Source organism: Eupeodes corollae, chromosome 1, assembly GCF_945859685.1.
Source record: "Eupeodes corollae chromosome 1, idEupCoro1.1, whole genome shotgun sequence".
Taxonomy (NCBI): domain Eukaryota; kingdom Metazoa; phylum Arthropoda; class Insecta; order Diptera; family Syrphidae; genus Eupeodes; species Eupeodes corollae.
This window is the reverse complement of record NC_079147.1, coordinates 245,398,560-245,614,381: the sequence shown is the minus strand read 5'-3', so window position 1 is coordinate 245,614,381 and position 215,822 is coordinate 245,398,560. Positions and strand designations below refer to the sequence as shown.

General features: G+C 34.7%; 6 protein-coding genes and 3 non-coding genes across 10 annotated transcripts; 4 read left to right on the top strand and 5 right to left on the bottom strand.

Annotated features, from left to right (window-relative positions):
- Window positions 1-1,165: 1,165 nt before the first annotated feature.
- On the top strand, window positions 1,166-15,928 carry LOC129939993 (neurocalcin homolog). Its single transcript, XM_056048209.1, has 2 exons — window positions 1,166-1,853; window positions 14,620-15,928. Exon 2 carries the CDS (start codon window positions 14,861-14,863, stop codon window positions 15,431-15,433), a length of 573 nt encoding a protein of 190 aa, XP_055904184.1. The 5' UTR covers window positions 1,166-1,853; window positions 14,620-14,860; the 3' UTR covers window positions 15,434-15,928.
- A 4,124-nt stretch (window positions 15,929-20,052) lies between these two features.
- Window positions 20,053-53,069, top strand: LOC129939991 (uncharacterized). Of its 2 annotated transcripts, XM_056048206.1 has the most exons (9): window positions 20,053-21,160; window positions 21,901-22,121; window positions 25,585-26,186; window positions 32,527-32,757; window positions 33,159-33,320; window positions 33,458-33,616; window positions 33,688-33,921; window positions 33,996-34,307; window positions 52,218-53,069. In XM_056048206.1, exons 2-9 carry the CDS (start codon window positions 21,935-21,937, stop codon window positions 52,857-52,859), a joined length of 2,529 nt encoding a protein of 842 aa, XP_055904181.1. In that variant the 5' UTR covers window positions 20,053-21,160; window positions 21,901-21,934; the 3' UTR covers window positions 52,860-53,069. The 2 variants fall into 2 exon arrangements, with proteins under 2 accessions (XP_055904181.1, XP_055904182.1); XM_056048207.1 differs by lacking the exons at window positions 20,053-21,160; window positions 21,901-22,121 and adding an exon at window positions 25,137-25,258.
- Trnai-aau (transfer RNA isoleucine (anticodon AAU)) lies at window positions 34,585-34,658 on the bottom strand. Its single transcript has one exon. It is a non-coding gene; the product is annotated as a tRNA-Ile (tRNA).
- Window positions 50,051-51,766, bottom strand: LOC129939992 (uncharacterized). Its single transcript, XM_056048208.1, has one exon. The coding sequence runs from the start codon at window positions 51,705-51,707 to the stop codon at window positions 50,100-50,102; it is 1,608 nt and encodes a 535-aa protein (XP_055904183.1). The 5' UTR covers window positions 51,708-51,766; the 3' UTR covers window positions 50,051-50,099.
- Window positions 53,070-77,187: 24,118 nt separating the features above from the next.
- Window positions 77,188-196,274, top strand: LOC129943457 (SH3 domain-binding protein 5 homolog). Its single transcript, XM_056052923.1, has 5 exons — window positions 77,188-77,885; window positions 193,157-193,219; window positions 193,371-193,548; window positions 193,627-193,829; window positions 193,913-196,274. Exons 1-5 carry the CDS (start codon window positions 77,844-77,846, stop codon window positions 194,834-194,836), a joined length of 1,410 nt encoding a protein of 469 aa, XP_055908898.1. The 5' UTR covers window positions 77,188-77,843; the 3' UTR covers window positions 194,837-196,274.
- On the bottom strand, window positions 113,621-113,702 carry Trnal-aag (transfer RNA leucine (anticodon AAG)). The gene has a single exon. It is a non-coding gene; the product is annotated as a tRNA-Leu (tRNA).
- Trnam-cau (transfer RNA methionine (anticodon CAU)) lies at window positions 173,547-173,619 on the top strand. The gene has a single exon. It is a non-coding gene; the product is annotated as a tRNA-Met (tRNA).
- On the bottom strand, window positions 186,604-201,464 carry LOC129943458 (SAM50-like protein CG7639). Its single transcript, XM_056052924.1, has 8 exons — window positions 201,265-201,464; window positions 188,675-188,764; window positions 188,472-188,593; window positions 188,090-188,410; window positions 187,910-188,021; window positions 187,406-187,837; window positions 187,224-187,350; window positions 186,604-187,167 (listed from the first exon to the last, which is right to left on the bottom strand). Exons 2-8 carry the CDS (start codon window positions 188,735-188,737, stop codon window positions 187,016-187,018), a joined length of 1,329 nt encoding a protein of 442 aa, XP_055908899.1. The 5' UTR covers window positions 188,738-188,764; window positions 201,265-201,464; the 3' UTR covers window positions 186,604-187,015.
- A 10,720-nt stretch (window positions 201,465-212,184) lies between these two features.
- LOC129941287 (probable ATP-dependent RNA helicase DDX27) lies at window positions 212,185-215,214 on the bottom strand. Its single transcript, XM_056049878.1, has 6 exons — window positions 214,972-215,214; window positions 214,675-214,887; window positions 214,015-214,623; window positions 213,078-213,810; window positions 212,489-213,014; window positions 212,185-212,413 (listed from the first exon to the last, which is right to left on the bottom strand). Exons 1-6 carry the CDS (start codon window positions 215,059-215,061, stop codon window positions 212,263-212,265), a joined length of 2,322 nt encoding a protein of 773 aa, XP_055905853.1. The 5' UTR covers window positions 215,062-215,214; the 3' UTR covers window positions 212,185-212,262.
- Window positions 215,215-215,822: the final 608 nt, after the last annotated feature.

Here is a 215,822-nt window from a genome sequence, read left to right as displayed (position 1 = left end):
ATCTCAGAATTTATGAAGTATGTAGGTATCTGACAGAACAGCTGATTCAACACATGGTTGAATTTCAAGAAACTTGAAAATTAATTTCAGCTTTTTGTATTTGTTGGTAAACAAAAAGATACAAAATATTAGTTGAAGTTGTATTTGGGGATGTTCTGTACATAAAAGACGACTATATGTAGATATTGTCACTTCATAAAAGTCCTCGTTAATGTTAGGATAGTTTTCTGTTAAACGTTAATCGTTTAAAACCGGAGATTTCGCAAATAAATTATTAATCGTATAGAATTCCAATTTGAATAAGAGGAAATTTAACATAGATTACAGATTAAGGTTATCTCTTATTCCATTAAATTGTTACGCACCTATCAATTCATCATCGTTCGACGAATCAGTTGAATGATCCATTAAATGTTTAATCTTACAACAATTTTGACTTCGAAACTAAAATGTTTCTCTGCTTTTTGTGAACAGCTGAAAGTTGTTTTTATTTTTTGACAGCTATCTCAATACAGCTATCCAACTCGTTCAACAAGGTATCTAAAAATGCACCTATTCAATATACCCTATTCAACACGAGATTGAACGCAGCCAATTTTGTAGACAAACTTAGATGGCTACCCAAGCCTTTTATTTTCATATAGAGAGAAAGGTCAAATATCCACATATATTAATAGAAATCAATTTTTCATTTATCTCATTTTTCCAATTTCACTGTATAATATTAGACTTTTAATTCAAAAGGTTGCCCCTTTCGTTAATTAAGCGTATTTTTAAATGACAGTAATTTGAATTACAATTAAATTAATTTTTTGTGTCAACGATATTTCAAACAGAAAACTCCAAACAAAACAAATTTTTATTTATTGCACTTATTACATAATTTAGTGAATATGCTGCAGAAAATAACAAGTGTCAACTTTGACATTAATACCTTAGACAAAAATGTCAATCAAAATCACTCTAAATCTCGTCATTTATTGCACATCAAAGAAGAAATTCATAATTCAGTTGAAATTTCAAACCAAAACTACAAACCATGAAACCTGTAACCCAATGAGAGCACGGAATTAATACGTAATTCCATCTCACTACTCAACACTCGCCCTTTCTTACTCATCCACGCGATGACATGCGTTGAACTAACATTTTCCAATTCCCTTTGCTCTGCATCATTCGTTCATTTATAAACCAAAATGGCAGTCTAGTATTTTTGTGACAAGGATTTTTATCTCTAAAAAAAAACAGAAAAACTTCACCAATCTACTTATTGTTTTTATTTATTTGTTAATAAGTAAACAAACCTATCGTGCATTATCATACAATCCCCTTTATCTAAACAAATAAACGTTTAATTCAATCCAAAAGTCCACAGCGACACCAAAATCCAAAAGCAAAAGAAAAAAAAAATGATAAAAAGTGGTGGTGCGAAAAAATAAGAAAAAAGAAAAACCAAATCCAATCGAATGACACATGACAGAAATACACAAAATTGCATTTTCTTTTCTTCTCTTAAACTTAACTTAACTTAAATAAATGTGTGAAGGAGAACCACAAAAAAGTGATCCAGCCAGAGAGAGGAGTATAGACAGGAAAAATGTTGAATAAATAAAAGAATCAAAAAAAGAAAAAGAAACGAAAAAAACACCAAATTGGAATACAAAAAAAAAAAGAAAAATATTTTAACTGCATTTTGTGAAAAAATCAAAAACAAAAAAAAAACAAAAAGAATTATATAAACAATTTTATTGTGTGTCTAATAATTGTGTGCTGTTGTTTGTTCCTCACATTATCCTGAAAATGTAAAATTTGCATTTTTCTTAATCATCATCTTTCTCATTGCACAAAATAAGGTACAGTACAAACAACAAGAAAAATCATTATGAACTAATTCTTTTCTTTATTACACTTCTTTTTTTTGTTGTATTTTATTTTACTCCACTTCCACTTCACCATCGTCGACATCGACATTCGACATCGCCATCGCCTTCGCCATCCTCCTCCACTTTTGTGGTGGTTCTCGTTTGCTTTTTTTACATCTTCGCCAGGCACACACCACGACCCGAGAGTCGAGTGCGAGTCGAGTCGAGACCCGACCACATCATAAATCGTGTTTCGTGGAATACACGAGAGCCAGAGCACGAGAAAACACTACACGGCACAGTGGGGCTGGATTTTCTTATGGGGGTTTTATGTGTGTTTTCTCGTTCTCGGTTTTCAATTCTCGGTTCTTATTCTCGTACTCGTGTTTTCGTGGTTTTGTTGTTCGATTTTTCGTTAATTTTTTAAGAATAGTGGGAAGAGTTCTTATTGTTATTATTATTGACCTGGAAATAATCCAATTGGATTTGAAGATTCACTTTAAAGATAAGAGCTAATTGTAGTTTAAAGGTAAGAGATGTTGAAAGGCTACAATTACAATAGATTTTGAAAAAGACTCACATTTTGTAGACTTTTTGCTTCTTTTCTTTAAAAAAAACGGAGTTTAAGGGATTGTAAATAACTACATAATGTTGTTTTGTTGTGTTTGGAAAGCAGGAGCCATTCTAATGCATTTTTAAGGAGGACCATTTAACATATTTTTGTTCTCATTCAAAACTCATCAAATTATCATTACGTTTTTGGAAATACGCAGGTTTGACATTTCAAATGGTTTATAGGGAAGAGAATGTGATATTATTTTGAATTTTTACCTTGAACTTATCGTGATTTGTTGTTTTTCTTTTAGATGTTGTTGATTTGACAAAGGTTAATGCCTACCAGCCTACCTACCTACCTTTTGTTTAACTTGGAATAATATCGATTGTAGGAAAATAAGAAAAGAACATTAAGTTAGTAGGTTTAAAAAGTAAATAGGTATTAAAAAAATTGTAAAAATATCAAAGCTCTAGCTCTTTTAAATTTAATGGCTAAACCACAACCAAGCGTTAGGTCAGTCGGGATTTTGGTAGCTTTCTTACCGAATTTACGATATTTTACGATTTCATGTGTCATAGAGCTTCTTCTTCGTTTCCGGCTGGTAGTAGCAGCACTTTAACTCCTTATAGGGCGGCAACCAGTTCCTTCCACCTCTCTCTATTCCTAGCACGATACTTCAGCTGGGACCAAGTTTTGAGACCGAGCTTCCTTCATGACAGATGATCTCCATGTTTCTCTTGGCCTTCCAGGCCGCCTTCTATTTTTTGGATTCCATTGATAGCACTGCTTTGCTATGTTTTCGTCCGGCTTCCTCAGCGCGACCTAAAAATTAGCAAAGTGTAATGTAGCTTCAATTTTTTTATCATTTTTTTTTTATAAATTTAGTAATAGAAGAGAAAACACTACTGCTGCACATAGACTCTGAAATAAAATAAAACTGATCCTGAAGTGTATCAGTTCCAATGCAGGAGATTTGATGGAAATATGCTTTCCATCAACGCATCCTATTACTTGCGGAAAGCCAAATTTTTTAGAGAAATGTCGTCTATTTCCTCGTGTTTAATTTAAAGTTAATCTCTTTTGTGCCAAGTTTGACTTTCAGCTTATTTAAAACTATTTTTATGCACTTGGATACCGACGATTGGGATAACTTAAGTGTCGCATCTTTTCTGACTCCAAATTGGTAGCCTCCTTCGACAAAGAAGCTCAAAGTTGTAGGTAGCATTAAGATGGGCGGTATCTCGATCGAAAGCTCATCTAAGACATATTTAGATGCCCATTTATTGGGGCGAAAGTTCCTCACAAGTCTACAAAACAAAATCAATTTAGTCACCACGATTTGTTTTTGCAATAGAAAATTTTTACATAAGTCTTATAGGTAGGTATAAATACTTTAAATCGTCAAACTCAAACGAATTTGATGCGTTAATAATCCTTCTTCTAAAAACATGCTCTCGTTCTTAGAATTAAGAAACAAAACCATTGACATTGTTTACTTTGTCCAAAATAAGAAAAACTACACCGATTGAAAGTTTATAAACTTTGATTGTTTTCATTTCAATTAAAAGTGTGACCATGTGTGATGAATATAGATAACATTTTTAACGGTATAAACACAATATGGAAATTTAAACCAAAATGGTTACGTTAGTTGAAGAAATTTTTGATTTCATGTCTTGAATGTTTTAATTTATCACTTTATTAACTTCACTAAATTTTTCAATTCAGAAACTGTTAATCTGCGACAAACTCTAAATAAAAAATAAGATTTTTCGAAAAATTAAAACTTAGTGTGATCACACCCAGTAGTATCCTTTGCATGATGGTTAGTGCGATGGGCTGTCATACGAGAGGTCTTGGGTTTGAACCCTTCCTAAGCCACCTAAAGTTTTTTCACGGGTATTGGCCATTGGCCATTGCGAGGAATTAAAGAAATTCTCCAAAAGCAATTCTTGTCAAGAAAAGTGCTTTCTCAAATTTTCCGTTCGGATTCGGCTTAAAACTGTAGGCCCCCGACAACAGTACTCGGACACAGGAATGGTTGAGAGTTGTCAGTCACTATGACCTAGTTCTCGAACGGACTGTTGCGCCACCCAATTTATTTATTTATAGTGTGGTCACACTAAATCATATCAAAATGTCAAATCATTTAGAACAGCTGATCTTCAAAATAAGGTTAATTTCGGTTCATTTTCTGCAATTAATATTTTTCATTCGAATCTCAAAATAAACAAAATTCATTCGAACGAATAGATCTAGTCACTTGAATCAAAATAAGCATGATAATTCATTTATTGCTTCTGGAAAAATTGGGATTCTGTAACTGAACGCTATAAGTTCGATTCCCAAACTATTCTGACTAGGAAATCCAATAGAAGGCAATAAGTTGAATTGTCTAGTGACACAACAAAATTAAAAACAAAAAAATATGTTGAAAATTGCTAAATAATTCAAAAGCAAATATGTTATCGTCGGGCATTACACAACGGTATAACAAGTTGCGAATACATAGGATCAGACTTCAGAATAAAACTGACCCATTTGAAATGCCCGAAAAGTGATTTCAAGAGGGAGTTGTATCGACTTAGTTGCGTTTTCGTTGTAGGAATGCGTCAACATATGACACAGGGCGTATCCGAGCAGCACTTAATTTTGTTAGAACTGGGTCCCACCAAACGATCTTCTCAGCAGCAATGTGTCGGATTTTAGTGTCCCCCGAAATACGTAATAATCAATACAGTTTCAGAATTAACTATTTCTTATTTCATGTCTCTGGCATTTTTTTTTCACCTGAATTTAATATGGAGAAGTTATTGCCTTTTGAGCTTACAGAACAGCATTTTCCATTGATTTTCATTCCATATTGTTCCATTCAAAAAAATTATTGACAGTTAAAGTAACAGAAATCCAATGATCCGATAAATAGACTTTTGTTCCAAATTGAAATACAGTACGTTCTCGATTATGGCAACTAATTAAAACAAGGGTGGTTGCAATGACAGAGGTTGTTGCAATAAGCGAGTAAATATTAGAAATAAATGTAAATATTAGAAAACAAACTCTTATTTAACGCAACATGAAACAAAACTAAAATAAATTAATTCATTACAAGATATAAAATAAAGATATACATAAATACATAATATATTTACATAATTATTTTTTTTGGAAAAAGTTGGACACTTCTCTCTGGAAAGAGCCATTTCTCGAATTTTTTTGAAGATTCAAAATGTATTCAATCAGCAGGAATCTCAATCTCGGACCAACTTTCATTTGATATTTCACCTGTTTCATTGCCTTTTTTGAGTTCCTCATTGTTGTAATTTTTTTCGCGTACCCAATCATACGTTTTTTTTTCATTCGAAATGAATTGATATGAGTTGATATGGATTCTATGACCGCTTATTTGATAATCCTCATTTTGAAAATCATTATGAGAGGCCATCAACACATTGCAATATTTTTTGATTGAACCTGCCTGCAATCCATTCCATGCGTTGGATAGAAGCAAAATTGCATTTTGAAGGTGCTTTAATTTGTAATTCAAGGTCTGATTCCTCGCATCCAACTAAGAACGCCAATAGACTTTTTTCGTAGTGCAATTTTGTTAAATTTATAACGTTCTGGCCCATTGGATGAAGAATAGCAGAACAATTTGCCGGAAAACACATAACAACGATTATGCCAACATCTCTTATTAACTCACCATCTTTTGGGTAACAAAAAGTGTTATACAAAAGTAAGAGCGCTTTTGTTGGCCGGTTTAATTTTATTACCGCGGTCACAAATGTCGAATGGAACCATTGTTCAAAGAATGCTAACATCATCCAAGCATTTTTATTTGCCTTGTAGTATTCAAAATGTTTAAATGATCTTGGGTTTACAGATCTATTTATGACGAAAAGCTTAACTTTATTTAAACTTGGTGCAAGCGAGAAACGTGATTCTTCCCCTGCTGGTCTTTCGGGCAGGAGCTCTCGATTCCTTAAAAGCTACATAAGTCGGTAGAATAACCCAGACTCATCGGCGTTACAAATTTGGTTGTGTGTCAAATCGAGCTCTGACTTTTTTATTAAATTTTATTAAGAATAGATCTACAAGATGGGGTTTGTTTGAAAGTTATCTCCATAAATTTTTAAACAGGCGTATTTCGTGTCTTTTCTTAAAATTTGTCATCTAAATGTTCGCGTTAAAAGATCCTGACCTTTTTTTAATTTGTTCATGCAATGAGCACGCCTTTGACTCACTGAAAAAAATTTATTAAAACTAATAAAAACATTTTGCATTGAAACATACATAAATGTACGTTCATACAACTTTATCGTACCCATCACTGAAAAGTAGCGGTAAAATAACTGCCAACACAAAATGTAACGCAACAGACAAAACAAAAATAGCAAAGAACCTGTGTAAATAAGGACAACGCTTATCGCGTATTTTTTTCTGAAGAGTTGCTATTACCGCGTCAATAATGATTAAAATTCAGCTTTTGCGAAAATCGAGGAGTTGAGTTAATCGAGAACGTACTGTATTTCTCGAAGAATTTTATCAAAGCGATAGTAACAGAACAAGGGTACTGATTCTTAAAATATATATGTCTATTTTAAAAAAAATTTGAATACAACAAAAATTGTATTTTCCAAGGTTAAAGTAAAAACAATACAATTCTTAACAACTTGCAGGTTCAGACAACATAAGGAACTATATTTTTTAAAAGTAAATTTTGACTACGGCAGCTAGTTTGTTTTTCAGAACTTTACTTCACTTACCTCTAACTTCAGTTCATCGTACAGAATCCACCTAAAAGATTATTGCCTACAAAACACTCCTTTGGCAAGTAACAAGTTTATCACGATTTTTAAGAAATATTACTTATTTTTTTTTTCAATTTCATAAGAAATCCTTTTACTCCAAACATTAAATGGAAGTATTGTGGAATAAATAAATCAAAAAGTAATAAAGTTCAACTTTCAGTTAAATGGGAAAACATAGCTGAACTTAAAAGTTAGCGACATTTTTCTTCAATACAATCCAGTCAACATTAACTTAAAGTTGTTTAATTGGAAGGCAAATTTTGGCAGCGGATTCTTGGAAAATTGCCTTACTTTCAATTCCCTTATGTCATCTCAAACCTGTCCAAAAAAATGTATGAAGATTTTGTAGAGTAAAATAATAATAATTGTTTCTTTTTCTAGATATAGTTTGATAGGTATCTAACTTATGTTATTAAAACTTTCATTAGTTATGGCTCTTCATTTAAAGCTTTGATAAACCTTGCTTCATTTTTCTGAGAAATACGTTTAGAAATTAATTTTTAATCCGATCTTCGATTTTAACTCCCTGATCAAATTTTTAAAACTAACTGATACGTCTTAGGAATAAAAATTACATTTGCTTTTTTCGTTTAAAAACCCTAACATAGTATAAAATGTTATTTAAGGTTAAGGTAGGTGAAATCTAACAACTTAGGTATGAATATTTTATTGAAGAAAAAAACTAGTTCATATATTAAGTCATTCTTCAAAAGCCTCATACACTTATGTAATTTTTAATAGATTGATTTTGGAGTTGGATATGAATTAAAACTACCAAAACATTTCAGTGTCGTCCCATGCCAGTTTTATCTTAATCTAAAATGTACATGTTTTAGGAATTTAATTGGTTAAGGATTTGAAGTATCTCAATCTAGACCGACTCCAACACTTGTTGTCATACTTTAAAAACTACGACTTAAGCTTAAATTAGATACAGTCACTTTCTTTTTTTGAAAACATATGATAATTCCTATGATCTACATAAAATAGAAAAATGAATAGGCACGTATCCACATCTTTTTGCTATTTAATGGAAAGATTCTGATCTGAATTTATTATTTCTGTTCTTACTTGTACCGAAGTTTTAAACAAATCTAGTTCTACCGAAAAGTAAATAAATGCGTAAGAAACCTCAATTTATGTCTTTTGAATGAAATAATAATAAATATACTTTTTACATTTTAGTCTTCGGACTTTAGCAATGCTACTACAGTTCTCGTGTAATTGATAGATTGTATTTCCGATATCGCAACTAAGTCGTAAGAAATAAGCCTGAGTTAGTTCCGCTTAAGTTAATGAGAGATTTACAAACTTTTCTATTCTTCAGCTATGAAAATAAAAATAAAAATTAATCAATAGGAAGAAAAAACGTTCACACAAACAATTACGCATAGAAACTATAATTTAGGTATGTACTTATGTATGTATGTGTTATTCCATTTGAATAGGTTTTTTCTTTTTTTATTTTACCTCTAAGAAAACACGAATTTTTGTGTTGAAATCAGTTGAATACAAAAAGCATTTACTTAGTCAGGTACTAAGGACATGGTACAATAGAAAAATGTGTGTTTATTATTATAAAAAGAAGTGTAGGCCGTAAAAACTGTTTTTTTTTTTTGTTTATTTAGAGCAACGATGAGTCCATGAAATGAAATATATTAGGGGTTGCAAAAAAAAGTTTAAAATAGAAATCTATTCTGAAATAAACTGCTCCCACTATTGATGGAAAACCATTTCTTATTTTTTAAATTGAAACTCAATCTTTTCATTTTCAGTAGCATAAGAATAAGTGCTAATACCATTATGACAGGTGTAACCAGGGTGCAATTTTTGGAAAACCATAAAATCATTAAATCATTGTTGAACACATTCGAACTTACCGCATGCCCTTTCGCAGCCAATATGTACCACTATTCGTAATTAAAACATTGAGCGCTCAAATTAACTCCTCAATTTGTATTGAGATATTTTTACTATAAAAAATAAACATATTCAACACCAATAGATTGTAAAAGAAAGTGAAAATTATCTAGATATTTCAAGTTGTTATCTCTTGACAAGTAAACATAACGCTATTACTAAAAACGAAGTAGTGCACAATAACTCCTAAAGTAAACGCGCTTTATGTAACAGCAAAACCAATGCAGTTACTCACAAAGATTTGGTGATTTAACATCTTTAAACTTATTTTTTTGAGACCACTTGAATGGTCCACAATCGATTTAAAGTATCAATGATGGAGTTCGTAAAGATATTCATATCACGAAATCCATCGTTATCGGAAAGTTTTACGAATCCCAAACACTTACTTACTTACTTAAGGTGGCGTTAGATGTCTCCAGTTTCGCGCTCCAAGTTGGGTGAGGACTTATTCTGCGTTTGATCTCAGCGCTGGTGTTGTTTTCTGCGTTTACAGCGGATCCTAGGTAGACGAAGTCCTTGACTACCTCAAAGTTACGTCTGTCGATGGTGACGTTTTGACTAAGACGTCGGTGTTGTATGTCGTTTCTTGACGACAGCATGTAGTTTGTTTTGCTCTCATTAAACGTTAAACCCATTTTTGCCGCCTCTGCCTCAATACTAACAAAAGCCCCATTGACATCACGCTGAGTTCTTCCGATTATGTCAATGTCATCAGCATATGCTAGTAATTAGACCTTCTCTAAAACCTTTTTTGACATCGAAAGGTTCTGTTAAGATGTTTCCAAACTTTATGGAGCAGCGTGAATTCTCCATTTTCATCCTGCACAAACGGACGAGTTTGGCAGGGATGCCAAAACTAGACATGACTCTATACAGCTCGTCCCTGTAGATGCTGTCATATGCGGCCTTGAAATCGATGAAAAGATGGTGGGTATCGATTTGATGTTCTTGGGTTTTTTCCAGATCCTGGAAAGGATTCGCAATGTGAATATTTTATCGATTGTGGACTTTCCTGGTAGTCTATAACCACACTGATTAGAACATATCAGGTTTTTAAAGATGGTCTTCAGACGTTCACATATTACGGCAGCGAAGATTTCCTTTTTTCAGAATCCCAAACAACTAATGACAAATACGTTCGTAGATTAAAATCAGATAACTTGTGCATAGGAACGGATTTCGTGATACGGTTTTTCGGAACTTGTAAAAGTAGTCGATTATGAGAGTTCGTGATAGGCCTGATTGCTAATGGAAATTTTAAAATACTGCTGCAATTTGGCAGACATCTTTTTCCGTTGTTAATGACATACATTCCTACAATAAAATAACAATTCATTGCCTTCTCTCAACCCTTTGTCTCCGAAAGTGTCAATTACACTATGCACAAATGGATTTGCTTTTCGTCATGAAACCTATAGTATCAATGTTGTTGTTCCACAACGAAACAATTAGAAAACAAACGGTGAGAAAATTATCGTTTTTTTTAAATATCAGATTGAAGCCTCTTATATATTTTCTAGAAGAAACGAAAATATGACGTATCTACTTTAAAGCAATACTGTCGTTGAACTGTTTTTTGTTCTTTTTGTACTTATGTTTAACCAAATATTTGATTCTTCCAAATAAAAACAAACAAATCGGACATCAGTATTTGGTGATAATTATTTTCGGAATTTGTTGGAGTTCTCGATTACAAATGACTTCGTTGTAGGGCTGATTTGATCCAAGAAACAAGCTTCGTGTTGTGAAGAGTAGTAAAAATAAAAACTACACAGATAGATTTTAAATAATATATATATTTAATAAAATAATGATAAAATGTAGATTTTTGATTATTATGTTGTTTTATCTTGGAAAAAATAATAGAAACAAAATTAGAATGGTACTCTTTTTTGTAGCGAGAAAAAAATCTTATCTCTTTGAGTATGTTGTAGTGGCACTTTTATTATTAATAACTGCTTCCACTATTCGCTCTATCAAATTCACCAATTCGGCACATGTCGCTAAATGTATGGAGTTCCAATCCCCTTTGAATTTTCAATCACAAATCGTATTGCTTTTACAATCTCCGATCATTAGCTTTAGGATTCCCCTTTCCCATAAGTGTTCAATTGGGTTTAGGCCGGGGGAGTGTAAAGGCCATTCCATAACGTTGTTTTTATTTTGTTGTAAGTATTGTTAGGCCAATTTTGAAAGGTGCTTCGGGTCATTATCCTGCATGAACTTTCATTTGACTGGAACCTCCTCTTCAGTTAATGTTCCCATAACTGAATTTAAGATGTGGACATAATATTCGACCTACACCAGATGCTGAAAAATACCCTCAAATTATTATATTCCAACCACCGTGTTTCACTGTTTTGTGTGTATTTTGAGTTAAACTTTTTGCCTTTTGGCCTTCTCACATACATTTTTCTATCGGAAGTAAACAAATTAATCTTCGTTTCATCCGACCACACAACGTTATTCTAATAAGAACGGTGTAAGTGTTTGTTTGCAAAGGGAAGTCTTTGTATAATGGTTTTCTTGGTTAAAAAATAACACTTTACGTGGACTTCTACCATGAAGACTTGCTTCTATAAGTTGTGTTCTTATTGCTCTAGCTATCACTTGTACGTTTTTGAGTTGTCTTAAAAAAATACATGGTTTCTTTTAACATATTCTTACCAATAGTTTATCAAGTTTATATTTTTGTATCTTGTTTCTTCTTTTGGGGTGAATGTAAAGTTTCAACTACTTTTTTCTTCGAACAGTTCAAGGTTTTTGCAATTTCAACCATCACTTTTACAGCTTGTCCTTGATTTTTTCAACATTTCGCGTTCAAAATGCGAGAATGTAATTCACGACCCATACTTAGACGACTTTTAAAAAAAATAGTTAGTATTGAAAATAAAATATCTGACAAACTAATAAACAAACTCAAAAACCCTATTTGCATAAACTAAAAACTGACCCTTATGTTAGAATAACAGGTAAAATAGCTTGTTTCTATTATTTTTCCAGGCGAAATCATCATTGGCCTCAAACTTTTTACCTTTAAGTGAAAACAAAAAGTTCCACAAAACAATTTTGAAATTTGAGAACATTATTAGGTACGATTAAAATATAGAAAACTAACGACAAAAGACTTAATTGCTAGAAAAATATTGTGTATCGAAAATAATGAAGACAACTGTTTCCATTATTTTTTCCATTACTGTACAACAAAAAAAAATAGTATTTGGAATTTAAAAATAAAGAAATTATGAATTTCGTTATAAGTGTGGCTCTCGAACTTAATCTAAGATCGTATTTGTATTTTAAACTATAATTTCAAAATTAGATTGGTGCTTTATTTTGTGGATAAATTTGCTTTCATACTTCGGAACCGAATTAATTTAGGGAAATCTTTTTTTAATTTTTTACTAAACCAACTTATTATAAGCCCATTGCAAGTAAAAGAACGATATCAATGTTAACAACATAATTTATGGCTTTATATTTTGCATATCATATCAATTCATACTGCTGAGAACATTAAAAACATGTATTTTGTTTAAAATAAAGAAATAACCATAAAAACGCACTGACAAAAAGTAAAAAACTTATTTTCTCATTTCATCTAATCAAATCATATAAACTCTCTTAATCGATTTTAAAACAATTTCAAAAAAAAAACATAAAATATCAAAACAAGTAATATTATATTTTTAGTAGATATACAAATTAGTTTTTTTCCTCTTAACTTTAAATAAATAAATACGAATCTGCGTTTATTTCTTTCCATTAACTAGATTTATTTTCTCTGGTTTTATTCTTATTATTAAAATTATTGAATTATTTTTTTAATTAATCCTTTAAATGCTTGAGTAATATTATATTATATAATACTGTAGTTTTTCTTATTATTAATTGAAAGTTATATTTAGGAATTTTGAATTGCAAACTTAATTCATTATGGTTATGGACTTTAAGCATTAGAATAATCTACAAATCTTTTTTCAAACATTATATTTATGCTTCAAACTTATTAATTACTACTAAACTATTCCAAACTGTTATGTTCTGGCATTTTTTCTATGGAGCAGAAAATTATAAAAATGTTTATATCTACCACGATTGTGTTTTCTAAACCTCCTTGTAAAAGATTGTCATGATAATACTGTTTCGCCTTTAACCTGGCTGTAATGTAAATCAAAAAACCATTGGGGTGTTAATCACGAGTACTTTAATTGGTGTACCATAAGCTATTGCTCCTTAAAGTTTGTTTAACATATTTCTATCCATATTTTATTTTGACACCACTTTGACGTTAGGCGAAAAGGACTTAAGTCAGAAAATGGTCACACATACTTAATGGATTTATGAAGTTAATATCAAGATAAAAATGCATTTTTCTGTAGAATTGTCCAAAGACTAAATTAATACGTAATTGAGGAGTTGTTCTAGACTCAAGATGACAAGATGAAAAAAAGGTCGTTACAACAAATCAAAAAACCGAAAAACACAAATTTTTGACTTAAGCATCTTGCACATGAGCTGCGAACTGTCGATGTTCGCATATTTTGACAGCGACGAATTGTCAATTTAAAATTACCCTTTTCTCCATATTTTTCTCAGCCCTGATCTTTAACACAACAAAACAAGAGTGGTATAATTTTGAGCTTAAGTTGAGCGCGAACAATTTATTCGTTGCAGTGTGGATGGTATGTGGAACGCAAATAGAGCTTGACAGTTCGTAGCAACCACACTGCAGTTTGTTACTACAAAATTGTCTTGTTATAGAGAAAAGAATGCAAATTTTATTATCCTAACATTAAAGTCAATTGATTTCTTATAATTTAAATGTATTTTTGTTTGGAATTGACTTTTTGAAATGTGTAAGATCACGTTGCGTCCATTCGTAGTTCGCTCTCATGTGCAAGGCCCTTAACACCTTATTACCTAATGACAAAGCAAGAGCTTAATAGAAATCAGCGAAGAAAAATGCATTCTGCAACTTTGTAGTAGCCAAAAAATATGGTAGATAAATGAGTATGTAAATCTCTTTAATATCCCCTTAATTAATTAATTTAACAGCCTACTCCAATCTTTATAATTTGCTTTCCCAAAATTCAAACTTATTTCGATTTTACTGGAACAAAATTATTATTATGTATTTGCTTTTTTCAAAAACTTCTTTTATCAATACTGCCCTGCATGTCTTCCACAATTATGACAGAAATAAAATATCTATCTTTTTAGATATTTTCCATAACTTTTGAGGTTTGACATTGTATTTTGTATAACCCTTGTTTTGAGTTAAGTTGATCGCTTGCATCCGATTAGAAACAAAATAAAACAATAATTTATTGTTCTACCTTCTATACATACTCGTAGTACACACCGGTTTTCTCTCATCTTTGCGTTTTGATAGTCATTTTTAGTTATTTGTGCTATTTCAGATTGCCGTTAAAAGTGTTTTATAACGGTTCTTCATTTTCAGAATGTGGATCATAAACTGACCGTAACAAAAATAAAATGTGCTTCGTTTGACTAAAACAAACAATTGTGATAAGACTTGAGAAGCAGATTTCTAAAATCACCAACGAAAAAAAAAAACAAAAAACATAACTTAGCTATATACTATAAAATATAAATAAAACAACACGAGATTTTTTGTTTCATAAACAAAAAAATTATATTATTAAATCTTTATAAATAAAAAAAAACAAACAGAAACAAAAATGGGCAAACAAAATAGCAAATTAAAGCCAGAGGTGCTGGAAGACTTAAAACAAAATACAGAATTCACTGATGCAGAAATCCAAGAATGGTATAAGGGATTTTTGAAAGATTGTCCGAGCGGACATTTATCAGTTGAGGAATTCAAAAAAATATACGGAAATTTCTTCCCCTACGGTGATGCGAGCAAATTTGCCGAACATGTCTTTCGAACATTTGATGCTAATGGCGATGGTACTATTGACTTCCGTGAATTTTTATGTGCACTAAGTGTAACATCGAGAGGAAAATTGGAGCAAAAATTAAAATGGGCATTTTCAATGTATGATCTCGATGGCAATGGCTACATATCTCGTCAAGAAATGCTGGAAATTGTAACGGCAATTTATAAAATGGTTGGATCAGTTATGAAAATGCCCGAAGACGAAAGTACCCCGGAGAAACGAACTGACAAAATATTTCGTCAAATGGATCGAAACAAAGATGGAAAACTCAGTCTTGAGGAATTCATTGAAGGTGCAAAAAGTGATCCATCTATCGTACGGCTATTACAGTGCGATCCGCAAGCACAGTGAAATTGTATAGTTTCTTATTTCTCTTTCTTTAATTTTCTTCTTCTTCTTCTTTTTCTTAGAACTTTCATTTCTCGAATTAAATATTTATTGGCTTATATCTAAGGCATAATTCTTATTTAAAACAAAAAACAAAAATAACAAAAAAAAAAACAAAAAAAAAGTTATTACCATAAACAAATTGTATGTTGCATGCACAATATGTAAATGATATGTCTTCGTACACTTTGGTTTTGAAATTAAATAATAATACAACAACAAAACAAAAAAAAAAAAACAATTTTGCAAAACAAAAACAAAAAAATATAATAAAACGAAATAACAAAAATAAAATCAATTTATCTGAACAATTATAAACCAATTTCATTCAACTTATTATAGTTAAAAAAAAATGTATTGTCGCTATTGTAAAGTTTTAAAAGACTTAACTTAAGTTTAAAACATCTAAATAAATTTTGATGCATTGAACCTAAATAATTAAAACAAAAACAAACAAACTTTGTGTATCAATGATTTTCGTTTGTCTTTCGACATAAAAAAAGCTTTTCTGAAGAAGATCGACACGCAAATGATGTGCATACAAGTAAGTGCGTCTCACCAAATTTGCCTTGAATATAATAAGCGTTCAAAAATAAAATTATGTAATTTAATATAAATCAGGAAAACAGGAGAAATTCAAAATTGATAGTTCAAACATTTGCAACTCGGCCTAATGGTGGATTAGGTAAAAAAAGTTATAAAATGCGGACCTATTACCAGAATACAAATATTGGCATTATAATAAAAATAAATTCACATAAAATCCCATTTCACTTTAAAAAAAAGCTTCATATTCTGACAAATTTGGTTAAAATGGTTATGGAATTTCCGTGGATTTCCCTTTTAAACTTAACGTGCTACAAAGTAAAAACAAAAAGAAATGTAACCACCTTGACGTTGAATAAGAGGCCTCCACCCTAAGCTATTTTGACTGGTTTATAGGTATAGGTATATAATTAGTTCTTAAATCGATCTCTTACGAAAGGTTAAGTCAAATATAATTCAGAGAAAAGAAAATATGGATTTTCTATTTTGACACACAACAGGGATGTGTCGGAATTGTAGTTTGTATGTAATTTTAATAAATAAATTTGAAATCATATCGATATAAGCCTAATTTGCCCTTCTCGTGTGTTCACAGCCTCTTTCTGATTATTATTCTTGTTTTTTATTTTATAAGAACAACTATAGACTTAATTTTTTTTTAAATTTCTGCTTTCAGTTATATAATATTCGAAAAAGTTAACAGCCTTTATTGGCAAAAGTTTTTTTATCGATCAATTCTTTGGATTTAAATTAATATTTGAGTTTTTCCAGGGGCCTGCGAGTTTGCCATTTTTCAATTACCGCGTTTACAACCAGAATTGAATCCGAATTGATTTAGAATTTAGCGCCGTATAGACCTGGGTCGAATCGAAATAGGGTTACTCGATCCAATCCCACTGAAAGAGGTGAATCGAATCGAAAATTTGTTTGTAAATCTGAATCGGGGAATCGAGTTATTGGCGTGTGAGGTTCTGCTTGTGTGCGTGTGATAAGTTTTTTCCCTCATGTTTGTTCTAATCAAAAATATTCCACTTAAATTTTATTTAAAGTTCTATCTAGGCTGAATTTAATTTGGCGCTCGTCTTTTTCTAGAGAGCATTGTTATACAATTTAAAATTTATTTGAAAGTTATTCACGTAGCAGTACGCACACAAATAAAACCCAAGTGTCATTTCGATTCCATTTGAATTCGATTCCTCGATTCCATTTGTATTCGATTCCTCGATTCCATTTGAATTCGATTCCTCGATTCAGTGCCACCATACACCTGGATCGAAATCTCAATTCGATTCGATTCCTCGATCTCGTCTTGTAACCAGGGTAAATTATTGCTTTCGCTTTCGCCTTCTTCGTTTAGAAATTCGACCAATTAACGAATTCGAAGGCGTATTTGAAATGTCATAATGTTTGGCGGCGAGTTGAAATGCGACATTTTTTTTTTTTGGCGAATTCTCAGGCGAAAGAGTGCTTATTATTATTCACTGTCCGATTTCGTGATTCTTTTTTTGACTGCATTTATATAAAAATAAGAGTTAGATATATTTTAATTTTCTTATAATTTATCCACAATTAACAATAAAATATAAAATTTTGAATAAATCACCGTATATTTTCACAAATTCAATCAAAACGAAATTTGTGGAAAGCTGTCAAATTACTGGAATATATTAAGAAAAAGTCAAAACAAAAGTGTCAAATCACTGGAATATAGGAAGAACTATTTTATTTTCGCCGCGAATTCGTTAATAAGAAAATACGACGCGAGTCGAACTAAAAACAAACCTCATAATCAGGCCCCCAGGATTTTTTTGTCACACTTTCTTAAAATTTCCTGAATTTGGACCGATTCTAATTTGTTTTTTGACCTAAAGTAAGAAATTACAACTCTTCAAACTTGGTCTTAAATGTTAATTGCAAGAGATTCGTTATCTGAATAAAAAATTGTAAGTAAAGTTTTTTCAAGGACTATAAATTATTTGTTCATTAAATATAAAAAAACATTAATAGTCGGTTCAAATTTGGCAAAGTAAGTGGCTATTAAAAATTACTTCTTCCAAAAAAGACATGCAAACCGTTCAAGATTTTGACTTATGTAGTTTAAACTCTGGAATCATTTTTTTTTTTTTGTGGATATGATTTTGGCTAACACTATTTATAATAGGGCTTTAATTTTATGATATATGGGAATTTCGAAAAATTAGCCATAGAACTAAAAAGAACAAATTTGACTGGATTTCTTGACTGAGAACTCTTTTGTAATTACGGCCAAATGTATTTCAAAAAAAAGATCTTACTCATCTCCGGTTCAGGAGAGAATTCTAATAACTATCTTTTTCCCGGCCTTAATCATAAAAATAAATAAGAAATAGAACAGTTAGAAATCTTTTTACAGCAAGAATACGTTTTCATAATTCTTTTAAATACGTTTTATTTTTGGACCAACTAGAATCAGGTAACTTTCATGACTTGCGCCTTTTCTACTGCGATTAATTAGTTTTATCTTTACAAGGCTCTAAGTTCTAAATAATTTCAAGTACCAAATGCGTTTTGAAATTTTTAACATCATTTCTAAATGTCAAAATATATCTGCTGGGGCCCAACTTTGTAGTTTGATTCTATAAAAAAAGGTTTTTGAATCAGCACAATCGGATCTACGTATATTTCTCTTTTAAATCGGAGCTATCTATTTCGAAAAAAAAAAATGTCAAAACTAATTAAAATAGCAAATAATCATTCGACATCAATTTTAGTTGCGATCATATCATAAGAAAGTATTTCGTTTCAATAAATATATGGATAACTAACTCCGTTTTCAAAAGACTGTTTATGGAAAATACTGAAACCCCATACATGGGAATTATGGGATGCACTTAAATATAGACCATTAATTGTTCTAGTGACCATTGTGTAGTCAAAAATCACATCACGAAAAATCATTTTCGAAATGTGTTGATATTACACATGTTTCAATTTTTGCTTAACATGTTATCTTACAAATAGATGAAGGCTTCTGTTGAGAGCCTGTATTTTTTTTACAAACTTAAAACATAAATACTTTACTTTTAAATGTCTTAATAGTAACTTACATAGTTTGCCAATTCTCCTGCGTTAGTTTTCATTTTCAGAGGACTAAATCCAAATTACCACAAAATCCATTGAAAATTTGTGCATTATTCTAAAAACTAATTTCAAAAACTTCAAATTGAATAACCAAGAAAATTGTTTTGTTATCCCAATTAAGCTGAATACCTAGAAGCGAGACTAGTTCAAAAATAGAACGTTTTTTTAGAGAAGGAATTGGAATTACTCACATTCGATTCTTATTTGATATGTAGTACCAGATAAAAGTAGAATCGGATATAAAAAAGGTTTCTAGTAGAATTGAAAGTAGGATCAAACTACATACATAGTTGGCCCCTGATTTAAAATACGCCTTGGACATGAAAACAAAAAAATTAACACTTGATTATTAGTTAAACCCTTCTGGCCAGACCAATCTTTTTCCGGCTTAACTTATAAATAATTTGTCAAAACATAACACTCCTCATTTCTAATTCACCATTTTTCTAAGCACTTTATATTTGTTTTAAAAACCTAATTATTACATTTTAACAATATTTTCGAAATTAACATCTTTTCATGTATACAAATTTCTTATTGAACTTTGGCTTAAACGAAGAAAGTTCCTTTTTCTTATTTTTTGCTTAGAAGATGTATTCCAGGTTTAGTGTGTAGAAGAGTTTGGCAGCCCCAACACCGCAAAACCTGTAAGTTTAAATTAAAAAAATGTAGTATTATAAATTATAAAATTATTTATAAAAATATATACATACAACACAAACACAAAAATGTGGATTAGGCCTATTGGGGAGACCACATTAAAAAAAACGCACCTTGTACTCTACCTCGAAGGTGGTGCGGAAAGGAGTGCACTATTCGTGACATAACAACAAAACGGTTACAACTTTGTCAACCGCAACTATCCCGAAAATTGGTAACTTTAATAAATACAAAACATTCTTCTATTTTATTTGTAGAAAATGTGTCCCTATCCTACAAATTTCATATTAGTTATTTTGTGTTTACTTAAAAGTCACCATTTAGAGGGATATATTCACGAAAAACCATTTCTTACCAAAAAAAAAAAAACAAATTGTCAGCGCAGCACCCGGTTCAGTTCCAAATTTGTATGACGACTTCCTTAGTTTTTCTTAAAAAAACTGTTTTGTTCAAGGTGCATTTTATATTTTTAGGGAGTCTCGTCCCTTCCCAAAGAGTTTATTTTTGTCCATTTTTCGTAAGGACTATTAAAATCCTTAAACTTTTCCATATTGTTCCATCCCAAGGAACCATATAGAGAGAGACTTTAAAAAAGAAAGATTATTATTCCACCACTGCCTCTGCCTGGCTCCACTGATTCCAGTGTACATTATTTGTTTCTCGTCGTCGTTTTCATCGTCATTCTTATTGTTTTTTAATTTTATCTCCTTCTCTATCCCACTGACACCTTGTTGTTGTATACGTCGATATGGTTATTTATTTTTGTTTCGGAGCAGAGTATGAAAAGTGCATTTTAGCTAAAAATATAGTTAGTATAAAGTATAGAGTATGTGCTGAAGCTGATGTGCTCCTTGCTGGTGATTTTGCTTTTGCTGCTGCTGCCATTGCTGTTCGCCTTCGCTGGCCGATGATGATGACGATGATGATAATGATGATGATGAAGAAGAAGAAATCTATGTTACAATGTTAAGGCATAAATCAATAGGTCGCTGTTGGTTTTGGTTTTGGATTTGGTGCTGTGCTGCTATTGCCAATTTCCAGATTGCCACTGCTACTTGCTTTGCCACTACTACTACTACTACTGCTGCTGCTGTTGTTGTTTCGTCGCTGTCGTTGTCGTCGTGGTTGACGTTGTCTTCTGCTCCTCCTCATAATAAAAGTGCCGAAAAGAACACAAATTTGCTCTAAAAAATATTGGAAAATAAACAAATTTTGAAGTGAAAACATACAATTTAATGTCCACTCAGCAAATTGCTGAAGTTATCGTATCCAAATCGGTTGGTGGTGAACCGTAGTGCTATGATTAATAACCCGCTGGTGCTTTTTCTTCTTCCGCAAAAAGAGAACATAATCGCCATCACCATGGTATGAATTCTGTTTTCTTTTTTCACTGTTTTTTAACCTAAGTATATAGTTTTTTGCGTGAGTTCTTCGTCGTTGTTGTTTTTGTTTTTGTGAGTTCATTTTTTCTGAGAAGGAAATTTTCGAAAACTTGTTTCGTAGGAGCACGGACTTGGGCGTGGTGTAGTTTGCACTTGGAACGAAAACAAATTTTTGGAAATTATTAATTTAATTCATTCGAAAAATATCCAAACCACCCCACCCCAACCCTCTCCTTCTCATCATCCTTCTCCAGGAACTAACTCGTTCCAATCGGAAGAACAGGTGTTCCTGTGCTGCACCAGCAATAGCAGCAGCACCAGCACCAGAAAACAAAAATGTAGGCCTTCGCCTTTCTTTTTTGTTGCATTTTCTGTTCTGTTGTGTGACATTTTTTTCCAAAGGACCTCCCCGGTGTATTCTCGACACTCTCGGGCTGTCCCGGTATTGGCACCAGCATCAGCTCCGGCTTCGGCTTCGGCTCCATGGCATTAATCGTAACTTTTTGCAGCCGGTAGATGGTGGAATTCTGTATTCGGTGTGTGTACTATTAAAAAAAAGAAACAAAAACTCTGTTTCTATTTTTATTCGGTGCGGACAGCAGAATCGTATTACTACTACAAATCCGAGTACCCTATAACTTTAGTCGTTGGATTTTAATGAATGAAATTAAAATTTGTTGTTTTTGTTTTATTTTTTGTTTTATTGTGATTTCTTTTTTGCAGGCACAACGTTTCAACATAAAACACAATAACAACAATGCATCGATCCTTAAAACCACACCCACAAGCTAAGAAGGTTGCACCGCCAGCTATACCATCGGATCTTTATCAAACCACGTCGCTATTTACAAAGCCCGAGGATAGTGGTATGGTGTCATCGCCATCCATAGAAGAGGGTGGCTTTAATTTACCCAGAGAAAGCTCTGCAGCTATAAGGATTAAAGGTAGGTTCTATTGTTGTTTTTATTTTTTTTTTCTTCTTTTTCTTTCCAATATTTTGTTATTGTGTTATTTTCTTGTCATCTCTGGTTGCGCGATTGAAAGTTGATTGTCTTATCAAGTGGTATAGTGATACCTATAGAAATGTATATGCACCTACATATATGTAAAATTGATTAGAAATTGATTGCATTATTAAAATAAACGGCAAACGAATGGATATGCGCCGCGCCGGTGATGGTTGTCAGGGAATTTTATCAGTGATTGCATCGTTCTGAAAAGGACTTGATGCAAAACCGCTCTTTTGATGGCATTTGGAATGTAGGAATTTTTTACTGCAGTGATGTTATTTTAAGATGATTTTAAGTTTTAGTGTGAAATGTAAATGAAAATAAAAATTGTCGTATCTACATGTGAATTGACTTGTTTTCTAATAACAGGAATTGATTTTATGACATTTTTCTCTGAAATTTATAAAAGCAATAACTTGGTGAATCAATCTTGAGATTTAAAATCAATACCATACAAAAATACGAACAAAATGAGGCTTATATTAGCCATAATTCTGCAGAACCTTTTCATTTTTAATATTAATGAATTCTTTCAAACTAAAAAAAAGGATTATTTATAACACCTGAAAGAGAACTTTAAAAAAGTAAAACAGCTCATTTTCTAAAACATTGTTTTTGTTTATACCTATTCCAAGAATCCGATATGAAGTGAACCCCTGATAATGCACAATTGATCCAAGTCGAATTACTTCAACCGAGCCTTTAAAATCAAATTGATTCAGTAGAGCTAACATCAAATGAATGCATGGATATGGAACCAAATTGTTTATTCGTGTTCACCTTTAAAGGTTTTAAGGCAGTCTAACAGCCCATTGACACCGGTTTTACTTTTAACATTCACATTTTGGGAAAAAAAAACCAAAAACTTTTTAAGAAAAGTGTCATCTCGTTTTTTAAAGATTAAAAAAATAGCAACACAATAAAAGAACTGATTTTCTACTAAAATACAGCTGCCTCCTGTAGAGTCAAATAGATTTAAAGCCTCTAAATATTTGAACACAAATAGATTTCAAATTCAATCCATCTCAAAATATGTGAAATTTCCAAATTATTTTTAAAGTTATGCCGAACAAATCTCACCGCATCCAAATCACATCTAAGCAAATGAAAATTTGTTACATTTTTAGTTAAATTCAATATTTGGTAGCATAATCTTTATTTCCTATAGCAGGTGGACAGCGACATCTAACAACGAGAATCAATAGATTACTAGCAGCTTTTATAGATCAGAGTTCTTTACTGTCATCTGGCTTGCACCGAAACACTTTCATTATTACCTCAACCCAAATATTTTCAATCGGGTTAAAATTTTGGGGGCTGTGCAAAATAATAAAATTATCCACAAATAAATCTCGGCAGCTTGCAAGGCAACATCTCATCCTCATCTTATGTTCAAATGGTAGATATGTGCATTCAAGAGCGAAATATTTGCATCATGTACCTCTAAAAGCAACCAGTCTCGTTCGCTAGCGTTGCAAACTCATTAATCATTATCGCATCTTCTGCTTTTTGAAAAACTAACAATTATTATTATATCGCTTCTTTAAAGAATCTTGGCAATGATTTCAGATTCGAATTCGGACACCGTTTCGAATCCAAATATATACAAACTTGTGTCAGGGTTTTTTTTTTAAATCCTTGATACTATGTTTTTCTTTGTAATTCCCTAAGCTCTATAAACGATTCTATTTTTATATCTTCAACCGTCGAAAAACGGCATCGTACTTTCCATAACATGGAAGATGAAACATTAAAAAAGTCACACAAGGGTAAAAATTGTTGATACGTTTTTGTTTTAGAGAAAAAAGACACAACATTCATCAAATTATCTGAAAAATTTTGCATGGCATAAGCCGACCGATGTTACGAAATCTTGTGCAACTTCTGGTTTAGTAACTCGACGATAACAATCTCCCCACTTTTTCAGTGTTTTCTTTGTTGTTGACGTCGGACATATCAATGTTTTTTTTACTCAAAATTCATCCATATATTTTATACATTAGAAAGTCTATTTTGCTTAGATTGAGAAAAAATTAGTGACAGTTTCACCAACATGGGAATAAAAGTGGAATCGTATGTAGCTCACGAAATTTCTTATTCTTTTAACAAATCTAGTCATTGTATATAAAATCTAAAGTACTCTTATAAAAAGGACACCTGCGCAGCCTTTAAGGAAATTTTTCTGGAAGACTTTATATCGGGGAAAATCACCAACATCAATAGAACACCCGTAAATATACTAAAATTCGTTAGTGACGTTAAACTTCACAATGATTTCGTATGTAAGAAACATAAAGAACAATAAAATAACATGGTTCGAAAGAATCTTAGATTAGGATTCTAGTTTTTGTGGATAAACATATCAAAACTAGTCAAATACTACAAAAAGCAGCTTTCATGTGTTATTACTTTTACCTGTCAAATATTTCATGACAGAAACGCTATAAGATCCAATCATAGAAATATACTTAATAAGCTTTGTTTAAAAAAACTTGTTTATGATGAAAGTAAATATTTTAATAAAATTCATTGCATTCCTAAAGGTTACAGCACCAATAACAAAACTAATTACTGCTTAAATACGTCTTTCCGTATTAAATCATTACACCCTCTAAATTCAATTAAAACAAATCAAAACAATTTATTACCTTGGAATGCCATAAAGTCTAGTCATTCATTCGATGATCATAATAATGATGATGATCATCAACTATTGTAGGAAGGTACGTTATAATTGACATTATCGTTGAATTCTAAAACATGCGCTGTCTTTGCTTTAAAATCTTTTCATACTAATATAGAAGAACACATTTTTCTTTGTGCTTTTGAGCTTGCTTTTTCTTAAAACAGTCTTTTAGAGTAGAAGAGTCTACATAGTTAAGTGTGTTGAATAAATCTGTTTTTTTAAACAATCGCAACTCATTAAGCGTAACATACATAGAAACAAATTAATGTTTTGTATTGTTGTTTTTTGTTCCCTTATAATAATTAAATCTTATTTATTAACTCATTTCATGTCATGTGTAATAATTTCTCCCCCAAATGGCAATGGGATAGTTATGCTCAAGAAGGTGGGCTCTGTGACAAATTAATTACTCTTTTACACGGATCGCTAACACAATTAGAACTTAAAAAACAAAAACACGAAAAAAAAGGAAAAAAAACAAGTTGAAATCTATTTTAAGAACGTGCATAGAACGGGCTTCCTACTGCTAATCAATTTCCTTATACAATCTACCATAATAACAACTTTCACCCTGACCTACGCGAATTAAGAGTTTTGAAATTAAATTTTATGATTTTCTACCTACAACCCACACCCTGTTTATTTTGTTTTTTTGTTTCTTTATTTAATTTGAAATTTTCAATGTTTTGTTTTTTTCTTCTCTATCGACAGATGAACTAAACGAATACGGAATGGCAAATCTATCAAAAAATCCAAACACACTTGCCGGTACAGGCACATATGCTAATGTGCCGGTCTTTTGTGCAACAATGCGTGAACCACTTACCCATAAGGCTGCTGTTTATTATCATCAGCAATTGGCATTGCAAGAAGATCAAGGCATTGACCTAACACAATCACCGGGCCGTGATAGTCCCGGTTCATCGTCTGGTTCAGCTGGTTCTGGATCTAGACATTCGACTGCTAGCTTAGATTCAGGGCGAGCATCATCATATTTGACTGGTGGTGGTGCTTCTATACGAGGTGGTGGCGGACCATTGTCTAGTCCACGATGTAGTAGCGTTAGTTCATGTTCGATTGGTAGTGTCGATCGGCAGCGTAATGATGAACTAATTGCTGATTGGTTGTTGGAAATGAAATATGAAGAATATGCGCAGCTATTTATTGCTGCTGGTTATGATTTGCCAACAATTGCACGAATGACACCAGAAGACTTAACAGCTATAGGAATTAAAAATCCACACCACCGAGAGCGTATTAAGCAGCGAATTGATAAATTACAGGTGTTGGATAATTTGCCACATTTTGTACCGGTAAGTGTTTAAATTTTTGTTTTCAATTTGTTTTAATTTAAAAATATTTGTCCAAGAAGCTATGAAGATAGAAAGTCAGATCTTGGTACTAAGGACAGAACCTTTTTGTAACACCACCGAACAGTGGAGCAAATCTTTACATCGTTTTACAGAAAGTAAGACTATTGCACTTGATATTTCAAAAGCATTTGAAAGGGTTTGGCATCAAGCTCTCTTATCGAAAATGCGTACTTTCGGTTTTCATGAATCCCTGCTTCATTGGATTAGTAATTACCTTTCGGATCGTTCAATACAAGTAGTATTGGATGGATTCAAGTCTGAAAACCATAAAATAAATGCTGGTGTGCCCCAGGCACACTTCAACACTCGTTCTCATTTTTATTAATGATCTCCTGTCTGCAACTTCTAATCGAATACATTGTTTCGCTGACGATAGTACTCTTAGCTTTTCATATTCGTTTTCAAACTCGAGTCCCTCTTCTTCGGATGTGGAACTGCAACGGCAAAATATGATAAGCTCATTAAATTCCGATCTAAACAGCATTGTTCAATGGGGATTAAAAAACCGCGTGGAATTTAATGCTTCGAAAACGCAATGCTGTCTTGTATCGTTAAAGCGAGATATACCCCTCAATAGATAACACTTGCATCGAGGAGACTCGATATTCTCGTTATGTGTATCACCAACCACCTTTTGTGGAACGATCACATAAGCGATGTCGCCAAAAATGCAGCAAGATGTTTGGGTTTTCTAAGGCGATGCAAGAAGTTTTTCTCCCCCTCTGATCTGGCTGTTATTTACAAGTCTTATATACGTCCAAAGCTTGAGTATAACTCCCATATCTGGGCTGGTGCTCCTGCAACTTACTTAAGCCTCTTGGATAGTATTGAACGTAAAGCATTTAAATTGATAGATGATAATATCATCATAACTTCATTTACTTTGCTTGAACATAGTCGTAAGGTCTTTTGTCTGACCCTTTTTTACAGTTCTTTTAACGGCTTATGCTCTAGTGAAATAGCCAGTTGTATTCCTCCCCTTAAACAGTTCAACCGTAATACTCGCGCTTCTAGGAATGCTCATCAATATACCCTCGAGCCCAACTTCGGTCGTACTGTCAAATACAGAGATTCGTTCTTTAGCCGTACTACGCGAATGTGGAATGCCTTACCACACTCTGTCTTTCGTAGTCATTGCAATATTCAGGAATTCAAAACCAATGTGCACCGACATCCCTTTTTAACCCTCTCTCCTCTTCCTAATGCTCACACTGTGCCTCTGCATAATACTTACTTACTTACTTTAGGTGGCGCTACAGTCCGGGGCGGACCTGGGCCTCAACCAACAAGCGTCTCCAGCCAGCTCGGTCCCTAGCTAGCTGTCTCCAGTTTCGCACGCCAAGTTGGTTGAGGTCCTCTCCCACCTGGGTGCGCCACCTGAGTCGCGGTCTTCCTCTACTGCGCCGTCCCTCGGGATTGGATTCGAAGACCTTCCGGGCTGGAGCGTTGATGTCCATCCGCTCTACATGACCTAGCCATCTAAGCCGTTGGACTTTGATTCTGCTAACTAGGTCAGTGTCGCTGTACAGCCCGTACAGCTCGTCGTTATATCTTCTCCTCCATTCTCCATCTATGCGTACGGGACCAAAAATCGCCCGAAGAATTTTTCTCTCGAAGCATCCTAAGACGCTCTCATCTTTCTTTGACAGGGTCCAGGCCTCAGCGCCATAAATGAGAACCGGGATGATGAGTGTCTTATAGATGGTGATTTTACATGCTCGAGAGAGGACTTTACTTCTCAATTGCCTTCTAAGTCCAAAGAAGCAGCGATTTGCAAGAGTTATTCTTCGTTTGATTTCAGCGCTGGTGTCGTTCTCTGCATTAATAGCTGTGCCTAGGTAGACAAAGTCCTTAACTACCTCAAAGTTAAAGCTGTCCATGGTGACGTTTTGTCCAAGACGTCGTCGTTCAGTGTCCTTTTTTGATGACAGCATATACTTGGTCTTGCCCTCATTGACCACTAAACCCATCTTCTTCGCTTCCGTTGCAATGCTCAAAAACGCTCCACTGACATCACGCTTTGATCTTCCAATTATGTCAATATCATCTGCGTTTCCGAGTAATTGGATGGATCTTTGGAAGATTGTGCCTCTAGTGTTGACGGTTGAGTTTTGAACAATTCTTTCCAGAACGATGTTGAAGAAGTCGCATGACAGTGCATCGCCTTGTCTAAAACCTTTTTTGACATCAAATGCATCGGTAAGATCTTTTCCGACCTTGATAGAGCAGCGTGCATTCTCCATCGTCATTCTGCACAAACGGATAAGTTTGACAGGGATGCCAAAACTAGACATTGCTCGGTAGAGCTCTTCCCTATAGATGCTGTCATACGCGGCTTTGAAATCGATAAAGAGATGGTGGGTATCGATTTGAAGCTCCTGAGTTTTGTCGTAATGTGAATATTTGGTCGATAGTGAACTTTCCTGGTCTGAAGCCGCACTGAGTTTCTCCTTTCTTATGTATCGGGCATACTATGCTGAGATTCCACTCATCGGTGATGCTTTCTTCCGACCATATTTTGCAGATGAGTTGGTGCATGCTCCCCGTACCAAGTCATCGCCTGCTGCTTTGAATAGTTCGGCGGCGATGCCGTCAGCTCCAGCAGCTTTGTTTGACTTAAGTTTAGATATAGCTATCTTCACTTCGTCAAGATCGGCTAGGCCGAATTGTTGATCTGCGTGGCCGAGGTTGAGTGGTTCTATCTCCCCTACAGCGGAATTTGGTTCGTCATCACCGTTATATAATTTGGAGGAGTAGTCTTTCCATATTCGACTGCGGTTCTACTACGATGTTCCCCTGATCGTCTTTACCGGCTTCGGTTCGTGGCTTGTACCCTTGGGAGGTTTTTTGTACCCTTAGGAGGCAAAATTTACGAACCTCATTCCTGTTGTGACATCCCTCTATCTACTCGATCGCGCGCTTCTCGTGCTTTCTTTTTTTTCCATCTAAGAAGCCGGTGTTCCTCTCTCCTCTTCTGCTCGTAGAGCTCGCGAGCAGCTCTCGTCCTTTTGTGCAGCGCCGTTTTGTATGCCTCTTGTTTCGCTGCGTGAGCTTGCCGGCATTCGTCGTCAAACCAAGGGTTTCGCTGTGGTGGCCGTGTGAAACCTAGCACTTCAGAGGCGGCATCTCTGATGGCTGCAAGGCAATGTTGCCACTGGTTTTCAATGCTTAATGCAAGAAGCATAGGACTCCTTAGGAGGTTATTAGAGACTCGATCGGAAAAGGACATGGCAGTCTCTTGCGATTGTAGCCGTCTAACGTCGAATCTTCTCACAGTACTTCCTTGTTTTGGCTTGGATCGGGATATCCGTAGCCGTACCTTGGCTACAACGAGGTAGTGGTCCGAGTCAATGTTGGCCTCTCGGAATGTTCGGATATCCTGGATACTGGAGAAGTGTCGTGCGTCGATCGCAATGTGGTCAATCTGGTTGACGGTTGATTGATCAGGAGATTTCCATGTCCCCTTGTGGATATTAAGATGCGTGAACTGCGTACTAGCTACCAGAACGTCTCGCCCCGCAGCGAAATCGACCAGCCTGAATCCGTTGTCGGAGGTAGTGTCGTGCAGGCTGTATCTCCTGATTATGCCACCAAAGATGTCTTCTCTTCCTAGCTTGGCATTAAAATCTCCTAAGACAATTTTAATGTCATAGCCAGGGCACTGCTCATATGTCCAAGAGCTCGAAGAACATATCTTTGGTGTCTTCATCTTTCTCCTCTGTTGGGGCATGCGCGCATTTTAGGCTTATGTTGGCGAATTTAGCCTTGATGCGGATTGTCGTGATGCGCTCGCTCACACTGTTCCAACTTCCAACTGTTCCTAGTTCCAACAACAAATCCACATCCAAATATACGCTTTCTTTGTTCTCGGTAGCAGTCGCCGTAGTAGATATCGCAGTCTTTTAGTTTGCGTTTACCCGGTCCATCCCATCGCACTTCTTGGATGGCTGTAATATCTGCCTTGCAGCAGTTTAGGACTTCCGCTAATTGTTCGGCTGCACGTGGTCTGTTAAGGGACCTAACATTCCACGTACATATCCGAAGTTCGTTGTCCTTATTTCGTATGCGTGGGTTGTCAACAGTGAATCCGTCCGTATCCGAGGCTTGTTGTTGCTTCGAAACTATGATGTTTTTACGTGGCCAGGAAGTCACCCCGACGGCACAACCCCCAACCTGGAGGGCCAGATCCTTAGTATAACTCCAAGGAAGGGGAGCCGGATGAACCGCTCCTTATAGGCCTGGGCTCCGAATATGTCGAAGAAGCCCTATAAGGTGTTCACTAAGTAGTTCGACCTTACTGGAACTGTAGACGCCACCGTTGATTCTATCTCGAGAATTCGTCCGCTGCCGCCTGGATAAGGAGAGGTGCCTTAGTGGAAACACCTCTCCCCCCCTCCCCCCACACACTCAAGGGAATATTACTCCTCTGCATAATAAGGGTAGTAATATTCCCTTGAGTGTGTGTTTATTATAAAAAAAATAAATTGTGGGTCAAAAGTGACTTCCTTATTTAAAGTGATAATAACTTTTATAGATTTAATTTGGTATTAATCGTTTATTCAAGAATTATAAAATATGATGAATATGGAGATTTCCTTGGGCATGCTCACAGAGACGGACTCTTTCTAGAGCGCTTTCCATAACACATCGTAAGATATCTCAGCTCGGCGCCCGTATTTTACAAGAATTTGAATTTGGGGTTGGTGGAGGTGTGTACTTGGACAAAATCTATGTCTCGTTTCGTCTTCCTTATCACTGTAGCGTGTTCAAGGTAGAACTTTTGGCTATCAAGGAGGACCTTTCTTGGTTCAGAAAAAACGTCATATCCACAACCGATATATGCATCTTATGAGATAGTCCTGACATAAGATCTTTGGACTCTGTCTCAATAAACTCACTAACAGCCCAAAACTGCCGACTGCCAACTATTGTGGAGATAGAAGAGCAGTTCAAAATTCACGTTATTTGAGTGCAGGATCATAGAGAAATTCCAGGAAATTTCAAAGCTGAAGAAATTGCAAAATATGGAACAACTTCACCTTTGATGGGTGACAAATCCAACATCAATATAGGTCTACCTACTTGTTAACTTATGCTTAAGCATGATACCATAAACAAAGGAAACCACAGATGGTCTAATACAACCACTTGTCGCCCAACAAAACTAAGTTAGCTAATGCTTGATTCTTAACGCTCAAGGCAACTTATTTCAGTTGGTAGATTACACATAAGCTACCTAATAGGAGTCCTAACAGGACACTGCCAATGTGTAGGCATGGTCTTGCAAACGATTTTTGCAGAAGCTGCATGGAAGACAGACAAGAAGAGGAGACAGTGTCTCACTTTCTATATTCATGTCCTGCCCACTCACAAAGATGAAGACTTTGTCTTGGAGACTTTTACTACTATGATCTAAGAAATTCCTACATTTATTGTCTCAAACGTTTCATAGCTAGCTCTAACTGGTTAAATGAGGAAGATAGATAATAAGATCCATGTGGTATCACAACGGACATACTATTGGTCTAAGTGTGTTGGTTTTCCCGTTAACAACCACCTTAACCTAACCCAACCGAACCTAGGGGATAGTAGTGAGGTTATTCACATACACTTTACTCTTAAAATAAGCTCACAAAAAAGTCTGGTGCAGTCAAATCCTTAAAACGTACAGAACAATAAAATGTTACCTTGCCATTTCGTGTAATCGAATATGTTCTTAAAGGTCTCCTAGCTCTAATTCTTGCTCAAATTGGATTTTGTATGGAACCAGCTGCAACTCGGTTCTTATAACTCTTCGAAATCAACCGCGGGATACACGGAGTTGATCAGAACCCTTTCGTGTCGAATTTTCCGACTCTCCGCAACACTTGGACAAATGCGATCCATTTTTGCTTCAATTCGGGTAGTACGAAGTCATCCAGATCGAGAATAATCAGCTCCTTGTTCTTTAAATCAATGCAATACAATAAGGTCTTTGGGTTAAAATAACCGAGTGATTATTTTCAAAAGAACTTCAATTAGTTTAGTCCACTCTAAAGTGCTGTAGGTCATTTTGGTAAATCTCCGAAGTTTGTCTTATAAGTACCTTAAAATCAATTAAAAAACAGAATAGTTATGATTTTTTCGAATAAGGAAGAAACTTTTGACCCACTTTGTAAATATATACGTTTTAGAGCTCTCATTTAGGAGAAATAATTGCCTACTCTTTAAAAAACTGTACCTTAATAACTCTTTTTATTAAAATTTAATTGTGCTTTTTCCAAACAAAAAAATATTTTAGGGCTCTATTGAAGAATGGCTGCAGCTTCTACGCCTGGAAGAATATATTCAACCGCTCCTCGATCAAAATTATAAAACCGTTCGCGATGTAACACAACTTACATGGGAAGATCTCGAAGATATTGGAATTGTGAAACTCGGACACCAGAAGAAAATTTTACTTGCCATTAAACGTGTGAAGGACATTATCAGTGGAAAATGGAATCCTGGTGGATCAATATATCAACAACAGGTAAAGTTCTAGAAACTTAAACATAAAATTGTAATTTTAAGCTAGTTGTAGACTTGTGGCTGTGTTTGTTGCAAATATATATATATACATAAATAAAACTAGGCTCGACTATCGCTTGAAATATAAAAAAACTCAAAACCAAAGTAGATCAATCAAAAAGAATGACTGACCAAAATGTACATAAATCTACCATTATCATTTTGTATTTTGGATTTTTTTAAAGCACTTTGTTTTTTAAGTTTTTGTTTTTAAGTTTGACTCGCATTTTATTTCATTTGCATTTTAGCTAAGTTTGTGTTTGAATTTGGTTTGATTTTGGATTTTATTTAAGTTTTAGTTTTATATTTATTTGAATTTTATTTTTTGTATGTTAACGAAACGAACTTGAACGACAATTGTAGGAATATCGTAAAGTTTGGCAAGCTCCTTCACAATTGCCATCACCAACTATGGTACCAACAGCAAGAGTCTCATGGGATGATTCCAAAAGTTATGGTATAAGCGACCCCTATTTCACATGCACAGGAAGTAATCACGAGTGTAATGATGTGGTATTGATTAAGGTGAGTTTTTTCTTAAGGATAGCGAGGGGAAAAGAGAATTCAGTGAACTAAAAACGTTAATATATATTTTCTTCTTATTTTGTCATCATGATTTTTAAATAAGCTAATAAATATGAATTGAATTTGTTTTGATACAGGTACGTCAACCACGTGGCAAGAGCTTGGAATCTCTAGAAGACATTCACGATAACAGTACCAGAAGCCATTTGACTTTTAGTCACTATACCACCACTGATTATGGGCACTTTACTCCACCTCAAGGAACCAGGGTACTTAGTAATCCCCCTGGAAACATGGTAATATAATATTTTTGAAAATATTTAATGGATTTGTAATTGGACCATTTTGTTGTGTACCTACTTTTTAGTCATGGCGCCGTTCGTATGACGATGGCGACATAACACCAACCAATGAGGCAGCCAGAGAGCTTATGTATGAAGAGGGCGGTGGAACATTGCCCCGCCAACGTGGAAATGCCGCCGATCGTTGTAAAGTACTGACTAGAGCCGTACTTCAGAATATGCCTGTAGATGCACAGCATCATTATATGAATACACCAGTAGAATATGCAGTTTGTCCAGATAATTCCAGTTTGAATTCTGTTAGTTTTTTTTTTTTTATATTTCTTTTCAATTATATAATCCAAATGGTGTTTTTTTAAATGTAATTTTGTAGCCCTATCTTACTGGAAGTCCAATGGCAAATAAAAAAATTGCTCCCGAACCTCCACGTCGTCATTGTAGTATACGAAATCCAAGAACTTTAAGTTCACAAGAGCAACAAGCAGCAGCTGTAGCTGCGGCCGCTGCTGCTGCTGCTGCAGCACAAATCAATCCATATGCAACTTATGCAACTGGAGCACCAACTTCTTACATTCCTTCGAATATGCAGCAGCAGCAACCACCACCACAGCCGATTTATGCAAACTATGCCACTATACAGCAAACAACTGCGGAGATACACTGTGAAAAATTGCACGACAATAAGGTAATTTTTTTATATCGATCGAAATTATAAATCAATATCATGGCCTTGAATACCTTTGTTATGTTTTTTGTTTTAAATTAAATCATAAGCATTTACTCACATCGCAAAAAAACCTGAGATCGATTTTTGTTTCTTTGTTTCAAGACAGGTTTTCTTTTTAAGCTTCCTAAGAAAAGACACGCAAATAATTATGAAGCCATCGAAATTGAACTGCAACCCATCAAAATTCTTAACTTTCTGTTCTTTTGATTTAGCATTTAAAAAATAAAAAAATCTCTGGCCCATGGGGGGATCGAACCCACGACCTTCGCGTTATTAGCACGACGCTCTAACCAACTGAGCTAATGGGCCACATAAAATCGTGCTTCTGAAGATCGTTGGCAAACTATAAAACTTGTACATTTAATACAAAATAAAAATAGATCATTATTTAGATATTCTTGTTAGAGAATTCAATTACCTGGCTCCGTTAAAGAAAGAACCAGAAGAAGAATAAGCAATCATGATTTCACTCTATATACGAGTTTTAAGAATTTTGGACTCATTTATCAGAAATTGAAATATGTGTGTAGAATATTTAAATTCCGCACCTAACTCTGTCGTTTTTCCTTTAATAAGAACGACGAGTGACTCTCGTGCAATTGTTGATAGTTGATAGTTTTTCTATAGTATTTATTACATACTTTCTAGACAAAGCAGTTAGAAACAATGGTCATATGCTAAAAGATGAGAAAGTTCTTAGAGACAGAGCTGACGAGCTTAAACTCGCATGAGAGATCGATCAAGCAGACTCGGACTCACTTTGATATGCATAAAGACAGTTCTAACACATTGATATGAGAACGATCTCAAAGCTCTTTGTGTGCACTTACACTAGCTAAAAAAATAGTTTCTGTGCGGTCAGTCGAGTCAAGAAGAATAAAAAATAAAAGTGTAATTATAAACAATAATGCTGACCATCTTAGTGAATTATAGCAAAAGAACTGAAACTAAATAAAGTTTCGTTACTTGTTTGTTTTAATTTTGTCATGAAGTATCCTTTTTGGTTGTCGTATTCCTCGTGGTAATAGGGTGGTTTTCTTATGCGCACATGTATACAATCCAGGGCACCAATGGCGTAAGGAAACTCATACTTACTGCTCCATAACCTTTGCGGTTCTTCTCTTTCTTCAGAAGTGTTTGGGAATATGATTCAATCAGTTGCGCGGCTTTCAATTTTTGTTGCGTCTTTCTGTTCCACCCTAGATATCGTTGATTGATTGACACCAATGCCTTCATCAACACCGCTTTGAAATCCAGGATCTCCTGCATAACGCAGAAAAATCCTCATTTTTTTCCTGATAAGTCAAAGTACCACCACAAAAACTATTCTGTCAATAATTCAATAATTGCACACCTATTTCACTAAATCTATACAATTTTCGAAAATCTTCACCAATTGGACATCTATTTTTAGAAACACTATTTGTAACGAAATTATTCAGAAAATCGTCCATTTTGATAGTTGTTTATCAACCGAGTAGGAGAAAACCTATCATCAAAAATTTGTATTTTTGTTTGCGTACCACTCTAAGAAAGTATACGCTTGGACAACGCTTAGAGAAGATGCCGTTTTTGTCAAAAAAATCATCATTTCAGATGAAGCTCATTTTGATCTTGGTAAATTGTCGCAATTGGGACATAGGAAACCCGCACTTATACATTAAAAAGCCGATACACCCAAAACAAGTCACTGTTTGGTGCGGATTTCGATCCGAAGTCATAATTAGGCAATTTTTCTTCGGAAATGAACAAGGAGTGACCGTAACAGTCAATGGCTATCATTATCGGGCCTGTTGAACGAATTTTTGTTCACAAAAATTGAAGAGGAGGATATTGGGAACATTTTGTTTCAACAGGACGGCGCTACGTGCCACAGCCGAAGCTTCATTCGATGTTTTTATAGAATTTTCAAAAAAAAGTGCTTTTAAAAAGAAAATTGAAAAGTATCGCTTAATATGTAAGCAGCCACTTATTCCTAAACTGCTTGATTAGATAATGAAGAAGAAAATATATGTTGTGTTTATATTCCAAATTTCAAATAGCCGACATGGATTCTATAGTGGTCGACCACCAATAACATAAAAACGTATTTTAAAACTGGTGCCAATTGGATTTTGTTTACAAAAATTTTAAGAATGCTTTAAGTTTTAGTAAAAAACTTAAAATTTTATTCTATTTGATAGCAATTTTCTTAAATGGTTCTAATCCTATGTGAACGATAGAATTAAAATTAGTTATGTATAATCTAGTTTAATTATTGTTTTTTTATGCGTCCTTGGATGCTATTGAGACCCACATGTTTTTAAATTTTAAAAAATTTAGGTAAACGTTGAAGTATTTTTAAGCAATTAACTAGACTTAAAAGGTGTAGCTAATTTAAAATTATTTTAACATCTTACTATCTCTAAACATTTTACTAAAAGTAAAATTCATTGGAAATTTAGTCAAGAAAAATTTCCCTTACCTGCGTTCGATCTCGTGTTGGATAGGCTGTCCTGGATATGTTGATTTATAGAGTTTAATACCTAAATTGAGATAGCTTGCAAAAAATAAAAATAACTTTCAGCTGTTCGCAAATAATAGACCAAACATTTAGATTCCGACGTCCAAAATTATTATAAAATAAATTTTTTTTATTAATAGTTTTAGTAGTTCACCGGATTTTTGAAAAATACAAATTTGAAATCAATTTACTGTGGTTCCTTCAAATTCAACCATAAGTTGATTTAACTGTTATATTAGATATTCACATATACCACAAATTCTTGCATACTTTTTGATTCCTTTTATAACACGCCAGCTTAGATCATCTGTTTATTTACATGCAATATAATAACAAATAGGTATCGGGAAACCCTATCTGTCTGAAATTGAACGCAGAGTACCAAGTCAATTTTTCTTTTGTCAAAATGTCAGCTGATCATAATTTGTTCCATTAAAATGAAAGCTGGACTTTATAGGTCTGTGATTTATTTATTTACTGCACATATTTTTTAAAAGTTTTGTGTAAAATAATTCCTTGTCATATTGGAAAAGGAATTAAGTACTTTACTTTAAAATACAAAATATTAATTATTGTGGACTTGTTTTAAGTCCCGAGTAAATCCCTTTAGAAAGCTAGACGATAGAGAACTTTATACTAGGTATTGTTTTGGGTCTTTAGTTGGGCTTCCAGATCCACCGGAATTATAATTACTTGCCCTGAATCAATCAACTTTTGAAATAAGATAAACGAAACTTTATTTCTTCAAAGCTATTTATTGACGCATTGTTCCACCACTATTGGAATATGGTGTAGTTAATTGAAATACTGAAACTTAATCACAATAAAAATATGACTGTAAAATTTTTAGAAAGCCTCTTTGACTCTATAAAGTCTTGCAAGTCCATTTTGAAAGTCTGTAAGTCATTAGAATGCAGTCTTTTGAACTTGTAAAGTTAGTGCCTGTGTTCAATCTCGTATTGGATAATCTATCCGGGATAGGTGGATTTTGAAATAACTAATTGAAAGAGTTGGATACCTAAATTGACATACAAGTTTTAGCTGTTGACAAAAAACAGACAAAAATTTACATTTCGAAGTTTAAAACTATTTAAAAAACAAAATTTTAAACGCATAATTTAATTTTTTTTACCAAACAAAATTTAAAATTTGAAATGAATTTTTTGATTCCTACAAATTGAATCCATACGTTGAACTAGGTCTTCGGTCAGATACCCGTATACCAAAAATTCCTGGATAACTTAATTTTCTGACATCCCAGCTGTTTTGGATTACTATTTCTTTTAAATGCATTCTTTTGACTTAAACCAATTGCTTTGACATAAGGAATTTTATGTTGGTGAACAAATCAAATACAAACAACACCATTTGATATTAAGTGAAAAGACTGCATTCAAAAAACTTTGAGTAAATTGGCTTTTTGAATTGAGTTCAAGTCATGATTTTAAATACGTCTCGACGAAGGTTATTTTGGAAGTCAAACATTAAAAAAATTCTAGACTTTAGTTTTTACGACTCTGTTAACAATTACCTACTCGGTCATTGAAAATAAGAGCTTTTATTTATGAAAACCTTGTTCTACAAATTATGATCGGATGGAATCACTTTTTCATTGCTGTATTTTTTTAAATTTATATAAAAATAATTTAGGTATAATAAATGAAAGATCTTAGTTCATAAATTCTCTTTGTCATTATTATTAAATTATTGCTTAAAATTAAAATTTATTATTATTTTGCATATGTTAGATTCTCGAATCGTAAATAAATAAGTTAATATGTAATGTTTTCTAGTAAGAGAAAATATAAAAGCAACTTAGGTTTCCATACTGAGCACCTGCTATAAATACAGGCACTTTATTCATACAGAAATCAGATTCAAAGAATTGTACAATATTTCAATAGATGTTGAAAATGGTGAGGGCTTTTTAAAGTGGTTTTCGAGTTTTAATTTTTTTCCAATATCGAATTCGAAAGAGTGCTTGTAGCATCTCTGAAATTGATCTTCCTTTAATATAAGGCCAACAATTTTCCGTAAGACTTAGATCTTAAGCATTCAAGGTTTTACTCCATGTGTGAGAACAGACAATATTGTCGTTTTGTCTAGAACTAACTTTGGTACAATATAGAAAGCTCCTTATGAATTTGAGCAGTCGTTCGCTTATTTCTTCTTTTATGTTGTTATGTTCATGCTTTAGCTTACACGATTTTTTTACCTCTCCCTGCATTTTTAGTCATCATGCATAAGATTTTTCAATAAGACGCTTCATTTTGATATTTAAAAAAAATTATTTCTTAAAGAGAAGCCAATGGATGTAAAAAACAGGATGCCATTAACAATTAAAAACGATATCGGGCCAATGGCCGCCACCACTACAGTTGCAGCACCATATCCTTTTTATGCATTATGCTCTCGATAATTTCAAAAATTCTATCTATTAACCCTAGAATAGTGGAACATTGGCACTTGTCCCCAAAAGAAAAAAAGTCAAGAGATATTAAATCACAAGATCTCAATGGTACATTGTGATAACCTATTCGAGAAATAACTCCGTGAGGAAACTTTTCTTCTAAACCTGCAAACTGTGACTTTAAAATGTTCACCATTTTTTTTGTGAATTTTAATACTAAATTAAATATTGCGCATTTTTTACTTGTCAAATGTAAAAACAACAAATTATTTAAAATTAAGAAAAAAAAATATCTAATATATTTGCGCCTGGTGAGAATGGTTTCTCTCATTGTTGGCTTTTTTTAGTCACGGATTGCTTGAAGTAGAGGCAGTCCATCTAATGTCTTTGTAGGAGTCCATTATAGATCCGCCTATTTTAACTGATATATCGGTTACGTAAAACCTACATGGTCATGTGAACTTATATGGTGTGCACCTAACTCTCACAACACCATTTTCTATTTTATAATAAATAATCTGTATATCTTAACTGTTCTACTCGAGTCGATGTTATAAATTAAACAAACAATCACTTCCAAATTCACTCAATATAGAATAATTAAAAATAAAACAATTAACTAAAAAAAAGGTATTTATTAAATATTAAACTTAAATCTAATCACATTTCCTTATTTGCCACTGAAGCCTATCCTTGCCCATTTCATTTTTCGGACTCCATGTAAAAACATAGCTCAATTCCATGTTGTCCTCTTCGAATGTCTTATAATTCGATGAAATCATATTTTCATTATAAGCTGCACTTTGAATATAACAATAATCACCATTCAATCGGATATTCCATTTGCTTTGCGAATCCGTGTTGTTTCCTGGAATCCAACTAAATACATATCTCAAATCTCGATTGAAATTAAAATCGGCTGCATACAAATATTCACTTGGATAAGTTTGACTGGAAAATAAAAAGTGGCCGTCAATACGTTGAACATTCCATTGTCTACCTGGTAATGGATCTTCCGATAGAAATATGTTGCGTCTTTCTGTGTCATTATTTAAAGTTGAATTTCCAGCTGTAAGGTATCCCTCCTTGGCCTTGTTCCATAAACAAACCGACGGCAAAAAGTATAAATTTCTAGCACAAGTAGGCAAAGAATCGATTATCCTTTTAACTCCTAATCGCTTTGCACGACTAAGACCTTGATACACTTCGTCGTCTGAATGGATTTTATACAAGGCTGAAGCTATATCGAAGAGAACATTGTTGTTAGTCCTACGAGAGTCTTTTATTTTCCAAAACAGCGTTATAATTCCTGTTATTCTTTGTTGGATATATTTGTGGCTTTCTATGGTATCGAAGATGTTCTTTATGTTTTCCTGATTCTCAAAACTTTTTTCCACAAATTCGGTTGTGATGCTTTCAGAATGGGAGGGATCAAACAAATATACAGCCATTGTTAGATTGTATATTGCTCCGTTCTTTTCAAATGCACCTATTTTAGCATTAGCTTTTAATGAATTGACTACGAATACTCTGATTGATTGATAAAGTTCGTCAACAACATTCTTTGCATGTGTTTTTATCTCAAGTTTGACACCTGGTTGATGGATTACTCCTGCCTCCATTAAATTCGCCATACGCATCCATTTATAAGGGTCACCATAGCCATGGGTTGTGATATACTGATGCAGAGCTCTGACACAGTTAAAAATCAGATCTTTGTCAGTTAAACTCTCGATAAGATTAGCCAAGAGCTCGAAACTATCCGAGGAACTTGCATAAAGATCTTGGACAATTTCCGAAACATCTGAAATTTCATTTAATTCTTTGAGTTTTTCCTGAGCCGAATCGAATTTAAACTCCTTTATATCAGCTATTGTTGCTAAAGGCAGCCGCTTTAACTTAAAGTCCTTGACATTTGATTGAAGATTCTTCAGCTGTGCGCTTACTGCTTGATAGTGATTGGTGAGCATTTTTGTCGCGATTTGACTGCATTCATCTCTTCCATGGATTTCGTTAGTCAATTTGTCTGCGATAAGCCGAAAAGTATCTTTGGTGACAGTCATTCTCCGTAGAATGACATTTAAATTATCAGTTTGTCCTAAGGCGTTGGTTATTGAAATGATATCGTCTTGAATTTCAAGTAATTGAGTTTGAATATTCAAAAAGTCTTCGCCGTTCGTAGGGGATTTTTCTGTTGCTATTGTTGAATTTATTTTTTGGGCAACATTTATCTCGATTTTACTAATAATTAAACAAAACACGAATAAGTAATGCAGCATTTTTTTAGCCCGTCGCGTCCGTGATGTTGATCGCGATGAAAATATTAACAAACTGAGATGAATTTTATTGAATACACAGATTATATTATAATTAAATTTTAAAATTTTATACTTATCATCATTTGTTTTAACGTTAGTCATGGGCTCTCTGTTTGTAATTTTATTGTTGTTATTCTGTTCAAAAAGTTCTTTCTGACGAAACATTTAGTCAATAAGTCGAGGCATTTAAGATTCGTTTGGGTTTTTTGTTTGTATATTCGACGTCATCAAACGTGATTGCAACAACGACAAAAAAAATTGTATTTTATTAATTATTGGGTCATCTGAGTTTCTTTTTTTATCTAACAAAACCAAATTAATGTTGAGAAGTTTGGTTTTATGTTAATTTATTCTCACTTTGCTATCAGTTGATTAAATTAATGATTTTAATTATTCCCTTGTGAATTTTACTAAATTTTTAGTTATGTTAGCAGCAAGTAACATGCTTTCTACTGTATTCGAAAACATCCTATCTATTTCGTAGTTTTGAAACAATTTAGAACGCAATTCGCCTTTGGGTTTTTTTGTTTTGTTTGAAGCTACTGCCTATTTCTGGGAACTTGTAATTCTACCGAGAAATAGAGCTTGTCACTTTAACTATTCGGAATTGGTTTATAACTGTAGGTCCCCTATATTCGTACATAATAATACGTGCGTAGAACAAATGGAGACTTGTACATCACTGAGCCCGGGTTATGTACAGACACTAACGTGTCATCAGATTTCTATTGAAAAATGACAGACAGGAACTACAATTGACTTAAGGTATTACGAAACTGACTAAGATTAGAATATACAAAGGGTAAACAAAATCCCTTACATACTATCATGTCTAATGTCTTAAAATTATTTCAAAATGTTACCTAAGCATGTCTTTTTATTCAACTGAAAGCTGACTGCAGTTAAGCCAAGACTTTGACTTTTTTTTAAGTCTTTTAAATCCAAAACAACCTTGACTTTTAACATAAAAGTTAAGTCATTTTTAAAAGTCATGTCTTGAAGTCAGTCGACATAAGAGACTTGAAAGTAAGGCAAGTTTTAGTATTGCCATCCAATTCAGGCAATTTTATTGGAAAGATAGTCAAGAAAAATCATAAGTGGACTATCAAATCTAGTCCACTTATGTCAAAATGACAGCTAATAATGATTTTTCAATTAACTGAAAGCTGAACTTTATTATTCTTTGACTAATTTATTTTCTGCATAATTTCATTAATGATTTAAGTAAAAAGTTTTCTTGTCAATATGGAAAAGGAATGAGTAATATTTATTTAAAATACAAAATACAAGTCGATATGGACCTGTAGTTTGCCTGAGAGGTTTTTTGTAGACTGTTGTGATGTTAGTAGTTTCCGCACGATCAATTGAGGGTAGAGGTTAATGAAGTACAGTTCCCAGTTTGGAGTTTATGACACAACTGCAGTCTCTTCGACATTGTACAATTCTTTAAGTCAATTTTCATAGGTAGTTAATAATTTAAATGCAGTCTTTGAGTCAATTGACTTTTAAACTGACTTCAATTCAAAGTTATGAAAATGACTTTTTACTTTTATGAAAAAGTAAAAGACACGAGTTTTAACTTTTAGTTAATTGACTTTGACTTTGACTTTACTTACTGCAGTCAGTAAAAGATTGAAGTCCTTATAAGTATGCTTTTTGTACGATCAACGGAAGGTAAATAATAGTTGAACAATGTTTCAAACTTCAAACAAAACACAACTGAAAAATTAACTATCTACCTTGATCTAATTTTTTCGGTCAAAGAATGCATTTGACTGCAAACGAAGTCCCTTATATTGCGCTCACAAGTGGAAGGTAACCTCACCCAACTTGGAGCGCGAAACCGGAGACATCTAGCTAGGGACCGAGCTAGATGGAGAAGTTTGTTGGGTGAGGCCCTATTTCACACAGGACTGTGCTTTCATCCGCTTTTGTCATAGTCCATGTTTCTGCACCGAATCTTGCATCTTGGTAATGTTGCCATTGGTTTTCGATACATTGTGTTGGCGGCAGAGAACTTCGAGAGAGGTTACTTGTAACTCGGTCGGAAAAGGATTTGGCGATCTCTGTCGATTGTAGTCGTTCGACATTGTACCTTCTCCCAGCACCTCCGTGTTTTGCCTTGGGTTTGGAAAACCGAAGTGCTACCTTGGCTACAACGAGGTAGTGGTCCGAGTCGATGTAAGCTCCTCGGAAAGTTCGTATACATCCATGATGCTGGAAGCGTGTCTGGCCTCGATCGCAATATGGTCAATCTGGTTGACGGTAGATTGATCTGGAGAAGTCAAAGTTCCTTTGTGGATGTTGAGGTGTGGAAAACGCGTACTGGCTACGACGACGTTTCGCCCCGCAGCAGAATCTATGAGCCTGAATCCGTTGTTGGAAGTGTTGTCGTGCAGGCTGTTCTTCCCGATTATTCCCCCAAAGATGTCTTTCCTTCCTAGCTTGGCATTAAAATTGCCCAGGACAATTTTAATATCGTAGCTAGGACACTGCTCATGTGTTTTGTCTAAGAGCTCGAAGAACATATCTTTGTTGTTACCGTCTTTCTCTTCTGTGGAAGCGTGCGCGCATATCAGGCTAATGTTGCCGAATTTAGCCTTGATGCGTATGGTCATGAGGCGCTCATTGATGCACCTTTAGCTCAAGACTTCTTGATTAAGTCTGACTCCAATGACAAATCCGCATCCGCTGTTGGTTTTCGTGGTAGCAGTCACCATAGTAAATATCGCAGTTTTTCATCCTCTTTTTTCCCGGCCCATCCCATCGTATTTCCTAAATGGCGGTGATATCTGCTTTATAGCGGTCTAGGGCCTTCGCTAATTCTTCGGCCGTACGTGGTCTGTTAAGGAAGCTAACATTCCACGTGCATATCCGAAGTTCGTTGTCCTTTATTCGTTTGCGTTGGTTGTCAACAATAAATTCGTCCGTATCCGAGGCTTGTTGGTGCTTCGCAACTATGAAAGCTTTTACGTGGCCAGGAAGTCACCCCGACGCACAACCCCCAACCTGGAGGGCCAGATCCTAAGTATAACTCCAAGGATGGGGAGCTGGATAAAACCACTCCTTATAGGCCTGGGCTCCAAATAAGTCGAAGAAGCCCTATAAGGTGTTCACTAAGTAGTTTAACTTTACTGGAACTGTAGACGCCACCGTTGATTCCATCTCGGGAATTCCTCCGCTGCCGTCTGGTTAAGGAGAGGTGCCTTAGTGGAAACACCTCTCCCCACCTCTCTCGTTTGCTGCCCCCAACAACTTTCCACTGGGGTTGGAACCCAATCTCCAGTTGAGGTATTAGGCACCCGATGTTCACCACGGGGAGGTGAGAGTAGGAGTTGATAGACAGAGGTTGTTTTTGAGAAAAACCTGTGGACGCGTTGTGTCCTCTTGAATGCATATGTCTACCATTTGAACATGTACGAGTTATCCGGGCAATGTACACTTTAATTTTAACAAAACAATTAGACATTTTTTAAAGCCAAGGTGAAATTCTCTCAAAAACTATGAAACTAATAAAAGTAAGGGAATTCAGATTTAAAATATCATATCATCTAAGCAAATTTCAATTTTGTTGTTTTTTCGAACCACAACCATAGGCGACACAGAGAGATCAGCTTCTCTCATGGGCGCGATAAATTCTAATTTCACATTCTATCGAGTTCCTCTTCGTAACGAATTTTAAATGGAATTCGTCTTGGAGGTATAACGAATGAAGGCTTTTTCTACTAGGTCAATATCGTATTCGTAGTCTTTGAGACAACCTAGACCTTCAAAAATGCTGTAATCTATTTTAACTTGGTTGATTCTGCTGACAAGTCCTAGTTTTTTGCAAGCATTGTCTCCTAGAATTGGTTTGATGTCTGCGGCTACGACTTTAGAAGATATTTTGAACAGTTGGCCTGCTATTGAGCTCATAAGTGCTTAGCCGAGTACCTTCATTCGGTGATTACTGAAGGAGACGAGGTGCTTTACACTACTCGGTTTGAGGTTAAAGTTGGTGGCTTCGATTACACGTTTGGGCAGCACTTTACACTGGGCACCCGTGTCCAGTTCTATCATGTATGGCTTACTATGAATAGTTTTTCAGTAAAGTTGTCGGTTTTCTGGTTGACGTTTTTGGAAACTGCACCAATGAAAAGTGAATCGTCGTCATCTTCGTATTCTTCACAGATATTAATATCCTTGGGCAATGTTTCATTATTTTTATGGTGGTTTTTCACAATTTTGCCTCTGCAAAATTTTTCAAAATGATTTTTCTTATTGCACTTCCTGCAAACATGATTGTAGGCGGAACATTTGCGGATTTCATGGTTTTTTACACAATTTCGGCAGTCAAATTTGTTTACTTTTGTTGGTGTTACCCTTTCTAAGAAAATTTACTGTCTTTTCGCCTTTATTGACAATTTGGGCGGATTGTTTTTGAGCCATTTTTGGTCGGAAAAATTGGCAGAGATTGTCTGCGGCTTCGGCTGGTTTTTTCCATTTTATTTAATATTTTATATTGAAAAATGAATGGTATTTCTAATAATTTGTATTGAAAATTAATTTGGTTTCGGCACCATATAATTAATAGTCATTGATTTACTTTAAGTTTTAATTCCTTTATAATTCTAGCATTAATAATTAATTAAGTACAATTCGCAATGAGTTGAGGTTAAAGAATGAGCATGTGGCTGTAGGATGGTGTTTTATAGGTTGACAAGTAGGAGTAGATGTTAGACCTGTGGGATAGGCTAGGGAAATAGGGCCTCACCCAACAAACTTCTCTATCTAGCTCGGTCTCTAGGTAGATGTCTCCAGTTTCGCGCTCCACGTTGGGTGGGGTCACTTTCAACTTGTGAGCGCCACCTGATCCGCGGTCTTCCTCTACTGGCGCTGTCCTGTGGATGTGGATTCGAAGACGTTTCGGGTCAGAGCATTGGTTTCCATAGGCTCTACGTGACCCAGCCATCTTACTCGTTGGACTTTTAAGCTTCTGGCTAAGTCTACGTCGTTGTACAGCCTGTACAACTCGTCGTTCCATCATCTCCTCCACTCCCCTTCGATGCATACGGGACCGTAGATCACACGAAGAACTTTTCTCTCGAACCGACGCAAGGTGCTTTCATCCGCTTTTGTCATAGTCCATGCTTCTGCACCGTATAGCAGGACGGGGATGATAAGGGTCTTATATAGCGATACTTTGGTCCCTCGAGAGAGAAGTTTACCACTCAATTGCTTTCTTAGCCCAAAGAAACAGCGGTTAGCAAGAGTTATTCTGCGTTTGATCTCAGCGCTGGTGTTGTTTTCTGCGTTTACAGCGGAGCCTAGGTAGACGAAGTCCTTGACTACCTCAAAGTTACGTCTGTCGATAGTAAATTTTTGAGTATAATTTGGGCTCACAATGTTTGAGATAGAGAAATGTTCTTAGTAAAACGTTATAGTCATGAAGTTCCAATTTTTTTTTAGGACAGGGCAATTTTTATCTGGGGTGCCAGCACGTAACTTGATACAATCGAGGATTGTCGATCGTCGATCAACTCGAAACAAATTATTTTTGACAGCACGTAATTTGAGACGAGTTCCATTGTGACTTTTACTTAAAAAAGTCATTGTGAACTATAAAATGAAATGTCAAATGAGTTTTCTTTGAAATTATTCCATTCTAGTTTCAATTATAAGTTTTTTCGAAATGTTTTTCTTTGATTCGGAGACTGAAAGTGAAGGCGAAGAAGTGTCCTATGCTAAAATCAAAAGAAGATATTTGAGAGATAATAGCCACCCATTCGCATTGAGTAAAAATGAGTAAATATTCAAAAAGAAAAGAAAGATTATGTATAACATTTGTAATACAATTTTTCAATAACTTTTTGCGGCTGTTTAGAGTCAACAAGGAATGTTTTCACAAGATACTCAGCTCGTTAGATCTTCCAGAAGACAGAAAAAGAACATCAGTTCCGTCAGTTCTACAGCTATGTGCAACATTAAATCTCCCAGCCAGTGGGAGTTACCAAACCAATGTTTGAACAAATGTGTTGCTAAGTATGGCACAGACAACAGTTGCCAAGTTCTTTCGCCGAACGTTGAGTCTCCTGGAAAATAAGTATTGTCCGCAATGGATTAAATTTGATAGCTCTAAATTTGGAGACAGCAAGGAATATTATTACATTATAAGTAATTTAAACTGCCGGGGACACTGGGCTGCGTTGATGGTACTCATATTTTTCCTCCCTTGGGCAGTTTTAAGAATTCCCCTCTCCAAATCAACTTTTTTTTTTCAGTTTTTCCATTTTTCTAACACAAAAATCACTGCCGACGACAACTAATTTCTGTCGAGTGAAAACTTTTGTTTCAAACGTTAATTTGAAGTTTGTGTGCTGCCGAATATGGCGAAACAATCGAGGACAATCGATTGAACCAAAATGTGTGCTGCCAATGCTCGATTGTATCGACTAAACTCGGTTGTATCAAGTTGCGTGCTGGCACCCCTGTATTATGAAGAATTGAAATTGTTCGCTGTTGAGGTTGTATGTCATTTTTATTTGACAAACCCGAAATCCCTCTTCAATTAAATACTTGAAGCTCTTAAGTATGTTTAAAATATGCATTTAATTTGATTTAATTTGCAAAATTCTTTTAAAAAGGGTTAAAATGCGTTTGGCAAGGGGAAGGCTGAAAGCAAAACGTCTTGAACACACATTTTTAGAATAAAGGGAATTTGTCTGATATTTTGGAATATGATTGTTTTGGTTATGGTTAATAGGAAAAAAGTTTTTAAGGATGTAAGTTGAAAAATTCTTTTAAGAAGTGTTAAAATGTTTCTGGCAAGGGGAGGGCTGAAAGTAAAACGTTTTGGACACACTTTTCAGACATCAGTGGACCATCTACTATTGATTATATATTAATTTAAGTGGTTATCACTTCGACCCAAAAAGTTGATTTTGGCGCATTTTGGCGGCCGTCTGGACACACCTTGTTGACGTTAGGGCACCATACCCTATTGTTTATATATCCATTTAAGTGGTTATCACTTCGACCCCAAAATCGAAAAATAACCATTTTCGAACGCCCACCCCCGCCCGGATGAAAAAAAAACCTGACGGTTGAATATTTTTTGGTTATCACTCCACTCCCAAAATTTGCTGCCGGTCCTTAGACTATCAAGTTTGCCTTGGCTTTCGATAACGTACATATGTATGCATTTTGTTAGAACTCAATCTCCTGATGTCAAATTAAGTTTAAAGACTTCTGGATATCAGTTAAATAAAAAAAATGGTTTTAACGTATGTATAAACTATTATTTTATAAGTTTTGTTTTTCACTAGTAACTTATTTTGTTTGTTACTTTACCCTTTACCTGTTGGGAAAAATCTAACTAATTTTTCGCAATAAGAGCGCGATATTTTTGTCCATTCTTACAGTAACATATTTAAAATAATTTAATTTACCCGGTTTTTGAAATAACTCCATAAATTTTCAATGACGTTAATATCAGTTGATTGCTTGGTGCTTGCGATCATTATCTTGATAAAAAAAAAAACGATCTCTTAAAATGTTGAGGTACATGAGTTGGTCCATTATGCCTTCGATGAAATCTAAATTTCCTACTCCTGAAGCTATCATTCGTCATCTTCAGCCAGCATGGAAGCACTTATTTTGGGATTTTCCCTAACTTTTCGAATGATCTACCTTTCATCGAAATCATTAAAAAAAATCGACTGCTTTTTTTTTTGTACTGCTTAAAACTGCGATTTGCTAAAACACCGATTTCTCGCATGATCTTTTAATTTTTAAAACGCGTTAAAACCAGATTTCGCACATCTACATTAAGTTTTGTACGAGTTCATCTATAAGGTATTTTCAGCATTATCAAGAAATTGGCAGTACAAAAATTGTCTTGAAATTGCTTAAATGATTGTTTATTTAAATTGTCTAATAAACTATTCGATACTTTTCAAATTTCACATCCCAGCAAAGAACTTATAAAAAATAGAAGTCTATTTTTATTTCAGATTGATTCTTGAATTTCAATTATTTAGTTTTTATTATTTTTTTTTGAAAACCACTTCAAAAATATCTACAAAAAAAGGATTAACCCCCAACCAAACATTACATTAACGAAAAACTGCTTCAGACGGAAATACTGCCAATCCTTGGTAAAAAGTGAGCTTTTTCGTTAACATATACATCAGGACTGCCTGGATTAAACGACCCTCAACTGTCAAAGCAATTTGTTACCTTTTCAGATGTCATTAATTTCAAACTTGGAACTTTTTTGACAAATCTTTACTTAGCTAAATGAAATGTTGCTTCATTAGGAGGCATTCGACATAAGAAACATGAACTTGCTATTTGCGAAATGATATTTTTAATTAATTAAATAAACTGGCTTATGTTATTGAGCTGCGCCAACTTCTCTATTAGCTTCTTAATCGATAAAAATAACATTTTTAAATAATTAATTGCATAAACTGCAAATAAATCAAACAACTTATTATTGTACATTCTATTTATTTATATTTTGTATATTTTCAGTCAATTTAATTACATTTTCTAATTTGCCATTGAAACTTTGGTTCTCTAATTGAATGCCCCGGCACCCATGTAAACACATAGCGCAAATTATTCGTATCAGGTCTCTTGATATTCGATGAAAACAAATATTCATTGTACATTGCACTCTTTATAAAACAATAATCATCATCCAATTCAATACTCCATTCGCTTTGCTTATCAAGATTTTTTCCCGGAATCCAATTAAATACATAACGTAAGTCTTCATTGAAATCAAAAGCTGCTGCATACAAATACTCTTCGGCATAAGTGCGACTTGAAAATAAAAAGTTTTCACCATCGCCTGTTGTGTTGACCTTCCACTGACTTTCGGGCAATGGATCTGTTGAAAATACATTACGTCTTGAGTTGTCATAGTTGGAGCTCATGTTCCCAGCAGTGAGGTATTCCTCCTTTGCTTTATTCCAGAAACACACAGATGGCAGGAAAAATAGATTCCTGGCACATACAGGAAGATTCTCAATTATTTTATCCACTTCATCTTGTTGTGCTTTGGTAAGGTTTTCAAATTCCTTATCCAAACGGAGTTTGTGTAAAGCCGAAGCAATTTTGATAACCACATCAGAATTAAGGTTTTCAGCGTTTTTTATTTCCCAAAATAGAACACTAATCCCCTTTGCCCTCTGCTGAATGAATCTATGACTTAAAATTGTTTCGAGGATCTTCTTTGCGGACACTTGTCCATAATTTGTAGCCACGAACTCTTCTATTATGCTCTCCGATTGCAGAGGATCCAGGAGATATATTGCTGTAGTCAGATTGTCCATTTCTCCGTTCCTCTCGAATTTTCCTCTGCTTACAGAAGCATTTAAAGCTTCCAGAGTGAAATCTCTGATCGAATGTTTGAGTTCATCCTCAGTGCCATGTGCAAATTCTGCCTTGGATTGATTTATAAGTCCTGTTTTTAAAATTTGAGCCAAACGTATCCATTTGAAGGGACTTCTTTGTTGATCATTTTTAGCCATTTCCTGTTGCAAAGCCCTCACAGAAAAATCAATGATCCTTATGTCTTTGAGACTCTCGATCAAGTTGGCTAAAACATCGAAATTATCTGAGCAATTTGTGTACACAGCTCGAATGATTTTCGAAACGTCTTCGAAGTTTTTCATTTGCTTCAACTTTTGTTCAGCCAATTCAAATCGCAAGGCCTTGATGTCTTCTATTGTGTCAGATGGTAGGCGCTTTTCCTGATAAGCCTTCAGACTCGATTTCAAGTTTTTCAGTTGAAAGGCAACAGCAACATACTGGTTATTTAGCATCTTCTTGGCGTTCAGACTGCATCCGCTCATAGTTTGCTTCATAAGTTCTTTGGAAAGATCTTCCTTGAAACTCTCGAAATGCCGCTCAGTGGCAGCAACTTTATCCGAAACAAAGTCCAAAGTCTCAGCAATTCCCATTTCTGCTGTGATGGATATGATTTCATCTTGAATCTTAAGCAATTTAGTTTGAACATTCAAAAGTCTATCACCATCCTCGTCGGTAGATGGGTTGTCAGTAGTTGCAATATTTTTTGCTAGATTGATGTTGATTTGCGCCATCAAAAGGCAACACACAAACACTGAATAGAACCACATCGTTTTTCAGGGGCTAACGATGTTGATCGCGTTGAGAAGAAACACAAACTGACTGCAATCAACCAAGATTTTTCTTATATTTTACATTTTTAGCTTATCTCTTTCCCAGTTGGGGTTTTCAACTACCAGTTAGTCATAATTTAACAGGTTTTGTTTGCTTTGTTTTGGTCATTAAATGCTGAGAAATCATTCAAGTTAAATCGACGGCGGCAGCGACGGCTGCGGTGGTGTTCCAAGCGCGTGTAATGTTTTGCTTGTTTGTGACGTCATTTATGTTTGTTTTTTAATTAAATGCATGTGGAATAATCAATTCTGAATATTTAGACCTTCATGACATCGCATTAACGGTCAAGAGAGGTGGATTTTTATTTTGTCTGGGTACTGGGACTTCCATAGGCATGAAAGTATTTATGCTGTCTCACACTTTGAATTGATTTAATTTATTATTCCTTAATTTATAAATAATATTCCAATGAATTTATTAACTTATTGGTTTTTCTTTATTTACAGTCAACATCAAGCATCGATTCCATCGACACTATTCCTTTTGCTAATGAAAATACCGGAACCATTAAGCAAAGACTACTTAACCGACAAGACTTGCCGCCCCAACAGCATCTCTCATCGTCCTCATCATCATCATCGTCGTCGACCAACACAATCGCCAATATCGCACACTCTTTCCATTCGTTAAAATCATCATCATCGCTGCATGATGCCACTCTCATTCGCAGCGATAGCACAGGCTCTGGCGCCGGCGGGACCCTTCTCTATGATGGGGCGTCAGTTGATCCCACCTTAGGTGGAGGATCGGCGACATCGAGTGTTGTCCATCTTCGATCGCCAACACTGACTTATCCTCCAGTTGGCAATGGCAGCAGTGTCTCTATTGGTGCTATACCAGACTGTTCCGAAATGAGTTCCTCTGCGGGTGGTAGCAATTCTGTTGTATACGCTACTGACCTTGTTGCAGCTGAAGCTGGTGTTGGAGTCGGCATTGGAGTCGGCGGCGGAGGCGGCGTACAAGCAGCGAAAACCGTATCGGCGAACGTCCTCAACGATATCGGTAATATGTTAGCTAATTTAACCGACGAACTAGATGCCATGTTAGAGGAGGAAAAACGAGTGGGATTGAATATTGATAGTGAATGAGCAAAATCAACTTAACTTCTTTATTTTTCTTTAGTTTTGCATTAAGTATGTTTCTAATTTTAAATTTATTTTTTTGTTTAAAATTTACGTAGATTTTAGGTTTTATTTTTAGTTAATTTTTTATTGTTTTTAGTAAACAAGACAAGGAGAGTAAGAAAATAAAAATTTTATAAAAATTAAAGAAAACAAAACAAAAAAATAAAATAAAAACTATGTAATGATGACCCAGATTTAATATAATCCTCCTTATATATTATAAAATGCTATTATTTTTATTACTATGCTATATATATATTTAAAAAAAATATATATACAATGAGTAAATTAATCATAATGTTGAGAAATGTATTAGAATTATTATTAAACAGTTTCTATAATATATGACAAAAAAAAAACAATATTTTGTGGTTTAAAAAATTATTTAAGGGGAAAAGAGATTAAAAACGTTGGGAACTAGGGCCCAGTGACTTACAAATCTCCACTATTCCTGTGTCCGAGTACTGTTGTCAGGAATGGAGGGGACCTAGGCTCGTTTTACACTACACGGTTTTGACCGTATGGCATAAACCGGATCAATCAATAAGTTACAAATTATACATTTTTAACCGTATGGTAAAACACGATATATTTATGCAAGGTTCCTGTGCTTAGTATACTTTTTTACAGGTCAAGTTCGAACTCTGCCGCACGAATAAAATCGTATGATGTGAAAACATGCATTTCGTCACTTACGCCACTAAGCTTATCGCACCGCACAGTGGAGAAATTGCGGAAAACCCCTGTTTACCAAAGTGTGATTTTAAAAAAATTTAAAAATAATGGGGAATTCGGAAATAGATTTACAAAAAAAAATTGTCGCGGATATTTTCGATTAAAGTTGAAAAACAAGGAAATTTGTTCATCTTTTGAAATGTTCTTTTTTGTAAAAACACTCCTCGTCAACTTAATACGTACAAACATTTTTGAATATATTTTATCCAATTTTTCCAAACAGTGATGGTTATTATGCCATCTGTTGATGGTAAACATTTTCGTAACATATAAATAACAAAGTTTTATCCAAAAACAACCGTGAGTTTTTCCTTCAACCACTTCCAAAGTGTAACTTATGCAAAGTAGAAGTTTTTTTTTGAGTCCACTGAATAGGTACAAAAATTAAAATTGGTATTGGAATGGAATGAAACAAGTTTTTGTTTAAGTTTAGTGGTGGGTACTTCCACCTTTATTTCTAATTACTTCGCAAATTTGATCCGGCATGGAATCGTATAGCTTTTTAATGTAATTTAACGATATTTCGCTGTACGCTAATTTGATTGCAGAAATTAAGGTTTCTTTGTCTTCGAACTGACGGCCAACCCTTATAAACTTTGCGTACTAACCATCCCCAGACATTTTCTAAGATGTTTAGATCAGGTGAGTACGGCGGACATTGAAGCAACTGCACTTGTTGTTCCTTTATCCATGTTGTATTATGCGCGCTGAGTGATTTGGCGCATTATCATGTTGGTAGGTCCAGTTGATGGGTCCAAAGACGTTAGACAATTTCTTTCCAAAATTACTTCATACCCAGCTGCTGTCATATTTGATGTTACAACCTCGAGTTCAACTGTTCCATAATAACTGACTGCTCAGCATATCATGACACCTCCTTCACTACATGGCGCTTTAAAAATCTTTTTTCTTTTCTTAAGTCATGAAAATAGAAGTTAAACTTTTTTTTCATCTGAAAAATCCACGTGATACCATTCTTTTTTCCAACTCATGTGAAGTCTTGAAAAATCTAATCGCAACATTTTTCATCTCTCGTCAAGTGGTGGTTTTTTTTTAAGTTTCATTTGGTTAAAATGGCTTGAGTTGTTGATTACTCTTAAAACTGTTGAGCAACTTGCAACATCTTAAAATTCTTAGTTTTCTTACCACCCTTCATGTTTTTGCCGTATGCATCTTTATTTTTCAAGTAAGAATAAACTACATTAAAACTTCGGCCAACGTTATCAGCTATTGCACGTCCAGTTAGGCCTTGTTCTCTAAGTAAATCGATTTTAGCTTTTTCAACACTGTTAAGACACGTAGATCTACCCATTTTTTCTTAAAATTTTAAATCAAGAATTAAATTTTACTGAAAACACTAAAATCGTTAATTTAAACTGTCAAGCACCCCAAAAAACTTATAAACAACGAAGGAAATGGCGTTGTACCTATTCAGTTGACTAAAAAAAACTCCTACTTTGCATATAAAACACTTTGCAAGTGGTTGAAGAAAAATTCACGGTTTTTTTGGATAATTCTTTCGGATTTATCTGCTTAACATCTTAAGGGAATAGTTAGCATCAACAGATGACATAATAACCATCACTGTTTGAAAAAAAATGGACAAAGTATATTAAAAAAATGTTTGTGCGTATTCAGTTGACGGGGAGTGTATGCTTGAAATAGAACAGGCCCCTAAAATCATAGGTTTTTTTGTAATTTGAAATTGGATAGTATTTTTTAACGAAAAACGGTTTTTAAAGGCTTTTTAAATTCAAATAATGTTTTGACTGTAAGCGCTGTTTGGCGCTGTAAGCTAGTTAATTGCGTTTGAAAGTCTTGGGTCTCAGCATTTTTTTCCAAAAAAAAATCTCACCCGAAGACTTCTGAATTCAGATTTTATAGCCAATTTGAATCTGAAAAGTCAGTCAAAAATAATGAGTTTCCCTGATAGATAAACACAGTGTGTTTGATGATACAACGTTTTTTAAATATTTTTTGGAATTCTGAATCAGATTTCGATATTCCTTTTCACTATGGAAAATGTGCATGAATTTTAATCCTGTTTTTGACAGGTAGAAGGCAAAGTGGAAAGAATACTCTATTGAAACTGCGAATATCGTGTTAAATTATATCCTTGGTACTACGTACCAGCAAGTGTTCATAAGATTCTTTTACACGGAAAGGAAATTATAGAATCTTGTGAACATCCCATTGGTACCTTGTAAGAGGAGGCTCAAGACAGCCGAAATAAGGACTACAGATAGTTTTGATCCAGCAATAGCAGGAAAATTTCAAGGGCGTTTACAAGCAAAGATGTCCTGCATGTGTTCCTTATATCGTCAGAACCCTTTTTTTCATTTTTAAGGCCTGAGCCAAATTATTTGATGAGTGAAGAAGCTAAACACTTATTAATATAATTATGAACAAATAAGTCATTACAAAAACTCTTAATTGTTTGAGAAAGGTTTCTTCAAAAATGGGGCTTTTGAGGGGCCAAGAAATTAAATAAAAGATATAAATTAACAATATTTCAATTCAATAAAAAAAAACACAAAACACCTCTTCTTTCTGACATTTCAACTGCAAGTTTGTTACTTTTCCCAAAAAAAAGTATGATTTTAAAAAAAATTTTAATAATCTTAATATTTTTTTCAATGTTGGATTTAGAAAATAACATGTTTTGGTCAAAAGTCATTTCCTCTTTTTGTTAAGCCGAATCCGAATGGCGAATTTTAGAAAGAACTTTTCATGACGAGAATTACTCTTGGAAACTTGTCGATTCCTCGCAAAAGGCAGTACTCGTGAAATAAACTTTAGATGGCATAGGCAGGGATAGAACCCAAAACCACAGTCTTAAACCTATGTTAAAGCTAGACAAAAATTCATAAAACTAGTCTAATTAACCATAACTTACAACTAACTTACTGGTACCGTACAGACACACTATAAGTTAATACTAATGCCTTTCGGCCCTAAGATCTATTTAACTTCAATTCCGTTTTATTTATTTTTTTATTCATTAGAAAAGAAAAATCTTATTTTATTTTTACTTAAAAACTACTTAAAATTAGGGCTTAAATATAACTTAAAGCTAACTTAAATTACCTATTTTACCTATATTGACTACTTAAAACTTAAAACATTTTTGTTTTTCATATTTTGTTGTTTTTTTTTATCTTTTTTGTATGCCATGTTTTTTAAATGTTTTTTTTTTTTAATTTTTGTTTGCTATTTCTTTTTGTGCCACCATGCCTATAATACTTAAAACTAAACCCTAAAACTAAAAAACAAGTATGTAAGCCGGCCAAGGCTCCATCCCGATTACTCACTATCAAGTGCCGATTGAAGCCACCAAAACTGGTTCTTCTGCTTCACCCTATCAGTTCGGTCCCGTTCGGACACAGCCCTACTGAACCGAAGGAGCTCTGCTCCGCCTTGTGCCATGACGTCCCGATTGTACAGGAGTCGCCTATCCACGGTTCGTCGTCTGACGTGGTAAATTAGTGGAACTGCCAATCTATCCTGTATCAGACCGAATCTGTCTAAAAAGAGGAAAGCCTCTGGTGGAATGAAGCCGCTCAAGCGTGCACTTTCAAAATACTCGTCCTTCGGATAGAACTCCCCGAAAATAAAATTGTTTTTCGAAGAAATAGCTCTTGCAATGTGACCTCATCTTTTATCACGAAATTGTCAATTCTGTTCGAGCCCTGTTTTATAGGACCTCGTTGGAATAGTATAGCAAGAAAGAAGATTCGGCTGTTCGATATAAGCCGGTGCAGCGTCGTAAACACTGCCGCTCGAACACCCGAAACTTCTCCATTTGGGAAGAGGCAACGTTCAACCACACAGGACAACCATAAACGATAATTGGCCGTATGAGGCCATGTAGCAAATTACCTTCACTCTGGGGTCAAGCCGCTAGCTGTAAAACAGCCGATTCGTCAGAGCGAAGGCTCCTCTGGCCCTGGTCAGAGCAGCATTTATATGTCTGTTGAAATATAAATACTGATCTAACGGTAAAAAAGGGTCAGACAAGAGACCTTACGACGATGTTCAAGCGAAGTAAATGAACTTATGATGATATTATCATCAATCAATTTAAATGCTCTACGTTCAATACTATCCAATAGGATTAAGTAAGTTGCAGGAGCACCAGCCCAGAGATGGGAGTTATACTCAAGCTTTGGACGTATGTAAGTCTTGTAGATAACAGCCAGATCAGAAGGGGTGAATTATTTCTTGCATCGCCTAAGGAAACCCAAACACCTTGCGGCATTTTTTAAATTCCACGCGGTTTCTTAATCCCCATTGAACATTGCTGTTTAGGTCGGAATTTAATGAGCTTATCATATTTTGTCGTTGCAGTTCCACATCCGAAGAAGAGAAATGTGAATCTGAAAACGAATATGAAAAGCTAAGAGTACTATCGTCAGCGAAACAATGTATTGGATTAGATGTTGCAGACAGGAGATCATTAATAAAAATGAGAAAGAGTGTTGGAGATAAAACAGAGCCCTGGCGCACACCAGCATTTATTTTATGGTTGTCAGACTTGAATCCATCCAATATTACTTGTATGGAACAATCCGAAAGGTAATTATTAATCCAATGAAGCAGGGATTCATGAAAACCGAAAGCACGCATTTTCGATAAGAGAGCTTGATGCCAAACCCTATCAAATGCTTTTGAAATATCAAGTGCAATAATCTTACTTTCTCCAAAACGATGTAAAGATTTGCTCAACTGTTCGGTGAGATGAACCATGAGATCACCAGTGGACCTATTGCTACGAAAGCCGTATTGCCGGTCATTAAGAAGCTTTCGATCTTCAAGATATTTCTTGAGCTGATAATTAATCAGCGTTTCCATGACCTTGGAAAGAAGGGACGTAAGTGCAATCGGTCGGTAGTTAGAGGGTGAGGAAGATTCACCTTTTTTGGGAATAGGCTGGACAAATGCCGTTTTCCATCCGCTCGGAACGAGACCTGAGGAGTAGGACAGATGAAAAAGCTTACGCAGTGGTTTTGCCAGCGTTGAAGAACCTCTTCAGAACAATAGCGGGGATACCATCCGGACCAGCGGATTTATGTGTGTTAAGATCTCTTAGGACTCTTACCACAGTACGAGTGCGAAAAAAGATTGGTCCCATAGAATCACTAACTCGCTCAAGTACAGGCGGAGTCATAACATTCACTGGCAGCGTAGAATTGGCGGCGAACTCCCTAGCAAAGAGATTAAGTGTCATTGACAACGAGCGTAGGAACCGAAGAAGAGGAAGAATTCCTCATGTTTTTTTACAAATGACAAAACATTTTTACTGCCTTTGGGACATTGCAGTATTTTTTGCCGTACATTTTATTGTCCGCAGCCCACTTAGTCAGAGCCCTATTAAAGATTTTTTCGAAAACTTTGCTGATGCTCGGTTGGAGTTGTCCTTTCCCTTTTTCGGGAGAGGATGCATAACAGCGGTCTTCCAATGCTCTGGATAATATGCTTTATTCAGTGCATTATTGAAGAGTGTGGTGTAAATGTCAATTACCTCCATCGGTAAATGTCTCATTACAACGTTGGATATACCATCGACACCTGCTGACTTTGTGTCTTTTATTGAGCTGAAGCTCAACCTTCGTCACTAACAGGGGACTTGATCCCAGTCCAACGCTCTAACCATCATGCTACGGGTACTACTGTTTTTTTGTCTAATGCACAAACAAAATTTGAATCTTACCTTTAAATTTTTTCTATTACATAAAGTTTTTAAATTATGCCTATTTTAAAAACTAAAGACAACCAAAAACGGGTTAGACAAAAGACAACATATCCCTTAATAACAAATCTTATCAGAATTCTTTATCTTTTACATATTTTAAATAAAATCATTTTAGTATTTCAGTTACTTTTCGTAAATATTCATTAGTTATGAGATGACTTTAAGTTTTTGAATAATTCGTTTATAGTTAATTTTTAATATTGATTTTAAATTCGAGCTTTGATCTGAGCTATATGTGCTCAAGCTCAGAAATACCAGTTTGCAACATTTTTATATATTTTTTTATCAATGTACGAGTCTTCCAAAAACTTGATGTTGTAACCTAAAGACATCGAATAAGTAATAAGATTGCTTTTTTTGCGTTTTTCTGTTAAGAAGCGTTTTACCATAAATGCTTTAGCGTTTTTTTAAGGTTTATGGAAGGCGAAGTTTTACAACTAATGAAGATTTTTTGAAAAATACTAAACATTTTTAAACGACATGTCGAAGTAAGAGATTGTGAACTTAGAAATCTTTCCCTATTTTATTGGGAAAAAAAACTACTTCATAAATTAGGTTTTTTTTTAAACATAAAAGATTGTATCTCAAAAACCTGATTACCTTGTTGACAAGTGTAATGAATTTTCTAACGAAATTTACGATGCGCAAACCACACATAATAAATAGCAACAATAGATTGGACCATTGAGATAAGTGTTTCTGAATGTTGACAAGGGAAACTCATTATGAAAAATGTTGCGTTCCGTTTATTTAATGAACTTCTAAAAGACTTCTTAAAAGACCTATAACTTGTCTAAGGATGCAATTTTTATAATACTGTCAATAAAATTATAACTATTCTTTCTTTTATTAAGAGATTTCCAGTGATTAAAGAAAAAATTGCTGTGGATTACAGACCTTGCATAATTCTTAGACAAGTTATAAGCTGATCACTGCTGTTTTGGCATACTGTATGCAATATATAAAGGGTGATTTTTTTGAGGTTAGGATTTTCATGCATTAGTATTTGACAGATCACGCGAGATTTCAGACATGGTGTCAAAGAGAAAGATGCTCAGTATGCTTTGACATTTCATCATGAATAGACTTACTAACTAGCAACGCTTGCAAATCATTGAATTTTATTACCAAAATCAGTGTTCGGTTCGAAATGTGTTTCGCGCTTTACGTCCGATTTATGGTCTACATAATCGACCAAGTGAGCAAACAATTAATGCGATTGTGACCAAGTTTCGCACTCAGTTTACTTTATTGGACATTAAACCAACCACACGAATGCGTACAGTGCGTACAGAAGAGAATATTGCGTCTGTTTCTGAGAGTGTTGCTGAAGACCGTGAAATGTCGATTCGTCGCCGTTCGCAGCAATTGGGTTTGTGTTATTCGACCACATGGAAGATTTTACGCAAAGATCTTGGTGTAAAACCATATAAAATACAGCTCGTGCAAGAACTGAAGCCGAACGAATGGGCCCTAGAAAAGTTGGCAGAAAATCCGCTTTTTTATCGACAAATTTTGTTCAGCGATGAGGCTCATTTCTGGTTGAATGGCTACGTAAATAAGCAAAATTGTCGCATTTGGAGTGAAGAGCAACCAGAAGCCGTTCAAGAACTGCCCATGCATCCCGAAAAATGCACTGTTTGGTGTGGTTTGTACGCTATTGGAATCATTGGACCGTATTTTTTCAAAGATGCTGTTGGACGCAACGTTACGGTGAATGGCGATCGCTATCGTTCAATGCTAACAAACTTTTTGTTGCCAAAAATGGAAGGACTGAACTTGGTTGACATGTGGTTTCAACAAGATGGCGCTACATGCCACACAGCTCGCGATTCTATGGCCATTTTGAGGGAAAACTTCGGAGAACAATTCATCTCAAGGAATGGACCGGTAAGTTGGTCACCAAGATCATGCGATTTGACGCCTTTAGACTATTTTTTGTGGGGCTACGTCAAGTCTAAAGTCTACACAAATAAGCCAGCGACTATTCCAGCTTTGGAAGACAATATTTCCGAAGAAATTCGGGCTATTCCGGCCGAAATGCTCGAAAAAGTTACCCAAAATTGGACTTTACGAATGGACCACCTAAGACGCATCCGCGGTCAACATTTAAATCTTCAAAAAGTAAATGTCATGGACCAATCTAACGTTTCAAACAAAGAATCGATGAGATTTTGCAAATTTTATGCGTTTTTTTTTTTTAAAGTTCTCAAGCTCTTAAAAAATCACCGTTTATATAGTGAAAGCAACCAAGGTTCTAATGGATATCCACTATCACCTTAAAAATGTTAGTTATAACTTATAATTAGTTATTACGTGCGAAGTGTTGTTTTTAACCCAAAAGCCAATAGTTATGTTCTCGTACATTAAAAGTGTTTTCAAAAAATTGTCTTTCATTTGAATGTTTCCATACGAATGTCGTGGTCAGATTCACCGTATCTAGCATTAATTGGCATTATTCTCATTTTATGATCTTATCAAATCAAATCTTAAAACAAAATCGATTAAAAGATTCTCATATCGTTCTTTCAGTATTACTTACAACCATTGCATTTACGCTATGTTTTCCCTTCCTGTTAAAGAATATTTGTTCGTCTTCCCGTGGTCTTTGCAAATAAAAATGTGTTCCATCTATGCACCCAACAACTATAAGTACATTTTCAATGAATAACTATTTGCAATTTATGATTTTTGTCAATATTCGTTCTATACTTAACCTCTCCAGATATTGAAAATTTTTGATAAAACCATTGCTTTATTTCGGACTTTTCGTTTTCTCCATATAGACTCCATTTTATGCACAGGGGACATAGAGCTTGGCTTCCAAAATGTTTGTTGTTTCCGAAACTATTTTGGATAATGTGCTTTGTGCAAGAGCGAGTCCAAAATTGTTGTCTGTAAACCATTGGCCCCCTTCGCCACCCAAAGTCTCAATAGTTATAGCAAATCTTAATATTGAAGGTACATAAATAGAAGCTCATCCAATGAAACGAAAATTAATTTTAATAATGTTCATGCAAAACCTAGAAATGTATTTGAACGTTGTATCGGTATTTTGAAAGGTAAGTAATACAGGAAATTACAAATTAGCTTATTTTAAGACTTCAATACACATTTTTGGAATTCTCAGGCCGATGGAGAATTCTCTTGGAAGAAAGAGAGAGTTGCTACAAACCGATAAAAATTGCTTCCTTTGCTGATCTACATAGCTTTTGTTTATATTATAATGTTGAAAATGATAACATTTTAATAGGGGACGAAAACTTCCCTAGCTATGGACTGAGCGAATCGCAACTATCAAGTGAAAGCAATGCAATGAAGCAATTAGAAATTATTATAAGAGAGATGATATACAAAATTCATTTTTGAGATGATTATTTAAATAATAATAATTAAATATATTTATACTACGTATATTTCTGAAAAAAAAAATAACTTCATTAACACATAAAAACAACTGCATAAATTAACATAACTAGAAACTAAACACAAAAATTCTTAATAGCTTAAGCAAAAAAAATGAATCAAAATAAAAAAATTAATCACAATACACAACTTAAAAATATCCTTTTTGTAATTGTTTTTCTGTAATGTCCTTGCGTCTAGTTAAGATCCTCATTTGATGATTAATCATCACAGTAAGCCTTAAGCATAAACGATACAATTCAAAGTATCAAATTACTATTTCAGTTCAGTTCCCGATAGACATAAACATCCTATCGGAAGAACTTTAAATCTTTTTATTATAAATCCATGGGAACTGCATGGTAAGCAATATATCGTCATCTCGAAAGTGACATTGAATGTGATTGGCTATCGATCACATTATATTAATAAGAAATCATGACTGTATCCATCAGATCGGTCATGAAAGATATATTTTAAGTTCAGTTATAATACGGCACTAAAAGCAAGAACATATAGTTCTCAAGCTTTATTATACTCAAAAATAAAAATATTCTTTTTTAAAAATTCAAAAACTGAGTTAGAATATTAATTGGCGCCCGAACAGGGACACGGTTATTTTGAACGTTTGTACCAAAAGTGAAAAATTATTTATTACGATTAAATTAATTAAAACGGGTAAAATTAAACCCCATCGTTTAAAAAAAATTTTCATAGTGCAACACCGTGAACTAACAAAAAATTTGTTCAGTAGACCTACTTGGCTTAAAGAACCAAGAGGCAAAACGGGAAAATTACCCAACGGATAAAGAGAAGTACGCGCATAAGCAGCGAAAAATCCAACGTGAACCAAAGTGAACCAAAGTGATCCAAAGTAAAGCCGAAAATCTAAAGTGAACTTCAAGTGAAAAAAAAAGGGAAATCTTATTTAAAAAAAAAACGGAAAATATAAGTGAATCAAACAGAATAGCTTTATAGAAAGGAAATCCAAATAAAATATTTTTATAAAAATATTAGTGAGAGGAAAAAAATACTTGAATAAAGAATTAAAGAAACCGAAGTGAAATGAAAAACAAGTATATTTAAAAAAAATATATTTAAACAAAAAAATTTAAATAAATAAATCCGTAAGAGGAAAAAAATAAAATATAATTTTTCAAAATTTTATATATACATATGTATGTACATACTGAAAAAACTAGAACGAAAGAAAGAACAGTCAAGAAAAATAATTAAAGAATTATTTGACAAAAAAACTTTGAAGCAAGAAGCAGATTGATTAAAGGAGGAAGAAAGAAAGCAGAACCAACATACATCATATCATCACATCGTTACAGCTAGCAGGAAGCGGAAAGCAGATATATTTACGTAAGAGAAAAAAAAATATATTTAAAAAAAAAAATAAAACAATTATATCTTTTCGTTTGTGGAATATAATATAAATTATAAATATTTTAATTAACGTTACCATCAGAATAAGTGAATATTTAAGAAAATTTATATAGTATATTTTTAGATAATATTAAAAAAAAGATATTTTGTGAAAAAAAAATGGCAAACCTAACACACGAACAAGTTCAAGAATTGGTCGCAAGATCAATTGCTGAAACCACGCAAGAATTACGAACTAGGGTAAATGACTTGACCACCATATTAGAACGTCTTACCACAACAGACAATATTATTCCCCATAGTGACGTGGAAATTGACCCAGACAATACGTCTAGGGAAAGCTTAGAGTTAGTTAAAAGTTTACAACAATTTGACGGAGAGAATTATGTAAGCTGGCGCACATCAGTGATACACTGCATGAAGGCCTATGAGCACTGTAAGGGTAGCACGAGCTACTTTACAGCTGTTAACATTTTAAGAAACAAAATAACGGGGAAGGCCAATGATGTTCTGACATCACATGGCACACCCTTACATGTAGATGCTATAATAGGAAGATTGGACTTGACATACAATGACAAGAGACCAGTTTATCTTTTACAAACGGAACTGACCAACGCAAGACAGGGTAACCAAACGCTGCAACAATTTTATGATCAGGTGAGCAAACTGCTCACACTCATCACAAATAAAACTATAATGAGTTATGGGCCAAGAACAGCCGAAACGAATGTTCTCATCGAGGTTGCTAGGGAAAACGCATTGAGAACTTTCATTACTGGTCTGAACCAGCCAATGAGCAATTTAGTGTTCTCATTAAACCCAGGTGATTTGCCTAACGCGCTGGCACGAGCTCAAGAAATTGAGGTTAACCAATCTCAGAGACTTAGGGATAAAATAGATTTTTCACGGGCTTTTCCCCATAAACAAATGCATCAACCGATGCTTAACTCAAACCCAAGATTAATTAACAACAATTCTCTTCAAAATAGGCCTCAGCGGCAAAATTACCAAATAACTCCACCTACACGACGGATGGACTTGAGAAGTGGAAATTACCACCAAAGACCCCAAACAAGTAATAACAATAACAATAATAACAGTGGCAATAATTACAATAATAATAATCAACATAGAAATTTTAGTAGTAATCAATATAGGGATCAACGATTCAATAACGAGATCCGTAATAACAATAATCCTTTTAAAAGGGATAGGCCGAATAGTAACCAACAACCATTAAATAAGAATCCACGAATTAATAATTTAGATGAACAGGATAATTTTTTAGAGTAAGGAACGACTTGCCCTTTATTAGAAGAACGGATCCAAGGACAGGTCGTTGTTTTAAAATATTAATAGACACTGGTGCGACACATAGCTATGTTAAACCAGGTATATTTAAAAATAAAGACTTAGAAATAACTACAAGAGTAAAAAGCGTGCATGGGACAAGTTTGATAAATAAATATCAAGAAATAAATATTTTAGGAATAAAAGATGTTTTCTACGAAATAAATAAGTTAAAGGATTATGATATTATTATAGGAATGAGGACTCTAAGGAGAATAAAAGGGAAAATAAATATAGTAGATGGTACATTAGAATACGAAAAAGGCATAGTACCTTTAGTATTCAATGATGAGTTAGTGAATAGTTTACAAATCTGCATGAGTACAGATGAAACATATATCGATGATCTAAAAAAAATATTAAAACGGTATCAAGGGATTTTCACAGAAAAACCCAATTATTTACCATACAACACGCATGTTAAGTGTTCAATAGAAACGACACGTGAGGAACCGATTTGGCAAAGGGCCTACCCTTATCCTCAATCCGCTGCAGTGTTCGTTAATAAGGAAGTACAAACATTACTATTGAATGATGTAATAAGACCCAGTAGAAGTGCTTACAATAGTCCAGTTTGGGTTGTTGACAAAAAAGGATTCAACGACGATGGTTCAAAGAAATTACGGATGGTAATAGATTTCAAGAAACTTAATGCGTTTACAAAAACGGACAAATACCCCATGGCAGAAACATCAGTTATTTTATCCAATTTAGGTAAATCAAAGTATTTCACTACTTTAGATTTACAATCGGGATTTCATCAAATCCTTCTACGAGAACAAGATAGACAGAAAACTGCATTTTCAGTTAACAACGGGAAATACGAGTTCAACCGGATGCCATTTGGACTGAAGAACGCTCCGGCAATATTTCAGAGAGCGATGGACGATATATTGAGGAAATATATTGGAAAGTTTTGTCATGTCTACCTAGATGACGTGATCATATTCTCGGAAACATCCGAAGAGCATCTAAACCACATAGAATTAATAATTAAAGCTTTATCAGAAGCTAATATGAGAATTAGTTGTGAAAAAAGTAAATATTTTATGGAAGAAGTAGATTTTCTAGGATACGTTGTATCATATAACCATATAAAGACAAACCCCGAAAAAGTAAAAACAATAAAAGAATACCCCGAACCAAAAACTTTACGCCAGTTGAGAAGTTTTTTAGGACTTTCTGGTTATTATAGAAAATTTATTCGCAACTATGCAATGATAAGTAAGGGATTGACTAAATATTTAAGAGGTAATGAGAAAATAAACAGTAAACGAATAAACATTCAATTAGATAACGAAGGTAAAAAGGCCTTCCAATTATTAAAAAATAAATTAATGGAAGAAATAGTGTTGAATCAACCAGATTTCAGCAAAACATTTGAGTTGACGACAGACGCAAGTAACTCAGCCATAGGCGCAGTGCTTAGTCAGGAAAATAAGCCCATAACTTTTATAAGTAGAACATTAAGTCAAACTGAAGAAGGATATGCTACAAACGAGAAGGAGTTGTTAGCAATAGTATGGAGTCTGAAAAATTTAAGAAATTATCTCTATGGTCAGACGGGTATCCGCATATATACGGACCATCAACCATTAAGTTTCGCGGTTTCTGATAAGAATCCGAATGCGAAATTAAAAAGATGGAGAGCATTCATAGAGGAATACGCTCCAGAAATAATATACAAGCCGGGAAAGGAAAATGTGGTAGCTGATGCCTTAAGCAGACAGGAATTAAACATGATGGAGCCGGATTTAAATACAGTACATAGTACTCAAAGTAGTCCAGTTGAAGATATAAAAAGACTAGGGGGTAACGTCAACAGATTTAAAAATCAGCTAATATTTCAAACAGGTAATAGTAATAATATTATAAGTAAACAAGTACATACAGGTTATTGGCGACACGCTGTTATTTATAAAGATGACGGTATTTTTAATAAATTAAAAGAAGTAATTAAGAATGGATTTAATGCAATACATTCAACGGAAGAATTATTGTTTAAAATAAAAGACAAATTACTATATGAATACCCAACAGCACAATTTTCTTACATTGCCAATTTAGTAGAAGACATTACAGATAAAGATATCCAAATTTCAATCATTAAACAAGAACACGATAGAGCACACCGTGATTCTAGGGAAAATTTTAAGCAAATTTCAAGCAAATTTTACTGGCCAGAATGTTATAAACAATTAATAGATTATGCAAAAAATTGCACAGTATGTAAAGAAAATAAGTATGATAGACATCCAATTAAGTATAAGATTGGAGAGGCTCCAATTCCGAAGAAAGGGGGGGAGCGAATACATGCTGACATTTATTATGCAGATAACGATCAATTCTTAACTATGATAGACTCGTTTTCAAAATTTCTTATAGTGAGACATATAGATAGTAAAATTGATGCAAAAATTAAACTGATCGAAACTTTACCAACATTTGGAAGAGTCGAGGTATTGGTGACAGATAATGAAAAAACGTTTTGTACACCTTCAACAGAAATGGAATTACAACGTTTAGGTATCAAACATGAAAAGGTAGCTCCTAATCACAGTACGACGAACGGTATGATTGAAAGAGTGCATAGTACTCTTACAGAATTGATAAGAATAACAAAAACTGAAATTCTGGCAGAAACCAAAGACATAATGCCATTTGTTGTAAAGAAATATAATGAATCTATACATTCTGTTACGAACAATCAACCTATAGAGATATTTCACAACTTTGAAAAATTTAAAAATTTAACTGACGTACTTAAAGATAAACAAGAGAAAACTCTTTCCTATTTTAACAAAAATAGAACAGAAATAGAGTTTAGGCCTGGACAAAAGATCCATGAAAAGTCTACACGTAGACAAGGTAAAGTCAAGCCTCTTTATAAAAAGAGAATTGTAAAGGAAGATAGGGGAAGAATTGTGGTTGATAATAAAGACAGAATTATACACAAAGATAATATAAAGAAGTAAAAAAAAAATATTCATGAACACATATATATGTATAACATATTTAAAAATTTCAGATATAACTATGAATATTATCATGGCACTATTGGCATTACTAGCCACAACGTCTGCTCAAGTGCAGATCGTAAGTTATAGTTTAGAGGAATACATACTTATAGAGGACGGACCTGCTGCATTATACGACAACAGAGGTGAAATTTATCACGTTATAAATTTAACATACTACAAGGGAATATTAGAAGAAATTAAAGGAAAGGGCATAAGACTAACAAAAGAATCCTTAACAAATTTTGAGACAGCAAATAAATTGCTTAACCAACTAATAATCAGAGATAGAGTTAGACGTGGAATAAATGAACTCGGAACATTATGGAAATGGATATCAGGAAGTCCAGACCATGACGATAAAATAAAAATTGAAACAAAATTACAAGAGCTCATAGATTCAAACAACAAACAATACCAAACAAACTCACAAATATTTAACGCAATACAAAAACTATCTAGTGAGGACAACAGTATTGACAAAGAGGATGCACTCATTTTAAGATTAATAATTGAAGATTTAAGGGAAATTATTAATACAATTAATCTAAGTAAAAATGACATTTTAAATACAGTAATTTTGAATATAGAAGATCTCGATAAAATTTTACGAACAGAAACAATGCCAATCTCAATAACAGATGTTTTAGATGCATCAGATTTTAAAATTTTACAACAGAGAGAAATAATATTGATTTACATAGAATATCCTTTAGTTAAAGAAATAAATAAAAAGTTTATTGTGGAAAGCATTAATGTAGGCGATGGAAAACTACAAATACCAAATCAAGTTGTGTTATGCGATAAGAAGTATAAAATGGCAAATTGTAAGATAGAATTAAATAACATATATTGTAGAGTTAATAATGAAACAAACTGTTTAACGGAATTATTAAATAATAATAAAGCAAACTGCCACAAAATAAAAGAGAATAACCCGGATGTAAAAATAATTAAAGATGGCATAATTTTTGTAAGTGGAGAAACCACAATAAATAAAAAAGTATACAAGGGTACATATCTCATTAATTTTAAAAACAATGTCACCATAAATTCTATACAATATGAAAATAAAAAAACAAAGATTGTAAAGCATATCAAACAAAATGTACCAATAGAAATTAATATCATAAAATACTTAGAATCAAATAACGAACAACTAAAGTTCTCTAATATAGATCTTGTCAAACCATATATTGAAGATATTAAAAAACACCCAATGTTATGGGGTATCACAATAAATATTTCATTATTCATAAGCATTATGATAGTATTGAAACTATTAAAAATCTATAAGATAAACAAACAAAATAAAAACAAAATAGCTTTCGAGATGATAATGAAAAAATGTTTACAAGAAACCAACATTAAAATTGAAGAGCGATCGGGACGATCACTGTCAAAGTAAGGGGGGAGTTAAGATCCTCATTTGATGATTAATCATCACAGTAAGCCTTAAGCATAAACGATACAATTCAAAGTATCAAATTACTATTTCAATTCAGTTCCCGATAGACATAAACATCCTATCGGAAGAACTTTAAATCTTTTTATTATAAATCCATGGGAACTGCATGGTAAGCAATATATCGTCATCTCGAAAGTGACATTGAATGTGATTGGCTATCGATCACATTATATTAATAAGAAATCATGACTGTATCCATCAGATCGGTCATGAAAGATATATTTTAAGTTCAGTTATAATACGGCACTAAAAGCAAGAACATATAGTTCTCAAGCTTTATTATACTCAAAAATAAAAATATTCTTTTTTAAAAATTCAAAAACTGAGTTAGAATATTAATTCGTCTTTCGAGTTGTCAAATGACTCTGGCTTGGAACACTGCATCCTGTTCATTTCGCTCTCTCAAAATGTTCACTAATTTATTCTGAAAAATTAAATCATTTTCTATTTGAGTATTTAGTAACTCATTTGTACAAACGGGGTTGAATTTCTATATTTCATAGGAAGAATAATATGTATAATATGTATTTTTGAATCCGAGGAAGATAAGGGCTGTCGATGGTGCTGCTGCTCCTAACGCCAATGCAACTGATAGAGTTGTTGCGGCTGTGGATGGTTTTTGGCTTGGAGCTCCAAAAGAAGGGCCCTTCAGTATCCGGTACTGCCTTCCGAATATGTCAGCTCAATTATTTTTTCCTCATCCTCCGTAATTTTTACTTCTTCGAATGGCCCACCTCCAGTTTTTTGCATGCACAACAAATTTTGGCTCAGTTTTTTCTCAGCTCGATATTTGTAGTCAGTCCACACCTATGTGTGTAAGTAAAATATTTATTAAATAAGAAATTTACACAATCGCAATTACATTTACCTTCCTCCAATTAGCAATGTTTTTAATAGGTGGGCCATTCGGCCCACAACTTACTAAGGTCCGCGTTCCCTTGTAAAGAATTAGGTTTATACCCATTGGCTATGGTAGGCTGCTCATCCATAAATTTGATACACATTTGGAGCTGATTTCATGTTACTGACCTATGTATTTACAAAATTATATATTTAGATTTATAAACTTAAAGACATATCAACCAAAAAAACTTACATTTTGAAACTAGAATTTTATCATCGGCCGCAAATAAAAACACTAAAAGTAACAGTAACAATAAACATCACAAAGTAAGTAGTATGTTTGGTAACATGGCATTTTTTACAAGTTTTTAAAATTTCTCATAGAGAAAAACCAAAAAACATTTTCAAGTTATCGAACAAGCATTATCTTTCATTGAGTTCATTTTGACATTTCAGTCATACTGAACGATCTTATACCGAAAACGATTGACGAGACGACAGCGATTAAGTTACGTGAAGCAAATTTATTGACGATATCGTTAATGATAATCGTTTGGACGAATATCGTTTCGGAAATTACGGAATGACTCCCCAGTACCGAGAATAGCGAACACTAGAGACAAATGATTACAAATCATATAAAAGAGAAATGGTGCCAAAACCAGGATGTGAACCCGTCACTTTGGTCACCTTAAAGTTTGGTGACCAAATCACCGAAAGAGATGTACCCGTGAATTGAACACCTTGTTCGTGCTTTTGACGCCTTTAGACTGTTTTTTGTGTGGGTATGTCAGATCTTCGGTCTAGATCTATTCTGATAAAAAAAAAAGAATTTTGAGCCAATATTCGGTACCCTATTAAAAAATAGAACCGGATATGCCAAAAAACTATTGCAAAATTTGGCCAACAGGATAGCATTCTAAAAGCCTATTCTTAAAGTCAATTTGCCAGAAATTATTTTCAAACATAATTAATTGCTTTGAAATTCTTGATCTAAATCCAAGTGTTATTTCATTGAATTTGTTGTGATTTATCAAAAATCTATGACCTTAAAAATAAAACCGTATTTTTGTTAAATCTACACCTAAAAAAGATTTTCAATTCGTGCTGTTTCTCAAAGAGGTGCTAACAACTGGCTAATGAGGTCTTGTGTTTTAATTTAATGCCTTTAGACTTTTCTAGAAAAAGATAAGTTCTATACAGATTTGGACATTAAAATAGACATAGAGAAAGTCGCTAAAAGTAAAACCAAATAAAAACAACAGCATGCATTCGAAGTAGTTTTAACCTTTATCAAAAATAAGTTTGACTTTCTTATGCAAAATAACATGGGTTTCATTTTTTTTTCAATTTAGCTTGTTGATTGTTTGGAGATGGACCGTTCCTTAGGTAAGACTGTGTTTTTGGTGGACATTTAAATAGAAACGCATTGGAACACAGAGCTTAATATTTAACTAGTATCAAAAATGTTAGTTTTTAATATTTTTTTTACTTTTATAACACAATTAATTCACTGTTTGAAAAATATTACAATTAATTCTAAGGAAAACATGGGTCGTGGCAAGATTTGTTCCCTAGAAGAGAAAGCTGTCATTTTAGTTCTACGTTGTGAGGGAAAGTCACAGTATAATGAGCAGATCCCTTAAGTTGATTGCACAGGCAATTTGACCGCTGAGAGCCAAAAAACAGCTGGGAAAACCAAGCAAAACAACCAAAAGAGAATTTCCTTACAAGTCTTCAAGGGAAATAAAAAACAAACTATAGCTTCCAATAACTTCCAGAACTGTTCGTAGAAGACTTGTTTAAGCTAACTTGCTAAGAAGGATCGCAAGAATGGTGGTCTTTCTACGGAAAACAAAATATAACAAAAAGTGGACGAATGTTTTTTTGTTGGACGAAACAAAGATACATTTTTCCGATGTGATGGTAGACAAACCGTTAGTATGATTCCTTTGAAAGAACTAAATCCCAAATACATCCAGAAAACGGTCAAAAATTATGCGGCAGTACCATACTTTGGGGTTATTTGGCTTGGTATGGCGTTGTACCAATACATTTGATTGAGGTAAAATGGATCAAAATATGAAGGTGAATATTATGAAGGAGACGATGCTGCCTTATGCGGACGACAACCTGCCTCTCAAATGTTTTCTACAGCAGAATAACGACCCTTAGTATACATCAAAATCTGTTCAAAAGTATTTTAAGGACCAAAAATTCAGCGTATTAGAGTGGCCATCCTAATTGCCTGACTTAAATCCCATAGAACATTTTGGGAGAGATTTAAAATGCGCGGTAAAACGACAAATCAAGCCGAACTGTGGTGGATGGTTCAACAGAAGTGTAACAATATTTCAATTGACAGATGCCACCGATTATTTGACTCAATGGGCAGGTTCAGGCAACATAAGAGACTTCATTTGCTGTCATCTTCATTCTTTGAACGTAAATTTTCACCAAGACAACTAGTTCGTTTTTCAAGTGCCATGAATGTCAAATTCAGAACTTTACTTCGCAAACCTCCACTTTAAGTTTACATTACAAAAAGTACCAACAAAATTATTGTCTACAAAACACTCCCCAGGCAAGGTAAAAGTTCACAACGATTTGTATTTTGTATTGTAAAGAAATATTAGTTATTTCTTTTCCAAATTGACAATGAACCCTTTTACTGAAAGCCTAAAATTAAGTTTTGCAGAAAATAGATAAATCGTAGAGTAGTAAAGTTCAGCTTTCAATTGAATGAAAGAACACGATCAACTGTCATTTTCATAGAAGTATACTTGACTTAATATTTAGGGAGATTGATCTTGACTAACTTTCCAGTCAGCTTTCCATGAAAGTTGCCTTAATTGCAAGGTATTTTTTTGGCAGCTGGACAATCAGATTCTAGAAACTTGCCTTACTTTGAAGTCCCTTATGTCGTCTGAACCTGCTCAATGTCCAACAGATGTCACACTGTAATTAAAGCTAAACCATGCCAGGCTACCAGATTTTAAAATAATTTTGAATTCCAGAATAGCTTTGCATTTAATTTAAATTGTTAAATCTTTGTATCTATTTTAATGTCCGCAAATGTTGTTCCTTTTTTACATTTATGAATTTAAATACTATGAAAATGAAATAAATTAAACTTAGAATGTATATATATAAATAATAACCCCTTCAGCCATTCTAAGAATTTTCGAAAAAAAAAACAATTTTAAAAAGTATATTACTTGGTTTTTGAATTGAAGTATTAAAGGTATTTCAAACTTATTCTTGATTTTCTAATACAAAAAATTTTAAACGCGTTTATTTCAACATTGCACGATGTTGTTTGGACTTATAATTCAGACAAACTTTGAATTTTTTTTGGACGTACCTACTTAGGATTTTGTTTTAAATTGCTTAGTTCGTTTGTTATTAACAATTATCTTACGATCTTGAATGCAAATTTTTAAGTTTAGAAGTTTTTCACAAAAAAAAAAACATGTAAGGCGCCAGTTATAGCTATCATTCAAATCGGTCCGGAAATATTTTTGAATCGATATTTGAATGTGTTTCCCTTTGATTAGAAATGAAAATTATGTACTGATCGGTCGGAAATCATACAAAGAATTTTGTTTGTGAAAAAAAGTTTAGTTGCACATTTATTTTTCTCTAAAAATGTATTTTTCTATTTTCCGGACCGAAATTCATTTTTCTGAACAGCTGATACCCTTATCAGCTGTCATCGAGTATGTTCGGTGAATGGGCCTAAATCGAGATGGCCACCGATCCTGACTTTCACAAGAAAATGCTATTCAATCTCATTTTTGATTGAATGGACACGGTAGAAGCAAAAGTGTGGTATTTAGAGTGATTATAATCCACAATCCATTGTTGAAGCTCCGTGCCGGTACATCCTCAAAAAACTTCCATATTCAATAATTTTACAATCAATGGGAAACGCAACGCTATCGTGACTGAATTGGAAGATGTTGATGACTTTGGTTCCAACAAGATGCTGCTACATGCCATACAGCCAATGAAACAATCAAGTTCTTAATAATAAAGTAAACTTTTGATAAGCGGATTATTATCCATCAGAGGCCGGTGGAGCAGTCTCCAAAAACGTGCTATTTAACACCGCTCGACCATTTTTTGTAGGGTTATGTGAAATCGCTAGTCTACGCAGATAAGCCCGAGATGATTGAAGCTTTGGAAAAGAATATTAAAGGTTTTATTTTTGACATACGGTCTTGATTGCCAAGTAAAAGTGGTCAACAATTAGGCCTCCAGACCTGCCTTATCACTTTCTGTCTTTATTATATTATAGTCAAATTCTTGGCCATTAAATTATTTCAAAAGCATTATATTGCTTTTTTTAAAACCACACGCCTAAAAAACAAACTTTATTTAATCAAAAAATCATTGGGTCATTATGATTAAAAAAATTAAATTAGTTAGGAGTTCAGCCGTGGACATTTATAAAAGGAGACGTCATAGCAAAAAGGCGGCTGCATAGTACCATTTTGAAATAAATCGCTTCAAAAAAATGGTCGACTTTCCATTACCGCAACACGAATTTACTTTTGATTTTTTTATATTAGGTCTAGAACATGTTTTAAGTACTAAGGCGAGGAATCACCTTTAAGGCCCTTGCACATGAAAGCAAACAACGAATGAACAAACAAACAACATTTCAAAAAGTCAAATTCAAACAAAAACACATTTAAATTATAAGAACCCCATTGAAACTTATGTTAAGATAATACAATTTGCAATTTGTTTTCTAAAACAAGCCAATTTTGTAAACACAATTAGGTAGAAACGAATTGCAGCGTGGTTGCTACGAACTGTCAAACTCTATTGGCGTTCAACATACCATCCCCACTGCAATGAATAAATTCTTGGCGCTCAACTTAACCTCAAAATTATACCAGTCTTGTTTTGTTTGTTATAAAGGGTAATTATAAATTAAAAATTCGACGCTGTCTGCTAATAAAAATAAAGCTCATGTGAAAGAAAAGTCAAAATATGCGAACATCCACGGTTCGCAGTTCGTAGCTCATGTGCAAGATGCTTTATGGCTGAATCACAAACACGCTTCTGCTTCGGCTTCATCTGCGTTATATTGGGCCTGCTTCGAGGTTGCATTGAATGACATTTCTATTATTTCATCCCTCCAAATAGCGAATATTTAGTTTTTGTTGACATTTTTTGCAGCTTTTGAACTCTCAGGCAAAGCAAATGTTCAGATAATTGAACTAGAGCTTCCGTTTGGAGTCACATTACGTTCTTTTCCTTACGATTGTCAAACGAAACGTGAAGTCGAAGCTCCATTGTGATAGCATGCATTGAATTCCAAATCTGAACTCGTAAACGTCAGGTGAAGCCGAAGCTGAAGCGTCTTTGTGGTTCAGCCATTAAGTTTTAAGAAAATTGATTTTTTCTTTTTCGGGCATAACCTTACTTTTTTAAGGGGGCAGCATGCTACCCCCCTGCTTGGAGTCACTACAGAATTTGGGGTGAGTGCGAGTTTGGGTAAATGCAAAGTACTTTTTGCATTTGAGCACTAAAACCAAAGAAATCTTCAACTAAAAAAAAATCGAGTATGGCAGCGCTGACCAAAAAACAGGGAAGAAATGTCAAAATTAACCTTTTTTGCGTGGTTTGTATGTAAAAAGGTGAACTTTGAAAATGAATTTAAAATAGAAATAAAAGTTTCCTCGCTCTGAAATTGCTACAGTTATAATTTATTTGCACATATCTAACAAATAACAAAATCGCGAGTCAAAATTCGTGCTGCGGTAATGGAAGGTGAGCCGTCAAGATTCGAGCTGCCTTAATGGAAAGTTATGCAAAACAAATTATTATGAGTGGTCATTTATTGGTATAATAAAATCAATTTTCTGTAATGGATCATTATTGGGAAAAAATCCCCAAAAATCCTATTTTACAGCCTCCACAATGTTGTTGTTGTTAACATTCGAAATAAGATATAATAACACCTTTTCTTCGTGATTTCTAAAACCTTAACAGGGTGATTAATCAAACCAACAACAGTTTATCTAACAACCCATTTAAAAACAAAAAAGAAACTTTAAAAAAAGTGTAATATAACCATAATGTTGGAAAGTACCAACCTTCGTTAAATCCGCGTACAACACAGCCCTCAATAGTAAAGACGCAAACAACAAAAACACCCGCTGCATCAGATTTTAATTTCTAAATGTTTCTCAACCTGTTTCCAAAGCTATGAGAAGAAAAAAGAAAAAAAACGCATTTCTCCCTTTTTCTAAACTATTTTATTTTCCGTCAAACGCGTCAAACAATTCCTCGTTCGCTTTTGCTACTTCATTCGTTCGCTAGACTTCGTTGAGTTTTGTCGTTGCCGTAGCCGTCGTAGCCGTTGCTGTCAGCGCGAGGCCCACTACAAAATTTTCCCATCCAACTTGTATTTGATGTTGATCTGTCATTTGTGTTTTAAATTTTTCAAAGTGTTGTGTGGAGTTTTGTGTATGTTTTTGTGGCTTTAATTAAAAATTATCCACATAAATAATTGTTATCTGTCGTGTAGAGGAGTGTTAATGATGAAATGAATAATAAATTAAACTTGAAATCGAGTCTCTTCTCAATATAAAATTATATAAATAACAAAAAAAAAGTGAAAAGTCAATCGCGTGACGACAACACACTCAGTCTCACCCATCACTTCATTGTAGTGCGTAAAGTTTTTGTTTTGATTTCTTTCTTTTTCTTATTCCATCCATCTCCATATATTTAGCCTGCCCTTGTGCTTGTCCCTTGATTCTTAATTTGTTACAAAAATAAATAAAATAAAGTGTTCATGTGCTACAAAGGAGAATAATGTTTTGCTAAAAAGTTCAAGAATAAAAAGATAGAAGCACAATTAATTTCTTGGAATCCTAGGACAGGAGCAACAAACCAACATCAAAGGATTAACCCTACAGAATAACTTCACATAACCCAGCAGCAGCGCAACCCAAACCCCAATCATGTCCAAGGAAGACGAAGGCGAGCTTGACCCGCAAATTCAGGTAATTCCAAATTTCAAGCAAAAACGAAGTATAGACAGGTTTTGTTTCTTATTTGTGTATATTTTGGCAAACAAGTTGTCCCACTGCCTTCAATGGAGAAGTAGAATTGTGTGGTTGATTTGATTTCTTCAGGCTTTCTGGTTCCTTCACCACCTGCACCACAGTGGTCCCTGAATTTTGGAATAAAATGCGCAGCGCACAGGTTGATAAAAACAACAACAAGCAGAAAACCAGAGGAAGGAAGCTTCGGTCAACTAAAGGGACATCATGGTTTCATTTGTGCATTTTCTATTTTTAATTTTGTTTGCAATGAAAATGTATCCTTGAGGGGCTTTATTTTTGTATTTATTTTCGTATTCTTCACCACACGGCAGTGTTGTTGTCCCATGGAGAGAGAGAGTCTTGTTATTTTTAATTCAATAGCGCCAAGTAGTTAGGTAGTTGTTGTTCCAAGCTTTGCTATCTAGATAGAGTTATAGGATATAGGAAAAACGTGTAATACCATAGTGTGGCGTGATGCGCAACTATGGTCATATCTGAAATTTATTATTCAATTTTGTTTTTATTCGGTTTTTGAAGATTACTCGCTTGAGATTGAAACGAAACTCTTTTTTTTTACTTAAAACTAAGATCAATTTAATATTATGGTTATTTTTAGGTTTTAAGTTGTTTTCTGAAGGTCTTTATGAATAATTTCAGTAAATATTCTCGTGATAGGTTTGTGTAGGTTATTTGTCATCATTCAATATTAAAGTAGGTATCTTATTGCAAATATTATTCAACAAAGAAATTGTCTATCTCTACGCTTCGTGGGGCTAAAGCAAAAATGATGCATTCAATTTATTCGTCATAAGTCATAAATATTTAAGTTTGTTTAAAGCTGTGCTTGGCTTGTCGAGATAGATAGCAGCTATAGGTTACTAAGAGTGTATATATGTATGTGGGAACCTAGTCACGTATCTTGATGATTTATCATAAGTTATTTCTTTCGCTTACAAACTCCACACCTTTGTTTTGTTTAAAAAAACTCAAATTAAAAGTAAATTGCTGCACTTTACTAAATAACACCAAATTTCAACCTTACCTTTTTCCCCAATTAAATGAAGACCAAAAAAAGGTAATTTTACAGACAAAGGTGTGTTATTTTCTGCGAGGTTCTTACCTTAAACTCTGTGTTAGGTAACTGCACCTTAAATGCCGATTGAGAGAGTCGAAATTCTTGTTGAATTTTTTGAGAACGATATTATGTAGGTACAGTTGTGGACACAAATGTAATGTAGTAATTGACAACCATATTAAAAACTAGAAACTGTTACTCTAACTAAATAAATTTGTTTGCGGCTTGTGAAAACTGCATAAGCTTGTAATTCAAACTATTTTTAGTTTGACATAAATTTAGCGCATTTTAGTCCCTAATACATTTTTAACCCATTTAGTTGAATAAAAGTGCATTTTTGAGATAGTCCGGTATTTGTTAATATCAACTTATTAAATAAATCAAAATGTACTTAAATAGTCATGGCAAAAGGACAACGGTGCTCAGAAGATAAACAAAAAATAATTGTGCAGATAAAAGACAAGGGAAGGACAGTTTCTGACATATTCATGTTGTTGAAGTGCTCCAGAAGTGCACTTCGAAGAAATTGGAACCATTCAAAATATCGAGCAGTAAAGAAGACCGCACCAAAAGAAGACAAAGTAATTTATCGTTTGTCAGCAAAGGATCCGTTTCAGAGCTCTAGTGCCATCTGCGACGAACAGAAAGAAAATTATGATGTCAACATATTATCAAGGACGGTTAGGAAGACATAATTTTTCCTATACACATAAGCATATTATCAAGGACGGTTAGACGCCGATCAAATGAAAAAAATGTAAGTGGTTACGTTGCCAAGCGAAAGCCATTCGTTTCAAAAACCAAATTTAAAAGCCAGATTAGAGTTTGCAAAAACAAATTTGAACAAACCACTCAGTTTTTGGCAAAAGGTTCTTTGGAGTAACGATTTCAAATTCTATTGGTTTGGTTCAGATTCCAAAAACTATGTATGGCGACAACAGAATATGCAACACAATTCTCGATATACTGTTAAAACGGTCAAACATGGTGGCGGGAATGTTATTCTCTGGGCACGGTGTTGGTCTTATAGTAAAAATTTACCCGAAAATGGACCAATATGTGTATAAAAGTATCCTGGTACACCATATGATTCCATTTTGGAAGTAAATTTACCACTTCTATGAAAATTTATGCAAGACAGTGACCCTAAGCACACATCACAACTTGTGAAGAATTGCTTAGAAGTCAATAAAATTAACGTTCTAAAGTGGTCACCCAATTTTAGCCCGATCGAAAATTTGTGTAACGATGTGGAACATCAAATTGAAAAAAGAAAGCCGAACAATTTGTAAGAATTATAGCAGTTCATTCAAGATGCATGGTATGCAGGGCAAGACAACGATTTGTGGCTTTGCTTGAAAGTTTACCTAGAACAACAAAGAATTCCCTATCAATCCTTCATAATAATAAGTCGTATACATTTAAAGTTCTCCATCTAAATCTAAAATTGTGCTAAACAAATGTCCAGGTAACAGAAGTTGTTTTAACATTTTTTTCAATTCCTTTATTACAAGTATAACTTTTACAATGTTCTTTTCGGTAAAGACATATGTATGTGTCACCATATTGTGTATAAATAAAATAAACTTGCAGTTTTCAGTGGAACAAAAAATTTAAAAACCAATTTTTTTTATTTCATCAAATAAGTGTGCTAAATTTTTGTTCACCACTGTATGTATAATGACAGTGTGTAAAATCTCTTCAGAGGTAAAAGAGTCATGTTGCATAATCGCGCCACTTCACTTTAAATACAATCAAATACCATTGGTACTCATTGGAATTACCACTGGAGGCTCAGCCGCCGAAAAATGTGTTTTGGTTCTCATGGCAGCATCTGTGACATGATGGTTTGTGCGTAGCGTAGAACTACCATGCCAGAAGTCTGGGTTCAACAATTCATGTGACATGTTAACGTGTTTTTGTTTCAAAAAACTTTAACTCCACTACTGACATTACTCGGACAGACAGGAGTAGCAGTGCGGTTCTAAGCCCTGGTTCTTTGAGAACTGTGTTGTCACCATATCAATTAATTTCTTCTTATTCCCATTGCAAAAAGTGTTAGATGAGGGGATATAAGCTACTACAAGACAACCACTAGAGACAGCAAACATTTTTGAAGTTATGTTGCCCCCAATTTTAAAGGTCTCAAAACATCTTTCTTCTCTTCTTAGACAGCTCTTTAACTAGGGCTCTGTAAAATAATTATTGATTAATGGAACGCTAGAACATTACCAAAAATTTCTTTGGTTTTAAGACTTATCTAAATGAGGTTGATGTTCATATAAAAATAGAGCACTTAATTTCTTCCAGTCCTGCAAAGCCTGTATATGGATACTAATGCAGCAGTTTGGAATGGTACAGAAAGGTCGGATTAGTTTAGAACTGAATCAGTCGGTAGACAAGGTAGTACGATGAGTCCAAGCCTATTCGCTTAATTTATCGAAGACTTAGTCGATTTCTTACCTGCTGGCATCGAAAACGTGGGAGAATTAATTAAAGCACTCTTGTTTGCGGATGATATTTTGGTTCTCGCGTCGTCTCCAGAATCACTGCAGATAATGATAATCCGGATTTTTGAGTACTGTAAAATATGGAACCTAATAGTAAACATGGAAAAGTCCAAGATCATGATTTTCAAGAACGGAGGAGGTAGAAACTGCCTTAATGAAAAACGGAACTACAATGGTGAAAATATAGAGGTTGTCAAAGAGATCAAATATCTTGGAGTCATTTTGACAAAAAAAAATTAAATATGGAACCGCATCTGAGAGAAAAGCTTACAAGTGCAAAAGCCGCCATCAGCGCATTTTGAAGTAGGTATTTCTCAAACAAAAATATCGCACACAGCAGTAAGTACACTGTTTTTAAGGCAGATCAATTCACAGTCAACTTAATCACAATTTGCAGGCGAAAAACTATTTCCGTGATGAATACAGCATAGATGAGATTTCGATGATGGTAAAGCTGCGTGGTGAACTCGTACTTCTTAACTTCATTCCACATAGCAAGAATTTACCAATATTATACTCCTTATGTAATCTACAAGTGAGAGAAGATGTATTTCAGTTCATAGGTAAATTTCCAATTCTCAAAGAAAATTCTCTTGGAACCGGTTGAAAATGAAATTGTATCATTGTTGAACGAAGTCGACGTTAAAAAACTGTATATGTACTGCAAACCGGCTCTAAATTATAAGAGGAGAATTGTTAATGAGAGTTTCTGGAGATAATATTTAATATCAATAGTAAAGTATTTAAAAACAAAAAAAACTTTTTAAATCATGAACCTAATCCGTTTATTTATAAATTTTATTTCATAAAAATAAGTTTCCAATTTATGTTTTGTCAGTTAGGCAGACAACAGAATGCCATGATTTTTTTCATTTTTGTTAACAATGTAAATTACTTAAGACGAGCAATAGAAATCTATATAATCTAAAAAAATCGAATTTCTTCCTTAAATAAATAATACTCTATCCGCGTAGACAAAATTCAAGTTAATTTCCCAGTTACATGCAAGGCACATCGTAGGGTGTCCAGGAACTTGATATTTCAAAAGCATTTGATAGGGTTAAGCATCATGCTCTCTTATCAATAATGCGCCTTCCTTTTTCATTGTATTAGTAATTATCTTTATGATCATTTAATACAAATAGTGCAAGTCTAAAAAACCATAAAATAAATAAAATTTTACTTTCTAGTTATATAGTTTCTAGATATCGTGGTAGACCCGCTGAATTTTTGTCATAAAATCTGCTTCGACATAAATTGAATAAACTTTATGCATCTCTCGTTGATATAAGAGTACCGGTAGGACCATGAGGATGTACAAGTAAAGTAATAGTTAAGTTTCTGGAGTTGAAGAATTTTGACAGACATCAGCCCGGTCATTGCTCACTTGTTAATTCAAAAATTCTTTTCAAATTTGTTTTTGTTTATATTGTGCGCGCACTAAAGGGGTTATGAATACCATTATAATGATTAAACACAGTGCGAGAAATTAGGAAAGGAGGATAAGGAAAAACCGAGGCACATTGGTTTTGAATGTCTGCACATTGTAATGAGTGGGAAATATTAAGTCAGGTAAGGCATTCCACATTCGTGTAGTGCGGCTAAAGAAAGAATCTCTGTATCAAGGGTAAATTCATGGGCATTCCTAGCAGTACGGGTATTACGGTTAAATTGTTTAAGGGGAGGAATGCAACTAGCTATTTTGGGTTAGACCATTGTTTATAAAAATAACGATAAAACAATTGCGGCGGTGTTCAACAAAAGCAAATGTCTCGATGAAAGAACGATCTCCTATCATTTTTAGAGCTCTTTTCAATTCTATCGACACGACTCAAGTACGTTATTGGGGCTCCAGCCCAAATATGTTTGGAAATGTCTCTCTTTCGATTAATAACCTCTCTCCTTCCAAATTTCTCCGAAATATTGGCTTAGTGAATTAAAAAATATTGCCATTCATTGAGTTTAAAGGAGCAAGGTACAAAAAGAACTCCAATTTACAAAAACAAAATTTGTACGAGCTTATAAAAATGCTAGTCATTTGATAATCATAAAGCTTTCACAAGGTTTGTTAGACATGGGTTGGGTAGTTCTACGCGGTTTTTTCTATGTTGTTATCGGCTGCTACTTTTTACACAAGTTTTGACCAACTAGTTTCGAAGAACTGATGGTGATTCCTTAACTTTTTAAAAATCAATAATCAAGAACTGTTGAAATTAATCAGATAATAGGAAATCTTAGTACCTGAAATTGCGTAGGTACCTAATGACTAGGACTTTTTTTTTAAATCGATGATATTATCATTTTTATCACTTTGCTTTGATTATTCCAAATTTAAAGTATATTTTTACGTAGTTGTATTCCAATCTAAAAATACTGTATTCCGATTAACTTGAAAGTTCATATAAATAATTCTGTTTTCATTACCTAACAGTACTGTGACACCAATCCAATATTGTATCCATGTTATTCCTTCGTAACGTACGTACAATATATTAGCGCTATTATTATACCTCCACTTTGTATCTATTTTGCGTGTGCTTTATTTTACAAATACCAGATGCAAAAGACTTCCAATATCGCAAAACGCGTTTTCATTTTACATTTTAAATTATATTTTGACATGCTTCTAACTGTGTAGTAGAGGAGTAGAAGTAGTTTCCTTTTTTCGTACTAACGTCGACAACAATAACGGCGATGTTTGTAGGGTAGATGAATCGATGTAGACGACGACGACACGACGAAACTTCGACCAAGACGATAAGGAGAGAAGTTAGATGGCGCCAAAGGAAGGAAAAACAAAACCAATCACAAATTCCAATACTTGCACAAATTTGTATTTGCTATTGTACTTGGTAGTATATACAGCTTTGGCCAAAATAATAGGTACGAAAGTTAATTTTTATAGAGCCAACTAGGTACTGAATTTTGTCTGGAGGAGTTGATCAAATTAGCAACGCTAGAATCAGGTCTTTAATTTTTTGTTTTGGAAAGTTAATCAAGATCGTTGGGAAATGCCCTTCTGAAAGCTGACATTCTAGAACTGGTAAGCTCAATTCCCCTTTCATGTTCGTCTCGATAGAACGGTTTTTGTAATAGGTAGGCTTAATCTTCCTAGATATAGTAAAGTTAATTAGACTTTTCCACCGCCTGTTGAATTCTGTCAGAAAAATTGAGAAAACTTGGCAATTTGTAGCTTCAAGAGGAATATTTATCTTTTCCGAAAGTGATCTATAAAAGGCCGATCCTTGCGGGCCAACTCATCAGCCCGTTAATTTTCAACAAAGTCAACATGACCCGAAACCCACAAAAGAGTTAACCGGAGGTTGAAGTTAAGGCTGGATTGTTCATATCGACATTGTTGGCCCAGTGTAGTGTAGAGAACGCTGTAGTCGAATTAATAGCTATAACAGCGGCAAGGCTTTCAATACAGATAGCCGTCTTTCTATTTCGGTTTAAGTTTGATTTGATTATTTTGAGGGATGCAGTACTTCGTGTCTGTCGCAAAAATATCTGCTAGAATCAGATTATTAGTGTTGCCATGCCCTTGTGGTCTGGTAAACCAACAGTTTGATTCTTGCAAACTTAGAGCGATGGTTAGGTTAGGTTGGAGTGGCTGTCCAGATGTCATTGACTCACGTTGACCTCAAGGGTCCATGGTGATACCACTAATGAGGTTACTTATGGGAGAGTAATGAACTTAAACAAACCATTTTGTACTTTTAATGAAGTTAGAGAGACATTTTGTGTCAATCGTTGCCAGTTCACTGGTAGTATCGAAGAAGGGATTACCGAGAAAGTTATTCCTTCTAATGGAGAGTTCCGGTTCATGTACATAGAAGGTGTTGGACTGTTTCCTCTTCCTCCTCGTCAATGCAGCTTCTACAGATGTCATTTGTGTAGCCTCAGAGCATGTCTTCCTATGAGGCAGTGTCCTGTTATTACTCCAATTGTAGAGCTTATACTTTGTCTGCTCAATTATATCAAGCCTTTTGACCGTTTCAAGTCTATGCTTGGCCATATTTGCTTATTTGCTAGGCAGGTGGTACTCTGTGACTATCTAGCATTTGTTGATTCTAGAGCACATTGTTTGAGAAGATATTTGCATGTAGCAAGTGGTGTTCCTATGTTATGTTTTTGTTTCTAACATGAGGCAGAAGTGTTCCGTTTTTGGCGAGCTCATCGGCTTTACAATTTCCCGGAATGTCTCTGTGGCCCGGCACCCAAATAAGGTGAATATCAAACTGTTCCGTCATCTCATTCAGAGATGATCGACAATCGTGGACTATTTGAGAGTTTGTGGAGACAGACGCGGGAGATTTAAGAGCGGCTTGGCTGTCTGAGAAGATTCATATATCCTTGCAAGATATACGAGTAACGTTTTCTTTGAGCCAGGATAGTGCCTGTTTAATCGCTATTACTTCTGCCTGGAATACACTACATTGATTGGGAAGTCTGTATGATAGATTGAGATTCAGTTGTTAGAGCGATGCACGATACTAAATATTTGTTGTGTTATTCTACACCTCCTACCCGTAGGTGTAGAATAACATTTAAGGCTACTGTTGGGCTGGATCCAAAGGCCGCTGTAGTGCCGACATTAGCTATTCATTGAACCTTCTTTAGTTTATAGGTTTTGAATTTTTAGTTAAGTGCAGGCCACCACAAGTTCGATACATATGATAAAATAGTTCGTGCAACGGCTAAGTACCTCCTTCGATTGAGGGCGTCACTTGTTACCAAAAACTGTTCTACAAACCTTAAAACGCAATACCAGCCATCTACCACCCAAATACATACATTTTGTTTCTTTGATATCAGAGTTTCCTGCAGTAAACTTGAGGTCGTCATCCTGCTGGGAATATTGGTATAGGTAACATTCGGTGGCATGTCATCATATATCATTTTTTCGACATTGGACACGCGGTCTCCGAAAAGAAGTAGCCTTTAAATATTTTGTTGTCACCTCTAAGTTTTGAACATTGATTTTATGAGCTACGGGTGGAACGGTTCTCACATTTCAATTCAAAACTTCAAATTGAATTCCTGTTCTTCGTATATTTCTTTTTGCATTTGCATATTCTTTGGCGATTATGCGCCATGGTAAGCCTTCTGCAGGTTACGATGAAGCGTGTCAAAATCTCACTCATGGAAATGTTCCTTCAATTTCGGCGGCAGCTATATATCCATTGGTGTTAGTGGTGGTTTTATCGATTGACGGCATAGCTAGTATCCATATCCATATCCAGTTCAGTTCTTCAACCTTAACACACAAAACTGCTGATATGACAACAACTCAACCCGCTCCCCTGACACAGAAAGTGAATCTATACAAAAATAATAACAATAACAGTAGACGCAAGCAATGTAGCTAGCATTGCACTACCAGTTACATAAAGAACAATCTCAAACCATCAGCAAAAGTCGCATTAGCAAGACTGTTAACCCCAAAAAGTGACTTCTTCAGTCGCTCGCACAAGTGGAGTATAGTTTTTCAAAATCTTTACTAAAACACGTTTCATGCGTGTAAAGTGTAAAGTGTATAGTACTCGTGTATGTACTATGGCCATTATTTTACTACCTCCGAGCTTCTTGCTGCTAAAACTTTTCAAAAACTACTTTTGTTATGGTTTGTATGTTTTTTTTTTTAGGTTAATGAGTAAGATTTTTGATGAAAGCCCACACGACAAAGCCGACAACGACGCTGACGACACGTTATGGAATGCAAAACAAGAACAACAAAGCAAAACTTAAAATCATTTTAGGTAGGTAGGTAACGGGGGCCACGGCGACGAAGCTAGAGAAGTGACGAAGTGTGACACGATGAAAACTCAAACGTTGCCATATTTGAAATTAGAAAAAAATGTTGTCTACATTGGATTGGAGTGTTCCGTCCGTCCGCATTGTTTCCGTACATTTCTTTCTCTAAACTGCCTTCAAGCTTATTACGTGAACATTCATTCTTCTAAAATAAGAGTAGAAAATAAAAACAACAACAAAGTTATTAGTTCAGTAGCGTATGCGTTTGTAATAATGGGGGAGGAATAAAAGAAGGTAAATGGAAGCATAAAGATACAAAATCACTGATAGCACTTTGATGCGGGTGTTGGGCATTAATTAAATGGGTGTAACTACACCATCAGACATTAGACACCATTCCACACCACATCAGTGTTACAGGTTCGTTTCTGGTTCCTGTAACCATTTTTTTATCTCCCTTTTCTCTCTTTGAATAATTCTGGAATTTTATTTTTCTTTTTAGATTGAAATAGATTGTTTTTCTTTTCTTTTTTTTGTAATTTATGCAAAGTGGTTGTTTGTTGTTGTTGGAATGTCGTTTCGAGTTAGTTATTGTCAATTATTATTTTGTTTCCGGTTAAGAGGTGTGGCATACTTTACTACTGTCTTTGTTTTATTATGGAGATTTCAATAGGGATCAGCAGGGGATTCTGTTAGTCATATCGTAATGGAATTGGAATTCATAACAAAAGAGAAGTTTCATTGAGAGTTTTTTTTTTTAAATATGACATTTAGATTATCAGTCTTTTCAAGTCTCCGAAATATTTGTCTGGTTTGTAAAGTTTTTGAAAATTCTCCAATGGACAAAATATTGATAGATTACGTTTGATTTTAAAAGTAATGCCAAACAAAAGAACAGATGTTACCATTTATTTAACAGTTTAGCTTTAGATTTTAATGGAAATCTCACTAAAAATCGCTATTAGATAAGATTCTTGGGATATTACTTTTTAAAATTCGAAAAACATGAGTTTTTTTGAGGATATCTAAATTTATGAAGTAGTTTTTTTCCAATAAAATTCATGATGGTTTTTCAATACTAATATCCCTTTGTTTAATATAAGGTTGTAGTACCCGTGGCGTGATGGTGCGTTTGACTGTTACAATTACAGAAAGATGCGTTGGCCTCGTTTCACCAATGCCCTAGCAGAAACCTGACAAATACAGAAATTGACCAACACTTGCAACAGATGGACGAAACAATAAAACGAACGATGGAACGGACAATACCGAAGTACAAAGAACGGGCCAAAATGGACGCTTACAGAAACACGACTATTGATGCACTGCGAAGGCACAAGACAAGACTGACAAGACTTAAAAACTTGTACAGTCGACTTACAGACCCACACGACTTGGAGGTTAGGACACTGAAGTCGTCAGTAAAAAATGTCAATCTGTTGATTAAGGAGAACTACAGGCTATCAATTAACAAGTACTGGGACCGCAAGATCCGGTCAGTTAATTCGAGTGACCCTAGTATGTTCCCGAAAATCAACAAGATATTCAGGAAAAAGAACGACAATGATCTTCCGAGCCTGACACTCCAAAGAACCGAAGAAAACAGGGACGTACTCATGACAGTGCAAATAGATCCAGAAGAAGCCATCTTTGACGATGACTTTTATATATTTGAAGATCCGAAGGAAAAAGTGGAGGCGGTGGGAGCTGCTTTCCAGCAAGTGTACAAGGTGAATGTTAGCATTCGCCCCAACCACGACCTGGAAAACAGAGCCCTACTTAATCACTTTTACCTTCGAAATGATATGACACAATGGCGATCTGAGAACCGCGGTTTCATGCGGTTCAATGACGATTCCTTGGCAAATGCCATAATCGCCGAGCAAACGGGACCAAGTCCCTTGTTAGTGACGAAGGTTGAGCTTCAGCTCATCTTTAATTCAATAAAAAATAAAAAGTCAGCAGGTGTCGACAGTATATCCAACGTTGTACTAAGACATTTACCGATGGAAGCAATTGACATTTACACCACGCTCTTCAATAATGCACTGAATAATGCTTATTATCCAGTGCATTGGAAGACCGCTGTGGTTCATCCTCTCCCGAAAAAGGGAAAGGACAACTCCAACACGTCAAATCTTCGGTCGATAAGTCTTCTTCCGAGCATCAGCAAAGTTTTCGAAAAGATCATTAATAGGGCTCTGACTAAGTGGGCTGCGGACAACAAAATAATTCCGGATAATCAGTTCGGGTTCAAGGCGGGTCATGACACAATTCATGCTGCGTCTAAACTCGTTTCTGATATCCAATGGAATAAATCAAAACAACAATGCACAAAGTTTGTTGTCAAAAGTGGCAATGTAACTTCTACCACAACATTATCAATTAAAAATGGTCTTCAACAGGGAGCGGTGAATTCGCCGATTCTCTTCAGCATTTACACCAGCGATCTGATAGGTAGTCTTACAAAGGCAATTGCGTACGCCGACGATCTAATTGCGTACAGAACGGCCCGAAAGGTTGAGGTTATTAGAATTCTCTTGCAGCGTGATTTCGACAAGATTCAGCGATATTGCGACGACTGGAAACTGAAAATAAATGTCCAGAAGTCAGAGACAATTCTGTTCCGGACTCCGTTGGCTAGGGCCACGAGGGATACGTGTAAGAATTGGCGCAAGATGGTCATCGTTGATCTTCACGGGCAGCCATTGGCGAGCAAAAGTGTAGTGAAGTACCTCGGTATCTGGTTAGATCAGTATTTATATTTCGACAGACATATAAATGCTGCTCTAACCAGGGCCAGAGGAGCCTTCGCTCTGACGAAACGGCTGTTTTTTAGCAGTCGGCTTGACCCTAGAGTGAAGGTAATTTGCTACATGGCCCTCATACGGCCAATGATCGTGTATGGTTGTCCTGTGTGGTTCAACGTTGCCCCTTCCCAGATGGAGAAGTTCCGGGTGTTCGAGCGGCAGTGTTTACGACGCTGTACCGGCTTATATCGAACAGCCGAATCTTCTTATGTACATTACTATTCCAACGGGGTCCTATACAACGGGGCTCGAATCAACAGAATTGACAATTTCGTGATAAAACTCGTTCGAGGTCACATTGCAAGAGCTATGTCTTCGACCAACAATTTAATTTTCGGGGCGTTTTATCCGAACGACGAGTATTTTGAGAGTGCACGCTTGAGCGGGTTCATTCCACCAGAGGCATTCCTCTTTTTAGACAAATGCGGTCTGATACAGGATAGATTGGCAGTTCCGTTAATCTACCACGTCAGACGAAGAACCGTGGATAGGCGACTCCCGTACAATCGGGACGTCATGGCACAAGGCGGAGCGGAGCTCCTTCGGTTCAGTAGGGCTGTGTCCGAACGGGACCGAACTGATAGGGCGAAGCAGGAGAACCAGTTTTGGTGGCAATCGGCACTTGATATTGGGTAGTCGGGATGGGGTTCTAAGCCTTGGCCGGCTTACACACTTGTTTTATAGTTTTAGGGTTTAGTTTTAAGTAGAATAGGCATGGTGGCACAAAAAGAAATTTAAAAAAAAAAAAAAAATCAATAAAAAAAATAAAAAAAAAAAAATAAAAAAAAAAAACATTAAAATAAAAAAAAAATAAAAAAAAAAAACAACAAAATATGAAAAACAAAAATGTTAGATAGTTAGATTTGCTGCTGTGGTTGTTCTAGTTTTAAGGAGTTTATAGGTAGAATAGGTAGTTTAAGTTAGTTTTAAGTTTTATATTAAGGACCTTCTTTTAAGTAGTTTTTAAGTAAAAAAAAAAAAGGATCTTGATATTAGTTTTTTTTTTTCAAAATTTTCTAATAAATACAGAAATAAATAAAATATAAATTGAAGTAAAATAGATCTAAGGGCCGAAAGGCATTAGTAGTTAGTGTCATAGTTTAACTTAGAGTGTCCGTATGGGACCATTAAGTTAGTTGTAAGTTATGGATAATTAGACTAGTTTTATGATAGGTTTAAGATTGAATAAATAAAAATGAATTTAAAAAAAAAAAAAAAGTGCGTTGGACTGTCATGCAAGGGGTCTAGGGTTCAATCCCTGCCTGTGTCACCTTAATTTAAAAAAAAAAATTAATTTTCACGGGTTCTGCCTCTTGCGAGGAATTGAAAAATCCTTCAAGAGTAAAAAGTGCTTTCTCAAACTAGCCGTTCGGATTCGGCCCTTAGTTGTAGGTCCCTTCCATTCCTGACAACAGTACTCGCACACAGGAATGGTTGAGAATTGTAAGTCACTAGGCCCTGGTTCAAAACGGACTGTTGCGCCACCCCATTTGATATTTGATTTTGTTTGCGTCTAATATATAAGGGCTGCAAACCTATCAGTTTTAGTCGATCGGCATAAGGAGGCAAGTTGGATGTATCACCCCAGGGGAGGCCACGCAAGGCAAATCGAACGAAACGTCTTTGAAAATTTTCAATTCTGAGTGAATGGTTTTCTTAAAAGGGAGACCATACTTGGCATGCATATTCAAGATGAGGACGGACTAGGGAAATGTAAAGCGCTTTAGTTAAATAGGGGTTGGAAAATTCTTTTGACCATCTCTTAATAAAACCGAGAGATCTATTAGCTTTATTAATAATTTGGTCAAAATGTGAATGGAAATTCAGGTGCTTGTCACACATAATACCAAGATCTCTAATAGAATCGAATACGTTGACAGCGTCATTAAGGAAGTAGTATACTCTATGAGATGGGATTTGTTTGCCCGAAAAGGTCATTTGTTTACATTTACCTACATTTAACTCTAGGAAATTATGCATGTACCAAACAAAAAAGATATTAAGATCATTTTGTAAAAGTAAGGAATTGATGGAGTAGAGATAATCTTAAACATTTTTTATCATCCGCAAACATTAGGATATTTGAGTTTTTTAATTTAAGACAGGCATCGTTAACAGATAAGACGAAGAGAAGGGGGCCAAGGTGACTACCTTGTGGGACTCCAGAAGTTGCATATATATGACTGGAGACTGAGTTACGGAAAAGGACTCTATAAGTTCTATTCGCAAGATAGGAGCTTATCCAGTTTATAAATATAGATGGAAAGCCTAGGGCTTTGTTTGAAATAAATAATCAGGCTTTGCTATAATCAGTGAATACAACATCAACTTCTTTACCATTCTCAAGGGCTGACAAAACTTTGGATATAAATTCGATTAAGTTAATCGTAGTGGATCTACCTTTAAGAAAACCAGGTTGAGCGGGGGAGAATAAAGGCTTGCAATGAAAATAAACGGAATCATAAACTAAGCTTTCAAAAAGTTTTGGAATACACGAAAGTTTAGCAATAGGTCTATAATTGTTAATTTCAGTTTTATTGCCTTGTTTATGAATGGGAAATATAAATGAATCTTTCCATATATGATGAAACACACCTTGGGAGAGAGAGAGTTCAAAGAGTGCAGTTAGAGGCTTTGACAGAGAATGGATACATTTTTTTAGACAACTGATGGGACGCCATCAGGACCAGGACTAAAGTTTTCTTTGAGTCTTACGATTTTGGCAAGTACCATTTCATCAGTTATTGTAAACGATGAGTACAACCATCTAAATAACTAAAGTATTGTGGATCAGAACCTTGCAGATGTTCAGTATACGATTTGCTAAAATAATTAACAAATAGATTTGATATGGTTCTTGGATCAGAGGAGATTATGTTGGAGAAACTCATTGAAGGTGGAAACCCATCAGATTTTCGTTTGACATTTATAAACTTGAAAAATTTCCTTGCATCAGAAAGAAGGTTATTTTCCATTTGGTTAAGGTATTGGTTATAAAGGGATTCCCTTAATTCAGAGAAAGAATTATAGGCGAGAAGATAGTTGTTGTGATTAGTATCAGATTTGGACTGTAAAAAGATCTTCCAAAGCTTGTTACGGGTATTTTTTAGGCTACGGAGCTCTCTGTTGTACCAAGGGGGAGCAGAGGTGAAATCTTTTCTACGAGAGAACGGTACTGATTCTTCAATACAGCACGAAAGAATCAAATAAAACCAATTTGTAAGGGACTCAACTGTTAAGTGGAGGGAACTTAATTCAAAGTCGGATGAGCTAAGAAGATTGTTAAGTTTGGAGAAATCAGCCCTAAGAAAATCATAACAGTAATTTTCCATTTCAAAAAAGTTATTTTCAAATTCAATGGGGAAAGAGAGACTAAGGGGAGGATGATAGCGATCCAAGGTTGTGAGAAGGTTAGGGCTCGGGGAGGCAACACAGTTATCGCAATCAGATGGGGAGATCGAGGTGTCTCCCCATAAAGTTTGCTACTTCATATAGTTGAAAAAGACCACAATCAAACAGACGATCAATGAACAGCGATACAGATTCGGAAGAGATGTTAGTTGGAATATAATATAATAATATGAATACCCGTTTTTCGAGATCTGCACAATTTTAAGCAAAGCTCAAATAAAACAAAGTTCATCCAGTTTAAAACATTCACAAATTTACACTTAATGTTTTCTTATAACATTTATTTCAATTTGAACTGAAGATTAATGAACCTTCTTAAATTTAAATCGAAAGTAAAACCTTTTAGCATCTAATTTTTTGTCTTGACTTTTGCGTTGGTACCTTTTGTATTTACTTTGAAACTTTGTTCATCGTAACTTATATTTTTTTTTTATAAAGGGTGATTTTTTTGAGGTTAAGATTTTCATGCATTAGTATTTGACAGATCACGCGGGATTTCAGACTTGGTGTCAAAGAGAAAAATGCTCAGTATGCTTTGACATTTCATCATGAATAGACTTACTAACGAGCAACGCTTGTAAATCATTGAATTTTATTACCAAAATCAGTGTTCGGTTCGAAATGTGTTTCGCGCTTTACGTCCGATTTATGGTCTACATAATCGACCAAGTGAGCAAACAATTAATGCGATTGTGACCAAGTTTCGCACTCAGTTTACTTTATTGGACATTAAACCAACCACACGAATGCGTACAGTGCGTACAGAAGAGAGTATTGCGTCTGTTTCTGAGAGTGTTGCTGAAGACCGTGAAATGTCGATTCGTCGCCGTTCGCAGCAATTGGGTTTGTGTTATTCGACCACATGGAAGATTTTACGCAAAGATCTTGGTTGAAAACCGTATAAAATACAGCTCGTGCAAGAACTGAAGCCGAACGATCTGTCACAACGTCGAAACAAATTTTGTTCAGCGATGAGGCTCATTTCTGGTTGAATGGCTACGTAAATAAGCAAAACTGCCGCATTTGGAGTGACGAGCAACCAGAAGCCGTTCAAGAACTGCCCATGCATCCCGAAAAATGCACTGTTTGGTGTGGTTTGTACGCTGGTGGAATCATTGGACCGTATTTTTTCAAAGATGCTGTTGGACGCAACGTTACGGTGAATGGCGATCGCTATCGTTCAATGCTAACAAACTTTTTGTTGTCAAAAATGGAAGAACTGAACTTGGTTGACATGTGGTTCCAACAAGATGGCGCTACATGCCACACAGCTCGCGATTCTATGGCCATTTTGAGGGAAAACTTCGGAGAATAATTCATCTCAAGGAATGCACCGGTAAGTTGGCCACCAAGATCATGCGATTTGACGCCTTTAGACTATTTTTTGTGAGGCTACGTCAAGTCTAAAGTCTACACAAATAAGCCAGCAACTATTCCAGCTTTGGAAGACAACATTTCCGAAGAAATTCGGGCTATTCCGGCCGAAATGCTCGAAAAAGTTACCCAAAATTGGACTTTCCGAATGGACCACCTAAGACGCAGCCGCGGTCAACATTTAAATGAAATTATCTTCAAAAAATAAATGTCATGGACCAATCTAACGTTTCAAATAAAGAATCGATGAGATTTTGCAAATTGTATGCGTTTTTTTTTTAAAAAAGTTCTCAAGCTCTTAAAAAATCACCGTTTATAATAATATGAATACCCGTTTTTCGAGATCTGCACAATTTTAAGCAAAGCTCAAATATAAAACAAAGTTCATCCAGTTTGAAACATTCACAAATTCACACTTAATGTTTTCTTATAACATTTATTTCAATTTGAACTGCAGATTAATGAACCTTCTTAAATTTAAAACGAAAGTAAAACCTTTTAGCAGCTAATTTTTGTTTTAACTTTTGTGTTGGTACCTTTTGTATTTACTTTGAAACTTTGTTCTTCGTAACTTATATTTTTTTAAATGCCTTTGCTTATGGAACCTTTCTCTTTTGTACCTCTGACGGGTTTTCTTTCAAATTAAAAAGTGAATTTTAAAACACAACAAGTTATAAGGTTAATTGTTTGTGTTAACCTCATTTTAACCTAAAAATAACTTCATTTTTTAGTTCATCTTTTTCATAAGCTAATGTCTAATTAAAAGCTTTTAGGTATCGCTTATTGTCATACTATAACACTGGCAATGATTTAATCCTTTTACATAAAGAAATCAAAATTAGATTCAAATAAACTTAAACAACTTTAAATCAAAAGAGATTAACAAAATATAATTTATAAATATGTAGTTTTTGTGTTAAGTTATCACGTGTCTACAAAGTAATTATTTCCATTCTCAGAAGAACTTAATTTTGATTACATTTAATTTAAAACGATTTATTTTTAATTACTCTCTCCTAGCAACTATTTCATTTATATAAATATACAAAATATCCCAAAGAGTTTTATAATCCATTTTAATCGTGTGACGTTATAGATATATACATATTTACATACATATAAAAATATCGATTGATTTTGCAACCTTAAAAATTCTATATTTTACTACCTTCAAGCACGAAACATGAAAATGAAAAGTCCATGACCTAAGCATTAAATGGCTCATGATTCCATTTAAAAAAAAAAAGGAAGTTTGACCTTTTAAAGCGAAAGAACCACAAGAAAAACCCTCATTTGGCGTCGGTCTCGTTGGTTGTCGATTATAAAATTAAATTCCCCAAATTAAAGTAACAAAATTTAATATAATGAACTGAAACTTCGACTTACACAACATCGAAAAACCAAAGTTAGGTACACAGGGAAGGTATAAAAGTAGGTACTGAACTAATTCCATAGCACATTTTTGGTAGTAACCTCTATAAAAATTATTACCACCGGAAATATGCGAATGTTCGTATAAATTTCCTGCTATAACCATAAAATGGGGATTATAGCAGAGTAAAATTGTTTTTGGGCAAAGGAAAGGGTTCCTTTTTCTCTTTTGGTAAATATGCGAACAGGTGAGTTTCGCAAAACAACAATAACAACATCAATGAACACGAAACAGGTGTATCCACTATGGGAAAAGATTCAAATAAATTGGAGCACAGCACCAGTGCGAAATTTTTGTAGGTATGTCGTTGGATGTTGTGAATCCTTTTTTTTTTTAAGTTATACCACAAAAAACACATGAAATCGGAAAAAAAACTTATAATTTATGTTTAAAGAGTTTAATGTTTTTTTTTGTATTGTGAAATCGGAAACAGATTGTGGAAATATAAAAGAAATACTTTGTATGAATATAAACTTGAATTTTCAGTTTAAATTTGTAATGCAGACATTAGGGCGGGTCAAACTAAAGAAACTTGTTTAAATCAGTTCCTATATTAGCAGTTCATTTTTAAATCTAGTTCTGTACTGAATAAAAGTTAAGACTCCATACTTGAACCTAACTTATATTGATTTTGTAAGATATTCCAAAAACACTTCACATTTCAATAATCTTGTCTAAAACACATACAGAGTGAGCCATCTAGTGGTTAATTTTTAAATCATACAGCTCTGAAAAAAATAGCACCATGTTGCATTTTGTACTACTCTAACAAATTGCGTTCTTCTCTATTAATGATAACACAACGCATCTACTGAAAAGTATTTCTATTGCCTTCAGTAGTATAATGAACAAGGAAATTTGTCTAAAACTCTCACTTTTTCCGTTGATTTGAGATAAAAATTCCCGTTGACCGTTGAGACGCTTAAGGTCGCTACAGACGACGAACATGCTCGCGCAACATGCTCGCCTGCGTTCTTCCACAGACGGCGAACATTGTTCGTGAACGTTCATTTCGTTTTGGATCTCCGAGGAGGAAACATCATGTGTGATGAAAAAGCGCAAGTCGTTGCCCTTATGATAATTTACCTTTGCGAAAGAAAAAAAAATCGAGCAAGTTCTCGCCTGTATGATGCACGCAAAGATTTATATTTTTTTTTCACACTGTCAATTGTCGCACTTTGGTCTATTTCTTTATATTTTTTAATAAATTGTTCCAAGATTTGTTTTTTTTTTTTCAATTTTATTCTTATAACTGTCACACACACAATTCCAAATCGCATCTTTACCGCGCAAAAGTTGGATGAATTCATCAATTAAATCACGGCTTACTGTCACCATTGTTTTTCTGAATCTGAATAAAAATGAAGTTTTGCTCGCGAACATCGCCACAGACGATGAACATTGAAACCGGCGAACACGATGAAATCGAAATTTTTCGGCAACAGCAGTCGCTCGCGAATAACCCCACAGACGACGAATTTAGCGCGAGCACGAGAATGTTCGCCGTCTGTGGCCACCTTTAACGCAAATGTGTGAAAAAATACCACTATGTCATTCTGTTGAGAGTTTTGGTAGAATATATTCGTGTTTTCAATTTTTTTTACATTTAGTCATATCAAGGTAAGGGACCTAAATAACTTAAAATTAATAACTCATAAATACTATGTGTTAACCAGCTAAAATGGGTCGCGGTAGACATTGTACTCCAGAACAACGTTCCTTAATAAAAAAAATTAATTTCTGAGGGGAAAACATACAAATACATTAGAGAACTAGTTGGATGTTCTAATAAAATGATATCAAATGCAAAAAAGTATGTTCCCCAAGATGAAAAAAGAGGTAGAAAACCGAAATTGACTCCTTTCGATGACCGACGCTTAACGAGATTAGTAAAAAATCCATTTATTACCTCTAATAAAATAAAAAAAGGAATTAAATCTATCTGTGACCACTTCGACAGTAAGGAAAAAGCTGACAAAGAATAATTTACCTGCTAGAAGTCCTAGGAAGGTATACCCTTATTGACAAAGGTCCACTTACAAAAACGGAAAAAATTTGCAACAGATCATTTGCATTGGGAGCCAAGTCATGCTGCCTTACGCTGAATGGAATATGCCTCTCAAGTGGGTTCTGTAGCAGGATAATGACCCTAAACATACGAGCAAATTAGCAAAAGATTTTTTCGCTAGGGTTCAGGTTATGGAATGACTGGCTCAGTCGGCAGACCTGAAGCCCATCGAAAATCTTTGGGCAGATGTAAAAAAAGACGTATTTGCAGCCAAGCCGGAAAACACACTGTAATTATGGGAAGCTGTGCAGGCTGCATGGAGAAATATTCCACTTCAGCGATGTCAAGCATTAGTCGACTCTATGCCACGACGACGTTGCGCCTCTGTACTTAAAAGTAAGGGTTATAAGACAAAATATTAATTAATTGATATTATTCCAAATCAAGAACTTATTGATTTTACCCAGAATTTGTACTTTTTTATGAATTTCCAATGTTGGTGCTATTATTTTTCACAGATCTGTGGGTTTTCCTAAAGCCTTTTACAAAATTAAAACTGATTATCACGTTCTTCTTTAAAAACTTTAAAATGTTTGCATTCATTTGGCTTTGCTTAGATGGCTCAAATGATATCGTATAATCTTTTATTGGCCCAAAGGTAGCCATCTTGGTCCTTTTCTTCTTCTTATATTCATTAATGATGTTACTAATGTTTGTTTTCTACTTCTTCTTGGCATTATTTTTTTTATGTTGGTAGTTTGACAGATCAATAATTTCAAACAATAGTCGTTCCAAAACGATTCTTACAATTTCGTAGCAATGACACTTGGACATTTCTTTGACATAACTAAATTAATGTACCGCAGGTGTTTTGGGTCAACTCTTATTTTAACCGTAAAACACTTATTAAAAGGTACCTACGTATTATACGGAAATCGTAACGATCTAAAATTCTTGGACAATTTGAATTGTTTAGAACAAATAATGATGTCAAAATTATAAATATCGCTGCTTTAGCCCTCATTGTTTAACTAAAACTCAAGTTTTTCAATTTATTGTTAATCTTTGGAATTATCCATTTCAAAAACGACATTACGCGGTATTTTGCTTAAACACCAAAGACGTAAGGGTCCAAATGTTCAGTTAACACAGAAGAGCTGCAACCTAATGTTTCCGCTGATTGGGTTTTTGAAATGGATCAAAATGATTTTCATCGAAAAATCATCTTCCGTGAAGTTGAAGCAGAATTGTCCCAGTGGGACTCGAAGAATCCAAAAAAATGATTTTCGAAAAGCTTCTTCATGCTCAATGTGTATTTCTTTGTTCCAGTTTTTTGGGCTAGTGGACGGTGTTACAGGAACTTACTTATTCCGGAATGAGGTGTTAAAGTAAACGGATTGCACTACCGAACTAATGATTTTGTATGTCCAGAATTTGAAGGTCTTGATGTTGATGACGTTTATTTTCAGGTAAATGGCGACAAAACAAACGAAACAATTTGAATTTTGGAAGAAAAGACCGTGTTATTTCTCGAAGAGGTGATTACAATTGGTTGCCTAGATCTTGTGATTTGATACCTTAATGTTTTTTTTTATTTTTTGGGACATTGCTCCACAATTGGTCGTGGACATTTAATTCAAAGAATATGACGCTGCCAAAATGCCCATTTAGTTGATATAGTTTTTCATGGTTGAGGGCATACCTTCATCATTTCAATGGAACTAACGTCTATCTCTAAAAAATACTCGATTCTTTAAATATGAAAATGAAAGCCGTTATTGAAAAACCTTAAAATCATAAAACTACCATTTCGAAGCGGTTACTGTTGTCTAATTTCCATACAAAAACTTTTTCTTCAAAAGATGAAACCAAAATAATTGTTTACTCTTTTGATTTATTCGTTGTTTTTGTTTTTTGTTTATATTTTTATCTTAAGTTGTCTGTTGTTTTATTAATTTATTACAAAATTAATTATTCAGTCTCGCATTTAACAAGTTCAAGAGCAAGTTTGCAAAACAAAAAAAAAAGAAGAAAAATGTTTATCAAGAATATCTTATTCAGTCCATCCGTTCTCATCTGAAACCACAATGCAAAGTGATATAACGTCAAGAAGGTTTTAAAATTTGTTTGTATTTTTTGAATAATATTAAATTTTCTGCCTTGAGTTATGATGACTTATGACCCTACTAACTTTTATACAAATCCAAAATAAAATTAGACCATCCGTTAGAGCTTTAAATTCCCTCGGATACTCTTCACGTTTTATTTAAAGTTTCCGTATTCTTAAACTTTCAAGTTCGATAAGGAATTCGAGTTAAGTTTTTTGTTTTGAGCCCCAGATAAATGTTATGTACATAACTTGGTCATAATTAACCCATGACACAAGACTATAATTTTAAATGCAAACTTTGTTATCTAACAACTTTTGTTTTTTGGTTTTTTCTTTGTTGTTTTTATTTCAAGTAGCAACGGAAAGTATTGAAACAGATGTTATCTTGTTTGAAGAGATTTTAAATTCAACCCACAATCTGATATAATTTTTTATTATGATTTTATTATTGAAGCAAAAGAAAGTATGTAGAAAAAAATGTCACTTTAAAATTCACTTGATTATGATGACGCTTTCGATTTCGGCGGCGCGGCCCGTCTCGGGCCAAAATTATATGTTATCGTATGTAGATATTTTTTAAATATTTTGTGTGCTTGGTTTCACATTTTTGCAAATTGAATTTATCATTTGCTTTGTTCAATTAAAAAAAATAAAAAAATATTTAAAATAAGTCATCGCATAGATATGGTAATAAAATGTAGGTTTGAATGTTAAAGACTGCGAAGTTCATAGACACAGATAGAGATACATACAAAAAAAGAACTGTGAGCAACTGTTTAAATATTTATGTTGATTTTGTATGTTTTTATTATTGAGCTGATATTGAGTAAATACAGTTTCACTATCTATCAAAACACTATAAAATGCAAAACAATTCTACGTGTAAATTCTAGATGAATATGAAGTTTTACCTTCGGGTGAATGGAGGGGTTATTGTTATTGTGAAAAATTAAAACAAAATATTGGTTATTAATATTGTTTCATATGCTAAAGATCATTCTCGGCTTAATATTTATTTTTTTTAGAAATCAATATTCAACAAATAAGAACCTTGATTGTAGTTAACTTATGGGATGTACACACATACAGCTGAGGTCAAAATAATAGGGACAAAACTTAATTTTTGGTAAATAAACGGTGATTTTTTAAGAGCTTGAGGACTTTAAAAAAAAAATGCATAAAATTTGCAAAATCTCATCGATTCTTTATTTAAAACGTTAGATTGGTCCATGACATTTACTTTTTCAAGATAATTTCATTTAAATGTTGACCGCGGCTGCGTCTTAGGTGGTCCATTCGGAAAGTCCAATTTTGGGTAACTTTTTCGAGCATTTCGGCCGGAATAGCCCGAATTTCTTCGGAAATGTTGTCTTCCAAAGCTGGAATAGTTGCTGGCTTATTTGTGTAGACTTTAGACTTGACGTAGCCTCACAAAAAATAGTCTAAAGGCGTCAAATCGCATGATCTTGGTGGCCAACTTACCGGTGCATTCCTTGAGATGAATTATTCTCCGAAGTTTTCCCTCAAAATGGCCATAGAATCGCGAGCTGTGTGGCATGTAGCGCCATCTTGTTGAAACCACATGTCAACCAAGTTCAGTTCTTCCATTTTTGGCAACAAAAAGTTTGTTAGCATTGAACGATAGCGATCGCCATTCACCGTAACGTTGCGTCCAACAGCATCTTTGAAAAAATACGGTCCAATGATTCCACCAGCGTACAAACCACACCAAACAGTGCATTTTTCGGGATGCATGGGCAGTTCTTGAACGGCTTCTGGTTGCTCTTCACTCCAAATGCGGCAATTTTGCTTATTTACGTAGCCATTCAACCAGAAATGAGCCTCATCGCTGAACAAAATTTGTCGATAAAAAAGCGGATTTTCTGCCAACTTTTCTAGAGCCCATTCACTGAAAATTCGACGTTGTTCGTTAGTAAGTCTATTCATGATGAAATGTCAAAGCATACTGAGCATCTTTCTCTTTGACACCATGTCTGAAATCCCGCGTGATCTGTCAAATACTAATGCATGAAAATCCTAACCTAAAAAAAAATCACCCTTTATGTCCTAAGCACTTTCGTAAAGCAACAAGTCTAAAATATTTTGTATGATGTTTTTTAATTTGTGTTTTTTAAAAAGTATTGGTTTTAAAGATTCATTAAAGGCTAGTCAAAAAAAAAAAGAAAGAAACACTTTATTTAAAATTCATTACATTTTAAAGACAAAAAGAGGCTGGGATGCGACCTACACTGATAACTTTCCATCTCGTCTGTCTATTTGTTTTGCTTAAAAGTTTCTAGGTTTTCGAGTTGGGTAAAAAGGTTTTTAGTTGAATTATTCTTACAAATTTTAAAATTACCAACAATATTTTTCAAATAAAAAATAGTTTAGTTTGAAAATCTAGTTTTGTTAAATAGATTTTTAGTAGAAAACAAAATTGTTTACCAATTTTAGTAGCATTTCTTAAATTTTTACAAATTTGATAAACGAAATTAATTTAAGAGATATCAAGAACCGAACATTAATTTTTACTAAATTTCCGTACTATTTTTTATAGATTTTATTTTTTTTTATGAAAAAAAACGGACTGTTAGATTTTTATAAAAAAAAAACTAATTAATATCGAAAACTATATTTTCTGTGAAATAAAAGAGTTTGAAGACAATATTTTTAGTTTTTAAAAGATTTTAGAGTCGTTAGTAAATTTTTACCAAGTTTTAGTATTGTTTTTTTTTTTTGTTAGGTTTTAATTTTTTTGTAAAAAAAAACAGCCAATTAGATTCTCCTCAAAATTTTACTGAGTGTTGACAACAATAATTTTTAAAAGAAAAACGTAGTTTAAAGCCACTTCTCAAAGTTTTGAAAAGATATTTGAGTCGAAAATCTTTTTTTAACAACTTTTGTTAATTTTTTGTAGATTTTTAATTTTTTGTAAAAAAAACTGTCAATTTGATTTTTTTCAAAATTTTACTGAATATTGACAACAATATTTTTTGAAAGATAAAAGTAAATTAAAGCCAATATCTCAAATTTTTGAAAAGATATTTGAGTCGAAAATCAATTTTTACCAACTTTTGTTAATTTTGTTTCGGTTTTTAATTTTTTGTAAAAAAAACTGTCATTTTGATTTTGTTCAAAATTTAACTGAATGTTGACAACAATATTTTTTGAAAGAAAAAAGTAAATTAAAGCCAATATCTCAAAGTTTTGAAAAGATATTTGAGTCGAAAATCAATTTTAAACAACTTTTATTAATTTTTTTTTTAGGTTTTTATTTTTTGTAAAAAAAACTGTCAATTAGATTTTTTTCAAAATTTTACCGAATGTTGAAAATATTTCTTATAAGATAAAATAAGTTTGAATCCTAAATTTCTAGTTTTTGAAAAGATATTTGAATCGATATTCAATTTTTACCAACTTTTATTAATTTTTTCTTAGGTTTTTATTTTTTGCAAAAAAACTGTCAATTCGATTTTTTTCAACATTTTTCAGAATGTTGAAAACAATATTTCTTATAAGATAAAATAAGTTTGAATCCTAAATTTCTAGTTTTTGAAAAGATATTTGAATCGATATTCAATTTTTACCAACTTTTATTAATTTTTTCTTAGGTTTTTATTTTTTGCAAAAAAACTGTCAATTCGATTTTTTTCAACATTTTTCAGAATGTTGAAAACAATATTTCTTATAAGATAAAATAAGTTTGAATCCTAAATTTCTAGTTTTTGAAAAGATATTTGAATCGATATTCAATTTTTACCTACTTTGAGTAATGCTTTTTTTTAGATTTTTATTTTTTATAAAAAAAAAAAACTGTCAATTCGATTTTTCTCAAAATTTTATCAGATGTCAAAAACATAATTCTTCGTTGCACAAAATTGTTTTGGAGATGAAATCATATTTTAGTCCTAAAATTTTGGAGGTGACCCAATTTTTTTCAGCTTTTTTGATTTATAATAAAAACCGTTTAATGGATTTTTTTAAAAACATATATTTCTTTGATATCACGTTACAATAAATTATATAAAATTTAATTCAAGTCTCTAGCGTTTTTGGTCCGTAAGATATTTAGGGTTAACCAAAATTTTCACGGTTTTTTCAAACTGCTATAGTAAAAAAAACACCCACACAATTTTCTTGAGAGCCCTTTCTGCATCTTTCTGCCTTATTATCTGTATAACAAAATTTATTTGAAGTCGATATCTCTTCTGGTTCTTGAGCTATGGAGGACTAAAAAAACGTCGCGAACGTACGGACGTAAATCTTTTATTTCGACACTAGGGACCTTAAAACGTCGAGAAATGTCAAAATTTTCAATTTGAAAAATTACAATAACTTTGGGAAGTTAAAAAAATTACTTGGCACCTACAATAAAACACAGCGGTGGAAGAGTGATGGTATGAGGGCAAAATGGCTTCTCTACTAAGTACTAATTGTAACTTATATTTATGTTAATTACTCTGTTTCAAGATTTAATATATGGTGCCAATATTTTTGTGGTGGAAGAATCAGATGTTTTTTTTATTATAAATCTGAACGACTTATTTTAAAACTAACTGCGTTTAATAGTATTTATATGCATATAACAAACCAACACAAATTTTTAAAACAACGTGTTTCCAAGGCTTTAAATGTTGCTTCAAAGTTAAAAAAGCGTGCTGTGCCAATAATTAAGTGCGGCACTGTATATTTTCTTTGACTTTTATTTGAAAACTCATTATTCAAATACATTTATCTTGACAAGTTGTCTACCATATTTCGGTATAAGTTTTCCAAGGTTCGTTTCGTAAGGTTTATTATAATAATGCGCTCAATAGAATGGTTCTCAATGAGACTTAGCTTCAGTCATTAAGAATACTCTTCGAAAATATAAATTTTATCCCTTAAAAATCAAAGCTTTGTTAATATTTCACTTTATTTTGAGACATTCTCTTGGCTATATGTAGAGGCAGTTTTATAAGCAGTATTTTAATGTAGTTTAATAAATACGACTTTTTACAAAGTTATGATATCCAAAATAAAATTTCGACATATGGTCACCAAGAAGAGTGAACACTTAATTTTAATTTTGTCACCTCTTAGTATGAATGAATTCATTCATTCATTCATTCATTCATTCATTCATTCATTCATTCATTCATTCATTCATTCATTCATTCATTCATTCATTCATTCATTCATTCATTCATTCATTCATTCATTCATTCATTCATTCATTCATTCATTCATTCATTCATTTATTCATTCATTCATTAATTCATTCATTCATTCATTCATTCATTCATTCATTCATTCATTCATTCATTCATTCATTAAATTAAATCATTTGTTCATTCATTAATTCATTCATTCATTTATTCAATCATTCATTCATTCATTCAATCAGTCATTCATTCATTAATTTCGTTTATTTCATTCATTTAATTTATTCATTTATTCATTCATTCATTCAATTATTTATTTATTTTCTTTTTTTTTGAGGAAGCATAAAAACTGTCAAGTAAAAAATATTCATATAAATCGTTATAGTTGTGAATGCTAAGCTATCAAAATGAATGATTATCTTAAGTACACATATCGACCATGCATATTCAAAACTACCTTTCTTACCGATATCTTAACTTGATTCGTAGAAAAACTTGTGTCTACATTCTCATTAAAACCGAATGTGTACACTGTACATATGCGAAACTTAAGTTTTTTTCTATCTACCCTAAGACTCTAAAGGTTGACAAGATTCAAGAATGCCAATGACGACAACGTTGCCAGAATGTCATTTCAATATATGGATAAATGTGTATAGACAAAAAGGTCTTGCGCTACGATTCTATAGATATAAAGTATATTTTCTTCCTCTTAGAATCGCAAACTTTAAACTTATTTAACATAAATAGATATTATGTATGAGTTCGAGAAGTTGGGTCGGTTTATAGATTTTTTTTAAAAGTTGCTTCAGTTCCGTTTCAATATGTAGTCTTTGCTAACCAAGCTAAATGTTCAAAAACTAAAATAAACAAAATAGAAAATGTAAGTATATTTACATTTATTCAGTTTTTTTTTTAAGTTGTTTTATTTTACTATTTTTTCTATGTTTTTTTTTGTTGCTAGTTCATGTGGTGACATTCAAGTTGGCATCAGCTTTTTGCAGCCAACGATGTGCAACGAGGTGGTCTGAACTGATTTTGATGTGCATGAATTACATGGAACATGTTATTTTTTTTTTAAACTTTGTTTTTGTAATTCTTCTTAATTCCATCCATAGAGTAGGTTGGAGAAGTATCAATGTTCATTTGATATACACTGAAAGAAAAATGTACATGATTTTATTATTTTATGGAAGTTAATCTTTTTTAAAACAGTATTTTGACTTAGAAAAATTGATAAAGATAACTTTTTGTAAATAATTTGAAATGCAAGAATAAGCTTACCTACCAAATTTTCAAAACTTATAATTTCAAACTAAGCTAGGAAAATTTGCCAGCTACTAGTTATTGTCCATGGTAAACTCTTTCACAAGCTTCAGCTTAGTTTCTTTTTAAGTTTTTGAATAGATGCTGGTGAATATATCCAATTCTGTGGATATTCACAGATTCACTCGTACCAAGTCCCTGACAATTTTGTTACGCTAAGAATCAATAAAGCATTGTCACACAGAAATCCTAATTTCGGAGTTTCAAAATCAGCTGATTTGTGTCAAATTGTTTAGCATTTGTTTGTTTTTGAATACTTCACACACCAACGATTACGTCTGATTCTGATGATATGAAGCATAATTGAGTTGGTTCCCTTTCGAATTGACAGGTCCAGGCGACAAATAAGGAAAGTTAATGAAGCCTCTAGTATCTGATTATACTGCTTTCAAAAAATTACTTTAATTCGCCTGGGATAAGGTTTGCTACGATGGGATCGTCCAAATTTTCACATTTCTCCATTAAAGCAGATCTCAGCCCATTGAGTGTTTGTGGAAGGGCGGGTCGCCTCCTTATCATTTTTCCCAGTAGATCCCAAACGTGTTCGATGGGATTCATTGTAACTGGAGTTTACCGATCCTTCCACGATGCACAGCTCGGTTTTTCTGTGCATGACAATTCCTGCCTACACCTTGACGGAACCTCCCCAAAAATTTTCGCGCTAGGCAACCGTTTCCAAAGAGTATCTTTCACCTGATCGTCACACGTTCACACTCTTCTACGTCCATATGGTGAGCGCAGAAAAAACCTGGACTCATCAGTGAAAAGAACTCTACCCCAGACGGCCTCGGTCCAATCTCGGGAAAGTTGAGCACATTTTATCCGGCATCGCTGGTGCTGTAACGTAAGTCTTTTTACACGAGCAGGTCTTCTTGCTCTCAGACCACCCTCCACCAATCGCCTCCTGACCGTTTGAGTATTCACAGCTCTCCCTCTAACGGATCGAAGTCTGTGAAACAATTCAACCGCTGTTTAATGACGATATCGAAGACTTTAAAGCACCAAATATCGATCATCCTTTGCAGATATTGCTCTTGGACGACCTGAGCCTTTCCGCCGGTTGCAGGAGTTGGTTTTCCTGTACCTTAGAATGGATCTTCTTACCGTCCTGTCTTCTACCTTTATTTGCATTTTTTTCACAAAAATCACAATAAAAAAAAAAACTGATAAAGAAACAAATTAAAATAAACCCATTACAATAAACTAATTTTAAACCAGTTTCTTAATTGTTCGTAGAAAAACTGCCAAACTTCTTAATCGTTGGGGGCTAGTGATAGCGCTTTTTACGAACTCCGAATTTCGTAGCAATTTCTTTTGTGCGATGCACTGACGACGGTAGCAATTGTACTTTTTTTTGTCATTTTCTTTAGGAAGAGTTTTAAGCGTCCCTTAGACATCACACGACTCCACTGTTCATGTCGTACTCTGGCTCAAAAATGAAAGACCTACCTAAGACGATTCAAGATTCATCACAATGAGCCAACAAGTATCTCCTACTCTATCCCAGACAGCCACTTCCACCTATCCTAGCCTATGCAGAGTTGCAAAAGCTTAACTTTGATTTCAATTCGCAAGATAGACAGTGGGCAGGTTAAGACGACATAAGAGACTTGAAAGTAAGGAGAGTTTCTATCATTGGATTGGGCATGTTGCGGTAAAATTTACCACAACAAGTTTCACTCACCTACTCTATATCCCGTTCCCTTTTAACCTTCCGTTTTTCGTTGTGGCTCCAATATATTCTAAGAGTTCAGTTGAATCCTGTCTTCCATCAGTCAGTGTCCTGCTCTTAATATATAATGGAAAAGCAACCAAAATTAGGTGTGGACAAAATGGTACATTTGTGCGACGGGCGGTCCACAAAGTGATTGCTGGAAAGACAGACGGTCTGCACGAATACCAACCAAGGTGACAGACAAGTGGTCTGGTCACACCAAAACCAACAAACAAAAAGGGGCACGAGTGACACTTGGTCCTCGATTGCTGATGTTACTCATATGAGAATGGCTGCATGCCCAACATAAATCAATTTCGTTATGTAAAAGATGGAACGTTAACACGAGTCCCTAATCCCCTAGTCTGCGCGAAAGTCCAACGACAAATAGAGTAAAATCGCGAGATCAAAAACCACTGCCAACTTCCACCCTCCGATAGTTAAAATAAACATTTTTACATAATTGTAATTTCGTACAAAAAAAAAAAAGAACGCGTTAAACACTTGAGTTTCGTGCGACTTATCAAAGTTTCTCCAAAATTATGGGGGTGTTAATAGGGTGGCTGAATGCAACCATTGAATTCCCGCTCACTGGAAGAAGTACTAGAGGTCGGCGAATTCAATGACAGTGGTAGTGCATAAAGCTGGGGTGAAACGTGCGAGTAGGAAAAGTAGTGGTGTCTCAACTGCGTTCGCTCACTCTTGCAAATAAGCTAGGTGAAGCTGAATTAAAACGCGATAGAGACCCACACTTTCTGATTGGCCGAAAGCATGTGGGAATGGAAGAAAAAGGAGAGGTCATCAAGGCAAGGTGAAAGCCTGGAAGATCACTTTTTTTGCGAGATAGAATCTGAACCGGAGGTTCAAGAAATTGAAAGAAAGAAAAAAAAAAGGAAAAACTTTGAGAAGTTAAGAAATTCAAGTGTTGTTGGAAGTGAAAAATTTTAAAAATTTTGATTAAGAAGAAGAAGAGAAAAAAAAAAAGGATTGAAAAATAAAACAGCTAGGAGAGGGAAGTTGGCACTTTGGCAGGATATCCAGAAAAGATAAGTATTTAATTGGTGTTAAAAAAGTAGAATTCCTTTTATTTGTCGTGGTAATAACTATTGAGAATCGTGTTATAATCGTTGGACTTTCGTTTCGAAAAAGAAAAAAAGGCAATTCCGAGAAAGCGGAACTCGCGTCCCGTAATTAGAAATTTTCTTTGTCCAGTAGGGACAAAAGGTTAACGGTCCATCTTCGGTGTCATACACCAACTCTTTGTTCTTAAAAATTCTTAAAAGATCTTGGGTTTTAATCCTACTTGTAAGGTTTCCCAAGCAAAATCGAAAACAATTAAAAATATTCCATCCATTTAAAACATTTTTTTATTTGTTCACAAATTGTTCTGGTCGGTTCCGCTCCAAAAGGTTTGTAATTTCCTTTTTTTACAAAAAAAATTACTGGCGCCCATCTTGTTCCTTCTAAATTTGATTTTATACATATTTCAAGAACACCCTATTCGCAACCCACTATCAAATTAATTTGATAATTTCGATTAATAAAATTAACCTTGTTCCCAATTAATTAAACCCACCCCAAAACTGAGCTATCGGGCGACAGCACTGCTTTTGCTGTCTGTGAGGAAATTGACGAACAAACCTTTTCGCGTCTGACAGTTGTCTTTGATTTAGATAAATCACAAATAGGTACTACTCGTGCGCGTCGGCTACCTATTTTATTCAATTTTAATTCGTTTTCGTTTTTTTATTACAATCTTTTGAGTTTGCGGATAATCAATCCGCCATCGTAATATTCGGTTCGTTATTTTTCACAACAGGCAGCTGCCAAAAACTTGCTTTCCGATTAAGGAAACTTTATTAGAAAGTTGACTGAAAAGTTAGTCAAGAAATATCGCCCTTACTTTTCAAGTCAAGTTCATTTATGTCAATACAATCAGCTGTTGAACGCCTACCAGTTCCACTTTTAGAAATGATCCGTGAGCGTTGAATCAATTAAAATGTAAGATGAAATTTTCAGTAAATTACAGTGGAATTATATATGATATTGACGATACTGAGGATATATATGAACATATATTCAGCCTTATTCTGAGATTCGAATGAATGAATCATTCAATAGAACAGATTTATTCATTCGAATGTTCATTCGAACGAAAGATAATCATTGTAGAATGTGTTCACAAAATGAACTTAAATGAATATTATTTTCGAAATCAGCTGCTTGTAATTTACTGACATTTCGATTGTATGTAGTATGACCAACCTGATTCTTTTGCAGACTTTTTAATTCTCGTTATAAATGTTCGGAAAATTAATCCTACATATTCCAAATGCATAAAGCGAAATAATGTTTCGCTGAAAGCTGGAATGAGTTGATTATTTTGAAATGCATTACCGAAAACATGAATTTATTTTTTTGGAACCGTAATACAAGTTTATTGACATGAAAAAGAATAAAATTAACTTTAAAACATTTGTCTAGTGAAATACTAGAGTTTTATTTGACTATTCAAGTCATTTTTATTGAATTTTAATGTTTAATCAAAGATTTTTAATTATTCATCTGGAATCATCAAAATGACTTTTGCGTGTTAACAGTTCCAGAAGTCTGTGAATTTTCAAAAAACAAAAGAAAATCAATTTGAATTTGTTTGTTTCAACAAAAGTAATATTTAAGCAGCAAAATGGTAATTGTTTTATTTATAAACAGTGAAAATGGTGAGGAACAGATTAACAAAAGAAGGATAAGGGATGCATCCAATCCATTCGAGTTTGAAAGTTCAAAGTAAGTACAGATATGTAAATAGTTTCCTTTCAGATCCCGTACTTATTATGAATTTTTGTTTTTGTTTCTGTGAAAATTTATTAGGAATTTTCGATTAAATAAAAGTGCTTTCCAGTGCGTGTTAGATGAGCTAACTCCTGTATTTCGAAGAGGGACATCATTGTCTATTCCTTCCATAACAATGCTATCGACCGCCCTGCGTTTTTTGGTAGAACGTGGCTACCAATTTGGAGTAGGGAATGATTCAAGTATAAAACTGTCCCAATCATCCGTATCGAAGTGCATTCAAAAAGTTTTATCTGCATTAGAAACTAAACTTTGCTCCAAATGGATAAATTGCGAACTCAACGCATAAGAAAAGTAAATAATTTTCATTAAAATATATTACATTTTCTTTATTTTTCGGAAAATAAAACAGAACTTACATGGTTTTCCTTTAATTTCCTTCTTCAAGATGTGAACGATTATAAAATGACGTTTGTTTTGAATGATTAGAAAGTCAAAGTTTGCTTAAGTTTCGAAATAAAATGAATTTTCGAAGCGTTAAAAAGTGAAAATACGTATCATACGAATTCGAATAACGTTCGAACGAAAGAGAATGTCAAAATAAGGCTGATTGAGTGGAAATATTGTACTATTTCTTCAAAATAGTTTATGCTTCTTGTTGCTGCTTTTTCTTCTTGTAAACCATATTTACTTGGATTTGCAACAAGACTAATGGGCTCATCAAGTCTTTCATAATAGAAGAACTTACATATTTCCCCTAAACGGAAATGATATCTGTGATAATTCTCGTAATTTCGTATTTCACCTTATTACGCATATTTCTTTCAAGATTTACTATCGGTATAGCAGAGAAGTAGAGCTTTAACTTCGACATTAACTATATGTCAAAAGTTAACAAGTTGCCTTTGCATAAATTTTCGTTCAGAAAATGCAGTTGACTGCAAATGAAGTCCCTTATGTTGCCTGAACCTACCCAGTGAATTTTAAAAATTAAATCAGAATCTACTAAGTGACTCATGATTTATGAAAATTGGATTCACAAGCTTATGGATAAATTCTGATTAGAAAAATTTTTAAGTAGAAAATTTAAAAGCTAGTACGATCATCTTATGATTTTCAAAAGTTTGAACAACTAATTTCGTTAGTAATTCACGCTTATTTTGAGATTCGATCGATTCGAAAGCTTGCTGATTCAATCGAAAGTTCATTTGAAAAAAAACTAAGTAAACTTTGACTTTCGAATGATTCGAAACAAATGTCATTTTGTGTCGTTCAGATATTCTCTGGTGAAGAAAGCTAAAGAAACTTGTAAGTTTTAACAATTTGTATAAGATAATTAAACTAAATTGGTTATATTGACGAATTTTCTTTTGTTAGGTAAGGTCCTGATAAGGTGGCGAAATTTTCTTATAAATATACAAAACAGAATCAATTTAATCACCACGATTTGTTTTTCTAATAGAAAAATTTTACATCAATGTTATAGGTAGGTTTACTTACTTTAAATCGTCAAACTCAAACGGATTTGTTAATAATCCTTCTTCTAAAAATATGTTCTCGTTCTTCGCCATTAGAATTAAGAAACAAAACGAATGCCGTTGTTTATTTAGTCCAAAATAAAACAAACTACACAAATTTGATATTTATAAACTTCGATTGTTTTCATTTCGGTTTTTAATAAACGGTATAAACACAACATGGAAATTTAAACCAAAATGGTTACGTTATTTGAAAAAATGTTTAATTTCATGTCTTGAATGTTTTTCTTTATAAACGTCACTTAATTTTTTAATTCAGAAACTGTTATTAAAAATAAGTTTATTCGAAAAATAAAAATGTATTTTAGTCACACTAAATCAAATCAAAATGTCAAATTATTTAGAACAGCTGATCTCCAAAATAAGGTTAATTTCTGTTCATTTTCTGGCAATGAATATTTTTCATTTTCGAATCTCAAAATAAACAAAATTCATTCGAACGAATAGATCTAGTCACTCCAATCAACGTTTCGCTCGAATCTCAAAATAAGCATGATTAAATAATTATGCAGTCAAAACAAGCTTAAGAAATTCCAATCTAGCAACTAGCTTATGAATTACATTTTTGTTTAATTCATTATCACTCTATATACAAAAAAACATGCTAAAGACTCGAGAATTGAGAAATTCAAGTACTGACCAAATAAAGAAGCTCATTTGTATTAAATAAAAATAAATTAAAAAAACTTCTTGGCAGCGGTGGGATTCGAACCCACGCCTCCGAGGAGACTGGTGCCTTAAACCAGCGCCTTAGACCGCTCGGCCACGCTACCTCATGTCGAGTGGAATGTAAATAACGGTTCACAAAACTAAAGCTAATTTTTCGGTTTTTATTTAATAATTTTCTAATTTAATCTTCTCCCCCAATCGCAAAATTGATTTCACAATGAAAATGCCCGCTGTTCTTTTCACTAACTGGCACTTTTGTGAATTCTAACAAAACTGTAAGTTGACAACAATTTTTTTAACTGGCAGCCATTTTGTTAGCTGTCAAGTGATTTGTTTTGTATTTGACATATTTGACATTTCAACATAAATTGACTGACTCCTGAACAATACTGGCTGCAAATTTACTTAAGGCAGGTTCAGACAACATAAGGGACTTCACTTGCAGTCAACTGCATTCCTTGAACATAAATTTTGACCAAGTCAACTAGTTAGTTTTTCAAGTGTCATAAACTTCAAACTGAGAACTTTACTTACCTAACTTCTACCTTCAGTTTACCGCATAAAATCTACCAAACACATTATTGTATACAAGACAGTCCTCAGGCAAACTAGAAGTCCATTACAATTTGCATTTCGTATTGGAAAGAAATGTTACTTATTTATTTTCCAATTTATCGAGATATCCTTTTGCACAAAATATTAAATGAAATTGTGCGAAAAATAAATAAATCGTAGAGGAATAAAGTTCAACTTTCAGTTCATTAAAAAATATGATCGATTGTCATTCTGACATAAGTTGACTTGAATTGATAGTTAGGGAGATTTTTGTTGACTAACTTTCCAGTCCAGTTTCCAATAAAGTTGCCCTGATTGGAATGCAATTTTTTGGCAGCTGGCCAATCAGATGCTAGAAACTTGACTAACTTTCAAGTCCCTTATGTTCCCTGAACCTGCCCACTGAGTTACAAAAAAGTGGCGCAAATATGTAAACAATTTTCTGTATTTTGATTCAGTATTGTTTGTTAACATTAAATATTATTAATTTATGTATGGAAATGTCAAAAACTTTTAAACAAAACATAAAATAAACGAGCTTTTGTGCGGTGAGTAGTGCGTATTGCATTGTTTTACATTCGTGTCGTCCAAACTATTTCACTCCTCAATCTGACTAAATTTCAGCCCATTTAGTGTCTCGGGAAGAGCAGGCCTCTTCCTAATTATTTTTTTGAAGCAGATGGCAAATATGTTCGATGGGATTGTCCGGGATTATGCCAGGCCAAGCCATCACATCGATTTTTACTTCGTTTAAGTAGTCCGTAACGCACCTGGCAATGTGAGGACTCGTATTGTCTTGAATCAGCAAGAAATTTTTACCAACAAATGGTGCGAAGGAAACCACATGTTCTTCCAAAATGTTGGTGATGTAATAATTTTAGTTCACCGTCCATTCTACTATTCACAGACCAGTCATTCCGTGCACGGAAATTCCTTCCCACTTTATGACGTACCTAACCTCTCCAAAAATGTTCCTGCTGGGCAACTGTTGTTCTATTGTATCTCCCACCTGGTCTTCTCCACACTCTTCTAGGTCCATCTGGTGAGTGTAGACAAAACCTGGACTTATCAGTTAAGAGAACTTTACCGTAGTCGTCCTCGTGCTTTATAGTGAGTCTTGGTAAACAACCAGACCACTCTCCACTAAACGCCTCCCCACAGTTTGAGTATTAACAGTGGTCCTTCCTATTGATTAAAGTGTTTGAGACACTTCCGCTGTTTAGTGACGTTCTCGAAGACTGCGCCACTTTTTTTGTAACTCAGTGTATTTTGAAAATCGTTCTTTTCGAAAAATGTTTTAAGTACATTTTGTTTAGCGATGAAGCTCACTTTTGATTGATTGGAAATGTCAACAAAAAATTAAAAAAAACCGGTATTTGGAGACATTTTAATCCTGAAGTGAATGCTGGGGCACCGTTACATTAAAAAAAAAAAACAGACAAACAATTTTGGAAAAAATATAAGGTTACATGTAACGGGGAACGGAAAGCATTCAACTTTTGTGTTGAGAGATGTCATCCATGCTCAACTTTCTTTTACTTTACTTGTATCCTCTTGAAATGAGTCTGGACTATAGCAAACACCCGTGTTTTGTTGGAAAACCTATCGATAGTAAAGTAGGATTTTGCACGAAAAACAAAAACAATATCTGCATTATGAATACTACCGATAAAAGTTTAAGTAGAATCATACTACGGATGGGTTTTTGACATTTATACGAGTCTCGAATGGATCTTATGTGATTTCGTTCTCAAATGTTGGTACGATTGATATTGCATTTGTATTTCGATGGCTGTGTTCGTTGAGTAGATGTGCATTTGGAATTATGTGTTTTCCATTGGGGAAAACAAATCAATCTGTTACTGTTGATGTTATTTAGTTTTGTTAATAAAAATGGACTAATGGGCTTATTTTGCAAGAGAAAACAATAGAAAAGATAATAAATATTTGCTTTGTTTCTACTAAAGGTTTATCTCAATTAAGATTAAATAAATCTTTTGGGTGTTTCCACCGCACAAAAAGATTAAGTTTGAGAGCTTTTTCTAGAATGCAAATGGTGTTTCGGTGTTTCTTAGGAAGTGAAAGTGAGATAGTTTGATTCGTATATTAAACAATGAAGAACACAAAGTTGCAAGTAAACAGACCATAATGCATTATCTGTAAAATCAACTCCTCCACACAGTTTTTTCTTCACAAATTTTGAATCGACTCCGATACCCCACCTATAATGGAGTAAATCAAGCTCATTTCGACTCGATTCAGTTATATAAAGAATTGAGACGAGGTTCAAGCTCGCTTCAATAAGACATGTTAATGTTGTAGTCTACGAACAAACCCCCTTCTTGAAGTTTTTATTTTATTTTAAAGCTGCAATTGTTAAATGAACGTTTTTTTTGTAGAATCTCAATTTCTAGACGTTTTCTTACCATTTCTTCTTGAAAATTGTCAATTTTATTAGTTTTTGTTGGTTTTTTTGCTGAAATTAATTTTAACTTTTGATTTTCACAAAACTTTCTTGTATTTGTGTTTTTTTTTTTTAATTATTATTCTGGCAGATCTTCTTTCAGTTGTACCAATTTTTAAATACAAAAATCTGGCTACTGTCGATGGGTTTTCTTGGGAATTTTCTACTATACTATTTATAGAATGCCAAAAAAAACACGGGGAAAAGAAATCATGGCAATATGGGAATTTTGAGGGACTTTGCACAAGTTATACTCAGGGTTAACCACTGCTTCTTTTCTAATCATACAATTTTATAAATTAATTATTTGGAACTTCTGGTTGTAATTTGGCTTTTATTCTAAAACTTTGGACTCTCCTATATCAATTAATCAGTTACTCTAACTACAAAAAAAAAAACAAGAGTACGATATGGACATCATGCATGAGTGATCTGACCAGTAAAACCCAAACTTCACCTATTTTTCATTAATTTAATGATCTTCTATAACAACATAGAGGTCATCTAAAAACTAATTATTCTTCATTATATAATTGAACAAATAAAATACATAAAAGATGCTTACTTTATTTATTTTAAAGTTGAAATTACCTTTTAATAGTTTTGAATATTTATAGCGCCCATAAAATGTATTCGTTTTTTTTTTAAACTAGGACTACAGCTACACAACTTAAAGTACACTTAAGTGTGATTAGATTACGTAAGGGAATTACAGAGCCTAAACATACAAAAAAGGGTTGGCAAATAAAAATTCCCATCAAAAAGACGACCAGACTATTTGAAAATAAGGACAAAAAAAAAGAAAATAAATTTACATTTAACATGAAGAAGAGTATAAACTCAATAATAAAAGTTCAAATAATACTATACAACAGCTTGTCACAATTTGATGATGCCAATAGCAAAGGTATACTATATATGCACAGTAAAACCCAGATAAGTGCCTTTTGCTTTTTTACCTTGATCATTGAAAATTTTGTTTAGAAAAAATTTAGAAAGCGATTAGAAAAGTTAACTCTGTTATGTTTGGTATTAAAATGAAACTTATAAGTCGCAAAATTTTGTACTACAAAAATACTTTATCTATCTAGAACTTTACTTTATTTATCTAGAACTTTTAAATATTTGATATCTCGAAACATCAATATTAAAATCAATCCTATTGCAAATTAAATTTACTTCTCTTGTGCGACACGTACTAGGATCATTCCTGCCATAATTTAAGTGTCCGACCGAAGGTCGATTTTCTGCCAAAGCCTAAGCCGAATTATTAGGCTGAAAGAAAATCTTCGGGCGGACACTACATAATTTGTACGATAAAATTGCTCATAAAAATGAAACCGGTAGCGTTTAGTTCTAGAGGGTGCATTTACACAATTAGATAGGTCTTCGCAGAGGATGACAATTGATATGAAATGTCACGATGTCTCTTATAAACTTTACTGAAAAATAAGCCCTTCGATCATTAAGAGATTGCATAACCAAATAATAAACATCGAGTATAATAAGAAGGCCTTGCAATCCTCCAGTTAAGCTTATAAAATGCATACCTTGTAAAATGTTTCTGAACTTTTTCAGTTCTGTCCATTGAATTATTGTAATAAGTGTTTCAAATAATGCTACAGTATTCAAGAACTGACCTTACCAGTGAGTTGTACAGAGATTTTAAGAAAAATAAATCTGAGAATTCCTTGATGTTTCTTTTTAAGAAACCAAGCATTTGATTTGCTCTGCAGTAAGAAGGAAAGTTTTGTATCTAAGATTACTCTTGGATCCTTCTTTCTTGTTACACACTCTAAATTTGCATGGTTGACAGTATAATCAAACACTATAGGATTAGAATTTCCGAAACAAGGCAAGACTTGACATTTAGAAGCAGTTAACAATAGGTGATTTAGCTTGCACCAATTATAGAGCCTTAACAGATCTTCCAAAAGAAGAACACAGTCGGCTTTACAAGAAATCCTACTGTTAAGCTTGAGATCATCCGCAAAAAGAAGGCAGTTTGAATTATGAAAAACATCAGGTATATGATATACCTACAAACAACAAGAATAGTAATGGACCCAAATGGCTTCCTTGGGGAACACCAGATGGGACCAACATATGTTTCAAACGCGAGCTATCAACTTTTACTATTTGAATTCTATCATCTAAATATGATTCCAGCCACTTTAGTAGGGAAGAGTGAATACCTAGAGAAGTTAGTTTGTTTGTCAAAATTTGATGGTTAGGTAGGTAGAAATGGCGATCTCAAGGCAACCTAGCCTGAGATCCAATTAGCGCTGTAGTGCGCCGTTTTGATACCAAAAACTCGTTTGACCTGTGATAGAAAGGGAAAGATTTATAGAGAAACTTCATAGCGATTATGCTAGAGCCATTTTGTCGTATTGAGAAAAAAGATTAGGTCTCTAATCTTCGTCTCAGATAGCTCATCAAGTTCGTGAAAGAATGCAAAAGGTGTTGTAAGAGATACCCAACTTCTCTGCATGAACTCCTATAGGCCAATGTACGGTACAAACCGCAACAATCCTGGCTATGTCTTGCCTTGGCCTGCATGGAAGATCGTTTGTACGGGTTTTATTATAGGTAGGCCATATCTTCCTAGATATAATGCAGTTGGGTAAATTGCTCCACCTTCGGTTTTTTTCAGTTTTATAGTGGTGCTTCATAGCACCAAGAGGAATGTTAACCATTTCCGCAAGTGAGCTATGAAGGGCCGATCCTTGCCTGGCTAGCTCGTCGGCCCTTTCATTTCCCACGATACCACTATGGCCCGGAAACCAGATCAGGGCGACACCAAGGTTAATATTCAGGCTCGCAAGCTCATCGCGACATTGCTGGACCAATTTAGATGAGGATATGGCTCCATCTTTGAGCCGTCAGTAAAGATAGTTGTGTCGAAACCTATCGAAAAGATGTCATCCTCCCAATCTCTTCTGGATGGGAAAATAACCTTAAAACCTTTACTATGTATATCTCAAAGTAGGAGTGCAGTAGTCAGGGTCTGTGACCATAAGGTTTTGACAACCAGTTGTTTGATTCCTTGGCCTAATAGCGCTGCAGGACACTATGTATTTAATAAAAAGGTCGATTGGTAGAAGATCCAAAATAACGTTTAAGGCGTCCGTTGGGCAAGTACGAATGACCCCTGTGGTGCCCACGAAAGCTGTTCTCTGAACCTTCTTTAGCTTATCAATATTATAGGCTTTGCTAAAAGCAGGCCACTACACAATCGAACCATATGTTAAGATAGGGCGTACTACGGCTGTGAACGTCCATAAAATCATCTTCGACTGAAGTCCCCACTTTTTGCGAAAGTTTTGCTGCAGGCGTAGAAGGCAACACAGGCCTTCTTAACCCGTACTTCAATATTTAGTTTCCAGTTTAGTTTAGGGTCGAGTATAACTCCCAAATATTTTGCAATGGAAGACAATGATAGGATTTGACCGTTCAGTCGAGGTAGCGTGAAGGGCGGTACTTTAGTTTTGGTGGTAAAGAGCAACAGTTCAGTTTTACTTCGGTAAACTCCTAGTCCACAACTCGTGGCCCAGTTGCTAACTTTCTTCAAAGCTGACTCCGTGATTTCACTAATCACAGAGGTGTACTTTCCTGACACCAGTAGCACCAAATCATCCGCGTAGGCTACCACCTTCACTCCACATCTCTCTTATTTAACGAGAATTGTATCCATGACCAGAAGCCATAGAAGAGGCCAAAGAACACCAACCTGTGGTGTTCCCCTACTCACGTGTTTTGTTGCGATTGTATTGCCTAGAGAGGCTCGAATCTTCCTACCACTGAGCATGGAAATAATCCATTCTCGAATGAAGTCTTCTACACTGAACTTAACGAGCGATTCTTCTATGGATTCTGTAAGGACGTTTTTAAAAGCACCTTCTATGTCTAGGAAGGTGGCAAGAGTAAATTCTTTATAATGGATTGTTTGTTCTACAGTACGCACTACCTCATGGAGGGCAGTCTCCAGTATTTCCTCTGGTCATAACGGAATCGACTTGCTCCACATGAGCTACGTTTAGCTCTGTGGTTTCAAGCGATTCGGGGTTATCACTCTTGCAACCCGGAAAGTGCGTCTTCATCAGTAGCTCAAGAGATTCGGCTGGAGAGGCTGTCCAGGTTCCATCAGGCTTTTTTTAGAAATGAAGGATTACAATGTTCCTTCGATAAAACTTAGCTGAGCCTTGCGGAGTCCTTTATGTCTTCGATTGATTGACAGTATTCTTTCCAGCCTTGTCTTTTGGCTGATGACAGGGCTTGATGGTAAATTTTAAGAGAGTCTATATACGGTTGGTAAAACTTATGTTTCTGGCAGATATTGAAAATTGTCCTCGTCATTTTCCTAAGATTGGACAGTTCTTCATTCCACCAAGAAGGAAGGGTTTTACGGCTATATTTAACTGGACAAGAGACTCTAAAAGCTTAACTTATAGAAGTTTCAAATGTTTTCACCTTTGATTCAAGGTCTCCTATTCATTCAGTGAGATTCGGTAAGTTGATGGTTAACTCTGTCAAATGCCTTTGCAAAATCTGTAAAAATAACATGAGTTTGCAACCCTTTTTCCATATTTGTAATAATGTTATTCCTTATTATTGCTAAGTTTGTTGCGGTTGATTTCCCTGTTACTAACTCATGCTGAGAAACCGAAATATGCGTTAGAGGAAGGACTAGATAGTCCAGGTTCTAGTAAACTCTGTAATGAGTTCCTGTAAGAAGCCCAGTCAGTTTTCCGATAGTTTTGAAAAGTCATTGGAAACGGGTTATCATCCACATTTATATTGAACTGGATGCATCTATGATCAGAGAACGAGTGTTCTTTAAATACTTTCCAGTCCAAGATCATATGGTGTATAGTATATCTGAGACAAGAGTTATGTCTAAGACTTCTTGTCGAGTTTTAGTTATGAAGGTTGGTTCATTACCAACATTACTTACTAAGAGGTTAGTACCAAGAATATAATCAAAAAGAGACTCACCTCTGTCGTTGATATTCGTACTGCCCCAAACAGTATGATGAGCGTTAGCATCGCTCCCAATTATTAGGCGGATCCTTGCCTTTCCGCTTCAGCGACAACTTTCTCCAGGATTTTTTAAGGGAATAAACTTTCTTTGGTTGTTTCCAGCCTAGCTACGGTGGTAGCTTTGTCACTGAAACGATGGAGTAAAAACACATTAATGCTGAGTTTCACTAGTATGCAGGATCTAGGTTCACCTTTATCTGTCACGCACAGTGTTTAGTACCCAGGAGTCCTGAGTCCTCGAACAACGGATCCCACAATCCATGGCTCTTGGATCAGGACAATGTCTTCCCCGTTTCTTCCCAGACGGAGAAGAAGTGAGGCCGAGGCATTTATGGAGTGTTGGAGATTAATCTGTACTAACTGCAGCATTTTGACTACAATTAGGCAGATCAACCTCCTCCACGGTTTTGTTCTGATCCTCTGAGTCTGAGGATGAACCCAAGAGTTCGTCCTCGCTCAGAAGGATCATGTTAAGGTCGTCCGCAGTCTCCATTAAGAATGAACTGTCTACGACTTTTTTAGAGGGCGGAGTCGTGATTGGAGAGGGCATGGGTGCATCGTCACCCTCTGTTAGGAGAGAAGACGATGTCCCAGGCCCACCAACCGCTAGTTCACCTTCGGTTGTTTTTGAAGGCCCGCTTTCCGCGTTAACCTTATCTGTTTTATAGATACGAATTTTAATGGATTCGAAGCCATAGTTAATGGAGCCCTCGTTTAGGGCTAGAGGCGCCAATTCTTTATTGAGTACCACAATGGCTTGGCTATCTTCCAGTTATGCGTCGGAAGGGACGGATTGCAAACTTTGATCATCTCGAGAATGTCCTCGATACCAGCAGGTTCGATTGGTATCCAAATGCGGGCTCTAGGTCTGTCTTCCATAGCGACAACCTCGAGCTTCGCACCTGGCCAAACTTCACCTAACCGGCTGACAGCAAGCTTGTATAGGTCACAAGACCTCTGGTCGCCACAAACCACGAGTTTGACATGGCCTTGATGCCAACCCCCATCGCTTATTGAAGGACGACTCGACGTCACTAAAACTGGATTGTTTCTTGATGAGTACTGGTGTTGTGCACCCGAGGCCGTTTTGGTGTCGATACGGCCCCTCAAGAGACCTTCTTCTTTTGGACGTAGAGTCACTATTTGACCTTGTTGTAGCAAGTATCTTTTAGCCCATTCGAGGCTAGCCGTTTGCTGCGGTGTCCTTTCAGCCCCTGATGATGCATGAGAGGCCTTTAAGATTTTCGCCGCTTGCCGCCTTTGTTTATAAAGGCTTTTTGAGAGTTTTCAATTTCTGGAAGTACTCTCATTAGTTGTGGTAGGGCCATTTTTCACAACCCTGCCACTACTGCAATTAGGTATCGCTACCTTTGTATTCTCGTTGCTACCAACAGCAGAGGAGGGTCCATGGTTAGCCACTACTCCCTTCTCTGTGTTGGCCGCAAGAGATACGGCAGCAGGCTTTGACGCCAAGCTGAAGTGAAGCCTGAAGTGAATTCGGTCTTAATTGTTTTTTTTTTTTATTTTTGTTGTTGGTTTTATTCATTTTGGTCAAACCAGATGCGAAGAAAAAAGGTCCATCTGCACAGAGATTCGCACGTACAGGTAAGGCTAGTTAATCCGGAGGTCGCCAGTTATCCGGATACTCCGTTAGAGACTGGGCTATTTTTGAATTGGGCCCCCAGCCAGGCTGATCATCGGCACGGGTCGTTTAACACCTTAGATCCAGCCCAATGAAGATGAAAGGTGGTCAAGGAGTCAGTTGATGTTAATTCATCATTCTGATGTGTAAGGAAAAGATTGGGATTCAGTAACAGCAATTCAGCTAGGTTACCTAGATTGAGAAGGAGCATAGGAGATAGGACCGCTGCTAGCTTTTTCGCCATTACAACGTGGGAGGTGGGATGGGAGTTGGTGACATAAACGTAGGGTGGTATGCCTTGTTTATGTGGGAATGGATGATGATTCTGGGAAGGTAGAGGGATAAGAACGTCCTTTAGTTTCAGGACTGATCTGCAGAAAAATTAAGATTTTCTTAAATTGACATTGAGTTATTTTAATAAATACTAAATTAATCTAAGTTACTCTTTGGAGGAATATAGCTTACAAAAACAATTATTTCATATTCACCTATTTTTATACAAACAATAAGTTCATCAATATCAAGGTCTAAAATATTGTAGTTTGATTCTACAAAGTGCCAAAGTGGCACAAAGTGACAAAGGTCAGTCCGAACCCCTCAAAATGTTAGAAAAATGAGAACTGCTGTGAAGGAGTGTTTTTGTAACTTTTTGACCCGCAAAAGTAACTATTAAAAATGGATCATTTGAAGTGAGGCAACTATCCGGGTTTTACTGTATATGCAATTCATGAATACCTTACCTCTTCTTTTATACACATACACTTTATTGCTACTTTAATTTACATTTTCGTATTGGACTTCGAAACGATGGTTTTATGTTTTTACTATAGAATTCGGTTTATAATAAAAACCATCAAAAATTTATTATTCATCAAGCGCTTCATCAATTTAAAAACATTCCACCTGTGTTTTGATAAAATAAATTCCTTCATGGATATTGTTTTATTTAATTTCGTGAATTTATTTTTAGTTTTTTTTCTTTTTTGCATTCGCAATGAATTTCAAATTGTTTGTTTTGTTTTGTTTTTATGTTTTTTTTTTGTTTAGCTTAGCTTTACTATAAAGAAAGATAGAATAATTTATTGATTGAAAATGTTTGTTGAGTTTAAAAACAATAGATTTTAAAGTTAAAAATAATTTTATTTTTCGCAAATATAATAAAGTTTAAAATTCTAGAGAAAAAGTTCAAGGAATAGCTGGGTTCTATAAAAGCAGCACCCATAAAATTATAAGTTCATTATAAAAATAAGCGGATCCGGCCTTAAGTTCAAGGAATACCGAAATTGATGCCAAGTTCATTAGGAAGTGATTTAGAATGCTGATTTATCTAACAAACTAGATACAAGGTTTAGACTTTGTGCAGATTAGGAAGTGCCATATTATGTTTTATGTTCCAAAGATTTGGTCAAATTTAAGAAAATTTAAAAGGTCGGTTTTTGGATGGTGTACCTACTGTAGTATAATGGATAGAAATAAAATACAAGGTGGGCCAAATTAAACTCCATTATTTCAAATGCTTCGCAAATAAATACTTCAATTGCTGAAAAGTTGATTAAAATATTATATTAAGTACATGGTATACTACTTGAAGGACATATTAATTAGATGTCGTCCTCGCCGGCGCATGGCATACAAAATTATCATTACTTTTTACAACATTTGCCTTGAAATATTACTTGATTTGTCGACTTATCCTTGATTTTAAGACAACCCCATACAAAAATATCTAGCTTTGTTAAGTTAGGACTGCGTGGCGATCAAGCGAAGTCAAAGTTTTGAAAGATTAACATATGTGGAGTTGCACCGTCTTTTTAAAATCAAATATAAGTCTGCTCTTTATGAAGTTCTTCAAAGATGTACGCGAATTTCCAAAAGTAGAGACAGATTGCGGGTAGAGCTGCTATTACCTCACAACACAGCAGTTATCATTTTTCTAACATTTTGACGGGTTCGGACTGACCTTTGTCACTAAGTTTTGGCGTCCGTGTTTTTTAGAGTTTTTGATCCACAGTGAAATTGGTTAGTGTGAGGGGGGTTTAACATCAGCGTTTAATGTTACTGAATACACGCTTCCAGAGAAATTTACAAAAATTTCCATGTCAACTGTTGTTACAAATATTTGTTTAAAATATCCTACCAATTTCAAATCGTGTTAAAATATCAAATATTTTTAATTAGATCTTAACAGGCTATTAACATAAGTATGCATTTTTACTATTTTTACGAATATATTTTACATTCAGTCCGAAAGAGTCAAAAAAGATTTTTCTTAAATTTTCTGGTACTAAAAGAGGGTTAAAATTTAAGGTCCTATGTTGATTTTAAATAAAACACATTAGAAAATTATTTTTATTTCTTTTTACTATCATAATATTGGTATGGTTCTGGTCATAAAAAGTTCGTTATCATCCCACGATAGCGAACAAAATTTACAGTAATTGCCTGACCGGTCTCATTTTAAAAAAAAATAAGGCCCGATGATGCCGCCTGATGTACTCTTGGATTATCATTTGCCCAAATGAGGCGATTCTGCTTATTGACAAATCCACTGAGCTGCAAATGTGTCTTATCACTGAAGACGATTTCCTTTGAAAATTGATCTTCCACTGTTGTAATTTCTTGTCACCGTTTTGACCATTAAAGCCGCTTAAAAAGTTTAAAATGCTTTAGTTCTTGAGGAATTGCACCTTGTAAGCGTATAAATACAAGTCTTTATGCATACATCAACGACGAGCGTAAGAGGTGCAATTATGGGACACGACGATGAGTTGAAATAGACGGCTCTTCATCAACACTATCGCGGCAATATTTTCTGCAATACGAGCATGCACTGGTGTTTTCGTTTCTCCTACAGACCAATTTTTCTCAAATGTCGGCACGATAATTCCGATTGTACTCGTGATATGCTTTTTGATTTGAACGCCTATTTTAATAATAAGCCTGTCTGAATAACTTTAACGCGTTGCTCGATTGAGAAATGTCAAATGAAATTCAGAAAAAAAACTTGAAGTTTAGGTGTGGTGCACATTCAACATCGGCCCTTAAAATTTGACCACCCTTTACATAAATCTAAGCACAAACATAATTTGTTCTTATTATCACAAACTTTGTTTTTAAGCCTGGTTTTCTAGCTCAATTCTTACTCAGGTTAGGTTAAGTTGGGTTAAAGTGGCTGTCCAAGATGGAAATGAACACACTTAGACCAGTTTAATGGCCCATTGTGATACCATATGAAATTGAGTCTTACCCTTAAGTTCAATGGAACTAGTTTGAGGCCCTTACGAAACGTGAGAGGCTGATTATGCTGATAAGATTTAGATCGTTAAAGAAGAATTTTTCTAGGTAATTCTTGCGTTTTCGAGCCAGAGCAGGGCATGTACAGAGAAGATGAAGAATTGTTTCCTCCTCTTCCTTCTCCATACAGCTTCTGCAAAAGTCATTTGGGAATACGGTTATGGCACCTATTATCGAGCTTATGTGCGATCTGCTTATAGATAGCAAGCACCTTGAACGTTTTAAATCCAGTGTTGGCTAGATGTTTTTGTGACTTGACACGTGGTGATTTTGTGACACCTGGTGTTTGCCTTCTTCATAGCGTCTTGCATTAGCAACAGTTTACAAGTAGCCATTGGTTTGCCAGTATGTGCCAAACGTAATAAGATGGCCTGCACTGTACCGTTCCTGACGAGTTGATCTGCCTTACAGTTACCTTTAATGTCTCTGTGGCCCAGCACCCAAATGAGGTGAATATTAAACTGTTCCGTCATCTCATTCAGAGATGATCGACAATCTTGGACTATTTAAGAGTTTGTGGAGACTGACGCGAGAGATTTAAGCTGTCCGAAAAGATATAACGTTTTCTTTGAGACAGGATAATTCCTCTTTAATCGCCATTACTTCTGCCTGGAATACACTACATTGATTGGGAAGTCTGTATGAGTATGACTGAGATTCAGTTGTCCGAATAGATACCACTTTCAACTCCGTAACCGGTCTTTGAACCGTCTGTATAGAAGTCTTCCCTGCGTCTCCCTTCTTCCCAGGAATATCTGGAAGAGATGGACACATGGAAGCTTTTACCGAATACCATTTTTGGGGTGGTATAGTCTAAGCGATCTGGGATAGATCTGAAACTGTCTAGAATAGTAGTATGTCCAGTATTGTTACTGGTCCATTGAGAGGTGGCTCTAAGCCTCACACATGAGTTGGCTGCCACCATTTTGGAGAAGATGTTAAGTGCTCCTGTGATGCACATACCTGCTGACCGCTGGACTTTGATGTGCTTATTTAGATTTACTATCTTGTCCAATGCGGTCCACCATACGACAACTCCATAAATGAGTATCGGTCCGATTACCGAAGTGTATATCCAGTGGGTAATTTTTGGGGAGAAGCCCCAGTTTGATCCTATGGCCTTTTTACAAGTAAAAAGCGCTACAGTAACCTTTTTTACTCTTTTATCAATATTTGCCTTCCAATTTAGTTTTTTGTCTAAAATGAGGCCTAAATATTTAGCTTAGTCGGAAAAGCTTAATGGTATTCCTTTAATCTTGGGTGGGCTAATCTAAAGAATTTTGTACCTTCTAGAAAAGAGTTTTAGTTCTGTTTTATGTGGATTGACGTCCAAGCCACATTGCTTAGCCCATTTAGTTAGCCTATTTAAGGCATTTTGTAAGAGTTCCGAGAGAACTTGGGGGCATAGGCAATCACTCTGAAACCCTCTGCTTCCAATGATGTTAGTAGGTCGTTTACTATACCATGTTCCATAAAAGAGGCGAAAGGACCCCACCTTGGGGGTACCTCGATTCACCGATCTGGTGGTAGTAAAACTTCTTATGCTAGAAGTTATTGTCCTGCTTTTGAGCATGAGACTTATAAGATCTATGAGTGATTTCTCTAATTGCAGCTTATCCATTGCTGTTGTGATCGCCTGGTAACTGACCTTGTTGAAAGCTCCTTCAATATCTAGGAACGCTACCAGGTTATATTCTTTGTATCCGAGGGAATATTCAATAATAATACGTACCAGCGGATGAAGTGCTGATTCTACTGATTTTCCCTTAGAGTAAGCATGTTGAGCTGTGGAAATGAGACATGGTTTTAAGTTATGTCTGATGTAAATTTCAATCAATCTTTCCAAGGTTTTAAGAAGGAAGGATGATAGGCTGATTAGTCGTAGATCTTTAGGGTTAACGTGGGAAGGTTTCCCTGCTTTTGGAATGAAGACTACTTTTGCCATTCTCCAGGCTTTGAGAATATATCTCAATCTTAAACAGCTTGTCAGAATGATTTCCAATGGTGGAATGATCATGTCTGAGCATTTTTGTAGTTCGGCCGGAATGATTCCGTCTGGTCCTGGAGATTTATATGGATCAAAGCTGTTTATGGCCCTTTGCAGTTTTTCCCGCGTTATTCGATCAACTAAATCGCTTGTAGAAGCTTGAGACTCTGATGTTAAGTTGTTGAGTATGTTAGAACTACCTAGAAAGAAAGCAGAGTTTGCGACAGCTCTTTCTGAATGGTTCTAGTTCCTAACGTCACCAATGAGGTTTCCTTTTACCCTTTAAAATGGTTACAGGGCATCAAGTTCTCATTGATTTATTGAAGGCTTCGGGATTCACAGAAAGGTCTAATTCATCTTTACTGGAGGAGCTTTTAAGAAGGTTGTGATCAAGCAGTTGTGCTAGTACCTCCCTATATCGCTCCCAGTTTGTATTACGGTGATTGTAGATGTATTTGCTACATCTTTGAGCTCAAACTGAATGTATTTGTGGTCAGAGAAGGAATTCTCTTTTGAGACATGCCAGTTTGAAATCATATTGTGGATCGAGTCAGAGGTAAGTGTAATATCAAGTACCTCTTTCCTATTCTTGGTTACAAAAGTGGGTTCATTACCAATATTACTTATGAGTAGGTTAGTGCTCAGTAAGTAATCGAATAAGGACTCACCTCTCTTATTTACATCAGAGCTACCCCGTACAGTGTGATGGGCGTTAGCATCCGAACCAATTAGGAGACCAACTTTTTTCGATTGCGCGTCCGTAAATGCCTTCCTCAAGGTGTCTTCTGGAATTGGGCTATCGTGGCCAAGGTAAGAGGATATGAGCCACTATTTGGCTTTATCCGTTGTTAAGACAGCGGTGATGGTGTCCTTGCCGCTGGTAATAGGGAGTAAAAATACGTTTAAGTCATTTTTTTACTAACATGCATGACCTTGGTTCACCTTTCTCCGATGCATACAATAGGTTATAGCCAGGAGTCCTGAGGCCTCTGATGATGGAGTTTGAAACCCACGGCTCCTGTATCCTTGTTTCTATGCAATCGGAGTACCAGGTTGTTTGCGGTTGTTTACTAATCGCAGAATTGCTACTTTTAGTCAGATCAACCTCCGACACTGTTTTATCGGCGTTTTCATTGTCTGAGGAGGAATGAAATAGGTCTTCCTCACTCAGAGTGATCCCTAAGGTGGCGTCTTCAGTATCCAAGTCGGAGTTGTTGTCGACTTAGGTTTAGCCTCCACGTCGGATGGCTTGTTTGAAGCTGTGAAGGTCGATGGTTGCACTTGTGGTGTTGCATCGACTTCCATTATTGGTGGTAGTGAAGCGTTTCCTTCCGCTGAAGGGGCTTCTGTGGGGGGCGTGTTGAGCGTATCTTCATCTTTTTTTATAGATACGGATCACGACGTCATCAAAACCATATTTAATCACGCCTTTGATCGTGGCCGGTGGAGCCAGTGATTCCCTATTGATTAACACGAAAGCTGATCTATAGTGAACCACTGTCTCCTTTTCAACCTTTTGGACTTTCCACATAATAACTTTAAAAACTTTTCTTGATGTTATTCAATCAGAAACAAAACTATTTGGTTGTGTATTATCCACCGAAAACAATCAAAGAAATGGAACAATCGCAATTTAAACAAGGTTCAATAGCAGGCTCATTAAATTTATTAAAAGTGATCAACGAATAATTTCAAAATGTTTCAATTCAATTTAACTTATCAAGTTTTAGTTTCCCAAAGAACTTAAAAACAGCAGCTCAACTATGCCACATCTAGTAGAACGTTTTTCAAACAAAAAGAATATAACAATCTTCACAAAACAATGTTCTCTATTCTCGTATCGTACTTATTTGAACTTATTATATTTGCACTTCAAAAAACTATGGAACGACTATATCCAAATTTAGAAAACTTTATCTTCAAATATAGGGGTATCTGCGAGGAGCATAAAGCAGATAGGTACTTAGTCTGTCAAAGTTATAAAAATAACATTTTCAAAGTTGAATCTGCTTGCGTACTTTTTTTTCCTTTCTTATGCCAAATTAAAATTTCATGTTGCTTCCCGAAGGTCTTTTGTCTGAAACAAAAACAACTTCCATCGTTATGTTATTCTTATATTTTATGAGCTATGAATATAAGCTTTTGTGTTATTCCAATGCAAAAGATGCAAAATGTATATAAAACCGTGCATGGGTTGGTTGAAGTATAGTTTAAAATGTCTACTTGGTTGCTATTAACGTCCATTGTTGTACTTATAAACTTTTGCAAGAACGTATCCTTTTCGTGCGATGCGATGGTTGCGCTCAACTTACCTTTGTTCGGTCGTACATTTGAATGGAAGTGAGTCTACCATTATATCCCTGTCCGACAACACGTCAGAGTTATGTACGTCTATAAAGCTACTTGATTGCATGATGGCATGATGAGCTCTTCAACTCTTCAACTACATCACGCCTTGCAACTTGATTTCGCGTCTCTACTCTCTATTATGTCACTAAAGAGAAATTCAGGGACGTGTTTGAAAGGGGGAGCGGGATGAACAAAAGGATACTAGAATATTAAAAGTGACGCCCAACACAAGCTTCAAATTAAAGTTTTACAGTTAATGTACAATTTTTCCTGAATTATTGCTTCTAAAAAACTTAGACTTTGACATTTTGCTATCTGTCAAAGTGGTTCGCCTTAGAAAAGCTTTGTACAAAAACTAAGAAAAAGTCGATATTTTCAAAAAGAAATTCAAAAAGTCCTTGTGAAAACTTAAATAAACACAATATTTACGCCTGCGGATTGAAATATCTGTAAGTATAGCATTTAACACACTAAAATCAAAATTTAAATAATCCGCCAAATATAACCCTACTTATGAACAAAAGAGGACATAACAAAACTTCCCCTGTTCATTTTAATAATCCAAAAAGAGGTCCATCTAAAGTTCTAGTGAAAATGTTAGGAATCAGTGTAGACCAAATGAAGGAAATCCTGTGGAAAACAATTTAAAGCTTGTCTCAGAACGTGTTTCGAAAGCCGACTTTCAATTGCTCTATGCCGACTTGTCTACCCTAAAAACTAAACAAGACGAGTTATCTGCAAAAGTTGTCTTCCTGGAAAATCGGAATAAGATACTCGAGACACAAATTGACCGACTTATGCAAAAAAGCGTCGAAGACAACGTTGTAGTACCTTTGTCTACTGATCTTCACAACGACCCAGTTAAAAAAGCCAAGACCGTATGCGCTGGACTACTCGACGGAAATGAAAACAACACTGAAATTGAATCCACGCACAAAATAAAGCACCAAAACGCACCCACTGCAGTAATTGTTGTCAAATTGAAGTCCCGAGTAACAGCTTTAAATGTTTTACGAAACCCGAAGAAACTTAAAGGAACAAAAATAAGTATCAACAAGGATTTAACAAATTAATGCCCACCAAAGAAGAAGTAAGATGGAATCCATAATGAAGGTACCTACTCCGCGAGTCAAAAAAGACGATAGGCTGTATGTGGAAGACGCTGTTTTTACATGGGCTGAATCGCTTGGGCTCAAGAATAGGAGCAATAAAGACAGTTAGGCTATAATAAACCATTTCATGGGAAGATTCCTCATTCTTTAAAAATATTATTAAATAAATTGCAATCTGAAAATATGAACAACAGTAATGAAATGTCAATGTCAGCCATTGATAGAAACGTCAAACTAAAGGGTGTCCCAAAATTAACGCAAGATTTAAATTAAATATAAAACGCTGTTTTTAGTCTTTTGATAGTTATATTTTTATTGACTCGTAAAGTACATAGGATAGGGCTAGGTATGGAATAACACATGAGACAAATGGCCTCCACGGCTTTATATGCACATGCGCACTCTTTTGTTGAAATTTTCCATGACCATTCTGCATAAATGTGGCTGAATTTTGTTGATGCAGCGTTGAATCTCCTCCTTTAATGCACGGGTGGTTGTGGGCTTGTTGACATAGACTTGTGATTTCAAATAACCCCATAAAAAGAAGTCTAATGGTGTTAAATCACACGATCTAGGAGGCCAATTTTGATCACCGAAACGGGAGAGTACACGACCTGGAAATGTCTCATGCAGTAATTGAATTGTTTCACGGCCTGTATGACATGTGGCACCGTCTTGTTGAAACCACATATTGGACACATCAATATCATCCAATTTTGGCAGAAAGAACTGTGTAATCATGTCGCGATATCGAGCACCAGTAAAATTTACTGCTTGCTTGAAATATGGCCCAATTATGCCTCCAGCCCAAAATCCACACCATACAGTCACGCGTTGTGGATGCATTTATTTTTCGACAATCACATGTGGGTTCTCCAAACCCCAAATGCGGCAATTTTGGCGATTGACAAAGCCATCAAGATGAAAATGTGCTTCATCGCTTAGGATGATGTTGCTCGAAAAATCAGGGTCCATTTGTTGATGTTCAATAATCCATTCAACGAACTCTCTTCTCTGTCCATGGTCATTAGGCTTCAATTGTTGTGTTAATTAAATTTTGTAAGCATGAAGACACAGATCTTTGGTGAGTATACGCTGTAGAGAGGTTCTTGAAATTTGCAATTCTTGTCCACGGCGTCGAATTGAGGTTCCTGGATTGTCAGCAACACTCTCACGCACTGCTTCGACATTCACATTTGAACGGCTTGTTTTTGGACGACCAGTGTGTTTGGCGTCTCCAACGGATCCAGTCTCCATGAATTTTTCAATTAATCTCTTCACAGTTGACGAAGTTAAAACACTATTCCGACCATATTTTGTATGAAATTTTCGAACTGCAGCCGCCAAGCTTTTACTATTTTTGAAATATTCTTCAATAATGAAGACACGTTGTTCTTTCGTGTAACGCTCCATTTTTAATAACCCTATACTGTTAGCTGTCAAATTGCTTTTTTTTAGGGTAGCCAACACTTCACTGCACAAATGGCGGCAAATTCAAATCTTGCGTTAATTTTGGGACACCCTTTATAAAATTTAAGAGGTTCAACCACAATGGAACCTAGAACCGCTGTACAAATTGTGAGCGGATGTTCTCACAGTACTTCATCCAACTGAGAAGAATCCGTCTGTCAGGCGAACTTTAATGTTTCAACACTTAAAACCATAAGCTAATAGCGCCGGGCTTAAAACCAAAGATTTATTTACTGAGTTTTTTAATTATATTAAGCAATTTTATATATTTATATGATTAGAAACAAATATTATTGATTTTGATGAAACTAGTTTTAACCAGCTGTTAAAACTAACATATTTGGTAGAGGAAGTGGTGGTTAATTTTTCCGGTATAAAAAGAGACTTAAAGACGCTGCAATCAATTTTAAAAAACATTGAGCAATCCCGATTTTTTGAAATCAAAATAAAGGGAGTATTCTTTACGTTGTTCCAATCTAGTTGAACTGTAGCCATTGGCAGGGCGTGGAATCTGGAAGTAAATCTTTCTAAATAAAAAATGATGATGTTCAGAAACGGTGGTGGAAGAACGTTTGACGAAGAACCGATAGAAATAGTAAGGGAAAAATAAAGTATCTGGGAGTTTTGATTGCATCTAACTTGAATCTAGAAAAACCATTACAATCCAAATTATCGGGAGCAAAGCGTGTTATGTTTTCTGTGTGGAGTAGCTGCATTCTAAGAATTAGCGTTTCGCACATAGCTAAACACAAAGTATTTCGAGCTACCGGTATTGCAATACTGTTTTACGGACCGCTAGTATGGGGGTATCGATCGTTTGATGTTACATCTTGAAACAGAAATAGGACCCCTCTTTCTAGACACACTTAAATTACATTTCAACTACGAGTCAAGAGTTTTGGCAATGGGAAACGAAAAAATTTCACGAATAGTACTCACACAAGCTTTTAATTCTTAAATTTCGTTTGTTAAAGAGTGGAAGAAATTGGCAATTGAATGCTAAACTACCTTTTCAATATCAGCAGACGAAAGTATCGAGGTGCTGAAGTTGAATTTTGATGACTGGCTGACAAAATTCGGCAACATGATGTACATAATGATAAGTTTATCATTTACAGATCTTACTATAGAAATGTTAACCATTTCTTGAAACACAACACCTACTTCTTGGCCAAGAACAGTACACAAAATATCAGCTTGTTATTTAAAGTAAGAGGTGAACTCATGAATTTGAATTACATTTCTCATCGTCCGGAATTGCCAATATTGTGCGATTTATGCAATCGCAAAGAACGCGAAGTTGTATTTAATTTCCTAGGAGTTTGTCCAATACTCAAGGAGTTCCGAAAGCACTATTTTGGGATAGACTCGGTTAAGAAAAAACGATCAACATGTTGAATGGAGATCTAGGTTGGGACCTTCTGTATGAATACTCATTGAACGCTCTTTGCTATAGGACCAGAACAGTTGAGGTAAATTTTTAAGGTTTTAAATTTTGAAAATTATAAAGATTATTTTATTGAATTGTAACTAGTTCGTCGTTGGCAAGTGACTACACATAACTCCAGAAAAAATTGTTAAACGGCGTTAAATCGCACTGTGTTTGAAACCTGAAACTATGCTGTTGCGAAGTGTTTCCTTCAACAAATCAATTGTAGCACAAACTGTCTGAAATATTGTTCCGTCTTTTTGAAACCACAGCTCCTGTATTAGATGACATGGCTCTACAGCGGCCACAATTGACTGTAAAGGTTCGTGTCTATTTGAGAGTACTTCTGCTAGTTAGCTCTCGAGAGCAACTCACGTGAAGATGGAAATTTTGCTATCGTGAGGTCTCTGCTAGAATATTGAGAGTTTTCTTGCTAAGAGTACTCTCATAATCGTGTCCACTTCTTCTTAAAAAGAAAAACAAATTAGGGCAAACCGTTTGTAGATCGTCCTAACCAATTCGTTGCGGGGTCTGCTATTTCAAGAGAGCTCCAAATTGAAGATCCTCAACAGTTTCGAAATTTTTGACGTTTGTCAGTTAGTGAAATTTAATTGTTGATACAAAACGTTGCACCCATAATTTTTCAAAAAGATATTCAATTAATGGAAGGCAGTACTGGCAACACTTAGATTTTTAGCATCCGGTAAGAATATGTATCGCTTCAGAACACGAGAACTGTTAAGCAAATTCGGTTAATATTACGCTTTTTTTTCTATCGCGGAATGATTTATCCGTAGTTCTCCACAATAATTCAACTGACTCATAGCGATTCGCAGCACGTTTACACTCAAATGGACGTCTACGTTAACGTCCTGGCCAATAAAGTTTTTAAGGAAGTACGGACCAATTATTCCGTAAAGCACACCACGCAGTCATATGAGCGTGTCTCAAAATACATTTGAGGATTATCATCACTCCAAATGTGGAAGTTTTATTATTAACGTGTTCATAAATGGGCTCCATCGCTAGAGTTAAATTAGCGCGATACGTATATTTCGAACAGAACCATGATTTTCAAAATAAAGGTCCACAATTTGGGAACGGTGTTGTTCCATAGTCCCTCAATCATAGTGAAATGTCAAACAAACCCTAAAGTAAATCATTTGACAGTTGACAAAATGGCCGACAGTAAAAGTAGTGTGGCCAACTTAAAGTTTTAAAGAAACACAAAAAAAATCACCGGATCGTTGATTAAAAAATGACAGGAGATGTTCGTTTGGCGGCAGGACTCTAAAGACAAAAAACGTCATCGGAACAAAGCTACTTAGTCGCTATTTTGAAATGAATTATTTCATAAAATTCCGTTTCGGTAATCTCGATTTAGTTTATAGTATTCCTGAAAAAAAAAACTTCAACAACCTATAGATAGGCTAGTCTTACTCCAAGACTCAAGAATGAGTGATGGATTTTTTGTTGCAAGACTTAAATTGCAGTCGTAGAAAATGTACGTTTCGAATTAAGATGTTTTACCACCAACTTAACAAAAGAGTTGTACTTGATGCAACCCATATACAAACTAATTGATGTGTATTTCTCAAAATTTCGAGGGAAAGAACTCCTGCAAAAACTTTAAAATTCTATGCCTCCAAAGCATTTTGATGCTACCGGGTTAGGATAGTTTTCCATGAAAAATTGGAACCTATTTTTACGATAAAACAACCCGAAGCCATTTTTCAATGTTGTTTTTGTATAAAATCTAAATACTCCTATAGATGCTATAATGCTTCCCCTTTGCCTTCTTTTAAACAAAAATCTTACAACCGCACCTGTTTGTCAGAGGGCCCTCAAGCCCCTTTATTATTAACATCGTGCAAAAACAATCGATAAGAGCGTGCTCATGAAATAATGAAACACAAACTCAATTCAAAAATTGTTTAACATTTCTGTCTACTATAATATTATAGCAGGAGGTACCTACAGCAAAAGCCAAGTCAAGTGAAGTATAGAGCTCTACTCCATTGGAATGCAAATGCAAACTGATGGTAGACAGAAAGGCTCTCCAAAGAATTATATCGTCCTTTCTGTGCATTCAAAAAACATACCAACAAACCAAACCCAACCATCTAGCCTATTTGAATGTCATTGACATTTCATTTTTAGATGCGTTGTTGAAAATGCAAAAACAAAGTTTTGTTTGTTGTGTGATGCAATGGTGATAAAAAGTTCATGAAACGAAACGAGCCATATTTTGCCAAAGGCAAATTCACTTGTTTTTGTCTAAAAACTTTGAACTTTTTTGTACTATACTCGTAACTAACCTACCTGTGATGGGCTTCCTGAACTAGAATAATATAGTTTCATTTTACTATTACGACTGCAGCCCTCAATCAATATGATGACGACGAGGAGTACAGTGGGTAACAGCATAATTCATCCAGTGAATCTAAAAACATTTAAGCCCCTGTGATGCCGAATTTAAATAAGTTATCGTAAACGTAAAAATTACATATTACAAGTAAACGTTAACTCTAAAACAACGCGACTTTACAAATACCTAGATCGTTTGCATTTTACAAAAATGAAACCACATTTAATAAGAATACATCAGAATTTAATGTTAACTCCTTCCGGGCCGGGGGGTTTTATGAAAACCGTACCAGCTATTTTGTTTTAGTTTTTGTATGCTTTAATGTGCACTGGTATAAAGTAAATACCTCATTTCTATTGAAATTAAAGCCAATGTCTACAAGAAAACAAATGTGTTTTGAGTGAGAAAGATCATATTTATGATAACAGGACTTAAATGCAGTTATTTTTACAAAAATGTCGCTTACATTTTTTTCTAGTAGTGCGCCGGAAAGAGTTAAAGCTTATATGATCCACTTTTATCGTAATGAATTAACAACTTTAAAATTAACGTTAATTGGTGACGAACTAAAAAAAAAATCGTTCTGATAGCCCTAGTTAACTATCACCGCTTTTTAAGAATTTTCGACATTTATTCCCCCAATTTTTGGGTGGTTTCTGAGATATCTTGTTTCGGAACAGCTTTCTTTAGGTAATTTGTATTGAAAATTTGGTACTTTCTTATGTTTCTGTCAGGCAGTGTCTACAGATTTTCGATTACATTTATATCGGGTGACTGCATAATTCCTGCTTTGTGCTTTGGATCGTTCTTCTGGTAGTATCGAAAAGTATTGCGTACGCCCAACTTCTCCGCACTTTGTATCAAATTATTCTTAAAAAACCTAAGAAAGACATTCCTTGTCAAAGCTAAGACGACTTAGTTGATTTTTCTTATTTATAAAAGGCTTTTTTTTAACTACTCGACATGGTTATGAAAAACGCAACGTATTGTTTGGGCACTGCACGACTTACCCAATTCCTCAAGCTATCTTTGTAGCTGTTAACATTGAGTTTAACTCATAGTTTACAAAGAAATGCAACACGTCTTTCAACACGTCTTTGTGACTTATTAGAACTTTTTGTACTCTAAATTCGAATACTGAGTGTGATCTAAAAATGATATGCTTTGGAAATACGTTAATAGTAAACGTGAATTTGACGGATATCCAGCTAGTTATAACCTTTACAAAATTTTCAAGCCAGCTTTCAGAGTCAATTTCGAATATGTTGATTGATTTAAGTCTGCCTTCAGTCTTCAAGATTTTTCTTCTGCAAGTACCTCTTCTCTTATTTCTTCCAACACACAAAACTACTGTCATCTTACATTAATGCATTTTTTTATTTCTGAGGCCCCTATACGTAGCAATATTTTAAACATAAATGAATGTTTTTTTATTCATTTATTTTGAAGAAATATAAGTCTTATGTGTTTCCACTAAGGCACCTCTCCTTATCCTAGACGGCAGCGGAGGAATTCCCGAGATGGAATCAACGGTGGCGTCTACAGTTCCAGTAAGGTTGAACTACTTAGTGAACACCTTATAGGGCTTCTTCGACTTATTTGGAGCCCAGGCCTGTAAGGAGCGGTTTTATCCGGCTCCCCATCCTTGGAGTTATACTTATAGGATCTGGCCCTCCAGGTTGGAGGTTGTGCGTCGGGGTGACTTCCTGGCCACGTAAAAGCTTTCAAAGTTGCGAAGCACCAACAAGCCTCGGATACGGACGGATTTACTGTTGACAACCAACGCAAACGAATAAAGGACAACGAACTTCGGATATGCACGTGGAATGTTAGGTCCCTTAACAGACCACGTGCGGCCGAAGAATTAGCGGAGGCCCTAGAACGATATAAAGCAGATATCACCGCCATCCAGGAAATACGATGGGATGGGCCGGGCAAAAAGAGGATGAAAAACTGCGATATTTACTATGGTGACTGCTACCACGAAAACCAACAGCGCTTATTTGGATGCGGATTCGTCATTGGAGCCAGACTTAGGCAAGAAGTCTTGAGCTATAGGTGCATCAATGAGCGCCTCATGACCATACGCATCAAGGCTAAATTCGGCAACATTAGCCTGATATGCGCGCACGCCCCCACAGAAGAGAAAGACGACAACACCAAAGATATGTTCTTCGAGCTCTTAGACAAAACATATGAGCAATGCCCTAGCTACGATATTAAAATAGTCCTGGGCGATTTTAATGCCAAGCTAGGAAGGGAAGACATCTTTGGTAGAATAATCGGGAAAAACAGCCTGCACGTCAACACTTCCGACAATGGATTCAGGCTCATAGATTTTGCTGCGGGGCGAAACGTCATGGTAGCCAGTACGCGTTTTCCACACCTCAACATCCACAAAGGAACTTGGACTTCTCCAGATCAATCTACCGTCAACCAGATTGACCATATTGCGATCGTCGCCAGACACGCTTCCAGCATTATGGATGTACGAACTTTCCGAGGAGCTAACATCGACTCGGACCACTACCTCGTTGTAGCCAGGGTAGCACTTCGGATTTCCAGACCCAAGGCAAAACAGGGAGGTGCTGGGAGAAGATACAACGTCGAACGGCTACAATCGCCAGAGATCGCCAAATCCTTTTCCGACCGAGTGACAAGTAACCTCTCTCGAAGTTCTCTGCCGCCAACACAATGTATCGAAAACCAGTGGCAACATTGCCAAGATGCAATCAGAGAAGCCGCCTCTGATGTGCTGGGTTTCAAACAGCCACCAACAAGGAACCCCTGGTTTGATGAGGAATGTCGGCAGGCAAATGCAGCCAAACAACAGGCACGCAAAGCGGCGCTGCATAGAAGGACGAGAGCTGCTCGTGAGCTCTATGAGCAGAAGAGGCGAGAGGAACGCCGACTATTTAGAAGGAAAAAGAGAGGGCATGAGAAGCGTGCGGTCGAAGATGTTGAGAGGTATAAAAGCAGGAATGAGGTTCGAAAGTTTTATGAACAGGTGAAACGAAATTCACAGGTACATAAACCTAGAACCGAAGGCTGCAAAGACGAAAGTGGAAACATCATAGTGGAACCGCAGTCAATGCTGAGGATATGGAAGGACCACTTCTGCAGACTGTATAACGGCGACAAAGAACTGAATCCCGCTGTCAGGCAGGATGACCCATTCGATATAGACGACGAAAGCCAACAATCCCGTCCTCCCGACTTAGACGAAGTAAAGATTGCCATATCTAAGTTGAAGTCTAATAAAGCCGCTGGAGCAGATGGCTTGAATGCCGAGCACTTTAAAGCAGCTGGAGATAAGTTGGTTAGGAGCATGCACCAACTTATCTGTAAGATATGGTCGGAAGAAAGCATGCCCGATGAATGGAACCTCAGTATTGTTTGCCCGATCCTGAAAAAAGGAGACACTCTAAACTGCACCAACTACAGAGGAATAAGTCTACTTAACATCGCCTACAAAATCTTCTCTGCCGTAATATGTGAACGTCTAAAGCCCATCGTCAACAACCTGATAGGTCCTTATCAGTGTGGTTTTAGACCACGAAAGTCCACAGTTGATCAAATATTCACATTACGGCAGATCCTGGAAAAAACTCAAGAGCACCAAATCGACACCCACCATCTTTTCATCGATTTCAAGGCCGCATATGACAGCATCTACAGGGACGAGCTGTATAGAGCCATGTCTAGTTTTGGCATCCCTGCCAAACTCGTCCGTTTGTGCAGGATGACCATGGAGAATTCACGCTGCTCCATAAAGGTTGGAAACAACTTAACAGAACCTTTCGATGTCAAAAAAGGTTTTAGACAAGGTGATGCGCTGTCATGTGATTTTCTTAACATCGTCCTTGAAATAATAGTGCAGAGCTCACACATCAACATTAGAGGCACTATCTTTCAAAAGTCTGTCCAATTACTGGCATATGCTGATGACATTGACATAATCGGAAGAACTCAGCGTGATGTCAATGGGGCTTTTGTGAGTATTGAGGCAGAGGCGGCAAAAATGGGTTTAACGGTTAATGAGGGCAAAACAAAGTACATGCTGTCGTCTAGAAAGGACATACAACACCGACGTTTTGGTCAAAACGTCACAATCGACAGACGTACCTTTGAGGTAGTCAAGGACTTCGTCTACATAGGCTCCGCTGTAAACGCAGAAAACAACACCAGCGCTGAGATCAAACGCAGAATAACTCTTGCTAACCGCTGTTTCTTTGGACTAAGAAAGCAATTGAGTAGTAATGTCCTCTCTCGAGGGACCAAAGTGTTGCTATATAAGACCCTTATCATCCCCGTCCTGCTATACGGTGCAGAAGCATGGACCATGACAAAAGCGGATGAAAGCACCTTGGGTCGCTTCAAAAGAAAAGTTCTTCGTGTGATCTACGGTCCCGTATGCATCGAAGGGGAGTGGAGGAGAAGATGGAACGACGAACTGTACGGGCTGTACAGCGACGTAGACTTAGCAAGAAGAGTAAAAGTCCAATGCTCCGGCCCGGAAAGTCTTCGAATCCGCACCCACAGGACAGCGCAGTAGAGGTAGACCGCGGATCAGGTGGCGCGCACAAGTGGAAGGTGACCTCACCCAACTTGGAGTGCGAAACTGGAGACATCTAGCTAGGGACCGAGCTAGATGGAGAAATTTGTTGGGTGAGGCCCTAGTTCACACAGGACTGTAGCGCCACCTTAAGTAAGTAAGTATAAGTCTTATGTTTTCTATCCATTGTTTCTTCTTTTCAACGAGACTCTGAAATGTTCTTAGTTATCCCAGATCTTTAAAAATATTAATACCTAGCGTCAGTCCATAAATAAGCTTCTAAAAATTTAGTTACGAAATATCGTCTTACAGCGAAATTTTCTGATATTCCTAAATTGTCCTTGTCAGTGACGAAATTTCTTAAAATTGTTCTTCGGTTATAGGTTAAAATCAGCACGTGTTTGTGAAAGGAAAATCTGCTATTACTAATTTATGACAAGCATTCGAAAAATACTCTCAAGTCATCTTTTCAGGCTTTAGTAAGGCATTTAACAAAATAAGCAATGAAATTCTTCTTTATAAATTTAGTAAAAAATTATCCTCAAAGATCGTTTCATTACGTAGATGTAGTCATATCTTTAAGATAGATATTATAACGCCATGTTCTGGAGTAACCCTTTATGTCAATTTAAAATCAATTCTGGTGTACCTCAAGGGAGTCACCTTGGTCCATTGCTGTTTGTTTTATTTATTAATGATTTGCCTTCTATTTTAAATAATTCTTAATTGCTTATCTATAAAGATGATGTTAAAACTTTTGAAATTATTAACTCCATAAAGGGTTATAAAGAGCTACAAGAAGATTTAAATCAATTTTGGGAATGGTGCAATAAAAATAGTTTGATTTAAAATAAACGAAATATATAAATTATGAATTTATCTTGAATTGGTCACGTTTGAATAGAGAATCCAGTTTTTCCGACCTTGTTGTTGTACTAGACTCAAAATTAACGTTTATTGATCACTTGAAGCTTTCGTCAAAATATTTTCCCGTTCCTATTGATAGAATAGAAAGTATTCAACATTTTGTCTTCGTTTTTTTCCTGGACAGATAGACTTTTATTACCTATTTCACACTTAAAGTCATCACTTGATAAATTTTCCATCTCTTTCTGGTCATAGAGAGAATTTGAAGTTCTGCTTCACAGCTGGTGTATTTAATGGAACGATTTCATGTCCATCTATTCTTTGTTGATTGAATATCAATCTGAGTCAGACTAGCTTAAGAAGATTGAACTCTTTACTCACCAACTTTACAAATGGTATTGACAAGTATTGCTCGTACGTAACAAATTGTACGCATTCTTTGTAGACTTTAAAGCGGCTTTCGATTGCTTAGACAGAAGATCTTTATTTTTGAAGCCAAGCAACCTTGAAGTCTGAACAAAAATGTTTAATATCTTCCAGAAACTATACAAACAAAAAAAGCCACTTGTTTGGGATTTTCTAGAACCAACAATTGGTGTAAAGCAATGCTGTGTCTTGAGTCCACTCCTTTTATCAATTTATATAGATGATCTAAGATGCTTCTTGCTGGAGGAATTATTTTTTATGGAATCCCAATATTACTCTACGTCTACGCTAATGACATTTCTGTACTATCAGAATAAGCCAACATACTCCTGATTAGGTAAATAAACATCAGCTGGAAGCTACAACGAAAAACATCTGATAATAATAGTTTTTACAAGAAAAAAATAACCTTTCTGAAGATGAAATTCAGTGTATTCTAAATGCCGTAAATTGGAAACGTTTTTAATTCCCCAAAAAAACTGCCTGTACGTATCGGAATCAAATCATGAACGAATCTTTTTGATTTTGATTTTTAATGTTATATACTATTCTTTTTGTATTAGTTTTGTTTATTTGTTATTAATCTAAACTTGGCTTCAAACTAATTCATAGGTTCGAAAATACTGAGTTTAAAATTTTCAAAATTGAACTGTATCATTTAAGCTGTTACCCACTGTACATTAAATGCAACTTTTTCATTCAAAATTCGTTTAGGTCTATTTTTAATTATTAAAAAGGCTTATTTTTTACCCAGTAACCCCATCATCATCAGTAACGAAACGCACGTAACTTACTTTTTGTTTATTGTTGTTTAAAAGTAGTTTTGTATTCTTTTTGTTTTTCAAAGTTATGTAAAAAAATCTGAGATTGTTTTTGAATTTGAAAGTATCTTAAACTAAGCTGTCGTAACTTTTCTTCTTCTTACATTTAAAAAAAAGTTTAAAAAAAAGAAGAAACAAAAAACTAAAAATTAAAAGTCAACATGTTCCAAAAGGTTTTCCTCCTCTGACCGATTTTTAGTCAAATATCAAACTTTTTTTTTCAAAACAAGCCAACTAACTTGCATCAGATGGTTTTTTGAACAACAAGACGAAAAAAACCTATCTATCTCTCGAATCTAAAGGTTTTTTATGTTGTTGTGTAAATTTTGAATAAAAGGAACTTTCAAAGAGAGAAAGTTTCTTTTTTTTTTGTTGTTGTTTATGTTTTCTTTGAAATTCAAGAAGACTTGTTGTAAGTAATCCAGAGCTTTTGTGTATGTTAGATGCGATGGTGACGCTGATGTTGAAGTTGATGTTGATCCTGGTGATGATGATGATGAGCTATGAGGGTCCATGTTTTTGAGTGACATTGATGGATGATTTGGCTTGGTTTTTGGGTTTTCTTTAGTTATGTTAGGTCACGGTTTTGTGCCGTAATATTAGGAAACAAACTCAAAAAACGAAATAAATTTGTCGCATTGTGTATATTTTAATGGTAAATGCAAACCCTTATCATTTATTACTCGACATTTATTTGCGTATAATTTTTGAAAGTTGATGTTTAGATTTAATTTTGTAGATAGTTTGTATAATTCGTCTGAGATTTAATTTGATTTTTGTTTTTTTCTTTTCAGGCAAGTCATCCATTTATTTTTGTTGCTTTGGTCTTGAGACTGGAGATTTTATTTAAAATTGGATGAAAGGATAAGATGACAAATAAAAATAATGATCCCGTATTTCTGACGACGACAACGCGAAGGTTTTAATTAATGAAACTTGAGGAGCCCCTATGATTTTTTTAATGACATTTTGATTTTATTTTAAAATTAATAATTTATTCTATTTCATTTTCGGTTTGAATTAACTTTTTCAAAAGCCCAGGTAACTTTTTTAAAGCATATTGGAAAAGATGAGATTGGATTCTTTTTTGAATTCTGTAAATTTATTTTTCATCATTGTTTACTTACTAAAGGTGGCGCTACAGTCCTGTGTGAACTAGAGCCTCACCCAACAAACTTCTCCATCTAGCTCGGTCCCTAGCTAGATGTCTCCAGTTTCGCGCTCCAAGTTGGGTGAGGTCACCTTCCACTTGTGCGCGCCACCTGATCCGCGGTCTTCCTCTACTTCGCTGTCCTGTGGGTGCGGATTCGAAGACTTTCCGGGCCGGAGCATTGGTTTCCATGCGCTCTACGTGACCCAGCCATCTTAGTCGTTGGACCTTTACTCTTCTTGCTAAGTCTACGTCGCTGTACAGCCCGTACAATTCGTCGTTCCATCTTCTCCTCCACTCCCCTTCGATGCATACGGGACCGTAGATCACACGAAGAACTTTTCTCTCGAAGCGACCCAAGGTGCTTTCATCCGCTTTTGTCATGGTCCATGCTTCTGCACCGTATAGCAGGACGGGGATGAGAAGGGTCTTAAAGAGCAACACTTGAGCAACTGGTCCCTCGAGAGAGGACTTTACCACTCAATTGCTTTCTTAGTCCAAAGAAACAGCGGTTAGCAAGAGTTATTTTGCGTTTGATCTTAGCGCTGGTGTTGTCTTCTGCGCTTACAGCGGAGCCTAGGTAGACGAAGTCCTTGACTACCTTAAAGTTACGTTTGTCGATGGTGACGTTTTGACCAAGACGTCGGTGTTGCATATCCTTTCTTGACGAGAGCATGTACTTTGTTTTGCCCTCATTAACCGTTAAACCCATTTTTGCCGCCTCTCAATACTCACAAAAGCCCCAATGACATCACGCTGAGTTCTTCGGATTATGCCAATGTCATCAGCATATGGTAGTAATTGGACAGACTTTTGAAAAATAGTGCCTCTAGTTGACCTGTGAGCTTTCAAGCACGATTTTAAAAAAATCACATGACAGCGCATCACCTTGTCTAAAACCTTTTTTGACATCAAAAGGTTCTGTTAAGTTGTTTCCAACTTTTATGGAGAAGCGTGAATTGTCCTTGGTCATCCTACACAAACGGACTAGTTTGGCATGGATGCCAAAACTAGACATGGCTCTATACAGCTCGTCCCTATAGATGCTGTCATATGCGGCCTTGAAATCGATGAAAAGATGGTAAGTGTCGATTTGGTGTTCTTGGGTTTTTTCCAGGATCTGCCGTAATGTGAATATTTGATCAACTTTGGACCTTCCTGGTCTAAAACAACACTGATAAGGACCTATCAGGTTGTTGACGATGGGCTTTAGACGTTCACATATTACGGCAGAGAAGATTTTATAGGCGATATTAAGTAGACTTATTCCTCTGTAGTTGGTGCAGTTTAGAGGGTCTCATTTTTCAGGATCGGGCAAACTATACTGAGGTTCCATTCATTGGACATGCTTTCTTCCGACCATATTTTACAGATAAGTTGGTGAATGCTCCTAACCAACTTATCTCCAACTGCTTTAAAGAGCTCGTCATTCGAGCCATCCGCTCCAGCGGCTTTATTAGACTTCAACTTTGATATGGCAATCTTTACTTCGTCTAAGTCGTTAGGACGGGATGGTTGGTTTTCGTCGTTTATTTTATATGGATCATTCTGCCTGACAACGGAATTCGGTTCGTCGTCGCCGTTATGTAGCCTGCAGAAGTGGTCCTTCCATATCCTCAGCATTGACTGCTTTTCCACTATAATGTTTCCACTTTCGTCTTTGCAGCCTTCGGTTCTAGGTTTATGTACCTTTGAATTTCGTTTCACCTGTCCATAAAACTTTCGAACCTCATTCCTGCTTTTAAACCTCTCAACATCTTCGACCGCACGCTTCTCATGCCCTCTCTTTTTCCTTCTGAGAAGTCGGCGTTCCTCTCGCCTCTTCTGCTCATAGAGCTCACGAGCAGCTCTCGTCCTTTTATGCAGCGCCGCTTTGCGTGCCTCTTGTTTGGCTGCATTTGCCTGCCGACATTCCTCATCAAACCAGGGGTTCCTTGTTGGTGGCTGTTTGAAACCCAGCACATCAGAGGCGGCTTCTCTGATTGCCTCTTGCCACTGGTTTTCGATACATTGTGTTGCGCGGAAAAAAAGTGCTACCTTGGCTACAACGAGGTAGTGGTTCGATTCGATGTTAGCTCCTCGGAAAGTTCGTACATCCATAATGCTGGAAGCGTGTCTGGCGTCGATCGCAATATGGTCAATCTGGTTGACTGTAGATTGATCTGGAGAAGTCCAAGTTCCTTCGTGGATGTTGAGGTGTGGAAAACGCGTACTGGCTACCATGACGTTTCGCCATTCAAAATCTATGAGCCTGAATCCGTTGTCGGAAGTGTGGTGGTGCAGGCTGTTCTTCCCGATTTTGCTACCAAAGATGTCTTCCCTTCCTAGCTTGGCATTAAAATAGCCCAGGACAATTTTAATATTGTAGCTAGGACACTGCTCATATGTTTTGTCTAGGAGCTCGAAGAACATATCTTTGGTGTTGTCGTCTTTCTCTTTTGTGAGGGCGTGCGGGCATATCAGGCTAATGTTGCCTTGATGTGCATGGTTATGAGGCGCTCATTGATGCACCTATAGCTGAAGACTTCTTGCCTAAGTCTGGCTCCAATGACGAAGCCGCATCCAAATAAGCGCTGTTGGTTTTCGTGGTAGTTGCCCGGCCCATCCCATAGTATTTCCTGGATGGCGGTGATGTCTGCTTAATAGCAGTCTAGGGCCTCCGCTAATTCTTCGGCCGCACTTGTTCTAAATCTGAAATCTACAAAATAAATGATGGTGTGCTTCAGGGCTCTGTTTTTTCTTTCTTATTTCTATTAATGATCTACTGTGTGCAATTTTTAACCCAATACATTGTTTCGCTGATGTTACTACTAACCTACTACTACTAATCACTCCGCAAGATTTTTCACATATCCTACTCTAAAGGCCTTGTTTCGTAAAGAAGGAAAACAGCAATTTTGTCCAGCCGATAGGTACTTAAAAAAGTCGAATCCTATATATATAGGCTCGAAAAATGTCTCTAGGACCGAATGCTTCTTTATGAGTGGCAGTGCTGCTTTAGTAGCGATAGCTCCACTGGTGATCTCATGGTTCATCTCACCGAACAGTGGAACAAATCTTAACATCGTTTTGGAGATTTGATTTTTTTGATATTTCAAACGAATATGATAAAATTTGGCAACAGGCCCCTCTTATCGAAAATGCCTGCCTTCGGTTTAGATAAATCCCTCCTTCATTGGATTAGAAATTTTCGTTCAGATCGTAAAATAAAAGTAGTATTAGATGATTCTATGTCTGAAATGCACAAAATAAATGTCTGTGTTCCCCAAGGCTCTGTTTTGTCTCCGATACTCAATTAATGATCTCCTGTCTGCAATTTCTAATTCAATATATTGTTTCGTTGACGGTTGTACTCTTAGCTTTTTATAATCGGTATCAGAATTACATCCCTCTTCTTCGTATCAAGGACGTTAAGCTCATTTAATGTCTACCAACACTGAATTGTGCGTCAGAATGTTTCTACAAAATAAATACTGGTGTGCCCCAGGGCTCTGTTGTGTCTCCAATACTCTTTCATATGTTTATTAATGATATTCTGACTGCAATTTCTAATCCAATACATTGATTCGCTGACTATAGTACTCTTAGCTTTTTATATTCGTTATCAGACTTATATCTCTTTTCTTCCTATGAAATATGTTAAGCTCATAAAAATCCGACCTCATCCTTTTTTACAGTTAATTTAACGGACTATGGTCTATCGAAATAGCCGTAATACTCGAGCTTCTATTAATACCCATCAGGGTAAACCTTGAGTTCATCTTTGGTCGTACTGTAAATTACAGATTTTCGTTCTTTAGCCGTACTACGCGAATGTGGAATGCTTTATTACATTCTGTCTTTCTCAGTCAATGGAACATTCAGGAATTCAAGCTCTAACCAAAAACCTAGTAGTTTTATTTCAAGGTGAGTGTGGAGTATCATCATTCTTAAACTGTTTTGGTTATCTCTTAACATTTTAGAAATTTCAGTATAGTTTCTGGGAACATACCTACTTTTGGAAAAACACTAAACGTGAGAGTTTACGAATCGAGCGTGCCTTTTTTTTTGAAAAATCCAAAGTCCTATCTTCAAGCACATAGATTCTTGTTACACGTAGGTTCTAAGGTAAAGAATTTCTTTCCCTATCCCTACAATCAGGAGTCATTAAAAACCCACGTACGTATGTTCCTACGTAGCACCTTCAACAATTTTAAATTAAATTATCCTTTGTCCTCTCTGTGATGACAATGCGGATGACATTTCTGTCTAAATTCACACATTTTTGAAATTCTGTGACTTGCATGAAAGTCTAAACTTACACAATAGACAAAACTAGCTATAGGTACAATATCCACTGATGAGGCTTTGCCTTAAAAAAAAACCATGAGTTGTACAAAGAACCTTCCATGATGCTGTGCAAATCTAAAAAATATAGACGCATACAAAAAAGAAGATAATCTCATGTTTCTACATAGCTTCACATCTCCTTTGTTAACATTCACCATTCATAGGAAATAAAATTAAGTAGGTACCTTACCTTTTACAGTTATATACCAGGTTCGAGTTTTATCTAGAAGAAGAAAAAAAAAAGTATTAACAAAACAAAAATGCTTTGCACCTTTTATGCTGCGCAAACGACTGCATCAGCATCAGAACTACCTGTATATGTTTATAGAGTTGAGTTGGATGTCGGAAGGTGCATCAAATTGACGATGCTATGTGACTCTCTAGAGAGCTGGTGGCATGAGTCAATGCTCCCGTCCGTCTGTCCCGTCATGCTTTTTTCTATTCGAAATATAAGCAACTATACAACATCATATTGAAAAGAAAAATTCAGGCATGCCTTGGAGCCATCACCATCACTGAGTTTTTTTTGAAAAACAGAAAAAGTCTAAGCTAAAACAGATAAAAATGTTGTTTGCCCTTTTATGCAATCATGTATTTTTATATTGTGTGTCTTGTGTCTCTTGCAAGCTTCCATCCAAACCGCCTAACTAACCAACGTTATGTAGGTACTATAGCCTGTTAAGTGAGTGACCATCGAACCATTCAGAATTCAACCAACCAAATCCAAATCATCCTGTCTGTCTGTATATTTCTATTTTTTTTTTTTTTCAACTTGACTCTTGATCTTTGTTTGGGCTATGAAAACAAGTCTATAAGACCAAACACACCAAAAGACTAGAAAACAAGCTTTTAACCGGTTCCCATGTTATGTTCGGCTCGTACTTATAATAGTTTGAGGTGCTTTGGGATTTACCACAGGGTGTTCCTTGCTATTTGTCTACAAAACAAATTCTAATAAGTGGAAAGTAACGAAGGATAAATTCGTAGCTTAAACTTGACATTAAGCCAAATAATGAGAGCTTCAAAAGTGACAGCTGCTCACATTTCGTTTTTTTGAAATGGAAAAGATACATTTAAAATCTTTGATCCCTGGACTTATATGTAAAGGAAACTTCTAGATACAGCGCCTTACGGCTAAGTTAGACTAGTTGCTAAAAAAACAGCCACATAAGCACGCTCAGATTCTACAGGAATAAAAACTGCATAACAGCCTTCTAAACTTCCATAAACTTTTAAGTACTACCTTCACTGATAGGAATAAAAAAATGTCCCTCATTTGAATTCAATTAGTCTTTGGATCTCTGAAGATGAAATCGTTCGCAAAGCTTCAGAACTTGACGTTTGTTACAGTCCTGTTCCAGATGGTGTACCTTCTTATATTTTGAAAAAATGCGCATCCGATTTATCCTATACTCTTCATATCCTTTTTAATTAATCGATCAAAACTTCCTGAAATTTGAAAGACTTAAGGGAGTAAAAATGAAATAAAAAATTATCGTCCTATTGCAAACCTGTCCGTCATCCCTAAGTTATTTGAGTCCATATCGTCATATCGTATAATAATTAAATATTAAATTGGTAGTTTATAATTTGTGACTGTCAACATGGTTTTGTTTAAAATAAGTCAACAGTTAGTAACCTATTTTATTTCAGTTCTTTTTGTTTAGATTCGTTTGAAAAACAGAAACAAATTGACTGTGTCTTCACAGACTTCAGTAAGGCCTTTGATAAATTGTGCCATAGAACATTAACTTCCAAACTTAAATCCTAAGGCTTTAACGAAAAATTTGTTAATTGGGTTTCGTCGTTCTTATATAATTGATCATACAGTGTAGTTTGTAGGAATGAGCGGTCATCATATTTTTATACCAACTCTGGCGTACCACAAGGTAGACACTTAGGACCTTTGCTGTTTATTTTGTACGTTAACAACTTAGGTTGGGTTAAAGTGGCTGTTGTTCCTGCGTATCAGAATGGGTATTAGAAAACTTGCTTTTTCTTGCAGTTCAGCTGGAACTATACCATCCGGACCTGCAGATTTATATAGCTAAAAGCTGTTAATAGCCCATTTGAGTTTTTCTCTAGTGACAAGACCTTGTGGGGGATATAATGTATTGTCACAACTATTTGGTACAATGTTATTAATAATATTAGAGCTACCAGGAAAGTGAACGTCTAGTAGCAAGTTGATCGATTTTTCGCTTGAATTGGTCCAGAGGCCAGAGGCGTTTTTCAAGCAGCTTGGCATGATTGGATTTTTGGAGAGGATTTTGCGCAACCTGGATGCTTCAGAGCAATCTTCCACGTTGCTACAGAAGTTTCTCCAGGACGATCATTTGGTTTTCCTCAGTTCTTTTTTAAATATCTTCAGTGATTCTTTATATGAATCCCAGTCAGACATGTCTCTAGAAGCTTTCGTTCTGTTAAAGAGTGTTCTGCATTCTTTTCGAAGTTCTAGCCCCGAGTTCCACCAGTGTAGTTTCTTTTTACCTCTTACTTGTATTAGAGGACATGCAGTATCTAGAGCTATGTTTAGGGCTTATGTTAGATTATTGACTGTCGTCAAGATCTTCAGTGTTCAAGGGGGTATTAAAGAGTTCAGGTTTTACTAAAATATTTAACGTTCTCTTGTACATTGGCCAATTTGTTCTTTTTGGACGCTCATCTGTTTTAATTTACGCTGATGACATTAAAATTTTCAAACGTATTGACTCACTTGACGACTGTTTACTCCAAATGTAATCAATGTGTTTTAGACGCAAACAAAATGTTTGGACATTCAATTATCAATTAGACTCTTCTACTTTCTCTGACCCAGGTATTGTTCTTGACTCAAAATTAACTTTTACAAATCATTATGACTATATTATTAAAAAGGCAAATAAGATACTCAGACTTATATTCTTAAACTTCCTTATATATCATTTGTTAGAACAATATTGGAATATGGCGGCATAATATGGGCTCCCTTTTATTAAGTCCATATAAACAGAATAAAAGGAGTATAAAGAAGATTCATGCGCGTCTGCCTCCGTTTCCTCCCATGGTCCAATAGGCTCAAACTTCCACCGTACAATCAGAGGCTCACGCTCATAAATCTTACATCGCTTTCTAAACACAGAGAATACATTCAGCTGTGCTTTATTAGAAAATTAATCAATGGGTCAGTCATATCACCATCTATTTTGGAACAATTGAACTTTATTTATAGCCGTTGAAGTATTAGAAGACAAGTTCCTTTACGTCCTATATCAAGCAGACTTCTTAGCTTCAGTTTAGCTTTTTTTTGCAAATTGCTTAAAGCATTGTAAATCTATAAGTCCAAGAATAAATGTAAATTAGTCTCAATTCAAAAAATCAGACATCAGAAATCAGGTGAACAATGTTCTGCACATTAGTGATCGGCAATATCCATATATTCTGACGGGCCGAAACCGTATGCAGGTTTCTTTTCTAAAATACTCAATCTTACCCACTTCTTCAAACTCCCTGATCAAAGCAGTCAGTATCTTTCCAGCCGAAGTATTTTTAGTGACATACGCTGCCTCAATGATTGCGCTTTTACGAGCTGAAATCACCATTTTCATTAATAGCCAAGCTGCAATAAAATTGATTTCTCCCAAATTATTCATTTGAAGCTTGCTGCAAATTACTGTCGTCAAGAATGGTTCTTAGCTTACAGCATATCGTCTGACTTTCTTGGGTATCAGGTTACATCTACGTGCGGAGCTATTAAGCTGGTGAGGACAAGTACAACACTGGACCAATCCCGTTTAGACTCGCGCATAAAAACCACATCCTGTGAACTTGAAAAGTTCATTGGTAATAAGATGCTTCATGAAACCAACGAAAGAGGGAAAAGCTTCGAAATATGTGCTGAGGCCAGGAAATTATGGCCCAAATTTCATAAAACTAGATCTTTTTTGATTATGCAATTAGTCAAAAATCTCTGCGATAGCGTATGGGCATAAAAAAAGGTCACTATAAAAAGAAAATGCTTACCACCGCTAATAGGTGCATAACCTGCATCATTGAGGAAAATCAAGAAGACATAGCCCTCATCTTATGCCACTGTCCAACACTATGCCACACTAGAAACAAACGCCTAGGCAGATACTTCTTCAATAATCTTGGCCTTATCAAAGCCTCTAAATGGCTAGAGCAAGACCATTCAAAAACATAAAAGGTTTTTATATTTCATTTTCAGGCAAGTTTAATAATTAGGGGGTATCACAATGAATTATTACCGATAGATCAGAATTTCTTATAAATAATAACTTGGCTTTCACCCTTCTTCTTCGGTCTTTACAAGTGACCAAAGATTTGTATCAAGCTATAATCAGCTTATGTGATGGTGGATTTTTGATGGTCAAATGTGACTACCGCAAATTTTCTCGTATATGTAAGGTGTTTCAAAAATAACCGAGAACAACGCTCTTTTCAGAACAGAAACGTCATATTCCCTGGAAATGACAAACATTTTTGTTGTGACAGCTGTCATTTATGACTATTGTTTTATTTACAGACCAAATCGCCTAAAGTCTGCTGAAATTTATTTTGATAAAAATAAATTTTTATTTTTAAATTATTTCCTCTTTAAAGTTCATATAATGTCTAAAAAAGATTCCAATTTGTACTGAAATTACTTAAATATGGCGTTTCTTTACACCTACAAAAAAGTAAATGTAATGTAAAAATACAATTGCACAGAATGAAACATTAAATTTCAGAACTTCTGATTTTATTTTGTAATCCCCACATTCTGAATCAGATTTAATATATTTCCACTTATTAACCAATTGTTGCACTTTAAAATTCGTAGTTCTCAATTTCATACTTTTTGAACACTGTCATAAATTTCTCACAAATTAGTAGAAAATTCATCCCAACTTTTGATATCTAAGTTAAATTGATCCCACCATTAGATGTGTGCGTGTAAATTGACGTTTGAATAGGCAAACCAGAATGACATCAAAGTTTTTTTTTCTTTCATTGGAACAAAGTACACATTTCAAAAAGTAAATTTCAAACAAAAACACATTCAAATTTTAAAAAACCAATTGACACTTATGTTAGGATAATAAAATATGCATTTTGTTCTTTAAAACAACACAATTTAAAAAACAAATTTGGTAGTAACGAATTGCAGTGTTGTTGCTACGAACTGTCAAACTCTATTCGCGTTCCACATACCATCCACACTGCAACGAATAAATTGTTCGCTCTCAACTTGACCTGTAAATTATATCACTCTTGTTTTGTTTGTTGAAAAGTATAATTATGAATTAACATTTCGTGGCTGTCTGCGAATAGAAATAAAGCTCATGTGAAAGAAAAGTAAAAATATGCGAACATCCACAGTTCGCTGTTCGTAGCTCAAGTGCAAGATGCTTAAAGTAAATTGATCCCACTATTAGATGTTTTGCGTGTTAATTGACGTTTCAATAGGCAAAGCAGAATGACAACTAAGTTTTTTTTTTATTTCGTATGACCACCAAACATTTTTATCTCACAATCATTTTAATTGTTTAGGACTATTCACATGAGTGCGACCAACGAATGACCGAATATTGGTTCATTATCTGTCACTTGCCTTGTTTTTATTAGTCGAACAAAGACTAGAATGAAATTTTTTTGTTGAGATGCGTGAAGTATGGATAGTATGTGGAACGCTTTTTGAGTTAGACAGTTCGTTACAATGAGATTGCAATTCGCAACGAACTATGTGTGTTCTAAATTTCTTTTATTTTGACAATGAAAAAACTTTTCTTTCTACCTCTGTGTTTACAATTTACGTAGAATTTAGATTTATAAGTGTTTACACATTTCGGTCGTTGGTCGCTCTCATGTGAATGGTCCTTTACACTTCTGTGATACCCTATGGGTAAGTTCATTGATGTAAAAATGCAGCAGTAATACAAGATTTGCGTTCATAAATTTGAATTCACTGCATTACTGCAGTCGGTAACTCTGTTAAAAAAAACAGTCTGACAGCTGAAATGCGATCAAACCTGTAGTCATTTTATTTCTGTTGCCGCTTTGCAGGAAAACGTCAGAAAAAGATGAGTAGGTAAAATAATTAAATATTTATTAAAATTGTTGGCAAAGATAAAATGATTTGTTATTAATAAGTTGAAATATAATATTTATACTTCATAGGAATGAATGAATGAATTTGTTCCATTCAAAACATTTAAAATAAGTCCTAATAAAACATTTGTATTGGACATTATGAAAGAATTTTGTTAAGACACTAAAAAACCAAAACCCGCGTAACTTAAAGAAAAAACTTAATTATTTCGGTCTTTCTTTTTTTTATAGGCCCCTACTTTGATGACATTTATGAACTGGTTTTTGATATTGTTTATCTGCCGCATTCTTTTAGTAGTTTTTTTTGTTCATAAATGCATTGCATGCATTTTTTCAGCAAGGCTTGTACAACTAGTTGCATTTTTTAACTCACCTATATTTTTGACGTCGACTGTACACAGCACATGGGTAAACAAGCAACTTTTTAGGGCACCCTGTTAAAAAGTTTTTGGTATTTGACTTTTGCTATACAATTACGAGTAGACTACAACTTGAATAGAAATAATAGTTAGGTACCGTTATTTTATGTTCCTTCATTTTCGAAACTGATGCAGCGCACGTTGACCTATTTCTATAATAACAACCTTTTGACTATTTGTACTCAATCGTGGCTTAAAAGTCGTGAGATCCCGCCCCAATAAAACGAGAAACTTCAATTTTCCCCCATCCAATCCGTGACGTTCGTCTTCCTATAAAAACAAATTATGAAGATACCATAATAGATTATTAAGTTAATGGCCGAAACGAAATGAAATCAAAACAAATCAAAAATATATAAAGTAATGAAATGTTGTGTTGAGTTAGTAGAAAAGTTTTGTTTTTGTTACCTTTTCAACTTTTACATATTTCTTATTCCTGACTTCCCATAAAATATTTTGTTTATAGTTTGAGTTTCATTCACATTCAATTGAATAAATTAATTGGTATCTGTAGAATTTACCTTCAAAAAGTTGATGAGAAAAAAAATAAACTTTCCCACAACAACAAAACGAAGAAAAGAAGTAATTTTCTCAAGATTAATAAATAATTTGGGATTCTCATCGCGTAATGAAAAATAATGTATAAATGTATATTTTTATAATGTGAATAAATCATTTATGATTAGATTTTTGTTGTTTCTTGATTTTTTTCTTTTTTCGTCAACTTAACGATCTTCAATTAACCCTTTTTTATGGCTCGTGTACATTTATAATAATACACAAAATTAATGGACGGTGCGATTGAGGGGGTTCTACCATCTGTGCATTAAGGTGCCATACTGATTGAGTTGATTATTTCATTGATTGATTGAATAGAAGGTTGGGCACTTTTGTTTAATTCATATATTTAATGCTACAAATGAAGTCATTTGTTTGTGTTATTTTGTCGTTGTCTAATTTGTTGTTGATTCATTTTATTGGAGGCGTCTTCTTCAGATGCCACATGCAATTTTAATTATAAATTGAGATGTTTGATAACTAGTTAAAGTTTCTATTTTATTTAAGTTGGGAGCGAGTAGAAACAATGTTTTTCGGAACTCTTTATAATCAAAATTTTGTATAGTACTGTTCGGAAATAATGCTGTATGTCTCAAGTTCTCTATTTCAAAACACTAAAGATTTAGAATACTTTAGTCCTAATCTGTATTACGTTCCGAAATTCACTCGTGTTCGAAAGTGTTTTTCGTTCCGCTTTCAATTTTGTTCGTCGTTAAACTTTCGAATTAAAAAAAATAGTACTTAATACTTTTTTTCCATTTACAGATTAGTTTTTTTTAGTCTTGAACTATTTCTTGTGAGTTTCAAAAAAAAGAGGCTAGGAAGCGACTTGCACTGATAACTTCCCATCCCGTCTATAGATTTGTCTTGTTTAAAAGTTTGTAGGTTTTCGTGTTGGGTTAAAAAAAGTTATCAGTTGAATTGTTCTTAAAGATTTCAAAATTACCAAAAATATTTTGCATATAATGAAATAGTTTTATTTCAAAATCAAGTTTTGTTAATGAGATTTTAAGTCGAAACCCTATTTTTGTGCGAGTAGTGTTGTCAGAAATACTCACATTTAGTGTTCCGGCCCATCAAAATGCTTCATTTTAGTCCTCAGACCCATCTAAATGCTTCATTTTGAATATTTCATGGCCTCGTTCAAAAACTAAACAATCCTTACCAACAAAATCTGCTGGCATGGTCTTAAATTGGAGGATTTGTATATCTTTTTAATTTCAATCCAAATAAATGTTGTAAATGTATATTAAATAAAGTAAGATGGAGCAAATACATATTTAATGATTTATTAGTGCTGTATTTTGTTTATTTAAATTATTTGCGAACGCAATATGAGCTGCAACTGGTTAAGTGTAATTGGAAATGGACAACAGTGTAACTCAATACTTTGTTAAACAACAAAACAGAACATTTTTTCATCTGTAGTTTGCTTAAAGCAGCTTATAGCATTTTTTTGGCGAAGTTAGAAGTTCAGGTGGAAACAATAGGCGGGTGCCTCCATATTTGTTTGTACAGACAATGCTACGAGAAGCATGAAGTTCCATTGCCAACTTTAGCTAGTTTAGATTCCTCAATTAGATTAGTATTTTTATCATTTAAGCAGTTCGGTAATTGCAAGACCAAATTTTAGTTTTGTTTTCTTTTTGAGGGAATTCTACTACTAATATTTATTATATTAAGAAAAACAAAAACATATATCTACGTAAAACTCATTAAACCATCTTGCACATGAGTTACGAACAGCGAACTGCGAACTGTTGATGTTCGCATATTTTGACTTTCCTTTCACATGAGCTTTATATCTATTCGCAGACAGCGACGAATTGTCAATTTATAATTACCCTTTTCAGCAAACCAAACAAGAGTGGTATAATTTTGAGGATAAGTTGAGCGCGAAGAATTTATTCGTTGCAGTGTGGATGGTATGTGGAACGCGAATAGAGTTGACAGTTCGTAGCAAACACACTGCAATTCGTTACTACCAAATTGTTTTTACAAAATTATCCTATTACAGAGAACAAAATGCAAATTTTATTATCCTAACATAAGTTTGAATTGATTTCTTATAATTAAAATGTGTTTTTGTTTGAAATTGACTTTTTGAAATGTATAAAATCGCGTTTGTTCGTCCATTCGTTCATTCGTTGTTCGCTCTCATGTGCAAGGCTCTTAATTTGTTTTCATTATTAGCAGGATTTTTACTTAACATACCCTTCAAACAATAATAAGTAAACTTGAACTTTATTAACTAAACATTTTTAAGGAATGAAAATTGTATTTTGCGTTAAACTGTGGGAATTCACTAAAAGAAAGCTCTGTACGTCAACACTAAACATTCATGTCGATTACATGATCTATTGACGATTTTTTGACGTTTTCATTTTGTGATAGACCAATTCTTTTTTAAATACTTATTTATTATGTTTTATTAGGCTCTTTTGGTCTTTTTGTTTTTGGAATGCGAATAAATAAAAAACTTTATTCCATTCTTTTACCCAACGTTTCATAAGAATTCCTAACTTCTTCAGGGGATTTTTGTTCTTTATTCAATACTTGTATTAAATCACATTATAATTATTAAAAACTCCGTATTGCATAAAACAAGCAAAAAAAATAAATTATTAAACTAGACAAGAAAGACATTCTTCTGATTTTTTTTTTAATATTGGTGTTCCTTTGAAGCATATTTTTGTTTTTGTAGCAAATACATACATATATGCTTCCATCAATCAAGAATGTTTCGATTATAACTCTTTTTTTAAATTTAATATTTATTAATCAAAATGGAATTGAAAAATAGTTGAAATCATCAAAAACAAACTATAAATATACTTGGAATAAATAAATTGATACAGACTTTAATTACTTGCAAACAAAATTTTAAATTCAATAAATTGCGCTCGCACCCTTAACTTGATGGTTCTTCGAACGCATCTTTGATACAATATTCCGAATCCGAAGTTAATAATGAAATTTAAGGAATTTCGTAGTGACTGCTGTTAATGAGTTAATAAATAATATTAAACTGATGTTGAACATACTTTTTTCAAGACAAAAATGTACATTGGTTCGCTATCAACAAAATGACTGCAAAAAAATCAAAATCAAATAGGGTGGCGCAACAGTCCGTTGTGAACCATTGCCTAGTGACTTACGACTCTCAACCATTCCTGTGTGCGAGTATTGTTGTCAGGAATGGAAGGGACCTACAATTTTAAGCCGAATCCGAACGGCTAGTTTGAGAAAGCACTTTTTCATGACAAGAATTACTCTTGAAGGATTTGTCAATTCCTCGCAAGAGGCAGTACCCGCGAAAATTAATTAAGGTGGCACAGGCAGGGATTGAACCCAAGACCCCTTACATGACAGTCCAACGCACTTTTTTTTTGTATTTATTTTTATTAATTCATTCTTAACCTATCTTAAAGCTAGACAAAAATTCATAAAACTAGCCTAATTATCCATAACTTACAACTAACTTAATGGTCCCATACGGAGACTCTAAGTTAAACTATAACACTTTAAACTAATGCCTTTCGGCCCTAAGATCTATTTTACTACTTTTATTTATTTTTGTATTTATTAGAAAATTTGAAAAAAAAACTAATATCAATATTCTTTTTTATTTTTACTTACAAACTACTTAAAATTAGGTCCTTAAATAAAACTTAAAGCTAACTTAAACTACCTATTCTACCTATAAACTACTTAAAACTAGAACAACCACAGCAGCAAATCTAACGTTTTTTGTTTTTATATTTTACTGTCTTTTTTGTATGTATTTTTTTTTTAATCCATGTTTTTTTTTTTTTTTTAATTTTTTTTTTGTTTTTTTTTTTTTTTTTTTTATTTTATTTTTTTTATTTTTTTTGTATTTTTTTTTGTGCCACCATGCCTATTCTACTTAAAACTAAACCCTAAAACTATAAAACAAGTATGTAAGCCGGCCAAGGCTTAAAACTCCATTCCGACTACCCACTATCAAGTGCCGATTGAAGCCACCAAAACTGGTTCTCCTGCTTCAGTTCGGTCCCGTTCGGACACAGCCCTACTGAACCGAAGGAGCTCTGCTCCGCCTTGTGCCATGACGTCCCGATTGTACCGCAGTCGCCTATCCACGGTTCGTCGTCTGACGTGGTAGATTATAACGGAACTGCCAATCTATCCTGTATCACACCGCATTTGTCTAAAAAGAGGAATGCCTCTGGTGGAATGGAGCCGCTCAAGCGTGCACTTTCAAAATACTCGTCGTTCGGATAGAACGCCCCGAAAATTAAATTGTTGGTCGAAGACATAGCTCTTGCAATGTGACCTCGAACGAGTTTTATCACGAAATTGTCAATTCTGTTGATTCGAGCACCGTTGTATAGGACCTCGTTTGAATAGTAATGCACATAAGAAGATTCGGCTGTTCGATATAAGCCGGTACAGCGTCGTAAACACTGCCGCTCGAACACCCGAAACTTCTCCATCTGGGAAGGGGCAACGTTGAACCACACAGGACAACCATACACGATCATTAGCCGTATGAGGGCCATGTAGCAAATTACCTTCACTCTGGGGTCAAGCCGACTGCTAAAAAACAGCCGTTTCGTCAGAGCGAAGGCTCCTCTGGCCCTGGTCAGAGCAGCATTTATATGTCTGTCGAAATATAAATACTGATCTAACCAGATACCGAGGTACTTCACTACACTTTTGCTCGCTTATGGCCGCCCGTGAAGATCAACGATGACCATCTTGGGCCAATTCTTGCACGTATCCCTCGTGGCCCTAGCCAACGGAGTCCGAAACAGAATTGTCTCTGACTTCTGGACATTTATTTTCAGTCGTCGCAAAATCGCTGATTCTTGTCGAAATCACGCTGCAAGAGAATTCTAATAACCTCAACCTTTCGGGCCGTTCTGTACGCAATTAGATCGTCGACGTACGCAATTGCCTTTGTAAGACTACCTATCAGATCGCTGGTGTAAATGCTGAAGAGAATCGGCGAATTCACCGCTCCCTGTTGAAGACGATTTTTAATTGAGAATGTTGTGGTAGAAGTTACATTGCCACTTTTGACAACAAACTTTCTACCGTTAAGCATATCATAAAGTATATACAACAATGGCTTGCTTATGCCAAGTATGCTCCGTTTTAGGTAAAGAACCTCAAACCATACGGTGTCAAAGGCCTTTTCCAAATCAACCAGAACAGCACCTGTGCATTGTTGTTTTGATTTATTCCATTGGATATCAGAAACGAGTTTAGACGCAGCATGAATTGTGTCATGACCCGCCTTGAACCCGAACTGTTTATCCGGAATTATTTTGTTGTCCGCAGCCCACTTAGTCAGAGCCCTATTAATGATCTTTTCGAAAACTTTGCTGATGCTCGGAAGAAGACTTATCGACCGAAGATTTGACGGGTTGGAGTTGTCCTTTCCCTTTTTCGGGAGAGGATGAACCACAGCGGTCTTCCAATGCACTGGATAATATGCATTATTCAGTGCATTGTTGAAGAGTGTGGTGTAAATGTCAATTGTCTCCATAGGTAAATGTCTTAGTACAACGTTGGATATACCATCGACACCTGCTGACTTTTTGTTTTTTATTGAGCTGAAGCTCAACCTTCGTCAATAACAAGGGACTTGGTCTCGAATTAAAAAACTATGATTATAGGTATATGGTCATTTTTTACAAGTCTGGCACTTTGTCACAAGGCTTACCTTTTTTAAAGAGAATAGACATATTGAAATAACCAGCAAATTGTCCAGCCTTGAAACCCATAGAAAATCCTTAAAGCTCGTGAAGAGGGAGAAAGAAAAGGATAATTGTAATATAGAACACTTCATTGAAGTATGACGCAAAACTGCTTAGAGCTTCCGATTAAAAAATTAAATATTATTTAAAATATTTGTCTCCAGTTTCAGTTTTTTTTCTAAGCCACTATAACATATAAGCCATCAGTATTTGTTTATTTATCTCGGCACGTGATTTTTCATTTCGTAAAACCATAATATAAATTAAATGCAAAAAATATCGTCTAATTACTTAACTTCCGGTGATTTCAAAACATGTCTTCAAAAGCTTCAAGGTCAAAATTAAATATCATAAAACTATTAGTATATGTCACGTTTATTTTTTTTTTTTTGTAAAAATAGATCTCGAAAAAGCAAAATTGTTTTGTTCTTCTTTTTGTTTGTTTATTTATCTAAAATTGTTGCCAAAGTATTTTTCCAAAATTTCATTATTTAATACAATAAAATAAAAATTATAATCAAAATGCTTTATCATTATAACCACAAGTGGCATTATCATCACAGTCAATAAACCTGTCAACTCAAGAGGATATTATGTAAACATTTAACGCCTTTTCCATAAAAAAAACTCTTAACAATTTTGTGATTGAAATACATTTTTTGATTCTGTTCCTACTTATCTTTTGTTTAACTATTTACGTATGTCTCGATCTCAACATGACTCGATTCAGGAAATTGGCATATTTTTCACTGAACAAAAAAATATTATTCACAACATGTCATGTGGAAATATAATTCCATTTATAGAATCGATTTAAAAAATGTTCAATTCCAAACGGATGACAGCTTGATATGTACATTAATAATAAATCACATAAAATTTTGTTTTTTTTATTGTTCTCTGAGGAACATTGACCAAAGTCCATCACTTAATAGTCGCGGAGATAAGGTTGCAATTTTGCATTACTTTCTATATTCTGACGGAACTGAATTCCGGAACACCAGATCTTCAGAATACAGCGCAGACACGGTTAACTAAAACTTGTAGTCTGCTAGAGATGTTGGCAGAGCATTTCCATGTTTCAGAAGCATATAACAGCACTGATTTGACGTTGAATTCGAAAAGTTTCAACTTGGTACGTGGCTATGTTTTGCTAGAGTTCCACACAGGAGAAAGGATTCCAAATGCACTGCGGGCTTTGTTTACTCTACTGTTAACATCCAGGTCCGTTCCGCCATCGAGAGCTATAAAACTTCCCAAATAATTAAACTGCTCGACCATCTCTATGGTCCCCTGCCTTAGAATAACTTGTGTTCTTTGGCCCGTGGTCATTACTTTGGTCTTATTTTTGTTAATCCTTAAGCCAGCCACCTCTCCATTTAATTGCAGTAAATGGCACATCTGATTTAAGCCTGCCGTGTTGTTAGCCATGAGACATATATCGTCAGTATAAACTATGTGGCTAAGCTTGTCAAACAGACTCCATTGGATACCGTGTCTTTCATTTGTACCCACCGTACCAGTCATCACATCAATCGCCAGCAAAAACAGAATTGGTCACAAGACATCTGCTTGTTTCACTTCTTGACGGACATCGAAGGAGTCGGAAAGTTGTGCAACACAAAACACCTTGCTTTGTTGTACGATTCTTTAATAACATCGGCAATTTTCTCAGGGATTCCTCGCGCAATAAGCGATCTCCAGATGCATTCATGATTGACCCGATCAAACGCCTTCTCAAAATCTACAAACATTAGTTACAGCGGTGATTGGTACTTAGATATTGTTTGGGTATGATTCGCAAGGTGTTGATGTGATCGACGCACGATTGGCCACTGCGAAACCCCGCTTGGTGCCTATTAAGGGTAAACTCTATCCTGGACTTAATCCTCTCGAGAATAATAGTTTCCATTAACTTCGGAAAAACGGACAGAACTGTGATACCGCGCCAGTAATTACAGTTTTTGAGGTGTCCTTTCTTTGCTAACTTTACAATAACTCCATTCTTCCAGTCCCTTGGATAAGTTTCACTCTCCCAGACAGCCTGTACGAGTTAAAGCAAAATACGGGAAGCTGCGTCAGGGTCTGCTTTTAGGAATTCTGCGGATACCATCAAGTCCAGCTGCTTTGTTTTTCTTTCGAAAATGTATCGTATTACTTATCTCTGCACTTGTTGGGCGACTGGTGTCAATACCCCTAGAAGATCTGCGCATGTTGTTCAATTGTGGATTCAAGTCTGCATTATGGTCATCATTTACCAGCGCATAAAAGTGCTCCTTCCATCTTTGTAGCTGATCTTCTATCGTCACTAAAAGGTTGCCGTTCAAATCGAACACGGGATGGTTAGTGTTAGTGCTACTACGCTGTCTGACAATGTTCTTAGTGATTTTATACAGCTCCCTTGCGTCCCCTCTTCCTGCAACACGTTCCGCATTTTCCGCAAGTTTGTCCACCCTTGCCCTCTTGTCACGTCTCACACACCGCTGCACTGTCTTATGAGATGCTCTATACTCGTTTCGGGTAATCAATTTCCGCTGAGCATCAATTTCTGAATTTATTCTAATTTTAAGTGTTCTTCGATATGTGATTCTGTCCCAGGTGTCTTGGGATACCCAGGAATCTCTAGCTCTTGTCTGTCTGGGTATAGCTTCAGTTCCAGCTTCCATGTAAGCGCTCTTTATTTGGCCCCACAAAGCATCTACCGAAAAGCCAGCATTTCGTAAGTTCGATGCTTTGTCGCCGAGTGTTGTGACGAAATTAAGACGTACATTAGGGTAATTTAGAACGCTTGTGTTGAATCTTGGTCTCCTTGCTATACCCTCTGAGCGACGCTGTACAGCAGCTGTTCGTAAGCGAAGCAAACCCAGTAGCAAGTGATTTTCACTACCTGCATCAGCCTTTCTTTCGTTATACGAACATTGCACATTGACTTCCTCCATTTCTGCTGCGATCGATTTTATTTTTGGTTCGACCATCAGGAGATTCCCAGGTTGCGAGCGTTGCAGAAGTCCACAAGCATATCACCATTTTCGTTACGTTGACCTAAGCCATTCTTACCCATAACTCGTTCGAAGCCTACGTTATCAGAACCAATTTTGGCATTAAAGTCCCCCATGATGATAATATTGTGTCTTTTGCTTTCTGTCAAAATATTTTTTATTGATCAGGCAATAAAAACAAATCATTATTGGTCCAGTCACAGATTCTAGCAACACATGCAAATGATAAAACTTTATTATCAAAATGGTTGGAAACGATGTGCGCGTTGCGCCCTTTTAGTGAGATACAAATAAGTCTTTTCAAAGTCGACTATTCAACGTTTGGTGACTAAATTGAAGTCCACCGCCTAAGTGAACAATCAGCCAACACCCGTGCTTCAACGAAACGTAAGATCTGCGGAAAACACCACCACTGTTTGTGAAAGTGTGTATCAAAGTCTAAGGTAGTCCATTCCGCGTCGCTCACAAGAACCACAACAAAATTTAGGTCTGCGTCCATACAAAATTCAACTGACCCAGGAGCTGAATCCAATGGATACGGCCCAACGTCGTGTGTTCGTTAATTGGATTTTGGATTATAGTTGAAAGTTGATCTTAATTTTGGTGGGAAAATCATCTTTAGCTTTGAGGCCCATTTTTGGATGAATGGATGCATGAATGCAAATTTCACGGACTTGGGCCGACACCAATCCACACGAGATTCACGAGTTGTCAATGCACCCAAATAAAATTCCTATGGATTTTGTGGGAATTATAGGTTGCAAGCGCCATCGGTCCGTACTCCTTCGAGAATGATGCTGGCTATAACTGTCAAAGGCAATCGATATAAGTCGATGATCACCAACTTCTTGTGCCTGAATTGGATGATTTGTACACCCAAGGCATATGTTCCAACAGCGCAAGACACAATCGACACACACAGCTCAAAGCAACACCTGGTGAAAGAAGTAGACGGTACTGTGATAAGTTCGGTGGATGAGCAAGTCAGAAGGTGGAAAGAACACTTTTCCTCGGTTTTAAACCGAGTGTTTGCAAACAACGTGCAGCCGATACCTTCTAAAGCGCCTGAAGAAACCAATTCCCGAATCCGCACCGTTCCTTCCGAGTAAAAATGAAATCGTTGCCGCAATTAAAGCACTTAAGAACTACAAAGCGGTAGGACTTCATGGAATTCCCGCTGAGCTTTTAGAAGCAGCGCCAACGTCATCAAGCGAACTGCTTCATCCGCTCTTCCCCGATTAGTGGAAGAGGGGAATTATCGCCAAGCTCCCAAAAAAAAGTGATTTAACAAAGTGCGTACACTGGAGAGGAATTTGCGTTCTATCAGCCGTTGCCAAAAAAGTAGCAACAGTTATACTGGAACACATCAGAGAACACCTTGAGGCCACGCTCTTTGCCCAACAAGCAGGATTCCGCGCTGGATTCTCCTGTATTGATCATATTAACACCCTGCGGATCATTACTGAACAGTGCGTTGAATATCGATCACCACTACACCTACTGTTCATCGACTTCTAGAAGGCCTTTGATAGCGTTTACAGGGAGTGTATCTGGTTAACTTTACGGAGCAGAGGTATCCCAAAAAAACTAATTGCTATTATTAAAGCAACATATGATGGATCCAAGTGTCACGTTCTGCACGATGGTAGGTTGTCAGATGATTTTGAAATCCGAAGCGGAGTGAGAGAGGGCTGTATTCTGTCGCCAATATTGTTTTTGTTGGTGATAAGCCATGTACTGCGCTCAGCTCTGTCAGGTAGCGAAGGGATCCAATGGACTTTGACATCCTATTTAAAGCACTTGGACGAGATTAAGCTGACGATGTTAATCTACTTTCTCATATCATCATGGATCTCCATCAAATGAAAACACGAGTGGAAGGAAAGCAGAAGTTGTGGTGCAAAAATGATCAGCATCGGAACCCGACTATCCTCTCAAATAAATATTTTCTCGGAACCGGTGGTAAAAGTGGAGAGCTTTCAATACTTTGGAAGTATCGTCTCCAAGGCGGGACCGAACAAGACATCATCTGCCGCATCGGCAAAGCAAAAGTGGCTTTCGGTGTGCTATCAAAAATTTGGAGGAATAACTCTTATCAGCTTAAGAACAAAGCTACGACTGTTTCGCACAAATGTTGAATCTGTGCTTCTTTATGGATACAGCACTTGGAAGGTTACTTCAGCCATACCAGAAAAGCTGCAAACCTTCGTAAATAGATGTCTTCTTAACATCCTAAGGATTTTCTAGCCAAACCGCATAATACGAAGACGTAAGCGGCAATGGATTAGACATACGTTTCGTAAAGGTAACGGGCAATGCAGTGGAATCCGCTCCGAAACAGTCGAGGCGGAATCAGCGTCACTAGGCAAGAGCTGGATGGAGCTGAAACACATCTCCAGAAACCGTACACGATGGTGCGTAGACTTAATAGAGGCCCTACGCCCCTTAGGGGTCCCCAACGGACTTAACAGGTAAGAGGACCTAAGTAAGTAAGACACAATTGATATTCTAAGCGAGCGGTTTCATGGCATGGTTATCTCGCGCCGAGGCAAATGGGCCACCAAGATCGTGTGGTTTAACCACAATCAACAATTTTCTTTTTCTCTGTTTTCTAATAAGAAGTGACAGCAAAATAATTATAAATCGTATTCTTAACATTTCTGCCTCATTTGCCATTTCTCACAGAACATTTTGAGAAGTGATCTGGAATGGCGTGTCCTAGAATTTAAGGTCAATTACATTTTTTTTTTGCGGAATGTATTCAAATTTGTTTAACTTATAATCTCTCACATCTTATTGGCAACCTTCCCACTCGGACTATTGTGAGTTTATGACCAATTTTCAAATCCTATTATATGCAATTATTTACAGAGACGTTAAGTTTTTTTTGTATAATAGCAAAATGTACATAAATATAGGAAAGGTACCTATTCAGATTTACCTTTTTTTACAAAGCTATTATAGGTGGGTGTGAGGCTATAATTGGATTTATCATTGTTGTTAGTCATATTTTATTTTTTATTGTCCACAAGAATTATGGTCTTTCGTTTTTGTGTGACATTTTATTTTTCAAATACCTACTATTTTGTATGACTAAAGATTCATACCTAAATAAACCAATTATCTTAAACTTTACCTACCTTATGCTTCATTCCTATAAAACCTTGCAAACAATGGGACAGATAAGCAAAGAACTTTGCAACTTAGCACATTAACAATTTTTGTATTTATGAATATTATAGGGCTATAGGAAATTACCCCCGGAAGAAATGTTTTCTTTTTTATTTATTTAAAAAAAATATTAAAAACATTCATATAGATCAGGGCTTTAAGTCGTTAAAATGGGTACTTTGACATTGTAGGACATTGAAATTTGTAGGAGTTTCAAGGAAACAAAATAACAAATATTATTATTTTTTGTTTAGTACAGATTAAAACGTTGTTATAAAAGTTTCTATTTTGTGTTAAAAATTTGTATAACCTTTTTAAACAAAATTTAGTTTTTGCATGACTATTATTCCACTTCATAAATCTTGTAGGCTAAAAAACAGTGTTTTTGAAGAAAAATTAAGGGATTCTTGAGGTAATTTTAAGTTGAACTATAAAGGCTTTGAATTCTGATTTTTTAACTAAAGCTTTGTTTTTACAGATGGGCACTATTTCCGTAAATCAGGACCATAATTTTTAATTTATCAATATGTTTTTTTTTATTCTTTTGTTTGTCAAAATTTGGACTTGGAAGAAGGAAGTTCTCACTAATTGGGTTTCAACTCTTACAACGTCAAAAATAAAGACTTTTTAAGTTAAATAATAAAAACACCAAATTTCAAAGCTAATGTTTGTGGTAGATTTGAATTCACCATTAATTTTGAAATGAAGTGTTGGCAGCACTCAGAAAAATTGACAGCTGAACTGACATTTAATAATAAGTAAAAGGGTAATTTTTAAAAGATGGCAACGTGTCTATATTTTGTGTAACATTTTCACAACTTTCTTGAAATTATTGAAATCCTTCTTTAATTTTGTAATTAATATTCGGTTTTTTTGTTTCTTTCCAAAAAAACACTACTTTTCACTTTAAACAAGCTAAAAAACAGTTTTTCTTTAAAATATTTTGTATTTAATAATTTCAATATATGTACATTTTTTAATTAAAATATCAAATTAACAAAATAAAATAATTAAAGAATACGATAACTCAAAAAATAACACTTCATTAATATTCGTTTTTTTTTAAATACTTATATTTACTTTTTAATTAATCTTTCTTCTTGAAGCCGTTGCTTAAGTGCAGTTTTCGCGAACTCGACGGTCCAATTCATCCCACAAATTCTCGATTGGGTTAAGGTCTGGAAATTGTGGAAGTGTTTGGATAACTTTTAGAGAGTTATACAGAAGCCATTCCCTTACAACAAACGCTTTGTGCTTCAGGTCGTTGTCCTGTTAAAATTTGAAATTCCTTAAAACGCCCATTTCCTCAGCACTTCGCCTTAAATTTTCTTTTAGGATTCTCAAATAGTATTCCTTTTTCAATATACCGTTGATGAATACTAAATTTCCCATGCCTCTTGACGAAATGCACTCCAAAACCATGATGTGCCCGCCTCCATGCTTCACTGTTTGCTTTGTGTTCCTGCTTTTAAGCTCTTCATTTGGCTTGCGCCACACCATAACTCTTCCATCCGATCCAAAGAGGTTGTACTTACTCTCGTCAGTAAATATTACATCATCCCACCAAGTTGCATCCTTATTTTTGTGTTACCTTGCAAATTTGATCCGAATTTGCCTGTTGCGCATATTGATAAATGGCTTTTTTTGGGCAACACAACCATTGTCTTTATGGTTCGGCGTACCGTTGATGTAGATATTTTCTTTTTGCATTCGATTAACACTTCTTCCTCTTTTTGGTGCACTTAAACGAGGATTTTCTTTAATTTTTCTTACTATAAGCCGTTCTTCTTTCATTGTTAACTTTTTTGGTTGACCCATCTGCTTCTTTGATTGGATCCTTCCTTCTCTTTTATACCTCTGCACAATATCACCGACAGTGTTTGGCTTCATGTCTAAAATATCAAAAAATTTGTTTGTATGATTCACCTTTATTATGGTAAAAAAATAACACCAAATGTCAAACTCACCAAAGAAAACAAAAAAACGAATATTAATGAAGCGCTTACATGTGTCCTTTTTGCGTTGTTTATCGTATATCTTAATGCAGTTAAGTGATTGCAAACATTTTTTTATTGAAATATTTAGGGAATAATATACTAATTTTTAAAACAACCAAATAATAAACCTAAATTCAAATTTTACTACGAAGAAAACAACAAAAGTATATTTAAGAATAAAAACCGAATATGAATGACACTCACTGTACGTGATTTTCATTCTTTGTTTTTAAATTCTAAATAATGAAAAAAATGCTTTTGCGAAACAAGTGTATGTCACTTTGAAGTTCAAATTGATAACAACAAAAAAAGATTATCTTATTTTAATATTGAAAGTTCTGAAATAAGTTCTTGTTCCTACTGCAAATCTGAAAAAATAATCGATTTCATTTGCATAACATATTTTAAACGCAAAATTTTGCTTTATTTTGTCGACTCGATAGTTATTTTTTAAACAGTTTAAATTCACATTAGCAATTTTACTAATTGATAGGATATCTTAAATACAGATAATATTCAAATTCTTGTTGTTAAATGCTAATATAACAAAATTTAAAAATAAAATTATATTCATAATTCAAAACTAAGCAGACCATGACTCTGCATTTTTTTTTTAACTTTTTATGAAGAAGATCGCAGAATTAGAGGAAAATTGATAAATTTCGCATTGAAAGTTTATCAGAACATATAGTTTTTAGACTCCAAACAATTTAAAACAACTTTAATTAATGAATTAATAAAAGCATTCTTGCCATGCCCATTTTCTCTTAAATTCAAATTTGTTCCGCGCCATATCGCCATGTTTCACTGAAGCTAAGACTACAGATGTCGCAATGGTGCGCCGAACGGTTACATCGGTGGCGCTGTTGACATTTTGTTTACAAACAGCTGTTGACCGTCAGTCAGCTGTTGTTTATATCAGACAATCTATAACCTGGGACATTTTTACTTCAAGACTTCGAATATTAACTAAAATAATTGAATAAATTCCCACTAGGCATTCAATTAAAAAATTGTAGCTCATCTTGAATAGAAATATTTTTTTAATTTTAATTCAATTGAACTTGCAATAAAATAACATTTAATCAATAAAACTAGCAATAAAATAATTTTAAATTTTTAGTTTAATATTGATAGCATTAAACTAAATTTGTAATGGATAATTCATAGATGTACAATTAGCATTATATATTTTATTTCAGTCAAAGAACGATATCCATTAAAAAAATAATGAGTTATGCATTAAATTGACATTGGAATTTTTGCAACTCTGTTTATGTGTGACAGATTCTATATATTTATATTTTGAAATAGAGAACCTCTCCCAAATCAACTTCAAATCGGAGCCTAATGTCTCAGAGCGATGCATAGCAACAGAACTTGCAGGAACAATTTATTCGTTGCAGTCTGGATGGTATGTGGAACGCGAAAAGAATTTGACAGGTCGTAGCAACCAAACTGCAATTCGTTACTATCAAATTGTTTTTACAAATTTTTCATGTTTTAGAAAACAAAATGCAAATTTTATTAACATTAGTGTCAATTGTTTTCTTATATTTTAAATGTGGAATTGACTTTTTAAAATGTGTAAAACTGCGTTTGTTCGTCCTAAAATATGTCTAGATCATCACGTGCAACAGATGGCGCTTTAATTGTTGCAAAATAACCAACAAATATTATAGCTTACATTTATGTCCGTATAATTAAACAACTAAGTTAAGTCAGCTTATAAAAACAAAACCCTTTATTTAATTTGAAAATACATTATAAAAAAGGAATAAGGATTATGGTTTGAAATATTTTATCTTTATCTTTTTTGAAGACTTTCCAACATACTTTTTATATTTTATTCTGAAAAGTACTCCCACTACTATTTATACAAAAATTAAAAAGTGTATTTTCGAAAAAATAAATCAAGTAATAAAATTAACAAACATAAGTTGAAATACATTTTTAAAAAATTCTGTTGGAAACTACTCTATGAACACATCTATTGAGCCTCGAGAAGCGATCAAACGTATTAACAAAACGTCTAAAAACAAAAAAACTTGACATTTAATTTCGATACTCGATTAGTCAAATTTCTATCCATCCTTTGATTTATTTTAAAATATTCGTTTTAGAATGAAACCATCTATTGTGGAATTATGACGCCCTTTTAAATGTTTTTAAATTTTATCTACTTTTATAATGTTTTTTTTTTTTAAGTTCAAGTAAAAAAATTAACAAACATTAGTTGAAATAAATTTTTTTTAAATTTTGTCGAAATATTAAAGTTCATTGTGGATTTTAAAATGACTTGTAAGAGTCTTTAATTTTGAAAACTACTCTATGAACACATCTATTGAGCCTCGAAGAGCGATCAAACGTATGGACGAACGTCTAAAAATAAAAAAAAAAACTTGAAATTTTATTTCGATACTCGAATAGTAAAAATTTCTATCTGCTGCAGAATTTCATATTACATTTTATCTGCATGATTCTTCTGCGGATGTTGCATTCGTTATTTAAATTAATTTCTCCTACGGATGGCTCTTTCAAAACAAAACACTATTTACGGTTCAAAAATGCGTTTAAATTGTCAAATTTGGCAAGAAACGTTTTCTGACCCTGTCACTTTAGACTTTTTTCTTTGGAGTCACTCGAAAAATAAGTTATATCTCTCAAAGCTTTTTGAGGATGAAATTCATAAAATTATCAAAGACAAAAGGATAGTCATGGAACATTTTATAGTAAGGATATGGTTCTGCAATTGTAGCGGTGAATGGCATTTGACAGATAACACTTATCATAGAAAATAAATATCCATTGATTTATTTTAAAATATTCGTTTCAAAATAAAATCGTTTGAATTTCCGCGATGCAATTGTTACAGAACACGTTCCGGTCAGGTTCTTTTTTACGTTCTCTAAGATATCATTGGTTTCTTATTTCTGAACTTGCCTAACTTTAAACGTCAAAAAGACATTTAAAATGTATTCATTCATTTACCAAAATATAAACTTGTCTAAAGTTTTTGACGTTACATAAACACCGTTAAAGTATAAACAACCCATTTGTTTCCAATTTCCTTCCTTAAAATAAAATTGCCACGCAGTACGTTTTCATCACAGCCTCGGTGGCGCAGTAGGCAGCGCGTAAGTCTCATAATCTTAAGGTCGTGAGTTCGAGCCTCACCCGGGGCATATCTTTTTTTAAATTTCTTTTTAAACCATTTTGCTTTTTTAACCTAAATTCACCTAAAATGTTAAATAAATATAAATTATTTTAAATCAAATAAAACCCAGTTTGCAAACTTCTTCATCATTTTAATCTTCTATACTAAATTCATTAACTGTCATCTTTAAGGTTATAACTTGAGGCTTATCATCATGACCAAACCCCAACCCCCAACAGCTTCTTTTCTTACCTTGTGGGTGTTGTGTTTTAGCTTCCATTCTATGAAATTGTATAATTTATATGTTTTACGAAGCGAATAGACCTTGAGGGCTTGAGGTATACTTATATATCTATGTACCTTTGCACGTAGATACATACATAATTCTCAAGACGTCCTTGGATATCTAGACGACATTAAATTACCTTTAGCATATGTATGATGGGTGTAATTTTGGATAACATCTCTGAAGAAAGCAAATAAAATATCTCAAGCCCGAAGTGTGTGTATTAATCAATGTCAAATATCTTTTGTCCTGTCTCACATTTCTCTTCTTGAAAGAAAAATATGTTGTAAATAAAAAAGAAAGCACTTTATTTATCACAATATCAATTTCAATTTGGAAATTAACCTTTACACAATTTATATAATGTATCTTCAAATGTGTATCTGAATTAATGTTCCTACCTCACATTATTTTGCATTTGCTTTTATTATTACATTAATGTTTGTATATTTTATTTTCCAAATGTCATGCATGTGATATTTTATTATGTATATTTACATTCATATCGCTAGATGTCTCTGTCTACTTTCTTTTTTCTTTTATAGATATTTCTATTTATCTACATACTTCTTCGTCGGAAAGTGAATATGTGTAATTTTCTTTTATTATTTGTTTATTTAAAGTGGTAAACTGTGTTTTATCCACACCTTTCCTAATGTGAGTTGTTCTATGACCAACTTCGCAGCAAGTGGCCAAACTAACTATGACCACTCCATTTAAAATAAAATGAATACATACAAGTAAATGGTACCTCGTGGTACCAATCGCAAAATTTTATTGAGAAAAAACACAAAACACAACTCTGATGCAGCTATCATCACTTAAATCGCACATTTAGATGTCATGTAGCGTAGTTTGTTTTACATTAGTTTAACAGTACCGTGCAGATATTTCATACGAAATCGAAAACATTTTTGTTTTCTTATTGAAATCAGTTAAAATACACTTATTTTGACAATTTGTTAATATACAGATGTAGTTCTTCAAAGGTATATCTTTATTAGAAATTTATTTTTGTATCAACTTATGAAAAATAAATAAGTATATCAGTAAAATGACAGCTGTCAAAATAACGTGAATTAAATGTATGCACTTGAATAAAACACCCCCAGTTCATCAATTCAACAAGCTAAACATAACTCTTTATTTATAGATCTAAGCCATTCCCATTAATCCTTTCGTGAAAAATAAATCATTTTGGTAACTAAACTAAATCTGTCAAAATCTTATTTTTAGGTTTTTTGTTCTTGTTTCTTAAGGTAAATTAACTTATAACGTTTAAAATAAAATTTAGAGATCTAAATTGTTTGGATCTTTTTTGCTCACTTTTAGCAACTTTTGGACTTCGAGGACAATTCGTTCATGAATTCACAATAGCCGCAGTAAATCGCCCGCTAATTGGTGCCGATTTTGTTAGCAAATACGAGCTTTTAGTCGATATAAAGAATCGCCGTCTTATAGATTCAGTAACCAAATTACACATTAGCGCTATGTGGAAGTCTGGTTGATACACCTTCCCCGAAAAATCCTTCCATTAACAATGCTTACATAGAAATTTTAAAACAATTTCCTTCCCTAACGGCCCCTCTGGATTTTAACAAGCCAGTACAACATACTGTCCAACACCACATCATAACAAAAGCTCGTTTACCTTTTACAAAACCACGCCGACTGAATGTTAAACAACATAAAGCTGCTCTTTTAGAATTTCAAAATATGGTTAGTCTCGGAATTTTTACAGCATCTTCCTCACCGCTTTCTTTCCCACTTCATATGGTAGCCAAAAAGGACAGTGATAGTTTTAGAACATGTGGAAACTATAGAGGCTTAAATAATGTCACTGAACCTGATCGACACCCCATTAGCCACATACACAATTTTTCGTTGAATCTCGATGATTGTAAGGTGCTTTCATGCATCGACTTAGTAAGGGGCTATCATCAGATACCCTTCGCTCTTGAGGATGTGCATAAAACCGCGATAACTACGCCATTCGGCTTATTCGAGTTTATTAGAATGCCTTTCGGCCTCCGAAATGCCAGTCAGACATTTCAGAGGATCATTAACTCAAGATCTCGATTTTGTATTTGCGTACATAGACGATCTCCTAATAGGCAGCAAAAGCGAAAAAGTGCATAAGCAACACCTCAAGATTTTGTTTCAAAGACTGTGATTATGGCCTAAAGCCCCAACTATAATAGACTGAACCGAAAATAAACTAATGTCAAAACCGAACGAAAAGTTATCAGAAGTTATGGTCAAAACAAAAAGTAACTATAATGGATTCAAGTATCTTAAGCAAATGTCAAACGAAATGCGTTTCAAATTTGACATTTGCTTGAGCTGGAGCCATTTAAATGGCTCTTGCGTAATTGCGCGAAAGTTAGCGAAATTTAACGAAACTGAGTAGAACGTCTATTATGGCTAGTGACATATAAGACTGCGTATTGGTTCGTTCCCTTAAGATAGCTTAAGCTCGGTTAAGTCTATTATAGTTGAGGCTGTGTGTATTTGGCTCATCGAAATTTTTTGAGTCACACTTTTTCTGAACTTGGAATCGCTCCATCTCAGGAACGAGTTGAGGATTTTCAACATGCCTCCTCCTAGTTCGATTCGACAAATCCAACAGTTTGTTGGAATGATAAATTATTACAATCGGTTCATTCCAAATCTTGCCGAATTGTTGTCACTGATTCACACTCATGTTGCCAATCTACAAAAAATAAACAAAAACAAGAATCATTTTTACTGACCTCCGGAGTGTGAAATTGCCTTTTCAAAAACAAAACAGGTCTTATCCGAAGTTACGCTTCTAACACTCCCAACAGAAAACGGTTCTTTAAGCATCACCACCGACGCGTCAAATACAGCTGTAAGTGCTGTACTGCAACAACAAAACAGAAACAAGGTATGGCAACCTCTTGCCTTCTTTTCGAAGAAACTAAAACCTCCTGAACAAAAGTTCTTAGCATTTGATCGTGAACTCCTTGGTGTCTATTTAGCGATCAAACATTTTCGGTGTTTTGTTGAAGGTAGAGAATTTGTAATCTACACAGACAAACCTTTAACAAACCCCTTGATGTCCAAAGCTGAGAGAAGTCCACGTCAAACTCGACACATGGATTACATATCGCAATTTACCAGCGATATACGTCACATTCGTGGTAAAGATAATGTGGTAGCTGATCTTCTTTCACGCCCTGGCAATGTCTCTAAAGAGATCAATTCAATTAAGCAATTGAAATTTGAAAAGCAAATTTCAAAGTTACAAGAAAGTGATGAAGAGCTTAACTCATTGATTTCGTGTAATAACAGACCTAATTCTAACATTAAATTAGAAATCGTGAAACAAACACAGATACCAACCGTCCATTTTTTCATCAAAGTCTACGCAGGCTCATTTTTGACTCTTTACACAATCTTTTACATGAAGGTATTCGCGCTATACGTAAAAGAGTTACATCAAAATATTTTTGACCTTCTATGAATAAAGATTGCCATCTCTGGGCAAAATCATGTGTAGCGTGCCAAAGCTCAAAGGTACATAAAACAAAACATAACAAAAAATGCCAACTAAGCGCTTTGAACACATACATATGGATCTTGTGGGCCCTCTTCCCCCCTCCAATGGATGTTCATATGTTCTCACAGTATGTAGTGGTCACCCTATACTTCGAAGCTTAATAATGTTTCTCTGCTTTTTTTGAACAGCTGAAAGTTGTTTTTGTTTTTTAACAGCATCTCAATACAGCTATCCAACTCGTTCAACAAGGTATCTAAAAATCCAGCTATCCAAGATACCCTATCCAACACGAGATTGAACGCAGCCATTATAAACTAGACGTCAAAAAAACTGTTAGGTTAGGTTAGGTTAACATGGCTGCGGATTTAGAATCCACACACTTAGGCCAAAAGAAAAGGCCCATTGTGATACCACATGAATCTAGAGAATTACATCTTACTAGTCGAACCATTTTGAGCTTTTTATAAAGCGAAGAAGATATTTGATATCATTTTTAGCTAGTTCACTGGAATTATCAAAAGAGTAGTCTCCCAGATGAAGTTTGCGTCTTAGTGAAAAAACAGGGCAAGTGCAGAGAAGGTGAGAGATTGTTTCCTCTTCTTCTTCGTCCATATAGCTCCTGCAGAAGTCATTTGAGGCTACACCAAGTCGTATTGCGTGTAATATTTTGTGTAGTTTATATTTTTAAAAATATGCACTTTTTCATTTAAAAAAGCTAAATAAGTGAAAGCTTTTTTAAAGCTTATACTTAAAGCTTATTAAAAAAGTACAGAAATTCTTCTTTTATAAACTTATGTAGTTCATTGAGTTTCTTTGAAACTAATTCAAAGATGAAACTAGTTTGAAAAACATTTCGGTTGGTTTTAAAGTTTTTCTTTTTGATTTATTTGATTTAAATATCAAAAGTAAATGTATTTATTTTTCTGACATCTAAATAATAAATCTGAAAAACTTTTTAAATCTCAAAGCCCCTTTCCATACAAGTTAATCAATAAAACTAGTTTTAAAATAAATCAATAATATGGCCATAAGAACAGTCAGTTTTTGAGATTGTCTAAAACCTTCATAGCTGCATCTCTATAAGATCGCATAAATGTTCACTGAAGCACTTTGTTATTCTATGAATGATGTAATCATTTTATTCTTTGAAACAAGAATTTATTGACGTGTTTTTGAGATAAAATTAAGTTAAGGAACTGCTATTGTGTTTAAAATACCGCTGCAGATGGATCGCACAAATTCCAGCCGAGAGGTCTGATTTTCTACCACTTTTCCACTAAGGCGACATGACAATTCACATAACCCCCAAAAAATAGTCCAAAGGAGTTAAATCGCTTGATTTTGAAGGCCTCGCCACAGGTCCAAGACGAAGCTGAATTATTGATTGTGCTTGGCAATTATCTCGACCAAATATTGGACGAGTCAATATTTTGGTAAAACAAAATCCTTGTGTAATAACAAACATAACTTATCTTAAATCAAGTGACAGATGTCAAAAAGATCAAGTGCGAAACAAGTATTGCCAGATTTAAAACCACACGTCTAAAAAAACATCAATTAAAATACGCTTTTATCAATGCTTGAAAAATCATAATCATAATTTTTATAAAAATCAAAATGAAAAAATATTTCCACATCAGTTTCCATTGCAAAGAAATAAAACCCCATTAGCCAGAAAGTGCTATAAACACACAATTTCAATTTCAATACGACAACAAAATAAAACTCATGTTTTTTGTGTTTGAATTACTAATCTATTATTAAATTATGAGAATTTTGCGTCATAACTTATAACTCATTACCATAATATAGTCATTTAAAATGCAATAATTTACCCGCGATGCATCGCAGTAGCGTGAATGAAAATGGCAATAGTAAAATTATTTCGCACGGCAATAGCGATGACCTTTGCATGAAATCGTGATAAGACAAATCGTCGTCGTCGTCTTTTCAATACTAAAGATGTTACTTTTTACACAAAGTCAAATGCAACTTTGTTTTATAAACAGAAAAGTCATTAAGTATTTATTTTTTATACTTCGATTCGTTAAATAATTTTGCAGTGTTTTGTTGTTGATGTTACTAAAATTATTTTCTTAACTATGGCTAAATGGTGTTTTTATTTAGTTGTTGTTTTTTTTTTCAAACTTCACAATCACGAAACTTAAAGCAATTAAAATGTAATTTGAATACAAAATAAAATTTCTATTAAACATGGGAATTCCCATTTCCCGCCGCCACCCTCAGCATTGATGATGCAGCAAAGAAGAGAAGCACACAAAAGTAATATAAAATAAACATATCAAACAAAATGAAATAAAACTCTAATAAAATAAATATAAATGTACCTACATCACCGTTGATTGTACCTCTGAATACAATCCTTCTCTTTCCGCTAGATAATTTTATTTTCTCTCTCTCTCCCCAAGGTAAAATGTAAAATTATTTTCCGAAAAGGGAAAACTTTCTTGAATAAATCTCATTAATTTTAATGAAAAATAAAAACATTACATTGCATTCGCAAATAAATTTACTTTTTTTTATTTCTTCTCTTTCTTCTTTTCATTGGTAGAAATATTTTTTATTTCATTTATTTGTGTGCTAAAGAAATGAAATTAATCCTAACAGAAGTTTCTAAAGGAACGTACCTAAATATGGAAGAATCAGACTAAAAATACGAACATCATCAATTTTGTCTGTTTAGTAACTTGCCAAAGTTATAAATTCTCAAGGTTACATTTTCTTATAAAAAATTATTTGAATTATACTTCATTTGCTTACCAACATTTTCGTTTACCACAAACCAAACCCTGCAAAGGCAATTCTTAGTCCAAAAAAATTATAATTTATGTTATAAAAAGGGTGTTTTCTTAGTTGCATGAGACGTTTCGATGGTTGTTGTTGACAGCTGAGAACGTCAAGCTCAATTTTTGAACGCCAAAACAAAGCTTTCAAATTGTGGAAATTTACTTTGAACAAGTTCATAGAACAACTTAAGGGTAAAATTTTAAACGATTTAGTAAAATGTTAAAGCTATTTTAAGCAATTCACTAAGCTTTAAAAGACGATTTACCTAATTGTAGCCGATGTTAACATCTCACTATCTCTTAACAATTTGCTTTGTTAGAATCACGAAATGGCTACTTTCACCTTTAGCAATTCGCTAAGTACATATGACATCTACAATTATTCTTATAAGAACGGTGGATGGAATGGTCCAGTCAACAGATGGGAATTCCAATTAATAGGTCCGTTTAAGCGTATTTGCTTTGTTTACTTTTACAAACTGTCACTTTTTAGATATGTTTGGATGCTTGGTTTTTTAACAAAAGCCATTAATCATTTTACTAGTTATCAAAACGAAAATAAAAATTTTAAATTTTGGACTCACTAATTAGGTTGTTTAAAATTTTGTACTATTGTGTTTAGTGATAAAGCTTACTTCTGGTTTAAAAGCTTTAACAATAAGCAAAATTGCGAAGTCAATCTTCAAGCCGAACCCATATTTCTTTCGAAATGAGGAAGAAGTCTTGAAATAAGGTATCAAATTATAATAATAAAAATTAATTTTAACAATATTTCTATCTTGCCTTATTTATCAAAGTTTTAACCTCTTAAAAAGGCACCCTCTTCTTTATTACTTTCTTTTTTGTTAATTCCAAAAAAAACCTTACAAATGCAATTCTAATTGTAAGCCCAAAACTATTCAACAAATAAAAATAAAAACTTTATTCTATGTTATGAAGGTTGTTTTTTAGCTTCATTAAAAGTTTGTATGGTTTGACGGCTCAGAATGTCAAACTTTGTTTACATTTTTGTTAAGTAATGTTTGGCAATTCCTGAACAATCCTTTTAAATTTTGGAAATTCACATTGAACCAAATAAATGTGTTTGAGCAGTTCATAGAACGCAAATGTGTTTAATGGTGGAGCTCCTTGCGTCTCCTGCCATGTCCCATAGATTTTCTTTGGGTGTGAAATCTAGCCATTGTAGCACGTCAATCCGGTTTTCTTGAAACCACGTTTATACCCTGGTTACAAGAGGAATCGAGGAATCGAATCGAATTGAGATTTCGATCCAGGTATATGGTGGCACTGAATCGAGGAATCGAATTCAAATGGAATCGAAATGACATTTGGGTTGTATTTGTGTGCGTACTGCTACGTGAATAAATTTCAAATTTTATAACAATGCTCTCAACACAAAGACGAGCGCTAAATTAAATTCAGCTTAGAACCAAAAATACTCCATTTATGGCGTTTTTCTTTTTTAGTTCAGAGCTGAGTTCTGAGCAGAGTCTGAGCGAGCAGAGTAGAGTAGAGTTCTGAGCAGAGTATGTTCAGAGCCCTCTGATTTAATTATGAAACAACTTGAGCACTCAACTGTCATGATCTCAAATGTCGCCTGTTTGAAGGCGTTACAAATTTTCTTTAATCAAATTAATTAATAAAACAGTCATAGAGTTGGTCCATTTGATTTCTGAACTAAAAATTGATTCATAAAAATGCTATATGCAATTAGTTTTTTCAATTATCTTTCCTTCTGCACTAAAGCGACTATCCTCTTCCGTCATTTTTATTGTTTTGAGGATGTTTTTCTTCAATATCCCTCCTTTAAATATCAAATTATTTGTGTTCAGCATTTTACTCTGTTATTTTATTCTGAGCTCACAGAACGTGCTCTGAACATGTTCAGAGCTAAAAAAGAAACACGAATTTGAAGCTCGATCAGAGCTCAAAAAGAAACACAATTATTTAGTTGACAGTTCGAGCTCTGCTCTGAACTAAAAAAGAAAAACGCTCTATTTTTGCTTAGAACCAGGGTTGCCATGTTCTGAACTAGTTTCATAGCCCAATTTAAAAATTTTTGTAGCCCAATTATAATTATAATAACTTATAACTTCAATCACAATTCATTTTTATGAAAAAAAAAATATTATAATACATTTTTATTAAAAAAAAAAAAACAACGGAAAAAGAAACATAAGTCCGTAAAAAAAAGAAAAGTTAACATATTATGACATTTAACATATTAGGGTAACTGCTGCAAATCAGTCTAGAAAAGCGATATCTTAGCAGAGTTATCGTCATCGTCACTGTCATCGTCATGGGCATTTTTATCACACTGGTACATTGATTGATTAAATTTACTTATCATTTCATTCGAGGGTAAAAAATCTTTACAACAAATTTTCTTAACTGTAACATCAATATACGTAAGCGCATAATTACATCGAGCAATGCTATAGTCAATTGATTTCTTGGTTTTGTTTTTACACAATTCATGAAAGAAAATGTTCTTTCTACTACAGCGTTGCTCACAGGTAAAGTTAACAATTGTATTACGAAATACCCGAAAACTAATTCACCCAAAATGTTTTTTACATTCAGAGCCAACTCTGTCCAAAATTCTTCCAATTTCGTTGGAAAGTTAGAGGGAAAAAACGGACGCCAATCGAGTAAAGGGAGCTTATTCCATTGTTCTTCTAAATTTTGAATATTCTGTACTGTTTTCTTGATTTTTGGTATTATCTCCAAGGGTAGATCCTTAAAATTTTGCCGATTTTCGTAAAGGCATACGGACTAAAATAACGAATTTTCTTAAAAATGTTGTAGTTTTCGGGTATTCGTTTCTCTATTTCATGTGAAAACGTATGTATAAATTGTTTGATTAAAGCTTTTACTTTAAGTATACTATCATTTGGGTATTTTGTTTCAATTTCAGTAAATTCAAAGCTCAGTTGTATTTCATCATCATTTTTCAAATTGGTTTCAGTTTTTATGTGATGAAGAATTTTAAAAATATTAATATTATTAACTGCAAGTGAGGATGACAATGCCGATGAATTAAAAAACTGACTCTTAAGAATAATTTTCGCCATTAAAATAAATCATTCATGTGTACGGAAAATAAAATCGTCAAAGATTAGATTTGGGCTAAATAGCCCAATCTGGCAAGCCTGCTTAGAACAAACAAGAGCGAAACAACTTATCGCACGCACACAAGCAAAACCTCACACACCAATAACTCGATTCCCGATTCAAGTTTACAAACAAATTTTCGATTCGATTCACCTCTTTCAGTGGGATTGGATCGAGTAATCCTATTTCGATCCGATCCAGGTTTATACGGTGCTAAATCCTGATTCAATTCTCCTTGTAAACGCGGTAATAACCGTATTGGACAGAAAAAAGAGAACGCACCTCATTTAACGTGTTCCTCAAAAACACTCTAGTAAAGATATAAATCCTTCGTACGTATCACCCTCCAAAACCCATTTGTTTACATTATTGTATTTGTAATGTGAACGAATTCAACGAGAAAAAATTGACGTGTTTTCACGCATACATAGACACACTTACTGAGTTTTTTGGGGAAATTTAATAAGTTGGAGGAGAAATTACACGCACACTATGAAAAAGTTTATGAGGCTGATTTCCGGTTTAGCTTGTAGGCAAACCAAGATGTCTACCGGGGATTTATATCTTTATATAGAGTGTTTTTGGTGTTCCTTTTATGCCTTCCGAAGTCTCCACGAAAATTGAAAATTCCCTTTTGAATCCTGTTCCTGTAGTTGTCTTCTTTTCAATAAACAGGTGTCTCTTTCAACGTTGTTTCTGATGAGTTCAGAAAAAAAGATCTGTTTGTGTTGTTTATTTTTATGGTGGACTAAGTCATTTTCGCAACAATATATTACATTTTAGAAAAAAATTAACATGATTTGTTTAAGTTATTAATTTTTGAATGATATAGAGATGGAGGTAGTTTTAGTTGCTAATGTTTTGACCAACACTTATTTGTAAAACAAAATACCCGTTTTTGTGTTTGATTACCAAAGTTAAATTTTTTTTTATTGCTCGATGATGATATTTTTTATTTTTAAATTCCTCTGGTCCCCAAAGTTGTGGTATATTATTATATTTTAAGATAAAACAAAAGATTATAGGTATAACGAATCTAGTCTAAACAAGGCTATCTCATCAATTTTTTTGACAAATATAAAAATAATACTTAAGGGTTTTTGAATAAGAGCGGGTAGATGTTGCAATTTAATTTAATGTAGCGCCGGTCTGCTGGAACCCTCACTAACGTCGTTTTCAAAAAGTAAGGACCAATTACGCCGCCGTCCCAAAATCTACACCAAACGGTCATTTTTTCATAATGCATCACCTGGTCAACCTCGCTTGCGTTATTGTCGTCCCATATGCGGTAATTTTGCTTCAAAATCTACCGAGCACCTAAGCGTATTTTTTGAAACCATGAAAGCATTGAATTTAAGGTTTCTCAAAATTTCGAGTTATTTTTCGTTTCTGTTCTGCTTTGGAACTGAAAAAAAAAACTTTAGACAGTTCATTTCTGTAACCCTTTAAAGCCTACTCTCATTGTTTTGTTCGTCATTTTTTCTCTACTTCCAAGATTTGTTTGTATCAATTAACTTAAAGAGTACTGCAACATAAATAACAACCCATATTAATATTATAAATTTTTGAACTATTTTTCTTCCAAAAAGACTCAAAATGCCTATTTTATATAAAACAACACAAACATTCCGAAAGAATTACAGAAAAAACACCTTACTTACATTTTCTCACATAAAATCACCCTATTCTTCTATAATGTTTATAAAATGTTAAGCTTGTAATTGAATTATAAAACCCGCAAGGAAGAAATTCAGTTTTCGCTAGAGTTATTAATCATTGAATAAAATGAAAGCCTCCATTTCTATAGTTTTTCCATCACTGTTTAATCCTACATTAAATTTCCGGAACTACTTACATTCAAAAGTGCCCACTACAACAAATACACCACATTATTGATATGATCAATTTATGATCTCAAAGCATTTAAATTGCCCTGTTTCTGTGATTAGAAAAAAACCATTATCCATTTATGAAGAAAAAAAGATGTTGGATTCAGTTAGTGGGGTCAAAGTACTTTAGTTTTTTCGTAAACAACCCCGTGGAGTGATAGAATCACATTTGGTCTTGCCCTCCCATCTACTTACTCTTGCTTATGGAACAGCAATTTTTGTAGTCAGAAGGCGACAAACACACACTATTATTTTATTTTTAAAAATTTCCTACTCTCTGTCGGAATTGAACCTCAAGCTAGTAAAATCCAACACAAGATCCGAGACCAACGCACAGACAGTTGGCACCACGTTGAGCACTGTCTTCGTGATGATGAAAGTGTGTTTTACGATTATCTGGTGGATAGAAAATGAGGTAAACAAAAACAAATCGTATAAAACGTGACACGAGTGTAATTTCTTATTTTTGGATAGTAAAATTATACACGATGGTACTTAAAAGTGAAATAGCCGTTTAAAACAACACTTTTCATTTGCCCCATTAAAAAATTCAGAAATGTACTTCGACCTAAAGTATCTCTAGTGTTTTCAGGACTACTGGGAATTTATAATTGAAGTCAATAGGTACTCCCTGTTCCTTCAAGGTCTTACGTCACTAAATTTATTAAGTTATTAATGTTTTTATTAAACTCTCATCTAAGGCTTTCGTGTTCTCTTTTCATAACAACATCAGAAACCTTGTTGTTCCTTTGCTTTCAATTTAATCAACATTTATCGTCATATGAATTGCAACCCCACCCATCTTCTTAATGCAACTCGTTAATTAAATGACTTTTTCTCCATAATACATTTTCTTTTCCTTTTTTTCTTCTTTCTGTCCATTTATACCACAATCATTCAATTCAATTGACGTAATTTACTTGAATTGGAATAATTCCATTTAATGTCAACTGTTGCTTGCTTACTCTACTCTCAGCAAATGTATACAAAAACAAACATCCAAGGACAAAATTGCACCCGCTACAGTTCAATTTATATTTGTGCATATATATTGCATTTAATCAAACAGTGCCTGACAATAGAGCAGCAGCAGATAAAGCCATTCAATGTAAATTATTTTTTCTCTTCACTGTTCCTGCTTCTACATTCTACTCCAGCTTTTACTCTATTCCCTCTTCTGAAACTTATATAATATTTTTTCAAAAGTAGAAGCATCATCATCATCATCAATTTCCTCTCAAATTTGTTGCTTCCCTCTTTCAAGAATTTATGATCCCATTCTCTTGCAAACTTGACGATAAATATCAGTCTTCTAGACTTTTATCTGCAATTCTGTTTATATTGCACTCAAAATACAATATTTGATTGAAAATAATAATAAAAAGCAAGGAAATTCAATTGTCATACGTCATAGCTGTTGTATGATAGATATTTTTCTCTTTTTATTTGCATTTTGTGATGATATATTAATATATTTAAGTTTTACAGTTTTTTCTTCTTTCTCTTGAGTTTTACATTAAAATTGAAACATTAGCGCGGGACAACTAAATCTAAAATCTACATTATCTTCGTTTCTTCTTAAAATGCATTGAATTTCTTAATCGTTTTTTTTCTTCATATTTTTAAATAATTAATTAACAAAAAAAAGCATCATCCATAGTTAGGGTCGAAGGCGGCGGCGGCGGCGGTGTGTTTGTGACATGAAATGTTAAAGAATCTTCAGGTAAAATTAGTAACGCTCTCTTCCTTGGAACACAAAACAAAACATTTCTTATAAACCGAATTAACTTTGACTGATTGAGACTTTAAACAAATTCATAACCAATTCCAAATTGGAAACCATTGACTGTCTTGTCACCCTGGTATTTTTGGATTGGCACACAATAGTTGAGCTCGATACGGGCACGTTGGGCTAATTTAAATGCAAGTCCGATACCAGCAGCACTTCGCATGTTTTCTAAGAAAATAATATTTTATTTTGTTTGTCTAGTCAGGTCATTCGAATGGACTTACCAGTTGTAAATGAGTTGAAATTACCAAGGTTATAGAAGAGATGTGTTCGGAAATTGTTTGATAGGCCCTTGAAAACTCCACTGAATGGCAATGGACTCCATAAATGAAATCCAGCTGACCAGTAACTCTGAGAAGGAAAATTTGTATTACACAAAAAAGTACATGTTGTATTTAGGACTTACCTGCGCTCCAATAGCAGTACCATCCACTCGAGGCCCGGCACCACCAAATCGGAAACCTCGAAGTGTTTGTGGTCCACCAATATAGAAAAGATTACTAATGGGTAGATCACTAGCTGACTTAGTTGGGTTCACAATTCCTACTCGTCCACAAAGCTGGGCCACTATTCCTCCAATTATAGGTACACTGACCTCAGCATGTGTATTGGTGCTCATGTAGGAAATATTGCCACCCAATCCACTGTATTCACTTGTTGACTTAACCATAATTCCTTGACTAGGAAATACTGGATTGTCTCTTTGGTCATAGGCGACAATATAACGAAGAAGTGAAGCTAATCTCGGGCCACAGTGTTCTCGAATTGCAAATGGAACTGATTTACCCAGAAGTGAGATCTCTCGCACAGAGGATTCATATTGGAAGGAGTGACGAAGCTGTGAAAATTAAAAAAAAAGTAATTTCATTCAAAAATCTCCACTTAAAAAATTAAGTTGTAGGTAGAATACCTGAAATGGGAAAAATGTGCTTATTGAAAAATCACTCATTAGCCCAAGATTGGAATTTTGAAATGAGCTAATATCCATTCGGTCAATATGTCTAAATACTGATAATGAAAATCTGTAAAAATATTTTCAACATTAATAAAAACTGGTTTGAGGTTGTTGTATTATTTTTATTTAACTTACTCAGGTCTATTTTCAAAAAGCCTCGTATGGAAGAATGATTTCCAAAATTTAAGCGTAACATCATTTGCCCGTGTACTACTGTAGGAACCTTGTAGAGCTAAACTTTCTCCTCTGCCAAAGATGTTGGGTATTGTTAATTCTGTTCTTAGGGAACCTTCATTTTGACCCACTTCAGTACCAATTGACCCAACTAATCGTGATAGTTCTTTGCCTTTGAATGTTACTTCATAACCATTTGGAGTGGCATCTGGTGCGTGGCTAACATCGATTTTTATACCAATTTCTTTAAATATACCCAATTCATGCAAATAGGAATTTGCGCTAAAGATGAAAGACAAAGTTACAAAGGTGAAATAAGGAAATATAAGTAAAAAACACTTACTTCATACACTCAAGCATAACATCTTGAAAATTTGTGACTTTGAAAAGGCTTTCGGCAGTTTTCATAACATAATCATTGTGTGTCCTTGAGAGACCTGTCACAATAACACGGTCTACTCTGGCCTTTAAACAAACAACAACAACAAAAAATAGAAAAATTATAATTAAGAACAATTTGAAAGAAATATAAGTTGGTTAACTTACAGGAAGCTTTGCTAAATCTACTTTCCCTTCTGGGGCAGGTACATTTGGTCGTCTCCTTGGCATTTTTGTGAAATTTTTGCTCTATCAATCCTGGAAATAGAATTCAACAAAATATCTTACAAAATCTTATGGCTTGCAAAAAACAACACAAGCAATTTAAATCATTTTTATAAGATTGTCTTGGAAACAAGACAATTTTTATAATTGTAAATAAGGCATTCGTGAAATTTAAAGTATCACATCAGTCATTTATCAATTAAAGCTTGTTGGACAAAATGAGAAGAAAAAAAGAATTTGAATACCAAGCTCGCAGTACAAGCTTAATTGGTCAATCATTTTCTCGAGAAAGAAAAATGTCATTCACCTCGAAATGATACAATTCTTTTTATGAATGCCGTTCGGGGTAAAAAATTTAACAAAGGCAACTTCTTATGCTCTGCTCTTATTATGAATTTCTTTTGTAGTTATGGACAGTTTTTGTTACTTGAAATCACAAGTGACTCCTTCTATAAGCTCCATAACTACCGATGCAACCCTGGATTGCAAAGCGGTCTAATTTATATTTTGCTAGCAAAGGTTTAAATTAAGTTTGCATAACGAATGCTTAAATCAGTAAATTTTGTTCAACGATCCTATTTTGCTTAAGGTTTGAAACGTTTAACTTTTCGAATGAAATGACAACTCAAACTAAATTTAAATGAAAATTTGGTCTGAATTTTAGACCCTTTGATGACTCATCTATTGACAAAACTGATTCGGCAAACGCTTTAAGCTCAAAGCAACAGATCTCTTACTAGATGGTACAATTCTTTCCTTTTAAATGTGCTAACTATTAGGCATATTTTTCGTCTTGTACGAGGGTTGCTACTTATATTTCTAGCCTAGGTAACAATACGTGTTGCCAGGCGCTATCTGTCATTTTTAACGGAATTTTTGACATTTTTAACCATAACCTTCTTAAGAACATGTTTCATTTAAGTGCGATTTGTATTGTTGACAGTTACTTTAAAAATGCATCTCGGGCAAAAACATTTCATGCCATTATTTTTCATAACTTTCGCCGTGGATTATTCTTTCTACAGCGATAAAGCACTGTAAACAACTGGAATTCAATCATGGTCATCGTTCGCTCCAGGATGAATTCCGTGAAGGTCGTCCAAGATCGATTGTTGTGCCACAAAATATCGATGCTGAGCATGAACTGATAAAGCAAGATCGAGTCATCTTCGGGCTTTAGTATGACCAGCATCAATAAGATATTACATGAACATTTGGCCGTGAAAAAGATTTTTTTCGCGTTGGATCCCACATAATCTGTCAAACGCCCAAAAGAAGGCTTATGTCGATTGGTGCAAGGAAATGGTGAAAAAATACGGTCAAGCTGCATCAACGGCTGTGTATGATATCTACACAGGTGAAAAATCATGGGTCTATGCGTATGAGCCCGAAAAAAACAGCAATCGACTGTATGGGTCTTCCAAGATGAGCCAAATCCAACAAAAGTTGTTCGCGGAAGAAGCAAATCGAAGCAAATGATTGCCTGTTTCTTAGACATTACCGGTCGTCACGTGGCGACAGTAGTTAGAGCAACGCAAGTCGGTCAATTCTGAATGGTAAAACACAATTTGTTTACCAGAAGTGATCGGAGAAATTCGAAAAAAGCAGAAGAAGAGGCGAATCATTCATCGTCATGACAATGCAAGCTCCCACACATCGGGTCAAACAAAGTAATTTTTGACCAGCCAAAACATCGAATTGATGGGTCATCCGCCGTACAGTCCTGATTTAGCACCTAATGATTTCTTTTGTTTCCCGCACATTAAAAAAAATGAGCGGACACCGTTTTTCGACCCCTGAAGAAGCCGTTGATACCTTCAAAAACTATATTTTGTAGGTATCTCAATCAGAGTGGAAAAAGTGCTACGGAAATTGGTTCAAACGCATGCAAAAGTGTATTGCTCTTAATGGATAATATTTTGAAAAACAATAAAACCAATTTTAATCGAAATGCTTTGTTTTTTTTTTATTTTAGGTCAGAAATATAAGTAGCAGCCCTCGTAGCTTCCTCAAATGACTTTTACAGAAGTTGCATAGACGATGAGGAGGAGAACTCAGTTTCACATTTTCTATTTGTATGTCTTCAACAGAGCTGTAAAAAATGCAATCATTTTTGTATTGCAGTTAAATGATTGAAAAGACTTACATTTTGAATAATTTGACTTCATGTCAGTACTTAACTTCGAAAAAAAAATCACAGTTAATTTTGAAGTCTTTTGAAAAAAATCATTTAGAGCAGTTAAAAGACTTAAAGTCAAAAGAATGCATTACTTTTTACTGCTCGCATTCTTGTAAGTCTTTTAAAAGTCTTTTACATTCTTTGCATTCATTAAGTCTTTTGATTGCATTCAATGTAATGCAGTCATTTGAATGCTTTGAAGTCTTTTTACTGCTTGAAATCTATTTATTGCTTGAAGTCTTTTGAGTGCTTTAAGTCTATCTATAAAGTTTATCATCAGGTTCCTTACGACTAGCATTTACTTTGCTCTTTTAATCAACTGAATTCAAAAAGAAGTGAAATCATTTAATTCAGAAATTTAAAAAAAACTATACAACAAAGGAAGGTTAATGTTGCACGTTTTTTTTAATAATAATTTAGTTTATATTTGAGTTAGTTTTTTTTGAAAAAGTGTTTCTCCTGCCCGAACTAAGAACACCTACACAAACGTCTTTTTTTAGAAGCCACCTTATATGTTTTAGCCTATGCTCACACCTTCTGAACAATACATTCATAAAAAGTAGTCTTTAGACTTCAAGCAGTAGAAAGACTTCAAGCAGTAAAAAGACTTCAAAGCATTCAAATGACTGCACTACATTGAATGCAATCAAAAGACTTAATGAATGCAAAGAATGTAAAAGACTTTTGCAAGCAGTAAAAAGTAATGCATTCTTTTGACTTTAAGTCTTTTAACTGCTCTAAATGATTTTTTTACAAAAGACTTCAAAATTAACTGGGAATTTGTTTTCGAAGTTAAAGTATTGCATTAAGCAATGTTAATGCATTCTCAAAATTCAGTTAAATGATTGGGACTTTTCGCGATGAAATACCAAATGATTGCATTCTTTTACAGCTCTGGTCTTCAATAGTCTTCTTAGAATACTTCTTCTATGATATTCGCAATGATCTGATAAATTCCGACATTTATTGTGTCAAACACTGTATCATAATGGGAAAGACTCTACTTAGAAGACTTCTTCTAAAATATTCGCAATGATCTGATAAATTCCGACATTTATTGTGTCAAACGCTGTCTCATAATGGGCCATTAAACTGGACTAGGTGTGTCCTATTCCATTTTGGACAACCACATTAACCTAACCTTACCTGCTTCATTATAAGCTCTAAATGGCTTAACGAGTAGAAAAGCCCTTAGATCCATGTGGAATCACAACGCATTAACTACTGGTCTAATTGTGTTGGCTTCTTAAGCAAGCACCCATTTCACCTAACCTAGATCCCATGTAGTCATATTTGTGAATTTTTGTTCCCTTCAATTTGTTTCCTGGTCAGTAACAAGCTCAGAAAGACTCCAAAATACCATCTAATTCAACTGGTTTGGTAAAATATACATTTTCAAACTGGATACGAGCCATTTGCTAACTGCAAAAAGGCAATTAAAACCCTGCCTACAGGTAGCAGCTTTACATTCACGTACAGAGCTTCTGCCAATTAAGTTCAACTTGAAGCCAAGTCTTGTAATAAACCAACGATTTTGTAATAAAACGAACAAAAGTTTTTCCTATTACATACAAATTACATCAACCTACATAATTTATTAAACATAATAAAACAAAAAGTTTATTGTAACTTTGAATTAAATGTGTTCTTGTTCCGCACTTAACAACGTATTAAACAAGTGAAAGTAGAGGTTAAATGATGCCACTCCTTCTCCAATGAATTCAACGTCAATATTATTTATTTTTTAGCCTTAATCTATTTACAACCTCACCCTTTTATATATTTATTGAGGCATTCAATCAAATTTATTTACGATGTTGCTTTACATCACCAATCATCACTCAAAGAAATATTTGCATGAATAAATAAAACAGTTTACGTGAAGGTGCATTATGATGATGAAAAAAAAAATGGAATATGAATTTATTGAAGGTGCAAGAAATAATTGGAGCAATTATTTTGAAATTTCCAGTCTATGTTGCTATGAGAACGAAGAGGAGAATAATCAAAAGCTCTCGATACTTCTTGATTTCTTATGCTTCAATGGCATCGGCATGGATAGGAAATGTGTCGACAAGCCATCTATCAGATTCCTTTGAAAAGGCCTTTATTTTGTCAGACTTCCTTTATTCCAAGTTTCCTTAAACTTTCTATACTTCTTTTTCCTTTGAAGCAACTTTTTGAATAAATAATCAATGTTTCCATATTTTTACTTTTATTAATTAAACCTTTTCTTTTAATTACAGATTGAGTTGGAGAATCTCAATACTGCAACAGACCAGATAAACAAACTCGAGATTGAACTAGAGGTAACCTAACACTTAAAAAATTACATAATTGAAAATAAAATTGATGATTTGAAACCTTTAAGCTTCATTAAGTTCCTTTCCTTTGAAACTACTTTTTTTGCATTACTTTTCATGTGCTAATACATTTTTATGGTTATTTTGTATTTTGTAGGAAGCAAATTCAACATTCCGCATCCTATTAAATGAATCCACACGTCGATTAAAACTCTCTTCGAAGAAACTAGGCAATTGTATTGAAAAAGCACGTCCATACCATGAAGCATTGGAGAAAGCACGTGAAGCACAAATTGAATGTCAGAGAGTGGCCGTCAAGTTTCAGAGGGCAAATGGTAAGTTTTTTTCTCTTCCTCCTTGGTCTTTTCTTTTATCGTATTTTATGTTTTTTTATTGTATTTTTTTCTAAATAGAAATTCATGCAGCAGCTAAGGAAACAGTTGCATTGGCCGAACAAAGATTTATGTCTAATTCACATGAATGGCAATTCGACACTGCGTGGCAGGAAATGCTCAATCATGCCACACAAAAAGTAATGGATGCGGAAAAACAAAAGGCTGAAAGTCACGCAGAACATCAATTGAAGGCGAAGTTATTTAATGCTGCCGAAATGAAGGTAAGGAAAATTGAAATTGAGCCCTAATTTTTGTTTGAATTATATTTGATTTGATTATTGGGTGTGTGTGTCTCTCTTTTAAGGTTCAACAATTGGAGGAACGTTTCCGTCGTAGCATAGCTAAATCACGTCCCTATTTCGAAGAGAAGCAAATCTGCCAGGATCAATTGCAAACCCAAAAGAATCGCATCCAAGAACTCCAAGCACAAGTTCAAAACGCAAAACAAACATACTCAACAGCTTTACGTAATCTCGAACGCATCAGCGATGAAATCCACCGTCAACGTGGTGATTTTGTTGCCATGACAACCCCACCGCCAGGCCCTAGAGAGCCCGGTGTTGGTGCCGAACTAGCATCCTTGCCTGACTTCAATCTCGAACTAGAACGCTGTGACCTTCCGTCGATGGGCAGTGAAATGTCTTTGACAACAACTAGCAGCTCAATGCGAAGTGAACGAGGTGGCGATGGTGGCGCTGATATGGAAACCGACAACGAAGAAGAACAACCACAGCAACAACAAATTGACGAAGACCTTGTCGAAGAGCTGCGCCAGAAGGTAAAAACATTGGCCGTTCGTCCAGTCGAAGGAGGCGATGGCCAACAAGAACAGGACGTCTGGGAGAGTGAATTAAACGCAACTGTTGACAAGTTGGATCATTTGATGATGATGAAAGAATGTGCCGCCTTGAGTACTACTAAATTGAATGAGAGACCATTTGCCCAGCAGAGACCTCAATCAGTGTTGGGCGCTGAAGCCGCCGCCACCACCGGCAATGCTAAAGGTCCTCTATTACAAATCTCTCCAACAGCACTTAGTGATAGTCTGAGTGATGTAGTATCCAGCCTTCCAGTGACACCACAAAAGCATTCCGCTGCCATAAAGAAGCTGAAAGCTTTGGAACCGCTTCCGTCAGTGAATGTTTCAATGCGTGAATTGCCCCTACTAGCTCGCTTAGATACACGTATTGGTGGCTACACGAAGCAGCGTCGAAGATCACTCGATTAGGGAAAAATAGTATATGTATATCATAAGATAAAACCGAAAGGTAAAAACAGAACTAAGAAGAGACCGTTTACTCAATTTCTTTTTGCAAAAATAACTCACAATTAATTTTAGAATAAAAATAAAATATAACAAAAAATAAAACAGTGACTAATTAGAAAGTTAATACAATACAAGTTTGAAGGTAAAGATGGTGATATTGAAGCGTGGGGAATCAGTTAAAAGATTTGTTCCATTCTCACTGTGATTTTTTTGAATTACACATCATGTCTTCGGTCTAGTAAAAGCTCATCTCAGTATTTCAAAAAAGCTTGTTCTTGTTATTTGAAATGTAGTCTGCTAAAAAAAACACACCGCCAAGTTTCTTTAACAAGATTTAGAAGAATTTAAAACGCTTTTAATCACTTCTCAAAACTGATATTTGCTAAGCCTGAAGATATCACATGTGTCTATAAATGGATCTTTCAAATGAATTAACCCATTTTCGAAAAAATGCATCGACATAATTCCAACTCGCTTTCTATATCTTTTTTGTTAATTACCAATCTATCTTCAGAATGTGTGCAATTCTTAGAGATCACCTCACTGAGAGCTTTTTTAGAAAGTTCTATCAAAATAAATGTATTCAAAAACTTCACTCAACTAACATAAAAATACATAATATTTAAAATTCCATAAAATAAACGTAAAAGAAAAGATTTAAAAAAAAAAAACAGTGCAAATTATTTTAATCAATAGAAATCAATAAACATCTCAAAAGTGTTATTATTTTGCAATATTTGCATAGAATTAATAAAGAAAAAAAATTAAATAGAATTAAAAATTAACTTGAAATTAAAAAAAATGAATAAACTTTATTTTCTCGACAAAAAAAAATTGGTTATTTTTCTATATATAAATAGATACAAAGAAATTTAAAAGAAAAATTATATTTGAAAAAATTGATTGTTAAATGTTAAAAACAAATAAACGAAAGTAGTTATTAATGAAAAATGTTGTCGGTATTATTTTTAAAATAAACCGAATAAAGTTATTTTCGTTGAAAAATGTTTTCCATTTTATTCATAAAAACATAAAAAGTAAATTTAATTTTTTTTACATAGAAAATATCATAAAAGCGCAAATAATTAAGTTAGTGCAACTCTTAAACCAGACAAAAAAGAAAAGAATTAAAAAAAAACAGAATATGCTGGAGATCAATTATGTGATAGACTAATTAAAATAAATAAATATTTTAAAAGTTACACAGTTTATAAATTATAAACTAATCGTAAAATAAACATTAAAAAGGAAAATTGAAATTAGAAATAGAAAAACAAATTCGAAATATTATAATTATTAAAAAGTAGATAAATAAATATTGTGTATTAAATAAATATATATATATGACACTAACTGAATAAAATTAAATAAAAATAAACATGAAACATTTCAATATTATTATGAAGCGTTTTTTCTAAACAAATTGATTGATCTATTTGGAAAGTGAAATCAAATAAAACAATCGATTGATGTTAAACTTAAGAAATGTTTTATTATTGACGCGTAATGAATGCATCTTTGAAGCCTACAATTAACAATCAACTTAACATTAATTGAATGGATCCAAGGTTTTTTTTTTGTAGAAAAATAAATTAATTTAATATAAGCAATAAAAGCTTCCACGTCAGTGTAATTTGCTTAACGTTTCTACATCCTTGAAGAGTGCAAGATTCGACTCATCGTCGTATTTTACTCTTTCAGAAAGAGTCCAAAGTACTAGGAAGGATACATTGAACCAAAAAGGCATTGTATAAAAAGTGCCATTGCCAAAGAAACTCACGTTGTGTTTCCTTATTAACGAATTCGCGGGGAAGCGAAAATAGTTTGTTTTAATTGAATTTGAGTGATTTGCGGTGATTTATTTAATAAACAGTATTAAATTTAAAAAATAGAATCAATTATGGTGTATATTTATTCTGAAAGTAAGGAATTTGAGGAATCCCAACAATCCCCAAGATTATGGGTGTTCAGGAGAATAAACGATTTTAAAATTTTATATTTTATTGTGGATAAATTATAATAAATTAAAAAAAAAATAAAGCTAACTCACATTATTATTTAATTACAATCAAGAAAGAATCCACGAAATTGAACAGTGAATCCGCTCAAAAAAAGCTGCCGGATTTCAACTCGCCAACAAACATTATGACATTTCAAATTCGCCTTTGAATTCAAAACGAAGAAGGCGAAAGCAAAAACAATACAGTGGACGTCCAATATAACGAATGCCCGATATAGCGAATTTGCGATATAACGAACGCTTTTGAAATGTACATTAACATCTCTAAATAACAAACGATGATAAAAATTTGCTATCCGATATAACGAACGCGTATATATATTGCCTTAAAATAATTTTTTTTCTTGCCATTGTGATCTGTGCATATATTTTTATGTCAACACATAAGTTTATTCTCGTACATATGTATGTGTGTGCGCCAAAGATTCAAAACTATAACAAGCTTTCTGTTTTTCATTTAGTCTTCGCATCGCCTACTAAAACATTTTTGTAAGAATTCTTATTTTTTGGTTTGTCTATCGCTATGCAGTTTTGAATTTTATGTACGGTCTTACACACACATATTCAATGACACGACGGCAAGATAATGTTAGCAGTTAAATAGTATTTTTGTTGTTTAAAGTCTCGTCTGGTTGAAACGCTCCGTAATAATTTTGTAGATTTAGTTTTGTGTACAAAATATTAAAATGAATACAAAATCTCAACGTACTCGGCTTTCATTAAAGGACAAAGTCAAATTATTGATGAGTGCAACAAAGGCGTTTCACTTAAGGAAATTTCAATAAAATTCCGTGTGCCAAAATTATTAAGAAAATTAATAAATCAACCACTTACTTAAATTTTTTTTAATGGAAAAGTCGATCGATATAACGAACGCTCTCGATATAGAGAATGACCTCGAACATTATATCATTCGTTATACTGGACGTCCACTGTAATTGAAAAATGGCATACTCGCTAGCAAAACGAATCGTCGCGAACCCCATAATCGGGCCCCTGATATTAATAAGGCTTTGGGTCACTCGTCAACTTTTTACAAGACGAACCATTAACAAAAGGTCTAGTCATATACTGGCTACGCAAACAACATCGACATTATCAAATGAACAGAATTAGCTGTACATAAATCCTTCATCGTATTTGAGAGTAAAACAAGGTTCATAATGGAAATGATTTCGAGAAGAATAATTTGTTAAGTAATGAGGGTAGAGATCCTTTTCCGACCGAGTTACAAGTAATCTCTCTCGAAGTTCTCTGCCGCCAACACAATGTATTGAAAACCAGTGGCAACATTGCCAAGATGCAATCAGAGAAGTTGCCTCTGCCTCTACCTATCGAATGCAGCCAAACAACAGGCACGCAAAGCGGCGCTGCATAAAAGGACGAGAGCTGCTTATGAACTCTATGAGCAGAAGAGGCGAGAGGAACACCGACTTCTCAGAAGGAAAAAGAGAAGGCATGAGGTTTAAAAGCAGGAATGAAGTTCGAAAGTTTTATGAACAGGTGAAACGAAATTCACAGGTACATAAACCTAGAACCGAAGGCTGCATAGACGAAAGTGGAAACATCATAGTGGAACTGCAGTCAATGCTGAGGATATGGAAGGACCAGTTGTTCTGCAGACTGTTTAACGGCGATGACTAACCGAATTCCGCTGTCAGGCAGGATGATCCATTCAACATAGACGACGAAAGCCAAACAATACCGTCCTCCAGACTAAGACGAAGTAAATATTGCCATATCTAAGCTGAAGTGTAATAAAGCCGCTGGAGCAGATGGCTTGAATGCCAAGCTCTTTAAAGCATCTGGAAATAAGTTGGTTAGGAGCATGCACTAACTTATCTGTAAGATATGGTCGGAAAAAATAATGGAACCTCAGTATTGTTTGCCCGATCCTGACAAAATGAGACCCTCTAAGCTGCACCAACTATAGAGGAATCTGTCTACTTAACAACGCTTACAAAATCTTCTCTGCCGTAATATGTGAACGTCTAAAGCCAATCTTCAACAACCTGATAGGTCCTTATCAGTGTGGTTTTAGACCAGGAAAGTCCACAGTTGATCAAATATTCACATTACGGCAGATCCTGGAAAAAACCCAAGAACACCAAATCGACACCTACCATCTTTTCATCGATTTCAAGGCCGCATATGACAGCATCTACAGGGACGAGCTGTATAGATCCTTGTCTAGTTTTGGCATCCCTGCCATGACCATGGAGAATTCACGCTGCTCCATAAAGTTTGGAAGCAAAAAGTCTGTCCAATTACTAGCATATGCTGATGACATTGACATAATCGGAAAAACTCACCGTGATGTCAATGGGGCTTTTGTGAGTATTGAGGCAGAGGCGGCAAAAATGGGATTAACTGTTAATGAGGGCAAAACAAATTAAATGGTTTCGTCAAGAAAGGACCTACAACACCGACGTCTTGGTCAAAACGTCACCATCGACAGACGTAACTTTGAGGTAGTCAAGGACTTCGTCTACCTAGGCTCCGCTGTAAACGCAGAAAACAACACCAGCGCTGAGATCAAATGCAGGATAACTCTTGCTAATCGCTATTTTTGGACTAAGAAAGCAATTGAGTGGAAAGTCCTGTCTCGAAGGACCAAAGTGTCGCTATATAAGACCCTTATCAACTCCGTCTTGCTATACGGTGCAGAATCATGGACTATGACAAAAGCGGATGAAAGCACCTTTTGTTTCGAAAAAAAAGTTCTTCGTGTGATATACAGTCCCGTATGCATCGAAAGGGAGTAGAGGAGAAGATGGAACGACGAGCTGTACGGCCTATACAGCGACGTAGACTTAGCCAGAAGGGTAAAAGTCCAACGACTAAGATGGTTGGGTCACGTAGAGCGCATGGAAACCAATGATCCGACCCGGAAAGTCTTCAAATCCACACTCACAGGGCAGCGCAGTAGAGGAAGACCGCGGATCAGGTGGCGAGCTCAAGTGGGAAGTTGCCTCACCCAACTTGGAGCGTCAAACTGGGCCATCTAGCTTGGGACCCAACTAGATGGAGAAGTTTGTTAGGTGAGGCTCTAGTTCCACGGGACCGTAGCGCCATCAATTAAAAAAAAAACGAGACAGTTTACTTAAAGATTTTAAAAATTTAAAAGGAATAAAATTAAATTTTAATTTTTTTTCTTATTTATTGCAAATTCCACACTGAAAATCGATATTGCAAAAATATGCAGCGAAAAACAACATTGTTTCGAGTTTTGTTTCACAAACATTTTAAATTGTGTATTGATTTTGATGATGTCTTTATAATTATATGCTCTCGCTGGAGGGATGGCATAAATTAGAAGACTAAAACTACTAGACGACGTCGGCTCGCGATAGATGGAAAGACTTGCTAAAGGGACACGAGGCTGGCCTCCAGCTATCTAGTCCATGGAAATCAAGGAACATTTAAACATACTCCAAACATGAAACTTACAACTGGTTCAAAAAAGAAGGGTGTTTATGCAATAAAATACAAAAATAGCTATAATTATACGGAAAGGCTAACATATCAGTAAAATAAAAGAAAATACAACTGGCTGCCTCAAATGATTCAATAAACTTATATGCTTTTTCGCTAATGTACCTATTTGTTGAATCAGAGCTTCGTTGCGCATTGACATAATAGCATCCTTATGAATTGTTCTTTATTTTAAAATCTGTTTCTATTTAAAATTGTTTCTTCTTCAACTGTTTTGTTAACAGTCTTAAATGAATGAGGAGTATTTGAAATTAATTCCTCCAAAATAGGTATACAAAAATGTTGTATTAGAACCAAGTAACATTTGCTGTTTAATTTGGACCGGATACTCCTTACAAGAAGTGGGAAGCATGTTGTAACTGATTGTCTATAAATTATTTTTTGACAATGAAAACAAGAAAATGTTAATCAGGAACAGGAAAAGTATGTAGGTAAACTGATGCCACCGTCTGCACTCACCCAAACCACTTCATAAGAATACACGTACAAATTATTAAGTTTCGTAATGATCGGAAAAAAGTCTATCGATAGTGAAATTCTAAATTTAAACAAAAGACAAACAAAATGTAAATATTCAGCCTTTACGCGTGCAATATGATGATTTAACAGGTGACATCATTGAACTTATGAATTTCAAAAAACATCTCCAAAAAACAAAACACTAAAGTTCTTTTAATTCCCTTAAATAATTTGTTATTAAAGTATTAATTGTTTTTTTTTTTATAACATTCTTAAACTCGCCTAAAAATTGTAGATTCTGTTTTTGTTATGTTTTTCCAGATTTTTAAATGATTTCACATAGATTTCTTTCTTTTCGCCAAAACTTTATAAAATTATTACATAATAAAGTACACAAATTTCAATAAATACCTACCCTTTAATGCTTAAATAAAAAGACGATTTAATTAAAGTAACTATGCCAATTATTTGTAAATTTATAAATTTATTTTAAAATGCTTTTAAGTGCATTATTTTCGATGATAGACACAAGAATTAAGAGCCAGCGAAATCAACTTCAATTCACGAACACATTACACGAAAATTTTCGAATTGGAAATAAAAATAAAAAAGAACCGATTGTCACTTGTCATGTGGAGAAATGTCATTTTTTGAAAACTGCACAAAAAAAACAATTTCGAGACTCGAATTTCTGAGGTAGAATAATCGACATCATTCAGACCAATTTTGTGTGATAAGTATTTCCATTTGCTGAACTCAAATAGAATTTCCTTGTGTGAATTTTCGTGCAGAGCTTTGAAACTGGCTAAGAAAGTTAAAATCATAATTAAAGTTGAAATAAGTAAGTAAATGAGTGATTGTAGCTATTATTACCTTTTGGCACTTCAAAATAATAATTGTTTTTATTAGTAAATACTAAATAGCTTATTTTTAAATTGATTTAAATATAATGTCGATTTCCATTGAACCACATGAAATAGACGGCCCGTCGCTACTAAAAATCAATATTTTTTGGTTCCAATGGAAAGAAAAAACGTAGCAATATCTTTTTGTAAGTGTATTAGTGTAGCAGCTGTCAGAAGCATACTAAAATATTTACAGTAATAATCCCGCCTCTCGTCTATTGCTTTGAATTAAATTTCATTAGCTGCTACCGGTCTGGTGTCCGTATATCTTTCTACAACGTTTAAAATTTTTAATATAATTTCTTTCATTCCTAAATAAAAATGTATTAGCTTGAACAATCGTCGAAGTCGTCCAATTGAAAATTGTCAGGATATCTTCGTCCTCGGACGAAGACGAATCTAGGAGCAAATCCAGCATTCTGTAGTCCATGCCCTGACAATGAAATAATTATTCTTCAACCATCTCAAGTATTCAATATAATTTTATAATTACCTGATCCTGAAAGCACTACAATAATATTGCCAAAAAATTGATCAAATTTTGTATTGTTTTCACAGAAAATAATTATTTATAATTACAACAGAACGAAGCTGAATTCTCTTCAATTATTTTTTCCACAAACAATAATTTCATTTGACGTTTGCAAAACTGTCAAGTTTTTAGTATGTGTTCAAATGAGTGTGAAAATCTGTGTAGATTCTTCTCAAAAGACGAATTCAAAACGAATCAATTCGTCGGGAAAAAACATCAATACTTTTCCCATTGGAAAACGTTTAAGAAAAAAATATTGCCGGCCCGTCGACGGCACATCAATATTTTGGTTCAATGGAAAACCACATAAGTTAATACTTCGCCTCGAAATGTAGCTCGCAGCTCTAGCTTAACCCCTTGACCAGAATGAGATGCAGCTGTAGCTAAAAAAATCGCTGTAGTATAAGCTGTCAATAAAAACGCTCACTAATGTAGCAAAGGTCGCCCACAATGGTGTAGCGCAAATGCATTGAACGTTTCCAAAAAAAAAGTGAAAAGTCAAAGAATGAAATGGGTTTCCCCATCTGTCAACTCAAATGTAGCTTGTAGCGCCGCCAAAAGTTAAAGTTGAGTCAACTTGCGCTGCAGCTACAGCTACAGCTACAGCTTCTCATTGCGTCGATGTATAGTATTTTCGTATCTTTTAACTTTGACAGTGCTACAGGCAACAGCTACAGCTACACCATTATGTTCAGCCAGTAAATGTAGTTCAGTGCTTTTCTTCCAAATTTCAGTTAAAACCTGAGCTAAATTTTTATAAAAGTACATTGCATAGAAAATAAAATTTTAAACAACTGTTCTATAAAACTTAATTTTAAACGAAAAAGATTTTGTGTGAATTTTACAAAAAAATATGTATAATCCCAAATTGGAAGATAAAATTATTATCTATGTGGCTGTGCACATTGCGGCCATAGCTGTCAATAGAAACAAATCTTTCCTCTAATTGAATACGTCCCTACCAGCAGAAACGTAGCTATATAAAATTTAAAAAGCGTGTTGTGTTTTCACCATTTAAAATATAATTTTGAATTCCTTTGAGTAGATTATCCTATAGGTATTTTGATTTGTTAAAACAATTTTTTTGAGGATATTTACCTCCGACTATTCCTCTTTTTAACTACGATTCATGTCAAAATTTAGCTCCAAATAAATTATCCGCTCAGCTTATCAGATTGCTAAATTTTGGCAGCTCAAATATACACTTTAAAACAAAAATATAAAATTTGATTCAGAGCTGTGTACGACTTGACTAAAATGCTTTGCAAAAAAAGAAGCAAACGTAAAACAATGCGTGTACAAACGAACACGGTCCAAATTTGCCCGGCATACACGACCCAGCCACAGCCCCTTTGACAGATGGATTAGTTCTTCAGTTCTTTATTTAAAAGGAATAGCATTACACAGTAAGATACAATATCTTCTTTATAGCGCAAGCTTTATATACAAATTCCAACCATACTCAAAAATTAACTAAAATATAAATATATATAATAGTATTTGGAAAATAAACAAAAGATTATTTAATTTAATAGGTACTAATTAAAAAATATAACATCCATCTTAATTAAGTGTCCTTGAGTATTCTTTAAGCCGTAGTTTGAACATGGCTGAACAGCTTATTAATCTAACAAAACGGGGTAAGCAATTCCATTGACGGATGGAATTTATGAAAAAATGACGCTCAGATATTAAGAAAGTATCTATATCGTTCGGGTATGAGATCACAGGATCTCGTACACTGTGGATGTGATGTGTTTGCATGATATTATGAAGCAGAATTAAAGTCCTAAACTTGAAAAGATTTTCTAAAGTGAGGCCACATATTAATTTAGCGAAAGATGAAACATGCTCTCTTCTTTTCAGTCCTTAATGCAGTCGTGCAATGCAGTTATAGGCGGCATTGATTTTTAGTTTCTGCTCATAACTACAATTCGAAAATAGTTCACAGCCAAACAGCAATATCGGATTTGATAATGTTTTTGCGAGAATCATCCTAGTTCTAACTGGGGTTATCTTCTGTGTGACGTAAAGTATTCGTAGACCCCCATATGTTTTACCCAAAATTGATTTTATGTGATTGTCCCAATTAAGCTGCTTGTTAAATATAATTCCAAGATTATTTTCATATTTTTTATTTCGGGGATAATCAAAAACATGTTCATCTAAATAGTAATCAACATAAAAAAGAGTTTTCATAAAATAAATTAAAATTTTCCATTCATTTGATCAGAAAAATGTGCTTAAAAAACTAAACTTGTAAACAGAAAAACATGGCCGAAAAAATAACCCCATATAAAAAAAATAGTAACTGACTTTGAAAAAATAAAAAAAAAATGACGAAGGCGTTAATGACTTTTTTCTCTAATAATTGTATGAAATAGTCTGAGATAGTTTTTAAATAGTTGGATCGGGCTTGTTGATTTTCGAATTGCTGAAAATCCAAATGGATTGACAAAGCCAAACGAAGCCATCCCAGTTTTGCAACATGAGGTCGATTTTGAATCGGCTCTGGTACCACTTTAAATAAATACAAAATAATAATATGAACATTATTGCTCTACACGGTAGTATTTTTAATACTGTTAACTATCGCTTACACACTGGTATGATTTGTATCTACTTATTTTGTTCCAAGCACTTTAACCATCGACATATATACTCTTACAAAACTCCCATTAAATATGGTTAAACCAGTTTAACTATGCATTTGCCTTGTAGATTTGTCGGGAAAAATTATTACTAATTTTTAAACGCCATCTGTTATTTCTTTGCTTCAAAAACCTTTTTTGTCAAAGGGCCTTACCAATATTAGATCGCTAAGCACGTATTTAGGTATCGTTGAGTTAAATTTTAACAGCAAGTTAATTTGGGTGTACCTATACTAAAAACCAAAATAAACACGTCTTTTACTATTTAGCCTTCCATTACAATATCTACTACATTCTCTGTCAAAAAGACAGCATTGAATTGACATTAAAAAAAATTGCAAACATAAACAAAACAAAAATATTTGATTGAAATTAAATTTCAAAATGGATTCAGACGATTCAATAATAGAGGATATAAATATCGGGGAAAATTTGGCCGATGCAAGGAGGCAAAAAGTATATAAAGACGAAATTGAACCATTTTCAAACTATGACCATACAGAGTTTTATCGGCACTACAGGTACATATTTTTGTTTTCCAGCATGAACTTGAAAGACATAATTATAATTTTATATTAAAACAAGTATTATTCGACTTACTATTTTATTAAATATTGCCACGAACAATTAGCAGACAACAATCACAACAAATCTCAACTCTTGAGACCTGAAAAGTATTTGTTGCGCGTGATTTAACTGGTCGTTAGCCCTTAACCTAACTATTAAAATGTTTTTTGGTGTGGCAAAGTATTTAAGCCAGTTAAATATTTAAGTGAGCTTTAATTTTGATTATTGGAAAGGCCCAAAGAAACTAATTACATCTGCTACTATAAAATTTGAGAAAATAAAAAAATACAAAAATCAAGTTTTTAAGTTTCTCCATATTTTCGTTAAATCTACATAAGGGATAGTAGCGTGAGGAAATAAGCTTTGGGCCTACATATAATCTAATATTGGTTAAATAATTTGTAAAAATAGTAAATAAAATCTTTCGTAAAGTCTTTACCTATACAAAAAAGGACAATGCGCATTGTTGTTCTTTATTTTAGACACAAAATTTGTATCAACTCAAAACATTAAATTTTATCACATCTGTTGCACTTGAAGATCTACTTACATTACTTGACTAAGCCTTTTCTTCAGTTATAATTTAATTCGAATTAAATTTTCAAAATAGAAACCAGGAACTCAAATTAAATATATTCCGGACATGCTCTTACCACGTACTTTTAAATATTGTCAAGTTATACCTGGTCTTCATTTTGTTATATTTTTCAATTTGTTTGTTTTTAATTTAAAATTATTGTCACATATTATCAACATTTAAATGTAAAAACTGGACTGTTGTGGATGGATTCTTTTTTGAGAATTTTCGACGGTAAATGTATTTAAATCCCAAAAAGAAAGTTCATGTTATTAAATTTTGTAAGGCCGTACACACATTGCCATACACCTGGAATTCCAAACCAATAGATGTTACCTAACCATCATACAGAATTACTTATGGCGCTGTATTCACCCATTAAATTCTAGCAGTTAACATTAAACACACTCATTCCAGTAGCTTCTTCGAACGTCATGCGCTGAATGCGCAACTTTTTTCTTTCTTTTCCAATCTTTGCCAAGAGCGGACGAAATGGCTGCCCACAAATCGTTTCGTATTAAACAAAAATTAGCTAAAAAGCTAAAACAAAACCGATCGGTGCCCCAATGGGTCCGTCTACGTACAGGAAACACAATCCGGTACAACGCTAAGAGGCGTCACTGGAGGCGTACAAAGTTGAAGTTGTAAGCTGTGGAACTTATTTTTCTGGCAATGTGGTTTATCTTAAATCCAATAACCACGAGGAGCCGAGATCTGCAGGACACTTCTTCAAATTTTGTAACCATAATTTGTGCAAGCTATTATAAGTTTATCTAAAAATAAAGATACGTTTGTAAAAAAAAGAAATTAAAAGTGTTTTGTGTTGTTAATTTTAAGACAAATAGTTTATTTAGTTTGGTAGATATAGCGGAAACGTTTGAACACGTGTATTGTCAAATAGAAATGGCGGATAAATTCTCTGCCTTTGATTTATTTTTGGAATAATTACGCTAAAGTAAGTAGAAGTTGATTGTAAGTTCCTAAAACGATAATAATTTGCATTTTTACTCTATATTCTCTGGCCCAAGGAAGTACGTCAGCTGCGATGATCTACATATAAGATCAAGTTTCTAGCAAAAGCATAATTCGTTAGAAATACCAAAACAACAGGCTCCAACCTAAATCAAGCCGTTCCGTTTGCATTTTTGATGGTGTATTTGATTTTGTCCCAAACTTTGGAAGTTGCGAAAAGTGACGTCTTTAGTTTCACTTTCGGTTTTTGTACATTATACATTTTCAGGATGTAAAAGAATGTATGGATGAATTGTGAGTGTGAACCTTACAGAACTGATGGGATGTAGGTATTTCAGAAATTAGTTCCTTCGAAGAATGTGATACCCCCAATTAACTTTTAAGCTTATTGCGTCTTATACAATAAGAGGGCCCACTATAATACTTAGTACTTACTTGCATAACAAAGTTGTTGTATTAGATTGATGCAATTCTCAGCGTTCCCCTGGTAGATCAATTCTAGAAAGCATGCTGCTTTCCATGAAGGGCACTTGCATCTAAGAAACTAATAACTAACTTTACCTTCTCGGTATGTGTAATAACTTTTTATGGAATGATAAAATAATTAACATGGTTACAAATTAGGGTTTCACCGCGGAATGAGCGAAAATAGTCTCATAAAATCTCGTGTCCAGTAACCTTTTTTGCTTGACCATAGCTCCATCCACATCTTTACTAAAATGATCAATCATCTAATTATTAAAACTGTCTTAAACTAGTATTGAATTTCGCGAACTTTAGATGGCAAACGCGAAAACGAGATCTTATGAGACGTTACACAATCCATTTTGATAATCAAAACTTGAATACCAATTTGTATCGGAATCTCTTCTTTAATACTTAACTATTTTTCTAAAGCTCGCTCTGTGTTTAAACTTTAAACAAGTTGAGGATAGTTTAATGAACAACTTCAGTGGGTTAAAATTATTTTGAAAAATGGTTAACGTTTGAGAAATTAAAAATAAAATATTAAGAAGGGTGAAGTTCAAATAAGATTCATTTACTAAAATTATTCATTTTGGAAAAGAATTATTCGCCAAGCGGGTGACTTCAAAAATATTCCCTTTTAGTCGAATTTTTGATTCGTAATCAGGGCGTAACGCTCTTGACATATCTTCATATTTTCAATTTGCTTCTCTTCATTTCCCTGGATCTATTTATCTAATAAAGTTTTATGGTGATTGTATCTTCTCCATTCGTTTTCTTGGGTGCTGGTCAGTTTTCTTGTGAAATTCTTCACAAGGTCATTCTTGGTGTAAATATTGTAGAGGTAGGTTGGTTACTTGCTTGCGAGGCTGGCGGCTTTATCCGCGAGCTCATTGCCACGGATGCCAACGTTTCCAAGGGTCCACATTAGTTTTATGTGCTGGTTTGAATTTATCAATAAGGAGCGGATGTCGTTGATGAGATTGTTGGAGTTGTCGTTGGTATTTTTGACAGCTTTGACTGTAGAGAGACTGTCTGTACATATAATCTGCTTATTTCCTTCTTTTATGGCAGTTAAAATGGCAAAGGCTTCAGCAATCAAAATGGATGCGGTTTGCAATCCTAAGAACGATGCTTCTTTAAATCGATTTTGAACAATTATTTTTATCCAACCAGAACTAGAAGGCTAACGATGTTTTTGTTTGGCTACAGCTGTGTATCAAAGGTAACCGAAAAACTCAATGATAGTCGAGATCATGGCATATCTTTTGAACCTTCATCTGAGCAGTAACAACTGCCACACTTTGCGAAATTACTTATTCCTGTTTATTCTTCTTCTTAAAAAAAAAAAACAATATGTGGCCCTCCTGAGTAAAGCTCTAGCTCTACTGCACAAAGGATTTGAATCGAAGATGTCTAGGGCCGGAACGTTGCTCTTAGAAGAACTTTAAATGAACCCGCCATGTCTGTTGTACGACTTGTATTGTTTTAGATTAGATTAGATTTTTATTGAAGCTATAAATATTACATTATTTTTATACCTTAAATATATTTGCAAATATTCTCTCTGCGAGAATTTTCAACTAACAAAAGAAATAGCGGCAGATTTGATTTGAGTAGTTTTTTTTGTCAAATTAACGCAGTCAAAATAATAGCACCGATCAGAGTATTCCTGTTATTTTTGACATATTTTCTGTCAAACACAATTTTTTACATAGGTTTGTACTATTTAACTTATTCATAATGTAATTCATAAAAATCTTAAAAAATTAAAAAAATAACATTGTACGCCCGAAGATAGAAAAACCATTAAAAATATGATATCTAATGGGAAAATCTATTCGGAAATCAGGCAAATCCTCGGTTGTTGAAATAAAAAGATCCGCAATGCCTTAACATTTACCGTAAAATCCGAAACGCGCGGGCGAAAGCGAGCAATGTCCCCTCTGATGGTGAAGCAATTGATTCGACAAAGCAAAAAGGAACCGTTTTTACTAGCTACCGAGCTAAAAGTCGTGTTGAATGTAACAGCAAGTGTCGAAACAGTGCGCAGGCGATTAAAGAAAGAAAGGTACCTCTTCTGACAAAAAAACATGTCACCAAACGCGCAAGCCCATGCAGAATGGCCCATAAAGAAGTGGAGGAATGTTCTTTGGACAGATGAGACCAAAATTGTTTTGTTTGGTGGAAAAGGATCACGGTCATACGTGAGAAGGCCCCAACATGCTGAATTCAACCCAAAATATACGACAAAAACAATCAAACATGGCGGATCTACCATTATGATATGGGGCTGTTCCTCTTACTTCGGTGTTGGTCCTTTATACTGGATAAAAGGTATAATGGATCAGCACCTGTATGTACAAATTTTGCAGGAAGAGATGTTGCCGTATGGGTCTAAAGACATGCCGTTGAATTGGGTCTTTCAACAGGACAACGACCCAAAACACACCAGCAAATGGGCCAAAAATTGGTTTCGGGATAATTTTGTGGAAGTTATGGAGTGCCTGCACAGTCACCAGACTTAAACCCAATTGAAAATCTTTGGGCTGATGTAAAGACGGAAGTGTCTCGGTGCAGGCCAAGCAATAATAATGAACTTTGGGCTACTGTCAACACGCCTCGTGAACCCGATGCAAAGGCGTTGTACTGCAGTAATTGCAAATAAAGGAAATGGAACAAAATATGAAATATGGCTAATTTTTAAACAGATAAAAAAATAAATATTAAATATTATAAAAAATAAACATTTTTTTATTTTAAACGATATTTTTATGATGCGGTGCTATTTTTTTGACTGGCAAAATTTAAAAATGCTTTAGAAAGTTAAGAAATCTGAATAAATGGACTGCATTTTAATTAAATTTTTTGTATAATTATTTAAAGAACTAAATAAGGTTATTAATTTAACAGTATATTATTAAATAACATTTATTAATTAAGCTTTTCTGCATCATAAACTTTTTTGATGGGTTGCAGTGCTATTTTTTTGACCGCAGTTGTATTGCACAATTTAAAGAGATTGGTTAATAATCGACCTTACTACTACCAAGTTTAGATGAGTTTTTAAAACAAGATTGAAAGATTAAGATTACAAATTATTTTCGAAGTATTAATAAAGGGCAGGTTCAGGCAAATAAGGGACTTCATTTACAGTCAACTGCATTCCTTGGACGTACATTTTGACCAAGTCAACTTTTTAGTTTTTCAAGTATAATAAACTTCAAACTCAGAACTTTACTTCCCTAACTTCTATCTTCAGTTTACTGTACAAAAACTATCAACAACATTATTGTCTACAAAAAACGCTTTGGGCATACTACAAGTCCATCGCAATTTGCAAGAAATATTACTTATGTCTTTTCCAATTTGACGAAAAACCCTTTTACACAAAATATTAAATGAAATTGTGCGAAAAATAAATAAATTGCAGAGGAATAAAGTTCAACATTCATTTAATTAAAAAAACATGCTCGATTGTCATTTTGACATAAGTTGACTTGATTTGATAGTTAGGGAGATTTTTCTTGACTAACTTTCCAGTCAAGCTTCCAATAAAGTTGCCTTCATTGGAAGGCAATTTTAGCAGCTGGCCAATGAAATGCTAGAAACTTGCATTATTTTCAAGTCCCATTGTTCGACAAGGCTTTGTTCCTGGCATTCAAATTGAACTTTTCGGATTGATTTCGATGGCCTTGATTTAAATCCGACGCCAAAATTACCCTTTCATGCCAGTTTTTTGAGTAGCTGTTTGTAGAGAAACAGGACACTCTACAAAAATATGCCAGATTGTAAGAGATGTTTGACAATTTGAACATTCTTCTGGAGCTTCACGCTATCTCTATTAAGAGAATTTCCAGTAGCTAAATGAAATATATGTACTATGACTTTAATTGTTTCCACTTAGAAGACAAAGATTTTTACTTTGCAAAATCATCATGAAACGCTGTGTTTAACTTTAGCCTTAAAAAAACGTTTTTTATTGTCTTCAGCATCTTAAAGGAGGCATATTTTGAAAACCTGATGTGGTTGGAAATTTGTACGCCTGTATTCGAATTCTAGAGAACTAAGTCCTCAACAAAAATATTGTTTTGTTTGTGTGATAGAAAAGAAACGTAGTTCTGTCGACCAGTGTTTCCTGTTGTGGTTTCACTTATTACGAGAATCGTAAGCCTTCAAAATTCTGAATTTCGTTCGTCTTTCCGTAACACGATCAAGAGTTGGATCATCCAATATACTGGCATATGTCGCACTTTGCCATTACAAACGAACTTATTGTTAGAAAAGTCAGTTTGGACCTGAGCCTCGTTCAACAACCGTCTTTAGGTTAACTGGTCTGAGGGTAATTGTTGCCAGTTTCACACACCAACATCATTAAGGTTAGTCACCTACTTTTGCCCGCCACCAGAGTCACTGTCTTCTTCTATTGCGCCAAACCTTGGATTTAGAATCGAAGACTTGCCTGGATAGAACATTGTCATCAATTCACTCTAGAGCATGCATCGCCAAGCCAGCTTAGGTGTTGGACCCAAATTCTTTTCACGAGGTCTCTGTATGGGGCCCATACACTACACAAACTGTTTGAGCAAACGAATGTATTTTGTTCCTGTAAAAATGTTTGTGCAAACTGTTTGAGTAGTGTGTGTGTGTAGTAATTAAACAACAATTGTAATAAAGTTTTGTTTTATTAAAATAATCTTAACCTTTTTTCTAAATCATTTTACAAAAATCTTAACTTGTAACATTACTTTTTATTTTTCTTAGAAAATCGCGGTGCTCCAAAGTTCTTGCCCTTGTTAAATTTATTCTTTCCTGATTTGTTGGCAATCTTCACATTGCTTGTCTTCTTCTTTGCATTCATCTTTGACATCTTCTTATGTCGGTTCGCCTCGGATCTAAGGATGGAAAGAAAAAAAATATTTAAATAAAAATATGTCTCAAGGTTAAATTTCATTTGTTAAAAAGCTTACCTCAATCTCAAAGCACCACTTCGACTGACATCGGTCAAATCGTTTGTAAAGGCTGAATGTGACTTTCTCTTGGGTTTCCTCGCACCATCACCAGACTTATGGACACTATCATTGACGGCATTAAGTTTACCTGGCCTCTTCTTTATTTTGGCCAATTTAGCTCTGACAAGTGTTACTTTTTGAACTTCTCTCATGGCTCGCTCCTTTGCCAATTGTTCAGGTGTTTTCCTCTTTTCTTCCTTCTTCTTCTTTTTGACTTCTTTCACTGGTGGACCATCTTCGCCATCACCACCGTATTCGGGACGTTTCCTCTTGTTTGCACCAGGTTTGCCGCCCTTGCCGTTCTTCTTGGCATCGGCTTCATCTGTGAGTGAGAGTCGAGCCTTTTCTTCTTCACGTTGTTTCTTGGTCTGGAACCATGAACGATTGTCAGCTGGCGCACCAGCCAACTTCCGCTCAACCTTAGATAATGATTGTTCAGCCTTTGCTAGTTGACGTTCAGCTTGTTCCTCGTCAAGAATGTTCTCTACAAAGCACAATATATTCATAATTTATGAAAGGTTCAAAATGTCAGGTGGACAAGACTTACGGATCTCTGGTTCAAGAGCAATCAGCTTCTTTCGGTACTTCTCGATGATTTCTGGAGGAATAATCCTGTTCTTGACGGAATTCTCAGCATTCTTAATGATATCCTTGACAATCTTGCGTTCCTTTTCACCAGCCAGAGACACAGAGATACCAGCTCGTCCGGCACGAGCAGTACGTCCCACACGATGGATGTAGTGCTCTGTGGTAATGGGCATGACAAAGTTGATGACTGTCTTCACACCGACGATATCCAAACCACGAGCCGCCACATCAGTGGCTATCAGGACATCAATTTGCTCCTCCTTGAACTTCTTCAGTGACTCCAAACGCTGCTGTTGCGTGAGATTACCATGAAGCTCGCCGGCTCGGACCCCAAGCAAACCCAGAAGGATGTGCAATCGATGGGCTTGCTTCTTCGTCTGCACAAAGACCATGCAGTGATCATGGAATGTCCGGCAAATCAAACTGGCCAGAATGGGCTCCCGATCGGCTTCCTTATCCTCACGAATTCGAATGAATTCCTGACGAAGATTGAAGGCCACCGTCTGATTGGTGTTCACAAACACCTTGACTGGTTTGTCGAGGGAGACCGCGGCCAAATCCTTGACCTGTTCACTCATAGTAGCTGAGAAGAGCATGGTTTGGCGAGTCTTGGAACACGAGCCGATAATCTCCTTCATCTGTTCGGCGAAGTATTCATCCAACATACGATCGGCTTCATCTAGAATCAGGACCTAAGATGATATTAAAATGGTGATTTTAAAAGAAGTGCTGCAAAGATGGTAATTGCCAAAATGGTCGTTTGGGTCAGGACGCTTCTCTAAACAGAAAAACGTCAGCTGGTTGTTGTCCTCTTCTGGCCGTTAAGCCTCAGAGCGCAAGGATTGAATCATCATATAAAGTTCTAAGCCACTTTATGTCATCAAAATGAAACTCACCTCAATGGAATCCAAACTGAAACTAGGACAGTTCTTGATGTGATCAATCAGACGACCTGGAGTGGCAATAACGATATCAGGATTCTGCCTGAGCACGAGTTCTTGAGCCTTCACATCCAAACCTCCGATAGCCAGACCCACATCAACGCTGGTGAACTGACTCAGTTGCTTGGTCACTTGGTAGACTTGGGCACCCAATTCACGAGTTGGCACCAAAACCAGAACTCTTGTGATTGTCTTGTTATTCATGGGACGATACAAGAGACGTTCCAGAGTGGGTAACATGTAGGCAGCTGTCTTACCAGTACCGGTGGCCGCACAACCACAGATATCTCGACCCAGCAAGGCAATAGGAATAGTGGCACCTTGGATTGGAGTCGGATAGATGTAACCCAGGACTCCGATGGCTCTCATCAGAGGACGCGATAGATTCATTTGGTAGAAGGAACTGATTTCTCCTTGAGCTTCGATTTCTTCAAAGTTCATTTTTTCATCTTCTTCATCCTTTTCCTCTTCTGCGTCGTCACCAGACTTTTTCTTCTTCTTTTTGATTTTCTTTTCACGCTGCCGAAGACCGTCGTGTTTCAGTTCATCTTCTGAGAGGTCAATCTGAAATTAAAGTCATACATTTAGGTCATACATTAGGTGCATTATTCTTACCTCATCATCTTCATCGTCACTCTTGATTGTGCCAGGTTCACGATTTTGTAGCCTTGCAGCGATCTTATCGTCGGTCTTTGTGCGCGCCTTACGCTTCACATACTTCATTAGATCGTCCCATGTGTCTTGGTTGTATTCTTTTACTGACGACACGAATTCGAAGCCTTTTTCGAATTCAGTCACTTTCTTGTGGCGCAATTTTGTTGGTTGGTACTAAAAAACGGTATGGAATTTTGTTGGAATTAAGGGTGACCAAGTTTCCAGGTTATGTTTTATATTTTTATTTTGTTAACCTACCTCGACTTCTGCATCAGAATCTTCTGAGAGATTTTCTACTTCAGCGTCATCTTCGATTGTGGCAATCAAATCCAGATTGGTTGTGACCATTTTTGAATTGTAACTCTTTTAGGAGTTCGATTAATTTATTTACTAAAAGTTTCCTATTTGCAGACAAATAATTAATTAATTATTAGAAGATCAAAAACGAAAGACCACCGGAGTAATCAGTCAGGAAATATGAACACGTGAAACGAATGTTGCTCCAGCTTCTTGCTTAGAATGAAAAAATAAAACAAAATCCAAAAGAACTGTCAAACGAAAGAGAAAACAAAAACTAATGCATTTAAAATAAGAGCACTGCCAGAAGAAGGTTTCTTATTTTTAACACCCCGCTGACACGATTGTCTTTTTTTGTTTATATTTTTCATAATTTTTTTTATAATAGAACATATAAAGAATTTTCCATTCAAGCTTTGTATATAATATCTCAATAGTACTAGCATGAAGAGGAATGCTTGACCTGACACCTTTTAACGACTTCCTAAACAGTTCGTTCCAAATGTTTTGCATGTAGAATGTAGTGGGGTGGGGTTAAATTGAGCGAGAATTCCAATATAAAATAATAAATTTCCAGATTATTAAAAAAAAAACCAGAAGATAGACAAGAATATATACAAACTCAGCGAAAGTTCGAGGAAGGCAATGAAAAGACATTTTTGTTATAATTTATTATTTATATATTCTGTATAATGTAGTTTTTTGATTGGTTGATTGGGAATGAAGTAAATTAAAAAAACAAAACATAGCAAAAATTAAGGTTAATTAAAATTTTTCCGAATCATTTTCAAATGAAAAAAATATTTTTAAAC

Coding starts and splice junctions, on each gene's coding strand:
- LOC129939991 (XM_056048206.1), top strand. CDS start 21,935: ATGCATCGATCCTTAAAACCACACCCACAAGCTAAGAAGGTTGCACCG. Junction 26,187..32,526: donor ATTTGCCACATTTTGTACCG/GTAAGTGTTTAA, acceptor AAAATATTTTAG/GGCTCTATTGAAGAATGGCT. Junction 33,617..33,687: donor GTAATCCCCCTGGAAACATG/GTAATATAATAT, acceptor CCTACTTTTTAG/TCATGGCGCCGTTCGTATGA.
- LOC129943458 (XM_056052924.1), bottom strand. CDS start 188,737: ATGCCAAGGAGACGACCAAATGTACCTGCCCCAGAAGGGAAAGTAGAT. Junction 187,838..187,909: donor GCACATTTTTCCCATTTCAG/GTATTCTACCTA, acceptor TAATTTTCACAG/CTTCGTCACTCCTTCCAATA. Junction 187,168..187,223: donor TTTCAACTCATTTACAACTG/GTAAGTCCATTC, acceptor TTATTTTCTTAG/AAAACATGCGAAGTGCTGCT.
- LOC129943457 (XM_056052923.1), top strand. CDS start 77,844: ATGTCCAAGGAAGACGAAGGCGAGCTTGACCCGCAAATTCAG. Junction 77,886..193,156: donor AGCTTGACCCGCAAATTCAG/GTAATTCCAAAT, acceptor TTTTAATTACAG/ATTGAGTTGGAGAATCTCAA. Junction 193,549..193,626: donor CAAGTTTCAGAGGGCAAATG/GTAAGTTTTTTT, acceptor TTTTCTAAATAG/AAATTCATGCAGCAGCTAAG.
- LOC129939993 (XM_056048209.1), top strand. CDS start 14,861: ATGGGCAAACAAAATAGCAAATTAAAGCCAGAGGTGCTGGAAGACTTA.
- LOC129939992 (XM_056048208.1), bottom strand. CDS start 51,707: ATGTGGTTCTATTCAGTGTTTGTGTGTTGCCTTTTGATGGCGCAAATC.
- LOC129941287 (XM_056049878.1), bottom strand. CDS start 215,061: ATGGTCACAACCAATCTGGATTTGATTGCCACAATCGAAGATGACGCT. Junction 213,015..213,077: donor TGCTCTTGAACCAGAGATCC/GTAAGTCTTGTC, acceptor TGTGCTTTGTAG/AGAACATTCTTGACGAGGAA. Junction 212,414..212,488: donor AGTGGTGCTTTGAGATTGAG/GTAAGCTTTTTA, acceptor TTCCATCCTTAG/ATCCGAGGCGAACCGACATA.